The sequence below is a fragment of the Diadema setosum genome, chromosome 11 (assembly GCF_964275005.1).
Source record: "Diadema setosum chromosome 11, eeDiaSeto1, whole genome shotgun sequence".
NCBI classification, from domain to species: domain Eukaryota; kingdom Metazoa; phylum Echinodermata; class Echinoidea; order Diadematoida; family Diadematidae; genus Diadema; species Diadema setosum.
The window spans coordinates 1,513,873-1,757,665 of record NC_092695.1 but is presented as its reverse complement, the minus strand read 5'-3'; the positions used below and the strand labels follow the sequence as shown (position 1 = coordinate 1,757,665).

Below are 243,793 nucleotides of genomic sequence, written 5' to 3'. Positions count from 1 at the left end.
ATTCATGTGAAACCCACTGACGTAGATGTCCCATTGCAAATATTCACAAACTGTCATGAATGAGTGCTGTCAAAAGAAATATAAATTGGCATCCAATTGATGAATAATGTAAAGTGGGATCTAATCTGACATTTTGCATGTGGCTAAACTGACAGCTCAGATGCACATTCATAGACAATAAATCATGACCCAAAAGAAGTGAAAGGTATCTTTCACATTCAGTGGAAAATTCTAGATAAAACTCTCTGAATCAAGACTGAAAATTCCACTACCGGTAATCCACCACATTGCGCTATGAAAGCGTCATACAGTACAGCACATCTCAGCTATTGACTGCAAGCTACTGCAGAATTCTACTGCACACATAATTGGGATATTTTGTCTCCAAAGAAGCACTTCACAATGAAATGTGCTCAGTTTTCCTTCCTTGTAGTGTGACGAACAATAAAGCTCTCCTCATCAGTCCAATCAATTCATGGTGAAATTCTTTCATTGAGGAGCAGTATAATTTTATCCAACTCCCAAAATTAGTCAAGTGTCTAAACAGCACCTTTCTGGACCTCAAATGTCCAAGTGTTCATCATTAAGGCACCAAGTAGATGAAAGAAAGATTGCTAATGTCAATGAAATTTGTTGTATCATACACATCTGAAAGACAATTTCAAAAACAATAATTCACAGTTGCACAGTCCTGAGTTACTCATTACAACATTCAACAGGGACCTCAGAACATTAATTTTTTTAGTGTTGGGGTCCCAGACCGGGAGGTCAATGGTTATTAAAATGAAAACGTCAGCACTATGCTATATGTGGTCTCATGCACAGGTAGATGGCATTGTTTCTAAGGCTACTTTCATTGGAACAATGAATTTTAAGTTTTGCTCCTAAGAACACTCTACAAAGTTACAGATGCAGGGATGCCAACCTTGTAAACCATAATTATTGCAGTATTCTGAGGGTTGAATAGATATTTTTGGGTGGTAAAAGCAGTATTCATACCTTTCCTGGTATAGACACAATTTGAGAAAAGCGGTATATTCCGTGAACCCAGCAGTATTTTTGGCAAAAATACAGTACGAAATACTGCAAAAAAGAATTGGCATCTCTGTATATGAAATTCTGAAGATATGCATGAACTCCATACAGGAGAGGTAGAATGAACAGCTGATTGATCAATACAAGCATACCTGAAATAGTTTGAAGTACTCAAAGATCTTTTGTGACAAGGCGCGGCTTAACTGGACAGGGTGCTAGAATGCCTCATGGTGTTCGTAGAAAATTGTATAACTCTTTTTATTGGATTGGCTATATTTTAAGGATGTTGCTCTTTCATATCCTCCTGTTTCCTGTTATACCTTCTTAAATATTCATTTTTTTTCCACTCACAGAATGATTCTTACTAATCTATTCTTTATCTTATTTTCTTTTCCAGGCCACATGACATAAATGATTTGTGCATATACCTTGACTGCTCATAAACGTTCTACATGATATGGCCATTTCACCAAAACCAAGTTTTTTATCCATAAGTTTTGAAAATACACATTGTAAATTTCCTCAAATTTCTTTACTTCTTACGCTTCTGTGACTGACATGATATTTTCTTGAGGTATTGGATGAAATTTTTCTTTTCAGCAATGTCCAGTAATTGGCACTTTATGAAGAAAGCTCTGAAGCCTCGATTTCAGCCATAACTTTGGAGACAATAGCTATTATGTCATGCTTCTAAAATAGAATGACAATGATATGCTGCTAGTCAAGTAATACTAATAGATTGCAGTTTCAATGGAAACAGCTTCACTCGCACTTGATCAAGACATGCATTATTCACATTTTCTTGATACATGTACCAAAATCCCTGATCACTGATGAAGAACACTATCAAATACAGCACACATTTTATTCAAAGAAACATCATGTTTTTAATTCATAATACTCTCAATCTCCAGCATTTCCTTCGGACACTTTGCGGTCAGTATGTCTGGTGGGCCATCTGTTATGAGGACATCATCCTCGATGCGGACTCCCATTCCCCGGAAATGCGGAGGGACATCTTTGTCACTGGCTGGCAGATACAATCCTGGTCATCAATGAGAAAAGAAAAGAAAAATCACTCAAAAATCAACTTCTCCTTGTGAGAAACAAATTTAAGGGAACATCTTGGACTGTATCTGTTGTTCAGGGCCCCATTGCATAAAAGGTGTTAGGGTGGCAACTTTCAATAGCAACAGCCAATTAGGAAGTTGGATTTTTGTTGTTACCATGACAATTGACATTCCAGCAGGTGTTGTTATCATATCAACTTTTTATGAAATGGGTTCCAGATGTCACAACAGAGGTCACAATGATGCATGTCATCACATTTTCATGTATAGCAACCACTTAAAAAAAGAATTAAAGAAATATTGGACAGAATGTTTCTCAACTTAACCTTTGGCCAAAAAAAAAGAAGAAGAAAAAAGTATCATTAAAGTAGCTACAGTATGTTTGGACATAATTATTTCAATCACTATCAGCTTTTAAGAAAACATGGTGATCTGAATTGAAAAAAATGAAATTGACATAATTGACAATTGAATCATCATCAGAAAATAATGGCAATCTGAATTGAAAAAATGAAATTGAAAGGACTGACCACCTTTTGGTTGTTGCAATAATAAAACTCTATACTAGACATCCTTGGGGCCGAGAGAATGTTTGTTTTTGTTTTTTTGACCCCAGGATTATGGACCAGAATATATTCTCTGGCTATTATGAATCATATGTGACCATGCATCACAAAACGAACATAAAGTCGCACGCACTGATTTTGTGTGAGGACTGAAAATACACAATGTAGCTGAAATTGGTCAACCTAACCAATCTTGATTTTTTCATATTTTCTGAAAGAGCAAATCTTCTATGTTATGTTAAAGTTTGGGATCATAAAACAAACAGGAACTTGTGTTCTCAGCAGTCCTTCTCAAACACTTGTTGGTGGAATAGTGTGATTAGGTGTTTTTCACAGAGCCCTCTTTTCATTTCTTAAAAACCCTGTCCATACTCATCACTTTCAACTCCAATAACTTTGGAAAGAGTGATGCTACTGCATTGAAAGTAGGCATTAATCATGTACAGAATGTGTTAATGAAGCATGCCCAAGTTCAGCTTAATCTGATAATCCCTTCATTGTTGTTGCTCCGATGGTCAACATCCTGTTGTTCCATTCATCCCACAGATTGCACGCCTTGGTAAAAGATTAAGCGCTTGAATAGACCAATTATTTGCCTAGTACCTCCTTGAATAGACCCTGTACTTCAGAGCCTGTTTTCTCAGTTCACACTTTTCAGGGTGTGTCCTTTCTTTCCAATATTAAGATACATTGTAGGTTAGGAGAGTCCATTTGAATTGAGTTATACCTCATTGTTTCTGTATGTGTTGATTTGTTTGCTGTGTTGTATTTCAGGGCGAGTTGGTTTGGGTTTCAGTTTATTACGGGCTGACATGGGGAGGGGGGCTGAGATTGGGACGTAAGAACAGGGAAGGTTTCTGGAGTTTTTAACATCATGCCAATGAAGTCGGTTTTTATGCCACGTTTTTATACGATTGTTCTTTTCAGTTTAACTTTTGCATGGATGTCCGATTATTTATCTATCTGTCAAGTACTATTCCGTGTTGTTCTTTCTCTATGTATATACTGTATTTATTTACGTCAATGCAGGGCAATTTGTCAATCAGTTGCTATACTGTATTTGTTATGCATTGTCATTTATATGTGAAAATCCCGCGATGAGTTTCCTGTATTGTTTTTTATTGGACGAATAAAAATGAATTGAACTGAATTGAACTGAATCAAAGCTTAGAGTCTGCTCTTTCAAAATCTGTTCTTAACTAAAAATCCACGTCTGGCGACTTTTTGTTGGTTTTGTGATGCAGGGTCACATATGTGACCCGCTACAACAAAATGATCCTAAAGTCGGGCGAGGTCGATAATTTGAAAATTGCATGATATAATCCTCTAATCTTTCTGCTTTAAGTTGATATATAACAAATTTTATAAAAATAATCCGCTGCGGAGATATCGATGTTTAAAAGAGAGCATGTCGAGACGTCTGGAAAATCACTGTTTCGAGAAAAGCGCCCTAAAAGTCTTCCTTTCGACGCAATCGCGATCAAGGGACACGCAAGTCAGTTTTCACCTCTGGACAATAGAAGGTAAGGCCTAGCAACCCCCGAAGAGTTCATTCAAGCACATCAGCGTCGGGGGTCTCCTCACCAACCAATCAGTGACCAGGATGTGAGAAGCGGCTGAGCATAGCGCACCCCACCCGCACGCACCAGTCGACTGGGCAGTGTGCGAGCTTCACGCTTCGGTTAGCAGCAAGCAGCAAACTGACCAATGAGATCACTCTGGTCGTTGTTAGGGGCGGAACCTATCTGTGGCGCTCAATCCAAATTTTCGAACCAGTTTCTGCTTCGTTGAAACGCCAAAAAACATGGCTCAGAAAAACGCTATTTTTTGGTCTTTCCTTTGATCATTTTGCTTCAAAATTTCGACAGATGATAGAAGACATGTTAGACTCCAATAATATATCAAAATCAGAAAATCGTAAGTTTTGACCAATTTTAATGCTCTGACTTCAAACTCGATTTTCAAGGCTTCGACCGTGCGCGACTTTAGGACCTTTTTGTTGTAGCGGGTCACATATGCTCACAGTTTTGCTGAAGAGATAACTGATGACGTTGTAGATGATGATGATGATAATAATAATAAAAATGATGATGATGACTATCATCATCATCATCATCATGTCAATGATAATGAGCAAAGGTAGCAACCTACTGAAGACAGAATTAATTTTTACTTTTACTTTGTATATACACTTCGATATGTTTGATAACTTGCATTTGTTGGTTGACTCTTCCTTTCATTTTGTAGCCTCTTCTTGGTACACCAGGTTAGAGCTTGCTGCCTGCTCACCCCCCCCCCCCCCCTACACTCGTGCTGTTGCTATTTCACTCTTTTCCTTTCTTTATACCTCTGTTGTTCCTCATTTTGTTTGATGTTGCCTCCCTATTCATCCTTATCAAAGGTTGCCCCCCCCCCCATGGTCCTTGGGATCATCACTGACCCTCCCCTGCCTTTTGTCTGTCTACCCTCCTTTAACTTTAATCCCTCTCCCTTTACCTGTTGGGCTCCTTGCCCATGACCTCCAACCCTCCCCCTTTGTTTTCTTTGTTCTGTGTCCCTAGCCCTCCCTGACTGTTCTTGCTGTGTGTAGTCCTTATATGTGATTGCTGTCCCTGCCTGTTTGTCATTTTGCCTCTGATGTGGATTCTACTACCACCAAAAGCTCAGGCCCCTTTTGACTCCATTCATTTTTACTTCACCCTTGATCCATCATCTTAATATGTGACCCGCTACAACAAAAGGATCCTAAAGTCGCTGACGGCTGAGCCGAGAAAATCAAGTTTGAAGTCACATCATCAAAATTGGTCAAAACAATCGGATTTCTGTTTTTGGCATTATTCTGTACTCTAATGTTTTGTCTATCATCTGCCGAAATTTCGAAGCTAAATGATCAAAGGAAAGGCAAGAAATCATTAAGCGTTTTTCTGGGCCATGATTTTCTAACTTTCAACATAACAGAAACGTGTCCGAAGATTTGGATTTAGCGCCGCAGCTAGACTCCGCCCCTAGCAACGAGGGAGTGATCTTATTGGTCAGTGCATGGCATCCTGATTACTGATTGGTCGTGCGTAGACCGCTGGCGCTAAGCTTGAATGAACATCGCGGAGGTTGCTAGGAGCATACCTTCTATTGTCAAGCGGTGAAAACTGTCTCAACTCCCCTTGATCATGATAGTGGCGGAAGGATAACTTTGAAGGCGTTTTTCTTGAAACTCTGATTTCCTCAACCACTTGACATGTGCTAATAAAAACATCAATATCTCCACAATCAAGTACTTTTATGAATTGTGCTATATATGAAATTAATGTAGAAGAGTAAGGGAATAATGTCATGCAACTTTCAGAAAATTGTCCTCCCCTGACTTTTGGATCCTTTTGTTGTAGCGGGTCACTTATCACTTGTTTCTTCTTTTTACAAAGATATCTTGCAGGACCACACATGTATCACAGATGACTGAATGATCCTTTTCCCCACCTGGTTCCACGGTTATGACCATGCCAGCCTGAAGCTGGTTGCTACGGGATACTCGAGGCGTGTCATGTGTGTCCATCCCAAGGTAGTGGCCAAGATGATGTGGACAGTACTTTTTGGTCACCTGTGACAAAAAACAACACAAAGATGTAAAATCACATATCCATACATTTCTGAAGTTCAAGGGCTGTCATCATTTGGACACCAAAATGAGCATCTACTGAAGAAAAAAAATATAAAGAAAAAAAAATCAAAACAGTTGTAGAGATGCAGCTAAAAGAGCATAATGTCTACAAACAGAAATAATCCGCAATTTAAATGTCTTCTGGATCCGAAGATAGGGACAAGTGTACAATGTACCATGTCTGGATGCAATTCAAATGATCAGCAAACTGTGACAAAATTTCTGGGGTTAACATAGCCTTTTGGCAAGGCCTCATGGCTGGAAAAGAGACTAACTGCGAGGAAACGAGTGAACGCAAGGCTGAGTGGCACAGCCAGGAGGCTTTTTTATTTAAACCCGACATGAATTTCTTATCTTGAACCTTGTTTCTCGCTGATCCTGCTACCAAAATGGTAACAGCCAATCAGCAACTGTAGTGCTCGCAATGACCTCACAGCTAATGAATGTGCATTAAGGTAGCTTGCAGCAGCTTGCTCATCCGTATCCAGCCTGTGCTGCCTGCCTGCAGTAGCTGCCTGCATTGGCAGTACTGACACGTCATCATTAGCATACCAACTGCACTTTGACTCATGAAACGTGAATAATGCATACTCGCCTACGTCGCGAGGCGGCAGGAAAAAATAACCCAGGCTTCTTGCAGTGCTCGGTAAAGTGAATTTGTCTAATTCCTCAGCCACGAGGCCTTGTGAAAAGGCTAGGGTAAACACCGAAGGGTTTCACCATCTCGACTCATATGGTGCAAATAACTGTCTCCCTTCTATTTCTTACCTTGAGAAGGTCAAGGTCACTCAAATGTTTCGGCACAATGCCGAGGTGCTGTAGTCTCTGTCCCAGACCCTCCAGCATGCGCCGGTACATCTGATCCAGCGTGTTGCCCACCTCACACATCTCTAGACACTCCTTCTGAACGTCGAGGACAGCTTGGTAGAGACTAGCCTGTGACTCGCTGAATCTGAAGGAAATCAGAGAGAATCCAACCTTGGGCACTTCTGCTCCAGACTATCAAAATTTCTAATATCAGCTAGCAAAGGACTGCAATAAATTAAAAAAAAATTATATAACTCTAGTTATCCTTTCTGAAAGCATTGTACAGTCAACCTCGCCTACGTCATCCTCGCACAAGTCAAAAAATTGTTTGAGTCAAAGAAAAATTCTATTTCGGATGGATATGAACATGTCTGAATTCTAACATGTATTCTATTGTGTAAATCAAAATTCATGTAAGTTGAAGGATTTTCTACTGTCTCTTTGGAATTGATTTAGGCAAGGCTGACTGTAAGTGCACATTTGGGAACAAAGTCAATGTTATCAAAATAGTAAAGTGTATGCAGATACTCTAAATCTATTTTCTTTCGAGGATATGATTTTTGAAATATGCATACTGTATACACTATATTTAGCAAGTCTAATTTTTCTCAAATCAGGACTTCCCAACAATTCTGTGGGTTAATTTGTGATCATGGAGTACTGTAAAGAATGGAGAAATGTATGTACAATTTCTGTATTAAAGGGTGTGTACAGTTCTGGGTGAGGTGAGGATTTAGCTTTTAACGTTTGGTGAGATATTCAGAAACCACTCTACGAGATGTCAAATCGCATGCAATTCTAAGGGGTATCAAAAGTTTATTTGATGAAAATCTGTTTTGAAATGGCTGAGATATCCAAAAACAAGGTGAAACAAAGAGATCCTAATAAAAGACGTGGCCTGTCGCCTTTTATTATTATTATCACTTTTTTTTTTTAATATCTCAGCCATTTGAAAACCAATTTTCATCAAATAAATGTTGAATCCTTCTTAAAATTGCATGCTCTTTCATATTTCATAAGAGGTTTAATATCTCACTTAAGAATGCTCAAAATATGAATCCCCACCTCAACCAGAACTGTACAGTCCCTTTAACATATTGTGACAATTCATATGTACATGTATGATTGGCAGGTCAAGAACATAATTCATTAATCTTTGAAGAGGGTTTTGAGTTTTGTTTGGATTTTGTTTGGATACCAATGTAGAAATACACATTTGTAATGTGACATATACCGGAGGATAGGACGCATGCTAATCATTATGATTGCATATTGAGTGTACATTGGTGGCACATTCCTGGCAGAAACTTGAATTACCTGCCATTCACTGGCCAAGTCCGTGTAATATCACTTGCATAGCCATGATATTCGCAACCTGCATCCATGAGAATTAAGTCTCCATCTTCCACACTCTGGTTGTTTTTCACATAGTGCAGGGTGTTGGCCCGATTGCCCCCAGCGACCACAGGTGGGTACGCCAAAAATTCGGCTCCTTTGAGCCTCACCTCAAAGTCAACCTTGGCATAGAGGTGAGCTTCATTGATGCCCGGCTTGGTGAAGCGCATCACCTCCACGAAAGCCTCTGAGGCGACGCGGCACGACTCTCGCATGAGACGCATCTCTGCCGGAGACCTGATGACACGCATCGAGTGAAGTATTTGCTGGAGGATGTTGACCGTGTGACCCTTGTTCCGGCACGGCGTGACAAGATTATTGACGACATCCTTGTGCAGGTGATCGTTAACGTTTCTGAATATATCATACCACACCACCAGCTTTTCCCGGCTTGGAAACTGATGCAAGAATTCGCTAAGGTCACCGATCACGTGAGCCTCGTCAACTCCGATGAAATTCAAGGCACCGTCAATGCCGGCTCTGGGGCCATCCCACAGCTCCCTATCTGGGTCGCGCTGGGGTACAAAGAGTGTCGCCTTGTGGTCTGGGAGTGCTCTATCCGGAAGACTTTCCAACACTAGGGCACTCATCGGTTCCTGGAAGCCACACAGGTAGAGGAAGTCAGTGTTCTGGCGGAAAGGGTACGGTATCTCATCAGTCATATATTTGGTGTCGGCTGCCAGTATAACTGCAACGTGATGGGGACAGCTACCGTACATGGAAGATTTGGAAATGGAGGACATGAGCTTTCGTCTCCGCCTCTTGAATTCCTCGGCGCTGATGCCGGGTGTGATTTCTCCATCTCGCAGTAGATGCTGGTGGGTGTACGGGGTGGGCTGTCCAATGTATCTCTGAGGAATGCTACCAGGCGATGTTGATTTCCATGCAGTAACTGGGTGGGATCAAACAGAGTTTAGTCACAGGTGATGTCTGCTCAATATTCTTTAGACTTTGCCTTTTGGAGTAATGGAATCATTCTCTTTAAGGTTGACTGTGCAGATAACTTGGCTTTCATAGACTGTATATATTATCTGACATTGATTACCTTCCCTATTCCCTTCCAAAAGTAAAATTAAGGAAGAGGGAATTCTGGACTAGTTAGTCTTGTCTCTACTAGTGAAAGAGATCTGATCTTACTGTAATCTTTAAGATAACGAGACTGCATGACAGCCGGTTGGTTAAAACTGCTTTTTAAATGAAGGGTGACCGGTGGCACTTATTTAATGCTATTGCTATTGGTAAATTAGGGTTGCAGATCAAAAGAAAAGAAAAAAAAAGAGGGAGAGAGATGAACAGGGGTCATAGGAGACAGGAGTACACTGAGCTAACCAGTATATTTCCCGAACTTGACTGTGCCTCATCCCCATCTCATTAAATTGCTCATGTCTCTCATTCACACCACATACTAAATGGTAAGCACATAATCACATACACTAGAGAACACACTTTCTTAATTTTGTTTAGACTCTAGACTAAAACTTTACTAGATCATAGAACATCTACAGATGCGCGATGCTTCCGCTTTAATTACCACTCAAAAATTAACCTCCTCACCTCAAGGGAGTCAATCCCACAGAAAAAAACGCTAGCAACCTACATCTTTCATGCTCTCTCGGAATAGCCTCTTGGCTCTATTATAGCATTACATAGGAATTGAAGTAATTTAAATTCACAGTGTAACAATATAATACATTACAGGCCCACTAATGTCACATCTGAAGAAAAGTTACAGCAGCTAGCTAGAAACTAGACGACTGGGAACCACCTGTATTTATATTTACTGTGAACTCGTCAAACTTGCAAGTGTTTTGTCTACTTTCAAACATGTATCAGATCACTCGTTACAAATCACACGAGTCAGTCAGAGCCTCAGCGCATGACATTGGATCCATCCACGGTCCGGGAGCGGGGCCCGCGCCCGGGGCCGATGGGCACATGGGCCGAGCCGAGCGAGCGAGCGCGAGCGAGAGTGTTAACTTACCTGCACCCACAAATGTCAATACATGGGACTGAACGAGTATGTGTCCTCTACCTCGAGCAATAACAATAAAATGATAACGGTAAGACGTAATAGTTATACGTACCTGTAGTTGAAAAGAAACGACTTGCGACTTTCAGCATTGAGCTACCTGGAAATAGCAGCAGCCTACTGCATGGGGAATTCGTGCACAGTAACATTATGTCATAATTTCTCACGGGTTTACGGGCGAAGCAGCATCCACCACAGTTCAGCGATGGCTTCTACCTTCACGATCCTACGGTCAAAAGATCTGTCGACAGTACCAGCCAGGCACGTACACAGGTACTGTATTCACCAGTGTGTGAAATTTGCCAGACCCCTCCCCCCCCCCCCCCCCCGCCTCACTTCCAGAGCCCTCCATTCAGTGTTACCAAGGTGTGTTACTAAGAGGCCCCTACCTCTGTTGTTGTTATGAATGGAGTTTGCGGGATGATCAACGATTTCTGGGCTTGCTTCACAAATTCGCCCCTGAAACACGCACTCTTCTCTGTAAGGTTATTTTCTCTTCTATTATTGCATTTGGAATTGACATCTGCATCAAAATGTGACGATCGATTTTAACTTCAAATCTGCATGCTTAGTTGCTTTGTTTTACTGCTCTAAGTATTCCACATGCATTCCCATTGGTTTCATTCTCCTAAACAAAAATTGAAGATGTAGGCTACAAAAGTGCATACATGGGAATTCTTAAATGTTTGTGAAAATACTAATGATAGACATGGCTAATAGGTAGAAAGAAAGAAAGAAAGAAAGATAGATAGATAGATATAAATAGATAGATAGATAGATAGATAGATAGATAGATAGATAGATAGATAGATAGATAGATAGATAGATAGATATAGATAAATAGATAGATAGATAGATAGATAGATAGATAGATAGATAGATACTAGTACAGATAGATAGATAGATAGCTATTAAAATCCAGTGATTGATTAACTGCTAGTTACATGTAAGAAATGCTAGTTAGATAGCTATAGACAGACAGATAAATATAAAAATAGGTAAATAGATAGGTAGATGCTATAAAATGAGGAATGTTTGCACGCATTGTAATTTTGCGAATTTTGCGAGAGCCAATATTCACGAATTAAAATGCATGCGAAAGTTGTTGTCTACACTAACTGTATACGCTATAATTTTCGCGTACATAAATTTTCGCGAATTGCCGCTGTCACACATTTTCGCGAGTGGTTAAATTCGTGATTGGGGGACTAGAGAAAATATGAAATGGCAAAGAAAGTGTGAATTTTCAACTTACTAGCAAATAAGAATGATACTAGTTATACACTGCATGAAAAAAACTTTCCAAACTCTGCGAACTAGTAAGTTAGAATTCAACATTTTTGAAGTGGTCAAGTCCATCGCACTAGATTTCTGACGAGTGGTCCCCTTGCAATAATTGGGTTGTCTCTCTAGGTCTAACTACAGTATTCGTAAGTAGACGTGGACGTGCTATATGTACGTAAACAAGCTTAGCCAGTATAATATGGTCTGTTCGGTAAGCCGTAACTTGGTATACTAGTACTGAAATGTTCGTATCATCAGGCCAAGGGATTCATTTTGGAAGGTAATATTTTCGCATGTTGTTAATTTTGCGAATAGCTCCCGACTCGCGAAATTCGCGAAAATAAAACCCCCATGAAATATATAGCATATACAGTATATGCACTGAATGCTGGAGGCAACTCTCAAAAATCCATGCCGCGAAAAAAGGCTGTTATCAGCTCCAATTCGTAAAAATTTCATGCTGCGAAATATCATGTTTTACAGTTGATTGTTTGCTTGATCGATAGGTAAATAGATAGATAGATAGATAGATGGACAAACAGGTAGATAAAAATGTAGATAGATAGATAGATAGATAGATAGATTGATAGATAGAGATAAATATATAAATTAAGGGTTTGATTTTCATGAATTTGTTTGTTTTTGCATACAGATATTTCAGATGTTGTTTTCGCAATTTGACACTGAAGCTACCACAAGTGCGCTAATGCCTGCCGTAAATTTAATGCGATCAAGACCAGGTGGTGGTATTTTTGCCTGTTGTTAAATATGCAGCCCAACGATGGGTCGCGAAATTCACAAAAATACAACCCTTATGAGAATAATAGCTTTTACAATACTGTACGAGCTGAAATTTTCGCGTACAGATATTTTCGCGAATTGCTATTTGGAGGACATTTTCACGTGTTGTTAATTTCACGGTTGCGAGGGTCGAACTGTACTTACTTATTTGTGCGTTGTTATTTTCGCGGTTCAAAGTCAATTCGCGAAATTCGCGAAAATAAAACCACCGCGAAAATTTCAGCTCGTACAGTATTTCAGTCATTCATTGCATTCAACAACTTCCTTAAAAACTAAGATTTTTCTCCCAATACTTGAGAAGTTAGGTGGACCTGTCTTACATGACTACAATCCCCAGAAGAAAATTAGACAAAGCGACATAATACCACATGTCTGCATGTACAAGAGTTCAGTTGATCAATCCTTTAATTCCTTCTTTACAATATTCACACAAATCTTGTGTCATTTGTGACAAATTCTAGCTGACGAACAAATTTACCATTAGGGCTAGAGTGCCAGACCAAATGGAAAAACATGACAATGTGTACAACAATGCCCTGAATATGAAAACACGGACAGTGAACAGCTTTGGTATAAATTCAACATCTTCTGAAGAATGCAAGCTATTCTTAAACGCCTTAATTGTCCAGCAAAGAGTGATGCACATTCGAAGTGAATCCTCACAAGGGATGCATATCATATACACCATGTGATAATATCAAATGCCCAACTGCACTGGTATAACATTAACACAGCCTCATGTTACTTTATGATGACTCTATATTCATGTGAAGTAGATATACACAGAAAATATGAAGGCACAAAGTTGATCTCCTATTAGTACACATTATTCATATCATTCTGTGGTATGTCCACCATGACACATTTGACACATTCCAAGGCTAGAGATAAAAACTGAAAAACAGAAACAGATTCATGATTCTTCTATTTACAATTCATAAATAGGACTGTCATTTGAATACAAGAACTGATAAGTTGCAGATTGCACAAGTAGGAAAGATTCACCACAAATCACTAACCCGCCTATTGTATCAAGATGTAAACATGTTCTATCAACATCATATGTACACGTATGGTACAATGGATGCATATGCACATGATTTCAAATTTATACAACAGTACACATGAACGCTCGCATGGGAGGAACTAAAACAGACGGGGAACAAATGCCCAATGTATCAAAATTCAACACAAAATTTACACATCTATGACAATTTCACTCACATACTGTACTACATGACACACAAAGGCTGAAAATTTGTTGTGAAATTCAAGATGTCTGTTATTACACCATTAAATGGATTTGCAATCCTTCAATAAACAACTGAACAGAATTTCCATGACCACTTTACAACTCAAAATATTTCCACATATGAAGAACTCCTTTATACAATTTCTTTTAAACAACTTCAAATATCTAGTATTAATATTCAATTAAAATCCATTAACATTTGATGGATTGGCGATTCTCTAAGTGAAAAAAAGCATATTCATTCCCTCTTCGAAATGAAAATGTTAGTCTACTGTCTTCATAATTTCACATCCTGTTAGAGTAAAGAGGCCATCAGTACTTTTATTGAAAAGCACTACTGAAATATTCATTTTAGCTATGGTCATAGCAAAGCAGAAAACACAAATATTTCACAACATATACAGCTGCAGAAAAGTAACACAAAAAAAGTACTTCTGAAAATATTTAAACATATCAGTACCAACAGTAGAGAAAACTTCTGAGAAAGAACCAAAATATACATACAAGAACACGGTTTGAAAGGTATAAAGAGCCAATTACACACATCCTAAAATCTTTATTTTTGCTGGCCATTCTGTTTTCCCCTAACTTCTCTCACTACACAATGCCCGTCCAGAATACACATGATACTTACAAGAAGTTTCCTCACATTCTTGACACTTCAATGTGACCAAATTTGTCATGATTTTCAAAGTCATACATACTTTCCATATAAAAATAATGCTACACTGCTCAGAAAGCATAGCATAGTACATTCTATGATGTATTAATAACTTCTAAGTGTACTTTAGACATTGTATTCACAGTGACCTGCCTCATTCTTCAAAATTTCTGTACAAATTACTTTGGCAAAATAAAATATTTACATCTCAATAAATAGAATCTAAATGGGAATTACTGCCTGATGTATGGATGGTACAAATACGATGTATGAATCAAGGGTACAATCAGTTTTCAAGGTGACAGAATTTGATTAATGCACATTCTAATTGAATATTTTATTAAAAATATATAATCCAAAGCACTTATGTTCTTTTTTGGAGTAAACTTTGATCATCTTGTTTTGATAGGTATTCACATTGAAAAAAAGTTGTGGCAGCCCTTTTATATGCAAGGCACTTTACCTACACTGTCTAGTCCTTGATTAATTGGGACACAAAGCTGTTGGTCTCAATGTTGTTGGCATTACATTCATTCGGTAGCTTTCCAAGGGGCCATGAAAAATCAGTCTTAATTCAAAGCCAAAATTAATTCATAATCTGATTTCTACTCACAGAGTTTTGGTATTGTGATGATTAAAAGGTGGTACCAGTAGCAGCATTAGTACAAGTACCCCCTCTACTGTCCACTTTCATGCACATCTAATGACATACCATTTTATGCAGCCCAGTGGATTGATACACAGTGCGTGATCTCATGACAAAAATGTGACGCAAATTCAAACTTGTTAGGAATAAGTCTCTTTACGAAATATCTACATTGTAACAGTTCATTAAAAACAAAATTGGCATGGGGTATCCTAGGAGAACAACATCTGCTACCGCCTCACATGATCAGCTCTAGAATTTATTAATCATTCTTCGACAGAACTTGCATGGTTGCAGTGCAATCAAGTACTAAAGAAAACTAGGACATGTTTTATACACACCCTCATGCCATGGCTCACACAAAATTACCATAGTCAAGGACACTGGCCACAAAATAGATGTTATTCTTCCTTGAGTAATTAAATATATATTTTGAAAAGCAATTTTAAAAAATGCATATAGCTCGTCCAAGCACCAGTGCCCTGTTATAAAGTCTGAATACATCAATTGTTCTGATTTGTGACCTTCATAAAACTCACCAATGATAAGAAAATGTATCAGGTAAAAAATTTTACTTAGACTATCTTATAAATAAAGATGAGAGGTAGATAAGCATGCTTCCAAAAAGTTCAATATTTAAGCCCTTAAGTTTAATATACATTCACAGGTAGAAAAGGAATGTAAACGTTGAAGTACATGTACAGTCAACTTCGCCTAAGCCAACCTCGCACTAGTCGAAAAATCAATTAAGCTGAAGATAAGTTCTGTCCCAAATGTAAATAAATGTGTGTTAAATCTTCTGTGTAAGTAGAAATTCACATAAACCGAAGGATTGCCTCCAGTTCAAGATCGACTGAGGTAAGATTGACTGTATATTCTTACATCATATACTCTCCCCTTGCCAATGTTCACATTAAAGGTACACTACAGATGAAATAATTTTCAAATAAGAAGATTGCAGGTGTAAAAATCTTATCAAAAAATGTATCAAAATTACAGCACCTTATCAGCAATCAGATACGAAAAATACATATACCCTGTAAAATGCTACTAAGCTATTCTCAGTATATAATTAGTCCTCAAGTACTTCTGTCATTGTATTCTGCAGATTGGCAGTTAAAAAGTAAAGTGAATCATATTTGACATGTATGTGTTGTATGACGACTGAAAACTTTGTGGAACACAGAAATAAATCTAAAAAATATATTAATCTGGTAATGTCTAGATATCTTTCCTCCTGATCGCAAGTGCATTTTCATCAATTCAAAGCAACTGCTTGCATCAACTTTAATAAACAGAACTAGTTAATGTCTGTTCACCTTCACAGCATCAAGTTCCAGAACTCCATCTCCTGATTGTACATTGAGTGTACATCATCTGCCTTTCTTCTTATGGTAATGGCCTCTTATAAGTGTCAAAACAAAGTCTGTAATGAGGAGATTTATGTGGTCACCGAGAAGTTTTCAGTACTTTCAAAGCACAAAGCCCCGCACATAACAACCTAACAGCCTCCTTAGGTGACATCATAACCTTCACTTTACTGTGGGAATCAAACAGCATTACTGATCGAAGAAGCTTTTTCTCAAGATCCCCCCTCCCTCCCTACCCCCTCAAAGGATAGATAGTTATAATGCCTGAGCAATGACATGGTGTTATTGTAACTATAACAAAAATAAGGTTGCCGTTGTTGTTGTTGTTTAAAGCAATATTTTGGAAGTACTTTTTCAAACAATTGAATTTGCATGGTCCACCTCATACACATGTAGCCAAGCACCCCATCCTTGCTGTACCAAACTTGACATCTTAGCAATGACTTTCTTTGACTACTAAATATGTTCTTATGAGCTGTACCAAATATGCAGTAAAGTGGCCATTAAATAACAGTAAAGGAAACTATACACCTTTGAAATACACTTTGTCCGAAAAATAAATCAGGATATATAATCATTATGATTATTGATGAATTGCACAGGTAGAACAAGTTAACAAAGGCCTTGAAAACAATGACAGGCCAGCTAAAACGGTCCCGTGAATGTGTGATTCACAGGAAGGGGGTACGCAACAGGCAGCTCTTGAGACGTGTCGTTGAAGCTGTTCTCTGGAGGGTAACTAGGGTGGAAGCCGTAATTAGGGGGGTAAGCCAGGCCGGGGTTTGCCACCGAATATATCTGACTGCCCTGTAGAGGGGGTAAGTCGGGGTCAGCAGGTCGCGGCGACTTGACCTTCTTCTTCTTCTTCTTTTTCTTTGTGGGCTCCGGAGGTAAGAGTGGAGGAAGGTCGTTGCCTAGGTAGGTGTCTCCATTTTCGCCATAACTCAATCTGAAAGAGATAAATGTAAAAGAACGCTTTATTAACAGCATGCCCTTAAAGAAAAAGAAGAAAAATCAACAAAATGGCATGCTAAGATGGTGTACAAGTGTAATCATGCCACGAACCACCAAATGATACAATGCTGTTTCTAATGCAGATGCTACTGACATCATAAAGTGAGTGGTGAATCCCTGAATGGTAGACACATGAGCACATGAGAATGGATTCAAAGTAAACACAACAATCTACATGTACATGTGCACTGGTTGGGTTTTGTGTAAGCGAGAGAGAAAATTTTAGGGGGTTAAGGTGGGCCAAATGTGATAGAGAGGTTCAGACTATTAAAAGAACAAACATATCTCCCTCACTGCCGTTGGTGCTGCTGCTCCCAACAACAGACTGAACATCAAAGGTCTTCTATTCCAGGTTTGAATTTTAGGATTTGAATGAGTTGCTTTACATGTCCGCTGAAGATGAATGCCAGTAGGCAAGCAACCAGAGGTCAAACAGCTTACTTTTCCCTCTGAAGGACTAGGCTAAAGTGGACACAGTGCCCTGCCTAAGGACCAGACCATTGCTGCCAGGAGACTTGAACCAGGAAACTTGGAAATGATAGTCTGCAAGCTTTATCCACTAAGACACGTACCCTACTCAGGAGGTTGGACTCCATTTCCAAGGATTGTCTACCCACTTTTTCACTCTTAGAGCCATTTTACTTGGGGGAAATCTGTAAGCCAGGCTCACTGTGAACACCAAAATTCTGCGTTAAACTTAGTTTTACTCCACATTTGCAGTGCGGTTAACATCTTAACCAGATCACTGGCACAAGTTACAGAGACATTTGTTTCCAAAAACTACACAACATGCAGCATCAGTCAAGGCAGTTGTACCACATACTGCAATAAACATAGCAACAAGGACTTCTGCTCAGGGTACACTGTATTGTCAAATATCACAAGGTAACAGCAGCTTGTACCAAGTCTGTCAATCGACAAATCGGCACAAATAACTAGGCCACATCTACAGGGATGCTAATTTTTGCTCCCCTCCCCCTTCCAAAGAAAAACAATGCCAACAACAAAAATCTGCACAATGAAAAAAAAATAACAGTGCACTCCCGTTATAACGAACACGGTTATAACGAAATTCCGGTTACAACGAAATAAAATTTAGGGCCGCAACATTATCAACTCTATGTATTTTTATTGTTTATTCATTCGGTTATAACGAAATTTCATTATAACGAAAGAAAACTGCCGGTCCCAAGGACTTCGTTATAACGGGAGTCCACTGTATAAAAGCAATATTACACTTTCCATAATCCATGGACTAAATCTAAACTACCAAATAAACTCATGTTATAACTTTTCTGCATCTGATACTTGATCTATCAACATTTGGTTGTTCTGTGTTATCTTCACTCCACCTTGTATCAGTTACTGGGAATTCATCATCTCTTGAGGAGGAACTGGTGCAATTCTCACCCCTTTCTTCTTATTCTTCTTCATCTTTGCATATTCACAGTGAATGCTGACAAGGAATGTGCATCACATCCATGTGAAATATCAAAACAAAATGCCCAAACACCTGTCATATCAAAACCTGTGTATGAGAGGGATGAGGATAGTACTTTGACCTCAGCCTGCAGGATCGAATAGACACAAAATGGCCCATCTTAACCCACCAACGCTCTCCTCTAAACTCCTCAGAATTGCTGACTCGTCAGAAATACAACAGGTGAACAGGTGACACATGATAAACAGACTTTGGATTTTTATGATCATTTGTATATAGGGGTGAACATAAAATATCCATCACTATCTGTATTGGCTGATACACAAAAGTCATGCAAACATGATCACATTACAATGAACACCAATGCCTCTGTACAGCATACAACAAACATTTTGGCTCCATTTCACAAAAAGATGCTGTGATAGCAACTCTTGCTGCAATACAGAGCAAGCATAATGGTCTTGACAAGAATCATGCTTCCTGATTGGTCGCTGCTACCAGAAATTGCCATAATATTCCAGCAAGAATTGCTATTAGAACCATCTTTGATGAAATGAGACCCTGATGAATATTGGATGGACATAAATACTGTATATCACATGTCCTGTCCTCTAGGCTGTCTATAATTTGTTTAGTCCCATCAGCAACACCCACTGAAGACAGCACGTTAAGATGCCAGTCCTGAAAGGACTAATCTGACTCTTTATGTCTCTTTCAGTCATAGCCTTCAAAGATCTTGTTATGCCAAAATTTGCCATTTCAAAATTTCTACACACTCACATACAAAGTTAAATACTTGAGTGATGTATATGTAGTATCAAAATTTATTTTAAAAGCAAATGCACATAAGCACAAAGCATGAAATGGCAAAAATTGCCTTTGGAAAGAAAGCAAAACATTTTGTAATTATCTGTCAAATCTGTCAAAAGCCTTTTTGAAAATGAAGCCGAGTAAAATGCTCTGAAAAGAGGTAACACAAAAATTGCTGACAAAAAAAAAAAAGTTTTTTATTTTTTATTTTTTTTTCTTTTTTCTTTTTTAAGAGCAGCCTATTAGCTTTGAAAAGAAAGAACAAACAATTCCTGATGGTTACATGAACAAAAAGGGGGGAAAAAAAAGGAATCTGACAATTTAAAGTGGGTGCGTATTATGGCTGAAGAAATATGTTAAGAAGTGGGCATGGAAAAAGAAGTGAATATCTTATCATGTTCCAAGTAACCAGGTGTCATTCTCATGTATGGTTATCAAAAGATTCAAGATATACAAAAGGAAGGATGAATAATGAGAACAAAACATCTACAATGGTGTATGAAGAACAATCGATGCTTATCGACATTCATGTGTATCTACAGTGACAATCAGTACTGGCAGGAAATAGCTCCTTGCAGCAAGTCTTTGGTTTTGTTTTTATATTTTTTTTCCAGAGGTTGAATAAGACCTGAAGGCATATTCAGCTGCTTCACTGACATCTTGAAACTTTTTTACCTGTGTGCTATATAAATACAATGAAAACCTGGTTATCTATTCCTGAAGTGGCCACTATGCACCATAGTTTGTTTTGTCAGCACTTCAGGTTGTTATTTTTCTTTTCTCTCTCTTTCTCTTGCTCAATCCATCTATTTTGCATATCTAGTTTCATTCCCATAGTTATTATTGATCTTACTTTCTGTTTTTGATAAAGTAAAGATGTTGTTACAAGATCTACTGTTTTGACAGGGCTTACCCTGCTTATCTCGATGCCACATGTTTCATATTTGTATCTCCCTCTCATTTGTTTTTGAAACTGTGACTCTGGTTTGGCTCTTCTTTTAAATCTATGACTTGTTCAAAACAACGTTTAGCTGGTCAAACTAGATTCAGACATCCCATCGTTTGTTGTGGGAAGTCAAGAGAATGATAAGATAAACCATTTTGCTGATTTGAATCCTATTGATTCTCTCAGGATAAAATCCTGCACTACGATTAAAGGGACTGTACAGTACTGGTTGAGGTGAGGATTCAGCTAGTAACATTTTGTGAGATATTCAGAAACCACTCTATGAAATGTTAAAGAGCATACAATTCTAAGAGGACTCAAAAGTTTATTTGATGAAAATCGGTTTTGAAATGACTGAGATATCTAAAAACAAGGAAAAACAAAGAGATCCTAAAAAAACAACAACAACTTGTGGCCTGTCAATTTCATTAGGATGACTTTTTTTGGATATCTCAACCATTTTAAGGCTAATTTTCATCAAGTAAATGGTGAATCCTTCTTGAAATTACATGCTCTTTCACATTTCATAAGAGGTTTCTCATTATCTCACCAAAAAAGTTATAAATCTGAATCCTCACCTCAACCAGTACAATACAGGCCTTTGGTATTCAGAGAAGAAGAAGCATGAAAGGTAAGTGATATTTTGCAGAGAAAAGAGAGAGTCAGGCTTGTTTGGAGACTATTTCCTCCCATACATCTCTACTGGTTCTCACAAAACAATTAAAGGTGAATTAGTACTCTCCCACCAACCAACACAGATGTTAGCTGAAGTCTTCGTCTGATGACGGAGAGGCAGAAAAATTTTGCAGTTGAGTGGTGCTAGAGGGCAGCAGATGCGCATAGAGAAAGTAAAAGGAAAACAAGTTAAAAAGGTAACAACATGAGGAGAGTTTCGACTAGAATTAAGGGTGAATAACACTGCCATATACAGCACAGTATAAACTGACAAGACTGAAAGATAAACATATATTTGCAAAACAATTAAATGCAAGATTTCTCCTTGGCAAATAGTGCAGATTAGGAAAATTTAGAAAAGAATTCAGCATCTGGATGACACTGACAGCAATACAGCATGGTCAAGCATTTCTTTTTGTTTGATTTTCACAAATATCAGTCACATGTGATACACTTTTTGTCAATTTCTAGAGCAAGAAAAACATAACTTTCATGATTCTTTGCATGATTGCTGAAATAAGATTATACAATGTATGTAACTGAAAATCTGCTCAAAAAATACCTCTCAGCCCTTAGAAGGCTAAAGAGAGCATAGATGAAGTGGAGTAGCATTCACACTGCAGGGCCTGCAGTACTTATTTTTAGTTGGGGGGGGGGGGGGTGTGGCTGCCAAGGGTCAATGGCATACATCCCTGGGCCCTCCCTGTTTTGATGGGAAGAATATCCAGAGGGAGCCCTTGGAACTTAGTTTTGATGGGTTTTGTTGAGATTTGTTCACTACCCCCTCCCCCCCCCCCCACAAAAGAATTTTTGTTGTTGTTTGTTCGTTTGTTCGATTGTTTCAAGAGCAAAAAGTATGTGTGTGTGTTTGGGGAGTGGGAGCTCCAGTACCCAGCTCAGTCCATTCCCCCTCCCCTCTGTTCCACAGCCTCTGCACTTTAGGTAATATCATGCATTTTTTAAAGCAAGGTAGCGGGAGTACAGTTTGTGAAAAGTTACAGATTGCATTTAACATTTTGGGTGACTCCCATTATAACGAAGTCTGTGGTGTCACAAGTTTTCTTTTATCTTATTGCTTCTTTGTTATATCCGAACAGTAAAGTATATAAACATATAAAAATGATAAATTTGGGACCCAAATATTTACTTTCGTTGTAATGCAGATGTTGTCATAAACCATGATCTTTGTAACAATAGTGCACTGTACTTTTTTATTAGATTAGATGATAAGATGAACAATGACAAGAATTTACGGAATTTAATCCTCTGCAATGTCGGTCAAAATGGTTGACAAGAGTGCTCATCTCGTACAGACTACCACAAAATAGTGCCAAAAGAAATAAACTATTCAGACACAAGAGGACTATACAAATTGGTTCTTCACAAGGTCTTTACAACAAAGTGGTTTTTGAAAGTGTACTGACGTTCAAACCAAAAACAAAACAAAAAAAAAGGTCAGAAAAAAGGAAAGAGATGTCAAGGCAAACGAAAGTGCATGCACTCATCAGTGTTCCTGTTAATTCAATCAATTTCTAGGCACTGATAAATAATGAGTGCTACAACAGCCAACAATTTTGTTCCCTACTTTCAAAAACTGTACTCTGGAAAGCTCTGTCAATGTGATTTACTGTCATTACTGGAGGGTCATTAAATATTTTACTTCCTTTATCTATCAGATAAACAAAAGAGTACATGAAAGCAAAATATCTGTGTGTCTGAATAATCATGACATGTGCCCCATCAGATCACTATTACTCATAGTCAAATTTCCACACTACAGATAATGAGGAATTTTTCTAATCATAATCTGTTTTGTCAGCATTAATGAGAAAAAAAAAAGTGGTACATGTACTAAAAGACATTGGATACTTCCAACGAAATATATATTATTAGATTATGCATGGAAAGGTAATGCGTGCAGACATGAATGGCATGCTGTGAAGGCCTACATGATAATGTCAAATGTGCATGCTTGTAAGTTTTAGAGCCAGCAAGTTTCTGAGCGTTAATCAGGTGTGCCTTAAGAGGAGACATAGAAGTAGTTTAGGCAAATAAAGCTCGGTGGTCTAGTGGAGATGACGCCTGTCCGGTGATCAGGAGGTCATGGGTTCGAATCCTGCTCGAGTATGTACGCCCATGATTTTTTATCATGGCTACTACTAAAACACTGATCAATTCAGTGCTTATTTACGTCGATGTAGGGCAATTTGTCAATCAGTTGCATGCCACTATGGTTTTTCATTTATGACAACATTGTGAGTGGTAAAATTCAAATTGTATCCCTGTTTCTAAGTTTGCAGGGGTTAAATGAGTAGAGTGTTTATTCAATTCTTACAAGGTACAATGTTTAAAAGATTAATCTCATTTCTTCAAATTCATGAAATTCTTCCGTCGAGATATTTTCATTGCAACTGATTGACAATCACCCTACATCGATGTAACTAAGCACTGAATTGATCAGTGTTTTAGTAGTAGTCATGATAAAAGATCATGGGCGTACATACTCGAGCAGGATTCGAACCTATGACCTCCTGATCACCGGACAGGCGTCATCTCCACTAGACCACCGAGCTTTCGCCCGGCAGCAAGTGTTGGTTCTAATCCTTATAGCATGCAGCGGGTACTGCTCTGTTAGCAACCTTCCAGTCTGTTTCAATATCAGAGCAACAAAGTTTGAAAAGCCAGGATTAGTACAACATATACCAATACAAATGAAGAAGAATGAATGAAAGTGCACAACTACTACAACACAAACAGAATAGAACATGGAAAACATGACAACAGACTACTAGCAGAGTACAAGGCATAGATTTCTTCATGACTAGTTGGCATCATGGAAGAATTCAAAACAATTATAGCATTCTAAGACTAGCAGCGAGCTGAGTTGATGGAGTACAATGTATATTGGCAATGAGCTAAAAAGGTCACAGAAAGGTTTGGGGCATGCCAGAATAACAGAGACTGATGCAATATATGCCACCACATGGACTGTTTTCCAACCACCAAAATGAGCGAAAATGAATGGCAAAAACAGAAAATGCAAATGAGAGCAAATTTCATATATATCCAGAGGTGGCGTGCATACTCAGTCTTGTTTGCCGTGGTATCGTTCTCTTTCTGAAACGTGTCCTCAATGTTGCTCGCGACAGCGGACGGCTCGTAGCCGCTCAGACTGTCTTCCTGCGACAGCTCGTCGGTGGCAAATCCCTGGAGGTGACCATTAAAGAAATTGAGGCTGCGGAAACCCGCTTCATCGGGAACCAATCTAGTCATGAGCTCCTTACTTTTCATCGGCGGCAGATTCTCAGCCTCCTCCAGGATCTTGGCAACTTGGAATTTCTCCTGCAAGCATGACACGGAAAGAATAAATAAAGAACACAATGGATGTGAAGATTTGTGTATGCATGCAAACATTAGACTAATTTCCTAAGTGGACAATAAAACAGAATTGAATTGAATTAAATATACAAAATATGCATTGGTCCGATGAATTGTCTCAATTTGAATATCAAAGTCAGTCCAGCAAATTATGAATTTCATACCTTTGTATTGGATGTTGACAAACAAACACATACAACCACAATAATTGACAATAACCCAACCACAAAAAGTTTTTCACCATTGGTAATTTTCAAAACCTGGATATGAAGAAGTTTTCATCAAAAGATAAATAAAGGAAAATGCAAAGTAGTCTCCAATAGAATAATCAAATCATCAATAAAAAGTAGGCCTACATTAACGGGATGGTACAGTATTGGTGGAGATGAGAATTGTGCTTTTAACTTTTTGCGAGATACCAAGAAAGCACTTATGATGTAGTACAGAGCATACCATTTTTGAAGGAATTCCAAGTTTATTTGATGAAAATCGGGTTTGGAATGACTGAAACATCCAAAAACAAAGTAAAACAAAGCGATCGTAATAAAGTGTGGGTCCCACACTTTATTAGAATTGCTCTTTTTGGATATCTCAGCCATTTCAAAACAATTCCCATCAAATGAAACGTTGAATTCTTCATATGTCATATAATTACATGCTCTTTCATATTTCATAAGAGGTTTCTCATTATCACACCAAAAAATGTTAGAAACCCGAAATTAGGTCTCAACCAAAACTATACGATCCCTTTAAAGTTTTGAGAAGCAATATTTTTGAAAGTAAGATTGATTGGTCTGTGTTTACTATCTTGTGCTCTCTCTCATTTCCCCCTCCCCCCACCCAATCTCGCTCTCTCGTCTCTCTCCCTTCATAAGAAAATGCCACATTTTGTCTTACCCTCCTCATTGCGAGACGAATGTCAGACGGCACATCAGGGATCAGGTACATGATGAAGAATTTCACTGCGAATACAATGTGCTGGTAAAGAGAATATCGACACAATATCTGAGATGATAGCGAGATAACACGAAGAATGCATTGCTTTAATTTCTTTTCATTATTCCTGATCACTTTTTTAATGCCATGTCTTCACGAGTCGAATGATTCACATTTTTCTTTCCGAGGGGTCTGAGTGAAAAGAAACTCTTACAGTGTTATGCACTTAATACAACAGAATTTGCATTTCTCATTTTTCTTCTTTTCATGATCTTTATTGTTATAATTATTACTACTACAGCTAGCTATTATTATCATCGTCATCATTAATGTCATTAACATTATTTGACCTTCACTTTCTCCTCTCCTCTTCCCCATCTATACATCACACATATCTTTACACAATTTATTTCTAAACAGCTCATCAAACCTAACAACAACCGCGCCATTGAACTATGACTTCATGGTTACATTATTCTTTTTTCATTTGGTTGTAGGTTGGTATAGTCAAGGCAAATGTCAAAACGGAGAGAAAAAAAAAAAAACACAACCCAGAGGATTGTAAAGACGATTTCTAGTTTTTCCTACAAGTTGATCACCACTGGTGAGGAACAAGACATTGTGAAAGTTGCAGCTAAGGAAGAAACCCAAAGATGAGAGCCTGCATGCTGGTTCCATGGGGCTTAGGATTGACTTTAACTTTTCATTACAATTGCAAAAACCGATGTCCATATTTGCCAAATAGAGATATTTGCGATTAAAGGTCAAGGAAAATAAAGAGAATAATAAGAAAATTTGTGCTTCTTTTGACCATAACTTCAAAAATATACCTTTATATGTAGTGACCAATATATCATTTAAAAGGTATTATTTTGTACTTTATGACAGAGACCGTAACTCAAAATCTTTAAAAATGGACTTATCGGTTTTTGTAAACAAACTCTTCAATTCTTTTAATTCTCATCAGGGAACCATCTTCCCAATCTTCAATTTATCTTTGTTAGTCCCAAGTATACTCTGGCAGGTGTCTACGGGAAATGCATGTTTTAGCAAAAGCGGCTAATCTTCAACCAGTTAAAGGTACTGTTTTCCATTGGTAGTGGTGATTTAAAAAATGTTCGAGTTATCACATTTGATGCATATGTGTAGGTCAATTGTATCACAAAACATCCTACCGTATAAAAATTTTGCAATAAACCCTAAAATGTAAGGAGATATTACAATTTTTCTTACAAAACAATAACTGTAGACAGTTCAGACTAGAAACAATTTTATCATAACCATTGTTCACATTTTATATACTTAACAATACTTATTAAAATTGATTATACTGATTATCTTTTTTTACAGTGGTTGTTTCTATTCCTGACTCACATTTGAGAACTATTTTGAAGCACTAAGGCTGGGTTTTCGTTTCATCTGCAAAGAGCAAACAATATCTTTAACATGTAACTGGTTACAGCAGACTTTGGTTGGCACTGAAAAGGGGGCTGTACATGAAATTCTCTCTGCTCACCTCAAAGCCAATGACAATCCAGAGCTTTTCCGCATTGCTGTACTTCTTCCCCCACTGTGCGGTGAAGGCAATCAGGAAACCATTTGAAACCACTCCGGCAAAGTTGATGAAATCCAGAATGGAAAACCACATGCCTACAAGGACGCAAGGAAATTGATGTAAATTTAAACAGTGTCCCATCATTTTACCTCCCCGTTTAACAATGACAACAAGAACAGGCATTCACCTCTTGCCTCCAAATGTCATTTTAGCTGTCACGATAACAAAATCAAATCTGTCGCTATAAATTCAAAAAAAAAAAAAAAAACTAGAAATGTCGCTATGGCGACTGGTGTATGCCTCCGCCATAATACATGGTTCTCCTAATAGGTCTATAGTACAATGTCTTGACAATGTGTGATGACAGTTTCACACAATTGGCAAAATATTAAAATGACAGGTTTGCCACAAATGTGCTGAATGTTCACTTTCCTAGAACTAGGTTCAATTGGATGAATGATTAAAACGTCAGAGTGCAGGTATTTGGGGGAACTGATGATTTTCACTTGACTTTTGACCCTTTTACAAGTTTATGCATTGAGTAATTTTCAAGGTATTGAGAGAAAGTATAATTTCAGTATCAAATGGTAAAATAGTATTATCGAAACCTGGCCTTTGACCTTTGACCCCACAGTTCCAAAGAGAATCACTGTTAGGTAGAACATGCATAAATATGTAAGTTTCATGACAATACCTTGAGTTATTTTTGAGATATGGAGGAAAAAGTGCAATTTAGCACTTTCACTTGACCTTTGACCTTTTGACCTTTGACCTTTTGGCAAGAAACTTCCCACAGAATATATATTGGGTTATACATGCATACATCAAGTTTTAAAAAAATCCTTCAGGCACTGCATAAATATAAGGAAAGTAATTATATTTTGAGGAGTTGACCTTGACCTTTGACCCCTGAACTTTGACCCATGACCCCCAACTTCCCTAGATAATCACTGCCCATTGGTACAAGCATATATACTAAGTTCCATGAAGATACCTTGAACCATTTGCGAGATATGGAGAAAAACATGAAATTTCAATTTTTTTTCCCCACAAAATAACCTGTGACCTTTGACCTTTGACCCTAAAATCCACACAAAGTATCATCCCCCAAGGATATACCCTCATACCAAGTTTGATGCAAAACCACCACACGGTTCTTGAGATATCGACAAAAACAAAACGGGACGGACGGACGTACGGACGGACGTACTGACGTACGGACGGACGTACTGACGTACGGACGGACGGACGACCCGAAAACATAATGCCTCCGGCCACTTCGTTGGCGGAGGCATAAAAAGGTACAAAATACATTATTGATATACATGCAAGTAAGATACATTACTGATAAGATATATCAAAAAATGTGGAGATATGCGGCCTTAAAAAAAAAAAAAAAGAAGCAATGCTTTGCCCTTTTCAAATGGTACAGGGTTGACCACAGCCAGAGGGGCATTAAATACATGTACAGCAAACCTTTTTTCAGCATATATGTACTAAGTATGTTTGTTTGTTTCCCTTGCTTTATATTTCTCTCTATTTGATTCTGTAGTTATTTTATTGTTAAATATTCACTTTCTCTACCTTCTTTTTTTCATTGCAAACATAGCACTGCTTGTCAGGGAGGAAGACAGAGAAAATATCAAATCACATGATAATTTGTTTATTTCAGAAAATGGCGACAGAATTTCAATGAGACTATCGACAATATCAATCAAAAACAAGTATGAAAGTGTGACAGCTAGTAGTTTCGTAATATTTGCTGGGAAAGATCAGTTCTTGTCTGTCCTCTGCTATATTGGGGTAGACTTTATACAATGCACACACTCTAATGTGAGTTTTCTGTATATTTGGACTGTACCTATGTTGGAGGCGATGAAGGCAACTGGACGGCGGTTGAACCAAACCAGACGTTTGCTGTCCACTCGGATGTCGATGAGGAGGATGGTGATGGCTATCAGGGGAGCAATGGGCAGTGCGGCCGAGAACAACTGATGGGAGGGAAAGAGAGAAGGACCAACTGGTCACTACTACATAGTCACACAACAACCTTCTACTATCAGAGGCCCTATAGATAGCATTGTTGAGAACAACCTATCCAGTGTCTTAAGGCAGAAACAGCTTTATAGTCTGGTACACAAAGTACTTGAAACACTGTTTCAGGTTGTCGTCATAAAGCACAGAGTAAGATAATTTTAAGGATGCTCCTCATCTAATTTTTACTTTTACAGAACCCCTGCAGTACTGGACAAGTATCTTAAGACTTGCCTCGTAACTGTCTTGACATGCGAAGGGTTAAGGCACTCACCATTAGGAAGCCATAGAGGATGACTTTCTCATTGTATTCCGACAGGGTGAGATCACCCACAGGTGGTTTATTCCTCTCCTTCATCAGGTATTGGGCGTGGGCACTCATCTGTTCCGTGTCTAGGTCACCGACCTTTCCCTTCCCACAGCAATTTGCCTTCTTCAGCTTCCGCAACACAAACCTGCATTGTGTAGGAAATGGTCTCTTAGGTTAGGTTCTATCAATGAACATTGGAATATGTTGTACTCTACTGTATAATACTAGCGGATAAGGGATGGCGCCTCATATGTCTGAAAAAAAAAATGTGCCATCGGCATCATTAGCACACTGTGCAAAATTGTTCATCACATGACTTGACAACTTACCAATAATTTTGATTCTGAAATACAATGCACCTCACATTAAGAGTCACAGGTTTGATAACCCAGATATAATAAGTGGCAATAACATTTAACATCTTTGAGATATATGTAGGTGCTCACAAGACAAGAAAAGCAGCACTAAGTATAGCACTGACCATCATGGTGAGACATGAATTACTTTGAGGCATGACACATTGATACATAACTAACGAAAATTTGGTACAGGAGAACAAAGGTATCAGATATAATCATGTCATATTACATGAGGTTAACTCAGCAAGCCTACAAAAGAGTCATGTTAATTTACAATTGCTTGACAAACTTGGCTTTTGTACACAACAAATATCCCTCCGCCTGTAGGTCATACAATTGAGCTAACACACATATGTCTGCCTCATTGTTTATCCCCCAAACTCTGGCAAAGACAGACAGAAAGGAGATGATGTTGGGGCCTGGTAGCCTTGCTGCACCGTCATACTGTATACTGTAAAAGTGGATATTTTTCGCATGACCAATTTTTCGCGCTCGGCCGGATAAGAAGAGTTTCCCGTGTTCTTAATTCTGCAGAATCAAGACATCAACTACCGGAACAGACGGCATGCAAAAATATTCGCGTGCTTTAATTTTGCGCTAGTTTCTCGTTGCGCAAAATGCGCGAAAATTTCAACACCGCGAAAATTTCCACTTTTACAGTAAGCTATTATTTTCAAGTACAGATATTTTTGTGAATGAGGAAGTCACAGACATTTTCGCGAACTGACACCGACGCTAACATAAATGCACTATCACCCTACAGCATAAAGACATTTCTGCGTATTGTTAAAGGTCCTGTTTACCTTTGGGAACAGTGTTTACAAAAATGTTCAAGATGTCACTTTTGATGCATATGTGTAGGTCTGTTGTATCACAAAACATCCTTCTATATAGAAATTTTGCAATAAAGCCTAAAATATAAGGAGATATCAGCATTTTTCTCATTAAAGCATAACTGTAGACAGTTTGGTCTGGAAACATTTTTATTATAACCATTGTTCACATTTTGTATATCAAACAATACTTGACATCAATTATACTGTTCAAATTTATACATAGGTTCATTCTATCCCTAACTCACATTTTAGAACTATTTTGAAGCACTAATGCTGGGTTTTATTTTCAGCTGCAAATGGTAAATTATGCCTTTAAATTTGCTATCCAACCGTGATTTGCGAAATTTGTGAAAATTATTCTAAAACCCTTGCAAAAATAACAGCTTGTACAGTAGTTAGGCATCTGGAGGAACTCACGGAAGGATGATGTCTTTGATGAACTTGGGGAACGGCTTGATGAGCATGAGCACGAAGACTTGTAGAGACAGCATGGACATGCAGTTATTGTCTGTACAGGAGTCCTTCAAGCCATCGATACCCAGGAAGGAGGAACTGGATTGCTGGAGGTCAATAGAGTAAAGTTCAAAGGTTACAAATGGGTATACAAAACCATAATTGTCTATCTGACACAATATAAGATAGTGTGATATAGTGGGACAACTGTCAGAAATCATGATAGCATAAATCAATCAGCCACTACAGTCAATTTCTATTTGTTCAATTGTGACAAATAGCAAATTAAGCCTTTTTTGAACTATCATCTCAACATGCTGTTCAAGAAGACTATAGTTCATATTCCTCTCTCAAGTTGACCTTTTTTTAAAGATATTTTTCCGATTTCATGCAGATTTAATGGATTTAACCAATTTAAAGGGATGGCATAGTTTTGGTTGAGATGGGGCTTCAGGTTTCCAACTTTTTTGAGAGATACAGAGATCCTAATAAAAGGTGGGACCCACCTTTCATTAGGACCACTTTTTTTACTTTGTTTTTGGACATTTCAGCCATTTCAAAACCGATTTTCATCAAATAAACTTTGAATTCCCCTTAGAATTCTATGCTCTTTAATATTTCATAAGTGGCTGCTAATCATCTCGCAAAGTTAAAATCTGAATCCCACAAAATTCCACAAAAATTCATTTTTCATGAAAATTGCACATTCCATCAACTTGATACTGACATATGTTAAGGGCAGCAATTATTCCCCCTGCTTTCTGAAAGCAGTTAGTCAAGTGCTCTTTCATAATGCTAGAAAAGTGAATTTTTGAGGAATTTTCTTTATATTTTCTTTATTGCTGTCCACACATACATCATAACCTCTTGTAGTCTCCTCATCCAGTGGTTTCAATACCAAAACTTTAAAATTTCAGAACTTTTGCATCGACTGTCCAATTTTCATCAAACTTTCACTGATGTGTTCTACTAATGTTGCTGCTTTCATTCAAGCCACATTGCTCTTTGGGTTCGGGTTCCCTTTGATGAGAGAATCTTGATGACTTACATCTCTGAAGAAGGCAATGTAGAAGAGAGAGGAGTAACTGTTGACAAACTGGAAGGCAAAGAGCTTGACGATGAGAGCATTCTCATAATCACTCTGGGTCCGGTGATTCTCTGAGGGGAGACAATCAGAAGACATGTGACAAAAGGTAACTTCAACAGATGGAGAGGCTGATCGTAAAACGGGTTAGGCACCATTTTCACACAATCTAAAATAATCCATCATTAGACAAAGTAAAACCAAACCTTTATGATACCTCACTCATTGACTCACTGCATAACAAGGATTATATATTATTAAATTTTTTTAAACATCCCATATTTGCTGTTTTTTTAGCAGCTTTAATCACAACTGTCTGAAATCAACAAGAACGGAGTTGACTCCACTTGTGATCAAACTCTTCAGATATCAATGAAATGTAATTTTGGACAAAAGCCTCCATAATGCCCCTGGCAACATGACTAGCATTTTCTTTTAACAGATAATTCAGATGAAAAGAAAAGAAAAAAAAATGACGGGGAAACACATGAGGAAGGGCAGAACACTCAGAAACATTAGAAGGAATGACAACCTGGAAAGAGCAAGAGTTAAAAGTTCGTGTATCCCTTTTGAAACACTGACAAATAAGACTCCTTTCGTATTTTCTAAAGCTGGTATATTCAGAGTTGGTAATTCACACGTTTCCTCAGAATGATGCAATTGGAAACTTCCTTATGATGGAGGGGGAAACAATATTACAGATTTCCCGCGAAGTTTTCTTCACAGTTTTTTTTTTTCTTTGAAGTTTTACACAAAGAGGGAGCATATTCTTGAGTGACACAGGGCTAGTTTTTCTTCCATTTTTTTTTTTTTTTTAATTCTAAGGTGTACTACAGTTAAATTTCAAGTACGACATCAGGAGGCATTAACCTTCAACCATACAAAATGGTGCGACATTTACATATAACATTATACAACCTTTAACAGATGAACAATCAAACAAGAAGACTCTACCTTCCTTTCAGAGCAAGTATCAATTTTGCCTGCGTCATTATCAGGGTTCGAAATTGGCGATGGTCCGCTGGCCATTGGCCACCCAAAATCACGTCGGACTAGCTAAAAATCATAAAATTCTGAAGTTACTAGTCCGTCTGGCTAGTCAAAATATTGCTTCAGTGTCAAAATTGATTCTCAGTAGTCCGCCTGGCTAGTTAAAAAAAAAAAAGTTAAGTGCGACCCCTGATTATGACACTGCATTTTGTTATGTAGGTTAATAGGTAGTACTGCCCAATAACTACCTCCATCATATTTGCTTTGACACCATCAAATTTATTGGAACAAGATTACAAACAAATATTGAAGCCCACAAGTAAAATCATGATACAGTTGAACCTCTATTATCCGGCCTCCCTTTATCCGGATCTCTCTATTATCCGGACGCAATCTGCGCCGTGATTTTTTTTTTAATGATTACGGGAAGAAAGGGGAATTCCCAACTCCTTGAGAACTCCTACCCAAACACACATGAATTACATATTACTTCCAATGTGATTAACATACATTGCATCAAATTTCCTTCCAAATTGCTTACCTTCAGACATTTCAACATCCCGAAACATCCCCAAATGTAACAATGAAAAGGTTGCAGTATACACATTACTACATGTGGTACTACAATGAGTATGTGTATGTATATGTACATGTATAAAGCATTGAGTCTCCCGTATCCGGCCAAATCCCTTATCCGGATGAGCCCCGGTCCCGACTTGTCCGGATACGAGAGGTTCAACTGTATATGGCATAATAGGTTGATACACTGCTTAAACTACCAGAAGCCCGCAAGGGAAGTATACATAGGGATATATCTTTCTCACTGCAATATACGCAGATACATCATATGTAGCGTTTGCTCAATTCATATTTCTTTCCACACAATCTTTGTATCTCAAGGTCGAAACTCATGATATGTGTACTAAATATTCATGACTCACCCCAATCATTCAGCTTGTATGCTATCTTGTCGTAAATCTGGCAGGAAATAAAGTCAAGAAACCAAGACCATAATTTAAAGTGACATTAAGATCTTAATGCAAGTCAGTATGACAACTGTTGTTACGAGCACTGCATTCTACCTCCATGCAAAACTCACTTCACATTTTCTTTTTCTTTTCTTTTGCAAGAATCATTGAGCAGACACTGTTATCAGTACGTAGTTCTTGGCCCAGTTCCAAAACATGAACCATTTCTTTATTACAATTATGTCTTTTTGTGTGTTAACTTCAACAAATATGGATACCCTAAAAAGATATCTGATGCTACATTGGTAAACTTTGATTGAATCTGTTCAGTCCTACATGAACATGATAAATTTCACATTTGAAGCATTAGAGCAAAATCAAATTTCCAGAAATATACTTCTACAAAAACATCTCAGCAGGTTCATTGGTACTTGCATATATGTAAATAGATTGTGCTGTAAAATACTGTAAAACACGATATATTCGCAGGATGAAAATTTTGCATACTGCCACTGGCATCCAATGCATATCGTGTATGCAAGAACTTTTGTGTGTAATTTAATTGCGAAAACGTTGGCGCTCGCAAAATTTGTGAAATTAAAATGCACATGAACATTCCTCATTTTACAGTAGCTAAATACAAAACAAGCACTAATTAGTGCTTGTGTGTATGGCGAACAAATTTTCAAAGTAAATGCCTTAGCCAATGTGATGAGAGGATTGGAAGCAAAGAAAACATACTCCAAGAGGCATTGTAATTCTGCCTCGAAAGTTTTTAAAGTGCATTCATTGACCTGGGTGCTACCTACAGAGCAGTTTGCCACAAAGACACACACAATAATTTCAGTTCTCAGAATGGCTGTACATAAATAACTGTAGCAAAGTGGTTGCAAGAAATTGGTCATTGCTATGGTAACAACAGATGTGACAGCTATTGTTCATCTCTTTATGAAAAGGGTCAAAAGAGCAGAAGCACCGAAGAGCATTATTATTTTATCATATCAACACTATGACATTGGGGCTGATTATTGTTCATTACCAGTGACAGTCCGAGGCTGACACCAGACTGCACGAGTGGTACCCAATATTCTCATTCAATATGATGGCTGATTTGACTTGACTATGTCACAGAACTTGTGACTGCCATTTCCGATGTTTTCAATAGTGATTTTACACTCTTGTCAATAGAGGTCCTAATCATGGATGTGGGGAAGAAATCAGAGAATGTTTGGAATCTCTCACTTGGATGCGGGATGCGGGATGCGGGATGCGGGATGCGGGATGCGGGATGCGGGATGCGGGATGCGAGATGGGGGATGCGGGATGCAGGATGCGGGATGCGGGATGAGGGATGCGGGATGAGGGATGCGAGATGCGGGATGCGGGATGCGGGATGAGGGATGAGGGATGACGGATGAGGGATGCGAGATGGGGGATGTGGGATGCAGGATGCGGGATGCAGGATGAGGGATGCGGGATGCGGGATGCGGTATGCGGAATGCGGAATGCGGGATGAGGGATGAGGGATGAGGGATGAGGGATACGAGATGGGGGATGCGGGATGCGGTATGCGGAATGCGGAATGCGGGATGAGGGATGAGGGATGAGGGATGAGGGATACGAGATGGGGGATGCGGGATGCGGGATGCGAGATGCAGAATTAGGGATGCGGGATGCGGTCTCACCTTGCCCAGTACCAGGATGGAGATGGAGTTTAGGATAGAGGCGACGACGGACGACAACAGGAGCTGAACCAGGGTGCTCTCATCAGACAGGAGAGCAGCGATGAAGAGGCGGTAGATGATCACGCTGATGACACTCACGATCACCAGCATTGCCTGGTAGGAGAATGGGATTGTAAATACACAAATTACACTTTGATTGCGCTTCATACAGAAGTTTCTAAGCGTTTTTAATACCAAAGATACATAGCTACATACATTTACTTTTTTTTTTAAACTTTCCTAAAACAGATAAGACATGGACTAACAATGTATTTACTTGATACCAGGGGTAGACCCTTCGGTGTATACCATTACGCCACCAAAAAGCCCTGTCTTTGTTATTACCCAATTAGTGAGTAAAAGGGGACATTTAAATCTCCCCCTCTCACTCCCCATTTAAAGAAAACAACAAACCCATACAGACAGAAAGCACAGAAAACACTGAGAATAAAAACAACTAAATCTTGTTTGAATGTAAGCATTGAGTGGTACCTGAACTATAAAGGAACTCCCATTTAAGGGTCTGTGGCCTTTTCCACTACAATGCAGAGCCTAGCAAGACGAAGGTAGTAAAGAGCTGATTGGGATGACATACATGGATAGAACATTGTGACATATGTGTATGTTTACCCCATGGATGGACTGTAGCGCTCTACTGTAACATTTTTTACACTGAAGGGTCCTCTTTCATGAATGTGGTTGCAACTGTCAGAAAGTTACAATAATTACAGTTGCCATGGTAGCAGATGGCCAACAACCGCTCAGCTGCCAGTGTTTAAGTAGATACTCTGTGGTAACTTGTAAAATCATAATTTCAAACTTTTTTTTTATGTAATGGATTTACAACTACATGTAACATCGTTCATGGGTCTTTGTTGATTCTTTGTTCATTAGACAGGCATTTTACTGAAGTAGGCTCTCAAAGCAGAAAGATGTTAAGAGAGAGGCATATGAGAGGCAAAAGATAAGGGAGAGAGAGCAAAACATGACAGGCATAACTCACCATAAAGACCAGAATGCTGAATGAAGTCATGAACTTGAGAAACCTGCGATAGAATGGGTAGTACCAGTCCGGGAGATCGGATACTGGATCCTTGAAAAGGATGAGGAAGGCGATGAGAAAAATGTCATGATCATCACCAAAGATATAGCATGAAAAGATATGACACCATACGAATGAATCTGGAGTAATGTATCTTGATACAAATTATGTCATAAATAGATAATATCTCATGAAACTGAAGTTTTAATTGGACTGACAGCTGCCCTTTAAACACTTACTGAAATCCCTAATCCCCCCCAACACACACACACACACACACACACACACACACACACACACACACACACACACACACACACACACACACACACTACAAGCTCCCACTGACAAATGAAAGTGCTGTCAGCATGAGCTTTGATTAATACAAATGTTAGCACAGGTAATGTAAGCTATAATATTTGTGGACAGTCATTATTACACATGCATGAACTTTCATTTCCCATTTCTATTCCTGGACTCAAGTTAAAAGCAAACAAAATTGTGTTTACATAGCTTACATTCTTCCGCTCAAGTTATATCAGACACAACGCAAGTCTAAAAGTAGAAATTGAATAAATCCAAATACACTGTAAATAAAGGACTCTATGTAAAATATACCCGTTGTAGATACGGTAAGCTTCATAGATAGAAACTGATACCATGTATCACTTACTGGACGCTCTTTAGTGCCATAAAACTCTGGTCTGTCCGGTTCAGACATATCATAGTTGTCCACATCCCACTCGTAAGCTAACTTCACTCGCTTCCTCTTCCATAATTCCTGGAAGATAGTTCCTGAAGGAAAGAGAGGCAAAAATCACTGTTACATGGCTGTAATGTATCTCACATGAATACTGAAATGAAGATAACATATCCACCATACACACTGAACAACTCATTCATCATGCATGAAGTTACCGTAAAACATGATATATTCGCAGCAAGAAATTTTCACGAATTGGAGCCGATGGCCCTTTTCGTGGCATGAAAGTTTTGCGAATTGCCACTGGCGTTCAATGCATATATAGTGTAGATAAGAAATTTTGCGTGCATTTTAATTTCGCAAATCTTGGCGCTCGCGAAATTAGAAAGCACACGAACATTCCTCATTTTACAGTAATCACTGACACGTAGCAGTGAGGTCTATATGTACACGTATGTACACATTGTATTTGACATCACTTACATGTTGTATTATGGATGTAGGCAAATCTTTGATATAAGTACAAATTGCTCAGAAAGTCCTCATGTAAACGAATAAAACCTTCACTTGAATGAAATGCTGAGACAAGAAAGATTATCATCATACTCAGGACACAAGTCAGCATCTTCATATGATCTTTGTTGCATTTAAAACTGGTTTGAATCTTTGGCAAACATAGAGGAAGATGTTATTCTTCCTGTTGGCTTTCTGGCAGGGATGATATTGAGGTTAGTTGGAAAAAAAAAAATCAGAAATCAAAATTTTCAGGTGATTTTAATACAAGGAAAAGCAAAATGTGCATAGACTTGAGAAAAAAAAAAATCTGAAATCAGATTTAAATCTACAGAATATCATGCCTGCCTACTGGCTAAAATGTTCTTGGACTACAATTAGCCAGAAGCAGAATTGACCAAGCAGTTGGATCGGTTCTGACTTTCCTCTGCTGACAGAATTTGCGCCATTGTGAGGTTAACTTACCCCAAAGGCAGATGACCAGTGCGAAATATGGTGTCACTTCGGAGTCAAATGAGTTCTTGAAGACTCTGATAGCTGCATCAGTGTATCTTTAAGGGTAGAGGTGAAAAAGAAGAGTAGGGTAGGAATTCCTCATGCTACGCATAAATTATCAATGGATGGCAATTCATTCACATACATGTTCATATAGTTGAGTACAATGTACAAATTCAACGTAGTGATAAAGGAATATAAACTACCAACGGAAGGATGTGTGCATGATACAGCCATAGAATTTATTCTATGCAATGCAATGTCAGGTATGAATTTTACATATATCTATCTTATCTATTGGTTTTTTTTGTACCGGTAGTCTAAATGTATCGCAAATAATATTCTCACACGTCTGCACAATACACAATAACAACAGCATGGTAAAGGTGTAAGTTTTACAAGCTTTCTTACAAATTTGATAGTAGAACTGTGTGTTGACAATAATCTTGCAACCCCCAAACAACAACAATAAAACAAACGAACAAAAAAGAAGCATAATGAACAATGACTTGTCAGTCTTTCAATATTGCTGTAATGTAAAACACAAATCCTCACAACAAATATTGTTTGCCATCTCCTGTAAAAAAAAATAAAAACTGCAGGTAAATGTGTGTATGGGTCCTGCAAGCTAATAGTCTGTTTACTGCAGTGAACACAGTAGTCACATATTTATGTCATATGTTCAAACCCACATCTTACAGGATTATGCAGGGTGGGGTTTCTACTGGAAAAGGTAAACATAAATTGTGACTTTGCAACAGTGTTTCCTGTTTGTTGTATTTTTTAAAGGGGGAAAGAAGAAATTATTTTGAATGAAAAACACTGCTGGACTTCCTGTGTGTAAGTTGCTGTATCACAACTGACTATTATGCAATGACATCAATGGTAATATTTTTCCCAACCTAATGTAACACTATGACAGATCTACAGTAGATGGTGCTCAGGTTTACAACTAGTACGAGTGTTCAATGAGACTGGCTAGTGCCAGAGTATGCCGTAGCATCCTCCCCAAGGCTCACTTTGTGATTACTGATTCCCCTTCAAACTGTTGCGTGAGGTTGGTCAGCAGCTCGCGGTCATAGAAGCTGAGGTTGTACCGGGTCAAGTTCTCCTCTAGTTCCGCCATGAGAGCCCTCTGGGCTTCCTCTGTCTCTACTTCATCCAGGTAGTCATCGATGCTGAAACAGGAATGTATTGATTGACCCCTTTAAGTGCCCATGCACATAGCTTAACTTTCCTGGGGATCTTTTTCATCCAGCATTCTGTAATTCAATCAAACTTGACCTACATGTTTGTAGTTGTACAGTGAGTGTCAAATGGACACTCAGATGTAGTGGCTATGTGTCTCAGTTGAAAAGGAAGGCCATGGAGACAATATATGTAGGTATTGAGGGGATTTAGGTAATATCTACAATGTATTAACCCACTGAAGATGGACTGATTTTGCTACAACATGCATTTCCCATAGACACTTGCCTGAGTACACTCAGGACTTGTCCTCAACGGGTTAATTGACAATTGCTTGTAGTTACTAGATTTTTGTGCGAAGCAGCGAAGAAAACAATCCAGTGTGTGTGACAATTGTGAGTATCAAACAAAGCACAGTCAGGGTTAAGGGGAAAAAAGAGAGAGATAGAAAGAAAGAGAATGAGAGTGAGAGAGGGAGGGAGAGAGAGAAGGAAAGAGATAGATACAGAGAGCAAGTGTGTGTGTGTGTGTGTGTGTGTGTGTGTGTGTGATGTACATGTACTAGATGTAGATAACAAAAATAGATGTATTAAGTATGTTGGAAAGATTGATAGATACTTTCTGATGCGACTATTTGTACAAGTAATTAAAAAAAAAGTGAGAGATATAGATAGAAAGATATAAAAGCAGATACAAACAAAGGTAGGCATAGAGTGAATACTAATAACTGATAGAAGATGAACAGATAGATAGATAGATAGATAGATAGATAGAAAGATAGATAGCCAGATAGATAGATAGATAGACAGATAGATAGATAGATAGATAGATAGATAGATAGATAGATAGAAAGATAGATAGCCAGATAGATAGATAGATAGATAGATAGATAGAAAGATAGATAGACAGATAGAAAGATAGATAGATAGATAGAGAGATAGACAGATACAAGTAGGTACTGGTATTCAAGTAGATAGATAGATACGTACATAGATAAGCATATGGACATAGAGAACAAAATGCACAGAAAGTTTTCTCGCCATATTATTATCAATGCTGGTCACACTACTTTCTTTATACATCACAGTACCACTTAAATTAAAACTGACTGTGGTTTACAAGTGTACTTATAACATGTGAGGAGCAAAAAGAGAATGTAATTGAAAGTACTGGTCTGCCTTGGCAATAGGGACTTTTAGGTTGTGTGGACACAACAGTGGACAGGCCACTTGAAAGTGTGAGCCAACCGTTCCAGGCAACTGCCGTCTACGCCAGAGTAAAACCATTTTAGATTCCAGTCAACAGTGAGTACTCATCCAACAGATGTGGTGACGTCATAATCGTCATGCTAAATACAAGCTGCGCACGCTGCCCGTCCTCAGTCTGGGAGGACGTGAAATCCCTCAAGGACACATTTTCGATTCTTGTGACATACAATACGTGCCAGCATGCGCAGTATCATGAAATGACGTCATCACGTCGCAGTCGAAGTCCTGGATGCAAAATCTACAAGTCCCTATTTGTTGTCAATGCTCTTGTTTTATACACTGTAGGCCCTATGTCAAGAAATAAACATCCTTCGTAAGTTTGACTTGTGGCAAATACAAAAAAACAGTTTCAAATAACATTTCTCTCCCCCCCCCCCCCATCACTTCCCTTGTGAAAAAAAAAAGAACAAAAGAAAAAGAAAAATATTTGGAGATTTCAGCATAATGTGTTTGACAATGGCTATTAAAGCATGTTGTGCAATCATGTCGCTTTTCCACAATTCAGTCAAGATTCCCTTAACCCTAACTACAAAAGGGACATGCAGCTAATATTTCCGCTACTCTGATGTGTCAGAAGTGAAATTGTTTACTTTGGAGGTCATTTGTCACTTTGGCTAATATGATCCCCCTCTACTTCTGATTTCATGGTAACAGTTGCCAACATAGACAATGTTTGTTGGATTCTTCCCAATTTCCTGTATGAGGACAGGATAGTTCCATTTGTGACCGAGCATCACAAAACTAACAATAAGTCACAAGCTCCAATTCTACATGAGGAGAAAAAACAGGTGAAATGGTTCCACCTTTACTATTTCATATTTTCTGAAAGAGCAATCCTTCGTCTACATAATTCTTGCGTTGGAAATTGTGTTTTTAGCAGTTTCTTTGGACACATTTTTTAGTACATTGTAGAATAGGTCGATTCAATAGGTATGCCTTTATGGCCCCTTATTATTTCTTTAAAATCCTTACCAAACTTCTGAAAAGAGAATGCTATTGCTTTGAGAGTTACCATTAGTCATAAATGTGTCTACTGAGTGTGCCAGATTGCAGCTCAATGTGATAATCCCTTCATTGTGGTTGCCCTAGAGTTTTACATCCTGTTTTTTTTCCCCATTCACTGCCCAGAGCACAGCTTGGTGAGATAAAGCACTTGATTTGAACCTGAACTTCAAAGCCTCTTTTCTCAGTAAACATTTTTCCAGAGTGTGTACTTTCTGTCCATTATTTAGATAACTTGGAAAAGTATTTTTACTGAGTTATCAAACTAAAAACTTAGAGTGTGCTCTTTCAAAATCTGTCATTATCTAAAAATCCATATCTGGTGACTTTTTGTTGGTTTTAGGGTCACATTTGCTAATCTTGTCAATTCATCTGGTCGGCAGGGAGGGGGGGGGGGGTCTGCACACATTGTTTGTTTGTCTGTTTTCAATTTCCATCTGTCAAGATGGCTGGAAAGCCCACATCAGCTGCTCTGGCTGGTTTCCATGAGGTCCAATTGTATGTACTCAAGGCGGACCTCTTCACCAGGTAATACACCTTGCTCTTTACAAGGAATGAATGAAACGGGATCTTTTACATGTGTGGGTTGTAAATCTCTCACACACAGGACCTCCATTCTATGTCCTAAAACCAAGGGACAGAGTGTTTTGCTTCTTCTACTATAGAGGAGACAGTATGATAACACACAACCTTGCTCAGCAAGACTCACTGGGACTTGAACCTGAGCCCAAACCTGAGCCATTTGACTGAAAGGTAGATACGATACCCACTTGAGTCACCTCACCGCCAATTGTTAACTAGGCCTCATTAAATTAGCACCTATAGACTTCAATGAATATCTAATTTTTGAGAAAGATTAGGACTGCTTAATTTCACCTAACCTGCGGTGTGAAATATCATCAATGGAGGATAGAAATTAAAGGGAACTTTCCCCAAATATACATGTGAATTCAGTGAATGCAGCAATATTAGTGCCGTGGAACACATCAGTGACGTTTGCGGGAAATCTGACAATCCGTTGATGAAAAGTCATGAATTTTTAAAGATTCGATGCTGCCAAAGCTGGATGAGAAGACTACTACATTTCTTGATTACTGCAGAACAATGACTTGAAGAAAATGCAGCACAAATTCCACAGTGTACTTTCTTATGAAAAGTACACATTGTTTTGACTTGTTAAAGGTAATATAATTTCCCTCGCACTCTGAAAGAAGTTCACCAATTTTTCATTGTGCTATAAAAGTGACATTTTTTTTTTTGGAATTCTCTTCATAACTTTCTTTACATTGTTGTTCAGCTGTGACATCACAGACTGTTGAAGTGTTCACACCCACCGTTGGCAGCACCAAAACTTTAAAAATTCATAACTTTTGAATAATGTTTTGTCCGATTATCCTGCTGCATTCACTCATATCACATGCACATATATATTTGGGGAAACTTCTCCTTTAAGAGCTTAAAGATACATAGCATCTAAACCCAAGAAAGTGGTTTCTCTGGGATTGGATGGGTGAAAATTATGATCATTCTTCTCATCTGCCTACCTGAGAAAGAGTCCATAGCCCCAGATAGCCAGACCCAGGAGCATGGGGATCCAGAGCTGAGCGGCAAACACCCCTGCCCAGGCAAAGTAGAAGGAAATCTTCTCTCCAAAGTAGTTCCTAATCTTCCACAGCGGCTGGTACTTGAACCAGCGACACCAGGTCCTCTGCAGCTCCTGTAGGAGTTCCAAAAAAAGATTCCAGGATTCAGATAATGGTACAGGATCTCCTCAAGATCTTCGCCCTCTACAAAACATACAATAGGCTCATTCACACACACAAAAAAAGCTTGATTCAAATGACTATTCAACTGGCACTTTTTTTGCGCGACTATTTTTGAAATGTTGCAGTTCTAGTGGTGCACAGATCACAATTAGAATCTCACTTAAACAGTCATGATTCTAATGTCCACACACAGAAAAACCAAACAAACATGGTTTTTGCATTGTGATTCAAATTGTGACCAAAATAATTACAATTTTTGAAGACTGTGTGAATGGGCTTAGTATCACTGTGATCTGAGACATTTTTTATTTTTTACTCACAAGACATTTGCCAGTACTTATGGTAAATGAACAACTTTAGACATTTACTTGTATAGCAATAAATTCTTTATAATGGCTTTAATTGCACCTTCGGAAGAAAAACAAACCACACGACACCCCTCCTTCAGTCGACAGCAGAAACTTAATTTCCACTATGAGCACAACCTCAATACCTTGAATACAACAAAAACAAATAAGATCAAAATACATGTATGTTTAAATCAAAATAATATAAAAAGACTCTTGTCCATTTGAAGGTCAGTAAATCTACAATGTAACATGACAAATTTGTAGGAAACTTTGAAAAGAGGCATCACGGTTGCTCAACTGTAACATTGCTTGTAAACACGCATAGTAGAACTTCTTTTTCAAGTCCTACTAATGTACATGTATGCATGTAGGTCCTATGCAAACAGTACTGTACTGTCATAATTCATAAGCAAAGATGGCTGCAATGAAGGTCATACAGTGTACATAAGATCTGTATAATGTATTGTGCAAGCATAATATTCTGCATGTGTGGATTTGTAAGACAATTTCAAGAGTAGCTACCCTAATTCTCGCTCAAAAACAAACAAACAAACAAACAAACACAAGATGGAGAAAGAAATATCCCGTTGTTACAAGCGGAGTCAGTGACTTGCCATCTGAGAAATGACATGCATTGCATTCGCATCAAGGGTAAATTGCAATTATATAATAGCTTGTTCATTCAGTTAACCCATTCCGTATGGGAACTGAGTGGCCTGGGTATCAAGTGTAAATGGGCATTTCAGAATTCAGTATCGAACGGGTTAACATTTGTCAACTTGCTACACAGTGAGTTTTGCTGACATCCAAATATAGTACAAATTGCATATTTGTCATCATTTGTCACAACTGTTCAAGCCTTTGCAGATATGTTACATTTCCTCTGCCCTAAATGAATAAAAAAAATAAATCTTTGCATATTCTCCTTCGAATCAAACCAGGCAGAGAATACACATTCTCTTCAATGAAAGGAAATCTTGCAAATGATGTTTGGTCCATTCTCAAATTTGATTTCAATTTCAAAACATCCATGACAACATCAACAACAACAAACTCACCAAAACAAAGAAATAAAGAAACAAACATTGTATATTGTATTGTAAATTGTATATTGTAAACTGTGATATTAATGTATCGATACTGTTTTGGGTGCAATAGGTGGGTTGGGGGAGGATGGCCTGAGGGCCTAAGTCATTTGGTTGGCTCTTTCCAGACCCGGGTTGCACAACCTGGTGCACCCTTAACTCTCCAGTGTGTGAATGACAATAAAATTTGATAATAATAATAAACAGAATAAGCAAAAGAATGAAAAGAAATGGAAAACAAACAGTGTATGTACAGTTTTTAATCAAACTCTAATATTGAAAGGGCACAACCAACATCATGCATGTCATGATTGGATAGTCACCATAAATTTGACCCTGCAGTTTGACCCTGCTGTAGTTCTATTATTCCATGTACGGTAAAACTAAATGAAATCACCTGTATGCACCACACCCCTTTAACTCTAAAGCTGGTATCTCACTGAGCGGCGAACGTTTGCAAACGTAGCGAATTTGAGATTCGCCAACTTTTCTGACGAATGTTTGCGAAAAATCAAAGTTCGCTTCTGCCATTAGCGACAGTTAGCGACTTTTAGCGATGTTTAGCGACAATTAGCAACACTTCAGCGAATGTTTGCGAAAGTGTTTGCGAAACACAGGTGGCGACTATTAGCGAATGTTAGCAAATGTTAGCGACAATTTTGCAAATGTTAGCGACAGTTTTGCAAATATTAGCAACTATTTGCAAATCCTTTGCAACAATTTTGCGAAATGTTCTTGGACCTAGAAAAGTACCAGGTGATTATGTATAGTCAGACCCATAAAACGAACGTAAAACCTTCCACTGAATTCAGATCTCTTGTGACAACCGTTCAAGATGGATTTCCAGTACATGGAAATACATTTCTGCCAAGAAGAGGCTCAATGGGTTGCTATCCTTGAAGAGCTGCTTTGTCAGGCTGCTGCTACAGTTATTGTGCAGCATAAGAGAAATAAAATAAAGAAAAACAAGAAAGGAAGAAGAAAAGAAAGACTGTTTGGGTCAGAGAGTGGTTGTTGCAGAGGACAGACTTGCAGCAATTACATGATGGAGATGTCAAGAGCTTCAAGAACTTTCTTAGAGTGGAACCTTGTCTGTTTCAGAAGCTTTTATATAGGAACCATGTTCGCTAGCACTGGCGAATCAAATAAAAATGTTTGCGACACCGTATTACGACCGTTTGCGAATTCTTACAAGTGTTTTGCTAATGTTTGCAACTGTTAGCGAAAATAAAAATTCGCAAAGGTTCGCAAAGAAATTTTGAACATGTTCAAAATTTCTTTGCGACAAGAAAAACTGTTTGCGACAATAAAAACCGTTTGCGAACTTTCTTGCGACTGTTAACGAACCTTATGCAATCCTTTACGAACCCTGGCAAAATCCCAAATTCGCTACGTTCGCAAACGTTCGCCGCTCAGTGAGATACCCCCTTAAGTAGTTTCCAGCACACTGGTTGCAATATCACTCTGTTTCGTGTGACTAATAAAGCAAAGCTGTTTATACGCTTGAATTATTACTCCTTGAGAATGTCATACCATGGAAGTTCGAGAAATGGAGTCACAACAGTCTTATTCGCTTTGATCCCATGCTCGAAGACGCTACTCAAAAATATTTGAAGTACCAGTAATGTGTCAAACTGGATCTGCCACTCAGATGCGAAGACAATTGACTTGTGTCTCATTGCATAATCACCAGCAACTTTCCAAGGAAGATATATCTATGTGATGGTAATTACTTTTCGCTATTCCTACTTACAAACGATTAGCCTTTAGACAAGGCCTCGTGGCTGAAGATTGAGACTAACTCGCCACACCGAGCACTGCGAGAAATGGGTGAACGCGAGACCGAGTGGCGCAGCCACGAGGCCTTTTGAAACCTGAGTTTTTTTCCCTACCGCCTCCCGACAAAGGTGAATATGAATCATTCATGTATTCATGAGTCAGAGCACAGTTGGTATGCTAATGAAGACGTGTCAATGCAGCGCTGGCAATGCAGGCAGCTACGGATGAGCGAGCCGCCGACATGCATTCTTATGTGTATTCATTAGATGCGACGGCGTGGTCTGCAATGCGGTCGCTGATTGGATGCTACCCTATAGGGTAGCAGAATCGGCAAGAAACGAAGCTCAAGATAAGAAATTCATGTCAGGTTTCAAAAGGCCTCGCGGCTGCGCCGCTCGGTCTCTCATTCACCAGTTCTCTCACAGTTAGTCTCTTTCACAGCCACCAGGCCTTGCCAAAAGGCTAACAAACAATGGGCCGTAGACAATGGTAAAGGCACGGGGTGCGCGAACAGAAATTGCTCAAATATTGCTGAAATAGATATCAAAATTACTCGACTGTACGTGTCTGTACGCTAATCTGGCATATCAATTTATAAAGAACTACAATGTATCCTTGAAGATGATACCATATCAGTTTCATTTGGCGGAAATAAGGAGAAAAGTGATAAAACCGGCTTTCCATGAGGGTAAAATTTCAAACACTTTCACAAAATACAGCTAGATTTACACTTTTGCACATATTTTCGAACGGAATTGACTTTTGTTTTATATGCTTTATCATTAGGTGAAATTTCATTGCATTTGATATATAAACGAGCAGCATATACCCGATATTATGTTAGCGTAAAAAATTAATCTTCAGAATACTCAGAAAGATGGTGGCTTCAAGCATCGAACATCAAAGGCACAAATGCACCTGTGGAATTCTTTTGTCCATCCATAGCAAACTGACAGCTGATTAAATAATTATAGTCAGTTGTAACTCCATCTCTCGAACCTCCATGGTCATACACCCTAAATTGATTCTTTCCATCTGCTTGCCTCCACCCACACATCACTCTTTGTTTTTTGCTTCCATAACGTCTGCGCGCCATGGAAAACAATACCACTCATGGTACACTGTATACATGTCAACTGTTCTCATTCCTTTGATAGACAATGCAATGCCTTGTATGTTTCCACTGCTCTGCACAGACAGGCCTGACAAAACACAGCATGATAAAAATTGTATGCTACCCTATGAACTGAAACTACGAATGTAGGATGCAGCTTAATTAAATATTCCAATGCACAGTCATAAATCATGTTTCAGTATCACAAAGTTGTTGTCACAAGATACCAATCAATCTTTGATCTACTGTATACCCTGTTATTTTCGTGTACAGATATCTTTGTGAATGAAGAGGTGATAGACATTTTCGCAAGATGTTCTTTTTCCGAATCGACATCGACACAATATGTAGTTGGAGATGCACATTAGTGAGTTTCTTAGCCTACCTTTAGCACTCTCCCTCCCCCTCCCCCTCCCCTCCTCCCCCACCCACCCGTATCTCATCATGACCTCAATGTACCAGATGTGAAATAATGACTGACTCATGCTCTGTCCATTGCTCGATTCTCTTATAAATTCTTCTTTTTTTTTTTACCTCCACCAAGGGGGGAGGTTATGTTTTCGTTACCGTTTGGCCGTAATCTGGCAGAACTCCCTAAGTCGATTTTGGTCGATTTTCAGGTTTTGAGTGTTTTGTGTGTTTTTTCTCATGCTCTTTCAAGTGGGCCAAAAAATAAGTTGTGATTCGGTACAGAAAGTTATTTTTAGAAAGTAATTTTGGCAAAATTCCTGAGGAGAGAGGGCGATTAATCTGGCAGAACTGCATAAGTCGAGATACGAAATGAATTTTCCGATGTTAATCAGGCAGAACTGCGTAAGTCGACTTACGACAAAGCTTGGACCAAGGTGTTCCTGCATCCCGCACGGACATGGTATATCTTAACACGCGCGTGCGCGACCTTGGTAGTGACGAACGCGCTGCGCGTTCAAGCTAGCAGTGCCTAGCTAGCTAGACACGTTACGTCATACGGCGCCGGCGCGGCTACGTGTATTGTACACGACGACAGTCACGCTAAAGCAATAACCCTCGTTACTCTTGGGGGAAATTGCCACTTTCTTTCCCTTCATAGACTGGCAGGCTTCAAAACAGGTCAATATGCGGTATGCCTTACTATTAAGTTTTGCTACAATCTAGTGTTTTTTAAGCCTAGAGCATTTCTAGGTCTAACAAACGTTATAGTTTGCATCTTGTCTGACATCACGCTCCAGTCAACTTTAGGCAGCACTTGTCCATTGTTAGTGTACGCGAAATCAATGTAATGTGCGGTAGCGTAGGTCACGCGAACAACAATATCTGTGATCCATTGACCATAGCTTCTTATTTTGTTTTTCATTGTAATAAGCGGTAAGTGGGCTTGGATCTATGGGATTGATCTCGAGAAGTTTAATGAATATCTAGGATACCGTCCATAACGATGGCCTTTTCGATCCAATCCTACAAACGTCAGAAATTGACCAATACTAACACTTTTACACTGGTTACAGTTTACTTTTTAATACCGGTACCGTACCGGTACTCCCAGTAGAGTTGTGCAGTAGGGGCCTATTTAGACTACTGGGGCCTACCGTTACTTAACTTAGGCTGAATCGCTGGTTAATCTGTCTTTACTCAGTTTTCTATTTTTCTAGATTTGAATCGGCTAGACATTCTTGAAGTCTGTAATATGAAGAATCTAAAATCTACAGGTTAAACGCTAAATTATAACCATTTAGCCCTAGAAATAGATCTGAAACTTAAGATTTAGATCTGTGATCTACATTAAAGGTACTAGCCCACATTTGCACACCCACGAAAATCAAAACTGCATAAAACAGGTCCAATATGACTTCAAGTACAAGTTATAACAGTAACATACCTCACCTGTTGCTCTTTGTCTATACCATTCGATAAAAGAGAGAAAATCATTGTTTTAAAATCAATTTTCAAACAGGGTCAACCCGACCCAAAATCGAATTACGAGCGCGGGCTAGCTACGTACTAACTGCGACCAGCCCCAACGTGCAGCGTTGGGGCTGTGCCGTTTTCACATTCAGATCGAGGAGTTGTACAAAATGGGTGCCGTTTCGGCGCTATATTTCCTTAATTTTTCAACAAAAACTACTAGGAATACTTACATGGGTCGATTAAACCTAAATGATTAATTTCGGCGACTGTTTGATGCATTTCATTGCTTATGATGCAGAAAATGTTGTCTTATAACGTGAATATCTTCAGCTCACCGATGCTCACTGAAACTCACAATCACTTGCACAGGCGCACAGCATGCATGCAGTGCAGTGCATTGAGAGCATGCGTAATGCGTACTAATGGATATAGCAGCAAGTCTCTCCACTGTTGCACTAGGGCGGCTAGGCTGCTTATTACTCCTAAAAGAATGTAGAAAATTTTGCAGTTTCTAGATAAATGGGTGAGAAAAACCAAGTCGAAAAGGTAATGTATTAATTGTCACTGCATTTATGATAGAAATTTAGCCGTGCTTCATTTGTGAAGTCGCCGTGAATGTGGCAGTGATTTGTGCTCCCGCTCAGCTGCGAGGTAGCCGCCAGGACCGCGCCGCAAGGCGCAGTCTCCGGGGCTAGCTACTAGTACGTACATGTAACTTACACTATCGCACGCAAGTAGTACGTACGTGGACCGGAGCTAGCGAGCGTTATACACATGCATACGGTGCATTTTCATTTATTTTTTATGAAAGTAATGGACTAATTTGAATGAAATTTTGCACAGGTGTTACTGCAATCATACCCAAACTCCATGCTAACTATGAGACCAATTGCTGCAGGTTTACCAATGTGGGCTAGTACCTTTAAGTTGACTATTACTAGAGACCCTAGACATTATAGGCTATTAGACTTTATAGACTTACCGTTAGTCATTAGATAGGCAGGTTAGGCTTTACGTTGTTCTTAGATCTACTATAACATTAGGACTAGGCCTAGATCCCCAATAGACAGTCTAGCTGTAGATTTATCCCCTACCTGGATATAGAGTCTAGATCTAGAGTCTAGACTAGAAAATCTAGAAACTAATTTTCATTGATCTACTAGTCTGTTATAATGATGCCCCAAAATAGACGTCTGGATGTTACATAGACCTAGACTAGACAATCGAGTAGAAAGAGTTCGAGAGTTCTCGTACGTTTTAGGCCTGCGTAGATAGTAACGGTTAGAACACTACTACCCTAATGTTAGTACTGTAGTGACAATTAGGTCTACAGTAGGAGTCGACACAAACGAGACCTAGGCTACAGTCTATTTTTTTTTCTAATAAAGCTGTCAATACTCTTTTAGTCAGGCCTAACCCCTAGTATTCTTTAGTTTAAATAGAGTTTGGGCCTTCAGCCAAACGGGTCTAGGCATACTCTTACTTCGGGCATAGAGTAGGATAATGATGAGATCAGTAGGCCTATCGTATGCAGATTCATACGTACCGCTCTACTAGTCTCTAGAAACCTAGATGTCTAGTGTATCGTTAGGCCTGAATAGACTACGGTCTAGACGGTCTACAGTGTAGTACCTGTAGTCTTGATGAACAATATAGCCTAACATCTAGAACCTAGTCTAATATTATTCTTAATCCAAATGCAATGCTTCATGAGATTGACAATAACCCAAGCAGCAGCCAGGCTTTTGATGTAGCAGTACTTCTTGTGCCGCTAAATAATACTGAAACATGAACACAGACTGACAACATTTGGGGAAAGCAAGTTATTTTCCACATACAAATGAATGGATAAAATGAAATTAAATGTGAATCAATAATGATGACTTTATACAATACAAATATTTCAAAAAAAATTGTACTCGATCTAAAATATTCATTGTTTTGACACTGCATCCGCTGAATAGTAAGGGGGTGGATGGTAAAATCCGATAGACAACCTGCAGAAAATAGACCGAGATACGTAGTTCTGGTTGATAAACCACATGTTTATCAGCCAGAACTGCTTATCTCTAGGAGATACGCAGTTCTGGCTGATAAGCACGTGGTTGACGACAAAAAGAGATACGTAGTTCTGCCTGATGAAACACGTGCTTATCAGGCAGAACTGCGTATCTCCTAGAGATACGCAGTTCTGCCTGAAAAACCCCCCGCATGGCCAAAAACTTACGCAGTTCTGGCTGATCAACTTGGGCACGTGACCAGAGATACGCAGTTCTGCCAGATTACGATCGCAAAAATTTGGCGACGATTAATCTGGCAGAACTGCATAAGTTTTTTAAATTGGTAATTTTTACTACTTGAAAAGGTCAAATTGTCATTTTTTTTGCTGGAAATAAATTCTTTAGACTAATTATGACCAAGAAAAGAGGAAAAATGCAACTCATCGTATCTCACTTTAGAAAGGTGTAACATTGAATCTTTAAACCCAATTTCTGGCGTAATGTGTTTTAAAAGGAGATACGCAGTTCTGCCAGATTACGGCCGCGATGGTTTGTGTGTTTGTCCGTGTGCAAAATAACTCAAAAAGTTGTGCACGGATTTGGATGAAACTTGCAGGAAAGGTTTAGAATGATACAATGTACACGTAACAATCGATTAACTTGGTAGTGATCAAAGAATTTGGGGGGAATTTATGAAGGATTTTTGACATTTCGGCAGGTAGGGTCAATGAACTTGGGAGTTCAGGCTGTGCGTACATGTGCCTTGAGGTTTGTATGCGCGCACTAAAGTGCGTGCTCTAGTTTCTGCTAGGGCGAGGCGCGCCGTGCAGGTGAGGGTTTATGACGTAACAAAGGCTTCTATATTGGGAAATCACGCGACTTTCAGCACACAATGCTATAAAAGTATGTATGGGTGGAAATCACTGATATCTCTATGGAAGAACAAGATCAGTGGTGGAAATGAGCTGCATGCTTGGCGGAGGTCTGCGCTCTCAGAGTGCTTCTCTAGTTTTCAATATTATCATTATTTTTTTTTAATGAAGGAAAGTAATCCACTGGAACAGCAATAATGATAATAGTCCCATTGGGCTGCTGCTCGAATTGAAACCAACAAACTACAAAACAAAATACTGTAGATATTCAGTATTAATAGCAAAATGCTCAAGGTATGGCAAGAACTTTAAAAGAAGGAACAGAAGAACTTTACATCTAGAATCACTGCAACTCACTGCAGCTTCCCTCCATAAAAACAATTCGTCAAGTCAATGAACAAGAGACAGCACGTCCACACTGACTTTATGAGCTGAAGAATTTGTGAGTCACATCATCCAGGGTACAGTGTTTTTGACTCATAAAATCATATGTCGCAAATCTAGACATTATGTTATTGCCGAGATAGAGAAGCGAGGGTAAAGTTGATTTATTGTTTATATCTGAGCTGAAAAAGAGAGCAACTCTCTTGGGGCTGTGGCATGCTTGCATGGATTGTTATCAATCTCCAGTCATTTCAAGCCCTGATACATGTAAATCAACAATATCAAAGTGACAATAGGCTCTTACCAGCCAGGGCCATATGGTTTATTACGAAAAGGGAAAGAAAACAAAAACAAAAACCCAGAGTTCACTGCACTTTTCCATCACAGCTGAGCATATGTTACAATCAAATGAAATGTACTTTGTACGTACATGTAGCTGTGCCTCTTTCGGTCATGCTTCTCAATTCACCTCTTCCATTATTTTGTTTTTCAATATATACCAAAGAGTTTTGTTGTTATGTTTATTGTTTGTTTGCATGCTTGCTTGCATGTTTTTCTGTATAACAAGTCTTTCTCGGGGCCTCAAAAACTATTACAATATTTCATAAATAGGCCTATGTATCATTCTTCATCTACAAGGGTATCTCGATGCACAATGCAATTGAACTGTTCTACTGGACAAAGATAAACGATGACTGAAATTAAGTGTTCCAGCCATCAGTAGACCTACCACGAGGTCCCCATGGGAACCACATGTACATGTACCTTATGAATTTCTGTGCATTTCCTTTCCTTCACAATGTTCTTGCCAAATATAAATCATTTCGCATCTTGAGAAAAATTATGACAGGGTTAATTGTGTGAAAGGGGCCACATCTGGACGTCCAACGAGAACTGAGATCTTTTCCAAGCAGGTTTCTTCAACAAACAATACCACAAGAGTTTCCCTATGCTGGATCTAGAGAAGATGTCATCTACCATCACTGGTTTCGCTCTTCTGGGCCAATGTTATGGAGACATGTACAATTCAAATAAATTTGATACTCTTGTATGATCCCTTCTATTAAAGCAACAATCATACAGGTCTATTTTTTTTTTTAAAGAAAATATGAAGTTGACAATTTGCCCACTCACTATTAACATATCACCCCTTTAGGGTCACATAGAGCCACTACTGACATTGTTAAAAACAACTTAGTCACCTCTATTAGTAATAAAATTTGTACGTTAATACAGTATGTACAGTAAAACTTGGCTGTACTGCTTGTGACTATTGAAAGAGATGATGGTTAGAACCAACAAAGCTTTGATCCCAGCACTATCTCTGCAATTTGGACAACTTTGTTCTTTGAACTTTGTATCAATCTGCCCATAGGAATGACTCTTGCCAAGTCTAATCAAAATCTGATCATGCATATTGGAGGTGAAGATGAAAGTGTCAAACTTTATTCTTTGGGTCTCCATCCACACCTACACTTAGATGTCAAATGAAGCTCATACCACAGACACAGTCATGGACAGCTTTCAAATTCGTCACTCCAAACACAATCACAACTTTTAAAGGAGCCCTATGGGCCCTTGGCTATGTCAGGTGAGCTGGCAAAAAAAACAAAAACAAAAACAAAACATCACCAGCAACAACAACAAAATCAAAGAAAAAAAAAAGATCAATCCACTTCACATTGAGAATTTTGCATACAATGCATGTGTGAAGAAAGCGGGCAACCTATAAGCTTCCGTGTTCTGGAGATCATATCATAAGTACAGAAATGAATCATATGTCAAACTAGAGCTTTCATCGCACTGCCAGGTTAAATTTCTTTCGATACCCTAGTATACATTTGCTATGCATTTGCTATGCATGAACTTGCATGAATTTTGTACAGGTATATCAATAACACTTCAAAACAGACAAGACAAAAAAGAAGTAGTGACCTTCCATTAAATCAGATGTTACCATGCAACACACACACACAGCTGTGGTGTTATCATGCTTTTGTACTACCTAGTTTGCACATTGCACTAGTTATTTACATGAAATGAAAAATTAAATATGCCTTGCATGTAAGGTAATAATAACACTAATTACAACATAGAGATGCATATGAAAATCTAATTTGAGATCTTTCATACCGGTATTCTCTCTGTAAATCCTGTACTTGCGTATATCCCTTTGATTCACAAAAGAGTATCCAAGAATACCCCCAGGTAGCATGAATAATGGGATTTGATTTTTGCTATCAGCCAAACATGTTGCAGATTTAGTCCACTGTCTACCAGAACACATACACTGAAGGCTACACTAGAGGTACAGACAGAAATTGGCAAGGATAGTGATCTACTGTACACTTCCTCATGATTCTAAGTTTCATTCTCAAAAGGAAGAAGAGAAACTGATCGATGTAAAGCTCATTAAACAATCCTGTAGCATCTACAGGTTTCTTGCAATATCAACATCTTGTATTTCCTGAAGAAAGGAAATTTCATGCTGCTGCATGGGTTTTAAAGATGAATGTATTCAATATGGAGACCAATTCACAGAGTGAGGTGACACACGGATGATAGGACTCGGGCAAAGAAACTTACATACTTTCACACGCCCCCACATCCAAAGCAGAAACACACACATGCACATGAGGCCCCCTGCAGATAGTTAAGTGATTTTTGAGAGGTGTGACCATGGGGGGTTCAGGGGGCCAAAGGGTTTAAAGGGATCGTATAGTTTTGGTTGAGACCTACTTTCAGGTTTCTAACATTTTTTGGTGAGATAATGAGACACCTCTTATGAAATATGAAAGAGCATGTAATTCTATGATGAATTCAATGTTTATTTGATGAAAATTTGTTTTGAAATGGCTGGGATATCCAAAAAAGAGCGATTACGATCGCTTTGTTTCACTTTGTTTTTGGATGTTTCAGTCATTCCAAACCCGATTTTCATCAAATAAACGTTGAATACCTCTTAAAATGGTATGCTCTGTACTATATCAAAGTGTTTTCTCAGTATCTCGCAAAAAGTTAAAAGCCCAATTCTCATCTCCACCAATACTGTACCATCCCTTTAAGCCACAGACCACTGAATAATGCATAATATGATAATGTCACTCCAGTTCATAGGATATCATGGGTGAGCTGATAGCACAGCAAACATAAAGGCAGGACAGGGATACTATAGAAACTAGAAATGTAATATGGCGACTGGTATGCCTCCACCATAATACATGGTTCTCCTAATAGGTCTACAGTACAATGTCTTGACAATGTGTGATGACAGTTTCACATAACTGGCAAAATATTAAAATGACAGGTTTGTCACAAATGTGTTGAATGTTCACTTTCCTTGAACTATACACTGTGTAGGTTTAAGGATCGCTACACTGCCTACGAGCACAAGTATTTGTGGATTTGAGGATTTTTACTTGACTTTTGACCCTTTTATAAGTCTCCACATGCATTGAGTAATTTTCAAGGTATGGAGAAAAAGTGTAATTTCAGTATTTCTTTGCATTTTAACCTGGCCTTTGACCCAAGACCTTTGACCCCATGACCCTAAAATTCCCAAGAGAATCAGTGTCACATAGAACATGCATAAATATGTATACTGAGTTTCATGATGACATCTTGAGTCACTTTCGAGATATTGAGAAGTGAAATTTAGCACTTTCACATGACCTTTGACCTTTTCACCCTTGACTTTTGGGCAAGAAACTCCTCAGAAAATCTCTTTTGGGTAATACATGTATCTATCAAGTTTCAAGAAAAATCTTCCAGGTATTGCATAAATATGACGGAAATGGTGAAATTTTGAGGAGTTGACCTTGACCTCAGACCCCCCCCCACCTTTGACCCATGACCCCCACATTCCCTAGATAAACACTGCTAGTCAGTACATGCACTATGCACTAATTTCCATGAAGATACATTGAACCATTTCCGACATATGGAGAAAAAAGTGATATTTTAACATTTTCATTCCACTTTTGACCTTTGACCTCAAAACTCTCTCTGGAGAATCTTTATTTGGTATTACATGTACAATGTATACATTAAGTTTCAAGGAAAAAACTGTTAGGCATTGCATAGATACAGGGGGAAATAGTGAAATTTTTAGCATTTGACCCTTACCTTTTGACCTTTTGACCTTGAGCATGTGCACCCAAATGTTAATAGGCACAACTTTGTCCACTCATGCATACCACTATAGTACATCAAGTCTCATTACGATACCTCAAACGTTTTTTTAGTTATGCTGTCCACAAAATTCATTACGGACGGACGGACAGATGGACAGGACTGACAACCCGAAAACATAATGCCTCCGGCGACACTTCGGGCGGAGGCATAAAAAAAAGAAAAACAACAACACTGTGTTCAAACAAGAATTCATAATAATGGCTGTATTCTTTATAATGAGGGTAAGCTGTATGGATGTCATGCAAGAGCACGTAAAAGTATTATGATACAATGTACTTTCCAAGCATGCATGAAACAGGATGAGGGGGTTAGTACTGGGAAAATGATGAGGTTAGATTACAGATGATTCAAATATTGAACAATATTGGGAGAACTGGGATTTAAAAAAAAAAAAAAAAAAGTTTAGCCCATTATTACATCACCATGAATCCAAAAAAAAAAAACCCAAAAACAACAACAACACAAAAGATTGCACAGGCTATTCAACCAGAAAGTTTTAAAATTATGCATAAAATGTTTCTGGTTAAAAGTAATTTATTGTCAGTTTTCAATTATTTTCTGAAATAACAGTCCTTCTGTTTTACTTTGAAATGTGGAAATACAAACTTTTGTGTACTATTTTACAATTTTGTGATTGTTCTTCCAGATTTCCATGGATCCTTGCTTTTTGCTTTCTCCTCTTTATTCCAATGGGGCACATGAAAGAGTGCATCACACGCTAATGTCATTTGTCTTTTTTTTTCAGTCTGTCACGAGGTTAGCATGTTCAAATAATCACACACAAAAAAAATTACATTTTGTACAAAAGTAGAAGAAACTGATAATCCTCCACACTGTTTGCCATATGGAGTTACAGTGTATGTCCCATAAACAATACAGATGAATCAATGTGCTTCAATGAAAGCTCAAAGCTTTTTTTTTTTTTTTCTAATACTGATATTCTTCGAGATTGAATTTCACTTCTGTTTTTTATCACTGATGTATAGACAAAAGCAAAGTATAGCTTTGCCACAATCCATCTAAGATTTGTACAAAGTAAAGAATCTCTTCTTTCGAAATTTGATAAAACCTTACATAAAAATAAAAACAATGCAGAAACTTTTATTGGTTTTATGATGAAGATCACATACTTGAATAATCACATGCATGGAACACTCTTCATAGGAAACCTTTCAATCAAACATGACCAGCATATGAAAGGACATGCATGCATGCATGGGTACATTAGGCATACCAGCCAGTGGGCATCTATGGATAACTAAAAAATCTAGGATGAAACAATTCAGAGACTGAGAGGAGTTCTATAACACACTCAAAGACTTACAAAGCGACTGTCTTTCAACAAGAGCTCTCCCTGTTCAACAAACAAGCATACAATTGCACATAAAGTTACCACATTGAGCAATCAACACATGATTAATTGATATTGTACAGCGTATGTCTGTGGCACATCAACATAGCAAATGTGCAACTTGATTGACAGAAAAAGATTATTAACAGGCATCACATACATGCTGAATGGGTGCAACACAAAGAATGAAATCAATTTAGAGATTTTGATGACAAACATACGCAAAATGCCAGCATTTAATAATCAATCATCTCCTTTAACCCTAGCAGTATTATCAGCGATATGATTATGTGCAGTGTACTATTACAGTTCGACCTCGATTATCCGGCCTCCTTTTATCCGGAAATCTCTATTATCCTGACGCGTTCATGCAGTGAAGGACTATTTTTTTTTTTCATCCAAAAATTGAGAAAAAACAGTGACTTTCATGGATCTATTTCACTAATTTCATAAGATGTGCAGGATAGGTCTCTCAATATCTAATGAGGTAAAACATGTATGATTTTCACATAAAGATATACTCTATTTTTGTGAGGAAGGGACTACAATTTTGCACAGGCTAGCATAGATTACACCACAGTTGCGGGGTATGCTACCTGCCTAGCTGCCAGTGCACTGGGACGGCAGCTTGGATGGCAGCTATATTTACATTAACATTGTGTCTCCCATATCCGGCAACTTCGCTTTATCCGGATGAGCGCCAGTCCCGACATGGCCGGATAATCGAGGTCGAACTGTATACAACATCATAAGAACGTGGGCTTGAGCAGATTTAAGACAGTCCCCTGCATTAGTCATGCCGGAACACTAAAATAATGGCACTTTATGCTTATGATCCCCAGATTAATACAAATATTCAAGCAAACCAAGAAAGCATCATCATAAATTGTGCAACACAGTTGTTGGGACCACAATGGTACAAAGTGTATAGGAAATGATGGTATAGTGCCGGATCCGGTAGGTACTCAGATTTTAAAATTTTGCAAGATACTGTATTAATTAGAAACCACTGATATGCATACAATTCTAAGAGGAATTAAAAAAAAAAAAAAAAAAATTATTTAATAAAAACAGTTTTGAAATGGCTAAGATATCCCAAAACAAAGCAAAACAAAGTGGTCCTAATAAGAGTTGGGTCCCAGATACTACTTTTTTATATTTTTAACATACAATGTATACTCTTTGTGGCTTTCAAATGTACCCTGGTGGGGAGCTAATGAATTGGGCTACCCAAGAATTCCCATGCTACCCGGTCATAAGGAATGCACAAATTCACACACACATTGTAAACACACATACACACATACATGTACATGCATGCAAGTACAAAATTTAAATCTAAAGCTTTAATACAAATAGCATACTTTACAACTACCAAAGTACAAGGAGAAGTTCTTATATTATTCCACTCCAGGTAAAAGGTTGCAAGTCCTACTAACAACAGAAAATTGGTCAATTAATTGCCAATCACAACTGTCAATAGTGATCTCTCCTCCTAATGTACACAGCCCTAATGCTTAATTTGATGTTATGGAGTCTAATTTATTAATTTCATCAAGTGTGCCCCAGAACAAAATAAACAATGTTTTCACCTCTCTTGAATCGAATTCCGGGTTGAAGTCCTTGCTTTTTAGACTCTCCTTCCTCATCTTGTCTCTCGCGTCATCGTCCAGGGCTTCATACGGTGACTCATCGTGGAGAATAAAAGCATCAACATAGATCTTTTTCAAGACCATGTATGGAAGACCTAAATTCACAAAAGAAAACGAAAAAGAAAAGAAAAGAAAGTTTAAATAAATGATGCTCTTAGAGCAAACATGCTAACAACTTTTAATTCATTGGCCAATTTTCAAGAAGAATCATTAAGGTGGGATATATTGCCAATAATTCCCACAAATATTTCAGAACATGATATACATTTTAGCATATCTCACCCTAACTACCACATTTCCACATCTCTTCAATCATGCATGCCAATTTTCACTTTTTTTTTTTTTTTATTTGAATGACTGGAATGTTGTTAACATGCTTTAGCATTTTAGCTTCAATAGGACTACAATACACAGAGGAATTCTCCCTAGATACATGTACAGCCCATGTAACTGTTCAACAACACTTTCCAACAGAGGAAAATTAGAATTATTGATCTCTACAAGAAACATTGGCACCACACACATGAATACACACAAGTTTTGACAGATGGAGCCCTAACAGCCTTAATAGAAAAAAAAATATATATATATTGAATGCACAGCAACTCTAAGACCCCGTTTACAGTGCGGGGCTCGGCAGCGGCCAAGCCCGCCTTTATTTCAGTGTAAACGCGCTAAAGGCAAAATGCGGGGCCAAAATTGGACGTGCATTTGGCCACGCTCTGGAGGTGGTCTCGACCGCAGCTAGGCCGCGGCCTTTTCTCAGTGTAAACGCAAACTGGGCCATGCAAAGGATTTTTCCTTTGGCAAAGGCCTTTGCCCGAACGGCGACTTCGTCGCCACGGAATCCAGTTGGCAAAGGGTCTGAAAACCAGACTATACCAAATTGCATTTGTTTACAAGCAGAGCGCCACTACGGCAAAATATTGAAAGGTTTGAATTAAATACGCGGCCGAGCCCGGCAGTATAAACGGACAAAATTGCGGGGCTCAGCCCCGCAATTGAGGCTGGGCTCGGCCGCAGCTCGGCCCAGCCCCGCACTGTAAACGGGGTCAAGCATGCACCCCTGGGAGTGCTTCACATCATTTTTTTCTTTGTTGTTGTTGTAGTAGTTGTTGATATACAGATCCAACACATGATGTACATTGTATTACACCACCATTTTATTGTACATACCAAAATACAGCTATTCACAAATCACAAACAATCAATGGAACTTTATAACTTGGCTAAGGTCAAGCTGTTGGCCAAAACTGGACCACATTTTGAGGTGCATAGCGGATGAAACTGTTCTGGTAAAACTAGTAACGTGACATGTGTGATGTTGATTGCATACTTTATATAATTTGGGACTTCAAATCATTGCAACAATCAAAGTGATGAATCTTCTTTTGACCAGCATCAAATATGAAACTATGATGCAGATAAACGTACACCCGACGGTTGCCTGTACTTATAGTGACGAAGAAGAAGAAGAAGGACTTTTTTTTTTTTACTTTCTACAGGGAAGGGGGAAAAAATAGAGAAACTAGAAATGTCGCTATGGCGACTGGTATGCCTCCGCCATAATGCATGGTTCTCCGAATAGGTCTATAGTACAATGTCTTGACAATGTGTGATGACAGTTTCACATAACTGGCAAAATATTAAAATGACAGGTTTGTCAAAAATGCATTGAGTGTTCACTTTCCTTGAACTAGGTTTATTTGGATGAATGGCTGTACTGTCTACACGTAAGAGTGCAGGGAAATGGAGATTTTAGGATGTGAGGATTTGTACCCAACTTTTGACCCTTTTATAATTTAAAGAAGAAGAGAAATTTAGCACTTTCACTTGAATTTTGACCTTTTTGACTGTACTGTCTAAGAGTGCAGGTATTTGGAGATTTTAGGATTTGAGGATTTGTGCCCAACTTTTGACCCTTTTATAATTTAAAGAAGAAGATAAATTTAGCACTTTCACTTGACTTTTGACCTTTTTGACCTTTGACCTTTCGACAAGAAACTTCCAAGAGACTCTGTATTGGGTAATACATGTATACACTATAAGTTTCAAGAAAAAAGTCCTGCAGGCATTGCATAGATAAGAAATAATGACATTTTGATGAGCTGACCTTGAACTTTGACCCCTGACCCCTAAATTCCCTACATGATCACTGCCAGTCAGTACATGTATATACTAAGTTCCATTGAAAATACCTTGAAATATTTGTGAGATGTGGAGAAAAAAGTGAAATTTTAACATTTTCACTTGACCTTTGACCTCATGACCCAAAGCTCTCTCTAGGGAATCTTTATTTGGTAGTTCATGTATACACCAAGTTTCAAGAAAATACCTTCAGACATTGCATAGATATAGGGGAAATAGTGAAATTTTGAGCATTTGACCTTGACCTTTTGACCTTTGACCTTGAGCATGTGCGCCCAAAGTTGACAGGCACAACCTCGCCCACTCATACATATACATGCCAAGTTTCATTAGGATACCTCTAACAGTTTTTTAGATACGCTGTCCACAAAATTGATTACGGACGGACAACCCGAAAACATAAGGCCTCCGGCGACACTTCGTGGCAGAGGCATAAAAAATCCACAAGTTTGAATAAAGTCACAATGACTTTGTCACTGCACATAACAAGAAATTTTATAAAATGCTTGTCAATATATACAATGGATAATGATGCAACGCTGTATGCAGTGGACAGACACAAATGGCTGAGTTGTGCGTGGATGAAATCTTGGGAGGAAAAAACTGGTTTTGATTACCTCTCCTTTTCATAGAATCCTTCTCCCGAGAGTCACCAGCTTCCCTTACATCCATGTTGATCAGAATGTGATGTACCTGTCAATCAAAATAACAAGTATGATAATGACATAATGATGAATATGAATGTAGTTAACAACAACAACAACAACACTAATATGACTACTTGTCTACTACAACTATTAAATGATAATGATACAAAATAGTTAATAGAAAAACTTATATTAATGATGATAACCATAATAATAATCATAATGATACTAGAAATATCACTGAAGGTGATTAATACCCCCGCCCCGTGACGACAGTCTTACCCAAGGAATGATCTTTCCTTGATCTTCTGCCATTTAAATGCCGTTACCGTGGTAACGCAGCTTCCGACACGTCCGAAAAATATGTCTTGCAATCTTCCCACCAAGACTATTGTGTGTGCCACATTTCATAAGCTTTTGTCAAAAACTGAGGAAGTAGTTCAATCCACAAGATCTTTCCTTGATCTTCCGCCATTAATATGCCGTTACCATGGCAACGCAGCTTCCGACACGTCCAAAAAATATGTCTTGCACATCTTCCCACCAAGACCAATGTGTGTGCCACATTTCATGAGCTTCAGTCGAATACAGAGGAAGTAGTTCAATCCGCAAGATCTTTCCTTGATCTTCTGCCATTTATATGCTGTTACCATGGCAACGCAGCTTCCGACACGTCCAAAAAATATGTCTTCCACATCTTCCCACCAAGATCAAGGTGTGTGCCACATTTCATAAGCTTTGGTCAAAAAACTGAGGAAGTAGTTAAATCCGCAAGATCTTTCCTTGATCTTCTGCCATTAAAGGGAAGATAAACCCCAAGAGCAATGTGGATTGAGTGAAAGCAGCAACATTAGTAGAACACATCAGTGAAAGTTTGAAGAAAATCGGACAATCGATGCAAAAGTTATGAATTTTTAAAATTTTGGTGTTGGAACCGCTGGACGAGGAGACTACTAGAGGTTATGACGTATGAGTGGACAACAATACCAAGAAAATATAAAGAAAATTCTACAAAAATCCATTTTTCATGAAAATTACAAATTCCATCAACTTGATATTGACATATGTTAGGGGTAGCAATTATTCCCCCTGCTTTCTGAAAGAGGTTGGTCCATTGCTCTTTCATAATTCTAGAAAGTGAATTTTTGTTGAATTTCCTTTATATTTTCTTTGTATTGTTGTCCACTCATACGTCATATCCTCTAGTAGTCTCCTCATCCAGCGGTTTCAACACCAAAACTTTAAAAATTCATAACTTTTGCATCGATTGTCCGATTTTCCTCAAACTTTCACTGATGTGTTCTACTATTGTTGCTGCTTTCACTCAATCCACATTGCTTTTTGGGTTTACCTTCCCTTTAATATGCCGTTACCATGGCAACGTACTTTCGGGTACTGTCAAAAAATGCGTCTTGCACATCTACAACCAAAGGCACACATCTGTACCAAGTTTCATGGAAATTGGGCAAAAACTGAGGAAGTAGTTTGCAACACAAAATTTTCCATCATTTTGGCTCATAATATGTGAGCTGTTACCATGGCAACATACCTTTTTGTCACTGTCAAGAAATGTGTCATGCTGACCTATATCCTAAGACAAACATTCAATATGAATTCCATGAGAATTGGAAGAACACTGATGAAGCAGTTTTGCCATGAAGCATTTTGCCCTATATTTTACCAATAACATGCCGTTACCATGGCAACGCACTTTTCGCCACTGCGGAAATATGTGTCTTGCACATTAACATATTCAGATGAACATCTGTACCTAATTTCATAAAAATTGATCAAAAACTGTGGGAGGAGTTCGCGACGCAAGATTTGTACCCATTTTTGCCCATAATATGCCGTTACCATGGCAACGTACTTTTGGGTACTGTCAAAAAAGACGTCTTGCACATCTACAACCCAAGGCACACATCTGTGCCAAGTTTCATGGGAATCGGTTGAAAACTGAGGAAGTAGTTCGCGACGCAAGATTTGCAACGGACCGACCGACCGACCGCCCGACCGCCCGACCGTCCGCTGATTCCTATATACCCCCTTCAAACTTCGTTTGGCGGGGGTATGAATATATTGATATTAACAACATTTTCACAAACAGAGGAAGAAGAAAATGAAGAAGATAAAGAATCATGAAACTTTACATGCATTTTCGCAAAATATGCGGCAATTAGAGTTTAAGTTTATAATATCAAATGACATCAGAGAACTGTATGGTAAATCTACTAGAAATTCAAATTAAAAAAAGAAAAAAGATACTTACCAGATAACTCCTTGTGGCTGATCTGAAGAATGTCTCAGGTTCCTCGATGCCATGAAAGACGTTTCTCTTCTGAATGCAGAAAGGAGCACTGACAAAGTCCACTGTTGGTTGAATTGCATGCAAACCATATATTGATATTTTAATTCATTTTTGTCCACAAATGGCCACATTCAGTACATGGTTAGTTAGGTGAATCAAGGTCATTGCCAAAAAAAAAACAACAACAAAAAATATTTGAGGCAAGTCATTCTCTTTTCTTTTTTCTTTTTAATAGTAACAACACGCACACACACATACATGTACATTGCATGCACACAAACACACAAATTACTGAAAAGGGGAATTTACTGCACATATATGCGTACACGCCACTAAACGCTGAAGTCTAATCATAGCGACACTCTATGCCATTCAAGTTGGTTTTTAATGACTAGAATACAACTGGAGCACACAAATATTGGACATATTTCCCTCAAATGTTTTCATGAGACAATGATATTCATGTAAGCAGCAATGACCTACATTTGTACAGTGTGTCAATGAAAAGTACACCATGTACATTGTAGATGAGAAGATGATCTCATGGCCTCACAAGTTTCCATATAGTGCCCAAATTTTGAGCTCAACAATATAAACATTACACAAAATACATTGTATCTGACATTCTAAAATGTATTAAAAGATTAAAAGGCAACAGGAAGAAAATGAAAACATGCTTTGAAGATGCAAAGTGCCAAAATCTTACAAGCAAAAAAAGAGTGAAAACAAAATAATTCTACATATGCAAAGTCACATACTGTACACATTTGTAGTGCCATTTACTGTGGCTCAACAAAACAGAACGTTCGGTCCATAATATCTAACATTTTCAGTTTCAACATTATTGAAATAAAATGAAAGTTATGAGTTACTCACACTCATCGTCGGTCTTGAGATGTTTTTCTATTGCAGCTTTGCAGCCTGTTTTCTTTGAAGGAATAATTGCAGCCTGTGATACACAGAGGAGAAAGACATTTGAGACAAGGATAAGAAGTGGAATCACGCGCATGAAGACATGGCAGTATTCATGAAGACAGAGAGAACCGTACCAGGGACATACATCGTACACGTGTGTATTGTACAGAATGTAGGTCATAGTTTAGTATTAAAGGGAAGGTAAACCCAAAGAGCAATGTGGATTGAGTGAAAGCAGCAACATTAGTAGAACACATCAGTGAAAGTTTGAGAAAAATCGGACAATCGATGCAAAAGTTATGAATTTTTAAAAAATTGGTGTTGGAACCGCTGGATGAGGAGACTACTAGAGGATATGACGTATGAGTGGACAACAATACAAAGAAAATATAAAGGATATTCAACAAAAATTCACTTTTCTAGAATTATGAAAGAGCAGTGGACCAACCGCTTTCAGAAAGAAGGGGGAATAATTGCTACCCTTAACATAATGTCAATATCAAGTTGATGGAATTTGTAATTTTCATGAAAAATTGATTTTTGTAGTATTTTCTTTATATTTTCTTGATATTGTAGTCCACTCATACGTCATAACCTCTAGTAGTCTCCTCATCCAGCGGTTCCAACACCAAAACTTTAAAAATTCATAACTTTTGCATCGATTGTCCGATTTTCTTCAAACTTTCACTGATGTGTTCTACTAATGTTGCTGCTTTCACTCAATCCACATTGTTCTTGGGGTTTATCTTCCCTTTAAAGGGTAGAGACATGCACAGAATAGGACCACTGAACACAGTAGGGAAGAGGGGCCAGACAAATGTGAAGAATCAAGAAGAGACAATCTTGTGAGCCAAAGAAAAGCACAGTGTATTATAATGGTTTTTAGATACATGTACATGTGAGAATAGCAGAAATGCAGATTTAAATGAGAAAAGAAGACCACTGTGTATGTTGTAAGATTTCAACAGTACCGTTACAGTAATGTACAATATTGGGGGGGGGGGGGGGGGAGAAGCAATAAAGTGTACACCTTTCATACAGAATTGTACGTACTGTCTTTGGAGAATCTTGAATTTGATCATGACGTACTGCAAATTGTCAGAATTCAAGTGTCAGAGTGTTTCAAGGATGAGCAACAAGCACTGCACCAGAGATGCCAACCTCTCAGACCTCAAATCAGTAATGCTAAAGCTAAAAAGCAGTAATTTGAAGTCAAAAACAGTAATGTTGTCAGTGGCGGATCCAGAGGGGGGCGCAACCGGCACATGTCCCTCTTTATTTTTCGTTAAAAGCAAAAGAAAAAAAAAGAAAAAAGCAAGAAATGAAACCCAGGAGTAGCACCAGAAATATTAGTTGCACACCCCCCCCCCCTTACAGAATTCCTGGATCCGCCCCAGGGGGGTGTTTCATAAAGCTGTTCGTAAAGTTACGAACGACTTACGAGCGACTGGTGATCAGTTCTTGTGCTGAGTGAATTATGGAAATTCTGATAAGTACTGTATACAATATGTAGCACATCAGAACTGATCACCAGTCGCTCGTAAGTTGTTCGTAATTTTACGAACAGCTTTTTGAAACACGGCCCAGGTTGTGCACAATGCTACAGTATAAACAAAAGTGACAAGCATCTGAAATGAGTTGTATGTACCCTGATTTGTTCATCAATTGTATTGAACTAGACTGCAGTCTGAATTTGCACCATAGCATGTTATTTAGCAAAGTTATATTTATTATAGCAAAAATAAAAACAAAGAAATACATAGGAGGAAACTGTTGTTGCTAATGACACTTTCCTCAAAATCACCAATAGTGTACATGGCATAGCACTGTGTCCTGATGAGAGCACAGAAGGTTCTACAATCAATTCTGAATCTAACTTCCTCATCTTGCAATTTTAAAGGCAAACTGTAGTGTCACGTTTACTTCTGAATGAATTCAAACACATCATGACATGTACTTGTAGAAGAGAAAATTTTCAGTCACATTACCAAAAGTAGTTGAGGAAATTCTGGTTCACGTCAAAACTGTTCAAGATGTTTACACATAAAATGCCATCAGTCATAATGGGAATAATCCATTTAAGTTGCTTGTACGCAAAAATGTTTCTATGATAAAATCATAATTTTTTCCTCACGAATAAAATTATTTTTGCACAGCAGGGCTGCACACTAACCCATGTCTTCTACTAGTCCGACCTGTCTGTCTAACCAGTAGGTACCCAGTTTTTCCATCTTTTACTGGTTTATTCCTGAAAAAGTTACTGGTCCAACAGTGATTTTTACTGGTCCCGGACCGTCAGACCAGTGCCAGTGGGCAGCCTGGTGTACAGCAACTACTAGTACATTGTATGATGTGCAATGAACCCTCCCTGGAATAGTGTTAACATTTAAGTACAATGCATTTTGTTTATTCTCCTACATATTAAGATTTTTATTTTGAATTATAGGTTTCTTGAATAGCGATCTGCAAGCACGAGGGACTCTAGTGAAACCATGGCATTTCCATTTGTCTCAAATGATTAATGATTTAAATACAAGTTTCACTTCTGGGTGATTGATAAGCATACTGTACAGGTTTAACCCATAGCGAAATAAATGTGGTCTGCAGATGGCCATCTGCAGGCCATCCGATAGTTATCCGATGCTATGCCATCCGATAACTATCGGATGGCAATTTCACATGCAAATTAGTTACCATCAGCAAGCCATCGGTTAGCAGATGGCTTGCTGATGGGTACATTTCCCGATGGCTTGCTGATGGGTACATTTCCCGATGGCTTGCCGATGGGTACATTTCCCGATGGCTTGCTGATAGCACTGCGGATGGCTATACCTACTGGCCATCCGATGGCTATCCGGTGGTTATCCGATGGCTATCGGATGGCAATTTCACATGCAAATTAGTTACCATCAGCAAGCCATCCGCTAGCAGATGGCTTGCTGATGGGTAAATTTCCCGATGGCTTGCTGATGGTAAATTTCCTGATGGCTTGCCGATGGGTACATTTCCCGATGGCTTGCTGATAGCACTGCGGATGGCTATACCTACTGGCCATCCGATGGCTATCCGGTGGTTATCCGATAACTATCGGATGGCAATTTCACATGCAAATTAGTTACCTTCAGCAAGCCATCCGCTAGCAGATGACTTGCTGATGAGTACATTTCCCGATGGCTTGCTGATGGGAGAATCTCCCGATGGCTTGCTGATGGGTAAATTTCCTGATGGCTTGCTGACGGGTAAATTTCCCGATGGCTTGCTGGTGGGTATACATTTGCCAATGGCTTTCCGATACATGGGTACATTTTCCGATGACTGATAGCACTATGGATGTATACCAGCCACCCGCAATGGCTTGCTGACGGGTACATTTCGAACACACTCTGAAGAGTCTCTTCTGCAGGCTTGACCATCTGGTACGGTACCTCATGACCTCTTGGCCAACATTAGGTACGGTATTGCGAGTATCTAAACTTTGATTTGCTCATGCAGTTTTCCCATCCATAATTGCTAGAGAAACATAAATACCGGTAGCAGGAATTCCTCTTTCCACTGTCCATTCTCTTGGAAGATTAGCTGTAGATTCAAATTCAAGCTGTTTGGGTCAAGGCTGCAGCTGCTCCATCATGTAAAATCAAATGAAGAAATCCGCATGCATCCACAAACCACGTCACAATCCTTGTACGTTAGAGTAATGGGACAATTTCTGGCTGGTATATCCGGTCACACGAAGTCATCAGCACCCTTCTGCAGGAATCTCTGTTACGATCAATTTTCAATTCATATGTCATTGCCACAATCCACGCAGAGACTCTGTCATCATAATAATACTGGTACTATAAAGCACTTCCCACCAATATCTCAAAGTCCGATCGGTAGACTTACCATCTCGCAGGTATATATCCAGTACCTGCACAACACACACAGTCCCACTCATAGCAATTTGCGTAAATATGTCTCATGGAGCTTAACGTATCACATGGCAGGATCGAGTTAATTGACACAATTTCCGATGCAAAAATGTTTAGGCTCCACTCCTGATACCATGTAACATTGCTTGCTCCTTCTAGAGACTAGCTACCATTAACTTCTCGCGGGTTCACAATCACTCACCATTCAGTTGGTACAGTACCGGGTAATCATGTTGATTCATCATCTTCTAGCTGACACTGGATACTGTAAGGCTCATACTGAACATTGCAGCTACACTTGATCCACCATAATTGCATGCTCTTCAGTTTTCACACAAAGTTAGGACATTCTGTTACTGTGTGACATTAAAATATGGGATAAAATGAGAAACTTGCTTACCTGCTGATAAGAATGATGGAGGAGAGACATAGACCCTACTGGAATTGTGCATGGAGTGGTGTAGGAATGATGATGGCCAACGGTTATTTCAAAGATGGTTTAACCAGGGAGGTGGGCACCTCATTGGTCTGACCACAAGGTCATCATCACCCCATACAGTCTCTCCCCCAGTCTCTTGGCCTGGCCCATAGATTTTCTTAATGACACACAAACATATAGTGTATATGAACTCCTGGTTTCAGAGACTATGTTTGCTGATGTCTTGCTGGTGATACACATGATCAAATTTTTGAAACTACAAGTTTTCTGATGGCTTCCTGATAACTGTTTTTATTTGCCAATGTCATCTTGATGGTTGATGCTTTGCCATCAGTAAGACATCAGCTACCTGATGTCTTCCCGATGGTTAGGTGAGAAGCTGTGTAAAAAACCGAGTTTGCTGATGTGCTCCTGATAGTTATCAATTGGCCATCGGCTAGCCGATGTCTTGTTGATAACTGGGTTAGAAACGATCAGAAAGACATCAGCTACCTGATGTCTTCCCGATGGTTAGGTGAGAAGCTGTTTCAAAAACCAAGTTTGCTGATGTGCTCCTGATAGTTATCAATTGGCCATCGGCTAGCCGATGTCTTGCTGATAACTGGGTTAGAAACTATCAGGAAGACATCGGGTAGCGGGTGATTACTGATAGCTACCAAATCACTGCCAAAATGCTATCCGATAACCATCGGATGATCATCCGATGGCTATCGGATGATATTCTTTTTTGGTATGGGAACATGTGAGGATACAAAGTGTTCAGTGTACACTGTATACTGGTATGTATATCAAGTACAAATGCACTACTACACTTGTATGTTACTACACCGTAAAAGTAGATATTTTCGTGAGACTAATTTTTTTGCGCTCGGCGGGGTTAGAAGAGTTTCATGTTTTTAATTCCGCAGTTCTAATCCAGACATCAACTACTGGAACATCTAATTATGGCAAGCAAAAATATTCGCATGCTTTTATTCTCGCTCTAGTTTCTGGTTGCGCGAAATGTGCGAAAATTTCAACACTGCGAAAATTTCCACTTTTACATCAAAGCACTGATAAATGAGGGAGAAAGGATTACGATATCACATGTATGGCATACTAATGTTTATATTTTGATTTCAAATTACAAAGTCAGAAAAAACAAGGAAAAGTAGAAATTACGCGGTGCGTAACATATGTCCCCGCCGGAAGTAGCATTTTGTAACAAAATGTGCAATATAGGTAAAAAATCAAGGTCAAAGGTCAAAGGAGTCAAAGGTCAAAATTCTGTGTAGAAGTTTTGAAGACCTCACCTAGTGCCATCACATAAAGCAAATGGAATCGAAATTGGGTTAGAAATGGCGAAGGAGTAGCATTTTGTAGCCAATGTACAATATAGGTCAAAAATCAAGGTCAAAGGTCAAAGAAGTCAAAGGTCAAAATTCTGTGTAGAAGTTTTGAAGCCCTCACCTAGTGCTATCACATAAAGCAAACGGAATCGAAATCGGGTTAGAAATGGCGAAGGAGTAGCATTCTGTAGCAAAATGCACAATATAGGTCAAAAATCAAGGTCAAAGGTCAAAGAAGTCAAAGGTCAAAATTCTGTGTAGAAGTTTTGAAGCCCTCAACTAGTGCCATCATATAAAGCAAACGGAATTGAAATCGGGTTAAAATTGGCGAAGGAGTAGCATTTCGTAGCAAAATGTACAATATATGTCAAAAATCAAGGTCAAAGGTCAAAGAAGTCAAAGGTCAAAATTCTGTGTAGAAGTTTTGAAGCCCTCACCTAGTGCCATCACATAAAGCAAACGGAATCGAAATCGGGTTAGAAATGGCGAAGGAGTAGCATTTTGTAGCAAAATGTACAAAATAGGTCAAAAAAATCAAGGTCAAAGGTCAAAGAAGTCAAAGGTCAAAATTCTGTGTAGAAGTTTTGAAGCCCTCACCTAGTGCCATCACATAAAGCAAACGGAATCGAAATCGGGTTAGAAACGGCGAAGGAGTAGCATTTTGTAGCAAAATGTACAATATAGGTCAAAGGTCCAGGTCAAAGGTCACGACTGAAATTCTGTGTAAAAGTTTCAAAGCTCCCATGTAGTGCTATCATATAAAGCAAACAGAATCAAAATTGGCTCATAAATGACAGAGAAGTAGCAAATTGAAGATTTTGATCACACACGGACGCACACACGGACACACGGACGGACGGACGGACACACGGACACACACACGTACGGAGCCCGTTTCATAGTCCCCTGCTCGAACTCGTTCGGCGGGGACAAAAAGGAAGTTTAATCTGAAACTGCTGTAACACAATATTTTGACATCATGGCAACAGGACAGAAAGAAAATCAAGCGCACAACGAACATACACTGTACACACTGTAGATACACTGTACAGCCTGTGAGAGTCTTTGTGAAAGTACATGTACAGTATTGTTGGAGCATCAGATATCAAATGGTATAGTGCATGTTACAAGTACAGTAAGAGTTTCTTTAGGATGGTAAAACTAAAGGTAATAATTCAGAAGATCACATCCAAAATAGACAGTAACACCTGACAAATCTTATGCCTGTATGTTTTTGTTTTAGTTTGTTTGTTTGTTAAGACATGAATTGGCAGGCTGAAGGCTGGCAATTTTCCCAGCATTTCCCAGCAGTTTTTCCCTGCATATACTATGTGACCGTGCATCACAAAACCAACAAAAAGTTGTCCCTTGATTTTATGTGAGGACTCAAAAAAAAGGTGAAACAGGTCAACCAAGTCAATCTTGAGCTTTTCATATTTTCTGAAAGAGCTATTCTTCTTCTACATTATATATAAGTTTCAGATCATAAAATGAATGAGAGAGTGTGTTTTTAGCAGTTTTTCTCCAACCCCCCTTTTTTTTTGTAGAGCAGCAAGAGGACCCTTTTCATTTCTTCAAAATCCTTCGCACACTCTTCACTTTCACCTCTAATAACTTTTGAAAGGATAATGCTACTGCTTTGAAAGTTGGCATTAATCATGAACAGAATGTGTTTATAGAGTATCTTCAATGTCAGCTTAATCTGATAATCCCCTCATAGTTGTTGCTCCAATGGCTTACATCCTGGTTTTGTCCTATTCATCGCACAGCTCTACATAATGTAGCACGGTTTGGTACAGATTAATCTCTTGAATAGACCTTGTAATTCAGAGCCTCTTTTCTCAATTCACACTTTTCCAGAGTGTGTGTTTTCTTTCCAATAGGTGCATTTAGATATTTGACTTGCGTTATACAGTGTACATCATATTAAAGCTTAGAGTCTGCTCTTTCAGAATCTGCTCTTAACTAAAAATCCATGTCTGGGGACTTTTTGTTGGTTTTGTGATGCAGGGTCACATACAAGTATGTATAATGCTGGCAAAGCATAGTCTATTGACATTGTAGTATAGAGTGTACAGTATATGAAGAGTAGTAGTAGTAGGAGTGCTTAGTAAAAGTAGCAAAAGAACAGATAAGGTGGTTTAAGTAGGTTTGCACATTTATTTTAAGATATTAGAAAAGTGTAGACTTGATGGACATATTGTCATCAATAGCAAAAAAGTTAGATTGTGATCAGCTTATCTAAATTCTAGATTATTACTCTTCGTGTCATTAATAATCACTTTCCTCGTATTCAAATTCATACACAACACTGCAGGTACCGTTATCATCAGGGTGGAAGAGGTTCTTGCTGCTGCCAAACCACCACCTTCATTCCTTGTTCTAGTGCAGCAAAGCTACAGTATTTTTGACCTGTATAAATACTGTACCCTTCCTATCAGCCAGGACAGTTAATGATCCTTGTCTGCTATCATTATTCTCTGCTATTAGCACAGACACACACACTGTCGAAGAAAGGTGATGTCATTCTGAGCTGTTATTGTCACATGTGCTCTCCTGACATTGTATATTGTACAGCAAGTCAAATGAAGTCCTCATCCAAATCTCTTTCAATCACCAAGTTCTCATTGCTCATGGGACCTTGGTGGATCCTGCAGATGTTAAGTCCTTGCAGAATTTCAAATCATTTTAAAAGCAAAAGGTTGGCTGCACCAATCTTCACTGTATTCCTTGACTACATGATCTCTGACTTACCCCTCTCAGTGGCATTTCCAGGTTGATTTCTTCTGCCTCCTTGCACAGCCTGGCAAAGGGGCAGTGTATCTTGACGTAGGTGTGTTCCCCAACCACTTCCTCCTGCACCTCCAGCCTCTCCTTTGTCACCAGGGCCAGCTGGAACCGCTCCCGAAGCATCTTGTCCTTAGCATACTCCTCAACATCCTTCACCGTCTCAAGCAAGTTTACGTCCACGTTCTTGTACACCAGGACATAGTCTATGCGCTTGGGTACGATGGGAGGCTCTCGGGGTGACTTGCGACTCCGCTTCCTCTTCTTTTTCTTCTTTTTCGTGCCATTCAATTCAAGTGGTGCCAACGTGAGAGCTTTGCCTCCATATGTCTCATCATAGATAGGTTCTTGTTCCATGGTTTAATAGTCCTGAGATATTATAAAGATAAAGTAACAGAGTGGAAGCGACAATTTAATATGAATGTAATGATAGAGAGACCAGGATGTTGTCTTCTGTCACTGGAATAAAGTATGTAAGCTACAATAATGCAGCAATCACTGACTTGAGCTGTTCAATCAGTGCACAGCTCTATTTCATGATACACTGTACCAGGAGAATTCATCAGCAGGCAGTCAAGGACACAACAGCCATGGAATGTCAAACCCTTGTACAAGTACAGCAGTGTGCACTCTTGTGAGGAGTCTAGACAGATGTTTACTACAGTATAAAGCATCTGTTTGTTTGTTTATGTGGTAATATGAGCAGCTGAGGTCTCAGCACAAAGAAGTCTATAGTGCATACAGCTATACAGTGTACAATGTTCAGGCATGATAGTGTTTGTTTTCAGGAGCTGGTCTGTCAGAGCACTGAATTACAATGTACTAGAAGTACATGTATTGTACTTGGAAATACAAACCTCCACCAAGGCCAAAAAGGGTCATTTTTAAATAAAAGGCAATCCAATGACACATGCTGCACCTTTTTAAAAAACTCTGGATCTTGAGACAAATTACATTGTACCCTTCAAACACTAATCACCTACTGTAGACTGTATTGACAGTCTTCTGCATTTCTTTATTAAACCACAGTGGCTGTACACTGTCTTCTCGATTTTTTTTTTTTTTTCAAATTCACAATTTGTTTGTAAGTAATAACTTAAGTAATATTGCTGTCAAACAAATGCCAGCAAAATTACATTACCTTCTTGGTGGAGGTAACAAACATGAGGTACAATATCAATGAGGCCAAGTTGAGGGTCTACATACACATACATAGGAAATGAATATCTTACAAAATGAAAATTAATTTCGATTAGACTTTGCAATTCTACTGCTGGTCCTAGCATCTCCAGTAGTCAGTACAATGACATGAACTTAATAGGCCAACAATGTTTATACATGTAGGCCCAGGAAAGAGCGCACATAAATGGGACCTGTGAGTGTGATGAGTGTACGTGTAATTTCCTATTTTGAACAGAATTCTAGCCAGCACTTCATACTACACAGGTAAAAAACCATGACAACAGCAGTTTGCTGACTCTTTCATAATATCATACATGAACGTGTAGACAGAACTCCATGTAGAAGAGAGCACTGACATTACACTTTACATATTGGAATGCATTGCCATTGCACTTTATACCATTGGCATGCCAAGTACACTAGGTCTAGATCTAGACCACATGACATATCTATTGCAGATTCAAAATTCCGATACATTCTGAGGCAATCCTGGGTTTTTAAGGTGGCTAATTCGAATTCTGATTCAAGGATGCGCTCCCCGAGGCCAATATCACCTCCATTGTGCACTGAGCTGCGTTTAGCTGCATATTGGATGTCCAGACCAGACTGTCTAACATTAACGTTAGAACTTTTAGATTAGACATCACAACCACAACCCAGGCCAACTACATACTAGTAGGCCTAGATAATTCTACTTGTCGTGCACTCATCACAGCCAAAACCAGGCCCGTAGGCAGTCGTACATGTGTACTAGTGTAGGGAGGTGCAGCAGGCATGTTCATGTCTCGAGCTCTAGACTACCTCTAGATCTATGCCAAATGCAAAAAGAAAGCAAGCGAGAAGAACCAATGTCTGCGTCTGTGACTGTGTACAACAGTGTAGGCCTAGAACGCATCTAGAGGTCTACTGAATACCGTTATCCACATCACCAATATTCAATTTTGTTCATAACCATACTAATCAATTCAAACAGTAACACTAACAGTAACGTTTACGTTAGTGGGAGAAGAGTCTTGGATAATGGATAGCCTTTCGAAAGTACATTTGCACGTCCGTCACGTCTGTGTGTGTGTATTGATTGCTTCGACAGTCTGTAAATTATTTGTAACGTTGAATATTTCACTCTATCGTGATACTTCTGACTGCTGCTGAGCTGAGATGAGACCATAGACTCTGTCTAGAGCTGTATGTAAATACAGCTCCCTCTATTAGTATGGTTGGACCTACTACTTATCGACCGCCTAATGTTTATTTGCTTGATAAGAATATCTAACACTGAAATTCACGTAAAACACTCGACCTACGTGATTGAGAAAATCCAGCTCTATCAAATGCTGTTGTTCCTTTTTCGATTCGAAGTTTCAGTGCAAAGAAGAATCATTGGAAGAAGAATGTTGTAAAAGTAGAGAATGTACAGCGTCGAGCTACCAGAATGATATGTCCACTCAGACCTTTGAGTTATGAAGCAAGACTTAAACACTTGAAATTGCCTTCATTGGCATATAGACGGCATAGAGCCAATATGATACAGATTTCTAAGATCGTGAATGAGATTGATGATATGAAGTTCTCAGATTTTTTTGAATTCTCAGTTGGAGGAAGGACGCGTGGTCATAAATTTAAGATACTGAAGAAACATGTAAAGTCCAAAGTGAGACAGTGCTCTTTCTCTCAAAGAGTTATTAGTGAGTGGAATAAGTTACCATCATTTGTAGTTGACAGCCCATCCGTGAATAGTTTCAAGTCTAACTTAGAGAGGTTCTGGAGTCAAGACAAGAACAAATACAACCCCGACGGGATATTTATTTGTCCATGTCATACTGCACAGCACCTAACAAAAAGTTATTAATGTCATGTAATGACGACACCAAGGGGCAAATAAGTTAAGTCTAAGAGTTAAGTCTAACTTTACGCCCACATCCAAGGTATGTTATCCAAGGTAAATGTAAAAATATCGCCGACGAAATTGCGTGGCCTCGTTTCAGCTCCCCGCGGTAAATCGCATTAGGATCGACCGCTGTTTTTGCATTGACAATGCACGCAAACCGAGTTGTATTGAACACCGTGTTGTATGAAGCTTTTTAGAAGCCTTTTAGAAACTTCCATAGACAGTACATTGTGCTGTCATTACGATTCGGTGAAAATATTCATTCGAAATTTTGTCCTTGATTAAAACCATTAATGAACAGTGAATTATCGCGTACTAAGTGTTCAGTGCGCAAATTATACGCGGTCGGTTTAAAAAGAAGGTGGTCGATATGAAGTAGGGCTACCATAGTTTCTACGACTAACGCGGTTACATTATTAGTTATTATATTTTGGATCAAAAATTTGTCCTCTGGTGATTGGTTGAAAGGGCTTCATGTGATTACAGGTATTTTCAGCTATGTCTGAAAGTTTACACTCCATAAGTAACTGTTACTATTTGCAAAATGACGTCACTTTTATGACAACATTTTGCAAATAGTAGGCCCTATGCTATTTGCAAAATGATGTCACAAAGCAATTCGGAAACTGCGCAGCTCTGTACCCGTCACTCTGTAAAATGTAACAATTTCTATTAAAGCAATTGTTACGTCACAAATCAATTTTGACATTGCGCACTGCTCGAAGCGTCAGTCTGTGAAATGTATCAATAAAACAATTGTGACGTCATAAAAAACAATTTTGACATTGCACGTTGTTTTGCACTGTGCGTCACGCTTAAAACAAACATTACAGACATCGTGCGCTGATGCATGTACGATCCCTTCACAACATCACTACATATGACTTCTCGCTTTGTATTTCCCCCATTTCCCCTTCTTTTGTTTGAATTTTTGATCCAAAATATAACGTTAAAACAAATATAGGGCTAGGCCTACTTTGCCTAATTTTGAGTTTCTTTTTAAAACTATAGAAACGCTCTAGGTACCTATATGGGCCTCGGTGCCTACAAAAGAACTATTCACTTCGGGGCTGCGCTCCTCAGTGAATAGTTCTTTTGGAGTCACCTCTGCCAATAGTTTTAACAGGTTAACAAGAAACTCTCAAGGCCAAGTAACGTTAGAGCCTATAATCACATATTTGTATACTAGGAGTAGGCCTAACATTAGGCCTAACGTTAGATCTCTGTTCTATAAGTAGGGCCTAACGTGTTAGGCCTATTAAATGGATGAGACTGAGTGTGATTTGACTTCTCACACATCGCACACAGTCTCACAGACACAGTCTCACTCTCAGACAGAATCTACGCTAACAACACATTTGTCGATTGCTACTCCTTTGTACCTTATTTCTTCATATTTTTCTGATCTGGTACTCACTTGTGAAGTGCCGACGACGAAGAAGTGCTTTGAAATCTGATCCCCGTTGCTCATTTATCACAGCTCATAACAACCACAACAGTCACAGCTTGCAGGCTGCCATTTTGATGGACGGGCAATCAATTACGCATGCGCAGAAGCTCCATGATGTCATTGGCAACCACAGTTGCTAAGGCGTAGAGAGTTGTAGCAGCCGATACGACGGTGTACGTCCCACGCTTGTGCCGCCGTGCATTCCACCGATCCTACGAACGCAACATCTTTAAAAATCTGTTAGTTGATACATAAAACTGCAAAATTTCTATCTCTTGGCAAATAGTCACAAATCCTGACTTAGAAACAGCGTGAAAATGAATTCAAGTGGGCTACTTACTATTTGCCCTGATATCCACGTCCCCACTGTTCAAAGTACCCGCACTTCTACCTTATTGTTTTTCATTACGAATACTCAATGCATGCCGCCGGCGCCAGACGTGAAGTCAGTACAGTTGTATTAGCATGTACCGAAATATTTTTCGTTCAAAGTTTTCTCTATTTCTATAATACGACGTAAAACGGCTGTTTAATTTCCGTCGTCGAATACGTCATAATCACAGTATCAAAATTGTAAGACCGTGTAGTATAACTGTTGATAGCAATGATAATTACATGTATAATACTAATGATACCAAAAAGGTTACAGCTCGTTATTCCGAAGGTTCGTTATTCCGAAGGCTCTTTAGTCCGAAGATTCGTTATTCCGAAGGTTCGTCATTCCGAATTTCATTTTCGGATTAACGAATCTTTGGAATAATGAAACTTCGGAATAACGCCACAAATGTTCGGATTAACGAACACTTTTTCATTTTCGGATTAACGAACCTCTAGGTATAGGGAATTTGTGTGTTTCGGATTAACGAACCTTCGGAATAACGAACCTTCGGAATAGCGAACCTTCGGAATAACGAACAGCACCCACCTAAAATGGTAATACTGACAATGATAATCGATCATCATACTGTAAAAAAAAAGTGATTATGATACTCATTTTCATATTTTGGATAAAAAAAAAAAAAAACCACACACACACACTAGCACATAGCACCTGTCTGTTGATTACTTCAGACGATTATAATTATATATATATATATATATATATATTTTTTTTTTTACTATCTAAGAATGTTAGCATATTAACTCCATGGTACAGCTACGCCACTTTTTATGGAGACATTTACATAAGAATCAAGAAATTGTCATTACCAGACATGAGAGAAGAAAGGAATGTAGGCCTTATTTAATTGCGTATTGGACAAGTAATATTCCCCATATAACATCAAAGCAAAATGGATGAGATGTTATTTAATATTTATATAAAAATCATCATTGCATCGAAAACTTTCCTGCTGGTTTCAACTGAGATTATATATATTTACGAACGAAACTTTTGTTTCAATTATAGGCCTACATAATATATAGATTTTCCCTCAATTTTTAAATTGTCTATAAATAGATATCAGTGCATCATGTTCCATTCCATGGTACTTGGTTTTACTCTGGGATCTACGATTGAACAGACTTGCTTTTACGTAATTATGGGCCCTAGGCCCTATATGATTATATTTTATGCATAATATATTTCCTTTTTTGTAATGTAGTCTATTATAGGCCTATAATATATGTTCATTATTATTATTATCGCTATCATTATCATTATTATTATTATTATTATTATTATTATTATTATCATCATCATTATTATTAATAATAATAATCTGTCCCTCGGATAGGACATAAAATGGAGGTCCCGTGTATGAGAGAGTCACAACTCATGCACGTAAAAGATCCCGCTTCATTCATTCGTCGCAAAGAGCAGGGTGTTTAACCCCGTGAAGTGGTCCCACCTCACATCCAACTGGACCCCATGCATGGAAGACCAGCTTAACATAGCTGAATATGGGCTATCCAGCCATCTTCGCAGATGGAAATGTACAAACAAACAAAACTAGTAAACATATAGGCGTATAGTATATGCCTATTACAGGCCTATATGTAAACAGATCATTTATATTTTTGAGACAGTTATATAAACTCGGGTGAAGGTTTTAACTATAGATTATCATTCTTCTTAATTTTGTATACATGGCATATTTATTATAGTATTTTGTATGACTTTTTTCAGAAATGTGAAAACAAATTGAAACTTAAATAAAAATAAGAAGCCCTAAGTTTCTTGATAGCGCTCCACGATGGATATAGATATACATATATTTACCATTTACCCCATCACAGTTAACAAACTCAGAAAGAATAAACTGACTCATATAATCATTACCCCCTTGAAAAAAAAAAAATACAATGAAAAGTCATGAGGATACACTCACCAAAGTTGAGGGAGCGAAAATCAGAGACTGTGTAACATCGGAAGTTCGAAGATATCTAATGGGTGCTTACTTTAAACCATTAAGCTCTCTAGATCCGGACGAGGATTTCCTCAAGGTATTTTAAACTCTATTTAAAGCGTAGAACGTATTTTCTTTGCACGCATTTGGTTATCTCAATGGCTTGCGAAAATAAGAGTTTCCACATCATTCTATTAAACTTTTCAGCCATCATTGACGATTTACAGACATAACTAAAGAAGCACTCTGAGAGCGCAGACCTCCGCCAAGCATGCAGCTCATTTCCACCACTGATCTTGTTCTTCCATAGAGATATCAGTGATTTCCACCCATACGTACTTATCGCATTGTGTGCTGAAAGTCCCAATATAGAAGCCTTTGTTACGTCATAAACCCTCAGCTGCACGGCACGCCTCGCCCTAGCAGAAATTACCTCATAATAGATTCCTTTCATCTGATTGGTTAAAAGTGGAGTCATGAAAATAGCTGTGCCCCATTTTTTTTTTTATCAAAATGACGTCATGATTTACTGTGCCCCGGGGCATAGACTGTGCCCTGTAAATAGGTTTTGAGACAGTCGCAACCCCGTTTACATAGATCACGTACGCACCAATGATACGACCGCCGCGCTGTCGATCAGCGTTGATTACGAGTGCTGTAAAAGAGACTAGAATCTATATTTTCGGTATCTATATTTTCGGTATATAAAACAAATAATGACAGCTTGATATTCGGGGCACAGTTAAAATTATGTAGGCCCTCGGTGATGTGAAAACCATAACTATGCCCTCAGCTTCGCTTCGGGCATATTAGAGTTGTGGTTTTCACATCACCTTGGGCCCATATACTGTGCCCCTCATAGCAGTCATTATTTGCATATTATAACATGGGTTCAAGAATGTAGCCAATTGGAAGCGCTGAAATGAGTCACGTGTGTGTGCATTAACTTCTCACTAACATGCACGGCCTGACGTCACAATGTTTACACTTGCAGTGCGCACTCAATCAGTTGTTACAAGTGCGTCGCGCGCTACTATACGCGCTGTCAATCCTGCAAACAACTTCTAGTTCGGGCTGCCGGCCGGCCTTTCTTGTGTGCATAAAACCATGTGTGGCGTACGTATACTCTTATACGTACAGTACTTATGTGCGGGATTTCCGAGTGCGACGTGCGTAAATGTTTGGGACGAACGGACGAACATCTTCGGACATCTTGACTCTTGAGCGAGTGCTACATGTAGCTGACTGGTATTGACCCACAAAGGTACGTGAAAAATGCTGTTAGTTTTCGACCCATTTTATAAAACTAATGATGCACAGGATTATTTAACTAACTAACTAACTACTACTAACTAACAAATAAACAAACAAACAAACAAACGGTATACGAAAACATAACCTCCTCCCCTGGCGGAGGTAATTACAGAAGAATTAAAGGGACGGTGAATGCAGTTTTGGTTAAAGGGGTGATGCAGGCTTCAACTTTTTGAGAGATGATTACAAACCGCTTTTATATGAAATATCAATGGGGCAAACGATTCTTAGAGGAATTAAAGGTTAATTTGATAAAAATCGGTTTTGAAATGACTGAGATATCAACAACAAAAAAGAGCAAAGCAAAGTTATCCAATTCAAAGGGGGATGGGTCCTACCTTCAGGAGCACTTTGTTTTGTTTTTTTTTTTCGTTGTGATTTAATTCAAATTCTTATGATATTATTCAAAAGATTCTTAATCTATATAACAATGGATGTATATCGATATGTTAATGTCAACATGTTCTATAAAACACATGCGTGTGTGCCATTTAATTACCATGTTGTATAGGAGTATATGAAAAAATAATGTTCCTTTTGAATACAGAGTTACTGATATATGTGTAGGCATATAACATTGATTTGACTGGAACCTCCACCATTCGATATGCAAGAGTCATGCACGCACCCTCTCCCCCATGCACCCCTCCCTAAAAAAAAATGTTTTTTGTGTTATTTTTTTTTGTGTGTTTTTTTTTCTCGGAAAGGGCTAGTTTGAGACGTGCCGGCTAAGTTCAGATATTTTGTCTTCTTAATAACAATGATAGGTCTAATAGAGAAAATAGAAAAAGATGAAGAGGATGGACGAGAAAAAAGACAATTAAATTAGGAAAAACTAATTCCAAACCAATCCCTTTTTATAGATTCATGTAGTTTGCCTTCTTCTACGAGTATTCTTACGTCGTATTACGTCGTACCAAGGAGGTTCGAGAGATGGAGTTACAACTGACTATAATTATTCAATCAGCTGTCTGTTTTCTATGGATGGACAAAAGAATTCCACAGGTGCATTTGTGCCTTTGATATTCGATGCTTGAAGCCGCCATCTTTCTGAGCAATCTGAAGATTCATTTTTTAAGCTTACATAATATCGGGTATATGCTGCTCGTTTATATATCAAATGCAATGAAATTTCACCTAATGATAAAGCATATAAAACAAAAGTCAATTCCGTTCGAAAATATGTGCAAAAGTATAAATCTGAGCTGTATTTTGTGAAAGTGTTTGAAATTTTACCCTCATGGAAAGCCGGTTTTATCACTTTTCTCCTTATTTCCGCCAAATGAAACTAATATGGTACTATCATCTTCAAGTATAGTTCTTTATTAATTAATATGTCAGATTAGCGTACAGACTACACAGTCGAGTAATTTCGATATCTATTTCAGCAATATTTGAGCAATTTCTATTCGCTCACCCCGTGCCTTTACCATTGTCTACCGCCGATCGTTTGTAAGCAGGGATAGCGAAGAGTAATTACCATCACAAAGACATATCTTCCTTTGAAAGTGGCTGGTGATTATGCAATGAGACACGAGTCAATTGTTTTCGCATCTGAGCGGCAGATCCAGTTTGACACATACTTCAAATATTTTTAAGTGGCGGCTTCGAGCATGGGATCAAAGCGAATAAGACTGTTGTGACTCCATTTCTCGAACCCCTTGGTCGTACTTAGCACATTGTACCACTTACGTCATATTCGTAAAAGAAAGTAAGCTAATTAAAAAAAAATGTTGATTAGATGCTGCATGGTGACATCATACATTACATACCAGTCATTCCACAATGTCCAAGTATTTGTGATTACCATGCTTAAAGGGAATGGCTAGTAACTGGTCAGTGGGAATCAGTGGGAATGCTGGGGGATGATTGTTCCGATCCTTGTGGGATTCATTTAAGAAGACATTATAATAATATATCTATTGTTGTGTGAAAATTATTTGCTTCAGAATGGTCTCATATTCAAATAATGTGCAGTTTAATGTTTCCAGGTGAGCATGCCTGCAGTGACGGGGCATTAAACTGCACATTACTTGAATATGAGACCGTTCTGAAGCAAATAATTTTCACACAACAATAAATATATAATGTACTCTTACATGAATCCCACAAGAATGGGAATAATCATCCCCCAGCATTCCCACTGATTCCCACTGATCAGTATAGCCATCCCCTTTTGAAACGCAAAGTGTGGATTCTGAGGCAGAATCTCACAGCCGTGCTTCGGCATAATATATACATTGGCAAGAAATGTGGAAAGAGAAAGAAAAAAAAACCAGCCAATTTGAAACAGTATCAGGCAATGATCTGCTTCCATAATTATGTAGGTTACCACCACACACAATTTATTTATCCGTAATGAATGTAATGTACTTGATAATGATTTCAATTGATTTTGTTCCATGTAAATGCTTTTAATTTTGTATACATAATTATACCGAACTTTTATTGCCATAGATGGATGTTGTAAACACATCACTGTAATTTGTGTGGAAGCTTGATGAATGAAATGAAATGAAATGAAATGAAATGAAATGAAATTATTTTTTGTTGTTGTAAATTTCACGAACCATTGCGGTACAGAACAGATAACAAAGGCCGTGTAAAATGTCTGTTAATATGTATAAGAAACAAAGGATTTTGAGAAAAGTGTGCGGCTGGGGTTCATCTTATCCATTGTCGATGCAATGGAGCAGAATGACTGAAACCCAAAGCAGTACCAGTCCCTCTGAAAATCAAAGTATAATGTATTATTAGGTATATGTGGTATCCACATTGTACCACGCATTTTGTGATCGAAGTGTTATGGGACTCCAACTCTCCCGCTTTGATGCTATTTTTGCAAGTGTCCCACTCTACAGCTCCTACTTGAATTTGAATTTCGCCCACCAAAATTTAGCTGTGCATTTCTCTCGCTCAACTTTAATTTTGTCATTCGTATTATGTTCATAATAAGGCAAAGATAGCACTATGGAGAGTGTTTGTGAACCTATTCATGAATGATAATAATGTGCATTTCGATGCACATGAGATCCGGAATGTACATTATTTTCTCTTCCTTCACGCTATGTTTTGTTCACTGACAATCTCTGCTGAAAATGATAATGAATGAAATGAAATGAAATGAAATGAAATGAAATGAAATAAATGAAATGAAATGAAATGAAATGAAATGAAATGAAATGAAATGAAATAACCTTGGCCATTAAGGTTCCTTGTAGCAGGCCTTTTCACGTCAGCCGCAAAGGGACATCACTCTTCGCAAAACCCTTGTTGATGTGCGCCGATGTCTACGATAGGCGTGAACAGTCTGCAGTTTGTTAGGGGGTCCAGGTTGGAGAATCTCCTATTAGGGTTGTAATTAAATATCTGTAAGCCTAATATCCACGTCCCCGCTCCCGTTTCCCGTATTGTTTCCAGTATCTCTCATGAATATTGTGTAGGCCTATATTCTCATGCTTATATATATATATATATATATATATATATATATATATATATATATATATATATGAAGAGTTTGTTTGCAAAAACCGATAAGTCCATTTTTGAAGATTTTGAAGTAGGGTCTCTATCAAAAAGTATAAAATAATACCTTTAAAATGATATATTGGTCACCACATATAAAGGTACATTTTTGAAGTTATGGTCAAAAGAAGCAAAAGATTTCTTATTATTCTCTTTATTTTTCTTGACCTTTAATCGCAAATATCTCCATTTGACAAATATGGACTTATCGGTTTTTGCAAAGAAACTCTTCATATATATATATATATATATATATATATATATATATATGCCTTGTTATCGCAATGCTGTCTGGTTTTTGTTATCTGTTTTTGCGGAAGCGCTAAATAAACCCCAACAACAGCAACAACAACAAACAACAACACCCCAGTGGAGGAAGTTTGGGCACTGTTAACACTTCTGGACAAGCCTTAAAATAAAGTATAGGTCTACATGATGATTACTGATATAATACTCTTAACAATATTGTATCGTTATTGTTATTTTGTTGGACTTGATGAATTTATACACACGGACTGCACACAAGAACATGAGCAGACCATACTAGATTGTTATCACAACAATCATGTAATAATACACCCTGTATATGCACCAAATGGTGTTAAGAATGCAACCGGTCAGTATAGCTCTATTTATGAGTCTAGTACTCCAACTGTTTGCAAGATTTACTGCACGGAGTGTGAAAAGTGTGCAGCAAAAAAAAAAAAAAAAAAAAAAAAAAGTTAACACACACACACACACAAACATAATTTCACTCCATATCTGACGTCATAATGTGACATAGGGCCTACACAATAATCAGATACGCACTCAGTCAGTTACAAACCTGCGCTCAATCACACAATTTCTATATGACCTATTATATATGCGAGGTGCAGATGTTAGATGCGTGATAAAACAAGCAAAACTACTGCGATACAAAGCAACGTATAGTTTCAGCGGAGCATGTAAAATTTGGTGTTCATTGTGTTTGGACCATTCACCAATGTTCACCGGAACATTTATAATTGGTGTTCAGTGTCTTTGGAACATTTCCTCAGGTATCTAATTGGCTTTCGAGCAAGTTTTACATGATTATTGCCCATACCACTGGGTATAAGGCCCTGAATACCTCTATACCTGAAGGTGAGTGAAAATACATAACAGTTTCAGATTCAGTTTTAGTTTGATTTTATTTCTGTATTTCTGTATTTCTGCAGATATAGAGGAAGAAAAAAAAGCAGAGCCTGCCATCTAATGCTGTGTTTACACCATGTTCCTGGCAGCCACGGCAATCACGTTTCAGGTCACCGTGGACAACGTGATAAACGTGAGACAACGTTGGGGGCCGGGATGAACGAACGTGACAAACCGTCATTGCTGTGGAGGCCGTGCCAGATTTTTAAACTGTCAAAAAAATTTGCCACGGCAGTCCCGGTGTTAATGAGGAGCATTATGCTGTAATAAAACGGGGTGAACGCAACAAGATTGATAGATGGCACGTGAAAGGCCGTAACAAAACTTTTATAGACAATCCGTAGTGGGACGCGACGGAGAATATTGATAGTCTAGCCTGACCAGATGCCGTGAGAACAGGGTCTGATAGCTACAAATCATTATGCTCACCGGGGCGAGGACTGGACCGAACAGGACTAAAATACGAAAGGGGAAAACGGGAGACTGTCTCATCTATGATTGATACATTGTAGATACCCACGACGCACTACGTTTTGGGCAGACGGGACTGCCGTAGCTGCCGGGAACATGGTGTAAACGCAGTATTAAAGCAAGGTGTTCGATAGTGATGGCAGCCTCAAAGGAAAAATAAGAAACGCAATAATACATATATACTTATCGATAATTTGCCATTAAACTGTCTTGTGCCTCTGATTATGTGTACAAAGTGGTTATGAGCGCGCATGCATGTGTTTGTGGGTGTCTGTGTGCAGGGGCGGATCCAGGATTTCCGTATAAATAAAGGGGGGGGGGGGAGCTTTCCAAAATTAAAAGGGGGTGCACGCATCCAATTTTTTCTTCTTATTTCTTTTGTTTTACCAACAAAAAAAAAGTGTGTGTGTGTGGGGGGGGGGGGCGTCCGGTGAGCTCGGTGCGCTCCCCCTGGATCCGCCGCTTGTGTGTTAGTGTGTGTAAGTGTGAGTGTGTAAGTGGGAATGTGTGTGCGTGTATGCACTCGTATTATGTGGTTGCCTATTATAGTTTGAAAGTTTGAACAAAACCCTGTTGGTTTGTTTTAAATAAATGATTTGTATTTTTAAAAATCAGTGAATGAGTTGATAAATCAAAAAGGTAATTAACTTAGACCAAGATTTGAGAAAACCTGTTTCATCTCTTTTAATGGATGATATTTTGAAATAATGTATTTCTTAAAAGAGGGAGGGACGTAGTTGGATAGAGCGTTCCAAACTTCCGGTCCTTGATGGCTAATTGCTCTTTGAGTCAAAATAAGTTTAGAATAATTTAGAAGAATCTGGTAAATGATTTTGCGTATGCAGTGGCGGATCCAGAGGGGGGCGCAACCGGCGCACGCCCCCCTTTAATTTTCGTTAAAAACAAAGACAATAAAAAGAAAATACTGCAATGAAACCCGGAAGTGGCACCAGAAATATTAGTCACGCCCCCCCCCCCCTTTACAGAATTCCTGGATCCGCCCCTGGTATGGACAGTGGCGGATCCAGAGGGGGCGCAACGGGCGCGCGCCCCCTCTTTGTGTGTGTGTGTGTGTGTGTGTGTGTGTGTTAAAACAAAAGAAATGAAAACAAAAAACGGGGGCACTTGCGCCCCCCCCTTTAATTTTGTAAAGGCGCCTCCCCTTTACGGAATTCCTGGATCCTCCCCTGCATTTCCTACATTTAACATTGTAGATGCTTTGAAACGAAAACGGGATCATTGATTGCATGTTTGTAAAACATGAATATCTTGTATTAATGTACTTAGATAATTAAGGTTCTGAACGAGACAATTTGTTGTCAGTGATTACACGAATACGAATTTTGAAGTAATAATAAAGAGTTTATTTTATAATGTGCTGCAATTTCCCCGAACAATGTTACAATTATTATTATACCTTCTAGTGAGATAATAAGACAAAAAAAAAACAAATATCAAGAGAAATCATTCAGTATAATAAAGACCTATCAACTTGTAAAGCATTCCAATATTTCTTGATACAGATCTTGTGTATTAAAGGTGATGGCTAGTAACTGATCAGTGGGAATCAGTGGGAATGCTGGGGGATGATTGTTCCAAACCTTGTGGGATTCATTTAAGAGTACATTATATATCTATTGTTGTGTGAAAATTGTTTGCTCCAGAATGGTCCCATATTCAAGTAATGTGCAGTTTAATGTTTCCAGGTTATAGCATGCCTGTACAGTGACGGGGCATTAAACTGCATTACTTGAATATGAGACCGTTCTGAATCAAATAATTTTCACACAACAATAGATAATTGTATGTACTCTTAAATGAATCCCACAAGAATTGGAACAATCATCCCCCAGCATTCCCACTGATCAGTTACTAGCCACCCCCTTTAAAATAGGTACCCTATCTCTTATGTTCATTCGAATCCAGATTGCAATCATATGGATAGATCAATTTCATAGGTAGCTATAATCAATGTCACACTCTGGTATAATATGATACTACCAATAGTTTAATACTATTGAACACAATAGCACCGTGCAACATGCGCCGCCTCCCGAATGTTGCATCGGGCCCAAAGATTCAATTCAATTCATTTATTTCCACAGGGTAAATAAAAAGACATACAAACTTTACAATGAGCGCAACTTACATAATGCAAGATGTCATGCAATAAATATATAACAGGTGGGGGAATCAACGAAAGGCCATAATGGCCTTTCAAAGGTTGATCCCTGGCAATTAAAAATGGTACAATTTTTTTATTGTTAATAACGATCACATAGTAAAACATTACAGAATACACTGGACTATAGACAGATGACGATTAACAAGTGATTAGGCAAGCAATATATCTAACTCATTCATGCGTGTGTCAAATAAGATTACTGAATCAAAAGAAATTTTTTATAGTTTCTTTTAAATGACAAAAGACTAATGGTACTTTTAATGTTGTCTGGTAAGTTATTCCACAAACTTGAGGGCCAGCATACCTTATAGCATACGTCTCGAAGCACTGTATTTATAAAATGGGATATATAACTTAGGCCTATTACTTTGACAAATTTATACAACTCGAGTATTATTTTCAATGAAGCAGTTGTCTAAAAATTTTGGCAAAGATATTATAGGAATATGCGAATGTGCAGGTAACAAATTTGTTAATGTCATACACTGATAACAATAGATAGACAAGAAGATAATGAACTCCCCTCAAGCTCGCCGCGTATCCACTTAATGCACTCTCACCTGAGCATTCTGAATTTGTATAATGAAAATGAATGTATGAATATAATGTATATGAATTGTAATTTGTATACATGTTCTCATCATTGCGAGGTGACAGCGAGTGCTGTTGTTTGCTGAAATAACACACCTTAGTAATCCCGTCCAGAAAAATACAGTCAAACCTGTCTATAGCGGCCACCCAAGGGGGACGAAAAAAGTGACCGCTATAGACAGGTGGCCGCTATAGACAGGTCATCAAACTTTGTGCGCATTGCCTACATGAACATGAACATGTACATGTACATGTATCATCGTTGTATACTAGTACATCAATAAGTACTTACATGTACATGTATGTGTGTACGTATTCACACGTGTGTTACATTACATTGAACAATGCTTGTGTTTATGAAATTGTTGCACATCAGCATGTGTACAGTCGTGAAGAAAGCTAAACACTAAATGCTTTATTATGACTGAATGAGTGATGAATGCAATATGGCGAATAATATTGGCGATCACTAAACGTTGCCCATGAATGATTGGTACTGCTACAAGTACAAAGCAGAAAAACACGCTGAATTATCGGCTCTTTGGCCGCTATAAACAGGTTCAAAACTGCAGTATACGCTTGTATTCACTAATGCTTATAATAATAGATAGTATGGTTGAGGCTTTGGATATAGTACCCACTTGTTAGGCACAAATGAAAATTACATACTATATCAACAACAAAAAATATCCTCGTTTATGGCACTGTAGGCCCTATAAATGTCTTGCCTCCAACTGATGTGACCGTAGACGCTCGTAGGTGTAGGCCTATATATGGCATTGGCTCATACAAATTTAGTCTTGAGAATACAAACTCTTTTTCAGCAGAAGTCAGAAGCGCCAAATATTCTAATCTCCCTGAGCACATCTATTTTATTCCTGTGTGAGGTACGAAAGTGACTCAATTGTGATTCTTTTATAAATATGTGTTTCTGTTTATCATGCAAATGGATTTAAGAGCGGCTAATATCGTACGAATAAAATTTAAAAAGTATAGCTGTTCTTTTGAGGTAAACTACACGATGAAAACGCGGACCATCGTATTTTCGGTTCGTTGTCTCATCGCGGCACACACCGCGTTCATTTCCAATGTCTTTGTCTGCAGCAGCTGCTACACAAAATGTACTAAGTACTTGAGGATGTAGGAAAGAGACGGAGAAAAAAATCATTCCGTGCTAACGCGTGGACTGGCAACTGCGTGCGCTCGGGATTTTGAGAGTGAAAAACACAGTGAGAAACTGACTCAATATATTCCCGCTGGAGAAAGGAGGCACATGGCTAGCTCTCGATTCGCATAGAGTACTGTACTCAGTTCGTGAGATAACTGGTAGTTCTGTTATGTTAGTACTTGGATCAAAGAGATGTATGTACAGTGTTGTATCACAACTAAGTGGAGATAGTGGAGAGAGACTGATTGCGGACTTTCGACGGACATATCCCTATCAGCAAAAGGCATATTATCCATGTGATGTAGAGGTGCACCTGACTTTGCGCGCACTTGACTGTGATCGTGATTTCATACATTCACCACAGTGTGCGCTCGTACATCTCTGAACATCTAGATGCTCTCTGCATGCGCTGCATGCATGCACCTCCTGATGCGTGCATCGTAGAGGAAGAACTAGAAGAAGAAAAAAAAAAAACCCTACTACATCCACTTTGATATACTCACGGTGATAGTGTTCCGTTGCGTTGCGTGCGGCCAACGGCGGCAGCTGCAGCGCGCGGGCGCCGGATCGCGGAGCGCAAGCGGTCAAGTCACGTACGTATAAAGCAAGTCATCCGTCTCATTTTGGAGGCTGCTCGACCACATCAAGGCATCGCTCGCATCACACGGACAATATTTGGAAGTTATATCAAAGAATGCGAGCGTTCCTTGATCAAGACGCCTACTAAAGGTAAAAGAAATTATCATTACAAATTTTACCCCACAGCCCTATCGTTAAAGTGATGTAATAACATGTACCATGATGATCGAAGTTGCATGGTCGCAACAGTAAGTGGCGACTCTGTGTGGTAACCATGCCATGCCTGGTAAGACCAAGGAAGGTAAAACACGAGGAGATGGATAAGGCATGGCATACGGCCTACACTGCACTGCGCTGCTGCGTGGTGTTTCACTCGCCGACGTTCTTTCTTGGAAACGACTTCATGAGTCTGACGTACGTGCCGTTTGTACTAGTAGAAATATTATAAACGGGATCCGCCATTCTAGAGCCGGTATTGGAGAAGGAATGTTTCTTTGTCATCCGTTGGTATTTCCTGTCGGTTGAAATTTCTCGTCGTTGGATAAATTTTGGGATGCATGAGTCGCCAGATACGATATCCGGTAGCCATCGACCATCGGGCCATAACTCTGAATTGCTGTTACAAGTCTTGATTCTTCTAGTTCTGCGCAACGGGGGCGACTATTTAATAAATATCAACGTTTACTACAAAAATTTTTATCTACTCGAGACTCACTATCTGTCAGATGCATTCAAGAGTTTACGTCACGATACTAGTAACAATGATACGCATGATATACATAGACTGATACTGATAGTGATCTGATAGAGAGTCTAGGGAATGACTACATCATCAAGTCATCATTCATCATGTTCATATTGCTGTTGCAGTGATTACGCAAATTATATTTTCTACGCAGTACACAGGGACATAACCTGAAGTTTATTGTTTATCACTATCACGACTATGGTTAAAATTCCTACCCGCGCAACAACGTTCTTTTAGAAACAATAATTTCAGGTTCATGTTCCTATAGAGGGTCGACTGTGTAGAAAATTAATTTGCGTAAAATCAGCACCCGCCTGAAAATGAAATGCGAGAAAAAAAAAACAAAGAGGCAAGGGAGAAGGAGAGCGAGATGGGAAGAAAAAAACAACCAACAAAACAATTTAAAACAACCCGAAAACACAAAAACCATTCTCTCCGAGTCCTGATGGACCTAGCATTTATTCCACTAGATTCTAAATTTCTAGTCTGTAACTAAAATGGAAATAAACCCGTACTAGTAGTGTCACTTTATTATGGCTCGAGTAGAATACTTTCTTTATGGATGATCTTGTCTAATCCACAGATTGTTAAAAGTACAGGTTGTAATGAATGAAAAATGACTTTCAAATGCATAGGATGTGCACTCACTCAAAATTATTGAATTATAGGCGTAATAGATTGCTGCTAAAATAAGCTCTTTTTTTGGGGGGGGGGGGGGGGGAGTGGAATTCAGTCTCGTAGTCAAGACTGGCGGATATAAAGTTCCATTCAATGAAATTGCGTCGAAATCAAGTCATACAGTAGGCCTACTTTCTGACCTGTGTCAATTTATTTCTGTGAATATGACGTGAATAGTTCAGCGTCGAATTTCGCAGCCAAAATTGGCGCTTTCCGTGTGGCACTGAGGTTTAAATTCACTTGAGTGATTCGATACGTAAAAATAATATGTAGACCTACCTACAAAGAAAGGGTCCTATATTGACCGAAAGATCGGTCTTCAGCTAGTTGTTGGGGATAATGTTCCGCGGAGGAGAGCCGATAAAGTAAAAAATAGAATAAAAAATAAAAAAAAAAATGATAAAAGAAGATTCCGGACAGACGGATTTTTCTGTCTAGGTCTTTCATCTGAATATGGGATATCCAGCCATCTTCTCGGATGGAAATGAACAAACAAACAAATAAACAAATGTGATGTAGGACCTACTTGACTGTATTTAATCCATATCCACGACCCAACGCATTGTGCCCCCCTGTGGTTCTGTAGTGATGGTGGAACTATCATATCCGCATGGATTTAAAACTTCATCAGCGTTTGTTTGTTTGTTTTTTCAACATACGCAAATTTATGCCCTGCTAGCTGCGTTGAATGTTAACATTAAAAAACGGAGAATTGTAACTACAGCCTAAAACACGACAGTTTCTAACATACCTATGCATACTGTAAGCGGATGGATGCAAGGCTAACGCAGTGGGGGGGGGGGGGGGGGGGGTGGGGGGGGGGAGCCGTCCGTGTTCTATTGCACTACCCGTATGTAGACGTGCGTGATACGGTGGATGGATGCGATTTTCTGAGTGATGGTTAAATATCCTCTTGATATCGAAAGACACATTCAGATATAACATTCGAAAAGAGTTACCCCGGTGACGAGTTTGGTTCCAAACATTTTTTCTTTCCACAAACCTTGAATGTGTGACATAACCAAAAAAGCCTACCATTGCCCATGTAGGCCTAACACGCTGTGTGATGAACAAAGGATCGCAAACAACGCACGTGGTTGTTTTTTTTTTTCAATGCTGTAGACATTCTTCTTTAATCCTGACGTACCCCCACACCCAAGCCGCTTGTTTAGCCTCTGTACAAAAGCGCATCGACTACTTATTGTATCTCGATCCTGATGATGCATTACTAGTCATGAAATTGCTCACGATTTGCCATTTTGTTTTCGAGTGAGTCTTTTTAGCTGTCATCTATGAATTTTGCATAATTTCTGCTTTTTATCATAATGTTATAGGGCCTACTGAGTAACCACTGACTTGAGCAGATCATTATGCACCACTGAATCTCTTAATACTGGTACTTACACTGTAATTAAAAACCAGTGAGGCGCAATATCGAAATTCATGTGCAGGCAGGTGTGTGACTGTGTGTGTGTGTGTGTATAGGCTTTGTGTTTTTGCGGGGTTTCAGCACGCACGCAAATACAGGAGTGGGCAAATCATTATGAAATATGCGAACATTGTCAGGCTTCAGTGACCATACGATTTGAAACGCAAGCCATTGAGCAATCATATTTTTATGCTTTCTTTCTTCTTCCTTTTTTTTTTTTGGGGGGGGGGGGTTGGGGCTTGGCAGCCGTATTGCTCTATTTCTACCGCATGTATGTCATCGTCATTGTTTGCCAAATACTATGGGTAGAGATACGTCGAGTGCTCTTCCACTTTAAACCCCTCGCTACGGTTTCGAAAGGCTAATAAATCGGCATACATTGTGCGTCGGTCGAGGCGTAGGTATAGGGAGGCCTATTAAATAAAGGGGAGGATGTTAGAAGGAAAGCTATTTCGAATACAGACAACAACATATAACATTATTAAATTCAGTGAAGTGGGACTGTGGACGGTGAGATTCTCATTGAGAGGATGCTTTTAAATCATCTGGCTTGGCATCCATTGCATACATTTGGCTAATGTTGCGTTGGTGTATACACGTTTGCCTGAAACCTTAGTGAAGACACTAAAATTTCATTTCATGGAGAAACCATGAGAACGACATAATGTCAGGGGGAGTCACGTGAAGAGTGGGAAACATGCTCTCTTCAGAACAACGGGAATGTCATTAAAGTCCCATCGTCGTCACGTGACCAGCTGATCTGTTGCGTCAATGGGCATCTCGATGGGTGACTCACCGACACTCGTAATGGTATTTACATTCTCATAGAAATTTCCAGTTTCTATCTCTGACATCGGTGCTGCCTTCACCGTCTTGAATTCACAGCAGAAATTTTCTGTTGTTGAACGTCGTGATACACGAACTTATTCACACGGACCGCATTCCCGCTGCGAGAATCGAGGAGGCATATTTAATGGCGGGAGTTGAGTGCAGAGGTGTGTGCTTCCCGTGATATGATTACAGGGGAATTCCGTTATAACGAGATCGTCGGTTCCGGGTGATTTTTCTCGTTATATATCCGGATTCTCGTTGTATCCGAACACTTGTGGAATGCACATTTTATATAAACATGCTCTGTTAAAATTTGGTTACATGCTTTAGATAATGTGACGACGTCATATTGATGAACAGAAAAACAAGAAATGCGACAGGAAAATGCGAGAGCATTCTCGCGATATTTACAATTATTTTTTTTTTCTCGACGCTTGTTATCGAATATTTCAGATTTGACAAATCTTATAATCATGTAGTAGGTGGGGCCTGCCTTTTGTTAACCTCATGCTGATCAACATGGTTCAATCTGCACATTCCATCTTGAGAAGAGAGAGAGATGAAGCAAAATTTATGCAACTAAAGGTAAGGTAATCGCGCTATCAACGCTGCGTTTGGCGTAACTCGCGTAGATGAAAGCTGTGAGTAGAATCCGAATCTATCTTTCATTCTACATTGTATTACAAATTCTTGGAATAAACCACGTGTATTATGGTGAAAGTTTACACCACAATTTATACTCTCGTGTTTTTATGCCTCCGCCACGAAGTGGTGCCGGAGGCATTATGTTTTCGGGTTGTCCGTCCGTCCGTCCGTCCGTCCGTCCGTCCGTCCTTCCTTCTGTCCGTCCGTCCGTCCGTCCTTCCGTCCGTCCTTCCGTCCGTAATGAATTTTGTGGACAGCGTAACTAAAAAACCTTTTGAGGTATCCTAATGAAACTTGGCATGTATGTGTATTAGGGGGTGAAGTTGTGCCTATCAACTTATGGGTGCACATGCTCAAGGTCAAAGGTCAAAAGGTCAAGGTCAAATACGTAAAATTTCACTATTTCCACCATATCTATGCAATGCCTGAAGATATTTTCTCGGAACTTAGTGTATACATGTATTACCCAATTAAGATTCTTTGGTAAAAGTTTGGGGTCATGAGGTCAAAGGTCAAAGGTCAAAAGGTCAAGTAAAAATATGAAAACTTAACTTTTTTCTCTGTATCTTGGAAATCGTTCAAGGTATCTTCATGGAACATAGTATATATACATGTACTGACTGGCAGTGAATATCGAGAGAATTTAGGGTTCATGGGTCAAAGGTCAGGGGTCAAAGGTCAAGGGCAATACTTCAAAATTTTACTATTTCCCTCATATTTATGCAATGCCAGCAGGATTATCTTTTTTTTTACACTTGGTGTATGCATGTATAACCTAATAGAGATTCTCTGAAAGCTTTCTTTTTTCTTCTTTTTTTTTGTTTGCCTCAAAGGTCAAAAGGTCAAAGATCAAGGGAAAGTGCTGAACTAACTTTTTCCTCCATATCTCAGAAGTGGCTCAAGTTATCTTGAAACTTACTACGTATTTATGCATGTTGTGCCTGACAATGATTATCCTATGAATTTTAGGGTCAAAGGCCAGATGAAAATGGTAACAATGAACTTTTCATTATAGAAATTGCACTTTTTCTCCATACCTTGAAAATTACTCAATGCATAAACTTATGAATGGGTCAAAGTCAAGTTAAAGTCCTTAAATCCCCAAGTACATGCTCTCCTATTCATCCAATTAAACCTAGGTCAAGGAAGGTGAACATTCAACACATTTGTGACAAACTTGTCATTTTAATATTTTGCCAGTTTTGTGAAAATGTAATCACACATTGTCTACATGTACTATAGACCTATTAGGAGAATCGTGCATTATGGCGGAGGCATACCAGTCGCCTTGGCGACATTTCTAGTTGTTTTTTTTTTTTTTTCCTCCAGGGAAACCGTGCCCAACATCCTTATATTTATTCTCTCGCTATTACTGTACCGTGCGATGAGCGAAACGCGTGCTACTTTTACTGCAAGGGCGCCATGTGCTTCCAGCTTCCACCAGGTTGAATGCGTGCTTGAGATTTGACGGGTGAATGCCGTTTACGAAAATCAAAACCATGCAGTACCGGGTAAATGTGGATTGCAAAATCGACTGAAATAGTACTTGTTTTTCGATAAGCTAGAGTTGAGTTAAGTAAAATTTTAGCATACGACTCCCATCGTATTTTGATTTTGACATCTAATTCAATTTATCTTATAATCAAAGTGACGTATATTATGGGTAATGAGCGGCTAATGATTGCGAAAGCAGCGAATAATAGCAGATTTTAACTTCACGTCAGGACTCGGTAACAGTTGCGATCAAACTAAAAAACCGTTTTCGTTTTTACAACCATTTTTTTTTTTTTTTTTTTTTTTTTTATCGCGAAGGATTTTACAACATAGTCAAAATTTCTCCCAAAGCGTATACAATTCGCTGTGTTCGCCGCTCACAATTAGATACAGGTGTACTCCCGTTACGTATGTTTGGAAACATTTCGGATACGTTAATACATGTACACCATTTTTGTTTTGTTAATTCGAATTGTAGCGTTTGTGATAACATTTCGGAATAAATAGCGAAGGCTATAGCTTCTAATTATTCCGATGCTGTTCCATCACGGCCCTCGGAAAGATACTTTATGAACTTGCAGCCCGTCACCGTGATTGCGTTCTGTTTGGCACTGGCAGATGTTTGTCTCTGCTTGCACGCAATGATAATTCAGACAATTCACGGAGAATCAACATTTTCTGGTTTTGAAATACAGCGTGATTTTGCCCGTTGTTTAGTTCGGTTTCAAAAAAAAAAAAAAAAAAAGATAAAGGAAGTTGTCGTTATATCCGCACAAATTCGTCTTTGTTTTTCTAAAAGTTGTTTTTAGGCCCGAAAATTATCTCGCAATAACCAGTATTGGGAGCACTATGCTCTCAGTTCAAAGATGAGGGTTAAATGCTAAAATTTCACAATTTTTCTATTGATCTGTCTCTGCAATACCTGAATGTATTTTCATGAAACTTGTATTAACTTGAAGCTAACCTGACAAGATGAAGATGCGCTAGGGATAGTTCCGTGTCATAAAGTCAAAGGTCAATAAGTTATTATTCTGATATTGATTTAAAAAAAAAATGTAAAAAATAGGCCTAAACTGTCACAGTTTTTCGTCATTATCTCGGAAATGACTCAATGTGTCTTCATATTAATACTACATTAGTACATGTACAAATGGCAATTGCCTGACTACATTGATTCTCTATGATCGGGTTTGGGTCAGAGGTTAAACGTCAAGAGTCAGAGATCAGGTTGAAATGGTAGAATTACACTATTTTATGCTGAAATTACATGGTTCTTTTCTCAATAAACTGGAAATGACTGAACATGTGTTAATACACTCGGCAGTGTTAATACACTCAGCAGTGTTAATTTGGCATATGTATATCACATTATGGATTATGTAGGGAAAGTTTTTGGCCATGGGGTCAAGAAAGGCAAGTAAAATGATTAAATTTCATTTGGTTTCCATATTTTGAAAGTGGCTCAAAGTATATATTGCTCTGATAAATGGTGTAAGCCCCTATTCGACTTAGTGAACATCTACTCTCACCTCCCTGGTATATCGGAATTGGTGTGTTTCGCTGTGACGAACCTTCGGAATAACGAACTTCCACTTCTTTCAATAGTAACTTACCTGTAGGTATAAAAAGTTCTTCATAACGGTGCCTATGCCTGACGACGCAGGGAGTGAATACAGAGCGATATCTAACATATTAAAACGCACTGAAACGTGAAGCCTAATTGGCTCATGCAGAAACGGCAGCGGTCTACGCACGACCAATCAGTAACCAGGATGCCACGCACTGACCAATAAGATCACCCGTCGACGCTAAATTTTCGGCGCTAAATCCAAATCTTTGGACACGTTTCTGTTCAATATTGAAAGTCGGAAAATCGTGGTCCAGAAAAACGCTTTTGATCATTCAACTTCGAAATTTCGGCAGATCATAGACGATACATCAGACTGCAAAATTATGTCAAAAACAAGAAATTCGATAATTTTGACCGATTTTGATGACCTCACTTCAAACTCGATTTTCTCGGCCCAGCCGTCAACGACTTTGGGATCCTTTTGTCGTGGCGGGTCACATGTCTGACCTGGGCCACGTTTCATGGAAGTTGATTATAACAACTCTTGCTAGAAAAGCAATTGTCATGGTAAAAACAAGAATCCAGCTTCCTGATTTGCTGTTGCGATTGGAAGTTGCCATTCCAGGAAAAGTTGCAATAATCCTATACATATTTTATGAAATGGTGCCCAGATATGTATCTTTGTAAGCGGTCAACATTTCGTTATTTATATAGCGGAGCATATTTCCTTTGTTGCTTTTTTTCCAAAGTCAATGACGCAAGGGAATGACTTCGTTGTGTCCGTTATATGTGAAGTTTATTTGGGACCTAATTTTGTTTGTTTTGTTTTTGTTTTTATGCCTCCGCCAACGAAGTAGCCGGAGGCATTATGTTTTCGGGTCGTCCGTCTGTCCGTCCGTCCGTCCGTCCGTCCGTCCGTCCGTACGTCCGTCCCGTTTTGTTTTTGTCGATATCTCAAGAACCGTGTGGTGGTTTTACATCAAACTTGGTATGAGGGTATATCCTGGGGGATGATACTTTGTTTGGATTTTAGGGTCATGGGGTCAAAGGTCAAAGGTCACAGGTTATTTTGTGAAAAAACTTTTGGTACAGTATTTTACATACTACATGTATGAGACATGAACGTTTAACTTGATGTGAGGGTAGAGTATGACAAGACAAATATTCACTGGTACTTTGGGGTCAAAGGTCACAAAGGTCAATGGTCAAAGGTCACAAAGGTCCTTTTATAACAAAAATAAAATAAAACAGATGTTAGACCCATAAACTTCAGTTTAAAGCCACTGATTAACATTGTGTTTGATCGATTTAAAAAATTCTAAAACTGAGCTGCCGGACCATGTGCAGTCTAATTATGTTCAGATGGATGATAAAACAAACAAGAATGCAAAAATAATGAAAGTAACACATTAACTATGAAGATATCTGGGTCAATCCACGTCAAATCATCCAATTTTCAGAAAAGTTGTCACCCGACCCCCTCCGATTTTCTTAAAAATCGCACCAAATGTTCCCCAAAGTGTCTGACGGAAAATCCCAAAATATTTTGCCCCAAAGTCAATTGGTTGCTAAGATACAGCCTCACATAGCAAACGGTGCGCATTCCAAAAAATTAGTTATAAGAAAATTAGGCATTTTTGATTGACTGTTTTAGCTCGGATATTTATGCAAAAGTGTTCATTATCTGGAAATTGAGAAAACTTTATAGTCTTTGCAAGAAAAACTGACTGTGACGCGAAATTGACTTTTCGTTAACGTGCACGAGGTCACCGAAAATGGTGTTAAATGTTAATTTTGAAAATTTTAATGCATATTTAGAAGCTAATATCTTCCACATTTCATCACCTTAGGTTCTAAAATATTATGCTGTTGAAGGCTTTGACTTGCTCAGTAATTTTGAAAAAAATGGGCGCATTCATGATCACCGTTTTTACGGAGAGCGCCCTCAAAGTTGACAAAAATGAAAAATGTGCCAAATTCAAGGTCACGGATCACCCTTCGTCCCACCTAGGAATAGCATCAATTTTTGTATATTGATAGACATTTACCTATATTATCTTGGGTTACCGAAGAAATTTTGCTCCCGAAATGTTCAATGGCAAATTTACCCCACCGAAAATGGTCGTAAACGGCCAAATTCCCACGTAATATCACATATTGGGTTTAGAGGACATTTCAGATGTCCACGCTTTCAAAATGAAAAGCACTATCCCTGTGATATTTGCAGTAGGGATAGTCTGTTATACATATTTTAGTAATGTATACCACAAAACACTTTTATCACATAATAATGACCTTGAAATTTAACCCAAAATTTGATAAAAAACAATAAATCGCTCCATTTTCCTCATTGCACTGCATGTAAATGTGTTTTGAAAGACTTTTCACAGAGCAATATTTCAAGAATTATGAAAGCTGACAGCCTACAATATTAAGGTTCTAAAGTATTTGTGCTCTTCTTTCAGATTTAGTGTCAATTTGATCATGAATGTTATACCCTTGACCTTGAAGTACTTCTAAAAATAGCTGTAAATTTGTAAACTACAAAGTACACACACGACAGGTGTTTTATGGCATGATACACTTGTGATTCTTCCACAAACACAAAAGCTTTTTATAGTGTAAATGTTATATACTGGAATTAATCTATACATGCTTGCAAGATATGTTCCAATCAATTGCTTTGTTCTGACAATGACCCTCAATTTATGACCTTCAAAATCATGAGAAATGCCTATCAATAGATTCCTCTCCATAAAGACCTGTATTAAAGTACGTAATAATAATTGATAATTATGGACATTAAGAAATTTGTATTCTAGCCTGTGAAACGCACATTAAAAGGACTGAGAGTCTTCTTTTTCGGGGAATTTGTTCTGTACCTAATGAAAACTTTCAAAATCATTTCAATTCTTATGTATTTTCTTGTTTTTGGAATTTCTTATGTATTTCTTTGTTTTCATTTTCTGCAGCATAACCATGTTTTTTTTTATTGGAAATTGTCACAGCCCACTTTTCTACCATAACTAGAATAGAATTAACCAATCAAAGTGATAGATAGTAAAAATGGTCAAGTTTTTATGAGTTTCACCACAAAAAGCACTGTTTTCCATAGGAAATGCACACAAAATCACAAAATATTACCATCCCCATTTTTGATTGAAATTGAGGGTCATTGTCAGGACAGAGTAATTAATTGTAACATATCTCGCAAACACGTATAGATTAATTCCAGTATTACATCATAAAAAGCTTCTGTGTTTGTGGAAGAATAACAAGTATATCATGCCATAGTCATGTAAAACACCTGTTGTGTGCATAATTTGTAGTTAACAAATTTACAGCTATTTTTAGAAGCACTTCAAGGTCAAAGATATAACATTCATGATCAAATTGACACTAAATCTGGAAGATGAGCAGAAATAGTTTAGCACCCTAATATGGTAGAATGTCAGCTTTCATAATTCTTGAAATATTGCTCTGTGAAAAGTCTTTCAAAACACATTTACATGCAGTGCAATGAGGAAAATGGAGCGATTTATTGTTTTTTATCAAATTTTGGGTTAAATTTCAAGGTCATTATTATGTGATAAAAGTGTTTTGTGGTATATATTACTAAAATATGTATAACAGACTATCCCTACTGCAAATATCACAGGGCTAGTGCTTTTCATTTTGAAAGCGTGGACATTTGAAATGTCCTCTAAACCCAATATGTGATATTACGTGGGAATTTGGCCGTTTACGACCATTTTCGGTGGGTTAAATTTGCTATTGAACATTTCGGGAGCAAAATTTCTTCGGTAACCCAAGATAATATAGGTAAATGTCTATCAATATACAAAAATTGATGCTATTCCTAGGTGGGACGAAGGGTGATCCGTGACCTTGAATTTGGCACATTTTTCATTTTTGTCAACTTTGAGGGCGCTCTCCGTAAAAACGGTGATCATGAATGCGCCCATTTTTTTCAAAATTACTGAGCAAGTCAAAGCCTTCAACAGCATAATATTTTAGAACCTAAGGTGATGAAATGTGGAAGATATTAGCTTCTAAATATGCATTAAAATTTTCAAAATTAACATTTAACACCATTTTCGGTGATCTCATGCACGTAAACGAAAAGTCAATTTCGCGTCACAGTCAGTTTTTCTTGCAAAGACTATAAAGTTCTCTCAATTTCCAGATAATGAACACTTTTGCATAAATATCCAAGCTAAAACAGTCAATCAAAAATGCCCAATTTTTTTTTAACTAATTTTTTGGAATGCGCACCGGTTGCTATGCGAGGCTGTATCTTAGCAACCAATTGACCTTGGAGCAAAATATTTTGGGATTTTCCGTCAGACACTTTGGGGAACATTTGGTGCGATTTTTAAGAAAATCGGAGGGGGTCGGGTGACAAGCACTGGATGATTTGACATGGATTGACCCATCTATGATAATTGCATTTATTCTCGGTCCGAGAATAATTCTAGCACAGTAGTCTATGGAGGTGATTTCAAAGTGATTATCTTATGAATTTTAGGGTGAAAGGCCAGATGAAAATGGTAACAATTTACTATTCTCTATTACTATTTCTCCATACCGGCACATTGATAACTACTCAATGCATAAATGTATGAATGAGTCAAAGTCAAGTTAAAGTCCTTAAATCCAAAATAGATGCTCTTCTATTCATCCAATTAAACCTAGGTCAAGGAAGGTGAACATTCAACACATTTGTGACAAACTTGTCATTTTAATATTTTTCCAATTTTGTGATCAAATGTAATCACACATTGTCCACATGTACTATCTAGACCTATTAGGAAAATCATGCGTTATGGCGGAGGCATACCAGTCGCCATAGCGACATTTTCTAGTTTCGTTGTAATATAACGACATCTCGTTATAGGTCTAACCGTGTTGGTTGTAACGGGAGTGCGCTGTATCATACAATGTACTCTATTAAACGTTCAGCCTACTGATGAATGTATTTATGTGACTGTTTATATAAACACTAAACAAAAAGTAAGTTCCCCCTAAAACAAACCTCTGTAATTTATGAATCAGGAACCTTTGAGGAAATCTGAATACATGGTTACGTAGCTGTGTTTCTCGGCTACCTTTCATGTGAAATTCAGTGGATATCACTTAGTCACGCTTGAGTGAGCGTGACTTAAAGTCAAAATGGTCACTTTTTGAAGTTCACAAGCCCAATTTTGCAACTTTGATTTGGTGATATCGGAACAAATTTCAATTTTCCAGGATAAAAAGGCATGCAACGTATAATTTATGTGCTTCTTATCGTACCATGTGACTTGTGCATAAAATTTCACAGTTGAGTGAACACGGGGTGAAAATTACCGAAATGGCCGATTTGACATGTTTCTCGTGGTAATTTCTGTCAATTGAGATTGAATTCGTATGTTGAACATTTTTTTACACACAATTCACGTAATTTCACGGTTGAATGAGCACATTAAAAACAAAGAAAAATAACAATTTAAATTGTGCAGTAAGAATTGCGATAATTTTGCGCACTGAAATCAAGTGTTTAATGCTTTTTGTATTGCGTGTAATACCACTGTGCATACAGTAATCACCTGACATTTCATTCGCGCTTCAATGAGCATGTGGGGCTGGAAAACCCGTTTTACCCTATATAATAAAAAGTGTTCATTGTTTTTTATGTTTAAGATGCAATGTTGGGAAATTACTCTGATTTCAATGAAAAAAATAACATTTCAATAAAAAAATTACATGGTGACATGCTTCAGTGAGCACATAAGATGAGCAAAGTGTGCGGGTCAAAACCATTTTCGTGGCTGAAATTCCCATAAGATTTACATTTGTTTTGTTTATGAAGACGTATTCAGCGGTGTTAGCGGATAGAGCCTAAAAAGTGAGTGAAGATGCTACCCAATCTGTGTTATATTGCCATAACGATCGCATAATAGTCAACCAACATTTTAAGCAACTATCATTACCATCACAATCATCAACACCACATGAACAACAAAGGCCACTATCTCACCACAATCAATATTTGTCTCCAGACTCTCAGTGCATATTTGCAGCACGGGAGGATATTGATAAACAAAAGTGAAATTTGGTACCATGTCAATGACCAATTGCATTTATTTTCTTTTGAGTTAATGCATGACTTCATGACGTCACAAAGACATCAAGAACTTAATGCCAAAATCAGTATTCAGTAGCGAGGACAAAGGCCCGAAGATTTAATTTGCATAATTTCTCATCTCTGCCCCAGCAAGGGAATGTCATCAAACTAAAGGCAGACCAATTTCCAAGGAATACTTCAATATTTAATCAAAGGTAGCCATGGATTATAAGAGGGGTTTCCAGCCCCAGGTACCCTTTGACGTGTAAAATTTTGAAGGAATGCCAAGGATCACTGAGACATTTATATCGGTCCTAAAACGCAATAATGAAATGTTTTTCAGTTGATTTTAAATGCAGAATATTAAAGCAACACGTGCTGGATGATTTCAATACGATAAATCATTGTTTCATAATGTGGTCATTCAACCATAAAATAAACCACATTGCATGCATAAGCCATTGTTAGCTTTCAAAAACATAAATTCCTTGTCTTCACATGAACTTACCGTGGGTATTATGGCCAAACTGCTAATTTTTCATTATGTAGGGTACAAAAAGGGTTTCCAGCCTCACGTGCTTATTGAAGCGTGACTGAAATGTCAGGTGGTCACTGATATGCGTGTGGGTATTAGCACAATATAAAAAAAAAGCATCATACAGTTGATATTAGTGCGCAAATTCTTGCCGCACAATTTAAATTGTTATTTTTCTTTGTTTTTAATGTGCTCATTCAACCGTGAAATTACGTGAATTGTGTGTAAAAAACTGTTCAACACACAAATTCAATCTCAATTGACAGAAATTACCACGAGAAACATGTCAAATCGGCCATTTTGGTAATTTTCACCCCGTGTTCACTCAACCGTGAAATTTTATGCACAAGTCACCTGGTACGATAAGAAGCACATAAATTATACGTTGCATGCCTTTTTATCCTGGAAAATTGAAATTTGTTCCGATATCACCAAATCAAAGTTGCAAAATTGGGCTTGTGAACTTCAAAAAGTGACCATTTTGACTTTAAGTTATGCTCACTCAAGCGTGACCAAGTGATATCCACTGAATTTCACATGAAATGTAGCCGAGAAATACAGCTACATAATCATGTATTCAGATTTCCTCAAAGGTTCCTGATTCATAAATTACAGAGGTTTGTTTTAGGGGGAACTTACCTTTTGTTTAGTGTTTAGATGGTCTCACTGCGAACAATCGCTGAAAGTCACGAATTTCCCAACATTGCTTAAATATATTACTGACTTCCACTGTTATCGATTTATCAAGCTCACCTGAGTCGAAGGCTCAAGTGAGCTATTGCGATCGTTCTTCGTCCGGCGTCCGTCGTCCGGCGTCCGTCGTCCGTCGTCCGTCCTCCGTCGTCCGTCCTCCGTCCTCCGTCGTGCGTAAACTTTTTACATTTTCATCGTCTTTTGAAAACCCCAAGACTGATTTTCACCAAACTTGGCAGGTAGCATCCCTAGGGGATTAGGATCTCAGTTTGTAAAAATAGGCACCATGCCCCACCCAAGGGCCCCCAGGGGGCCTCCAGGGGCCCCCAACCCCCCCAAATTAGGGAATCTTTAAAAATCTTCTTCTCTAGAACCAGAAGTGAAAGAGCTAAGTCAATACTATGAGTTAGTACATTGATGACTGTAGTTTCAAGTTTGTTCATGGCGGAATCAGGGGTGCCCCCCTTGGGACCCAGCGAGGGGGGGGGGGGGGGGGGGGGGGGAGGGGGGCATCGATTATCGATGTTATCGATTTATTAGCCCACCTGAGCCGAAGGCTCAATTAGTGAGCTATTGCGATCGTTCTTCGTCCGGCGTCCGTCGTCCGTCGTCCGTCGTCCGCCGTCCGTCGTCCGTCGTCCGTCGTGCGTGAACTTTTTACATTTTCATCTTCTTCTTGAAAACCCCAAGACTGATTTTCACCAAACTTAGCAGGTAGTATCCCTAGGGGGTTAGGATCTCAATTTGTTAAAATGGGTACCATGCCCAACCCAGGGGACCCCCATAGGACCAAAACCCCCAAATTAAGGAATATTCCAAAAAAAAATAATTCTTCTCTAGAACTAGAAGTGATAGAGCTAAGTTAATACTATGAGTTAGTACATTGATGACTGTAGTTTCAAGTTTGTTCATGGCGGAATCATGGCTGCCCCCCATTGGGACCCAGCGATCCGGGGGGGGGGGGGTGGAGGGGTCCTAATGGGGCCTAAATTGTACATTTTCATCTTCGTCTTGAGAACCCCATGACCGATTTTCACCAAACTTGGCAGGTATAGTATATCCCTTGGGGCATAGGATCTCAATTTGTTCAAATGGGCACAAACCTTCCAAAATTAAGGAATCTTCTCTAGAATCAGAAGTGATAGAGCTAAGATTATACTATGAATCAGTACATTAATGACTGTAGTTTCAAATTTGTGCATAGCAGATCCAGAGGTGCCCCTCTTGGGGGCAGGGGGTACATTTTCATCTTCATCTTGAAAACCTCATGATGGATTTACACCAAACTTGGCAGGTAGCATCCCTAGGGGGTTAGGATCTCAATTTATTAAAATGGGCACCATGCCTCACCCAGGGGGCCCCAGGAGACCCTCAATCCCCCCAAATGTAGGAATCTTTAAAAAATTGGGCCCATCTTCTACTTGAGAATGCCTGGTCAAATTTGGTAGAGCTGTGAATGATTAAGATTAGTGACTGCGTGAAAGGTGAACTTGATACCAGGGAGGTGGGGTCCCACCTCCCTGTTGATACTCAGGTGAGCCAAGGGTCTCTTGTTCTCATACCGCCATGGTAGCTTCCTCCTTCTCTGTGGCGAATTGAGTTGCATGGGAAGACAATCAAGCCCTATACCTCTTTCCAATGGTAAAAATTGCGAACAGGGTATGCAGTCGCTGCCAAGTCATTAACATTAATTTTGCTTGTCATTATACTCTACTTTTGGTTTCACTTTATAGCAAATAGTTTTGCGTATATAGATAGCGCTTTGGGGCGGGCTGTGTTTTAGATGATAGCAGTCTGCAAAATAAGTACATATATCTTAAATTATGACGTCATTAATGCATTCCATTTTCTTTTTGAATTAAAGAACCAGTATTCAGTAATTCAAAAAGGGTAAACACCAGCAAAAACAAAACAACGACGCAAAACAGAAAATAAAATACACAAAATTAGAACTAGCAACATTTTGTCTGGAGAGAGATGATAATATTGTTATAATTGTCATAATTATTGTACATTGGATGTGTTTGTTTGAGTGTGCGTGTGAGTGGGTGTCTTTGATCTGTTTTTCATAAATTTCAAGGTGGAATGACTGCCTATACTGTATAGGGCCTTATGATTTTAAAGGTCATTTTTTTTTTTTGTTTAATGCCGTGCTTTAAGCGGTTATCGAGAAAATTGGTAAAATCATCTCATATAGGCCTACATACTTTTTACGTGTATTAATCGACAACATTACGTCAACGAGAAACTGGAATTGTAAAGATACATCTATCAAAACAAAGTAATGAAAAAAATAGAATCATTAAGCATAACATCAGACATACGACGTCATTGATTATTCATTGCTCACTAAAATTCGTTTGTGACTGACGAAATTGAGGAATAGCTGGGAAGCTGTTGTGCGATACGTTGCAGACTGGTTATTGATTGGTAGAATGAAGCGTGATAAAACACAAGGCCAGCTGACATCGATGATTCTAGTTACTAATTGTTAGATTATTAATTGTGAATATAATAATGTTTGTATACGTTTAAAGTAAAATGTATGTTTATGCATCTCTGTCCAATCCAACATTATTATCATAATGTACATGTATATCTATGTGTGTGTGCTATGTATGAGTGTTGGGGAACTACATGAATATAATCTTCTCTTTGATAAACAAATGTAGAAATTATTACTGTATATTGCCATGATCAATTTTCAACATTCGACGAATTCGTGGTGCATGAACTACAACTTGATGTGCATACTAACGGGACTAAATGCGATGTCTCAACAAAGAGGTATGGTATGGTTTGAAGCTCCTTGGTCTCAGTGGGGATGAAAGTATGGATGTCCACTGTGTGCGTATACACATATAAGTGCGTGTGTATCATTATGTGTGTATGTATGCTGTATATAGCAGATAAGACGGTTTAAAGGGTCATAATACGACGGATGATGTATGGATGTCGTTGTCCATGACCGATTGCGGACAGGTACATGGCTGTCCAAGAAGGCGTGTAATACCTATAGGCATGGAGATCGGACTCACTAACGTTGAAGACGTGCACACCAATCGCCTCTTGGTGGTACGATGTCAGCATGGTTGAGGACATTGATGTAGACTTCTCCGAAGTCCCTGGCCTGGTCACAATAGATCTAGAACCCCCCCCCCCCCTCGCTCAAACTCATACCCTAAGCATATCAGTAAATAGGCCTATACCCCCACAAATCGTACCCACTCACTGAAGGGGAATTAACTCAAATATACAGTGGATTATTTTAATGTATGCAGCGATATTAGGAGAACACATCACTGAAAGTTTGAGGAAAATCGGATAATCTGTTCAAAAGTTATGAATTTTAAATTTGGTCACAAGACCGCTGGATCAGAAGATTGCCACGGATCATGACATTACACAATGCACTGCGGTATAAAGAAAGTAGGTGGCTACACATTCCCTACCATGGGAATGTCATTGACACTATATAGATGATGACTGGCGGGGGAGGGAACATACCGAATGTTCCACCCGAAGGATTTGAAATGCTATTGAGGGACTTATAGCCTCTGGAAATAACATTTCAAACCCTGAGGGTACAACGTTTGATACATGTTCCCGACAACAAAAGTCATCATCTATTATAATGGGTTAGTCATTGGTTGGGCAAATTTATCCTATCGATTGCGTGAAAAATATGATCGTTCAATCGTTTGGTATCGTTTGTCATTAACTTTGTTACGTGAAAATGTTTTCCCATGGGAGAACATTACAAAAATGTTCTGCCCATGGGCGAACATAACCAATGTGCCTCCATCACGTGACTGTGTTTAGCCAATCACTAACCGGCATTTGACTAACCCATTTAATATAACGCTATGTCAAGGGTCACACTAATCGCCCCTGCCTCATCACCAAAACTACAAAAATTCATAACTTTTGAATTGATTGTCCGATTTTCCTCAAACTTTCACTAAATGCATTATTCTACTAATATTGTTCCATTCACTCAATCAACATACACGTGTATATATATATATATATATATATATATATATATATATATATATATATATATATATATTGTTTCATTCTCATTTAGATTAACGCGTTTTGGGAATTACTTAAAGAAGTGCTACAACATCAAGCATAATTTTGTTCTGCACGGCTTCCTCCTTCCTATACTTCCAAGCCTGAAATGTTGCTCAAATGCCTATAGGAAAACTGACGCATTTTGTTTCCTTGTGCCAGTGAATACGATGCATGTTGCACTATCGGCAAGTTGCTATCAGCATGACTTCCTGGACGTCTGTGATCGGCTGAAATCCAAGAGATGCCCTCCATTCTTACTTGGAGAAGAGACTTAAAGAGCAACTCCACTCCTTCATGTTCATCAAAGTCACCTTGATGAATGAAATAAAGCTAGACTAAGAGGATGGATTGTGTGTGTGCGCGCGTGTGTGTGTGTGTCGAATTCAGACTAAATAATGATAATGATGATAGTAATATGATAGTGTATTTATAAAGCGCACAATATATTTATATAAGTGTGCGATAACATTCGTATCTACATAATGAATTACAAATTACATGAGTTGATTACGACATCACCCGACAGCTTTCATGGGTTTATGCAAATAATATTTCGTGAGATTATGTCTTAGAGATGATAAATCAACCATAGTCTCCCTTTCATACCAGAGAGAGAGAGAGAAAGAGATAATCGTTATGTTTTTTACTACGCGACAATTAATCTATATACACAGGTCAACATTTCATTCGTTAAAGGGAAGGTAAACCCAAAGAACAATGTGGATTGAGTGAAAGCAGCAACATTAGTAGATCACATCAGTGAAAGTTTGAGGAAAATCGGACAATCGATGCAAAAGTTATGAATTTTTAAAGTTTTGGTGTTGGAACCGCTGGATGAGGAGACTACTAGAGGATATGACGTATGAGTGGACAACAATACAAAGAAAATATAAAGGAAATTCAACAAAAATTCACTTTTCTAGAATTATGAAAAAACAATGGACCAACCGCTTTCAGAAAGCAGGGGGAATAATTGCTACCCTTAACATATATCAATATCAAGTTGATGGAATTTGTAATTTTCATGAAAAATGGATTTTTGCAGAATTTTCTTTATATTTTCTTGGTATTGTTGTCCACTCATACGTCATAACCTCTAGTAGTCTCCTCATCCAGCGGTTCCAACATCAAACCTTTAAAAATTCATAACTTTTGCATCGATTGTCCGATTTTCTTCAAACTTTCACTGATGTGTTCTACTAATGTTGCTGCTTTCACTCAATCCACATTGTTCTTGGGGTTTATCTTCCCTTTAAACTTTATTTCAAGAGAAAAGATTGGGTGAGAATTAGGAAGAAAACATCAAGGTCAAGTTTTCGTAAAGCTGTTGTTGAACTTCTGTTAGAAAGTTAATGTGCTCATGAGATATTGCTAACATGTATACCGTATTTATCATTAGATGATGTAAATGCTTAAATTGTTAGATGTTATAGACATCGTTCATGACCAAGGGCCTACATTTCCGAAGGCTCAGTACGTAGTGAATTGTTCATTTGATATTTTTAGCACTGGAATATATCATATTGATAAACTATACCTAACAGCAAAGCAAAACACATAACTGAGCAGTAACAATGACTGTAATTGCGTTGGACAATGAATTCATTCAGTTTAGTGAATATCTGTGTTCAAGTCAGTTGGCGTATTCATTCGATTTCGATGCCATAAACAATCGCGACAGAATGAAACCATTAGTTTGTCCCATGGCCGGCGCCACGTGTTTAAAAGCGTGTGTGTGTGTGTGTGTGGGGGGGGGGGGGGTTGTTTACATATTTTTGGTGCCACTTCCGGGTTTCATCAGCTAACAAGCCAAAAAAATAAAGAATCCAAAGTGGTTACACCCTTATATGTATTCCTGTGTTTTAAAAGTGGGGGGGGGGGGGGGGGCGAACCCCCGGCCCTCTCCGATTCCGCCGGGCTTGTGTCCACTTTAATAGCCATTATTTTTGTCATGTAGGCCTACATTTTATTAGATTTTATTCGACTCTTCCGACCCCATTCCGGGGTATGAGAGTACAACACATAAATACAAGATATGGTTATTACAATATCAAAGAATACATGTTAGTGATAATATTACAATGATGTATAGTCTATATCTACCAAACATATATACAGTGATATACAAATTGGCAAGCAAGGTTAACTAATCGTATGAACCATACGACCAAACAATCGTGACATACAACTACAAAATAATTGAGATCGAGTATCACTGGATGCTTAATTTTTCTACCACTACAAGTTACAATATTTTCTTTCTTGACTACAGTACACTCAACTTGTTCAGGCTTCTGCAAATTTGCAAAATATGACATGATCAGCCTCACAAATAATACTAATCTTTTAAGCTGTCCTAAATGCGAACATGAAAATAATCTGGACATGTGTACTGAGCAAGGACGTTTAACCAAATAATGATTGCTTAAATATAACTGTCTTTCCTTTTCAAAGAAGGGGCATACGAAAACATAGTGAAATTCATCACCTGTTTCATGTCTATCACAACAAGGGCATTGAATATCCCCTTCATTTAATGGCTATACAAATCTTCTATTATTAACTGGCAACTGATTTGACCTACATCTAAAACGGCCCAATGAAATTCTATCCCTCTTACTCAACTGCATGGACTAAATACCTTTCAAAGAGACTATTCGTCTTAAAAATCCTATAATTTAAACATACTCTATTTGACCAAACATTTGCCATCAAATCCTGTTTAGACATCACACTAATCTCAGCTTCAAGGTGCTCAATATCCAGTTATTACTAAATCCTTCCCCCTTTCTTAGCCATACAACACCAAGACCAGCATTGTTTAAAATTTCCTCAATATGAGATATCCACTTAAATACAAAGGTCGTGTCCTGTTGACTTATTAATCTTTGGAGTGTATAAAACCTGAATGAATATTTAGCAGAAGAACCCTTTATGATCCTCAGCCAGAAGCTAACCATACGATATTTAACAGTATTAGCCAGTCGTGTTCTCCCGGTTTCTGCATATACCATACAATCTGGTGTAAATTTATTTACATATAACAACGATTTCAAGAATTTCCTATGAAAAATTTCGATTCGACTCAAATCCTCAAAACCCCAAACTTCACACCCGTACAATAGTATTGGTAACACTAACTGATCAAACAGTTCGCATTGAATATCCACAGGAAGCTTGAGTTTCTGAACCTTTAGTGACATAGAAAAAGGTGCTTTCCTTGCCTGTGACACCTGTTTAGAAATAGCCTTCTTAAAACTTCCATTGTAATTAAATTGAATGCCTAAATAAACAAAATCATCCACTACATCAAGTTTGTCTACACCAAAACTGAACAATGGAAAGTTACGTACTTTGCCTCTTGAGAAAATCAGGACTTTAGTTTTTGTAGTATTGACACTTAACTTCCAATCTATACAATATCGATGCAATGCATTCAAAGCCAACTGAAGCTCTTTTGCACTGTCGGCTAAAATGAGAGTGTCGTCTGCATACAACAATGTATATAAATGTATAAAAAGATCCTCATTGACTTCTTTGTCTAAAATATCAGCACAAACTTTTTCAAACAAAAACTGTAGTCCCTTGAAACGACAACTCAAAAACGATTCAAAATCATTGAGATATATTGCAAAAAGCAGAGGCGATAAATTTTCACCCTGCCGTACACCAACATTACACTGAAAAGCCTCAGAATGTTGACCATCTACTAATACACAAGATTTGGCTTGAGCATACATATCCTTTATAACTGTAAACACCTTTAATACCATCCACCCCAGACCTCGACATTTTATGCCAAAGTGATGCCCTATCAACCATATCAAAGGCTTTCTTAAAATCAATGAATGCACAATAGATTCGCTTGCGTTTAGTCAAATATATCAATTAAAGTTTTCAAGACAAAGGCGTGATCCATTGTAGAATATCCAGCTCGAAAGCCAGCTTGTTCTTCTCCAAGCATACCTTGATTATTAAGGTAAGTTTGTTATCCTATGATTCAAAATAGATGTGAATAACTTTCCCAAACAGCTTAAAAGTGTTATTCCACGATAATTATCTGGGTCTGTATCCCTTCCCTTTTTCTTAAAAATTGGTACTATAGTACCGAGACACCAGTCTTTTGGAACTAAACCACTTTCCAAAATTATATTAAAGTAAACTGTAATACAATCCAAAACACGACTTGAACAATGTTCTAAAAATTCATTCCTAATCAAATCAGTACCACATGCCTTATCATTCCTTAACTTCTGAACCATCTTAATGACTTCATCAATTACAATTGGTTCATTTAACTCATTATTACCTATTGATCCATCCAAATCATACTCTGGTACTGAAATTAAATTTCGAACCGAATTCAGTTTACTAAAATGATGTACAAAATCAACCAAAGGGACCTTTGCCGCACAGGAGTCACGCTTACGGCCATTCAGTAACTTCCAGTACTCCTGCGGGCTATCCTTTTTAAGTATACGAAGATGATCATGCAGTGATTTACTATATGCCTTCTTCTTTCTTCTCAACAATTTCTTGTAACTACTAGCAACAGTAATGTCAGCCATAAGCAGCATTTGCTCCTTCTCTCTCATAGGTTTCCCTTTACACTTCCGTTTAATAATGCAATCTAGCCTGTACACACTCATTGATGGCTTTTGTTCTTTGCGAGGTTTCCTAGGATTACCTATCCTACGAACCTTTTCCTCACAAATACCAACTTCTTTTCCAGCATTCATGAAAATATCACCCAACAACGCACTAAAGCTATCAATATGAGCTTGTGTGGATGATCTTTCAACCACCCTCAATTCACTCAACAAGGCATGAGTATTCTGATCAAGCTTTAAACTGAAATCTAATGCCTTTTTACTATCCCACTTAAATGAAACATACTTGACATTCTTAAAGGTGTCATCCGTATGCTCAGACTTATTACCCCCAGAATCATCAATACCATTAATATTAGAAATCGTCAAATTCAACGGGCAGTGTACATGTGAAATACATTTATCAAAAATATCCACTTCAAAATGAGTGACATATTGAAATAGGCCTGCAGATAGAATGACATAATCAACCAAACTTTTCCCACCATTCTTATTGTAACATGTAAAATCACCAACACCTTTATCACTGCCAAATCTTCCATTCACTATCTTCAAATCAACACTCTGGCAAATACCAATAAGTTGCCGACCATTATTATTTACAAAATTATCCATACTATGTCTTTTTGTAACATATCCTTCCTCTTGGAGTAAACTCTTATAATCAATATTGTCATCCGAAGCATCATACCCACACATTCAGTAACAGCATTATCAATTACCATAAAATCATCAAGCAGCCCTGTTCTGGAATTAAAATCCTCCACTAAACAGAATGGAACGTCATAACTACTTTTCAAATATAACAAATCCTGATAAAAATTATGAAAAATATCATTTGTGTGAAATACTGAACCTTCGCATGGCAAATAAACTGCTCCTAACATGAACTCAAAACCCAAAGAGGACTTGCTAAAATGAATCCACAAAATAGACTCTGATGTAGTGCCAGTTATTTTGGTTGTAGAAGAAAACAAACTTTCCTGAATGAGGACACAAATCCCGTGAAAACCACCAAGCCTTTTCAAAACAGGTAACTTCTGTGGTTATTAAAATGTGAATGGGAAAAATCTGGGATGTCTGTACATAGTCGGTACAATGTATCACGGACACTATGCGGCCACGTGGGTTGATGACGTCATTTCTATAATACTGCGCATGCGTCAATGCATTTCGCTCCTTCCTCCTCAAGTATGATAAATGAAATACAGTATTTCAGCCCGACCAGGAGTAGAGTTCAGGCAGCATAGCATGCAAGCGAGACAGGGCGACTCGACGCGTTCGCCGAGAATAGATGACGTCATCTCATCACCGTCCACTTTACCACGCTGCAATCTGAGGTCCGTTTGCATCGCCTTTGGTTGCGCGTCCTCATTCTCTGCTCTGGGTACTTGAAGTCGCCTCATTCTTGCATATGAGAGTGCCGTCCTGTCCGCGATGCGTGCTTAACTCCGTGTGCTGTGATATAACATTTAGAATAGTATTCCCCATCCGCGGAGATGTGGATATGCATAAACCGCTTTCATTATGGAACGGCGCCACCGTGTATTCTGAATTCACACCGATTAATGGTGGGAAGATATCGTAAGCCATGGTGATGGATTTCGCAAAAATACTTGTCTTTGCAGAAGACTTGTTTACAAGCGTATAAATCTTCTACAGAGCTGTAACGCTCATAGCGGTTTTGTCTGCTTAGATGATTATGTATAGGCGACTGGTAAAATGGCTATGTATATCTGGATGCAAATATACTATCCTCCAATAATGGAAAAGATGCTAATTACTTTCTAATGTTAATATCAAATATGAATCATGGTATAATCATTCTTCAGTGTTTATTACACCAAACATTTCCAGAACCTTTAATGTTCGGGAATCCTTAATTGATGTAATAAACACTGATGAATAACTGAATGAAATTTTCATGAAAAGTATGGTAAGCATTCCATCGACTTGTGTACTAGCATTTACTATTCTAAGTGTATATTTTCCCTGCTTTCTGGAAAAATCGAAGTCAGATGGTCTGATTTAAAAATGCTAGAAAGTGAAAATATTTTGAATTTTTTTGATATATTCTTTTATACTGTATACCAAGTCTTCTCATCCAGCGATGACGACACCGAAACTTAAAGGACAAGTTCACCTTCATAAACATAAGGATTGAGAGAATGCGGCAATATTAGAACACATCAGTGAAAGTTTGAGGAAAATTGGACAATCGATGCAAAAGTTATGAATTTTTAAAATTTTTGTGTGTTTTTTTGTGTCCTTAAAAATCATAACTTTTTAGTTGATTGTCCGAGTTTCCTCAAACTTTCTTTGATGTGCTCTTCTTATATAGTATTGCTGCTTTCACTCAATCTGCATTTATGTTTGTGTTTTGGTTTCCTTTATAAATACCAAAGGATTTGAAAACCGGACACATTTCTGTGTCAATCACCAGTAATGGAAAACGGTAGGTGAAGACACTTGGCGCTAAAGCTTCAGTGATGTCCATAAATACATGAATATATTATTTTTGTTCAAAGAGGGAAATTACACTTTAGATAAATAGAATTAAAAAAAAAAATGAAGTCACTATAAACGCCGAAAGGAAGGCAAAGGAAATATTGGATGACTAATCATTCTGCAGGAGTAAAGCTTTGCAAAATTAACATTCTTTTATCCCACAGTGCAATGGGATGATGGTTGCGACAGTCCCCAGGAGAGTAAGTACAGTAGGTCCCATACACGATTGAAGTGCGCATGCGCATGTAGAAGCGCGCTTTTATTCTGACCCGGACACAACATCGCGGCGGTGGAAGTTGATTGGCCGTTTTTGCACACACCTGGCGATATCCCAGGATGAACATTAATTGTTGTAGTTGCCAAGGGTATAATTATTGCTGTAGTTGCTAAGGGTATATTATTGCTATTCAAGATTTAATGTTCCGCTTGTCTGTGAACGCGCTCGTGACGGAAGGAAAACATTGGAGGTGGCTTTCTCGACGTAGGATATCCGAGCAATTATCCCCCAGAGGGCAATGCACCCCCCCCCCCCCCCCCCCGGCTAAATACTGGTTAGTGGTAAGGTTAGAGTAAAGACTAGGGTAAGGGTTAGGTTTATGGTTAGGAGTTTGGGTTAGGGTTAGGATTAGGTTCAGGATTAGGATTAGGATTAGGGCCAGGGGAAGGGTCCGGGGTAATTGCCCTAGACCCTTTCTCCAAACGTTGATTTCGAAGGACCCCTCTACATGCTCTCCTGCAACCTTCGATATGCGATTTTCTTTTTCCATTGAATCATGCTAACTACTAAATTTACAGAAGAGAAATATAGGAAAATAATATGATGTCATTATCAGATAATCAGCCATTTCCGACTTTTGGCTCCTTTTGTTGTAGTATAGCGGATCACATTATGCATCCTGAAATGTACATGACACATTGCACTGCACACTGAAATTGCCGAAATAAAACTTAAAGTACCTGGGCCGTCAACCCTGGATTACCTAGCTAACCCAATTTGATACTTCCGTGGATAGGTATACATCAGTCAGAAGTTGATTCCCGTTCATTTTCCGTTAAATGAATTCCTGTTAAAACACACAATCGCGCGCGCACGCAGCCAACTAAGATATTACATGTACCTACAGTTACCCTCTCATGATAGCACTCACGAATTCTGTGAGGCGCAAATTTAAGCTATGTTTTTATTGACTGTAACCACAAAATTCAGCATCTTCACGCACCGTATATATAGCAAGTATTAAATTCAAACAATCTTTCACAAAAAAAAAAAAAAAAAAATGATATGGCCAATGCCTTTGGTGAAATGCGTGGCTGTGTATAATCACAAACGTTCCCCGCAATTATTACACCCTTTGGTTTGGAAGTTTCAGAACGCAAATACAATGACATAAAGGTCTATTATGAGGATAATAAACTATAGATATTAACATAGAAGAATGCGTGCATTAAGTGCCTTTAGGGATTATATTGCGGCTTAATTTACCACAAAAAGAAATACTTCATGTCCTGAATTATGTTCAAATCATGTTACATGCAGATCATCGGCAAAAATTGTTAACATGTGCGAAATAGATTACGTAATCACCATTTTTTTTTTTCAGCTGCTGGTCTCTCTCTTTTTTTTTTATAACGTTTACCACGAGGTACCGTTTTGAAGAAGGTAAAATCCGCAGTCCCGGTGACTCTGTTGTAACAGGGTTTCCCTGCAGTTATTCGTCTCATCGTCGATTCAACGAAAATGACGGATCTCATACCCATCCCCGATTTGCTCACCGACATATACACATTATGAAGCCGATGACCTATACCGTGACACCCGCTGCGAAAGCCATCTCGACGTTATTATGACGTCATGAGCCCGCACCATCACTCTCGCTCTCAATGGATCGAGACTTCACAAGTCATATTCTATGTCTGTCAGCTCCTCTAGTGGCAACAAGAACAACACAACCCAACCAAACAAAACAAAACAAGGCAAAACAAAATCTCACCAAAAAAAGAAACAACGAAACAAATTCGAGTGTTCAAAGCGAAATTTCAAATCAAGTTTATTAATTTTCCAGATGATAGCGACTAAAAATATATTGATAATTTTTCCTTTCTCTTCTTTTCACGTAATATCAGTCATTACTCTTTATTAGTAAAATATTAAAGTCATCACGATGTCGTTTTGACATGAGAGTCCGTTCGGGGGGGGGGGGGGAGGGGGATAGGTTATCGCAGCTTTTCATGTTACCTCAATACAACATGTATTGCATCAACTTACTGCATCAAGAACATCCCTCAGGCAGTTGCCCAATACAGTATCATCATCAGTTGCGTAGGTCCACCATTTTAGCAACTCGGGTCAAAAGATGGCGCAATTCACATATCTACGCGCCTGGAGTAATGCTTTCACCATATTGCACTATAATACGGAAGATTACTGGTAAACGTGGCGAGAATGTGACTAGCGAAAACTCCCATGATAGGTAACTTGTGTAGATAGGAGGATGGCGAGTTGCTAAATTTCGCCTTAGTGCCGTGTGCATGAGGAAACTTGCTACCACTCGCCTTGGTGCCGTGTGTATGAGAAGGCGACTTGCTACAACTCGCCTTGGTGTCGTGTGTCTGAGAAGGCGACTTGCTACGACTCGCCGTGGTGCCGTGTGTATGAGAAGGCGACTTGCTACAACTCGCCGTGGTGCCGTGTGTACAAGAAGGCAACTTGCTGCAACTCGCCGTGGTGCCATGTGTATGAGAAGGCAACTTGCTACAACTCGCCTTGGTGTCGTGTGTATGAGAAGGCAACTTGCTACAACTCGCCTTGGTGTCGTGTGTATGAGAAGTCAACTTGCTACAACTCGTTGTGGTGTCGTGTGTCTGAGAAGGCGACTTACTACAACTCGCCGTGGCGTCATGTGTACGGGGGAAGGAGACTTGCTACAACTCGCCTTGGTACCGTGTGTACAAGAAGGCGACTTGCTACGACTCGCCTTGGTGTCGTGTGTTCGCGAGAAGACGACTTGCTGAAACTCGCCTTGGTGTCGTGTGTATATATGAGAAGGAGACTTGTTACAACTCTCCGTAGTGCCGTGTGTACGAGAAGACGACTTTTGCTACAACTCTTCGTGGTGCCGTGTGTATGAGAAGGCGACGGTACTTGCTACAACTCGCCTTGGTGTCGTGTGTCTGAGAAGGCGACTTACTTAGCACGCCGTGGTGCCGTGTGTTCGAGGAGGAGACTTGCTACTACTCGCCTTGGTGCCGTACATAGAGAAGGCGACTTGCTACAACTTGCCGTGGTGCCGTGTACATATGAAAAGACGACTTGCTACAACTTACCGTGGTGCCGTGTGTATTATATGAGAAGGCGACTCGCTACAACTCGCCGTGGTGCCTTGTGTGACTTACGAGAAGGAGACTTGCTACAACTCTCCTCTGTGTTGTGTGTACGAGAAAAAGATTTGCTACAACTCGTCTTGGTGCCGTGCGTATGAGAAGGCAACTTGCTACATGCAAGGCCTTCTTGTATGCCCAAGACATTAATATGATTTATAAAATAGCTCTCAATGATGCATAATGACGGCTGTATATCAATACAGAATAATAAAAAAGGAAAAATAGAAACGTCAACAAACATCCCGTCTGATACAGCGTATTATTGTGTAACAAATGCAAGGTCAAGAACCATGAGATCGAATATCGTTATCTTATGACATCACATTAAAAAAGTAGAAATGTTAACTGAGTGAGATACTCTACTTAATAAGCGTGTAGAATGTAGTTTACGTGTTGATAAGCTCCTTAGCTTCAACTGGAGTAATGAAAAGATTAAATGACGGTAATGTTGCAATGGAACTTTTTACGGCTTATTTAGTATTTGTTACATGTTGTTCTGAGATGCGATGCTATTCCTTGACACTGAGGCAGAGCACTGATTCAAAACTTCACAAACCTATCATAAAATGAGCATTGTGCAGTTCTGGATTACGTCCAATGCCAGTTCTGGCTTATGGATTATGAAATACGGCTCAATGGTGTGTCCGCATGACTCTGATGCAACTGTAAATGTACACACAAAGTGGTTTCAGCCTGATGAGCAGGATATAATAGAACTCTACAGCTTACATTAATTATGCAAAGTATTCTTTGCTTATATTCAATCTAGCGTTATATCACTGCAAAAAAAAAAAAAAGAAAAAAAGAAAAAAAATATGTGTATTTGCTGTAGTCATCCATAATAGAGCCGCCCTCATATTAAGTGTTGAAAAGAATATGACCTTCATACAGTATCCAAGGTGGTCGGAGTGGTCGGAAATTATAAACAAACCGGAACACTACAAGTAAAAAGCTAACGAAAAAACAACAACAAATAAACAAACTAGCAAACAAACAAAATGTTAAAGACAATTAATTTCAAAGAGAGAAAATAGTTCGTATGTTTTTAATGTAATACTATATCATTACACTGCAAAGTTATGTTGAATGTTTTACTCACTGAAACTGTCGGAAGTGCCCAAAATTACGCAGCTTTTGACACTAGAGGGCGCTTTACTGTAATAATGTTCCCTTCGATTATGTTTTTGTTTTTCTGTTGAAACCGTATTTCTGTATGTTTGGAGTTAATCTGTGCTTTACTCCCTTTTTAACGGCCACTTGTAGGAGGTACCATATTGTGGGGAGATCGAATATCGAGACTTCTCAGGGCCTTATTATTTTACATCTTTAGTTAACGATTATGACTGGATCAAGGAAGGGCAATATGTGAAATCGAACACTTGGGGCCCGTTTCATAAAACTTGTTATCAGTGACAAATGCCACATTTCCATGACAAATTTGCTCTCAGCCAATCAGATGCAAGGATTTCAGTAGCTTGTCACATCTATGACAATTTGTCACTGATGACAAGTTTTATGAAACGGGCCCCTGGAACAATAAAGTGATTTTGAATTACATATTCCATTACAACATGTGACTTGAATCAAATTAATTTTGATTCATGTACTGGAGGCAATATGAGGGACTTCCCGAAATGAAGTTGTCTTTCTCCCTCCCCCCCCCCTTTTTTTTTTTAAATTCTCATTTATCAGATGGCAGCTGCGGGGCAGTCTGCTGTTGTATACATCTACGCTTGTATTTTTCGAGAAAACATGGGACCGTGTTCACTTCGGTAAATCGACAATCTATACCAGTACTAGTATTTGAATACAACTAAAGCTTTAAGAATATATAACACTGTTATTTCTGTTACTCTCCTCCATTGCTTTCAGTTGTCCTATTCAGGGATTCACTATTTTTCTATTTCCAATTTCTTCTCGGAGTCCGCACTTTTGTAACTCCTGTCAGAACGACAAACATTTCAGATCTCAAAACTTGAGATTAGGTCACTTTTACTGCCACGAGTTTGTCATTAATATTGTTTTATTTATTTTTCCTTTTTTTTGGGGGGGGGGGTGGGGTTGGGTGGGGATTATGTGCGGCATTAGTTCGATCATTAACTTTTGTAACGCATGGGAAACGTCGTGTGTGGATGTATGTAAGACTACCGAGTATGTGTATTAATGTCAACAGTGTGTGTGTGTGTGTGTGTGTGTGTGTGTATGTAAAACGTGACTGCATGTATACTGTATGAACACGTGACTCCAATTGGTTCTAAATGATATGACAACATCCACGTCATAAAAATGAAGAAATATAACAGGCACAGTTTATGGACAGGTGACTTTGGTGTTTATAGACAGAGGGAATGCCAAAATCAATAGAAGCTTTTGTCCCCACAGAGTCCGTGCGGAAGACGTGGTATACACTTACTGACACCGAACTTTAGAATCCCTAACACTAGCAAACTGCTCATCAATCGATATATCCTCGTGGGGAACAATATTTCGCAAGTCACAGTTCACGTCTTTGGACATTCTTTTCCTGTTCTGGTGATACCGTCTTTCCCATCCTATGTTTTGCGATCCGGGAGACGTCCGACTATAACCACTCACCGACACCTTTGAAACATTTAGATGTCGTTTAAATAGCTCTACCGCATTGAAATCGGGCAGTGTTGGTAAGTAGGCAAAAAAGATATTTTGCAACTCTCCCGCACGATCTAAAGTGAACGACTTTCGAACGACTCTGCATGGAGGTTCCGGTAGAGCATTCTTTCATTATAGTACAACCTATCACCTGTAGCTGTTTACAGGAGACATTGTACATGCGTCTTCTGTATTGTATGCCTTATCCTCCGAGAGAAACAACTCAGTTTTCTCGGCGCTATAGATGTGTGACAGTATTTGCACATGGGTACTTCCGACTGCAGATACTCAAACTTGATCTGGAAGGAGGATTAACAAAGTAAGCCCCGAGCAGTTGTAGATGGATTATAAAATAATGACAGTCAAACCGTGGTCAGTATCGCTGCATGAAGGGTCGGCAATAATATTATTTTCGATTCTTCCACACGTTCAGTATTGATTTTAGTCGGATATCATTAAAGGTGATGTACAATTTGATTCTAGTACTCTGCACGCGGAATGTCCGATGCTTCGTGAGATCTATACTGATGATCAGATTGGGTATGGGGAAAATTACAGGTCATGTCACTGAACTTAGCTGAAGGTGTCCTCATCGAACATTGTCGTTAACTTAAGCGATTACTGTCTTTATTACGTAATTTCGTATAAAGGATCAAAATGAGGAGTTTGCATGAAATATCAGCCGTAGAAGGTGAAGGTCAAAGGTCACTGTTTTTGTTTTTATTTTGTTTTGTTTGTTTTTAATGAAAGTATCTTTTACTGAAAGTGTCATCGATCGTGTCAGTGTGAGAGTATAAAAACATAGACCTGCTTTGCCGGAAATAACTTCAGAGCGTTAGGGGTGAAAGGTCAGATGGCAAGGCAAAACTCATTGAAACGTTAAAGACATAATTTACCATTTGCAGAAGAAACAAAAACCCAGCATTTGTGCTTCAAAATAGTTCTAAAATGTGAGTTAGGGATAGAAACAATAAAACAAATGTTTCCAGACTAAACCGTCTTTACAGTTACGGTTTAATGAGAAAAAATACTGATATCTCCTTGTATTTTGGGCTTTACTGCAAACAATTTTTATGTTAGGATGTTTTGTAATACAACAGACCTACACTTATGCATCAAATGTGATATCTTGAACCGAAATCACTGCTCCTAAAGGTAAACAGAACCTTTAAGATGTCCGTTTTATCTGGCTATAACTATATAGCGCTAGGGAAAGTTTATAATGAATAATATAATATTATATGTCATTTGTTGGGGAGAAATCGATCAATGAAAAACATAAGAATAATGTTGCATGATTGAACAAGGGGAGTCTTTTCGGTGTAAACACAGTGTTATCAAAGTACACGAGGTGAATTGGAACGAAATGGTCGACAAGTAATTATAATAGACGATAGGCGGCAATGATATCGAAGCTTTTCCACTTCACAGCTTCTGTTATCTTTGTGGCCTTGTATTAACTCACTGAAAGACTACATATGAAATGTATAAAGATTCGTTGATTCACAAAAGCCCTGCTTGTGCATGGCATTTATAGTTCGAACTATTGTTGCCTATGTTCTTTCATCTCGAGGTTCGTGGTATTACCCTTCACATAATTTATGTCGGCAACAAGTAGTTGTTAATAACTGAGCACTTTTCGTTTTATTCCGAAGCGAAAAGATGTGGCTGTCTTTACTCGGTGGTTGTGGCGTATCAATGAATGCATTCCATATTCTTTGACGAAATGAAAACCATCTGTTAACTTTGCTCTTTTGTTTGAAGGCTTCATAAACAAAGAAACTCTTCTCTGTGCTATGTACATAAATATTTCGTCTTTCATATTTCATCCAATTCTGCGTGCGTGATAAGACTTCTTAAAACTCCTGTGTGCAATCTTTGCTGGTCTATATCACTGCATTTCCTCGGTTAATTGAATAGTGTGAGTTTTTGTTTGTTTATTTGTTTTTAATCCGATGCCAAGACCGAGATGAATACATTGTGAATGTTATCGATGACGTATTATAGGGCAACGTCAAACCAAGGTGTGTATGAGATCGACACCCTCCGTTTCCCCTCGTCTTTACGTCATTCCCAGGGTCACCATAGAGACTTCCAGGTGCTTCTGCTGTTGGTCGTTGGTTGAACTGATTTCAGTGACGCTGAGGGTTGCATTCGACGGCAAGTCCCACAACGGAATCTACTGGTAAATATAGCACGTAAAAATTTTGTAACTAGTTATACAATTGTATATCATTATGATGTTTGGACACTCCATGGTGCTGGTTGAATCTCCGAAGAATCGCTTCTCTTTTGCCCGAGACTCGGTTCGAACTGCACTGCAATTCAGCTCCAAATGTTTGTTTGTTTGTTTGTATTTATACAGTGAACTTTATGTCGAGAGTGTAAAAGCTGGCGAGAAGACGCCTCGAGTTAAAACTCACGTAGGTTCCATGTTTCGGACGAGAAGATTGAGGGTTAAGGCACCTTGTTCACGAGAGGAAGCCGTCTTGCACCAATCCTTGTAGTCACTGTGTGGCCTTGTCCTATAAAGCAAGGTACCTTGTTGTAGGCAACTTGTAACGAGTTGCCTTCTCACAGCATGTTCCACGCGAAGGCAGCTCGACAATTTCGACAAGTTGCCTTCAGCTGGCGCGTTCACACTTCCACACAAGAAATCAAATGCGGGGAGAAAGCGGGAGAAGGCTAGTTTGCAGGCACAAACCCTTGTTGATCGTAAAGGAGTCTGCGCCAAAACTAATACATCCACCACTCCGGCACTGTCCCATAGGCCGTGTGTTGCAGCCTCCCCCCACCTTGTTGGGAGAGGCTGCAGTACAGTGGTGCATGTATTAGTCTTGGCGCACGCAGACTTCCTTACGACCAACGAGGGTTTTTGCCTGCAAACTATGATATGAAATGGTATGAAATTCGAATAAAGAATTATCAAAAAAAAAAAAAAAATCTAGGAGAAGGCTGACCATGAAAAGAACGGAGGGATGTTCTCATGGGTACAATTCGTTATTCCGAAACGGTTCGTGATTCCAAAGATTCGTTTAGTCCGAAAATGAAATATGGTCCGTTATTCCAAAGATTCGTTAATCCAAAAATAATTGAATAAGGTTCGTTATTCCGATGGATCGTCAGTACGCACCTTCGTTTCATTTTCAGATGAAAGAACCTTCGGAATGACGAACCTTAATGAATTTTCGGATTGACGAACCTTCGGAATAATGCAACACATGTTTGGATTAACGAACCCTAATACAAGGATTTGTGTGATTCGGAATAATGAACATCACCCTTCTCACACAATTTCAAGTAGACATTCTGTCACCCACCGCACGGGGGGGGGGGGGGGGGGGAGGGGGAGGGGGAGGGGGAGGGGGGTCAACAAACCCGCGTCGGGTGAGGAATTTGAGCCTGGTCCGGTCTGATCTGGGCCCCGTTTGTTCAAAAGATAAAATCGATTGTAAATTCCCTTACCACACAGGCTGCCATAGACTTATGATAGAAATCAACTATCAGTTATATCTCTTTATAAAACAGGGCCCACACGTGGCAAGGTCATTATTTTCTATATAGACCCTAATAGTATATACTAAGCAGACTTGTTTCTCTCGCGGGTTGACTAAAGCAAATCCATCGTGACGATTTAGAGTGCGTTTTGAAAGTCCATTCTTCTACTTGTTTCATTATTGTCCAATTGCCATGACTGAAAAAAAAAAGAAAAAGAGAATGAGGTTGGGTCAACTAAACCTTTCATGTTATCGTAATTATGGTTACAGCCACCCTCCTTCCCCTCCCACCCTGCGTGCACACGTCATAATAAGGACACCCCCCCCCCCCCCCCGCCGCCACACACACCACAACCACTGACAGAGAGTCGTCTGTAGAAACGTGGAAAGCCGAGTTCTCACTGTGATGATGAAATGTATCTATTGATTGTGGGAAGTGCTGTTAACTCTGCAGGGATGATGGTTACCCGTTGATGAGCGTCTACAGTACCATATTATGAATGGTCACTTCGCATGTCACTCTAGATCAGTGTAGATCGTGAGAAGTCCATCTCAGGTCAGTTTCCGTGAAAAAAACCCAAAACAAAACAAAAACAAAACAAAACAGATCGCATCGGATGCGGCTCTGGGCCGACCTCAAACAGTCGCTGGTGGCAAACCGATGGTTCAGGCGAATCCTATTTCAAAGCATTGCGCTGTAGGTACCTATACATGTGCAACAGAGCGGCCTTGACTCCGGACCCGTATCTGTTTGTTTGATTGTTTGTTTGTTTGAGTTGGACGTAGATTTTTTTTTCCTTAAGCAAAGACCCACCTAATGACTCTATGATCACATTTAGAAGGTAAATATATAGGCCTGTATGCTATATTTACATTGTACATGACGATATAATATGTATGAAGTCTTTGCCGTTAATTACGTGAAAGAGTTCTTTTCTTTTCATCTGCGTAGTAATTGTCCACAGGCAAACCCGCGATCCTTCGGAAGGCGTTGCTCCATTTACTCTAACAAACGCTTAGCATTATGAATTCACCGGTTATTGATATAGTAGTCAACCCTCTCATGCGAGGAAGTTTTATGCTCGTGTAACAAATCGGCAGCAGGAAGGCATTTTGTCACATTTCAAACCAATCTTCCCTGACATTTTGTTTGACTTGGCGTAAACTAAAGTGTCACTCAATTATTGCTGCTCGGGGCTTCAATGTTTGAAATTATCATCAGTATTGTCGTCCCTATCTTTACCGTCCTCGGACACTTCAGTGCAGGATGTGGCGAGACACACAACGGGGTAACGCAAAGATTGGATCCAAGTCAAGTGACCTGTCATGGCAATTGCCCATCGAACAGTTTCACGTGTCATCGAAGTCGCTTCCTCGGCTTAGCTGATGGGTGGCGTGCAAACACCGATGTCATTAGCTGGAAGGGCGGTGTTAGAGGTTGTTTGGTTGCATGTAGAGGAAAAGGCTTATAATGATATTTCTAATTACACTGTATGTTCATTTGATTTAATGAGCGACCTCCTTATTTGTGGAAGGAGGGATTTTCATTAGTTACACATACAGCTGCTCCGACTCCTCATTCGACCAGTTCTTTTGTACGAGATAATATTTATGTACAACTTTGTCTTGAAAATGATGCCTTGCTGTGTGAAAGTGAAGAATGTCGGGGCCATGTAAATTTACCACACGGATCACCGGTGTTGGTATATACATACGGGAGTAATTCAGTTCGGCCATTGTTAGTTTCCGAGCGACCCTTTATGGTCGAGGTGACTATGGCAAAACTAGAACAAACAGAAAAGTGAAAGATTGAAACCAGACAGTGGTATAGAGGAGTTAAAAACATTTGACTTTCTATTTTTCACGACAGCAAAATTACTATTTTTTTTTATACCCCCGCCAAACGAAGTTTGAAGGGGGTATATAGGAATCATTTTTTTTAGTTTCTAAGGAGTACATTCTTTCACCTTGTTATTGATAAGTATTACGGTTAATGTGATTCCCCCTGTTTTCTGAAAGAGGCGAGTCAAGTGCTCTTTTACTAAGTAAGAGAATTTGAAAACAATATGTTAAATTCTCTACAGATTTACTTGATGTTACTGTCATACCCTGTGACATAATTAATTGTTTTTTGTCGTCTTACTCACCGATAACAGCGAAATCTTAAAAGAAAACAACAACTTTTTAAACGGATTGTCCCATTTTACTCAAACTCCACTGATATGTACAATTACGAATCCTTCTGCATTCACTGCATTGACGTTGTTATTTCAGGTAAATTTCCCCTTTAAGTGCTTTTCTGGCTCAGTGCCTGATGTCCTTCTGATAATTTAGTGTCCGTATTTGATACCTAGAATTGGACTTTGTGAAGCATGCAGATTTTATTGAGCAAATACCCTAGAGCTGTGGACTCTCGTATGTGAATCTCGCGAAGAAACTTACACGTGAAAGCGGTAACGATACCAGGTTCCTAAAAGGAAAAAAAAAAGAAAGAAAAAGAAATAGAAAGAAACAAGGCACCTGCTGAACCTAATCTTTGTACTCTGTGTGCCACTAAAAACAAATAAATCGGGAAAATAAAGAAGAAAATCAATGCTTTGCGATTAAGTGATAAAAGCAAGTGATCTAGGTATGTGAAACAGAACTTTATTGACGTTGTTATACGTCCTTCCTGTAACAGAGTATAGTGATTATCTCACAAACCTAATAGTAGATAAATATTATGATGATCGTTGAGTTCGCTGATGCTGCAAGTTTAATCAAATATTGAGTGGTTTAAAGCCAAGATGCGTCACTTATTTTATCGCCCATCGATGACTTGCAACTCTGCCAAATTGCGCCGAAGGACGCAGTGCTGTCTAATTTCGCGATGTTCCAAATTTAATGTTTCCAGGTTAGCATGCCTGTACAGTGACGGGCGATTACACTGCACATTACTTGAACATGAGACCATTCTGAAGCAAATCATTTTCACACAACAATAGATACATAATGTACTCTTAAATGAATCCCACAAGGATTGGAACAATCATCCCCCTGCATTTCCACTGATTCCCACTAATCAGTTACTAGCCATCCCCTTTAACATAGGCCTACATGAAAAATTGTGAGGGTGTGACATCGTCAACTATCTCATTTGAATATTCATAAGGACTGGTCAAGAAATGTTTTCCAAAATATGTGAAATTTCCAAATGTTCCTTATTTCTCATTCAATTTTTGTCATTTTTGTATCATTCTGTACGTTGGATGTTGAAGAGGAAATTATTGTAGAATGTATGCTAATACACTTGACATCAGGAAATCTCGTAAAGTTTTGAGTGTGCCATAAAAATTCTTATGACAGTTTTAAAAGCCTACAAGTATAATATTGCCGCATAGGCTAATATTCTAAGTGGCTCGTCGGCTTTTGACACGGTACAACAGGGAGGACTGTTCTGTGTCCAACCGCTGCTCGAAGTTGTTGAGGGCGCTGTTAAAAATAATAGCGGTGACCGAAAACGACACCAGCTGAATGCGGAAATTCGAAACGCCTCTTTCAACGACCATTTCATCAGTGTGTTTGTTTTTGGTTTGTTTTTGTTTGTTGTTGTTGTTGTTGTTGTTGTTGTTGTTGTTGTTGTTGTTGTTGTTGTTGTTGTTTTACATACAGTGTATGTGTGCTTAGTTTGTCTTGGGTTCAAGATAATTATCCAAAAAAAAAAAAAAAGCTTCGGAAAAAAAAAAGAGAGAAACAAGTTGCATAGACTTGAGGTCTTTTATCTTTTATTACTTCTCTTCCCTTCATCATGTTGATTCTAGTGGGCCTATACCCCTCCCTTAAAGACTATTCAAAATGCCGGATACGTCATGTGTACTGTTCGTCAGTGTTAATGACAGTTAAGCAAAATCCGCTCTTGCAGGCGCGTAGAAATAATTGCACATTGCTCTATACGGTCGCAGCTTCGCTGATCATCGATTTGCTCGTACGCCAGGAGTCACTTCTGTTCTTTTCGAGAACACTACCATTTACGAATCTGTATGGATTGTAATGGGTAGGCCCTATAGGCCTTAAATTACAGTGTACGATGGAGAAAAATGGAGAAATATACAGTCCCTAGACAGGAGATCAGTGCTCACCCGCGTATATATTGACTATTAACGCACCGGATGAATGCCGATATTAAATTTTTATGACAGAACGTTGACAGTAAGTTTCATGAATAAGAGGTCACGATCTTTGCACTTTTACAATATGCTTCATGACTTCTATCTCAGTTTATAGACTTATCAACTTTAAAAACACGGTAACATATTGTACGTCGGCCTACCTGGGGGCAAAATAAGAAGAAAGGATGATTTTGTTAATGGGTTATTACAAGCAATGAGTCAGGTGCATCGCTATTATCAGTGCATATAAATCAACTATATTGTTAGCTCACCTGAGCCAAAGGCTCAAGTGAGCTATTGCGATCGCCCTTCGTCCGGCGTCCGTCGTGCGTCGTCCGTCGTCCGTCGTCCGTCGTGCGTCGTCCGTCGTCCGTCGTGCGTAAACTTTTTATATTTTCATCTTCTTCTTGAAAACCCCAAGACCGATTTTCATCAAACTTGGCAGGTAGCATCCCTAGGGGGTTAGGAACTCAATTTGTTAAAATGGGCACCATGCCCCACCCAGGGGGCCCCCAAGGGGGCCCAAACCCCCCCCCCAAATTAAGGAATCTGTAAAAATCTTCTTCTCTAGAACCAGAAGTGATAGAGCTAAGTTAATACTATGAGTTAGTACATTGATGACTATAGTTTCAAGTTTGTTCATGGCAGAATCAGGGGTGCCCCCCTTGGGACCCAGGGGAGGGGGGTGGGGAGGGGTCCTAATGGGGCCTAAATTGTACATTTTCATCTTCTTCTTGAGAACCCCATGACCCATTTTCACCAAACTTGGCAGGTAGCATCCCTAGAGGGTTAGGATCTCATTTTGTTAAAATGGGCACCATGCCCCACCCAGGGGGCCCCCAGGGGGGCCCAACCCCCCCCCCCCAAAAAAAAAAATGAAGGAATCTTTAAAAATCTTCTCTAAGATAAGCTAAGATAATACTATGAGTGAGTACATTAATGACTGTAGTTTCAAGTTTGTTCATAGCAGATCCAGGGGTGCCCCTCTTGGGGGCAGGGGGGGGGGGGGTTGGGAAGGTCCAAATGGGGGCCTGAATTGTACATTTTCATCTTCTTCCTGAAAACCTCATGATGGATTTTCGTCAAACTTGGCAGGTAGCATCCCTAGGGGGTCAGGATCTCAATTTATCAAAGTGGGCACCATGCCCCACCCAGTGGGCCCCAGGGGGGCCCAATGCCCCCAAATTAAGGAATCTTTAAAAATTTTGGCCCTTATTGTACATTTTCATGTTCTACTTGAGAATGCCTGGTCAAATTTTAGTAAAGCTGTGAATAATTTAGATTATAGTGACTGCGTGAAAGGTGAACTTGCGATACTCAGGTGAGCGCTAGACCCACGGGTCTCTTGTTAGACATATAGCCGAAGGCCCCCTGTTATGGCTGAAAAGTAATAGACATTGACATAAAAACAACATAAAAACAGGGAAACAACTTAAAAACATGCAAAAACAGCGTTCACTATACACACAGCAACTTGGACCTCACGTGGTGGGGGGGGGGGGGGGTAAACCAGTGGGCATAACATGCAATTTGGCAATTTGGACACACTGGCAAATGTGTTTTGTCATAAGATATTCTAGGAATAATTCTCGCTATCATTCTCATCTCATGCACCACGCTGATCAAGTTGTATCACAGAAATCATCTGATTTTATGCGAGTTCAACGAGTCAGAAAGAAATCGAATTCTTTGCCGCAAGTTATCTTATTTATTTTCTTCCCCTCAGGCGTAAACAGCAGATGTTGAGTTCACCGCTATATGACTACGTGACAATGAAGGTCCCGTTTGGACGTCATGTGTGATGACTTGCGCTCGTAATTTTTGAAATATTTGTCCATTTTCAACTAGAGTTGGCTATAAAAACCGTCTTTTTGTTTATCATCAGTATATAACAATTTCATTCCAAACAACTTTGTACTTAGATATTATGAAACTAGAAGTTCGCGTCAGCTGGGTCGCATACAGATAGCATTTAAAATATGAGGGGAATTATGACCTCACTTTTTCAAGGTCGGACATAATTATATACGTCAGTTGAAATATAGGAGAACAGTAATAGGATTACAACACGATACGGGAAGCGAAGGCAAAGCTGAGGAAACGCTGAGAAATAGACTTGGCCAGGAATAGAAAGACACAAAGGAAAGAAACACAAGAAAGTGAGAAAAAAAAAAGAAGAAGATGAAGGGGGAAGGAGAAGGGGAAAGGGAAGAAGGAGTTACTAATATACCGTATGTCCCCCCCCCCAAAAAAAAAAAGAATTACAACGGTACCCTCCTCTACGATAACTTTTAAAGACAGTGAATCAATCCAAATAGAATTTCAGGGTATGAATATATGACTCTTTGCCCACATCTTACAGAAAACCCCATTTGATTTGCTTCAGTAGTCAAAGAGAAATGAGGAATTTTATAGAGCAAGTCAGGAATCTCTTCCCTCCAAGTTCTGTCTATTGTGTTCAAAAGCATCCAAGCGCTAAATTTGGAAGAATCAGACTCATGACATGCCTTACAATAATCCACATTTTTCTGTGACCGCTTAACCATATTTAATGGGGTTTTCTGCAAAATAGAGCTAAGATTTTATATTTCACGACCCTGAAGTAGCATTTAGACGGTCTAATCATATCGGGTGTTATCGATGCGAAAATCCGTTGTAATTTTTTTCTGGGACACAGACCCCGTTTACAGTGCGAGGCTCGGCCGCGGCCGAGCCGCGGCCGAGCCGCGGCCGAGCCCAGCCCCGCTTCAGTGTAAACGCGCAAAAGGCCAAATGCGAGGCCAAAATTGGCCTCGCATTTGGCCTCGCTCTGGAGGTGGTCTCGGCCGCGGCCGAGCAGCGGCCGAGCCCGGCCTCTTCTTGGTGTAAACGCAAACTGGGCCAATGCGCGGCCAATTTTAGTCTGCCTTCCAGACCCTCTGCCCGTACTATTTCGCTATTCACGATATTAACCTCCCCCCCCCCACGTTACATGGAAAACTAGTATAGTTAAAGGTGGTTTTGTCCTGCAAAGGATTTTTCCTTCGGCAAAGGCCTTTGCCCGAACGGCGACTTCGTCGCCACGGAATCCAGTTGGCAAAGGGTCTGAAAACCAGGCTTTACCAAATTGCGTTTGTTTACAAGCAGAGCGCCACTACGACAAAATATTGAAAGGTTTGAATTAAAAGCGCGGCCGAGCCCGGCAGTGTAAACGGACAAAATTGCGAGGCTCGGCCGCGCAATTGAGGCCGGGCTGTAAACGGGGTCACACTGTACTTCGTCGGTCCATAACACCAGGGAGGTGATATTCACCTCCCTGATAACACTGATAGTGATGAATCAGCACGCTAAAATCGAAATATTTCTCACCTTCGTTTTTAAACTTCAAACAGGAATTCGAAAGACAACACAGTCGCAGGTGAATGTCAAGTCGCAACCTATGAATTGTGAAAATCATTGATGGTGTATACATATACCCTTGAGAAGATCTCTATAGATGATAAAGATGTTTGTGTACTTATCGACATCTACAAACGTTGATAAAAGAAGACACCAATAACCAGTGACAGCAAATCCAGGTCCTAAAAACGTGTGTATAGACGTCTATACTCAGTACTGGATTTAATCCTTAGCAATTTATCTTTGGAATGTATGAGAATATCATCAAATTCTTGCAATGTTGTATACTTGGTGGAGAATATACGAAACAGTTGGATTTTAAAGACCAGCAGAGGACGCCAGCCTATATAGGAATCACAATTTGAAATAATGAAAGACGAATCGGGAATGTGTTCACTACGCCCAGCAAAGAGACAATATTAGTGTATGCATTTTGGATGCATGCATATAAATGCATGTCACTTTGAAACTTAAATGTTATTATTACAATTTCAAAATTGTCAACTACTTCCTCTGCACATTGACGAATGCTGATGTACGACAAGTACGAAGTACGGTTAACAGAATGATAATACAGCATGAGGATGGGTTTGGGGTGGCCCATGATTGATCGTTGCTCTACGTTTGGACATACCGTAATAAAATGTCTATGTTCATGTCAACGGGACAGTATTGGCAGATGGACGATATTGACGTCATCCAAAATCGATAGCAGAGAGGGGAGGAACATCGCTGACGGTCGCGTGAGTTGGGATTAGCTAGGGTGCGGATTAACCCTCCGGGGCACACCACGTTAAAGTGTTCCTGGCAATACACGCAAATAGGACATAAAGGGGTTAAGAAGTTTTAAATGGGATGTGTGTGTGTGTGTGTGTTTGTTTGTTTGTGTGTGTGTGTGTGTGTGTGTGAGTGTGTGATTTATCATGTGCACACAATTCCAGGAAGAAACAAAACGGCACCCCAAACTATTCGATTCTACTGTTCGTTTTATTCTTGTCATGCAGTTCTGCTAATAGGCCCCTATTATATTTTACGATGGTGTTTATAACTGTAAACGCATTTTTTCTTTCTGTTTTGTTTTGGTTGGTAGACTTTCTTTGATACAAAACAATGATGAGGAATTTTATTGTGATGTAATGCCCCTTTAACGTATTAGTCATGTGCGTTGGTAATGGGAATTTCCAACATTCAGAAAATGAGTAAATTCTCTCGAAGGTATAACAGATGAGATGACAAAGAGGAGGTAGGTCCTACGTGTGTGCAATAATCATATCTATAAAGAGTGCAGTATCATAAAAAGCAACTCAAAATTAACTTACAGAAATTGACATGAAATACTGGTCTCTTCACCTATGTGATGACCAAATCTTCAAATTATGAATTACTCTGTGTTACTGAATTATTGTTATGATGATTAGATTATGATGATGAATTTAAACGGGATGGAGAGGAGGAGAAATAGTGTTGCGAAGTGTATTATAATTATAATGTGGATCTTTTCAAGGAATTACAGTCAACATTCTAAATTCAATGTAACTTCTTATATTTCACAGAACATGACCCTCCCCACCCACCATTTTCTCAGGGGGGGGGGGGGTCAGACAGCAGTTGTCTAATGGACATGGAAATGCGCACATCTTTTCCTATCCAATTTGTCCATCCGTTTTGCATAACTTTCATTTAGCATTTCTAGAGCTTGACCCGTATACCAGTTCAGTGTGCTATTGTGCGCTAGGAGGTGGAATATAATATCTGGATCATACTTGAATATCACTGGCTGTCGGAATGGAAAGACAGTCACCAGATATCGACTGGACTTACGTAATATTTCCAATACGATCACGGAGTAATACATAAACTGTATTGATTGTTTTCCACTCTCGCCTTATGTTAGCCTAAAAACGAAGTTTTATGACGATATAGGAGTCAGAGGACTACTCGCACTCACTACAATCGGTAGTCCCACTAACTTCTTATTTCCCTGCATGGTTTGTAAATCTACATCAAAAGCGTGAATTAGAGTGAAGGATAATGCTGACATCGTAGTTCTCATGACTCACTTCAGACAGCGAGTGACGAGGTGCAGCATGTGACAGCTATGTGCAACATTATTACACATAGACACCCCAGGGTCAAACACAATACACGTGCAGCGTATTTGGAAATAATTTTCGAAGTATTACGAGACTATACACATTGTTCTTCTCGCGACAAACAATTTACCGCGAGAAATCTCACCGTGTGTTGCTTTGAGAACCACCCTCTGACATCGAAATTCTGGAACTGACCTTACAGCTGGACCAAAATTATTGGCTTAATCACGAGAGCTCTCGGTAATACGCAACTTTACGGCGAGCAATGATTGTGATTTGAGTGCTATGACAGTACTGTGAGCTTGAGCTTCTTAAAGGTCATCTTGATATTCTCAGAACTCCGAAGAAGATAACTTGGTACATTGAGCAGGATTCCATAAGTCCATAGCTGGTCACAAAGACAGGTGTCTGAAAACAACAACATCAACAACGAAAGACGATTTGAGGTACCTGACGACATCAGCGTTAATTCACCATGATCAGTGACAGCATGGAAGTCGTGGTTTCCACCGACATAGACGATGGCGAGATGCATGCGGACGATCTCGGGCTGGTCAATCCCCTGTCGGTCGATCTGGAAGAGGAGGAGAAGTTGAAGGTCTCACCGTCGAGATCGAAGCGCTCCGCATCCGAGATAATCAGCATGGCCTCCTACCAATCGGACACACCCGCCCCTCACTACCCACCGCTGCACTATCCCGACATCTCCCTCGCGGCGTCGTTCAGCGGTTCGACCACGACCGCCAATGTGTCCGACTCCGTCGAGGATCTGCTGAAGAAGGCCGACATGGTGGAATGTCGTAATCGCTTGTCGAGGCACGGATACGATAGTATGAGAACACTCCGTTTAGCCACCAAAGAAGACTTGGTGGAGATTGGTCTTCCCCGCGGCTACGCGGGCCTCCTGATGTACGCGGTGGCCGAACGAGACAGGGGCCGCGGGCCGGGCACGGGGTTGGCACAAATACAGTAAGTAATGTTAGCCAACCCTCACTCTTCAAGACCACCTCCAGGAGTAAATGTAGGGGAGGGTCAGATTCTTAATCCGATCATAAGCCAAGGCGAGATCATATTATATACAAAAGCAATGCCAAGGCGAGACTGAGATTCATAGAGGGTTAAACCTAAATTCTCTCCCTCTCCCTTCTCTCTATCTCTGTGTTTGACTTTGCTAATAGAGAACAGGATAAGTCCGTGTTGACCAATGGGAATTATGCAATCTTATGACATTTCCGTAATGCGCCACTATCTTCTGTGTCGGCATGGTTGGAGTAAATTGAATTGATGCGCAAATACGAGTAAATGCATAGATGGTTATTCTCAAATAGAAATTCTTAAGACTTGAATGAATCAATACAAAGTAGTGGTGTGAAAAGGGAAGGAGAGAATTGATGTAAAAGGGCAATTACCCCCCGCTAATTACTGGTTAGTGATATAAGGTTAAAGGAGTAAAGATTAGGGTTAGGGTTAGATTTGGGTTCGGAGTTTGGGTTAAGATTATAGGATTAGGTTCAGGATTAGGATTAGGGGTAGGGTCAGGGGAAGAGTCCGGGGTAATTGCCCAGGGGGTAATTGCCCTAGACCCCTTTAAATACCCATGGATGTCCCTGTATGCTTTTCGCGCTGAATTTATCAGCAGGTGATGTGCCTTGGGGCCACTGGGTGATTGGTCTCAGCAGGCCTTACTGATGAGTATGGTGCAGTACTTTTCATTCAGAAGTAGTTCTGCACAGCTTCATGGAATTCAGAACATAAAAAAAAAGAAAGTTGCCCCTTGACTGGTCATTCGTAATTACTTAATTGCGTGCCGAAAACATTCACCCGGAGCGTCCCAGATTATGACGTGCAAGAGTGCGTTTATTATAAGAAAAATAAAAAAGGTCCCCAAAAAGGGTGTCAGTATTTTCATGACTGAAGCAGGGTAAGGACGTCGAAAAATAATTATCGGCGCGCGAACAAACTTATCGCCCGAATACTTTTCTTTTTCCCTTTTCCATATTGATGTTTATTGAGGCATGCAGACAATACTGTACGCCATATAATAGTTAGAAATATTTGGCGTATGCAGACAATAACCTTTGAGGGCTATAATAGCACAATCTGTGATAGAGTTTAGTTTGTTTGATGGTCATCTGGCAAGCAGCTCGTATTTCACAGATCTCTGCTGTAAGTGTAATTATCCTTATAGTTACCTATAGAAGTATTATATAGAGAAAATACATGCATGTATTTTGCCTGTGACTTTGATACACATTACTACTTGTTAGTGGACATTTCGTAGAGACAGGACGACGACTTGATATCAGTTGGACGAGAGAATAAATTATAAGTACTTTTCATGGGGTCCAGCAGCAGCTAGAGTATTGATTTATTTTGTGGAGGACCGCTTCATTTTTTCATTCATTTATTTATTTTTTTCATTTCCAACAGAAACATATAAATATTTTACAGTAATTGAATACATAAATTTCATCATAATACATAATAAAGGATAAGTTTACAAAATATCGTAAGAACATGTATACGGAAATGCTGGAAATGGGGAGGAATGCTAAAAAGGGTTCTGCACCCTGCTCTTTGTAATTAATGTATAGATGAAGTGGGGGTGTTATACTGTGAGCGGGCTGCGTTACTCTCACACACGTGACCTCCATGTTATGTCTAATCCGAGGGAATGATTTTGCCATTATAGTAGATGGGATGGCATGATAACACACAACATTCATTGCTCATCTAGACAAGCTGGTTTGAATGTAAAGGAGATACGCTCCCGGCTCAATACCACCCACCTCGCCGCCATCAAACTCACTATATCCATCAATTATTAATATTGCAACAAATAAAAAACACCAAATATTGCATTTTATTATGTTTAAAAGAGTGATATCAGCAGCATAAGTGAGAAGAACAGCTACTTATTCTTCTTCAAACTAATTTTAATGTTAAAAAGAGGCTGATATTGAATAAAATTCAAATAAAGAATATCATTAAAAAGTGTGTGTGTATGTGTGTGTGTGTTTGTAAGCATCTTTGCGCATAACATTTATCCGCTTCATTTCCGCTTGTTTACATACCGTACTCGGATGACGTCACAACATTGCCTCTTAGAGAACCTGCTGTGTCAGAGTATAGTTCACCATACCACCATGTTTTAAAGTCGATGTAAACTATCACAGCCCCCCTCCTAATGTTGTCAATTCGCTCTATATGATTCGTTTACCTTTCAGGAAAAAGTAATGTAATTATTCATGTATAATAAATAATATATAGGAAAGTGTTGTTCTGTAGTTGCTTTTTAATGGAGCACATGCGCTTTGCATGTCTTATTTATAGGGTCTGGGGATTCACACCAATACAATTTCCCCTTCCCCTCCCCCCCCCCCCCCCCCCACACACACACACACACACTAATAATGAGCAATACACCTTCACCAATAGCCCTCTGAAAATTGCGTGTGCAGGAATAACTTCAGCGTATATAGTCACTATGACAATTTGTGTACAGTCCGATCTCTCCTATCCGGACATGTCGGTACCAACAACGGGTGCTGTTCGTTATTCCGAAGGTTCGTTAATCCGAAACACACAAATTCCCTATACCTTTTATAGGTTCGTTAATCCGAAAATAAAAAAAGGGTTCGTTAATCCGAACATTTGTAGCGTTATTCCGAAGGTTCGTTATTCCGAAGGTTCGTTAATCCGAAAATGAAACAGGGTTCGCTATTCCGAAGGCTCGTTTATCCTAAAATTAAATAGGGTTCGTTAATCCGAAAATGAAATAGGATTCGTCATTGCGAAGGTTCGTTGATCCGAAATGAATTAGGGTCCGTAACGAACCTTCGGAATAACAAGCTTTATTTCATTTTCGGATCAACGAACCTTCGGAATAACGAACCTTATTTCATTTTCGGATTAATGAACCTTCGGAATAACAAACCTTATCACATTTTCGGATTAACGAACCTTCGGAATAACGAATCTTCGGAATAACGAACCTTCGGACTAAAGAACCTTCGAAATAACTAACTTTCGGAATAACGAACTGTAATCGTCGGTAACGGCGCTCATCCGGATAAGGGATTTGGCCGGATATGGGAGACTCAATGTTTGATACACGCAGCTGCCGAAGGACGATCGCCTGTACCGTTCCCTTGTAATGGAAAGTTTGCTGTTGTGAACGTCTTAATGCATGTTATTTTATAGAGGAAAATTAGATATGAATGTTTTTTGATTTTATGATGAGAATAATACGTAATTCGTGTGAATTTGTGTAGAAATTTTGTTTGAGTTTGAAATCTCCCTTTCCCCCCGTAGTCAACAGATTGAAAGAAAAAATATATAAATAAATCGCGCCGAAATCGCATCCGGGTAATAAAGACATCCGGAAAAGGGAGGCCGGAAAGGAGAGGTCGGACTAGTCATGAATTTTAATGCTTCTTAAAGTTCCTGCGTATGGCGATGGCCGGGTGTCATAATGAAAATTTAATTTGATGTTGGAAACGTTGGTTTTGCTTTGTGTGTCTGATGCTCTACACTTATTCCCGTGCGCATGTGGTAAAGGCCGTGTCACACCTTTCCGGGTAAGCTACGCGGGCTTGTTGCGAGTAGGGATTTTCCAGCACGCAGGAAATTTTCTGCGGGCGGACAAGTATGTTCTTGTTGGCGAGTTCCGTACTTGCGTCTCACCTGCTAGACGCGTGCTACTTACCTGCTACTTGCGTGTATTCTGTGTGACCTGCGTGAGAGCTTCGAAACCGATTGCCCGTAGAGGTCCACGCAGAATACCCGCAGGAGGCCCGTAGCTGCCGCAAGTCACAGACAGTTGACTTGTAAGCATAGATCCACGGGCAACTTACAGTATGTAAGTTGCCCGTGGATACTGCGCCTGAAGCGCGTGTCATCTGCATGGCATTCTGTGAAACATCTGCCATATGAAATTCCTTTAGAGGAATTCCTTCACCGAGTTGTCAGCCCTCACTCGCCACCCATGCATCTACACGCCGGTCAAACGGAATGGACGTAAGTAGAACGTAAGTAGCACGGGTCCAGCAGGTAAGACGCATGCGAAGCTCGCCCAAATCCTTGTCCGCGTGCAAAAATTGCTTGTGTGCTGGAAAATCCCCACACGCATCAAGCCCGCGTAGCTTGCCCGAAAAGGTGTGACAGGACGAAAACTTGGCTGCTGGTAAAGAGGACTTGCGTGCGCAACTCCGGGTAATTACGGGTGAGATACGTGCCAGGTACTGTCATGTGCGGGTCATCTGCGGGGACGTCCGGGTAGCAAAAATTGTTCTTCGCAAGTCGCACGCAAGGCTTGCCAGGAAAGGCAGGGCCTTTAGAGCCTTACAACGGAGACGCCTTTCATGCAATCCTGTGAAAGCACGGGGACACTACAGATAACCATAATTATTCCAATGCCATTATCTCCAATCATTCTTTTTTAATCAATCATTTTTTTAATTTTTTTTTTTAACGGAGAGAGGATTGTGGTAACACATGAATGTATAGTCCCTGAAAGGACTGCATGTTGTTTGGGGAAAGAAGACCCTAAAATAGAAAGAGGTGAGTGAAGAAGGGAAGCGACATCAGGAGATTGTAGTGTACGTGAAGGTAAATACATTGTATAGTGACAATCGAAGGGCGCAGCGGTGAGCTGGAAGTATGTTTTAAAATGAAGCTTATGCTGTCGCTTTGTCGCTTTTACTCGTTTTATTCTGTCAAAGTGTGCTAGAAATGGGATTAGATTTTGTCTAACCCATTGTTTGCTTTGAGTGCCGAATGGCACGAAAATACCGATAGCATTGAACACACTGTCCAAAGTCTCTGGCACAGAAGGAGTTCCCCACAAGGAATAAAGGCATTGCGCATGCCAGTGAGTTATGGTATAGGCCTATACCCGTCAACAGCTGCGGAGGGTCATGACATTCTGAATATAAGACCCCGTTTACAGTGCGAGGCTCGGCCGCGGCCGAGCCGCAGCCGAGCCCAGCCCCGCTTCAGTGTAAACGCGCAAAAGGCCAAATGCGAGGCCAAAATTGGCTTCGCATTTGGCCTCGCTCTGGAGGTGGTCTCGGCCGCGGCCGAGCAGCGGCCGAGCCCGGCCTCTTCTTGGTGTAAACGCAAACTGGGCCAAATGCGCGGCCAATTTTAGTCTGCCTTCTAGACCCTCTGCCCGTACTATTTCGCTATTCACGATATTAACCCCCTCAACGTCGACAACTAGTATAGTTTAAGGTGGTTTTTGTTCTGCAAAGGATTTTTCCTTCGGCAAAGGCCTTTGCCCGAACGGCGACTTCGTCGCCACGGAATCCAGTTGGCAAAGGGTCTCAAAACCAGACTATACCAAATTGCGTTTGTTTACAAGCAGAGCGCCACTATACTGTATACGACAAAATATTGAAAGGTTTGAATTAAAAGCGCGGCCGAGCCCAGCAGTGTAAACGGACAAAATTGCGAGGCTCGGCCGCGCAATTGAGGCCGGGCTCGGCCGCGGCCGAGCCCGCACTGTAAACGGGGTCTAAGGCATTTTGCGAATAATTCCTATCTACCACTTGAGACTAGACATGCTAGACCTAGTCTTGAAATACTGATGACTTATGTCAGCCGTTACGGGGCGGGGCGGGGGGGGGGGGGGGGGGACTTCTAAAATACAAATGGGAGGGGGCGGATTCAATGGGTTATACAAAATGAAGGACGTCGCAGGTACGTTGCTATGCCTTTGTATTGTTAGACATAAATAAGCCACCCAGCATTTGCTGAAATAAACATTAACATGAAAAACAGCGCCCAAAACCAAAGAGGTCTATAGTAAAGATTTGTTTTCAGCAACAGCGTTCTACGTGACCGAAACTGTTTATTTGATAACCATTTTTGTGTGTATGTGTGTGCGTGTGTGTGTGTGTGTGTGTGTGTGTGTTGTAACGAAACTAAGGGCCTGTAGGCCCTAAGTAATGATGTATACGTATTTGCAAAATCTAGGCCCTGCGGTTGCGTTAATATTAGAAAACTTTATTCGAATGATTTTGATGTTTGCTTCAAAAACTCTTTTGCCTGTGATAGTTTGTTATAGCGTGTCGACAGTTCGGACATTCATAGGGACATTTAGTGGTTGGTATATAAGAAATAATGTATCGGTGAAATCTTCACCTTCTTGCGTAAAGTATATTCGTGTCCACAATCTCTGTGATGTATGTCTTTTCGTGAGTCCTAGTTATACAGATTGAAGAGAGAAAAGTGGTTACTCAGCATTTATCATCCGGCGGACGTGGTTCTCTGCATGGTATACTGGGAAATTTGGTTTGACGGAGCGCGAGCGAGTGTGACGAATTCTGCATCATCAAACATGGTTGTCATAATATGAGGCCACAGACCACAAGAACAACTGTGAGAAAATGTTACACGTGGTCAGAGAGCTTGTGTGGTGACTCTGGATAAAAACCGTGAAGAGAAATTGGTTCCTAATTAACGTCGATTCCGCACGTTTGTAAGTGCTTAGTAACGCGAATCTGCCTTGAATTCTCGATTGCGGTTTTTTTTTTTTTTTTTTTTTTTTTTTGATAATGTGCACTTGCGTACATGTTAGATCAGCAAACCGATGTCATTACTGTACTACACATTTTTAGCGTCCATAAACAACTCGGTAAGCACTGGGTAGCCGGCAGCATGTTCAGTTATGATTCAGTCACATTTTGTCCATGTATTTCTTCAACTAGTATGTTTATTGATTCATGCAAAAGAATGACGTGTATCTAAATTTCATTTGGAAATGTAAAAGTTACATTGCATTTAATTTGTGTATGAACTTGTCATATTATATGCTTTGGCCGGAAATGAAGTAAAAATGAAATGAAATGAAATGAAATGTTGATAGTCTGCGAAATGATTATAATGATAATGATTATGATAATGATGGTGATACTGATATTAATAATATATTAATAATGACATGAACACTCCGAGAGAGTACACTTCCGCCGAGCAGCCATGATTAAGATATCGCCATTTTGTACGCAGCATCTTCAGCACAAAAATAACGAGAGGTATAGGGACATCTACACAATACGTTATTTTGGTGGACATCAGCTGATCATCCGTGCTTGAGTTCAGTTTGGGGAGTAAGCTTATTTTCTGTCCTTAATGACCCCTATGACATTTGAACTTCGACCCCAAAATCCAATTGTTTCTTTATTACCTCATTATGAACACACCTCGCAAATTTGGTGAAAATTCGTTCATCTGTTCTCGAGTTATGTAATAGACAAACAGACAGACAGATAGACAAACAGGGCAGACAGACATAAGGAACCAATGACATAACCTCCTCGTAGGTTTCATGTACTGGCGAAGGTAATAATTGTGATAATGATGATAATAATGATTGTCACGCAGTGCCATAAACACTAAAGCAACAATTCATGTCATGCAATCAGGGCTTTTTGTGGTAGTTGTTATAGCACTCTTTGTATTATATAATAAATCTTTAGGGACAACACTAAATTGTCGTCATCATTGGTCATCACAGCTAGTCTGAACTTTTTGTCATTACTGCGATAATCATTATTACAGCTAAGTAATGTAATGTTATCATACAGGAGAATGCAGCTGTAATCCGCGTCCATGAAAGCTTGGTTGCTTTTCAGTAACATTCACATCGTGTGTGCCAATTAGAGGCGAATGTGATCTTTTCTTCAATCCTCTTACATTTCTACGAATGACTCGACTGTCAATGGAACCGTGAATCATAAAAAGTTGATATGATAGTAACCCTTGCTGGAATGACAATTGTCATAGTAACGACAAGAATCCAGCTTCCTGATTGGCTGTTTCTAGTGGAAGTTGTCATTCCACCAAGAGTTGCCATCCTAACATCTTTTATGAAATGGGGCCGTGATGGAACAACGTATATTGTACCTCCTCGATGGAACGAATTCCTTGTATTCAATTCAGCGCGACCACATTGTACCGTATATAACACACATTGCGCCAGATAAAATGTGTGTCCCTACAGTCCTTTATTCAGACGCATGCACCGTGACACTACATGAATACCTAAGGAAACGAAAAAGAAAGAGTTTAAGGAGGGGACGTTTCTCGTTCTACGTAAATGCTTCTCTTTAATCCTTGTCCCGCAGAACTATTAAGCTCGAGGAGCAGGACCCGTCTGACATCATCCAGACATCTGGTGAAGCTATAGCCGAGATGGACGGAAAGGTGAGATGTAAATTGTATTAATATCATCCTCATTATAATTATGTGTATTAAAGGGGAAATCCAGTCCAAAAATTAGTTAATCTATTAAAAAAAGAGTAAAATCTTACGAGTTCAATAGTAAAACTTTGACTGAAATTGGATGAAAAATAAGGAAGTTGTGAAATTTTGAAGTTTTGCTAATTTCTCCAAAACAGTTCTTGTACAATGGATATGATGCAATGAGTGAGCTGACCATATCATAACCTCACAATTTTCCATTGATCGTGTACAAAAAATGAAGAAAATTCAATGTTTCTGTCATTGAAGTCTGAAATATGATGTTATTCCTGGTTGAATGACTTCAGATTAGTGATCAGTTAGATATATGAGGATTTGAGCCTCGGGCATAATTGCGTTTGAATGAAAAACTTGAAATTTCAAAATTTTGTGTACAAACTAAATGGCAAGTTGAGAGGGAATGACATGATCACTTTTCCATTTGCATTATATTCATATTGATTGTTCAAGAACTGTTTCCTCAAAAATTAGCGAAACTTCGAAATGTCATAACTTCCTTATTTTTTATCCGATTTCGATCAAACTTTTACCGATGAACTCGTAATATTTTACTCTTTCTTATTAGACTAACTTACATTTGGACTGGACTTCCTCTTTAAAGTGTTCTTATTTTGTGGTCCTGTATTGTGTAAAACCTTCTTGTAAGAAGCGACGAAGTAGACAGAGGTGTGATCATTGTACTGATGCGCAGGGTATAGCACGACGCATCTGCGGTTGCACAACTCTTTTGTGAAAGCTCTCCGTTTATTTTCTATCAACACTTATCTTTGTGAATTACTCTACAGTTACATAATGCAGCGGGCAAAAAGAGAAATGTGGATTGAGTTAAAGCAGCAGTTGGTAGAACACAACAGTGAAAGTTTGAGGAAAATCTTACAGTTGATGCAAAAGTTATGATTTTTTAGCTCACCTGAGCCTAACGCTCAAGTGAGCTATTGCGATCGCCCTTCGTCCGGCGTCCGTCGTGCGTCGTGCGTCGTCCGTCGTCCGTCGTCCGTCGTGTGTACACTTTTTACATTTTCATCTTCTTCTTGAAAACCCCAAGACCGATTTTCATCAAACTTGGCAGGTAGCATCCCTAGGGGTTAGGAAATCAATTTGTTAAAATGGGCACCATGCCCCACCCAGGGGGCCCCAAGGGGGGCCCAAACCCCCAAAAATTAAGGAATCTGTAAAAATCTTCTTCTCTAGAACCAGAAGTGATAGAACTAAGTTAATACTATGAGTTAGTACATTGATGACTGTAGTTTCAAGTTTGTTCATGTCAGAATCAGGGGTGCCCCCCTTGGGACCCAGGGGAGGAGGGGGGGGGGAGGGTCCTAATGGGGCCTAAATTGTATATTTTCATCTTCTTCTTGAGAACCCCTTGACCCATTTTCACCAAACTTGGCAGGTAGCATCCCTAGGGGGTTAGGAAATCAATTTGTTAAAATGGGCACCATGCCCCACCCAGGGGGCCCGAAGGGGGGCCCAAACCCCCAAAAATTAAGGAATCTGTAAAAATCTTCTTCTCTAGAACCAGAAGTGATAGAACTAAGTTAATACTATGAGTTAGTACATTGATGACTGTAGTTTCAAGTTTGTTCATGGCAGAATCAGGGGTGCCCCCTTGGGACCCAGGGGGGGGGGTGGGGAGGGGTCCTAATGGGGCCTAAATTGTATATTTTCATCTTCTTCTTGAGAACCCCTTGACCCATTTTCACCAAACTTGGCAGGTAGCATCCCTAGGGGGTTAGGATCTCAATTTGTTAAAATGGGCACCATGCCCCACCCAGGGGGCCCTCAGGGGGGCCCAAACCCTCCAAAATGAAGGAATCTCTAAAAATCTTAGAATCAGAAGTTATAGAGCTAAGATAATACTATGAGTGAGTACATTAATGACTGTAGTTTCAAGTTTGTTCATAGCAGATCCAGGGGTGCCCCTCTTGGGGGCGGGGAGGGGGTTGGGAAGGTCCAAATGGGGGCCTGAATTGTACATTTTCATCTTCTTCCTGAAAACCTCATGATGGATTTTCGTCAAACTTGGCAGGTAGCATCCCTAGGGGGTCAGGATCTCAATTTATCAAAATGGGCACCATGCCCCACCCAGAGGGCCCCAGGGGGCCCCCAATCCCCCCCCCCCAAATTAAGGAATCTTAAAAAATTTGGGCCCTTATTGTACATTTTCATCTTCTACTTGAGAATGCCTGGTCAAATTTTAGTAGAGCTGTGAATGATTTAGATTAGTGACTGCGTGAAAGGTGAACTTGCGATACTCAGGTGAGCACTAGACCCGCGGGTCTCTTGTTTTTTTTTTTTTTTTTTTTTTTTTTTTTTTAGTTTTGATGTTAGAACCGCTGCATGAGGAGACTACTAGAGATTATGACGTATGTGTGGACCACAATATGAAAAAAATATAAAGGGAATTCCACAAAAATTCACTTTGATAGCACGATGAAAGAGCATTCTTTGACTAACCGCCTTCAGAAAGCAGGGGGGATATGTGCTTTCCTTCACATGATATTAACAGTACCCTTAATATATGTCAGTATCAAGTTGATGGAATGTGTAATTTTCATGAAAAATGAATTTTTGTGGAATTCCCTTGATATTCTCTTTATATTGTTGTCCATACATGACGCCATAACCTCTAGCAGTCTCCTCATCTAGCGGTTCCACCACTAAAACTATTAAAAATTCATAACTTTTGCCTCGATTGTCCGATTTTCCTCGAACTTTCACTGATAATGATAATGATAATGAATAACATTTATATAGCGCTTAATACTGATGTTTCTAAGCGCGTCGATCCGGAAGAAAAAAAAAATATGTGTTCTACTAATGTTGCTGCTTTCACTCAATCCACATTTCTCTTTGGGTTTGGGTTTCCTTTAAGATGTTTTCCTTTTGTGGGCCTGTATTGTGCGTAAAACCTTCTTGAAAGTAGCGACGAAGTAAACAGAGGTGTGATTATTGTATTGATGCGCAGGGTATAGCACGACGCTTCTGCGGTTGCGCAACTCTTTTTGAAAGCTCTCCCTTTATTTTCTATCAACACTTATCTTTGTGAATATTATACTCTATATACAATTACATACTGCAGCGGGCAAAACGCCTTCAGTAAGGTTGTACCAGCCCCGGCCCAGGGAGGTGTTAAGAGAAGAAGGGGAATCTCTGTCCAATGTGTGTAGCTTTATGACTAGGTTTTATAATAGCATGATAATTTCATGTTCCATGCTCCAAGCCGCTCTTCTCTAGAGTTTTGATATGGAGACCCAGAGGTTCTTGACTTCAACAATTTTAAGCTCTATTTCAAAAGGAAATGCTGAAATCCTGTGTGGAAATTTTGGTAATGTGTAACGGAACAAATCCTTTCAGTTTTTCTTCAAATCTTCTTGCTATCAATACCCCAGGACTGAAAATGTGGAACATTAGTATCTCATAAAAAGTTAGCATTACCTTGTGCACATTTGTGCATAATTTTGTTTGCCACCGGTTCAGTACCTATAAAATCTAATGTGCGCGTTTCCGCGTGTTAAACATTTTTCAGTTAAAGAAGTACAGTTTTTACTGATTTTTTTTTTTCGCGTGTCCTGTTCTCTACACACTCAATTATTGCTGCCAAAAATATTGAAAGGGACTGCTATGAGGAATGAATGAGGAATAATACCTAATAGAAACGCTGTCTTTTGTCAAAACAATTTATAACACCTTCGATAGAGCGCATAACCTCTTGGCTGCACGGAGCATGGGCAAGAGAGATTCTTGTTTCTTCTCCTTTTCTAACCTCAGTTAGGACCTCTTGCATAGAGGCAAAACTGTCCCCCAGTTTGCCAGTATAGATGACATAGTTTAATGTAACATGAAATTAAAATTTTACAGGAAGAACATGAAGAAATGGCTGTGAATTTCAGAGTTGTTTTTTCTGAAAAAAAAAATTCGCATAAAACCGTCACTTCGAGTATGACTCATTTGGTGTCAATGGCATAGTGAGTCTTATTTTCATGTGAAATGTTGATAACGCTCAGTTTACCTGAACAATTTTTTGATATCATCGGGGCCTATATCGTCCACAAACGAATTTGAACTCGTAGATGTCTTTTTATGTTTATTATAGTATCAAAGTGGTAAGTGACAATTTCCAATAAGAAAACAAAAACAAAAGTCGAAAAACAATGAAATGCATAGCAAGTTTCGAAAACAGTAAAATACATAAGAATTGAAATGACTTTTGGATTTTTTTGATGAGTCACAATAATTAGGGGCTACACGTCAAAAGTTAGACTCTCACTGCTTTTAATTAGTGTTTAACAGACGAAAATAAGACAATCCGCCCCCCCCCCCCCCATAGCCAAAAAGGCCCGGCCTGATTAGGGTTAATTGGATATGCCACATAAATACACTTTATAATATGTACAACATTTTCTCTTTTTTTTTTACATCAATGTAAGATGATTTGTTACGCGTGGTCGCTTAGGAATCAGTGAATGTTTGTAAGCAAACATCGGGGCAGTAAGCCATCCTTTAAAAGGACTGTGAAGGAGAATAAATTTGGGGCTGCATTTGTCCTTGCTTTAAGTTCTGTATAGACTCCAGTGTCGTGAGATTCCTTCTCCTGTCCCATTAGTCATGTTCATCAGAAAGCCAGTTAGCATTTTTCCCGTCATTGAATAATGATCATGCACTGCTTTGGTATCTTTCAAAACGCCATTTCAAACTTACTTTGATTTCGTGATCTATTATTCTACTTACATTTTCAACAGCTTTGTAGTGCTATCATGCTTTTGCAGCATGCTGTGTGTGTGTGTGTGTGTGTGTGTGTGTGTGTGTGTAAAAGGAGGTTTATGATGAACTGTAAATTCTACATCAATATACTGAATGGCTTTATTAATGGAACATATAAGAAAATATAGCATTGACATCGTAATATGCGGGATTAACATAGATCTTTCAAATATCTCACTTTCTTTTTATCTCCTCTTTATATGATATTCTCATAGATGATAATGGTCGACCCATGTTGATATATATTTTATTCATATATTTTGCGATTGTCATAAACTTAACTGAACTGAATTAAATGTTGTGGCAGGGTAACTACGAGGTGGTGTCTGCAGGGGGCGACGTGGAGAGGAAACAGAGCAAGAAGCTCGCGGAGGTGGACGGCAGCCCGCCCCGCGAAGCTTGGAGCAAGAAGATGGACTTCTTGCTCGTGTGCATTGGCTACGCCGTCGGGTTGGGCAACATCTGGCGCTTCCCGTATCTCTGCTACCGCCACGGAGGGGGTAGGTGACTCCTTAGGGAGAACAAGTGAACGGACAAACAGACAGCTAAACGCAAACTCAAAGTCGGAGATGGGGGATCAGAGAAATGACAAAACAGAAGTGATCTTATTCTTGAAACATTGCCATTTTTGTCATGATGATAAAGATTATGTATGACGATTATGATGATAACAAATAATGATAATAATACATAGAGTTAAACTACAGTGTTGCTGTAGAAATATAATTTGAGGTAATAATGACAAATGATAATGATTATTAAAATGATAATGAATAATGGTAATACCGAATGGTATTCGTAATAATATGATTAGCGTTATCATTATTATTATTACTACTACTACTACTACTACTACTACTACTACTACGACGACGACGACGACGACGACTAATACTACTACTGCTATTACTATACTACTACAACTAAACGCGCAACTACTTTTACTGATACTATTAGCACCTCTAAACCAGAATAAGAAAATTTGTATTTGAGTCCTGCGTAATGTCATATACAATTCTAGTGAAACATATAGAGGTAAAATGGTGGAGGAGGGAAATCGATTTGGTGAATTAATATATTTCAGTCTAATTTCACTTTATCTGATACATTTTTGGTGGTATCTTTGATGTGTTTCAGGTGTGTTTCTCATCCCATATTTCATCATGCTCTTTCTGGCTGGAATGCCGCTTATGTTAATGGAGATGGCTTTCGGCCAGTATGGCGGGGAGGGCCCCATCACGATCTGGAAGGCATGTCCGCTCTTTGCAGGTGAGTGAAAGGGGGGAGGGTGGAGAGATGGAGGGGTATTACAACCAAAGGACTGTTCACCTCTTGCTAGCAAATCTTCGTTCCTCGAGAACTGCGTGCAAAGTAAACTAACTGTGAGATATTACTCACCTTTACGCTGCGCAGAAGCATTTTGTAAATAAATGATAACTTGTCACGCCCTCTATGGCAGCAATAACACCTATCACAGCAATTCTTTTCCGCTAGATTACTTTTTTGCCCCTCCGTGCGTGACTGATGCGGTGTGCGAATTAAAAAAAAAAAACATACAAGCAAAACACACACACACACACACACACACACACATATTTCCTTGCTTCCAGGAGTTTGTACAGAGAGTAGAGGCCCCCTTTAAAGTGCATTTAGGCGTGTCTTAAGTTTGATTGATTTTCACTAACGAAGGATGACCAGAAATCGAAAAAAGGGGGCGAGGTCTAAGTTGCGCTGGTTGTGTCAGCGACCTCCGGACCTTTTGGTCTCTCTCTCTCTCTGTCTTTCTCTCTCTCCAGAGATAACAGAGTGGAACAAAACTAGCCAATGAGCATGGTAGAAAACCAGATGAGCCGTCATTATGATGTACCGCTTTACTGTCATACTTCAATGATTTAAATGCATACCTTTATAGGTGATAAAAACACAGCTGTTCGAGAATAACTTAAACGCCCGACATGGCGACATCTTATACAGGCATATTGGATGAACTCTTTCTCGACTACTTCATCTACGTGGAAAGAGATCGGTCAAGAGTTTGTGCAGTTGAGATTACCCCAAGGTGTTTGAGCACATTTAATGTATATATATATATATATATATGTGTGTGTGTGTGCGTGTGTGTGTGTGTGTGTGTGTGTGTGTGTGTGTGTGTGTGTGTGTGTGTGTGTACTTCGAGGATAGCTAGATAACAACTATAAACAGTGCAACAGTGCAAGTTGACGATCATACGTTATCAAACCATTTACTAAGGACCAGAGTGTCTGCTTGGAGTTACTCTTGTCCTGTGGTTAGCGTAATATCCTTGGTGAAATGCAACGACTTTGGTAATGATATGGACCCCTGATTGAACAAGGAGAAATTCAGATGTCTTACCTTCACAAGAGACACATTGCTCTCTCCCTTGTAAGCTCTAACCATTTCTATTCAATTTCTTTGACGCCATGTTCCAACAAACGCATTTCATCGAATATGGCATCAAAGACCTTTAAAGTCTCAAAAGGACGCTCCTGCCAGCATTACCTTCGTCAAGATTTTCAGGCAGAAAGTCACACATCTCTGGTAAACAGGTTATGGTTGAGTGAAAGCATGACTGGTAATCCGTCAACAAGTCGCTATATACCAAAAGCGGCGAGTGAACTATACCTTTTCAAAAACCTTTGCTGCCCTGGACAAAAGTGAAATAGGACAATTATTGCTTATGTTACTGAGAAAGTGTCTTTTTTTTTTTCGGTGAAGGTATTATTTAAGCAAGCTTTTATAAAGCGGCAGAATGATCCTGCTTCTAAAAATTGAATAAAGATTCGTGCCAAAGGTGAGGTTATCAATATGAGCGCTTGATTTTCAAAAGTTGGGGATGGAGGTCGCTTAGCCCGACATGTCCTACAAAAGTACCCTATGCGCGACATGATATTTTGCTCTAACTCCCGACAGTTACATTGATATAAGCAACGTCACATAGTATGACATTAAAATGGCTTCACCCTAAAATAAGTCTGACTTCACACGCACGCAAGCGAGCAGCGATTCATTACTAGCATTTTAATCCAAACAGTCTGCTTCTTCCTGAAAATCCATTTGTTTCTTGGCTGAGCTTGAATTAATCTTTTTCTTCCTGAGCTAATCCTATCATTCATGAATTTGCAGGCCTGTTCATGCCGTACATATCATGATATAAAAGTTTTTCGGCATTACGTATGAAAGACATACAATACCGTTTTTTCTGTGTGAGAAAAGTGAGGTGACTGCGCATGCGCACAGTAATTCTGTCGATTCCACTGTGTAATTTTGTTCTAGTGTTGTTTCATTGTAAGTGATGTATTGAACGCCTGCTGCGTTATCAGTGCGACGAAATTTCGCTTTTCTTGACAGTATTTTTTTTAATATGATTATTATTGTCATTCTCATTCTCATAAGTATCAGGGTTATTTTAATTCATGGCTGTATTACTTTTATCAGTCTTGCAACTACTTTATTTTGTACTGCGTTCAAAGAAATACAGATTCTATTCACGTCAGGATGACTTTCCTTTATTCTGTTTTCCTCTGATATTAGTGTCAACCTTCAGTCGACAGCAAACCGAACTGCTCACATCTGTCCAAAATGTCGATTACTTCAGGTTACTGTGTACAATGCCAACTAGGCGAGCAGAGCGTGATGCACAAAAACGCATTAAGCGCTGCACCGGCATAGTGAACATTATGCCCAAACGACATTTGTATCGATTTTGGAAGTGACCCAAAGTGCATTACACACCGAATTGTTTCCGAGCGAGCTTGAGCTGTAACTGAACTGCAAGAAGGCGCGAAGTCCACTTTTGTGCATTTACGAGGAAATCGTGCTGAAGCAATTTTCGTGCGTACAGGGGTGTGTGGGAGGTGTAGCTCTTCATTCAAATTTATATCACATATCTCGTATATTATTCAATATTGGTTTGTCAGCAGTTTAGTGTATAGGCCTACATCTACCGTAGGTGAATAAAACTTGTCTTCCGCTGTGCGTATTTAACGCCCTTTGGAATTCAGCTGGTCTTAGCGAGTTCCTCGCACATCAATTTAGTCAGGCGCGGAGAGGCAAGCCAGTAATTCGGAGGACACGCATTACTTTAATAGGTGTCATAGCCCCCCATAAAACGGCATGACGAATCATTTTATATTTACAACGTGCTGCTGCCGTGGCTGTGCAATGTTACAAACGTGAGGAATATCTCACAGTTACTTGTAGTTTAGTTTTTATACTCTCCTCGTATAGAACGAGCGTTTTGATTGCACAAGCTAAACAAAATGCTCAAAGGTGACGACAAACGAAAAACAATTATCACATTTTGCTTAGTTCAGTAGTTTTCTTTACGTTTCTTTATCACATTCTTATCAAGAAAATACGAGAACATAATCTCTTCCAACTTATTAAATTTTATTTTTGCTTCGAAGATTGCACATCACAAAAAAGGGCTATAACAGACTGAATTGTCTTGTCAAATTTCTAAACGATAAAGATTATTTAGTTTCCTCCGTTATTTATCACCACTTCATCGTAGAGGCAAAGTCAGACAATGAACGCGACGGGTTTCGCAAAGAACATTTATCTGGATCGTGTAACAGATCCGAGATTATACTACATAAAATATTCATGATAAGCATGATACATTGAATAAATGCACAAAGATCCAACACCCTCATGTTCCTATTGCGTCTTATGAAACGATATCAAATTCTGTGTTTTATATCGAAAATCTAGCACCATGCTTGCTAAGATTAAAGTAAGATAGACAAACGGAGTGATAAAACTTCCATCCGAATTGGACTTGAAATAATAAATGTTTAGATTTCTAGGTTTTTAAGTTTTCACCGTGATATCTGTCACACCGACACGATGCAAGTTAGCCTAGTTGATGCGGATGATGTCTTCCGCTTACAGTTCAACCAATTATGCACGAAATAGTTACCAAAAAAAAAATTATGTTTGTAGTCGATGATTGATCGACCATATTATGCGAGCTGGCACCCATTCCCAATCTGATCATTACCAGAGTGTTTCAACATAACATGTCATTTTTTTTTTAATTCTTAACATATCAGGTTGAGGAGAATTTGGGTGTTTGTGTTCACATTAGTATAGGAGACTTGTGTGGTAAGAGTTAATCACCTTTTCTTCGTGACCTTGCATCACAAAGCCGCCAAAAGTCACCAGACTCAAGGACTTTTAGTGAAGGACAGATTCTGAAAGAGCAGACTCTAAGCTTAAAAATGACACGTAACTCCGTACAATGGACTTTTTCTAAAAACCCAGGAAATTATATGGAGAGAAAGAATACCTTACGGAAAAGTGTTTATACTGAGAAAATACACCTTGAAGTTTAGGATTTGTGATAAAGTACATAATCTCACTCAGCGGTGCTCTTTGAAATGAATAGCCCGAAAACACTCCATTGTAGGCCACTTCTATGGAGGAATTATCATGATTAAGCTGAAATTGTGCACGCTCACTCAGTACTGTAACATTCGACTCATGACTGATAACCAATTTTCAGTGTGATGGCCTTATCTTTTCAAAGAGCTGAGAGTGTGTCAAGGCTTTTTAAGAAATGAAGAGAGACCTCTAAGACAAAACCTGATCTCTCACTCTCTCTCTCTCTCTCTCTCTCACACACACACATACACACACACACACACGCATACGCACACACCCCCACACACAACAATCAAGCAAAACTGTAATATTCTCTTTATGTCACTTCACTACTGTAACAGGAATTGTTGTAGTATTTTTATACAGCAATTAAGGTATGCTGCGATCTAACAAAACTTAAAAGCTTTGCGACTTTTGAACAAATCGATTTTAAGTAATTTCATTTCATTTCATTTTTTTCCACATGAAAATGTATGCAACAAAAATTACATTTGAACAATATAAAAGTGTGGGAAACCATATGAAGCACATCAGGGTTGTTGTAAAATGCCTCATGTGATGCACTCTGTCGAATTGAGTCAGAAGTCGCAAAAATGAAATTTTAGCAATGCCTATTATGTGAATTCTACAGACTCTAAGCTTTACAATGATATGCAATATAACTCATTTCCACATCCCTATAGATTAAAAAAAAAAACTAATATAAACTATGCTTATGGTGTCAGTCCATTTTCGAAAAAATGTTACCATTTTATTTATATATTAACTTCTTTATTTATTCATTAATTCATTAACTTATTCATTTATTTAATTATATTTATTCAATTATGTATTTATTTATTTGTTTATTCATCCATTTATGTATGTAGGCCTATGTATGTACATAAATGTATTTATTTATTCATTCATTTATTTATTTATTCATTCATATATCTATTTTCTTCTCCTCTTTATCAGGAATCGGATGGGCCATGGTGATCATCTCCGGCATGGTAGCCATCTACTACAACATCATCATGGCGTGGAGCACACTCTTCTTTTTACGATCGTTTACTCACGACGTGCCGTGGAAGGCGTGCAACCACACATGGAATACCGAGGCGTGTCAGGAGAACCAGACGGTTGCCATGGAGCTCGGTCTCAACCGCACCCGACGCCCCTCCCAGGAATTCTTCTAGTGAGTTCATTGACCTTTCTTGTTCCACTCCGTGAAACGTCTTGTTTCAGAGTCTGCCTCTGAAGCGAAATTTGAAATAGCAGAGGGGTTTTTGTTTCTACATCTCCGTGTTTAGTAGCTCCGTGATGTGTGTGGATGTGTGTGGATGTGTGTGTGTGTGTGTGTGGGGGGGGGGGGGGTGGGGGCGGGGGTGTGCAGGGTTTCGTCTGTTCGTGTCCATATTTGTTTGGCAGATGGGGCATTGATGAAGGAATGGATGAATGAATGAATGAGTGAATGAGTAAATGAGTAAATGAATGAATCAGTGAATGATTGAATGAATGAATAAGTGGATGGGTGAATGATTGATTGAATGAATGAACGAATGAGTGGATGAATGAATGAATGGTACATTATTGGTTGATTTGATTAATTGATAAATGGATGAAAAAGTGAATGAAAGTGAATGATTGATTGATAACGGTTGATTGATGAATTGATTGATTAATCAATTAATTGCATGAATGAATTATGAATGCATGAATAAATGCATGATTGATTGACTGACTGAATGAATGAATGAATGAATGAATGAATGAATGAATGAATGAATGAGGTAACAAAGCTTGCTTCCCTGTTTCCATGGCAGTAACTACATCCTGAATGTGGACGGACACACGATGGATGACATGGGGGAGCTCCGGTGGGAGTTGGCTCTCTGTCTTCTCTTCACCTGGATCGTCATCTTTTTCTGCATCTTCAAGAGCGTCAAGAGCTCGGGCAAGGTGAGTGTCGCAACAATGCACTAACCTTTATGTGTTTAACAGGGACTCCCGCCTAGAATGTATGTGTACGCTTACGGGTGCGTTGCAATAGATTTCGATCTAAATTTCATTTGGAATTGTACTAGTTACATTGTACTTAATTTGCTTATATGAAATTGTCATATTGTATGTTTTGGCCGGAAATGAAATAAAAATGAAATGAAAATAATGTGTCCTCATCAAAAGTATGTGTGTGAGAGTGACACCCCGTGACGCATGCGCATTTGTGATTTGGTAATAGATTTGTTTTTGTCCCCGCTGAACGAGTTCGAGCAGGGGACTATGAAACGGGCTCCGTACGTGTGTGTGTCTGTGCGTCCGTCCGTGCGTCCGTCCGTGTGTGATCAAAATGTTAAATTTGCTACTTCTCTGTCATTTATGAGCCAATTTTGATTCTGTTTGCTTTATATGATAGCACTACATGGGAGCTTTGAAACTTCTACACAGAATTTCAGTTGTGACCTTTGACCTTGACCTTTGACCTATATTGTACATTTTGCTACAAAATGCTACTCCTTCGCCATTTCTAACCCGATTTCGATTCCGTTTACTTTATGTGATGGCACTAGGTGAGGGCTTCAAAACTTCTACACAGAATTTTGACCTTTGACTTCTTTGACCTTTGACCTTGATTTTTGACCTATATTGTACATTTTGCTACAAAATGCTACTCCTTCGCCATTTCTAACCCAATTTCGATCCTGTTTTCTTTATGTGATGGCACTAGGTGAGGGCTTCAAAACTTCTACACAGAATTTTGACCTTTGCCTTCTTTGACCTTTGACCTTGATTTTTGACCTATATTGTACATTTTGCTACAAAATGCTACTCCTTCGCCATTTCTAACCCGATTTCGATTCCGTTTGCTTTATGTGATGGCACTAGGTGAGGGCTTCAAAACTTCTACACAGAATTTTGACCTTTGTCTTCTTTGACCTTTGACCTTGATTTTTGACCTGTATTGTACATTGGCTACAAAATGCTACTCTTTCGCCATTTCTAACCCGATTTCGATTCCGTTTGCTTTATGTGATGGCACTAGGTGAGGGCTTCAAAACTTCTACACAGAATTTTGACCTTTGCCTTCTTTGACCTTTGACCTTGATTTTGACCTGTATTGTACATTGGCTACAAAATGCTACTCCTTCACCATTTCTAACCCGATTTCGATTCCGTTTGCTTTATGTGATGGCACTATAGGTGAGGGCTTCAAAACTTTTACACAGAAATTTGACCTTTGACTTCTTTGACCTTTGACCTTGATTTTTTACCTTTATTGCACATTTTGCTACAAAATGCTACTTCCGGCGGGGACATATATTACGCACCGCGTAATTTCTACTTTTCCTTGTTGTTTTTGTTTTTCATCATGGGGAATAGAGATCTTTTGGGAGCTGATGAATACAACAATATCCAGTGCAATGATTTGAGGAATGATAATAAATGAAGATTGTAATTAAGGTTATAGTATACAGTGGTAATAGTAACGATATTTTTTCAAGTAATAGTATTTCATTCGTAGAAAAATCACGCATGCAGCGATAAGCCTGAATTTTTAAGACTCGTTACAATGGTGATAATGAGAGTTTACTGGCTTATTACACAAGAGTACACGATGGTGACATAAAATAAAATCTTTACTCAAACTAAGAAACACCTAAACGAAACAAACGTCACTGTTACCTTGTAAACTGTCACAATGGAATTAATATCACCGAAATAAATTCCGAGAGATCGTGGACACAATTAAAATTATCGTGAGACATTTTTTCTCGGCACGACACGTCGCGACGGCAATGGACTGCACAAACTGTGTTTTTGTGGAATATGTTGAGTAAAATATACTTATAACCACGATGTTAACCAAATGTTCGTGTCAATATGTGGTTAATCGTTCCGCCCATTTTATATGTGCTCCTTTTTTTTTTTTTCGTCTTTTGTAACAGGTGGTCTACTTCACCGCTACGTTTCCGTACATCATTCTTACCATACTGTTGATCCGGGGAGTGACGCTAGAAGGTGCCCACATCGGGATCAACTATTATCTCAGTCCGCGTTGGGAAGAACTCTCAAAACCATCGGTCGGTAACATGTGGATGATGAATGTTGTATGGGATGAAAAGAAAAAAAATGCAAGAATGCAATAATTGACTACCGATTAAAGCATGATACATTCCTACTTTCGCATTTGATAAATACGTTCATGCTATGAGTCATCTATTTGATGCAGCTGCCATAATGTACAACGCGAGTAAAGTACAAAGATGCTTAAAGTTGTATACATGTATGTGCAATGTGAGAAAAACATAAGTATTATTATTACACAAGAATGATGGGCCCTCTCTTTATGTAGGGTTTCTCTTTCACAGAGAAGACAGAAAATTAAGAATCTCTCTTTGATGTAGCTTTGCAACCATTGACGTATTGACAGAGTCAGAGTAAGATGAGGGAACGACTTCCCAGCCCATCTGCACTTGGTGAATGAGCTGTCACACTGGTAAACGCTAAAATGCTATATTTGCAATTTTAGATTCGTGCGCCTGTGATATTATCATGGCATACAGTGTTGTACATTTGTCGGTGCCATCGACTAATTTCAGAGTAGCAATTCTAAACCGCAGATAGCTGATATGCCTCGGGTTTGTCAGCGTTCAGTTCTTCTCAAAAAGTTCAAGAACAAAAATTAATTCGGTTCATGACGATACACCTCTTCTAACACGATGACAGCAATGAAATAAAACATATATATTTTGATGACAGAGGGTCCAAAATGTAAGCTGCACTTCAAGTTTGCATGACAATTGTGTGAGAATCACTTATGCTCACACTCGTCGTCGTTGGCGCAGTGCCCACTATTTACAACTAATATTTGATCCGTTGCTAAGATACCAGAGATTGGTGTCACTGACCTTTGCACCGATTCCGCCACACCCCTTCATCCTTTCAGGTTTGGAGCGCTGCGGCCACCCAGATTTTCTACTCTCTCGGCCCGGCCTGGGGTGGCGTGCTCACATTCGCCAGCTACAACAAGATCAACAACAATTGTTTGATGTAAGTTCTGATTTATGTGATAGATTCATAGCTGTTTGAATGCGTTTTCATTCACTTATTTCACAAATAAAATGTGAACATATGTTTGGACAAGACAAAGTAAATAGTATTTTATTTTGTGCAAGTAACAATAGAAAAGAAAACAGCAACAACAAGTATGATATTGCAAGTGGTAATTAAACATCAGTCAGTGATTGGATAATAGTGATCACGTGGTATTGTAAACAGTGCCATACGATACCATTATGATACCAAGTGGTCGAGCGATAATGCTCCTAAAGTGCTTTAACCATTCCGAATGATAACGCATAAATTATGTTGCTCTTAGTGGCCGAGAAAACACAAACTGTTCCTACCTCAGGGTTTCAAAAGCTTATTAGGGGAGGTTATGAGACCCTCAGTAACTTTTCAAACCGGTCGGGTTGAACATTCTGCCTGTTCCCTACCCTGACACTAATCATCTATTAAACGTTTTGTGAAAAAAAAAAGTCAGTGTATTGTCGCTCGTCATGGACCAGAGAGACTGACCCGACTCGGGTCCTCTTCGGACTTTTGGACATCTCCGTGACTCATCGGCAAACGCGATTGTTCAAAGTACACCGTGTGTGAGAGAGCTCTCCTCCTGAGCAGAAAGTGCTATAAAGCGTTCGCTTGGGATTTCGTTTAATTCCGTCTCATTTTGCACACAAGTCACTAATGAAGGTTATAAAATCCAGGTCCCACGAATCGCGACAATATGACACCTTTTGGTGAAATGTGCGCTTGAAGGAAGTTCAACAGTCTAAACTTACAGTTCTAAACTTTTCTATGTGACTTGTACGACAGGCAGTCCAGAATATATGATAGAAATGGAAAAAAAAAATAGACGACTATGAAGTGACGGCATTCATCCATCGACATCCATACTCGCATACAAATTTTGCAGCTATTGTCTTCAAGCGGTCGCAATATACTGGTTTATAGTGTATTGATAGATGTAGTATGTCCTTAAACTCCATTAAACGATTTATGAACTGTTTGCGGTTTGTCTTTCAGTGACGCCATCGTGCTCCCGTTCATCAACTGTCTGAGCAGTTTCTACGCCGGCTTCGTGGTCTTCGCCACTCTAGGCTTCATGTCCTACAAGACCGGCCTCCCAATCGACAGCGTCGCCGTAGACGGTAAGTTAGCATCCTCAGGCCTACACCGTTTTAGGATGCGTTTATAGCAAACTTTTCTGGGCAAAACATGGTTTTGAAACCGTGTCTTGTGGTTTAGTTTTGCTATAAACTGTAGTCGTGATTACAAACATGGTTGTGAAACGCACTGTTGAGGTGCGATTGAAAACCATGTTCCACTAGAAACAAGGTTTTGAAAGTGAGAGGCAACCGTCTTGTGATTTGGAAAAAAAAAGTTTATATGACGTCATAGTTTCCCGCGCCCTGTCCGACCAATGAAAATACCAGGGACCAAGCTGCGCATAATGAGATGCGTAATGGCAGAGTCCGAGAGAGCCGGAAACACGCTCGGGGGTGGCTCAGAATTATAAACGCTGCTCTGTCAAACCATGTGTCAAAACCGTGTTGCAAAACCATGTTTCAAAACCATGTTTCAAAACCATGTTTCAAAACCATGTTTCAAAACGGTGTTTCTCGGTACGCTAAAAATTTTTAAACGCAGCCTAAGATGTAGACCACGGCCGCAGCAGCGTCTGACTGACTACCCTGCATTATTATGATTAACACATTGGTAATTGCTTTTTGTGTGACGTTACAAACCAAATTTTTAATCTTGAAGGAAATGAATCTTTTCCTCCTTCATTTTTAGTTTTGTCATGATGGCAGCTGTGAACACATCGCCCGCTCTTAAATCATGACATTGTCTGTCACCGTCTGTTTGCCTTTGACGAACGTAGGTCATTATACACTCTGTATTTGTATTTTTTTTTTTTTTTTTAATGCCTCCGCCACGAAGTGGTGCCGGAGGCATTATGTTTTCGGGTTGTCCGTCCGTCCGTCCGTCCTTCCGTCCGTCCGTCCTTCCGTCCGTCCGTAATGAATTTTGTGGACAGCGTAACTAAAAAAACCTTTCGAGGTATCGTAATGAAACTTGGCATGTATGTGTATTAGGGGGTGAAGTTGTGCCTATCAACTTTTGGGTGCACATGCTCAAGGTCAAAGGTCAAAAGGTCAGGGTCAATACGTAAAATTTCACTATTTCCACCATATTTATGCAATGCCTGAAGATATTTTCTTGAATCTTAGTGTATACATGTATTACCCAATTAAAATTCTCTGGTGAAAGTTTGGGGTCATGAGGTCAAAGGTCAAAGGTCAAAAGGTCAAGTAAAAATATTAGAACTTCACTTTTTCCTCCGTAACCTGGAAATTGTTCAAGGTATCTTCATGGAACATATACATGTACTGACTGGCAGTGAGTATCTAGAGAATTTAGGGTTCATGGGGTCAAAGGTCAGGGGCCAAAGGTCAAGGGCAACACTTCAACGTTTTACTATTTCCCTCATATTTATGCAATGCCAGCAGGATTTTTTTTTTTTTTTACACTTGGTGTATGCATGCATAACCGAATAGAGATTCTCTGGAAACTTTTTTTTTTCTTTTTTCTTTTTTGCCTCAAAAAAAAAAAAAACAAAACTGGGGGGGGGGGGTCAAATTGACCCCCCCCCCCCTCGACGTTTCACGCCACGGTTTCGCAACGCGCAAAGATTTTTGCCGCGTCGTTTCACAACTTTTTTCATTGAAGTCTCCCGCATATTTTGAGACCAAATTTGCGACGTCCGGGTACACCGTTTTGAAGTTACGTAATGTTTTGCATATGCATGTCAACCAAAAAACAGCTCAAATTCATGATATTGTGTGCAAATCCAATGCAAATTGTGTTTTTTGGTTAAATTGATATAAATCAGATTATTTCAATTTTTAACCATTGAAATTAATCAATTCTAGTGTAGATAAGCCTGACAAAGTGCCTGCAACAAATTTTGGCAAAAAAACAATAGAAAACAAAAGGTCGAAAAAATACATAAGAAATTAACAAAAAAATAAAAAACAAAAGAAATTGATTTCGATTGTGCTAATTTTTTACAAGCAAATTGTTTGATGTGTCTTGAGGAATTCTGACACAAAAATTTAGCAATCCTCTAGTCTTTTTAATGGAGTTATAGGTGAAAATATGATTTCATGCACAAATTTGCATAATTAATTTATTAAAAATAGAAAGACAATATTTTTCTATTGTATGACCATGTTATCATCTTGTAGTTGACATTCAGCTCTATCTTCAGGCAAAATTTCGCGGCGATCACACGATCGGCGGCCGAGATCTGAAGGGGGGGGGGGTCAAATTGACCCCCCCCCCCCCCCTCAGTAAAAACTTGGTCTCAAATAGCCCAGTTAGAATAGGGTTAATGTTTTGCCAATTTTGTGAAAATGTAATCACACATTGTCCACATGTACTGTAGACCTATTAGGAGAATCATGCATTATGGCGGAGGCATACCAGTCGCTTTAGCGACATTTCTAGTTTCAAACTTTAAATGAATTGCTCTATTTGATCTGTTCTGTGTTACACCCAAGGTCCTGGATTGGTGTTCGTGACCTACCCGGAAGCAATCTCCCAGATGCCCGTCGCCCCTCTCTGGGCCATTCTCTTCTTCTTTATGCTCTTCCTTGTCGGGCTCGACACTCAGGTAACCCTAAGAAAGGGGCAGTGCCAGGAATTCCGTAAAGGGGGGGGGGGAGCTTTACATTTTTTTCTTCTTTTCTTTTAACAAAAAATAAAAAAATAAAAGGGGGCGCCCGTTGCGCCCCGCCTGGATCCGCCACTGCAAGACAAATTCTGTAGAAGTGAGGAAAGCTTACTTTGCAGGTGAAGCAAACTTTACAGATGATGTCAGCGAACTTTACCTTCATCTTATGTACCTGTCGACCCTCGACATGTAAATGAAAGAAAGATAAATTTTTTACGAACGGAGAAGTATTTCTTGAAACAAACTTCACTGATGATGTTGGCAAACTTTGGCTCGGTAAATAGAAAAAAAAAAAAGACTTCTTAAAGTCTTTCCGAGACTTAGTCTTTCCGAGTCTTGAAACAAACAACTCGTAAAAATTTTGGCAAACATTCAGCCTAACTTTATGTACCTAGCGACCCTGGATAGTGCAAATAAAGCTACGACAAATGCATTAAAGTTAGGAAATCTTACCTGGCTTAAACAACAGACGACTTTCGCAAATTACAACCCTACTCAATGTCAATCAGCCCTGTACATGCGAATAAAACAAGAACAAATTCTAGAGGAGTGAAGGAATCTTATTCAAAGCAAATGACACAGCAAATCCGGACGAAATTGCGCCTCATCTTGTGTACCTTTCGGCTTTTAACATGCAAATAAAACAAAGATATGTTTTGATAAGGGGATGAAAGCTATTAACTCTTTGCAAAGTCTCAATACTACTAATAAAAAAGATATATAAAAAAAAGATGTATCCTGAATTTATATGTTGACGTTACTGGTATGTTTTTTTTTTTTTTTTTTTTTTTTTTTTTTCAAGCTACTACATTTTATTTCTCTGCAGTTTAGTTCACAAGATTAGAGAATTTATAATAATCATCATGCAATAACCGTGCCAATTAGCTGCAGGGTGTAAGTTTGAGTTCAAAACAGTTCACTGGTAATTTAAAGGTTGTCCTTTGAATTACTTGACAATCTTTTGTTGTTGTTGTTGTTAACGGATTCAGAGGGTTACATGAAGCTAACCAGTTGATCGAACGTGAAGTTCTTAGGTTCAGTAAGAGAAGAAGATGAGGAATAGAGAGATGAGAAGATGAAAGGAAATGAAGGGAAAACTAGAGGAGGAGGAAGGAGAGGACGAGGAAGATAAAAATAAGACGAAATTGAAAGTAAGATTGGAGGAAGAGGGAAGAGGTAGATGAAGATAGATTTTAAAAAGGAAAAGAAGATGAAATGAAAGACAAAGCGAACCGAAATAAAGATATTTATGTCTGATGATTCAGAAGAAATAAGACGTCAAGGATATAAGAGTGCTGTATATAGAATATAAAGAATTATGAGCTACATGACACGTACGGTATCACATTTTCGTTCCCAGTTTGGAATGGTAGAGACGGTCGTAAGTGGCCTGGTTGATTACTTCCCAAATCATCTCCGTAAACACGGTTCGTTGGTCTCGCTAGCCGTCTGCATTGCGTTCTTCCTACTTGGACTTCCTATGGCTACTCAGGTAAACAAGACATTTATTATGCAGAGTTGTTGTTGTTTTTTTGCTTTTTTGTTTGTTTGTTTGTTTTTCAATGTTTTGCTTATCGACTAGTTTGGTTTGGTGTGGATTATTTCTGCATCATTTTTCTCCAAGTAAGACCTACAATGACAAATCAATACAAATTGATACTGTGTATGCAACAAAAAAAAAAAAGAAAAAAAAAGTGAAAACATACAAATCAACAAAGGAATTGTCAATTTCATAACAACATCGTCGCTGATACATATAAAGTCAAAGCAACCTTAAAATGCATACTATAGTATTATGTGGGGGAAAAGAGATATCAATACAGGGGACCATCATCATGAGCAGAGTTTGACTAGGCCCTATCTTATACGACTACATTACAACACTAATAAACCTACAGACATAATTAAATTAACTTTTATACAGTACACATGTTCATAAAGACCAGAGGCTACGTGCTTGTTAAAAGAAAGAAGCAGTAACATTGATTTACTGATGTTTAGCTGTCATTTGTGTCTTTGTGTTCTCTGTCTGTGGTATGGCCAATGATGGAATATTTATTTTTGTCTAACCTCTCATATTATATATGTTACGATATCTGCTTACCGATAGTCATCTGGTCGTTATTTTTCTACTTTTTAGATAGACACACTGATAACATTTTGTCCCCACATTTAGGTGGTGACTCAGTTAGTGGTCAAGAATAAAGTGCATGAAGAATGAAAGCCATATTGGATGTCTAGAATAGTTTCTTTTTCGCCCTATTTCAAACTTTTATTTTGATACTCACAGAGGTTCTTTCATCCAAGCAATATGAAACTTTGACACTATAATTGGTGTACTGTTACCAGAGGCGCTATGGAAGTAGTTTGATGCACTTATTTGCAGTATTTTGATATGCTAATTAATGTGCTATTTCGAATCCATGATTGTCACTGTGCCCACACTTTAAAAAGAAAAACAAAGCCAAACAGAGCCACAAACATTAGGTTTATTTGCTCTCGTCTTTGACTCCAAATATAACTCCACAACTGTGTTCACGTTTACTGCAATAAAGTGAGTAAAACCAGACAAATTAGTTACAGAAGTTTCATCAAAGTAAGACTATAAAAATAAATTGACGAGAGGGATATAGATTTTGCCTTTCGATTTCTTGTCAAAAATAACATTTAGTGGACATTTTTTTGTCGGTCAATGAGGGCACTTTTGAGACCATGATATAAACTCATGGAACCTGCATACATGTGTTATTACGCCGAATATTTCGCGAGGTATTTATTGTCGCAAATTCCGCGAGACAGGCGCTATTCGCGAATTCAAAGACACGCGAAAATGTTTACTCTGATCCCAATATGAATGTGACGTGCCCGCATACATAATTCTTCTCGCAGTACTGTACTCCACGAAGATCACGATTTTAACCACTCGCGAAACCGTCTAGAAGTAACGGTTCGCAAAAATTTAGACTCGCTAAATATAAGGTGTATACAGTTTGTCACTGCATCGTGAAACATGATTAATTTTGAAGCGCCAGAATCACCCGCAGCCACCCTTCCCCGTGTGTAAAGTGTGTGCGTATGCACATGTATGCATGGAGTGCAGGAGTTTAATTCTGTATGTATTTCTTTGCACTGTTTCTATGACCCTCAATTCACATCACTCTGACAGTTAATCTCTATAAAATATGTGAACAATTTGTCAACATGACTTATTAATGATGGTGCGCAATAGAGAAACTAGAAAAAATTCCACAAAATTTCGTCCTGAATTAAAAGTGCACATTCCCTCGCGTTTACTGGAACTGACCTATACAGCTACAGAATAATATCATTCCCTCTTCGTTCCGAAAGAGGGCAGGTCAAATGCCCTTTCACTATGCTAGAAGCATGAAAGTGACATCTGGAATTCTCTCTGTATTTTCTCAATATCGGTCCATTACTGTTACACGGCACGACGGATTGTTGTCCCACTAGTTTGCACGTGTATTTGGGGTAAATTTCTCTTTAATACTTCTAAGTCGTATTTGTCGGTGCTCACGAAGCGAAATGATTACAATTGTCACAGGGTGGGATCTACATGTTTGAGCTGATCAACTGGTACAGTTGTTGGATCTCCCTCATGCTTGTTGGTGTCTTCGAGTGCGTGGCTGTGGCCTGGTTCTATGGTAAGACCTGGTCCAGGACCACAAGTCGTTTACCTCCTCGACGTCTCGTTAACTTTCAAATTCGACTACAGTCCGACCTTTTCTATCCGGCCTCCCTTTATCTGGATCTCTCTATTATCCGGATGCGATCTTGGCGTGATTTTTTTTTTTTTTCAATACAATATTTAAATTGAACTGAATTATTTTAAACTCAAGCAAAATCCCTACACAAACTCAAATGAATAAAATATTATTCCAAACATAATTAACATACATTCACATCAAATTTTCATCTAAATAACATGTATTCAGACATTCACTACCCCAAAATGTTGGGGTGACAGCAAAGAAAGAGTTTCAATGTACTTTACTTGCAAGAGGTTACACATGTAGCTACCAATTGGTAGGCAGCTGCGGATATTAAACATCAGTGTCCCATATCCGGCAAAATCCCTTATCCGAATTAGCGCCGGTCCCGACATGTCCAGACAGGAGAGGTCGAACTGTATTACATTGAATGTCTACTTTGTACAGTTCTCATATTCCATCAATTTGAAGCTGTATGGTGACAATTTCTTACTTTCTCCATTTGACATGATAGTTGGTAGAAATGAACAACAAATGTGATAAACGAGAACGCAATCGGCTTTATGTTTTCCATGCGTCGTCAACATTCCTTTACATCTTTCTAATTCCACATTCTTGGAGGCTGTTTTTTTTTTTTATGAAAGTTTGTTACTTTCTTTCATCGGCAATAAAGAATTAGTGGCTATAATGGACAATATTTTATTCAGTTATTGATTTGCCTTGATACTGACATGGATACATGTACATGCAAGTATTAAGTCATTTATTTAATTTCATGCATTAAGATTTGAGTGCTTCGTGCCAACGGGACAAAATAGCCATATGAGACTGAAGTGGGTGAATGAATTGGTGTAAAATCTATGATTGTGTCATGTGATTGGTCACGTGACAGGTGTGCGTCGCTTCTGTGGCGACATCCGGTACATGCTGCGGGACTACAAGTGGATGCAGCCTGTCATCAAGCCGCTCCTATGCTGGTACTCCGCCTGCTGGGTGGTCGTCACTCCCAGTATCATTATGGTGAGACGCGCTCATGAAATGAATGACCCACTTTACAGTATCAAGCACACAGCTTCAACAGCGCCCTCTATATTAGTTAGCAGACTATTCTTCCCTGCAGTAAAGTCATATTATGCATACATTATGCTCTGTTGATGGCTTTATCTAAATAGTATTGAATTGAATCGACTTGTTTTACGAGTTAGGAACCAGTGGACACTTGTAAACAAGTGACCGCTTAAACGACTAGACAGTGAGTATAAAGGGTCTTGCCAAAGGGGACAATCATTGACATCACAATATTTGAACCAGGGACCTCCTGATTGACAGCAACTGTCTTTTTTACTGAGCCACAGCAGCTCCTTGTCACGAAATATATTTTCCAAAATATAGTATGATTTTATAAGAGGGAAAGTCTCTGCATGATTGTACCACTTGAAGGATAACATGCCGCCCTAACTACGATTTTAAACACATTATTTGTACAATTACAAGAAGCAAGGGTATCTGTCATCATCTTTTAAGTGTTCCCTTGTTCTCTTCCTCATAATGTTTTGTTATCCTCATAATGTTTTGTTATTAGAGTATCATTTCCAAAACATTATCGTGACAATGATTAAGTTTTGCTGAAATCACGTTTCTCATTAGAACAGGTGCTGCCAATATATTTTTACTGAAGTAGGCCTCGTAATTAGTTTGTGAAACCGGCACATGCTATCGTTCACAATAATGTGAATTTCAGTCTATTTTTGTGAAAAAAATCTGGTGATTAGTTCAATTTGATTGAATTATATTTTATTCATTGACACTTGCAACGATTTTCCCCATCTCAACCTCGCCCCCTTTTGTTTGTTTTACTCTCGTCGCGCAGTTCATCTGTATTTTCGGCCTCATCAACTACGTGCCCGTCTACTACGGCGACTACGTGTACCCGAAATGGAGCGAGGTCCTGGGATGGTTGATGGCCCTCGCTTCCCTCATCATGATCCCCCTCGTCATGGTGATTAAGCTCATCTTCACCGCTGAGGGCGACACATTCGTTGAAGTGAGGATGTACTTCCCACGTTTGTTTATTTGTGTGCTTTTTGTTTTTGTTTTGCTTTATCACATTGATGAGCGACTTTCTTTGCATGGCTGGTGAATATCCATTGCGATTAAGATAGATTATCATCTGCATAAAAGCTGAGCAGTCTTTCTGTTTATATGTGTGCATTTCATATTGATTTTTCAATTAATCTTAGAACAATTAATAGTGTATTTCTCATCTAAGAGAGATGATTTGTCCATGATTTTATCAACCTACTTGTCTATATTTTAACTGTTTTTACTCTCCCTGCCGAGTATCTGAAAATGGAAATAGAATGCTCTGATCGATAGAGTAGTTTTCTTGATTTTTCCTGAGTTTTGTAGATTTTAGAATCGTGGAGACTCCAGCTACCAATTGGGGAGATATTTTCATGATACATTATATCTCTGTCATCTTTTTCCAAATTTGGGAGATTCTGACGTTCTCTTTTTTAAACACGAAGAGATGTTAAAAGGATAGTATAGTTTTGTTGTTGTTGTTGTTGTTGTTGTTGTAAAGAAAGAAGGGAAAGAGAGAAAAATTTGGACCCTATACAACAAATAGATATGGTTTTGGTTGAGATGGAGGATTCAGATTTTACCTTTTTTTGGTGATAATTACAAACCACTCATGAAATATTAAAGAGCGAACATTTTAATTCAAGAGGTCTTCAAAGTACATTATTTGATGAAAACTAGTTTTGAAATGGCTTAGATATCCAAAAACAAAGTAAAGAAATTATCCCACCTTTCATTGGGACATTGTTTCTGGCATTTTAAGACCAATTTTTGTCAAAATAATAAACTTTGAATACCTATTAGAATTGTATGCTCTTTAGTTTTTCATAGGAGGTCTCTCATCATCTCTCAATAAAGTTAGAAACCTGAAGCCCCATCTCGACCAAAACTATATCATCCCTTTAAAGTTTTCAGAGGGCCTCCTGCATAATCCGGGAGCCCTGGGTTCCACAGTAGGATAAGAGTGATTAGCTTAAAGCTAGGCAGAATTCGAAAGAAAGAATAAGAATGTGCACGTGAAAGCTGTGTTCCCGCCCTCATTGACCTTTGACCTGTTCATGCCTCCTTGACCTTTGAGCCTCCTCTTTACCAACAAGCACCTGCCCTTTTCTCATCTCTCAACACGCAGCGGTTGCTCTTCCTGCTGCGCCCGACCGCGGACTGGGGACCCAAGGACCAGCGGGAAGCTCAGCCGATCAGCAAGGGAGCGGGACCGCCTCCCGACCAGTCCGATGTGGAACTAGAGGCCATGAAGCCGAACAGCGTCGTGTCCGCATGATAGAGGGCGCCTTATTGGTTGCTGGAGACCCGATTTTACGTATTATTTATTATTTGTAGTAATCAATTTTGGCATACTGAGTAGCATGGAGCCACCTTAGTTTTTATTTTTCTTTCTTTCTTTCTTTTTCTTGTGGTTAGGCACAGACACCACTGTACTAATGGACAAGCAATTACAGTCAATATGATTTTTGTTTGTTTGTTTATTCCACTACACAGTTTTTCCCTCGTTCATGGAGCAAAGAAGTTATCACTTCCGTATGTTATTATCACCAACATTCACAATTCTATAGAAACTTTGACAGACAAAAGAAAAATGAAAGAAGACAAAAAGAATGTTTATTTCCAATTGTGTTTGTAAGATTGCGTTTACTATCACCATAGATTCAAACGTAAAATATTACTGAATTCAGTGTTACAGCACTATCATTCATTTTAAGTATTTTGTCATGTTTTTTTTTTTTTCTTCTAAGTAATATTCGTTGATTTGAGCACTTATGTAATTATGTGGTTGATGTCAAATTTGGTGTGTTTCTTTTTTTGTTTTTTGTTTTTTTTGTATTTGCACGAGTGAAATTACCATACCGATTGTAGTGTATCTGTATATTCGAAACTCTGTGTAGCACATGCTTATATTACGGAAGTCGCCAAGCCAACGCAATTCTAAGCGTTTGTGATGTGTGTTTGATGGTGCAGAAAGCTTAATTTGTTTCCTATAACTAATCTCGAAATGTTCTCTCCTTTATATATGTGGTAGTCGGTTTACAATCAAGCTAGAAAGACAAAGATATTATTTCCTAAATCCTCCGCCTTCGGAACAATTACACAGTTATTTATTAGTAATAACCAGTGCTTCCGAAAAAAAAAAAAATCGAGCAGAATATCTGCTGGGATTCAGACTGCGGTACGGAAAGGCTGAACTGGTTGTAAATGTGATTGTGCTGAATACTACACAGCATTAAAACTTAACAAGCCTATAAGGAGGTAAACCCCGTGGTCCTTCGTACCTATATGCATATGATGTGTGAGTAAAACATTGCTCGATAAACTGTGATTGCGTGTTTTACTTGTCCAGTAGGCCTATATTTTTTCCCACTTGTTCGTCGGTTATACAGAAAATGTGAGTTTTGCTGTGAACGAACAAAAATACTAAGAGAGCTTAGAAAACAATTATATGTTTAAGACTGACCTCATACTGAGTAACCAAATGCCAAAGTGTAGCTATAAGCGGGGTGCAGTAATGTATAACTATTTATGTATTTATACTCGTATACTATCATATTTCTCCATGTCATTGTATTGTCATCACGATGGGCATTTTTTTTTTCTTCAGGTACAGCACGATTCAGAACAAATAAGACTGGAAATCTCTCCTATCTGTTCTTCCAACACAATCAGTATGTCTAAAAATACATCAAACAAATAAACAGACACACACACATAAATCAAAACAGAACAAAATATAGGAGTAGTACCTTTCAGCAAAGTTTTCCAAATGGTACGCAATGGAATTAAATAAACCTCTCCTATCTAAATACGTGGGGTAATCACAAGGGATAGTTTTTCGTTGTGCCCATTCATGTTGAAGGAGGAACGATGCAGTTCTCTTCATGTAACCGTCATGTAATTCAAGGTCGGAGCAAAAAGCTATGAGCTATGCAAAACTAGGTATTGGATAACGCTATAAGAAAGATTATTCGTCATTACTACTGTATCAGTTATCTGTTGTATGCAAGTAGCATGCAGATGCGATCATCCAGATAGGGTGGAACTGGGGATCGCAGCTCCAATGGAGTCAGCGTCTTAGACTGTTCTATTTCGACTGATGCGACCGCCCTTACTGGGCAGTGGTTGTATTCATTCAGTAGCATAAGTAGAAGTTGTTTTATGCCATGCTAACACTGAAAATGATGTAACTTTATAATCAGGTTAGCCCTGACTGCGGTGCAATTTAGATAATTGTGATACTTACTAGCTTCTGAAATTGTTCACTTTTTGAGAACACTGACGATGATTTATTATTCGACGCTTTCACCACCTCTGTAAAGGCTAGTGATGCTAATGACTCTAGTGTTTTATGCAGTGAATGCAAAGTCTTAAACAAAAAAATCATGCTTCTTCCACATTACGTCTACACGCTGATATGCTGACCTTAAGCAAGCAATTTACAAAATTACTATTAAAAGAAAATTCGGAAAATGTGTTTCCTCTACATACGACGTTATGACGCTTTGGCCAAAGTTATAATGATGAATTTGATCGCAAAATGAATTACTGTAACTCCTTTCTTGTCAAGATGAGGTATTTGCAAGTAAACCTGCGAAAAAACAAAAAACAAAACAAAAAAAAATCATAAAAGCATATGGGATATTTTAATCATAACTTTAAGAATATCTCTTTTTACGCAACAAGTGAAGTATCAGTGGACAGGTTTTGTATTGTTCTATCTGGTGACAGACTTAGTTTGAAATGTTTGAAAATGGCGCTTAACTCGTTATGCGATCAAACCCTGTATATGTATCAGTAGGATGAATGTTTCTGCTAAAAAAAAAATGGCGTCCAACTAGGCAATGGTTCGTCCATTCATCTGAAATCATTGACAAATCTGATTTTGAAGGTACGTCACTTACTTCTTTCTGCCAGAGTTGGGCAGGGTGTCAGTCCGTAGGTCTACTGTCCTTTTCTAAAACTCAGAATAATGATGAAGGCAGAATGGGAATTTCTGTCACGCTGACAATGTGGAACTGTGTTGCTGATTCTTCGGATGCAATCGTTGTCTTAGATAAGTAAGAATCGTTTTACTATGACGTCATTGACAGATTGTGTGATGTTCACTTGTATGTACAACTCGAATGTTACGGACAGTCCTGTAAGCAGAATGTGAAAACTCAGAATAGTGATGAAGGCAGAATGGGAATTTCTGTCACGCTGACAATGTGGAACTGTGTTGCTGATTCTTCGGATGCAATCGTTGTCTTAGATAAGTAAGAATCGTTTTACTGTGACGTCATTGACAGATTGTGTGATGTTCACTTGTATGTACAACTCGAATGTTATGGACAGTCCTGTAAGCAGAATGTGACGAAATATTTTTTTTCCCTTCTAATTTCACACGGCATCTCAACTGTTTTGTCCGCTGGCAAAACTTTGAAGCTGTACACAATATCGCACAAATATTTTCTCAATGTCCTTCGTTACATCGTGAAGAATTAACTAGAATGGTAGTGATGATGTTCTTGAATGTGCGTACCCCGTTTCAATCGTCACGTTCATGTTACTTGTCACTAAGTCAATTTTATATAGAGACGCTGAAATCACTTGATGTTATGTTTTTGATGTTCTCAAGAGCTTATCCTCATCCTGTGAAAGAGGGTCCGTCCAATTAGGCAAAACCTGATCGACTTCGCCTTATGTTAAGGCCTCATACCAGGGCAAAATTCTGTAATCAGTATATTTTTCCCTTTCATTTCTTTTGGCTTGCAAGAGCACTCCGACAAAGTTGACGATCTTTTCGATTTCATGCTGCTGGGAGGCATGCAGGCTTGAATATAACTTGTAGCAGGTCTGCACGCCGAAGTGAAAAGTGGCCACATAATAATGGTGGGAGATCAGTGATGTGTATGGACAGGTTAAAAATAATCACGCTTGTGTAATAAAGGTGCAATGGAGTAGCTACGATTCGGGATGTCAAGGGATCAACCCATTCTAAAGAAGGGGGATCATGGGTGGAAAGAAAGTTTGGCAAAGTTGTGATCCCAATGAGAAACGAGGGAACAAGCGATGTGTGCAGTCTAGTATAAATCACTGTAGCTAGAACTTTATGGTAACTCAAAAAGTAGTATAAGACAAACTGCTGATGTAATCAACTATCTTGCCGCAAAGACCAATATCTCCATCTCTTTCACGGAGGAGAGATCGTCTCGTTAATCCTTCAAGATTATCAGGAGGAGATAATATCATTGATTGCATGTCGATCTGTGTGAATAATTGTCCAAGCATTGTGGTTCGCAACTACATTAGTTGCAGCCACATAGCACATTGTGTTGGTGCCATTTTGTGATGTTGTTTTAATTGATTGTATTACTGTAGTTAAGAGTTTGTTCACCAGTTCTAATCCTGCACCAGGCAAAGTTTGATAGATATGTGAGGCTTAAGGTGTTCTGTGCGACCGCCGCCTCGTAGAACCGCTGTAGGTGGTTAGAACGTATGAGGGCAGTGTTTTCATCATTTATGTTCAGTGATTATCATCAGAGAGCTTGGCTATGTTTGCACTCTCTTTGGCGTTTTGTTGTTAATGTTATAAGCCAGTTTCGACTATGTCACCATGGTCGTAGATATTGTACAATTAGTCCACATGAATGATTTGAAATGACAGAGCTTAGTAGATGTAGATGTGCGTTGCTGTTTTACAAAATGTCACTTGTCACCTGACTGGACGGTCGTATGTTTTGTGTTGCTTTTATTATTTGCTTTCTGACAAATTTTCACATCGTTTTATTCAACCATCGATCTAAATCTAGATGGAGTTAACCTCTAATGGGCGCACCGCTTCCATGAGATATGTTGGAATAACATTGGATTTGGGGGGGGGGGGGGTCCCCTAAGCAGCATGAGGACCTCATAGCCTCTTAAAAGTAACAATAACAAACAAAACAACAGAAAAAGTGTGATAGTCTCCGCCTTTGAGACTTTGTATGATACACAGAAAATTGTGCTCCTTCCCCTTACTAACGCCTTCAGATAATCTACCTTCTCATCTGTAAAGTGCGTGTTTTAACATTGCGTTCGGAGGGTCGGTTTGTGTGTTGAGATGAACATCATGGTCATTCATCTCGTTGGGGATGTAGAATTCGAATACTTGTTTTGCTCCACTTGGAACTGAGCTGAAATGTTGTTTAACTTCGTAATTCTAGGTCATCCATAAAACAAAACAAACAAAGAAAGAAAAAACCTGAAATAATCCGAATTTCAAAGCAACTGTTCTTATTAAGACCAAAGGAGGACTGGTTGTCACCTTAAATTAATTGAAGTTTTACAAGTTTCAATTAAATTAATATTTACTGATGCTTGTGCGTTTTATATCTGACCAAAATCACCCTATCTCCCCCCCCCCCCCAAAAAAAAAAAAAAATCACAAACAGCAGAATTGAACACAACAAGCGCTTTCCCTTTTCTGGTACGTTTCTTGTGATTATCGTCCTGTTAAATTTACTAACTGGTTGACTAGAAAAAGAAATAGGGGGAGGGGGTGAAAGAAAAAAAAAAGGATGAGAATGCTCAACACTAACATACATGTACATGTAACAATTTACACATTAAATCTTGGCGTATGTTCTTGTTTCCTTATATACCTGGTTATGGTGACATATATTACTTTGTCTTTGTGTTCGCGTCCACACTACGAGGTGGCATAGCGTATTGTCCATTTTGTGTTAAAGCTCAGTTCGAGGCTTTTTGTAAACTCACTGTTGCGTTTTCATGACCGACCTCCAGCCAGCTTACAGATGCAACTCATTGTAGATTTCGCTCTCAGGTGGTTTCGACAATAAATATCCCACGTCATATCATTCATCTTAAATTCCTTCTCAGGATCTACCGCTTCACCCATTCATCTCTCCTTACATGATCGAATAATAACATTCCTCACTCTCTGAAATAGACATTGGTGGAGTGCATGCCGATGACAACAATGTCGGGCATATTCTCCTAATTTTCACACATTTTGCAACGTTTATTTATGAAAAAAAAAATCCTAAAAAACGCGGCTTCATGTCCATCAACCTGCGGATCTTGCGTGTAGTGGCCTAGATTTTTCAATTTTATTTCCCTATCATCAAACCAGACCAATGCTTACCCTTTACATCATGTTAAAAATTAATTTGTTCCTCGGCATATTATTGATTCGTTTATTTTCTCTTTCACTTCGAAGAAGAGTAGGTGTAATTTAAAGTAAAGCAGAAATATTTCATAGATCTTAAGTGCTCTCAACATTTTGCTAAATTTATAAGTGAACTATTCTGCTAATAATGCTTGTACGGAAGGCGCACCACCATCCAGAAGAAGATAAATAGAAAATGTTACATAAAATCAAGCAAATTTAAACAGGAAAGACACGACGTGGAGGGCAGCATATAATGCGATGTCTTCTCGCGCGGGAAATAATTTACGTACTGAAATCATTTCTCATTAAAGGGATGATGTACATGTTGTATTGGGTGAGGTGAAGACTCAGCTTTTATTTGTATTTTTTTTGCAAGATACTTAAAAACCACTTTATGATATGTCAAAGAGCATACATGCATATTGTAAGAGGAATTCAAAATTTATTCGATGAAAATTGGTTCTGAAATGGCTGAGATATCTAGAAACAGAGTAAAACAGAGCGATCCTAATAAAAGGTGGTTTCCACCTTTTATTAGGATCGCTCTGTTTTGGATATCTCAGCCATTTCATAACCAATTTTCATTAAAAGGAAAAAACCTTTGAATTCCTCTTAGAATTGTATGTTCAGAAGAGGTTTCTCATTATCTTAAAAAAAAAATCATCATTAAAAGAAAAAAAAAAGTTTAAAACCTGAAGCCCATCTCAACCGAGACTGCATGATCAGCCCTTTAATTTTTCTCTTGCCTAGCTTCAAACTCTTGCGACGGCTTCCGAAGAAAGTTACTTTGGTTTTGATTTCGAGCTGCCTCTAATTTGAGCATAGGTCACGTAAAGAGTAAAACACTTTATTGGCCGTAGTGGACACATGGTTTATCTCCATCTAATAACGCGAACTTCAAATAACATCGCTGCGTACAAGTTGTTAAATGACTTCAGGTAAAACCACGAGCCCTCACGTAGAAATGACTGTTGATATATTTCCGTATTGAGTCGAGTTATTTCGCATCGTAACAACGCGAGGATATTTCCCGAGTTTATTATCATATGTAAATAGGCATATGAGTACTTAATAACGATTTGCTTTGGCTAACATTGATTTACGTTAATAGTTTGATAACATTAACAAAGAATGTTTGTTATGTCGATAGCATACTTACATTTTCAGTACATTGGCTGGTTTCTACCATTTTTACTCATTACACTACTTTTTTTTTTTTGGATAGAATATTATTAGCTTTGTACTATGCTGTATATCCAGTATATTTCGTTTTATTTCCAACATTCTCGAGTTGTTTAATGCACAAACAAGACAAGGCACTGTTCATTGACATTGTCATGTCTTTAACCATGTAGACAAATTGTTTTATTGTTATACTTTGCTAGAAAAGCGATATTCATCTTTGTGTATAATTATGACATTGATGAGTTTGATTTTTTTTTTTTTGCTTTGTATTTTCGTCGTTATAGCTTAGGAAAGAAATGTGGCTGTGACGATATCCGAGTTGTGTGAGGATGTGACGAAATAAACACGTCTTTCCAGACATTTGAACTGCACAGACAGGTTGTTTTCCTTCTGATGGTTTTGGTGTACGTGTCCAGTTTATTGCATGCAAGATTTACAGGCTTAAAGCTGAAAAAAGAAATTCCGCTCCTAAAAGGACAAGTTCACCTTCATAAACATAAGGATTGAGAGAATGCAGCAATATTAGTAGAACACATCAGTGAAAGTTTCAGGAAAATTGGACAATCGATGCAAAAGTTATGAATTTTTAAAATTTTTGTGTTGGAACCGCTGGATGAGGAGACTACTAAGGCCCGTGATGTCACGTGAGTACAACAGTGTAAAGAAAATGTAAAGAAAATTCAACATATTTTCACCTTTTTTCGCATAATAAAAGAGCACTTGACTTGCCTCTTTCTAAAGACAATGGGAATAATATTACCCATAACATATGTCAGTAACGAGTCAAGGGAATGTGAACTTTTTTCAAAAGATGAAATTTTGTGAAATTCTCTTTATATTTTCCTTATATTGTTGTACGCATGTGACATCATACAATGCAGTAGTCTTCTCATCCAGCGGTGACTGCTCAAAAACTTCAAAAATTCATAACTTTTGAACGGATCGTCCGATTTTCCTCAAACTTTCAATGATGTGTTCTACTAATATTGCTACATTCTCTCAATCCTTATGTTAATGAAGGTGAACTTGTCCTTTAAATTGGCCTTGACAAATACAAATTGTACATTGCAAACACCATGCAGAAAGAACGTCGACAAGTTATTCATTAACATTTGACGAATAGGTAATGAAGGTATGAGATTTGAGGGTTTATATGTTTTCTTATGAGAGGCCTACCAAAAGAGAATACACATCAGTTTATACAGTAAATCTTCACTAAGCGCTAAGTAGTCGGGTACCTAAGGGGGAGGGGGGGGGGGGGGGTCACCGTGCACCCCCCCCCCAGGACTCCTCGAAACTTACATTTCAGGATCCTCATGACATACCAAAACATAATCAAGATGTTAACAGGAACGAAAAGTGGCTGTTCTAGGTGAAATTTAATGTATTCTATTGTGTTTCATAATTTCTTATGTATTTCTTTGTTTTTCAACTTTTTCAACTTTTGTTTTTTCTTTGTTTTTCTATTGGAAATTGTCACTGATCACTTTTCTACCATAATTAACACAAAACTAATCAATGAAAGTGATTAATTGTAAAAATAATCAGGTTTTCATGACTTTCATGACAGAGCACCTGTTTTCCATAGGAAATGTACACAAAAGCACAAAATTGTGCCCGTTTTGGGACGACATTCCGTTACAAAAATGGGCGTGACTTCACAAAAGTATGCGGGAAAGTTGCAAATTTTGTCTCAAAAGTTGCGTGAGACTTGAACAAAACAAAGTCAAGTAAGTTTTGAGGAGTCCTGGGGGTGCATGGTGACCCCCCCCCCCCCCCCTTAGGTACCCTACTATGTAGGCCCTACATGTAAGCACATATATATTACATACATACATAAGGACGGGGGGGGGGGGGGGAGGGGGGATCCGCCACCCCCCCCCCCAAAGTTTCGCGCTATAAATCTGTCGCGAGGCTTCTTGACTTTGTTTGGTCAAGTCTCGCACAACTTTTGAGACCAAATTTGAAACATCCGCGTATACTTTTGCGAAGTCACGCCCATTTTTGTAACGGTATGTCTCCCCAAAACGGGCACAATTTTGTGATTTTGTGTACATTTCCTATGGAAAACAGGTGCTCTGTCATGAAGGTCATGAAAACCTGATTATTTTTACAATTAATCACTTTCATTGATTAGTTTTGTGCTAATTATGGTAGAAAAGTGGTCAGTGACAATTTCCAATAGAAAAACAAAGAAAAAACAAAAGTTGAAAAAGTTGAAAAACAAAGAAATACATAAGAAATTATGAAACACAATAGAATACATTAAATTTCACCTACATAGAACAGCCACTTTTCGTTCCTGTTAACATCTTGATTATGTTTTGGTATGTCATGAGGATCCTGAAAATGTAAGTTTCGAGGAGTCCGGGGGGGGGGGGGGGTGCACGGTGACCCCCCCCCCCCCCCTTAGGTACCCAAGTAAAGTTCTCCTCCTTTTGATGTATCAATAACAAGAAGAATTTATGATTTATATGAATTACATTGTATCGAAGTAGCTGGTGGCAGACAAGAGAACCAAGGGAAAGGCAAGGGCAGCCTCAGCCTCAGCCTCGGCGCCAACAGACTTCATCTACTGCAGTTTCTCCAGAATATTGTCGTTCTGGAGTGGTACTGTTCAGCCACTATAAGGAGCTTTAGATTTTAGACGCGCAGACGTTCAGAGGGAAAAAAAAATGTTCTGAGCGTGCGCAGAAGCGCGCGTCAAGTCGATCTATCTTTAGCTTGCGTCGCCTGAGTTTTTCACTACGCGTACTGGGCTATTTTTACGTCCGCACAGTTTGCAACGTAGCAGCGAGCTACAATACTTCATGCACCGATCATATGGGGGCGCGATTTTATTTTTTAATACGTTGTGTCCCAGCCAAAGAGATTTTTGGGAAAATCTCTTTGGTCCCAGCATAAATCTAAAGCTACTTTTCAGCACGACGCAGGGGAGAGGAGAACGTCCAACGCAAGCGTCGTCTCAAACGTCCGCGCGTCAAAATCTAAAGCTCCCTGCTGTTCAAGGCGACGCGAACCCATAGCCTTGCAGTATACTCCACCATCTTAACTCGTTAAGTGTTCTAGTTGTGGGATATTACATTTTTGAAAATAAAGTTAATAAAGATTTGACGTCCATCTTCAAGAAAGTCAGACATTAAAAAAATCAGACTTGAACTCTCGATTACTTCATTATTTAAGAAAACAAACTAGTAAATCACTTTTTTGAATGTTAAACAGAATATAATGCCTCTATAGGGAAATGCGTTGTTTGTATAATTAATGATAATCAATTTTCGACATGGACGATAAATAATATGTATAGTCACAAATTAGACCCCGTTTACGGTGCGAGGCTCGGCCACGGCTCGGCCGCGGCTTGGCCCAGCCCCGCTTCGGTGTAAACGCGCGAAAGGCCAAATGCGGGGCCAAAATTGGCCTCGCATTTTGCCTCGCTCTGGAGGTGGTCTCGGCGGCGGCCGAGCCGCGGTCGAGCCCGTGTGTGTGTGGGTAGGTCAATATATTGACCAGTTGTTGCATATAATACGGGTTACATCTTTAATAGTGGAGGTCTGTGTACACACTGCTGTCTGGCGATATGAGTTATCTGTTTACCCAATCATGACATAAAAACAAGCGCAATTAATAATATCAAAATAGCAAGCAAAGCTGAGAACAGTTATGGTTCGTCTGGCAAACGCCATTAAACGTTATTCAAATATGCTCAGTGATACATACATTTTGAAATACATGCTTTGCCATATCGCCTTCTAAGGTTTCGAAGGAATTCCAGGGCAGTTTATTGTTCGTGTCTCTTTTGTACGACTGTCATTAAAACTGTCATTAATGTTGCAATAACTGACAGAACTATTATCGTTCAGTTGTTTGTACCTGCTTTGATTCGAAAGAGTGAATTATTAGCAAGAGATCATTTAATTGCCACGTTTATTTATGTGTTTGTTTTAGAGAAATCAATGTATTGTAACAACGGCAGACTTAACATGAGAGATAGTTTCAACACAACATCTATTAAACAACTATTGCACGAAAGCTAGACAAAACAGTTCCGAATACGAAAAAAAAAAAACCAAGAAAAGATTCTTCGTTGTGTCCAACACGGAGAATTCTAGTGACCCCAATGCAACATAGTTATTGAGATGTGATAGTAGTTTTAGATAAGCGAATGTATTTGAATGATTGCTGTATTGATATAAAATGTAAACGTCACTATTACAAATTAAAACAAACACCAAAGTTTCATTGCCGTATGAAATATGAAAACAAATTTTAAAGACGACAGTTTCACTCAGATATTTTCTGATATAATAACACGTATGTTTTTCATTCGTATATGCGCAGATGGAAAGACTCCAAGAGAGAACTTTAGAACAAAACAAGCCAAAACAATTTGAAAATAATTTATAATTCCTACTCGAAGAGAAGAACAACACCAGGAGTCCCAAAAGAAATGTCAATGTAGCTTCTTAATAACATCTTAAGAATTAAATCTTGACCATCATAGCATGTGGAATGTGTATCATGAGGTGGCAGAATCTTACACGTGATGAAGGAATTCCCCTTTGTATATAAAGCGCGGAATAAATCTGAGGCTCCGGACTCTCAAAAATGAGGTCATGAATTCGAAACTTGCGTGGTGCTCCTATCCTCTGATGAAGGATGTAATCCCTCTTTTCCCTAAAGATGGTGTATCAGAAGGTACCTTAACTCGTCTATCGAGGTGCAGTCGTATGATACCGTTATGCAGAAATGCGAGTTACCGGAACAAGATCTCTACAGGACTATATCATCATCACCGTCAACGTTTAATGTTAAACTATTTCAGTATTCAACCAAACTCTCCAATGTTAGATTTCACTGCAGTTACAACCGATACATCACGTATTTCAAAAACCTGAATAGACATTGGTTCTGGTGACAAGAATATGAAAGTCATAAAAGAAAAATTCCTCCCTTTTCCTTCACTTGGATGATTGTCTTATACCTATGATATTGAAATCAGTATCTGAGGATACCTACACTTACAGGCTTTACGGAATGTATAATAAGATAAGAAAATTTATTAATAATAATGACAAATACATATCTTTTAATATATGATATAAAATCACATATAAAAATCAAAGAACATTTTATCAGCTGAATTCCAGCAAAATAAAAAAGAAAACAAAACAACACAAAAACTAAACAAAACAAAACCCCCAAACTGTCGCACAGTTCCTACCAGAATCCACAGGAATTTCCGGGTCCTATCGCAGTAACAATGCTATCCAGTTCTTTGACGGGAAAGAGTTTTTAACCTTTCAGTAGCAGGCTGAAGAACATAAATTCAGGATCAAATAAATGTCTCCTTATATGCTGCCATGTGGCCAATAGAAAGGAAGCAAATGTGTACCGTGATTCTCAGATAGACTTATTTTGTTTTGAAAATGTGGGTACAATTAATCGGATTTTATTGAACTACTGAAACTCCTCGTATCAGTCGTAGTCTTATCTTACAAACTTCAGAATGGCGATGGATTTGAGGAAGTGAATCAATTATCATTTTGAAGGAAAAAAAAAATCTCGTTATCATGTTGTCTACTTGTGGCTTCATTTTTCGACATCTCATTTCAACAAAGTTAATTTTTATTGAACTTATCCCATTTCATCAATTGTTTCACTGGACACGCCTTTTACTTCTATCGTATTCATGCTGTCTTTCATTTATAGAATAACAAAATGAACGTACGTGGTTTTTTTTTTTCTTCAGCAGTAAGGACGTTATGATAATACAAAGAGAGTATCTCAGATGGTTATCAGAACTCATAATTTTCTTCATTATCACTACTCTTGAACTCTCTGACCTGATCCTCTGTGGTGAAATGGCTCAGTCGGTACTGTGTCTGCCTTATCATGCATTTACACCATGTTCCCGGCGGCCACGGCAGCCCCATTTGCCCGAAACGTAATTCGACGTGGGTAGATGACACATTCCCCTCTTCGTATTCTAATCTTGTTCGTTCCAGACCTTGCCCCGGTGAACATATAGCGATGATCAGACGCTGTTCTCATGGCGTCTGGTGAGGCTAGGCTATCAATATTATCCGTCAATGTCCGTCGCGTCCCGCTACTGACCGCCTCCAAGTTTTGTTCCGGCCCGATGACGTGTCGTCGTGTCTTAAAGGGATTGTACAGTTATAGTTGAGATCTAATTTCAGGTTTCTAACATTTTTTTTTGTGAGATAATGAGAAACCTCTTACAAAATGTGAAAAAGCATGTAATTCTATGAGGAATTCAACGTTTATTTGATGAAAATTGGTTTTGAAATGGCTGAGATATCAAAAAAGAGCGATTCTAATAAAGTGTGGGACCCATACTTTATTACGATCGCTTTGTTTTACTTTGTTTTTTTGATGTTTCAGTCATTCCAAACACGATTTTCGTCAAATAAACTTTGAATTCCTCTTAAAATGGTATGTTCTGTACTTTTCTTGGTATCTCGCAAAAAGTTAAAAACCCAATTCTCATCTCCACAAAAACTGTACTATCCCTTTAACATGTTGCGATCACCCCGTTTAATTACGGCATACAGGGTTTCTCATTAGCACCGGGACTTGATTTTTTTTTTTTTTTTTTTTTTTTTTTTTTTTTTTTTTTTTTTTTTACAGTTTAAAAATTTGACACGGCATCCACGGCAATCACGGCCTGTCACGTTTGCCTAACCCGTCTCACCACGTTTTCTCATGTCCATCCCAAGATAATATTGATAGTCTATCACTTGACCTAAGGTAAAATGATAGAAAAACCGAAACTCTTTGATAGAAAGTTAAAAACCCTCTGATACTAGGCCCTATACAAATATTGACTGCTCATGAGGATGACGGTGGAAATTATCATTTCCAAGGTGCTTTTCATACCGACCCTTCTACATGTATCACCTCGAGGAGTTAGCCTCGGGGTGATAGAAGCGTCGGTATGAAAAGCACCGAGGGAGTGATAATTTCCACCACCATCCGAATACAGGGCAGTTAATATTTGTTTTCTTTAAGACTAGGTCTAACTAGTAACTAGCTATGTCTAGATCTGGGACTAGTCAACTACGAATTAAGCCTATCCTAGGCCTAAGCCTAGTTCTAGAACTAATCATTTTTAACAGGCCACCCGGAATCGCTTGCATCGTTTTCGTACAGTATAGACTACAACTGACGCGGCCTTCTGCGAGCTCCTGCATAAAATTTTGACAGAAGATTACACAGTATCCAATTCCCTGTCGCTCGTGTTTTAATTCGATATTTCCAACATTGCATGTTGAGCAAAAATAGAGACCGCATTTACTTAATTTTGTCTCTGCTTCCTAGAGTATTAAATTGCTTCGAATCACGGAGTGCTCTTTCGTGATTCAAAGTGAGTTGAATGCGGAGCCGGATGATAGAAGGATAAGTTACTCGAGGAAGCAGATACAAATCAAGTATGGAGTGTCTATTGACAATTATTGCTCAACATGCAATGTTGAAACACGAGAGACGGGGAGTTGGATGATCTTCTGTCATCGCAATTCTGAGATGACAATACATGCATTATGGCAAAATACATAGTTATGTTTTTTGAGATAAAAAAAAAAAGAATTGAGAGGTCCACTAAAAAGCATGCTTGTATATTGTGATTGTATATTGTGATTGTATATTGCATATCCCGTCGTTCTGAAACGTACATGCCTAATTGCCAATAGAAAGATGGTCAGCGCTTGCCATTGAAAGGAATAAAAAGATGTCGGCAGAGAAAAAGAAAGGTAGCCAGATAAGTTCACCAGCTCGATGAATCATCAGAACGGATTCTTTACAACACAAATTTCAATACCGTAACGAGCAGCCAGTATATTATTTTCTTTTTGAATGGCCTTATTTTATCCACTGACGCGCATGCGCGCAGGAGAAGGAGAAGATGTGTATGTCGTTCCTTGGAACAGCCCCATAATGGTCGCTCATTGGATGCAACACGACCTAATTTTGCACGACAGCGAGAATTGTGGAATGATGTCCAGATATAAGGGTCCTGCACAACATGCAAAGATGAAGACGTCCGTAAAGCATGAACCATAGCTTCAGGTTTGATTTCTTGTGAGAATATTATCTCGGCTTCTTGGGTTACTTAATATCCTGCTAGGTCGTCAGGTGAGAACAAGACTCTTTTAAAATTAGTTTTCGATTTTCTTCTTTGTGTTGACCATTCTTCAACTAAATGTAATATCACTGATTTGTTTAGTTCGCTCAATTTAGTTTTATTTTTCCCCTTCCCGACAATGTTCCATACAAAAGTCCCTTAAAAGTGAGGATATTGAACATTAAAAGAGTAAGAATGATCATCAAAATCTCAATAGGCCTACCCTGTTCTGTAAAATCCAGGAACATAAATGTTTGTGGTTCTTTGGTGTAATTCCTCAGATTTCTGTCGAAAGAGATTCTGTTCAAACGTTGTCCTCTCCCTAATAGATGTGTTCGATATTAATTATTACATGTGACATGTAATGGTTTTTGACTTCCAAGAAAGGTCCAGTGTTTGGGCTCTATCTTGGGGTTACATTCATTGGCAAATGGTGGCTTCAATTTCCTTCTTGACCCAGGCGTAGAAAATGGGTGTATAAAATGTTTTTGGACAATAACGTAGAGATAATTATATACATCTTTAATATTTACATCTCTAGGGCAATTACAACGGAAGTGTTAGGTCCCACTGGTTTCGTGTGGCTAAAACTGAAGAGGTTGTCCGAAGGTAATATAAGGACTTTTTTTTTCTGACAAAACCCGAAGAAGACAGAAATATCGTGGCAGTACCTCAACTATTTCAAAGCAAATATCCTCGTGAGAAGTGTTCGTTTGTTTTCTAAAAGCTCTGATCCCTATTGACAGTCGCCGGCTTTTTAAGTTGCTGCACAAGCAACTTCTGTTGAAATATTACCATCTTAGATCTTATAAATCGTGTACATTGAATTGTGACGACTATTTCGTACATTTTTTTTTCACTGGGAGACGTCTGCAATACAGCACCTTTTATTTTGCATTTGTTTCCTCTTAGAAAGGGCAAAGAAAAACATTATTCTATTTTTCTTTTAAGAATGGTATCACTTATTTGTAATTCGTTAAGTCTTCAGTCAATCTGAATCGCTTGTGGGTCTTGCCCTGTGCATTGAAGCACCAATACTGTGGGATTTTTTTTTTCTCTCCCGTGTCCACAATCTGGATTCATCTTGTTGTGAAGGCATCTTCTGTAAAATGGTTTGATGTGGTCTTTATGCTTTTTATTGCTCACCTATTGTTGGTGATATAAACAATAATGCTCGTTTCTTTCGTTTGTTTGCATTCGTTCTGCATCTCAATAATCAAAACATAATGAAATTATGCTGTGGCAGAGTGGACAAGACTCCCGACTCCCGATCGGAGGACCCGAGTTCGAATCCCGCCGAGTGCTTAAGTCCTTGGACAAGATGTTTTTACCCACTATGTCCCTCTTGACCCAGGTGTATAAATGGGTACCTGGCAATGCTAGGGTAATAGTAATAGCAGGGCCCTCTGGTAAAGCAGTGGCAACACTGAAGAGGCTACCCTGGGTAAATAAGACCTTATTATTATTATCATTATTATCATTATCATCATCATAAAGTTGTGAAAAGTAAACCAAACATATCCAAAATATCAAAGGAACAATACAGAAGGAGAGTATATACTATAAATAGCATATTCATAATAAAAATATCTATGGCAACACATAGATAAAAAGGCAGTACATTTGATTCAACAAGGAAGAAGGGGACTGTAGGCATGAGCATGACTTGACTAAGCTGACTGACTAAATTAGCTAATGTTGACAATGAAATCGTATTATCGTGCAATATACAGTGCGTATCAAACAACAATCCAGCTTTAGACAGCTACTATTTCATATTTTTCGGCTATTGGGAGCATAATGTTGTTTGTGAGAAAAAAGGAACTCTTCCTCTTTCCATTGATGCCTAATTATATTTACAAATGTCATGCATGACTGAGCATTTGAACTTCGAAGACAATGCATTGGCAAATAACACTTTTTTTCCAATTTGGGTTTTATGAAGGAACAATGATTTTCTCACTGAATGGATGAGATCTGTGAAATGAAAGTGACCAAATATAATATGTCATCCTGTACGAGGGGAGGATTGTCTTTATGGTTTGTGTTCAGGGTTTCTTCTAACATTCTGTGGTCCATAACCTTCAATATGGCCACCTGTCCGACAACTTGACCCCTCTCACAGAGGCCAACCCACACAGTCCATTTTTCTCTGTTCATATTCAACACATAGCTCGCAGTGACAAACCATGTGTTGAATAAAAAAAGAGAAAATGGTTAATGGGTTAGGCTTTGTGGGAGTGACCAAGTTATCTGCAACATTGCCATGTTGAAGGTTTATGGAACATGCAAGGTTTGAAGAAATCCTAAACGAAAACCTACAGTTATGCAGGCTGGCCTGATAATGTGAACACTTTCATTGACAGATCTCATCCATTCAGTAAGACATTCATTGTTTTGTTTTTCACGACAACGCTCAAACTTGAAAAAATTCAATTTGTCATTGTTGTCTTTAATGTTCATGTGCTCAGTCATGCATGGCATCTGTCAACATAATTAGGTATCAATGGAAAGAGGAAGAGTTCCCCTTTTCTCACAACAAACATTGTGCTCTCCATAGCTGAAAATAAAAAAGTATCCCTCCAAAGTTGGTTTATCTTCTCTTTTTTTGATATGCTCTGTACACCAGCAACATTAAAGATCTTTTCTAAATCACTGATATAGCTGCTCGAGAACCCTACAAATATTCATAAACCAGAAATTGTACTTTCACATGAAGAACAGCCAAGGTTAACCACTGCTTCTGAAGAATGATTACAATGCGCAGTCTAATATTCAGGCTTTTTTATCGATTTTCCCATTTCCCCTTCCGAGCAACTTGATCTATTGTTGTATTTCAGGAATTACATTTGACATCATGCCTACGATTAATTCAAGCCTTGACGGAAGAGTTTATGATCCATACTCTCATTCGACTCTGGTCATCAGTAACACGATTCTCGCCTCCATCGTTTGCCTCATCACCATCGTCGGCGTGCTCGGCAACAGTTTCGTCATCCTGCTCGTCTCCCTGTCCCGCCAGCTCCAGACCGTCACCAACGTCTTCGTGGTGAGTCTGACCCTCTCCGACCTGATCGGATGCGGCATGCTCAGCCTCGAGGCGGTGGCACTAACGACGCTTGAGGGATGGCCGTTACCTGATTGGGTGTGTCAAATGGTGGGTGGGGCCTGCCTCATCGCCTTCAAAGCGAGCATCGTCCATCTTGCCTTGATCAGCGTCGACAGATTCGTCGTCATCACCCGCCCAAGAAATAAGTACAAAGAAATATACAGAAGCAGAAACGTGTTTTTCATGGTTTCCTTCGCTTGGCTTAGTCCGCTTTTGGGAATTGTTCTCCCGACAGCTCTGGGGTTTGGTCGCCTAGGGTACAACGCAGATAACCATTTCTGTGCGTTTGATGGAACGAGATTGCAGCTGAGGATCGTGTACATTATCGAGGAGGTTCTCTTTGTCACAACGTTCTCCATCATCAGCACCTGTTATCTGAAAATCTTCATCTACGTCAAGGCCCAACACCACAATCTTTTGAAGCTTTTCAAGAACAACTCCGGCAAGTCTACGGTACCAGAGCAAAGCGAGATCAAAATGCGTATGACCATTGATAAACGTGAGATCGAAATTACCAAGAACCTCTTTATCGTAGTTTGCTGGTTTTTCATCTGTATCCTTCCCAACACCTTTTGTGTCTTGACAGAAAAATGCTACCTGAAGTATTTCAAATTCACCGCTGTTGTGTACTCTATCAATTCCTGTATCAATCCATTTATCTATTGTTTCAAACAACCACTTTTTCGTCAAATTTCCCTCTGCGTGTTCCGATGTCGTTGGTCACAGATTCCCAAACCTTCTCCGTGGTTACAGCGCCTACTAGCAAAGAACAAAAAGACAGAAGTGTTGAAAAATGATGACGTGCCGAATAATGCGTCTGTGATTTCGACGGGCGAAATTTCAATGTCAAAACAAATTACCTAGATACAAGTTCTCGAAAATTATTAATTTGGGGTTCAAAAGTTGTTTTAATCTTTTTCGTCACGTCGAAGCACAACTAATTGAAAAAAAAAATATTTTAAACAGTCTCATTTAAACCTCAGTTGACAATACATGATCAAGCGACAATCTGATGGTAAGAAAGAAAGAAAATTGGATGTTGTATGTATCTCAATTATGTGATCATACTTTTATTCTGGCTTTGTAATGTATATGTTAAACGTGAGAAAAAGGAAAGGATCCAGCGCAGATATAAACGTGAGTATACTCTTTTACTTACACCTAATTTAGTGTTTGATTTTGATTTGACGCAATTTGTTAAAAGTTTCACGAAGAAGTGTGAGCAATGTGCAATATTTGTGAAAGTGACTTTACTGCTGTTAAGACTTATTCATTGTTACACGTTAGAAAGAAAAATGCATTCATTTTTGTGGTAGATGGTATTAAGTTTCACAGAAATCGTGTTTTTCACTTCATACGGGAAAACATTTTCAGACACAAACCTTGTTGAAATTTCCCACTTTCTCCTGTGTATGAATATTTCTTGAAATTTTCTACTAGTTTGACAGCATATTATACAAAAGCTAGTATCAGAATCTTGTTTATCTATCGATGTATGAATTTTACTTTACAAAAAGCACTACTTTCAATAGTAGGTATACGTAGTTCTTTCTAGCTTGGTAAGCATAACATTCCTGAACTTTTTTAAGGATCAGTGGCTGCTTACAACAGATATTCCTGGCGAAATAAATCCCCATTTAAGATATAAGAGAAAGCTTTTTGTAGCTTTCTTTAGTTGTCATTTTAGCCTTGTAATTGATTGTCGTTTATCTGTAATATTTCGGGATAGGTATGCAAATGTATACGTCCAATGTAGGCGGTAAACCCATGGACACGACTGCACATATGCATTTAAAGTATTTAAGTTTTCTGAGAAGACGCACATACACATCATAACTTGAAACGTGATATAAACACACTATGTAATCATGATGATTTATATTGTGTAACTCAAAAACGCAAATTCTGTATGTAAATATGTAAAGATAAATACACATGTAAAGATGTCTTTTTTAAGAAATGAAAGAAAATTTATAGGCTGTATTCCAGCAACTAAATGCTGTTGCGCAGTTTTTGTTTTATTTTGTGGGTTTTGGAGTTTTTTTTTTGTTGTTGTTGTTGTTGTTGTTGCCATGTTTGTAGAATCCACGGGAATTTCCGGATCCTATCTCAGTAACAATGCTATGCACTTCTTGGGGGTGGGGGCACTTTACCCTTTCCAGTAGTAGGCTGAAGGGCATAAATTCAGGATCGAATAAAAATGTCTCTTTATTTGCTGCCCTTAATAGATGGAAACAATGTTAGGTAGATGCCAGTTTTCAACATCTGATTTTCTCTTATTTCATTCTGAAAATGTGCCTGGGTGCAATGATTTCAGTAAATTACTTATTCTCTTTGTGTCAGTCGTATTCTTATCTTACATACTGAAGGATGCAGATACAAATTGTTGCAATTTGCAGAGGAAAATCCCATTATCATTGTATCTACTTGTGTCGTCATTTTCTACTCCTCATTTGAATCAAAATTAATAAAGTAAACTTAAAGGTTATTTTTCATAAACAAAGAATTCATAATATATATATCAATATATATATATATATATATATATATATATATATATATATATTATATACATCGACTAATTTGAATAGAATTCAAATTCCTCAGAAGCGTACAATAAGAATCATAACAAATTCAAGACCACATTCGTATTCTACACTTTGTTTGGAAAGCTGAAATAAAAAAAAAAAATGTTTGATATTAACTAAACTGCACGATGTTTGTACATCTGACAATGTTTATTGACAAGCACAAGGTACGATAATACGCCAGCGGCGAACTGTACATAATGCAAACAGGAGGAAGAAGAACTTCAGCTGCGTGTTTATGTATTTTGTATTGTGTATTGTGGTACCATGATCTCTTGTTTTCAATTTTGTAAAAACAAATTAACAAACAAACAGTGAGGTAAACGAGTACTGTACAAGACAGGCAGAAAATAACAAGCCATTCAACTTCCAGTTATAAGTTTTCGCGCGATGCACATGAAGATACTTTGGCTGAACGATGTGGACCAGTCTCCCACAGTCTATTAACCCTAACTAGGCCGGGCTATTTAGGTAGATCATAGAGCCGGGGGGGGGGGGGGGCCTCCCAGGCCCCCCCTCCAGATCTCGGCCGTCGACCGCGCGATCGCGACGAAAATTGGCACACACATTGCCTATGATGTAATCTAAAGTACTACGAAGTTAGATTTTAAAAAATTATCATTTATGCTGAATTATGCTAATTTATTCATAATGATGCAATGAAATCAGACAATTTGGTATAAATCACTAAATAAAGCTCAAAATGGGCACATTTTTTGTGTAAATATTCTTTTTAGTGTCCTAAGCAAATATAAGAGAAAAAATTTGAGCCATCCGAAAAAATTTCTTAAGTATTTTATTGTTTTTTGAATTTCTTATGTATTTCTTTGTTTTTTTCGACTTTATGTTTTTCATTGTTTTTTCGATGAAACTTGTCCACGACATTGTTCCGAACAAGAAAATATGTTATTAATTGATTTTAATCAATACAACCCCAAAATAATCATGCTTTTATGAAATTTGAATGTAAGCACAGTTTCCATTGAAATTGTACACGAATTCACGTTTTTGAGCAATTTTTGGTCTGACATGCACATACATATTTATGCGAAACTTCGGAACCGTGCACCCGTGCATCGCAAATTTGGTCTCAAAAAATGCGGGAGACTCAACAGAAAAAAGTCATGAAACGTCGCGGCGATAGCTTTTCGCGTTAGCGATACATCGCGCGAAACGTCGAGGGGGGGGGGGGGGGCCTCGGAGGCCCCCCCCCCCGGCCTAGTTAGGGTTAAGCAAGAAGCTTATATTGTCTACATGCATTTAAGAGAGAGCATTGAGAATATTACACGAATTCATAAAGATATTATGATGCTGTTCCTGTGTTAGATCAATTAGTATTGGTTGAAGTGCTACGTTAATCAATAGTTTTTGTTTTGCTTTATAATCATTATTGTTTTGTTCTAGTCCCACTGCCAGACACAGTCGTTATCTGTTTTTTTCATCACCGGTGAGAAGCTCTGATAGGTCATTAGGCTTTGCTTCTTCTTTGACACTTTGAACCTGCGTCCTGATTAGTAAAATAAATGAAATGAAATGAAAAAAGTAAAGGGATGTTTACCTTTGTGTTGTTGTTGTTTGTTTGTTTGTTTGTTTGTTTTTTTTTGTCAACGCTCTCCGTGCAGGGAATTCGGCCCATTTGGGCTTAGCCTGGCAGTCACAAACTTACAATCCAAACCTTATCATGACAGAAACTCGTGTTACAATAAGTACATTAAGATACAGATCAGCAGAGCAGTTTTGTGTGTTATAATACCGTTCAGTATGTTCAGAAGCCAAACGATCCATTGTACGAATAAGATGGAAACATGAGGTTCCATTCTATACATAGGAATCAAAGGTAGCACACGTTCAAGTATGCCGCGTCACTCCACGTGAACAGCACGATGCAAATCTTATAACAATTGTTCCCCCCTCTCTCTCTCTATCTGTCTATCTATCTATCTCGGATCTATCTCGGATCTATCTATCTATCTATCTATCTATCTGTGATCTATCTATCTATCTATCTATCTATCTATCTACCTATCTATATCTCTATCACTGATCTATCTATCTCTCTGGGCATATTTTTGACACCTTTGGCATATCTTTTTATAACCCCGTGTATATCATTCCTGGTGGATATGCAATTGGGTTTCATGATGGACTTTGCCTAAAGCCCCAGCAGGGGCCCGTTTCATAAAACTTGTCATCAGTGACAACTGCCACATTTCTATGACAAATTCAGCCAATCAGATGCAAGGATTTCGGTAGCTTGTCACATCTATGACAACTTGTCACTGGTGACAAGTTTTATGAAACAGGCCCCAGGACAGTGCAATTACGATCCCTGGGCTGTGGGGTCATCAAGGCGGCCTCGGAAGCCATCAATATCCGCGTAGCGGCAATTGCTAAAGTCTCCTGTAGGCCGAAGTATCCACGAGTTACTACAAGCGCAAGGAAATAATCCATAATATTGTAGCACTCGCCTGGCTATAGCTCTCTTCACAAAGATCCTGCAACTACCTGTATATTGTCCAGTTGCGGAGGCCAGGGATTTAAAGTCGATAGCCAGAACCTACTCATGTGCGTCTGAAGTTTCATCATCTCTTCAGTGTTTTTAATCATCCTACAAAAAGTACTACACGTAAGGTATCATTCCAATTAGTAATCTTACTCACTGATTCATAATTATGTCACAAATCATAATTGGTTGCCTACCTCATAATTCTTCACTTTAACAAACTTAAAATAAAAATTCTTAAGTGAAGTCAGTCTTTTTTTTTTCTTTTTGTATTTTTTTCCTGATTACAATACAAGTTAAAACTCCTTATCAGTGTTACTGTTCCTTCGCTTCTCACATCCTCCCCCTATTCAGGTATTCCCTTTTATGTCCTCTTGTATTACTCTCTCTTTTGTTACATCCCCTTTGTGTTATCTTTCTCGGCCAAATGATACTGAAAATACTCGCAAGATTCAAGTGGTTATTTTTTTTTTTTTGTGTGTGTGTATGTGTGTACGTGTGTGTATTTTCTCCCTGCAGCAACGGATCATACAGGGAATGATGAGATACCATATAGCCCAGAATCCGTTATTCCAGTCAAGCAGATTGCTCATTGACAACAGTTTCTTCTACATATACCTTAAGAAACGAGATAATCGTCAGTGATCGTGTGTACAGGTATCATTAAATTCTTCTACATATACCTAAAGAAACGAGACAATCGTCAGTGATCGTGTGTACAGGTATGATTAAATTTCTTTAAGCAGTCCTACTCATTTATATATCGATGTGAACATTATTTGTCGTAGTCATCGTGTATACCTGGGAATGCCTGGAGAAATAAGACAAACTGAAACTGACACTTAAGCTGCAACAACAATCATTCGCTGTATTGAAAAGATGTATGTATTTTTATTATTATGAATTATTCAACGTCAACACGATCATTGCGTTCTAAAACGAACAGGTCTTGCCAATAAAAGAAAAAAAATATCCGTGGATGTTCAGCGCTTGTCACTGAAAGGAATACATAGATGTAGGCAGAGAAAAGGAAAGGTAGCCAGATAAATTCACTTGCTACATCAATCACCAGAACGGATTCTACACAACACAAATATCAATACCATAACGAGCAGCCAGTACACTTCTGTTTTAATTCATTTTATCCACTGACACGCATGCGCATAGGAGAAGGAGGAGACGATGCCGTTCCATCATAATATGGAGCAGCTCCATGACGGTCGTTCATTGGACGCAACACGAATTAATTTTGCATAACAGCGAAAATTATGGAATGGTGTCCGGATATAAGGGACCTGCACAACATGCCACAAAGAAGACGTACGTGAAGCATGAAGCGTAGCTTCAGGTTTGATCTCCAGTGAGAATATCATTTCGACTTCCCGCGTTAGCCCGCAAAGCCGTCAGGTGAGAACGAGACTTTTTAGAATTTAGTTTTCGATTTTCTTCTTTGTGTTGACTATTCTTCAAATAAGCGTAATATCGTTGATTTGTTTAGTTCTCTCAATTTGTTTAATTTTTCCCCTTCCTGATGATGTTTTGTTCAAAACTCCCTTAAAAGTGAAGATATTGACAGACCAAACATTAAAAGAGTAATAATGATCATCGAAATCTTAATAGTTCTTCCCTCCTATGTTAAATCCAGGAACATAAATGTTTGTGGTTCTATGGTGAAATTACTCAGATTTTCGTCGAAAGTGTATTTTGCTAATCAGTTTGAAAAATGTTAGTTTGACATTAAGAGTACGTGGAGGGTGATAAACACAGTTTTGAAATCCAGCACTGTTACAAATTCCCCTACTCATATTCTGAATGACGGTCATCAAGTTGATGATCCACAGGAAATGACCGATGTATTTAACGATTACTTTGTTAACTTGGGACCTGATCTTGCCAGCAAAATACCAAATACCCAGACAACTTTTCATTCTTGTTTAAAAGCGGGAAAGCACAAACCATGTTTTTCATTCCTATTGTTGAAGAAGAAATCAAAGAAATTGTTAATAACCCAAATATTAAGAAAAGTATGGGTATTTCATCTTTTCTTTTGAAGAACATAATAAATGAAATAATTTCTCCACTCACTTATATTTTCATTCATTCTTTATCTAGTGGCAAAGTCCCAGATAAAATGAAAATCGTTCGAGTTGCTCCCATATACAAAAGGGTCCAAAAGAATTTGTGAATAATTACCGCCCGATATCACTTTTAACCTTAGTTTCGAAAATTCTGGAAAGGCTTGTTTATAATTTCTTGTTAATTGCAATATTCTTTCCAATATCAATTTGGATTCAGAAAACAACATCGCACAACTCACGCATTATTAGCCGTCATTGATAAAGTAGCTCATGCTTTAGATGATGCTTCCCACACCATCGGTGTTTTTTTCGAAGGCTTTTGATACCATTGACCATTATATTTTGCTTTATAAGTTAAGCCATTACGGTATCCGTGGGAGGGCTTTAGAGTGGTTTAAAGACTATCTAACAAACAGAAAACAACTTGTTTACATAAATGGTTATGAGTCAAGTATGACGTCAACTTCTTGCGGTGTCCCCCAGGGTTCTCTTCTTGGCCCACTTTTATTTATTCTGTACATTAACGATCTCCAAAATTCGTCACAGATCCTTTCTTTTATTTGTTTAGCTGATGATACAAATTTATTTCTGTCTCGCCGCAATCCCAATACCCTTGTAAGTATAATGAATGATGAATTGAAATCTGTCCAGTCCTGGATTTACGCTAACAAGTTATCATTAAATGTTGATAAAACATATTATATGCTATTTAGCAATTCACTGCAAGTTATTCCTGATGATGTAAGATTAATGATATTAATTTAGCCCGAGTAGATAGTACCAAGTTTTTAGGACTTTACATCGATAGCGATCTCTCCTGGAAAACTCACTTTAATTCTTAAGCAAAATTTTTGTCACAAAACACAGGAATCCTAAACAAACTGAAACATTTTTTATCCAACCATATTTTGCAGATTGTATATCAAACCATGATTTCCCCATATCTTAACTATGGAATTATTGCGTGGGGTAACGCATCCAAATACTTGCTGGATTCGCTTTTTCTTCTTCAAAAGCGAGCGATCAGAGCTATTAACCATGCTGGGTATTTATCTCACACAAACGCCTTATTTCAGAAAAATAAGATTTTAAAATTGTTAGATTTGTTTGGTTATAACTTAGGTATTTTTATGTATACATTTTCCTCTTTCTTTCTTTCTTTCCTTTTTTCTTCATGCGGCATTGCAGCTGGCTGCTATATCACATATAGGAATTGCAATTGACTCATGTTTTCCATTTTTCGAATCTTTCCCCGTGTCTATGGAAGCCGGAATGTTTAAACCCTAAAATTATGTCGTATTCATATTATCACTCCATTGTCAAAATTGCTATTAAAGCAACTGCTATAGTGTGCAGCACGTGGTTACTTGTTCTCATTTTATCACATACATAAATATATGTGAGAAGAATCTTCTGTACCCCCGAGTATTAATAGTCATTCTCTTTTGCTTATCCTTACCTTTGGTCTTTAATTGTACCCGTGCTCCTCATCCTGTTCCCTGCACTAGGCTTTTGTGGGGACCTACACTCAACAAGCTTTGCTTTTTAGTAGGTTCCATTGTATTTCTCTTTGCATCCTTTACTTTGATTGAAAATGACACATCGACCGCTATGTATTATGTTTGTATTTGATTTGATTTGATTTAATTTATTTCTGCTTAATTCCGTTACATCAGATATGATTATGTACAAGCCATTTATGACAGTGTATCGACACATAGTTTTTAGTACAATTATACAAAACAAATACAAACAGCTTAGGGAACTTAAACAGAAGGGTCTCCAAAATAAGCCGAGGCTTGACGGTATATGGAGACTCTATGCTTAGCTATCTGGATAGAATAGGGGAAAGAGAGAGAGAGAGAGAGAGAGAGAGAGAGATAGGGAAGGGTAGGGGGAAAAGGGAAACGGGGAAAAAAGGGAAAATTCCTATTCCTATTTCTTTATGTATATATCCAAGCTGGACATTCTGTATTATTATATTTTGTGATATATCATGTATTTTCCATCGATAAATACGAAAATAAATTGAAATTGAAATTGAAATTGAAAGAGATTTTGTTAAAACATTGTCTCCAAACTTATAGAGATTTGCTCGACGTGAATTATAATAATATGTGACGTGTAATGGTTTTTTACTTCCGAGAAAGGTCCAGTGTTAGGGCTCCTTTGCCTTGTGGTTACATTCTTTGGCAAAAATGTGCCCTAACTGTCCTTCTTTATTCAGGTGTAGAAATTGGGTGCACAAGAGTGTTTGGCCAATAAAGTATCATATGGGGCCTACCTCTTTAAAATTACATCTGTATGGGCATTTATAGCCGAAGTGCTAGGGTCCACTGGATTAATGTAATAAAACACTAAAGAGATTGTCGGAAGGTAAGGAAGACCATGATATCAGGACTTTTTCTGAAAAAAAAAAAGAAAAAAAAAAAACAAGACGGAAATCTCTTGGCAGTACCTCTTCTTTGACCCCGTTTACAGTGCAGGGCTGGGCCGAGCCGCGGCCAAGCCCAACCTCAATTGCGAGGCCGAGCCCCGCAATTTTGTCCGTTTACACTGCCGGGCTCGGCCGCGCTTTTGATTCAAACCTTTCAATATTTTGTCGTAGTGGCGCTCTGGTTGTAAACAAACGCAATTTGGTATTGTCTGGTTTTCAGACGCTTTGCCAACTGAATTCCGTGGCGACGAAGTCGCCGTTCTGGCAAAGGACTTTGCCGAAGGAAAAATCCTTTGCAGGACAAAACCACCTTAAATTATACTAGTTTTCGACGTTGAGGGGGTTAATATCCTGAATAGCGAAATAGTACAGGTAGAGGGTTTGGAAGCCAGACTAAAATTGGCCGCGCATTTGGCCCAGTTTGCGTTTACACTGAGAAAAGGCTGGGCTCGGCCGGGGCTCGGCCGCGGCCGAGACCACCCCCAGAGCGTGGCCAAATGCGCGACCAATTTTGGCATCGCATTTGGCCTTTTGCGCGTTTACACTGAAATGAAGGTGGGCTTGGCCGCGGCCGAGCCGCAGCCGAGCCCAGCCTCAATTGCGGGCCCGAGCCCCGCAATTTTGTCCGTTTAAACTGCCGGGCTCGGCCGCGCTTTTAATTCAAACCTTTCAATAGTTTGTCGTAGTAGCGTTCTGCTTGTAAACAAACGCAATTTGGTATAGCCTGGTTTTCAGACCCTTTGCCAACTGAATTCCGTGGCGACGAAGTCGCCTTTCGGGCAAAGGCCTTTGCCGAAGGAAAATCCTTAGCAGGACAAAACCACCTTAAACTATACTAGTTTTCGACGTTGAGGGGGTTAGTATCGTGAATAGCGAAAAAGTACGGGCAGAGGGTTTGGAAGCCAGACTAAAATTGGCCGCGCATTTGGCCCAGTTTGCGTTTAACCTGAGAAAAGGCCGGGCTCGGCCGCGGCCGAGCCGCGGCCGAACCCGCCTTCATTTCAGTGTAAAGGCGCAAAATGCCAAATGCGAGGCCAAAATTGGCCGCTCTGGAGGTGGAGCCTGGCCTCTTCTTGGTGGTGTAAACGCAAACTGGGCTAAATGCGCGGCCAATTTTACTCTGGCTTCCAAACCCTCTGTCCGTACTATTTCGCTATTCACGATATTAACCCCCTCAACTAGTATAGTTTAAGGTGGTTTTGTCCTGCAAAGGATTTTTCCTTCGGCAAAGGCCTTTGCCCGAAAGGCGACTTCGTCGCCACAGAATCCAGTTGGCAAAGGGTCTGAAAACCAGGCTATACCAAATTGCGTTTGTTTACAAGCAGAGCGCCACTACGACAAAATATTGAAATGTTTGAATTAAAAGCGTGGCCGAGCCCGGCAGTGTAAACGGACAAAATTGCGGGGCTCGGCCACGCAATTTAGGCTGGGCTCGGCCGCGGCTCGGCAGCGGCTCGGCCCAGCCCCGCACTGTAAACGGGATCTTAGATCTTATACATCGTGTCTATTGAACTGTGACAACCATTTCGTACGTTGTTTTTACTCACCAACATGTTTACTGGGAGACGTTTGGAGCACCTTTTTTTTGTTTTTTGTTTTTTGTTTTCTCTTGAAAAAGGCAAACAATAATTTTTTCTTATGTCTTAAAGAATGGTATTTGCACCTATGGTGAATTTTCAGTCAATCTGAATTGTATCATGCTCCGGGTTCTTGCTCTGTGCACTAAAACCCGAATGCAGTGCTGGGGATTTTTTTTTTTTTTTTTTTTTTTTGCCTCCTGTTTTCACAATCTGGGTCTATCATGTATTAAAGGAGTCTTCTATAAACTTATTTGATGAGGCCTTTACGTCCAATACATAACGTGCACGTGCAACATTGAAACATTTTAGTTTTGCAAGGTGATTAAATCCGTAATGCGCATCATAGGTCATGACACAAACATTACTGAACATTGATAACACTTGTATTTACAAAATTATTCGATCATCAATACCGTTATATTATATTCAGTGACTGTGACCTTGTACAGCTGGATATCGATTCTCCTCCTGAGGTGCAATCGTTGCAATCGTTGACCATTTAAAGGGGAGATCCAGTCCAACAAAATAAGTTAGTCTGATAAAAAAAGAGTAAAATCTTACGAGTTCAACGGTAAATACTTGACTGAAATCGGATGAAAAATAAGGAAATTATGAAATTTTGAAGTTTTGCCAATTTCTGCAAAACAATTCTTGTACAGTCGATATGAATATGCAAATGAGTGAGCTGACCATGTCATACCCTCACAATTTTCCATTGATCGTGTACAAAAAAAAAATGACGAAAATTCAATGTTTCTGTCATTGAAGTCTGAAATGTGATATTATTCCTGCTTGAATAACTTCAGAATAATGATCAGATAGACATATCACTATTTGAGCAACGGGCATAATTGCGTTTGAATGGCAAATTGGAAATTTCAAAATTTTATGTACAAACTCTATGGCAAGTTGTGAGGGGATGACATGCTCACTTTGCCATTTGCATATTCATATTGACTGTTCAAGAACTGTTTCCACAAAAATAAGCGAAACTTCAAAATATCATAACTTCCTTATTTTACTCTTTCTTATCAGACTAACTTATGGACTGGATTTTTCCTTTAAGAAAACAAACAAACAGAGAAGAATCGTCATTTTCAATGCGCACAATAAGTGAGACAACTGAGAAAGACGTCACAGAAAAGATGTATAGACTTAAAAATGTAAAGCGAAAAGAAAATCAGCAAAACGGTACTTCCAGTTATGTTCAAATTTCTGACAAACAAACTTGAAGGACTACTTGCTCAGATACATGTTAAACAAGGAACCCAGTACGGCTGATCCACGAACATAGCCAACCTATCCCAACAAATGGCCCAGTACAACTTTATTTGGTCGGCGATGCAGATGACAATCACACTGCGTATATATCAGATTTTCATCCTATCAAACTTTTACATTCATTATCGATCTATGTGAGGTTAAAAAAAAACAAAAAAAAACAAAAAAAACAAACTTGTCACTTCAGAAGCAAGCTTGATCACTAACTCACTGAAGACGTCTATATATTGTTGTATTTCAGGAATTACATTTGACATCATGCCTACGATTAATTCAAGCCTTGACGGAAGCGTCTATGATCCATACTCTGATTCGACTCTGGTCATCAGTAACACGATCCTCGCCTCCATCATCTGTGTCATTAGCATCGTCGGCGTACTCGGTAACAGTTTCGTCATCCTGCTCGTCTCCCTGTCCCGCCAGCTCCAGACCGTCACCAACATCTTCGTGGTGAGTCTGACCACCTCCGACCTGATCGGATGCGGCATGCTGAGCCTCGACGCGGTGGCGCTAACGACGCTTGAGGGATGGCCGTTGCCTGATTGGGTGTGTCAAATGGTGGGCGGGGTCACCCTCATTGCCTTCAAAGCGAGCATCGTCCACCTTGCCTTGATCAGCGTCGATAGATTTATCGTCATCACCCGCCCGAGAATGAAGTACAAAGAAATATACAGTAGCAGAAACGTGTTTTTCATGGTTTGCTTCGCCTGGCTTTGTCCGCTTTTGGGAATTGTCCTCCCGACAGCTCTAGGATTTGGACGCCTAGGGTACAACGCAGATAACCATTTCTGCGTGTTTGATGGGACGAGACTGCAGCTGAGGATTGTGTACATTATCGAGGAGGTTCTCTTTGTCACAACTTTCTCTATCATCAGCGCTTGTTATCTGAAAATCTTCATCTACGTCAAGGCCCAGCACCACAATCTTTTGAAGCTTTTCAAGAACAACTCCGGCAAGTCTACGGCACCAGAGCAAAGCGAGATCAAAATGCGTATGACCATCGATAAACGTGAGATTGAAATTACCAAGAACCTCTTTATCGTAGTTTGCGGGTTTTTCGCTTGCATCCTTCCCAACACGCTTTGCGTCTTGACGGAGAAATGCTACCTGAAGTACTTCAAATTTACTGCTGTTGTGTACTCCATAAATTCCTGCATCAATCCATTCATCTACTGTTTTAAGCAACCGCTTTTTCGTCAAATTTCCCTCTGCGTGTTCCGGTGTCGTTGGTCAAAGATTCCCAAACCTTCTCCGTGGTTACAGCGCCTAATAGCAAAGAACAAAAAGACAGAAATGGTGAAAAATGATGACGTATCTAATAATGTGTCTGTGATTTCGACTGGCGAACTGTCAATGTCGAAACAAACTACCTAAATATAAGTTCAAGAAAATTACACATTTTGGGATGAAAAGTTGTTTTGATTATATTCATCAACTAGAAGCACATCTAATTGAATTTGATACTAAATAGACTCAGTTAAACTTCAATCAACAATAATAAATTGTGATCAAGTGATAATCTGATAATGAAAAAAGAAAATTGGATGATGTTATATATCCATATACTTCAAATCTAACTTTGTAATATGTATGTAAAACGTGAGAAAAAGAAAAACCCTGTGAAATAGTCATCTGATAAATGTCCATCTTGTAGGATCCAGAGCATGCTCATGATATGAACGCGAGTATTTTTTAAGTTTAAACTTGATGAGAAAGTAAGGTATCAACATTTTGAGAAAAAAAAAAAAGATCCGCATAGCTTTGCGTGGTCGACCTATCATAAGATTGTCTAGTCCTGATTTAGTGTTTGATTTTAACTTGATTTAATTTGTTAAAGGTTACACGAAGAACTGTGAGCAGTGTGCAATATTAGTGAAATTGTCTTTGCTGCTATTAAGGCTTATTTATTGTTACACGTCAGAAAAATGAATGTATTTTTGTGGTAGAAAATACTCATTTTCACAGGAATAGTGTTTTATTCACTTTATATGGGAAAACATTATATCCAGGCACAAAACATGATGACATTTCCCGTTTTCTCTTGTGTATGTATATCGTGAAATTTTCTACTAGCTTTGATAGCATATTATACAAGAACCAGTATGAGAATCTTATCTATGATCTATGAAATTCTCCTTCACAAAAAGCAATACCTTCAAACATTAACATTTTATGTGAATAGTACGTATACCTACTTCTCTCTAGCTTGCTAAGCCTAATATATATTCCTGAACTAAAATTGTTTTGGGAGCAATCGTTGCCCCAGATATTCCTAGCGCAATATATTTAATATAGTATGAGAAAGTGTTTAGAACATTTCGTAAGATTGACATCGTAATTGTAATTAAGTGTTGTTTATCTGTAATATTTCTAGATAGATATTTTAATGTATACGTCCAGTGTAGATGGTAAACTCATGGACACGACTGCACATTATACAAATGCAATTAAAGTATACTAATCAAAGTTTTCTGAGAAGACAAACAGTCACATCTTAACTGGGAACGTGATGTAAACACATTATGTAATAATGGTGATGTATTTTGTGTAGTTTGACAATAACAGACATTCGTGCATGATCTGTTCTAAAAATTGAGCTGTCTCCATTACACTCCATATGGATTGGATGGGGTTGGATGGTCGGATTAAAAGTCATCTTTCATGGCAGCATAAAGTAACATGAATAACATTCATTCTATTTTGTTTGTTTGTTTGGGTTTTTTTGCATTGGAACCATTTTTGAGATATGAATTTATTCGATTCATATCAATCTTAGAACGCTGCTGGCTTGACAGTGTGATGCGGATATGTCATGTAGTGGATCGTTTAATGACAAGTTCACCCTGATATACATGTGGATTGAGTGAATGCATCATTATCAATAGTACACATCAGTGAAAACTTGGGGAAAATTGGACAATCCGCTTAAAAGTTATGAGGTTTTGAAGTTTCAGTGACGGTATTGCTGGATGTAAAGACTACTACAGTTTGTGATGTCACATGTGTAGAACAATACAAAGAAAATATAAAGAAAATTCAACATATTTTCACCTTTCTCGCATAAAAAAGGGAGCACTTAACCTGCCACTCTCAGAAAGCAGGGGGATAATGTTACTCTTAAACTACGTCACTAGCAAGTAGAGGGAATGTATACTTTTTTCCGAAAAATGAAATTTGGTGGAATTCTCTTTATATTTTCTTTACATAGTTCTATGCATGTGACATCACACACTGTAGTACACCCGTGCAGACTGCACATAAGCTTTAAAGGGTAAGGCTAGTAACTGATCAGTGGGAATCAGTGGAAATGCTGGGAGATGATTGTTCCAATCCTTATGGGATTCATTCAAGAGTTCATTGTATATCTATTGTTGTGTGAAAATGATTTGCTTCAGAACGGTCTCATATTCAAGTAATGTGCAGATTAATGCTCCGTCACTGACCAGGGACGCTAACCTGGAAGCATTAAACTGCACATTACTTGAATATGAGACCATTCTGAAGCAAATCATTTTCACACAACAATAGATATACGATGAACTCTTGAATGAATCCCATAAGGATTGGAACAATCAACTCCCAGCATTTCCACTGATTCCCACTGATCAGTTACTAGCCTTCCCCTTTAAAGAGTTATAACTTTTGAAAGGATTGTCCAATTTTCTCAAACTTTTACTGAAGTGTTCAACTGATATTGCTCTACTCACTCATGCACATGTATGTTAAGTTGAACTTGTCCTTTAATATAATGTAATTTTGTATGTGCGTTTGTGTGAAATAAACTATAATTATGTGTACAGTCTTTTTTACACAGACTGCGTCTTCAAACACAGTCTTTCGTAATATAGTCCATGGGCCAGGTTAGATATTGGTACCACCAAAAGGGACAAAACCTTTGTGGTGCCGTTTTGTTTGTTAGGCATAAGTGTATCAAACTATGATAGCAATTCCAAATGAGTAGCTTTAGTCATGAAAAATGTAGTCTTTAATAAATGCATTCTGGGCTTTAATAATCAGCCCGCGCGTCTGAATCGAGACTATACACAGAACGGTCTCTACGGAGCGCACTGTTTTGAACGGCGTGTATCTCTCCGTGGAGTCATAGTCTACGTTCAAGGCTATTTGCAGATCTTGATACCAGCAAATGACCGCGGTCGTACCCCAATTAGGGTTGTATACAGCAAGGGGATTGGAGGGTTTTGCCCATTCCCATTCCTAGACTTTCACCCCAAAACCAGACTTTGTTTTTTTTTTTACTTGGACATCACATTTTCAGATTTATCAGATATTGAGTAAGTCAGTTAAAAATTAAAGAAATTATCCCTTTTTTTTTGGGGGGGAGGGGGTTGTTAATTGTTAATTGTGCTTTTCGAAATTTGGTTATCCTAGCATGACGCATGGCAAGGAGCAAAGTAATTTCGATTTAGCAATTCCATTTGTTTCTCGGTATCTACTTGGATTTTTGTTTTTATACCTTGTGTCACCAAAATGCAATTGCTCTGAAAATTCTGACAAATACTCTGCAACAAACACTAATTTGCTCCGTCGACATAGCTCTATTTGCATTTGCGGACATTTGCTACTCCCCAATAATATCGAGGCTTGCTGACTTTCTGAAGTTGCATGGCGGTGACCAATAAAAACAAAACATAAGAATAAAGCCGCCCCAAAATTCTCTCTTTTCGATTAACGCCCATAATATACATATGCGTGTCTATTTTGTGTTTGCTCATTAGTTTGTTTGAATTAAAATTAATGTTCGTTTTTCGTATATCTTTTGGTATAATCATCATGGCACTATCTATCATATTTCCTGTCACTTTATCCTTTCCATTAAATGTCGAAGTAAATTTGCTCTGAAGAGTGTTTCGTATATTTAGTAACATTAACTCACCCGTTCTGCAGAATTATTAGTATTAAGAAGGATGTTTTGCTATCTCTCGTTGCGCTCTTAATTTTGGTGAATACACTGTATGTAGATATCTCGCTATTGGCGTGTTGGTACTTGGGAGTTGTTTGTTGAGGTGTCTATGTCAAAATGATATCAAAATGTTGGTGATGATAGTGGCTCTGATTATTTGGAGTAGTACAGGATATTTGATTACGAATATAGTAATCATGATTTTAACAAACGGTGACAGATACGATTTCGCCGTTGATAGTGTCCTTTGAAATGCCGGGTTTTTTTTTTTTCTTCACTGTTTTCCCGTAAATATTCCCCAAAGTGTTTATCGCATAGTTGAATAAGAACTCTAAGAACACGAAGAATGCAACACCTCGCGTGTGTGGAATGGGGATACCCTCGCATTTGATTATGTGACAGTGGATGAATTGTTATTATCCCAAAAATAGCAAAAATTTGGAGAGGGAGGTGCTCCGCTGATACTGAAAATTAAACTTTGCTCACTATAAGTTTGATATCTTGTCTGATCACCTCCAAATTTGATGTCGTTTCCTGAAACTTATTACGCATATACGTTGTATAAGATATGTTTAATTTGTGTTAAAGTATTTTGGTTACCATGGCAACAAATAAACATAAGTAAGTTCTGTTTCACATTTTGACCCGTTCTTAGTTTCTTGTTACTTATTATTTTATGTGTTCACAACATAAAATAATGAAATTTTATACTTTTAAAGGAAGTATTCAATTATGTTTGAAATAGCTATAGCGCCCTCTTCTGTTTTGTCTTGATTTTTTTCTGTGGTAAAACCATTTTCTTAAGATTGGAGCCTGTAAATGCTCCGAAAAGGTCAAAATGAAGTTCAAATGTGTCTTATTAAGTCTAGATAGAAATCAACAGCAAAAAAAAAAAAAAAAAAACTACTTTGCATTTTCGCCTTAACTGCCCGATATATGTCTTAAAATTGGTTAATTGAATATTATTCAATGGGATTCTCTTTGTTTTCTTTGTATTTTGACAAATTGCTCCCTCTTTGTGGTTTCCAAGAAAAGTTTTGATGGTGCCATTTTGTAGAGTATGTCTTGATTTACATTTGTGCCACATTTCAGAACAATTGAAAGAAAAATATTGAAATTATAGAGGGAGCGGATTGTACCCTCCATGGTTTACCGAGCTTAAAAAGGGTATTTGGAGTTATGAGGGTTAACGGCTGATACTGAGACTAAGCTACTTCTCTGGAATTGCTATCATAGCAAAATATCATCTACAGATACATACCATTTCAAAATGCATAAGCAGAATTTGTCTCTTTAAGTGGCACCAATATCGTAAAAATCTGGTCTTGGCCCATGGACTAATAATAGATCACATGACATCGAAAGCAACGCCCCCCCCCCCCCCAAAAAAAAAAGAAATAACAAGAAAAGCAACAAAAACAGGATACCACGCTAATACGCCAGTGACAATCCGTACCATATCGTCTTGTGCCGGTCTTTTATAAGTCTTACATTGGGAGTTTATTGAAATTGTTCCGCTACTAAGAAGCAAATCGCCACTCTTCATGTCATTTACGTTATACCATAAATTGCATTACCAAGGTCTCATATAAATGATATATTTTGCATACTGTAATGGAACTCCGAATGTCGCAGTTCTAAGGTGATGATGCGACCGGTTGACATTATGTCATAATTTATCGATGTAAATCAGAAGCAATTCAGCCATTCGGCTGCGAAGTTTGATGATCAATAAACCATTCATTCATTCATCATTCATTCATTCATTCATTCATTCATTCATTCATTCATTCATTCATTCATTCATTCATGTTGTCGCGTGACGCGCATGCGCATACCTTTTTGGGATTGTGGTAATCGCTCATTGGATGAGTTTGCAGTGACAATGTACAGACTTGCCATCCCTTTATAAATCCTCCATGCATCACGATTTAACCGTACTCTATCTCTAAAGGGCTCAGCACCACAAGACCGGTAATTAAACCTGAACATTTATCCCTGCTCTGCTGTGTCTTCACACATCGAGTAAGGTGGCGCCTTTTTTTTCGGACCAGTCAGATAAGTAGCAAGGTGAGTTGTTGTTGTTGTTTTTCAGTACCGTAATGCACTTCTTTAATCGAAGTGACTTATGTGAAGGAACTTTCCTAAAGATTTCCGTACGAATTAGTTGAGAAGTTATACAATATCACTTCCATGAGCTAGAGAAAGAGAGGGAGAGAGAGAGAGAGAGGGGGAGGGAGCTTGAACTTTCTTTTCCAAGATATCAGGAAAAAAATGAACTTATACTGAATGGAAATGTGCTGACATTCTCATGGATATTTTTTTTAGATGCATGTCCCCAAGATGTAAACTTCATTGTATCACTCTAGTCATGGTAGTAATCATGAGGTCTTTAAAAATTAACTCACTTAATCATTGATTTCATATTCAGTATGTCTAACATCGAAAACTAAGTTGTGAATGTTCTTAATACGGTTTATTTTTTCCACTTAATTATTCAACGACAAGTAGAAAAAAAAATGGTTTAAAGTGTATCTTTGTTTGAGCGAAATGTTAAAAGAACAGTGTAATTGATGCTATCGACACTGTTTTCAATGTATTTTTCTTCCTCATTTTACAGGTGAGATCCAATGGCTATGTCTACCAACACTACAACAAATTCAACACTCATTGGAAGAGGAGATAATCCATACTCTAATCCAACTCTGGTCATTACTAACACGGTTCTCGCCTCGATCATCTGCCTCATCACCATCATTGGCGTGCTCGGCAACAGTTTCGTCATCCTGCTCGTCTCACTGTCCCGCCAGCTCCAGACCGTCACCAATTGACCAACGTCTTTGTGGTGAGTCTGACCCTTTCCGACCTGATCGGATGCGGCATGCAGAGTCTGCAGGCAATGGCGCTCTTACACTTGAAAGGTTGGCCTCTACCAGAATGGGTGTGTCAAATGACAGGTGGAGTCCTACTTATCGCGTTCAAAGCAAGCATTGTTCATCTGGCGCTCATAAGTGTGGATAGATTCATCGTTATCACTCGCCCTAGAAACAGATATATGGAGATTTACAACCACAAAAACGTGTTTATTATGGTCGCATCCGCCTGGTTATGTCCACTCTTCTTTATTGTTCTCCCTCCAGCTTTGGGATTTGGACGTCTGGGATACAATGCTGCTAATCACTTTTGCACGTTTGATGGTAACGAGTTCCAAGTAAGGATTGTGTACGTCATAGAAGAGGTCCTCTTTGTAACGACTTTCTTGGTTATCAGCACCTGTTACCTGAAAATCTTCATCTACGTCAAGACTCAGCATCACAATCTTTTAAAGCTCTTCAAGAACAACTCCGGCAAGTCAAAGGCACCAGAGCAAAGCGAGATCAAAATGCGTATGACCATCGACAGACGTGAGATCGATATTACCAAGAACCTTTTTATCGTAGTTTGTGGGTTTTTCGCGTGCATCCTTCCCAACACGCTTTGCGTCTTGACGGAGAAATGCTACCTGAAGTACTTCAAAGTTACTGCTGTTGTGTACTCCATCAATTCCTGCATCAACCCATTCATTTACTGTTTCAAGCAGCCGCTTTTTCGTAAAATCTCTCTCTGCGTGTTCCGGTGTCGGTGGTCAAAGATTCCCAAACCTTCTCCATGGTTACAGCGTATTATCATAGCAAAAAGGCCGACAGACGAAATCATGACGGGTGCGGACATCCCGAACTCGTCATCAATGACAACCGACCGCTCGACTCCAATGGCAACCACCAGCTCGGCATCAATGGCACAGCTCCAGTGATGGGTAAATTGTGCTGCCTTATATTTTATTGAAATAAACCATCTGTGTCATTTTAAGAAGATAAATAGTTGAGGGTGGGAAAATAACGCCTCCAATATTGGACGCAAACTGTCAATTTGGTGATTAGTGGGAACATCAATTGATGCAAATGAATGATAATTAAGGGTTATTTTCTTTTCGTTGCTTAGATCTGAAGCACATATTTACATCCACAATGATTTTCACATTACCATGTCTTGATGAGATAAATTATTGACTACGTCTTGTATACTACGTAAGCTAATGCTGAAGTCATGAACGAGTACATGTGAAATTCTAAGTATGTTTCTTAACTGAGCAAAATATATGTCTATTGGACGAAAATAATCTGCGTGATGAATCTTCCATTTCATTTTAAATCATCTTCTTGTAATGAAATGGTTTCTTTATTCTGCCATCAGCTCAAATATCCTACTTAGAAGAGTACAGACTTTGTGGACCACTCAGATCTAAGTGCAATTGGGTACATTCGTGAGAACGCCTGTAAATCTAATTCGTTGTATATGCGAGCTATGGCTATCTTCTCATACTGGATACCCCCACGCCCAGTTTTTGTTAGCATAGGGTTAATATCAGGGAGGTAAATTGACACCTCCAATAGCCATTGTTGATAACGGTTTTGCAGTATTGTGTGGAGCATGGGAGAGGATCTGTCTGAACGCAAAGCTGCAAGATTGCCTACATTCTGTCACTGTAATCTAGAATGAATGCAGAAATGGAGTTTAGTCTCGGTTGAACCATTGACAATTATTCAGAGGATAATGTATCGAATGGATGACTTCATCTGGTCAGCAGACGACAATTTAGGAGAAGAAATCTGGATAACACAAAACAGTATAAATAAGAGTAATCACAGCATTCAAATTTTGTTGCTACAGCTAGTGTATATATACGGTATATAGTATGATTGTTCCTAGAAATCTGACGTCCCGAAGCATTATCATATTTCAAGATTGAGAATAGCCTTTACCCGAAGGCAAAAGTATTATTGTATCTATAATTCAACATTATCTATAAGAAACATGATTTGATTAGAATTTTATTGGAATTTACATTCTGTCACGTCGAGCAGTCGTAATGAATAAATATAGATGAACCTAGAAAAGGAAAGAACATTTACGGTTTAAAGGCATAAGGAATAGTATTGGTTTGAGGTGAGGATTCAGCTTTTAACTTTTTGCGAGATACTTAGGAACCACCTAGTGAAATGTTAAAGAGCATACAATTCTAAGAGGAATTCGAAGTGTATTTGATGAAAATCGGTTTTGAAATGGCTGAGACAACCCCACCAAAAAAGAAATAAAAATAGAATTAAAATAAAACAAAGCGATCCCAATGAAAGGTGGGACCAACCTTTCATTGCGATCGCTTTGTTTTGGATATCTCAGCCATTTTAAAACCCAATTTTCATCGAATATACTTTGAATTTCTCTTAGAATTTATATACTCTTTCATTTTTTCAGAAGAGGTTTCTCATTGTCTCCCTGAAAATCATCATAAAAAAGGTTAGAAACCTTAAGCCTCATCTCAACCGAAACTGTACCATCCCTTTAATGGAAGAACTCTTTGCTTCACGATCTTACACCTGCTGTTGAAATAAATTTTAATGATTTACTTTATACCACTGTAAACGCATTTCTAACTGTATCAAAACAACATGACTTGTAGAATGTTTGCTTTGTATTGTTTTACATATTTTTGATGGTATTTACCTTAACTTACATGACGTGAATTAAATCAAATTGAATTGAATTGAACTGAATTGTACAGACTGATCATTTAATGACTAGAAGTAATATGAACATATATATATATATATATATATATATATAATACAATTCTAATCTTTGTTTTGTGTTGTATATGAGTGCTGATTTTTTTCACCGAAAACCTATTAACGGTAAAATAATTTCCAATATACCTCTACTTAACTCTGCACAGAGTTAAAAGGTGTTTGAAATCTTAAAAGTCAGATATGATAAACACCTCCTCTTGCCTATATTTTCTCACCTGTATTTGCAAAAAAAAAAAATAATAATAATCCAAACATGACACATGACTACATTCAATTGTGGAAAAATCATTGGGCAAAATATTAGAAATCGAACAGAAAAGTTTGGGTTAAGGTCTAATCATAGTCGCGTGTAATCAGAACAAAATTAATGAGTAACGTTGTGAATAATATGGAAAAGTAAAACACCATGACTGTTTTAGGAAGTGCCCACTTTGTTGACACAACGCAACAAAATAATTGTGGAATACGTATGGGATACTGACTTTCATGGGAAGATGGATCGTTCAAGTAATATGAACTCAGCGTGGTGCCAAAATACGGCACAAACATTCTTCTACGACAGCTCATAGTACTGTAATGATAATATATGAATTGCAGCATTAAATCATATCAAATCATATAATGAAGTGGACTTACAAGGCAAGACGTGTCATACCATCTAGCCATTTCCCCCTCACATTAGTCAAACTCGAACCTCGGCTGTACACAAATGGTCACCTGATTCGTAGATTCTCGATCTCTGTCGATTTCTATCGAGACTTTTCTTCCTTTTTTTCTTTCTTCAGTACGATCTGCTCATGAAAAGTTTGTAGTTAAGGAATACCTCTTTGTTAAATGTGGCGTTAAGTTCTTTTTCACAATTTTTCTTCCACAGTGACTATGCTTTCAAGTCATTTGATTCAAGAAGTTCACAGTTTCCGTGTGTGTACAGATAAAGCTAGTTCGCGTATTCAAGTCACATGCGTCACTGCCAAGAGCCAATCGCATGTCTTCGGGAGCGAACCTTATAATATTTAGGGTAACAGGGGTTGGACATTCAGACTTGCAGCAATTGTGAGGGCAACTGCTGGAGATCAAACAGCACGTCGGTTGAGTTTCTATCATCTTCTACTGACAATTGTTACAGCCGATCGTCTTCTCGAAAACTAAGAAGAATATTTAGGTAAGAAGTATGCTTCACTGGTACTCACACGATTAATGAAAGATATTATTTATCAAGATACCATTTCGTGAAAGGAAACAAATTGAGAAAGAGTATCTCAAGTAAAATTTGGAGAGAGTTACGGATTTGACCTTTCAAGATTTGATATTTCATTGCAGGGGAAAAGAAGTTTCTTGTAATATTTCTGTGATATATGTATAAAAATCTCGAAATCGCTGTGATCAGTTTGTGGACAATGAATTTTTGAATTTAAGAAATGTTTGAATTTCTTATACAACATAACGTTTTTGATATATTGTGTAAAACCTATCTTTGAAAGTGCTGGAAATACATTTTTTAGCTTTCTCTGTAAAAAGGGAGCGTTTGAACAGTGCTGATATGCTTCTCTGCACGTGATAAAGTTACTATGTACAGACCTGCTGAATTTGCTTCGTCATGAATATGATATCACAGGACTTTCATTGATTAATTTGATATTGATGGTCTCTAGATTTTTTAGGTGCTTTAAAACTACAAATAAAACGACCAAATTTTGTTGGATGGAGACTGTTGTGCATTTTCATGTCCAGTTTGGGTTTTTTTTTCTGTTATAATATATCACATGGATTATCAGTTTCTGGTGGTTAAGATAATAATGCTCAACTTTCAACTGGCTTAAGGACACGATGTGAAGCACCATAGTAATTGTTTTGTTTCCTGTCCTCTAGATTCGAGTGCGTTTGAGTATTAAAGTTAACGGGTTTAAATCTTCACTATACAGGGATGGCAGAGGTCACGGTGAATTCAACCTTTATCGTCAGCATCTACGACCCTTATTATGACTTAGAGTTGGTTATCAGTAACAGCATTTTGGCCTGTGTGGTCGCCTTAATCACGATCACAGGCGTGCTCGGCAACAGTTTCGTCATCCTGCTCGTCTCCCTGTCCCGCCAGCTCCAGACAGTCACCAACGTCTTCGTGGTGAGTCTGACCACCTCCGACCTGATCGGATGCAGCATGCTAAGTCTTGAAATTGTGGCATTATTAAACCTGGATGGTTGGCCTTTACCAGAATGGGTGTGTCAAATGACAGGTGGTGTATGCGTTATAGCGTTCATTGCAAGTGTCGCCCATCTTGCGCTGATCAGCGTTGATCGATTTGTCCTCATAACCCGTCCCAAAACGAGGTACATGCGACTGTACAATGGTAGAAATATCATCATGATGGTAGCCTTTGCATGGCTGGCGCCGCTTTTGTCGATTGTCCTGCCAACATCCTTAGGCTTTGGACGTCTCGGGTACAATGCCGCCAACTACTTCTGTGTGTTTGATGGAACCAAGCTTCAGCTCCGGATGGTACACATCTTCGAAGAGGTTTTGTTTGCCACGACTTTTTCCATCATTATATCGTGCTATGTGCGGATCTACCTGTATGTCAGGAGGCAGCATCGCAACCTCCTCCAGTTTTACGACAACAAGCCCGAAAATTCCCAGGAACCACAGTCTTCTAGCATGCGAATGACTATAGATAAACGTGAGATTGAAATCACAAAGAATCTTTTCATGGTGGTTTGTGGATATTTCATCTGCGTACTCCCAAACTCTTTTTGTGTGCTCTTTGAATCTTGTTATCTCAAATATTTCAAATTCACGGCCGTCGTGTACTCCATCAATTCCTGTATCAACCCCTTCATCTATTGTTTCAAACAACCACTCTTCCGTCAAATCTCCCTCTGCGTATTCCGACGTCGGTGGTCAGATATTCCGAAGCCATCTCCATGGTTACAGCGTTTGGTGGATGTAAAGACGAAGAAAGGAGGTACAGCTGAAAGAACCGAAATTTCGAACACGGTCTCAATCTCCGCATCGGTGCAGGATGTATAAGGAGCAAGAGCTCCGACGCCCACACATTTGAAATTAGACGACGTACGAGCAAAGATTAGAAATCACAAAGAACCTTTTCATTGTTGATTGAATAATGTTGTTTTTGTTTTAAGTCCACCATTCTAGTCAATTCTTTCTTAGAATGGCGGGAGAGGGGTTGACCTTTTTGTTCTTCTTTAGAAAAATGAAATGAATTTGTCATGATATACATGTATATGTAGAATTCGTCCGAAGAAATTATGACTTATAATTTGAGATGATTAATTGTTTCAAAACTTTGCGTATTTAGAACATTAATTGCATTCCATTCCGTTGATATATATATATTTTTTTTTCTTCAGGCTTGCAAGTAAGGAAAAACAGATAGAAAACAATCAAACAAACTCATATGCATATCGTGCATGTGACGCCTTGGTAATATCCATAATAGTTTAGTAATATCTTAAATTCCCCAAGTGCCGATATATTCTCTGTCACTTCATGGAAGGGAAAACACGACTTTTTGTTTGACATATTATGTGAGGTGACATCTACGACTCCTACATAGTCGTTTTGAGGAGTGAAGGCATCGTTTAGTAATGTTGGGTCCGGTTGTCTGACGACTTTGAGGTTAATGATCATACATGGAAACTGTGTCTCGGATGTTGTGGAAGAAATGTGTGTAAACGAAAGTGCTTTTGAAAATTCTCGTTAGATATGAAAAAAGTTAATATTGAAAATGGCCGAATTTACCATACTCATTAGATGGATTAAAACGAATAAATAGTTTTTTTAATCTATCCGTAGAATGTAGTGTTAAGACAAGAAAATTCAAAATGGTTTAACAGTAGCATAGTGATATTGTTCACAAATATCTTACTAGTCCCTTTGCACTGACTAATCCTCGATTTCTTTTTTTTTTAAGTTTGAATGTTTTCTCATCATTTGAACATTACCTCATGTAAATTGTTAGACAGGGTCTAAGTAATCCTTAGGCATTTGCGCAATACGGTGTATTCAAAAATTTTCTTTGCGCGAAATATTGAATACATGTTCAAGTAATGTAGATAACTTCAGATAAAGAGACAATCGCCACTAAACAGATATTGATGTTTCAGAAGAATTTCGACAGCGGCTCCAAATTTTCAGTCGCATTGTTGATCACCACGTGCTTTGGGGGAAGTGTCATAAATTGGGAGTTCGGTTTGTTACCGGAACACTAGATAAATGCCACGTTATGGACATTATACCGTGGAAAGGATCAATTAACATATATTATATCTATTAAGTCCAATATTCAATCATTGACAATTTATTTAAATAGGCACCTATATTTCGTTTATTATGTTCATTCAATCTACACCTTCTTGATTATGCTAGCTTATTCGGAGTAATATTAGAATACATGTATATATATATATATATATATATATATTATATATATATATATACAATACAATTCTAATCTTTGTTTTGTGTTGTATATGAGTGCTGATTTTTTTTCACCGAAAACCTATTAACGGTAAAATAATTTCCAATATACCTCTATTTAACTCTGCACGGAGTTAAAAAGTGTTTGAAAGCTTACAAGTCAGTTATGATAAACACCTCCTCTTGCCTATATTTTCTCATTTCCACCTGTATTTGCAAAAAAAAAAAATAATAATAATCCAAACATGACACATGACTACATTCAATTGTGGAAAAATCATTGGGCAAAATATTAGAAATTGAACAGAAAAGTTTGGGTTAAGGGTCTAATCATAGTCGCGTGTAATCAGAACAAAATTAATGAGTAACGTTGTGAATAATATGGAAAAGTAAAACACCATGACTGTTTTAGGAAGTGCCCACTTTGTTGACACAACGCAACAAAATAATTGTGGAATACGTATGGGATACTGACTTTCATGGGAAGATGGATCGTTCAAGTGACATACATTAATGGAAGGAAATGTATATGAATGACATTATGATAAGTCTATGAATTATGGTATAATGATAAGAATTATAATAAAAATAGTGACTGCTTTTATGTTCACCTGATTATGTTTCTCTCAATAAGGTTCATGACTGTGAGTGCGCACTTTAACTATACAATAAAGCACATGATTCTTTACAATAATTTGTCATCCTTTCTCTTCCTTCGTCTTTCTCCCTGGCGATGTATTTTCCCGGCAAATAAGTTGAGTTAATGTCATTGTCAGTGTATGAATGTGGCGAAGGAGTATGCTTTATCGTTTTTCAGTAGTGGCAGATCTTATACGAGAGTATGATCAGATGATTAAGTGCTTGTAGGTATAATTCTCGAAATGCTCTTTTAAGCGAAATCAAAAAGAGGAGGAGTGATTAATACATGTTTCGTTTAATGCGTCACGACCAACAGCCAATCGCCTGGCTTTCGTAGAGCGTTTTATAATCGGCAATAAGTGTTGAGAATTCAACACATGTTATCATCGTCTGGAGAAAGCTCCAAGGACATATAGTAACAGCTTGATAGTCAAATTCCTACTACCTGATAAAATTCTTCGGTCCTAGAGTCTACTCGAAAACGGGAGGGAAACATTTCATCGGTAAGACATCTGTTTTACTCATATTTCACTAGCCATAACACAATCCACAACGGTTTTAGCTGAAATTTTCAAACCAATTGTTGTGCTTTGGAGTCCATTTCGCAAATTATTGAAAAAAAAGACACAAAAATTAATAACTGAGCACACAGGACATCAAATAGCGTAATTATAGTGAGAGCATGACAATGCCTAATTCATCGATAATAAATTTCAGTTTACAATTCATAAGATTTGTATTTCTTTTTACTGTACTTTAATCATCTTTATCTTGTTGCTCTTTTCAAGAAATTTCAAATTAGTGATCAATTCTCGTTTGAATGCTGATGATAAATGATAACAATTGATTGTTTTCAGGGTGGTTTTGGAGTAAGTTGGCATGGCATATTCACTAAAATGTTGTACATTGTGCAAACATCGGGATAACGTTTGGGAGAATCATATCTTAAATTTCAATATCATAACCAATTCATAACATTTTCTCATCAATGTTGAATTGATTACTAATGAAATAGCTTGATATCTGCTAGAATGAGCTCACATGTGGGCAATACAACGAAACATCAAGTGTTTCAACATCTTTACAATAGTGACAAATCATATCTGGTGTAAACTTAGTGTCTTTCATCTAACTTTTCTTTCAGCGTAATACCCGATGAATGAAATTTCATATTCTTTTACTCTATCATCAAATACATTTCCAAATTCAAATTTAAACAATTTACTCCGATCATACTCATCTGAAAGATTCAGCGTTTCTTGCCAAATTTGTAAAACTGTTGGATAAGGACCTTTTCAATTCAACCAAATAAGTATTAAAATGTTTTTGATTTTGATATTGAGATGTCAATGAAATCATTTTATCTGAATCAATTTAGTTTCTTGTATTAGTTATCACATGATTCACATCTTTCCGAAATATTGTTATTTCATTTATCAAACCAAAGACTTGGGAAAGCATCTTTACATAAAGAAAATATGCACCAGAACAAATTCGTCGACATTATCATTTATCTTTTTAAAACTTTACCATGATCCATTTTAATAAAGTTGTTAAGATCAGTGTCTCTCGTCTACATAAGATGTAGCCTCGAAAGCGATTGATTATTTTAATTCGGTATCCAATCTATTCATTTCCTGAATGTCCAGTATTGGCAGATTTCAGGATGAATGCGACATTACATGTCAGCATTTACGACCCTTATGACGACTTCGAATTGGTAATCAGCAACAGCGTTTTGGCGTGTGTAGTCGCCTTGATCACGATCACAGGCGTGCTCGGCAACAGTTTCGTCATCCTTCTCGTCTCACTGTCCCGCCAGCTCCAGACAGTCACCAACGTCTTCGTGGTGAGTCTGACCCTCTCCGACCTGATCGGATGCGGCATGCTGAGTCTTGAAATTGTGGCATTATTAAACTTGGTTGGTTGGCCTTTACCAGAATGGGTGTGTCAAATGACAGGTGGGGTATGCGTTATAGCGTTCATTGCAAGTGTGGCCCATCTTGCGCTGATCAGCGTTGATCGATTTGTCCTCATAACCCGTCCCAAAACGCGGTACATGCGACTCTATAATGGACGAAATATCATCATCATGGTAACGTTTGCGTGGCTGGCGCCGTTCTTGTCGATTGTCCTGCCAACATCATTAGGGTTTGGACGTCTCGGGTACAATGCCAGAAACCATTTCTGCGTGTTTGATGGAGATAAGTTACAGCTCCGTATGGTGAATATCTTCGGAGCGGTCATCTTTGCTACAGCTTTTTCCGTCATTATGTCGTGCTATGTGAGGATCTACCTGTATGTGAGGAAACAACATCGCAATCTTTTGAAATTTTATAGGGACAAGCCCGATAAGTCTGTGACACCACACGGAAACGAGTCTTCTAACATGCGAATGACTATAGACAAACGTGAAATTGAAATCACAAAGAATCTTTTCATTGTTGTTTGTGGATATTTCATCTGCGTCCTCCCGAATTCTCTGTGTGTTCTGACAGAATCATGCTATCTGAAACATTTCAAATTCACGGCCGTCGTGTACTCCATCAATTCTTGCATCAACCCCTTCATCTATTGTTTCAAACAACCACTTTTCCGTCATACCTCCCTCTGCGTATTCCGACGTCGGTGGTCAGATATTCCGAAGCCATCTCCATGGTTACAGCGTTTGGTGGATGTAAAGATGACGAAAGGCGGTACATCTGGAAGAACAGAAATCTCGAATACGGTTTCAATGTCTGCATCAATGCAAGATGTATATTAGGCAAGAGCTCAGCTCCGACACCCTCAAATTCAAAATGGGAAGACCAGTAAAGATTAGATCGAAATAACAAAGAAACTTAGATTACAGCCTGTTTTGTGGCCTTTTGCCTATATTTGCTTGTAATAACTATTTTTGTTTTTAAGCCACCGCCGTAGTTAAAATCTGCATGCGTACAATTATGGGGGTCTGTTACGGCACATTTTGGTAAATTGCACATTTTGGTGCCGGTAAGGGTCTCCTACTGGTGTTCTGCGTGTACCCCCGCGACTCACTCGGAACATATTTTGAGCATGCTCATGGCCTTGTCATACCGTATCTCGGGAAGTTTTAGGGGTTGACTTGCGGGGAAGCAAATTTGCTACCCGGAGCTCTCCGCAGTTGGTCCGCACCTGACAGTACCTAGCGCGTATCTCGCCTGTATGTGCCCGGAGGTGCGCACGCAAGTCCGATTTACCCGCAGCCAAGTTTAGAGTATGACCAAACCTTTTTCCGGGTGTGTCGCGGGGATTGCCCGCAGAGGTATACGCAGAACGCCAGTAGGAGGCCCTTAGCGGCAGCACCTCGCAGGCAACTCCCACGCAGGTACTTCGCAGTCTCCGTATGCGGCCAAATTAATGACATTCTGTGAGTTTTTAGATCAGTTACCAAAATGTGCAGATTGTCCAAAATGTGCAGGGAAATCCACTTTTAACTGCACATTTTGATAACAGTTGATCCCGTCAGGTATAGGTGCATTATCGGCACATTTGGAAACAATTTTTTTTTTAAACCAAAATGTGCAGTTACCAAAATGTGCCGTAACATGGTCTCCCGCCTTATTCCGTTTCGTTCTACGTTGGCAAGATGGGGCGATATTGCATAAAGTACTCTGAAATTCGTCAGATGAAGTTAAAAATCTAAACTTCAGATAATTATCGCTTTTATTTACCTTCGCTCACTTTCAACATTAACTTTTAGGTCATTTCATTGCTTTATCTCTTTTTATGTTGGCCGGGGAAAAAAAAAAACTGATTTAGAACAAACAAACTCTTCACTCATGCTTGGTGTGTTTTAAGAAGAGGGGTGACTAACACTACCCAAAATAAAATGCACTTCATCAATTCATGCTATTTTAAGCAGACCTGTTTGTCACATATCTCATTCTGTGTCCACTTTAAATGGTAAACCCCGACACGTGTGACCTCCAGTACTTGACACCAGTGCTCACTGATTACTTTGTAATATTTTACGTGGTCCCACTTTAAGAGAATCTAACTGTTTAGTTTTATCTCTATCAATCCTATCATGAATTTATGTATTGCCATTTTGAGCAGTAGTTGAATAATTCAATGATAATTTTTTTGTCATTCTTTGCCCGCAGTTTGTTTTCTTTTTATTTGTGTCGGGAATGATACTTTCGTGATTTAAAATTCGGTGAAGTAGTTTATGGTTTATCATAAGAAAGTCTTTGATGGCTTACGAAAGTTTGAATTTGAAAATTTGAATGTAAAAGTATCGACCCAGGCATGTCGACATAATTGGATATTACCAATGTACAATCACCCCCATTTTTGTCATCCTCGAGATTAGAAGCTGATAGACTGCATGCCTGTTTGGTTATTGGCATACAATATTTGCATATCCTGCGCAGAAAATAGCTCCTTGGTGAGATATATTTCGTTGAATCTCAACAAAACAAATTTCTGATATTCTCTGTGGTACTTCACTGAAGAGGAAAACAAGACTTTTTGTTTGATTATGTTGGCTAACATCTACATCATTCCTACACAGTCGTGTTGAGGTGTGAAAGGCATTGTTTAATAATGTTGGCCGTTTGACGATCCTGACGTCAATGATCCGACATGCAAACATTGTCTCTGATGTTGTGTAAGATGTTGTGAACACATATGTTATTAAAATGATCATTAAATCCTAAAATGGTTTTCAAAATTGTGAATTGTCTGAATCACCCTATTCATTTATTTGTCTGCAGAAAACTAAATAAATCAACTGGAAGCGGTTAAAAATAGCAGGGTGATATTTGTTAATTTTATGTGTAGCTACTGTGGCTCCATACTGACTAATCTTCGAAAACTTTTTTATGTTTGAATATTTTTTTAACCATTTGAACATCATTGCAATGAAAAGTCCGACAAGGGCTACAAAGCTCAAGCTCTCTCTTTCTCTCTCTCTCTGTTTTTATACAAAGAGGAAGTTTTATATATATATATATATATATATATATATTCTTTTTTTCTTTAACAATCATCACCAAATGCATTCGTTTAAGCAAACACTGTATGAGTGTGTATGTGTGTTTATATATATGATATATGTTTATGTGTGTATGTATATATGTATGATATATATATATGTATATATATATTTGTATATATTATATATATATATATATATATATATATATGACTTATATATGTAATATATGTATATTCATAAACTGTTGAAAGCAGCTAAAGATTACATTCTCACCGTTCCATAGATAAATGCCCCAATCCTTAACTCAGAGGGTGAAAAGTTGCAGAAAGGTATATGATAGGTATACCTCCTCTGTAGGTTCCACGAGTAATTTTTCACATTTATCTGCAACACCTTACCCAGGCATGACACATGACTATGCAGTCCATTGTAAATTCATGAAGACGAAATGTAATTTAAGGATGTATTTTCAAATAAAATCTACAAGTTGTGGAACTTACGGATCTAATCGTTGTCGTGTCTAATCAGAAGAAATAAGTGTTATGAATAATACGGAAATGTAAACTACTATAAATGCTTCAGAAACGAAACCGTCTATTATTGAGAAATGTTCACTGGTTGACACAAAGCTGCAAGTAGTGGAATATGATTATATTTGTAAGATTTGTAAGATTTTATTGACTCTATCGACCCCCTCTCGGGGTATGAGAGTACAAACGTATTTGCAATATATGAATACAAAAATATAAGTGATAATGTACATGTACATGTGAAAATAACAGATATGAATAAATATGTTTACAAAACAAGGCGTAAAGGACGTTCGTACAAACATTCACATCTACTTTACTTTCTACAAAAATATTATATAAGATATTACCAATCTTATGGGGAGATGGATCATAAGAATCCACATCAAATGGCAGATACGAACTGTATGGTGGGTTCATGAAGAAATTGATTGTAAAGTACAAATGTTCCTTCCAGACAGGTTCATGTCAGTGTACACTTTTATCATACAAATAAACCACATGATTCTTCGATAGTTTTTCATTCTTTCTCACTCCCTTATAATCTCCCTCCCTCGCGATGTATTTTCCCGGAAACAGAAGTTCAATGTCGGTTTGTGTACTTTATCGTATTCCAGTAGTGGCAGAAGATCTTACACAACAGAATGATCAGATGATTCAGTGAGTGTATATGTATGATTCTCGTAATGTTCTTGTAAGAGAGAACAAATGGAGGTGGGGGATATAATGTTTCATGATGATGCGTCACGACCAACAGCCAATCGTCTTGCTTTCGGGGAGCGCTTTATAATCGGCGATAAGTGTTGAGAATTCAGTACATTCATGTTATCATCGTCCGGAGAAAGCCCCAAGGACATAACAGCTTGATAGTCGAATTTCTACTATCCAGTCAAACTCTTGCCTTCTTAAGTCTACTGTAAAGCAAGCGAGAAACATTATATAGGTAAGAAATGTGTTTCACTCGTATTCGCACAACAAAATGCATGATTTCACACTTAAAGTTTCAAAGGCCAATTCCAGATGAAAAGTGATAACAGTTAGATCGAGTTGTCAACAGAAAGCGTAAAATTTGCCGAACGTGTCACAAGGACGTGAATTTTGCTTGCACAGGAGAAATGCGTTGCTCGTGATATTTCTGTGATATCTCCTATCTATTAAAAAAAAAAAAGAAAAAAAAAAGAAAAAAAAAAAAAGATTGATCCGGTGATCTTGATTAGGGATCGATAATCAAATACTGCAGGTTGTTTTCAAAATGCCAGGGACAACACTAAAGTCGTAATATATACTACAATGACTACTCTGAAGCAGTTCCTTTATGTCAAACCCAGTTTTTATCTGTAGTATTTCGTTAATATTGTATTCTATTTCACTGCGAAGGAACTGAAAACACTTCATATGATTAACTAAAGTATAAGCTTTGAATTATTCTTTGGTAGCGCTGACTGCAGTTCATCTTTGAGTGTGTTCAGCAGACAAGCGAATCCTGCTTCCAGCTAATTATCCTCTTGTTTGAGAATATGTGGATCTAATCTAATGTTTAGCGGTTGGAGTGATTTGCTACTCAAGCAAGATTTAACCTGAACTTCTGCAGTTTGCGGGTTAAGCTTTCGGTCCTGCACATGATGTCCATGTACTTTCACATCGATCCAGGTAGTAAATAAAGCACCAAATTAAAATCCATAATCATATTATGATTCATGAGCATTGAGGAATAATGCGTTCCAGTTTAGGTATTGAGTGTACGAGAAGGAAAACGTAAAAGCTTTTCCATAATTTTATCTAAAGATAAACTGAGTTGATTTAAAGCAAAGTTGTCTTCGGATTATACGAACGAAAAATAAAAACACACAAAAAGGGTCAATTATGAGCTCTGCAGACGAAATGATAGCTGGGTGAAAAGTTTGATGGTTAGAAATCAGCTCCGAACATGTCGATCTTTACCTACTTATGTTAATTATTTTGTATTATATTTATTTGAAAAAAAAATCTCTTTTCTTCCATTTCTTTTTCTGTACTACATAAGATATAACTTCGAATGTGATTGATTTATCCGGTCTCTGCTTTATTCCATCCAATCTCTCAAATGTCCCGGAAGTGACAGATTTCAAGATGAATTCAACGTTTGTTGTCAACGTCAACAACCCTTATGACGACTTGGGGTTGGTTATCAGCAACAGCATTTTGGCCTGTGTAATCGCCTTGATCACGATCACAGGCGTGCTCGGCAACAGTTTCGTCATCTTTCTCGTCTCCCTGTCCCGCCAGCTCCAGACAGTCACCAACATCTTCGTAGTGAGTCTGACCCTCTCCGACCTGATCGGATGCGGCACGTTGAGTCTTGAAATTGTGGCATTATTAAACCTGGACGGTTGGCCTTTACCAGAATGGGTGTGTCAAATGACAGGTGGGGTGTGCATTATAGCGTTCACTGCAAGTGTGGCCCATCTTGCGCTGATAAGCGTTGATCGATTTGTCCTCATAACCCGTCCCAAAACGAGGTATATGCGATTGTACAATGGTAGAAATATCATCTTGATGGTAGCGTTGGCCTGGCTGGCGCCGCTTTTGTCGATTGTCCTGCCAACATCCTTAGGCTTTGGGCGTCTCGGGTACAACGCAAAAAACTATCTCTGTTTGTTTGATGGAACAAAGCTCCAGCTCCGTATGATGAACATCTTCGGAGCAGTACTCTTTTCCACGTCTTTTTCCATCATTATCTCTTGCTATCTGCGGATTTACCTGTATGTGAGAACGCAGCATCGGAATCTCTTGAAGTTCTACGAGGAAAAGCCCGAAAAGTCATTGCCACCACAGTCTTTAAGCATGCGAATCACCTTAGATAAACGTGAGATTGAAATCACAAAGAATCTTTTCATGGTGGTTTGTGGATATTTCATCTGCGTACTCCCAAACTCTTTTTGTGTGCTCTTTGAATCTTGTTATCTGAAACATTACAAATACACAGCCGTCGTGTACTCCATCAACTCCTGCATCAACCCCTTCATCTATTGTTTCAAACAGCCACTTTTCCGTCAAATCTCCCTCTGCGTATTTCGGCGTCGGTGGTCAGATATTCCAAAGCAATCTCCATGGTTACAGCGTTTGGTGGATGTAAAGATGACGAAAGGAGGTACAACTGGAAGAACAGAAATTCCGAACACGGTCTCAATCTCCGCATCGGTGCAGGATGTGTAAAGTGCAAGAGCTCCGACACCCAAAAATTCAAAATTAGACGGCCAGCAAGATGAGGTCAATTGTATCACAAAGAAATCACCAAAAAAGTTTAGATCGAAATCACAAAGAACTTCTGAATCGTATTTTGCGGCCTCTGGCCTAAAATTTCTTAAATTCATGTATATCATGTTTAGAGACCAACATCCTAGTCACACTTTACTTGAAATAGTTCACGCATTTTTTTTTTTTTGTTCTCCATTAAAAAGATGCACGGAATTTGTTGTGATGTATAAGTATCTTGAAATTCGCCCAATGAAAATACCGCTTACTGGATCGCATAAATTTGCTTTATAACTTTGTTTAATCACAACGTTAATCAGCAGTTTACGTCTATGCCATAATCATTGTTATGTTGTTATACTTGTAGCGTTCTTGTTATTGTATATCATTATTCATGGAAAAACATAAATAATTAAAAATAATCTCCTCTCACAGACTTGATGTGACTTGATTTCTGATGTGGATGTTATGTACGACAGTTCAATGTATTCTATTTGATTTGGAGGTATTTTTATGTCATTGCAATATAGTTTAGCCTTCGGGCTACGAGTTTGCAATTTTTACCAAATAAACCATTCTACTATTAATACAATTTGTTGAAAGGGGAGCACCGCATGATTTTCAGACTTTTACATTTGGACAACTATAAATCAGTTAAACTAAGTGCCGAGTTTCAGAATTTACAGTGAATCGGATGAGGAATGAGAATGTTTTAAAGATTTATGACAAATTGCAATGAACAAGGATGATGACATGGCAGCCTCACACAAGAACGCATGGGTTGGGGCTCAAGGAAGCAGAAGAAAAGAAAAAGGCAATGCATAGATTCTTCCCAGGTGAACTTGTTAAGAAAGCGGTATTCGTAATGGAAGTACACTGCTATATTTCTGAAATATGTGAGGCTCTGATGTCATCAACGCTGTTCAGTGTAATTTGTTGAAGATTTTCAATTTATTGGTTTCTCTGCTCAAGGACCACAATGAATTCCACGAATCTATACGTGGAGCTGTCGATTTATGTACTACACGATGTGACATTTTGAAAATCGTCTGGAATGCCCCTTGAAAGACGTGACCAACATTACTTTAAAACATGCCAGTTTGCATTCCAGCAATTCATGCTTCAATGCTTTCATCACTATTTCAAGCAGCCATTTTTGTTTTGTCGAATGTCTCCTTCTAGGTCCGCATTCAATGATCGGCCCCGACACGGGTGACCTTCAGCACTTGCCGATTGTTTCATAACATTTTCCGTGATTACTTAATAATAGAGAAGAGCATACTTTAGGATTTGAGCTGTAATATCTATCATTTCCAAAATTGTTAATGTGCTGTCGTTTCGAGCAGAAGGTGAATAAGCACGTAGTATATTATTGTGACTCTTCGCATGCTGTTTTTTTTTTGTTCTTGTTTTATATATGTGTGTGTGTGTTTTTTGTTTGTTTGTTTGTTTGTTTCTTTGGTTGTTGGTGGTTTTTTTTTGTTTTTTTTTTTTTGCTTTTTGGTAATTTTGTGTCGACAGTAATATCATAATAATTTACAATTCGGTGAAGTAGTCCAATGCTTATTATCAGAAGTTCTTTGCACGCTTTCCAAATTATACACAGCCAAACCGTTACTATTATAACCAATAATCATCCCTTCCCATGTTGTTTTCTTCTGCAGCTTAGCAGATGATTAAGTACATCCCTGTTTAGTTATTAGCATATTTGCATATACTGCATATAAAAATTGCACCTCGAGTGATATTTTTTGTGTTTTAGCAATAGGCCCTACCTTAGAACTCACATAATACTCATAGAATTCTTTGTCAAGTAGAGGAAAACAAGACATTTTGTTTGACATAATGTGACCTGACAGCTACGACTCCTACATAGTTGTTTTGAAGGTTTGAAAGGCATTTTTAACAAAGTTGGTTGTTTGACGAACCTGTTGTCAAAGTCCCTATAAACAAGCTAACATGCAGTGACGCTGATGTTGTGAAAGTTGTGTAAAAACAACTGCCAATTAAAATGATCATTGAATGCTAAATATAAGTCAAAACTGTGAATGGCCGGAATGACCATACTCACTTATTTTTTTCGTACAAAATAGCGTTGAAATAAATAAATCGGAAACGATTTAGTAGCATGGCGATTGCTTTTTTCCCCATAGATGACTTAATAGTTACAGCTTAAAGAATAATCTGCGATAATTTCTTTACTGTTTAACATTTTTTAAATATTTGAACATCACTTTATTTCACAGTTGAAGTGTTACTTTAGAGCAGAGTTTTATCCTATTTTTGCATAGAAGAATTGTTTGTGAGAACAATGTTGAATGCACGTAAAATTCCTTCAAATAATTTCGCGAAAAAAAGGCAGCTGTCATCAAGCAAAAAACAAAACAAAACAAAACAAAACAAAACAAACAAACAAAACAAAACAATGTACTTGTCTTTAAAAAAAAATGACAGGAACTCCCCCAAATTTTCATCCACATTGCTGATCACTTCGTGTTTTCAGGCTAGTTTTAATTATTTCGCCTTTTAACTTTATTACCGGAACACTAAATGCCGCGTTATGTGTTTATATTACCGGCGCTAGTCTATGCATAAGATCAGTCAATATTCTTTAGACTGTGCATAGGATCAATCAATGTTCTTATCCAGTGAGTCCAATAAGAAATTGACCCTTTCTTTTTCAAGCTTAATCGTTCACGATGATGGCCTCCTGCATTCAGTTATCTGTGTTACTTTCTGAAAAATACTATAAATCTTTTCGCATGTTTGCTGCTCATTACAATCGCTTATGTTTATCTATTTGTGTAATGTTATATAATTTTAAATCACTGCACTTGTTATTCCTTGCTTTTGTGCTTTTGAAATTTGTATTGAATTTGTATTTGATTGAATGCGGAAATAAATCAATTCAATAAACAAACATTGACAAATTCGCACCATTCGATTTTCAATAATTTCCTTATATTCATAACTTAAGATCGCATGTTAAAAAAACCCCAACCAAACAGATGTTCAGCTTTTTGGGACCATGCAGTATTTAGTCATTTGATAATAATAATAATAAAGATAATGTAGATAATGTATATAATAATAAAGGTAATGTAGATAATGTAGGGTATTTTCAGGGAGCTGAAACCTCCCTGGTATTTTTAATGCCCCTATACCACTCCGTCTGAGTGTTCAAAGGGTATACGAAAACTTTGCCATTCATTCAAGTAGGCACCCATATTTTTTGTAAATTAAGTCAAAGTAAATGTGTTTCAAGGTTCACTTGTCAATATTTAGCAACTGCTTTGCTTGTGTGATGTATCTATACAAATGTATAATATATATATATATATATATATATATATATATATATGTGTGTGTGTGTGTGTGTGTGTGTGTGTGTGTGTGTACAGAACCAGTGTAGTTCCTTCATTATTTATACAGTATACGAGAAGAGCGGCATTCATATATATATATATATATATATATATGTGTGTGTGTGTGTGTGTGTTGTGTGTGTGTGTGTGTGTGTGTGTGTGTATGTGTGTGTGTGTGCATACATGTATATATGTATGTATACATTGTATGAGTTCGAAAAAACAGGAAAATAAATCGCCAATCTCATCATTGATTACGGGATGATTATTTTCAATATAGCGTCCTGTAACTCTCCTCTGAGGATTCATAACACAAACATATACGATAGACTCATCCTGTGCGCTATACAGGCTACATTTGCCATTTCCAAATCTATTTGCAACATTTTACTCTAACATGACACACCACTTTCACTAAAACGTAGAATAAAAGGAGGCAAAAGGTAATTCACGTATATATTTTCAAATAAAAACGACAAGTTTTGGAACTTACTAGTCTAAAGCAGTCGTGTTTAATTACATTGTAATTAATAAGTGACGTTTTGAGTAATAACGGCATAGTAAATCAAAACTGCTTTTGAGAACAAAAGGTACTATTACTGCATATTCATTTGCAGTGGACGCAAAACAGCGAGAAGTTAAATCTAACGGGAAGTTGAATCATATAAATAATGTACATCAAATGAAACATAATTTATGATACTTCTATGAAGTATGTGATGTATGTATATATATATTCCCCCAGAAAGGTTTATGTGAGTACGCGCTTTAACCATACAAACAAAACACTGCCCCAGTCTTCAATAATTGTTCATCCTCTCCCAGGCCTCCGTTTTCCTCCCTCGCGGTGTGTTTTCTGGGCAAATAAGTTTAACATCGATTTATGATTGTTGCTACGGGATACTTTATCGTTTTCCACAGTGGCAGAAGATCTTATATAACAAGCGAATGAATCCGTTAGTTTAGGTATGATTCTCGAAATGTTCGTGTAAGCCAGATCAAAAAAGAGGCGGGGTTATTGTTACATGTTTCATATAATGCGTCACGACCAACAACCAATGGCCTGGCTTTCGTGGAGCTCTTTATAATCGGCGATGAGGGTTGATAATTCAACACATGTCATCATCGTTTGAAGAAGCCGAGAGATTTAATAGCGTGGTAGTCGAATTTCCTACTATCTAGTAAAACTCTTGCCTCCAAGAATCTACTCGAAACCGTGAAACCATGTCAGGTAAGAAATCTATTTCACTTGAATTAATCCAACAAAAAGTGCGATTTCACATTGAAAGTTTGAAGACATTTCGTATAAGAGGCCATGTCACATATCCAATGTGAAAAAAAAAGAATTTGCCTTACTCGTCTAAAGGATGTTAATTTCGACAGGAGAATATTTGATATATTTGTGATGTCCCGTCACAAAGAAAACTTGACATGGTGATTTTGATTAAGAGTCGGTACTCTAATGTTGAAAGACTGTTCAAAGTGTAAAGGGCATCATCATAGTCGGGATATTAAACACCACATTGAAACAGTCGTGTTATTTGGCTAATCTCTATTATTCGTTAATGTAATATTTGTTACCGTGCATCAGAAAAAGAACAAAAAGTCGCACCCCTTGATTTTACGTGAGGACTAAAAAAAGGTGAAACGGGTCAACCACATCAATATTGAGTTTTTCGTGTTTTCTGAAAGAGCAACACTTCTTCTACATTATTCTGAAGTTTGGAATCATAAAATGAATGGGAAAGTGCATTTTCAGCAGAATCTGCCCTTGACTGAAATCCATGTCTGGTGATTTTTTGTTGGTGTTGTGATGCAGGGTCACATATTGTGTTCTGTTTCACAGCGACAGACCTGATTACACTTAATGCATCCAGAGAGAGGCTTTGAATTATTCTTTGATAGTGCTGATGGCAGTTGACCCTTGAGCATGTTCATACTATCAAACCTCTTTTTTTTCAATCCCTCCACGGGCTAAAAAGTTTTTAAAATCTTATTGTCTCAATATCGGCAGAGTACAAACTCTAAGTCATTGTAACCATTTACACAAACAAATATTGGAGTGACTGCCACTTTTGTATGTAAAACTCAAAAGAATATGGAAGGAAGATGTGAAAGTCAGTATTTTTCTTCTACATAAAATGTGTCTTCGAAAGCGAATGAATAATTTGGTATCTGCTTAAATCCATCCATTCCCTCAATGTCCAGTAGCGGCAGATACCAGGATGAATACGACGTTTGTTACCAGCATCTACAACCCTTATGACGACTTAGTATTGGTTATCGGTAATGGCATTTTGGCCGGTGTAGTCGCCTTGATCACGATCACCGGCGTGCTCGGCAACAGTTTCGTCATCCTGCTCGTCTCCCTGTCTCGCCAGCTCCAGACAGTCACCAACATCTTCGTGGTGAGTCTGACCCTCTCCGACCTGATCGGATGCGGCATGCTGAGTCTTGAAATTGTGGCATTATTAAACTTGGATGGTTGGCCTTTACCAGAATGGGTGTGTCAAATGACAGGTGGGGTATGCGTTATAGCGTTCATTGCAAGTGTCGCCCATCTTGCGCTGATAAGCGTTGATCGGTTTGTTCTCATTACCGGTCCCAAAACAAGGTACATGCGACTCTACAATGGTAGAAATATTACAATGATGATAGCGCTTGCCTGGCTGGCGCCGCTTTTGTCGATTGTCCTGCCAACATCTCTAGGTTTTGGACGACTCGGGTACAATGCAAAAAACTACTTCTGTGTGTACGACGGAACTAAATTACAGCTACGTATGCTAAACGTCTTCGCAGCAGTAAGCTTTGCCATAGCTTTTTCCGTCATTATGTCGTGCTATGTGCGAATCTACCGGTATGTGAGGAAACAACATCGCAATCTTTTAAAATTTTACAGAGACAAGCCCGATAAATCTGTGGCACCACACGGAAATGAGTCTTTGAACATGCGAATGACTATAGACAAACGTGAGATTGAAATCACAAAGAATCTTTTCTTTGTTGTTTGTGGATATTTCATCTGCGTCCTCCCGAATTCTATGTGTGTAATGACAGAATCTTGCTATCTGAAATATTTCAAATTCACGGCCGTCGTGTACTCCATCAATTCATGCATCAATCCCTTCATCTATTGTTTCAAACAGCCACTTTTCCGTCAAATCTCCATCTGCGTATTCCAACGTCGGTGGTCAGAAATCCCCAAACCATCTCCATGGTTACGGCGCTTGGTGGATGCGGAAATTACAACTGGAAGAACCGGAAGAACAGAAGCTCCAAATATGCCTTCAATATCAGCAGCAATTCAGCATGTGTAATTCATGGGAGCTCCTATTCGCTCAGGAGCTCATAGGCGCATGCCGAGCGCAAGAATCAGGGCCCCGTTTCATAAAACTTGTTGATGGCATAGTGGATAAGACTCCCGACTCCCGATCGGACACCGATCGGAAGACCCGAGTTCGAATCCAGCCAAGTGCTTTCGTTCTCGGACAAGATTTTTTTACCCACTATGTCCCTCTCGACCCAGGTGTATTTCAAATACCTGGTGACGCTGGGGTGATAATAACAGCAGGGCCCTCTGGTAGAGCAGTGGCAACATTGAAGAGGCTACCCTGGGTAAATAAGACCTTATTATATCATATTAATAACAAGTTACGATAGTTGTTATAAGCTACTGATATCCTTGCAACTGACTGGCTGGGAGCAAATTTTTCATAGAAATGTGGCGGTTGTTACTGAAGTTTATGAAATGGGACCCAGAGGTTCAAACGACTACACGTTCTAGAAATTTTGTTGCATAAAACGTGGTCGTACTCTTGCAAATCCCTGTGAATAACAATATTCAAAAAGAAAATAAATCTAATAAAGGAGTGAAGAGTTAAATCGGGATTAGCGTCATTTCAAAACATTCTGTTGAAAATTAAGTCCATCATCAGATAGAGGAAATGAAAACCTTTGGATGACACCTCTCCTGCTACATGTATGCAATAGGTGAGGGGGTTCAGGTCACGAGACCGACACCCACGAGTCATACAGCCCACGAGTCATACTGCCCATAAGTTCAACACTAAGCTAACAAGGCCCAGGAGACCGACACATTAAGCCCTGTGCTGTGTCTGTCGAACTCGTGGGCTTTATCTGCCTAGTGTCGAACTCGTGGGCTGCATGACACGTGAGCTGTATGACTCATGAACCTCTTTTCAATGTTGAACTCGTCGAACTGGGCAGTATGACTCGTGGGTGTCGGTCTTGTGGGATGACCCCAGGACTGGTGAGTTATCAAGGAAAATTCTTGAAGCTTTGATCAAAAATACCTTTTATCTTTTTTTAATTTTCTCTTTTTTAAGCAGATTTAATAAGCATGGATTTAAATCGATTTGCAATCAGGTGTTCATTGGGGGTAATCATACTTAAACACTTTCTCACAGTTATGATATTTATTTAACAAAACAGCATGCTTCCTCGTTTTGACATAATTATGCAAACATTGAGGAAATTTTATTTACATCTAGTTCTGAATCTGAGATTTATTCTTCGAGGGGTATTTGGATGATTTATCAACGTCAAATTTGACTCATGATAAAGCAAGCTGTATTGCCAATCTTCATACAACAGTCACGACAGTGTCTAATAATCATTGTCTCCATCGCCTTTGATTAATATGGACTCTGTGTTACCAATGTTATGTAAATGAGAGCTTGCCACCGGGAACACCTCATTCGTAAGCCCGTTGAATCACAATAATATATACATATACACATATTTATATTTATATGTATGTGTGTATTTGTGTGTGTAGCTAATGATTGCAATCTGTAATGTTATAAGAAATGGCAGAATGATGTTAGCGCTTTTTGTTGGTTACAGCTCATTAATCAGAAAATGAAAGAGGGTTCGCTGCTCCAAAAAACAAAGTAAAGTTCTGTTCATGAGAAATGTGTAATGATAGCGGGACGAGACGTACCAAATTATCAGTATAAATGATAGTGTCAGGGGAGGATTTCATGAGTTTGTATTCGGGTAAAATACATAATTTTCCACATGTATAATGGCGTAGAGAGGTTTCCGACTCAGAAATTACTTTTTTTCCCCTCCTATATGGAGAGCGGAAGGACAGGGATCAGAAGTTTCTCGTATCCTTATACCACCACTAGTAATGATGATAATATTTACAGAAATAATTACGATAATGATTGTGCAACGATAATCATCATAATGATTACAATAATCATGATTGCTAGCTTAAAAGTGATTATGGGATCTGTAAAAAGTGAAGCATTTTGACTTGCTTCACCGAAAAGTCATTTTGTACTCACCACCCAGTAAAATTGTTGTGTGCCTATAAACCCCATCCTCCCTCCCCTTAATCTGCATCCCTGCGGCCACACGTGTGAATTTCAGCATACTCATAACAATTTCAGGAAAGGCAAAGTTTACTTTTGACAATGGAATACCTATAGGCATTGAACACACGCGCAGACACATTCATATTGACATTCATACACAAATGCACACACTTATTATCACTGTAAAAATTGAAAACTTGAAAAAAAAAAGAATACAAAACTATCGTGATTTGTTAATATCATTATTGTTTTATTTATGAAATTAATTGGAGTATATGCTCTCCTCCAGCTCCCATTCTTCTCACTCTCTACCCCCCCCCCCTTCTCACCCCTCCTCCCCCCCCCCCCTCCTTCATCATCTTGATGCAACATGCATCATGCAGAAAAGATTGTTCTAAGTGACCACTTAGAGGATTTTTCGGATACTAGTAAACGAACCCTATTTCATTTTCAATGTACCGAACCTTACTTCACATTCGGAAATATGAAACTTTGGGATAAAGAAGTTATTGGAGTAAATAAACTCCTAAAAAAGTTCTGCAAGTCCAATTTGACATATCATATTTCTCTCAAAACTATATCATTTCATTCAAATGTGACATCATAAGAAAGCCTGATTACCTATCTTTAAAATGACACCTCACTTGCTATGATTGGGTATTCCTGGAAAGCGCAATATGACTGAGTATGAGGAAAGGCCAAAATGTGAAATGTTGCAAAATAGAGCAAATGTGTTATGTCAAACAGTGTAATTCCCATTTGCTTTGTCGTTTCAGGGAAGGAATGTGCTTGAAAAGAATGCATTGTGAGATTATCATTAGATTCCAGGCATCATCCACGAATTAAAAAATGCAGTAGTATCTGCAGATTAAAATTAAACATAAAGGTTGACCAAACAGTCATCTAATGTCTGGGAAATGGGAGTTTTTTTAAAGTGCTGTCATTTCAGCATTGCGTATTCCAGTGGCCTTTTTTCATCAAAACTGAACATTATCAATAGCAGAATTGTTGCGACTTTTCACTTTTGATCTGTCCCCATACTCAGCTGTTTTACACATTCCAAGAACACCCAATCATAGCAAGTAAGGTGTCATTTTAAAGATAAATAATCAGGCTTTCTTATGATGCCACATTTGAATGAAATGATAGAGTTTTGAGAGAAATATGATACGTCAAATTGGACTTGAAGAACTTTTTTTGAGGAGTTTATATTTGGTTAATGTGCATATGATCACCAGCCTATCACAGAGACTCCAACTCTCCCGCTTTCGACGGGAGATCTCCCGCCGAAAGCCCATTTTTGCAAAATCTTTCGTTCTCCCGCTTGAGAGTCAATTTCTCCCGCCCTGGCTCTGTGTCTCCCGCTTGAAATGATTTCTTACTTTGCGTCATCGTATGCTGAAAAAATAAGCCTTAGATAGCACGAGAGAGCGTCTAGAACCCTACACAATGTAGAGCTTTCAGGGCCCTAAAGCCATGAAAGCGGGCCGGGACTTCGCACTTCGCGTACATGAAGGTGGAGTCTCCCGTTTGCTAGGGGTTTCAGGCGGGAGAATCTCCAGATCAGAAGGTGCTTGAGGTTGGAGTCTCTGCTATCAGTTGTGCATTAGTAAGTTATGTAGATTTATGAAGATGGCAGATGTAGTGTACCGTCATGGAGTCAAATATGATATTAATGTGGTTAGTGTTCTAGCTGGTGTTTTAGACAGACTTGAATTTGATTTGGAATATTGGTCCTGGAAGCAGCAGATCCACGATAATAAACGATTTCATCGAGTGTCGCTTTAACATCAATGTATAAGAAATATAGGCATCCACATTACTTGCACCTTAACTGCTCTTTCTAACACATTATTATTCGGGTAAACCGTGAACTGCTTAAAGCCGCATTGTACTACATAGAGCAGGTAGACCTTCCAGTTTGAGGGGTCATTATAATTATGCAGTCTGTTATCAATTTTTTTTTTTTTAAATTAGAAACGTATAAAACAATTATTATACTGTTTTCATGCTTTGACATAGACTTTCATTGTATACTTGGTATATGGTTGGTTATCATGATAACCATAGTCTCAATAAATTTCATGGATACATGCCGGCCCAAAAAAAAAACAACAACTAATATTTCTTCGTTTACTTGAAATAGCGAAACGTTTCATCTTAATATGACTCTTAAAGCGTGAATCACTGAAACAAGTTTGTAATCACGAAAGACACGAATAGAAGAAGTGTTGGATATTAGAGTTGTCAACGAAAAAAAAAAGTTTTTCCAATCAAATATTCCTTGTACATATGTAATTCTGATGTCAATCTACAAAGTTTAGATAACAATATTCAAAGGTTGGAAAAGAATATAATACATGCGTCAACTGTTACAGTATGAGATGTTACTTCAATTTTTCTGCTACTTTTTTTTTTCAGGAATACATTAATTATACAAACGAAAATAAAATGATTATAACAAAAGCTTTTAGTAACATTAACTTTTCTAAGATAAGTCAAATAATATAAACATCCAATATATCAATGAATTATACAATAAACAGTCGAAGTTCACTTGCATTTTCTCTTTTCATAACATAGTGAATACAATTGCTGGGGCCGTCAAAATGGGTGCACGTCACCAGTTCGAACCTGCAAGTCATACAGCCCACGAGTCATACAGCCCACGAGTCATACATACAGCCCTCGGGTCATGGAGCTCATGAGTTCGACACTAGGCAAACAAGGCCCTTGAGTCTGACACATGGTAAAAAGTCCATGAATTCGAGAAAAAAAAAAAGAAGACCAAAATGAGAACGACACATTAGGCGTTTTCACATCAACCCGATAGAAATCCAAGCTCGAGATATTTTTCGCGATCTCATATTAGCGCGCTATTTTATTTCCTATTCACATCAGCCCGAAGAGAATTAGCCCGAATTTTTTTTCGAGCTAATTCGACAGCTGAGCATGCGCAAACAGTGTCGGGTATACCAGTAAGGGGCGCGCTTTCAAAAAAATCACCCGCGTGATCACCATTTTTGTGTGCGGGTTGCCTCAACCGATTGATCGATTACTAGTACACTGCACGCACGTTTTGCTTATTAGTTGTTCCTAATATTATGATGCGAAAGAGAAGACGCCGTGAGGAGAGGAATCGTGAACGATTCTTCGAATTTGTGAAGAGAAGGAACCGTTCATTTCTTCTGCTCACTGCCATGGTGTTCACGTTGTTTCCAGCGGAAGAACTGCGATTCCCCAGTCTCGTGTGGGCGGAAGCAAGGTCCCTCGACTGGTGGAACACCATTGTTATGCGAACATGGGACGATGTGAACGCTAGGCATGATGGGATGCATCGCGCTAATTTCTTGAGGCGATTTCACATTATCAAATAGCGCGCTAGTTCCCAAATTATCCCGCTATTTCGGAAATTTCCCGAGTTGGACTCGAGAAATTTTCTCGATCAGAGCGATAAAATTAGCGCGCTAATTACCAAGAAAACACTTATGATATAGTATATACAGAACAAACCATTTTAAGAGGAATTCAAAGTTTATTTGAAGAAAATTGGGTTTGGAATGACTGAAACATCCAAACACAAAGTAAAACAAAGCGATCGTAATAAAGTGTGGGTCCCACACTTTATTAGAATCATCTTTTTTGGATATCTCAGCCATTTCAAAACCAATTTTCATCAAATCAATGTTGAATTCCTCATTTACATGCTCTTTAATATTTCATAAGAGGTTTCTCATTATATCACCAAAAAAAGTTAGAAACCTGAAATTAGGTCTCAACCAAAAACTATACGATCCCTTTAAGCTTGCATCGTGATGTAATGTCGATCTCATGGGCTTTGTTTGCCTATTGTAGGACTCATGGGCCTTATTTACCTGCAATGCATACCTCATGGGTTGTATGACTCGAGGGCTGTATGAATCATTGACAATTTTTTATTTTTTATTCTTTTATTTTTTTTTTTATAGTCGAACTCGTGGGTGTCGGTCTCGGGGGATGACCCCGTCAAAATGAACATACATTATAATACTTGATGAAATAACAGCCCTATCCTCATTACAAAGCAACCAATGTTCTCTCGTATTTACACACAAAAGAAATGGAAAAAATGCAAATCTACTTTTCAGTGGTGAGTGAATAGGAAATCAACTCTTTTGATTTTACTGAAAAGGAGAATAATTAACACTTAATGTTTTACGCTTAAAATGATTAGATTGATTTAGATGACTGCATTCGTTTCTGTGGTTGTTGTTAAAACTACACTATATTTCAATATCTTTTACGGGCTATTTCACGATACCTTGCACTTTTTTTTTTTTTTTTTACAAGAACTCTTTTTTTTTTTTGTTAAACACATACGGGATCGACAAACGCGTAACACATGCTCACACACAAAGCTATACGTGACTATCTTGTCCTTGAGTGCTTGAGAATAAACATGATGATGACTGGATAAGTGGCATATAGTTCATACCAGATATCAGCGAATCTCACTTTTGGTATTTCTAACCCCCCCCCCCCCATCTATCTATCTATCTATCTATCTATCTATCTATCTATCTATCTATCTATCTACTTCACACTGTATCTATTGTTAGCTTGAATACTTGAATACAGATGGCATGATTTTTCTCGCAGACGACCTCCGAAGGCTATAGGGGATTGGTTATTGCTAGCTGGCACATCATTAAAAAAAAGATGCGCTCAAAAGAATCATAGCACTCATTCAAATTTATGCGTCACCACAAACAGCCAATTAATTGTCAGAAGATCACTCTACGTAGCTGTGAGCGGGAGCTATCCTCTCTATAATGATCCTCAGGATCGCAGTAAAGTCAGGCATTCCGTAAATCAGCCCGATCAGCAGCTGATCAGGCTTGGCACCGGAGAAGAACCTTCTGCAGTACAGCTTTCAAATTCTGAATAAACACGAGGTAAGATTATATTATTTTCTCGTGACTAGTAGATATCGATGACAATTTCTTTTGACTCTAGCTGTGTCGATCACATTTTATTTCGCTTCAATAAACCCAACAGATTTCATTTCATTTCATATCATTTTATTTCATTCCCGACAATAATATAGAAAACAATATGAAATTTGCATATACATAAATTTAGAGTACAGATGCCCGGATGACTTTTATGCATTACCGAGTACATTGTTACGTAATCCCTTTGATTTCTCTGAGCTAACCGGTTAAGGCATTAAAACCAAGCGCTTTCCTCACTGAAAATGACGTTAAATATCTTATTCGAAACAGAAATCACGGCAAATACATTGGCAAATACACCACTTCCATATCTTTTTTTTTTTTTTCAAATTCAGCTCTTGGCATATGTAACGTGTTCCGTAGATTACATAGGCATAAAGCCCAATATATGGCCATTAAAAATGATTACATAACATTTGTATATCGTATAGAACACAGCGCGTGATATCCTAAAAATTCAACAGTTACTCAAGGTATGCTGAATATCACAAATAACAAATTAAGTTTATCAACGAAACGTGTATTGAATTACAGAATTGGCAGATAGTAAATATTACACAATGTTATTTAGGTAATTGTACTAAATAATGTGAAATTAGACTAATTAATCCTTAAATTTTCAGTAAAATCTCTCATAAGATAATGATGGATCATACAGATACGTAATAACGATCTCTTCGGGACTGAATGACATTCAGAGCTTGCATCGTTCTCTCCTTTTAATGTAGTCTTTACCGCATATAGTATGCAATTAACGGAAAAATGATATCACGAACCTACATCCTTCTGGATGATGTTCGTTATTCCGAAGGTTTGTTTATTCTGAAGATTTGTTAATCTGGAAATTTAAAAAGGTTCTGTCATCCGAAAATAAAAATGAAGTGCTTTCTAAAGAACGTTCAGAATAACGAACAATATTTCACTTACGGATGAACGAACCTTCTTAATAACGAACCTTATTTCATTTTTGGAATCATAAACTTCTGAAGAAACGGATTGTAACCAACTCTTCTATCGGCTTGTGCACAAAATTTCACAAAAACCCACGTTTATAGTGCAACACAACTAAAATCTGATAAGGAGTAATTAAATCAAAATTCAGAAATAAAAAACTGAGAAATTGATATCGTTACCTCATAAAAAGCGGAATTTGTGTTTCTTAAAGTATAATATCAGCTCTATATACCTTGCAAAGCATTCGTTGTTTTTTCTCATTTTATATTCTTTCCTACAGATATTTTGTGCTATGATATAATTTATGATTTGTACTATAAATATAAATTGTTTTTACACACATTATTTGCCCAATATGTACTTGTATTATATATTGTGATTTAGTTGGTTGAAATGAAATATAATTAACCTGGAACTAAAATCATAATTGAAAAAATCAGTGTTTCGCTGAAATATTTCAAACATTAAGAGTTTGATAACTTTCATATCTTGGGTACAATCTTAATGAAATCGCGACCAGTCTATAAATACCATATTTATGAAAGTCTTAATGCGGTTG

General features: G+C 38.6%; 9 protein-coding genes and 2 pseudogenes across 9 annotated transcripts; 8 read left to right on the top strand and 3 right to left on the bottom strand.

Moving 5' to 3' along the window:
- Window positions 1–1,922: 1,922 nt before the first annotated feature.
- LOC140234921 (xaa-Pro aminopeptidase 3-like) lies at window positions 1,923–10,465 on the bottom strand. Its single transcript, XM_072314961.1, has 5 exons — window positions 10,381–10,465; window positions 8,451–9,420; window positions 7,095–7,278; window positions 6,146–6,266; window positions 1,923–2,080 (listed from the first exon to the last, which is right to left on the bottom strand). Exons 1-5 carry the CDS (start codon window positions 10,463–10,465, stop codon window positions 1,923–1,925), a joined length of 1,518 nt encoding a protein of 505 aa, XP_072171062.1.
- A 6,429-nt stretch (window positions 10,466–16,894) lies between these two features.
- On the bottom strand, window positions 16,895–79,802 carry LOC140234804 (anoctamin-7-like). The gene is made up of 22 exons (XM_072314841.1): window positions 79,697–79,802; window positions 75,177–75,578; window positions 66,706–66,778; window positions 65,791–65,891; window positions 63,492–63,567; window positions 60,667–60,821; window positions 59,048–59,077; window positions 43,840–44,012; window positions 39,857–40,015; window positions 38,808–38,893; window positions 37,800–37,921; window positions 37,088–37,177; window positions 36,046–36,198; window positions 34,334–34,370; window positions 32,367–32,476; window positions 31,283–31,425; window positions 29,635–29,815; window positions 29,188–29,317; window positions 27,288–27,421; window positions 25,733–25,813; window positions 24,543–24,799; window positions 16,895–17,520 (listed from the first exon to the last, which is right to left on the bottom strand). The coding sequence occupies exons 2-22, from the start codon at window positions 75,564–75,566 to the stop codon at window positions 17,217–17,219; spliced, it is 2,985 nt and encodes a 994-aa protein (XP_072170942.1). The 5' UTR covers window positions 75,567–75,578; window positions 79,697–79,802; the 3' UTR covers window positions 16,895–17,216.
- Window positions 79,803–79,815: 13 nt separating this feature from the next.
- LOC140234920 (uncharacterized) lies at window positions 79,816–115,720 on the bottom strand (annotated as a pseudogene).
- Window positions 115,721–138,616: 22,896 nt separating this feature from the next.
- LOC140235048 (sodium- and chloride-dependent glycine transporter 1-like) lies at window positions 138,617–173,758 on the top strand. The gene is made up of 15 exons (XM_072315084.1): window positions 138,617–139,110; window positions 147,273–147,351; window positions 152,480–152,672; window positions 153,310–153,441; window positions 158,536–158,755; window positions 159,384–159,519; window positions 161,505–161,639; window positions 162,506–162,609; window positions 163,645–163,769; window positions 166,185–166,297; window positions 167,718–167,849; window positions 169,920–170,019; window positions 170,978–171,105; window positions 171,956–172,129; window positions 173,297–173,758. Exons 1-15 carry the CDS (start codon window positions 138,617–138,619, stop codon window positions 173,444–173,446), a joined length of 2,415 nt encoding a protein of 804 aa, XP_072171185.1. The 3' UTR covers window positions 173,447–173,758.
- Window positions 173,759–191,511: 17,753 nt separating this feature from the next.
- On the top strand, window positions 191,512–192,627 carry LOC140234919 (allatostatin-A receptor-like). The gene has a single exon (XM_072314960.1). It carries the CDS (start codon window positions 191,512–191,514, stop codon window positions 192,625–192,627), a length of 1,116 nt encoding a protein of 371 aa, XP_072171061.1.
- An 11,861-nt stretch (window positions 192,628–204,488) lies between these two features.
- On the top strand, window positions 204,489–205,604 carry LOC140234918 (allatostatin-A receptor-like). The gene has a single exon (XM_072314959.1). The coding sequence runs from the start codon at window positions 204,489–204,491 to the stop codon at window positions 205,602–205,604; it is 1,116 nt and encodes a 371-aa protein (XP_072171060.1).
- Window positions 205,605–211,781: 6,177 nt separating this feature from the next.
- On the top strand, window positions 211,782–212,944 carry LOC140234917 (melatonin receptor type 1B-B-like; annotated as a pseudogene).
- A 3,758-nt stretch (window positions 212,945–216,702) lies between these two features.
- Window positions 216,703–217,803, top strand: LOC140234915 (melatonin receptor type 1B-B-like). The gene has a single exon (XM_072314957.1). The coding sequence runs from the start codon at window positions 216,703–216,705 to the stop codon at window positions 217,801–217,803; it is 1,101 nt and encodes a 366-aa protein (XP_072171058.1).
- Window positions 217,804–221,518: 3,715 nt separating this feature from the next.
- On the top strand, window positions 221,519–222,616 carry LOC140234914 (octopamine receptor beta-2R-like). Its single transcript, XM_072314956.1, has one exon. It carries the CDS (start codon window positions 221,519–221,521, stop codon window positions 222,614–222,616), a length of 1,098 nt encoding a protein of 365 aa, XP_072171057.1.
- Window positions 222,617–227,451: 4,835 nt separating this feature from the next.
- Window positions 227,452–228,537, top strand: LOC140234913 (melatonin receptor type 1A-like). The gene has a single exon (XM_072314955.1). The coding sequence runs from the start codon at window positions 227,452–227,454 to the stop codon at window positions 228,535–228,537; it is 1,086 nt and encodes a 361-aa protein (XP_072171056.1).
- A 5,629-nt stretch (window positions 228,538–234,166) lies between these two features.
- LOC140234912 (melatonin receptor type 1B-B-like) lies at window positions 234,167–235,258 on the top strand. The gene has a single exon (XM_072314954.1). It carries the CDS (start codon window positions 234,167–234,169, stop codon window positions 235,256–235,258), a length of 1,092 nt encoding a protein of 363 aa, XP_072171055.1.
- The last annotated feature ends 8,535 nt before the right edge of the window (window positions 235,259–243,793 follow it).

Bases quoted from the DNA above. Each gene is read 5' to 3' on its own strand.
- LOC140234921 (XM_072314961.1), bottom strand. From the start codon at position 10,465: ATGTGCCCATCGGCCCCGGGCGCGGGCCCCGCTCCCGGACCGTGGATG. The intron at 9,421-10,380 runs GTGATTTGTAAC...GATCCCACCCAG, and splicing joins TGAGGCTCTGACTGACTCGT to TTACTGCATGGAAATCAACA. The intron at 7,279-8,450 runs GTAATTCAAGTT...GATTTCCTTCAG, and splicing joins ACTTGGCCAGTGAATGGCAG to ATTCAGCGAGTCACAGGCTA.
- LOC140234804 (XM_072314841.1), bottom strand. From the start codon at position 75,566: ATGGAACAAGAACCTATCTATGATGAGACATATGGAGGCAAAGCTCTC. The intron at 40,016-43,839 runs GTAGGCAGATGA...TTCCTGTTTCAG, and splicing joins GGCTATGGACTCTTTCTCAG to CATCGATGACTACCTGGATG. The intron at 24,800-25,732 runs GTAAGACAAAAT...TCATGCTTGCAG, and splicing joins TTCGTCTCGCAATGAGGAGG to GAGAAATTCCAAGTTGCCAA.
- LOC140235048 (XM_072315084.1), top strand. From the start codon at position 138,617: ATGATCAGTGACAGCATGGAAGTCGTGGTTTCCACCGACATAGACGAT. The intron at 152,673-153,309 runs GTAGGTGACTCC...GATGTGTTTCAG, and splicing joins CTGCTACCGCCACGGAGGGG to GTGTGTTTCTCATCCCATAT. The intron at 171,106-171,955 runs GTGAGACGCGCT...CTCGTCGCGCAG, and splicing joins TCACTCCCAGTATCATTATG to TTCATCTGTATTTTCGGCCT.
- LOC140234919 (XM_072314960.1), top strand. From the start codon at position 191,512: ATGCCTACGATTAATTCAAGCCTTGACGGAAGAGTTTATGATCCATAC.
- LOC140234918 (XM_072314959.1), top strand. From the start codon at position 204,489: ATGCCTACGATTAATTCAAGCCTTGACGGAAGCGTCTATGATCCATAC.
- LOC140234915 (XM_072314957.1), top strand. From the start codon at position 216,703: ATGGCAGAGGTCACGGTGAATTCAACCTTTATCGTCAGCATCTACGAC.
- LOC140234914 (XM_072314956.1), top strand. From the start codon at position 221,519: ATGAATGCGACATTACATGTCAGCATTTACGACCCTTATGACGACTTC.
- LOC140234913 (XM_072314955.1), top strand. From the start codon at position 227,452: ATGAATTCAACGTTTGTTGTCAACGTCAACAACCCTTATGACGACTTG.
- LOC140234912 (XM_072314954.1), top strand. From the start codon at position 234,167: ATGAATACGACGTTTGTTACCAGCATCTACAACCCTTATGACGACTTA.